General features: G+C 46.5%; 4 protein-coding genes and 1 pseudogene across 34 annotated transcripts; 4 read left to right on the plus strand and 1 right to left on the minus strand.

Annotated features, from left to right (window-relative positions):
* Positions 1–7128: 7128 nt before the first annotated feature.
* On the plus strand, positions 7129–35538 carry LOC108590179 (uncharacterized). 12 transcript variants are annotated; one of them, XM_078361168.1, is made up of 7 exons: positions 7129–7289; positions 10034–10126; positions 20167–20254; positions 22380–22477; positions 23503–23629; positions 24610–28535; positions 31017–35538. In XM_078361168.1, the coding sequence occupies exons 6-7, from the start codon at positions 28508–28510 to the stop codon at positions 33266–33268; spliced, it is 2280 nt and encodes a 759-aa protein (XP_078217294.1). In that variant the 5' UTR covers positions 7129–7289; positions 10034–10126; positions 20167–20254; positions 22380–22477; positions 23503–23629; positions 24610–28507; the 3' UTR covers positions 33269–35538. The 12 variants fall into 12 exon arrangements, with proteins under 12 accessions (XP_078217294.1, XP_078217289.1, XP_054105243.2 ...); XM_078361163.1 differs by lacking the exons at positions 22380–22477; positions 24610–28535 and adding an exon at positions 19767–19895; XM_054249268.2 differs by lacking the exon at positions 24610–28535 and having other exon boundaries at positions 22355–22477.
* Positions 35539–42980: 7442 nt separating this feature from the next.
* Positions 42981–84530, plus strand: LOC144580889 (uncharacterized). The gene is given in 9 exon segments (XM_078361272.1): positions 42981–43019; positions 45876–45968; positions 61828–61902; positions 64650–64776; positions 67696–67873; positions 68027–68189; positions 68191–68232; positions 68234–68509; positions 73817–84530. Coding segments are annotated over 7 exon segments (2127 nt in total). The 5' UTR covers positions 42981–43019; positions 45876–45968; positions 61828–61887; the 3' UTR covers positions 75143–84530.
* LOC103790050 (uncharacterized) lies at positions 75087–135560 on the plus strand. Of its 5 annotated transcripts, XM_078361226.1 has the most exons (7): positions 85703–85746; positions 86369–86494; positions 91438–91514; positions 108384–108510; positions 116011–118242; positions 134442–134529; positions 134665–135560. In XM_078361226.1, exons 2-5 carry the CDS (start codon positions 86491–86493, stop codon positions 117648–117650), a joined length of 1848 nt encoding a protein of 615 aa, XP_078217352.1. In that variant the 5' UTR covers positions 85703–85746; positions 86369–86490; the 3' UTR covers positions 117651–118242; positions 134442–134529; positions 134665–135560. The 5 variants fall into 5 exon arrangements, with proteins under 5 accessions (XP_078217356.1, XP_078217352.1, XP_078217354.1 ...); XM_078361227.1 differs by lacking the exons at positions 85703–85746; positions 86369–86494; positions 91438–91514 and adding exons at positions 101552–101613; positions 105061–105148; XM_078361228.1 differs by lacking the exons at positions 108384–108510; positions 116011–118242; positions 134442–134529; positions 134665–135560 and adding exons at positions 93880–94006; positions 97235–98724.
* On the plus strand, positions 116811–191371 carry LOC144580885 (uncharacterized). Of its 15 annotated transcripts, XM_078361189.1 has the most exons (9): positions 137708–137769; positions 146546–146598; positions 146681–146768; positions 148876–148973; positions 150005–150131; positions 155235–155354; positions 157249–171206; positions 185867–185930; positions 187743–191371. In XM_078361189.1, exons 5-7 carry the CDS (start codon positions 150098–150100, stop codon positions 159162–159164), a joined length of 2070 nt encoding a protein of 689 aa, XP_078217315.1. In that variant the 5' UTR covers positions 137708–137769; positions 146546–146598; positions 146681–146768; positions 148876–148973; positions 150005–150097; the 3' UTR covers positions 159165–171206; positions 185867–185930; positions 187743–191371. The 15 variants fall into 15 exon arrangements, with proteins under 15 accessions (XP_078217319.1, XP_078217310.1, XP_078217314.1 ...); XM_078361193.1 differs by lacking the exons at positions 137708–137769; positions 148876–148973; positions 155235–155354 and adding exons at positions 116811–118242; positions 134442–134529; XM_078361187.1 differs by lacking the exon at positions 148876–148973 and having other exon boundaries at positions 137708–144707.
* Positions 184165–209945, minus strand: LOC108590176 (uncharacterized; annotated as a pseudogene). Its single transcript, XR_008478423.2, has 2 exons — positions 205363–209945; positions 184165–186159 (listed from the first exon to the last, which is right to left on the minus strand). The product of XR_008478423.2 is annotated as an uncharacterized LOC108590176 (transcript).
* Positions 209946–222007: the final 12062 nt, after the last annotated feature.

Here is a 222007-nt window from a genome sequence, read left to right on the forward strand (position 1 = left end):
CTGATCAACAAGGTGAAACCCCATCTCTACTAAAAATACAAAACTTAGCTGGGCATGGTGGTGCGTGCCTGTAGTCTCAGCTACTCGGGAGGCTGAGGCAGGAGAATTACTTGAACCCAGGAGGCGGAGGTTGCGGTGAGCCAAGATCGTGTCATTGCACTCCAACCTGGGTAACAACAGGAAAACTCGGTCTCAAAAAAAAAAAAATTTTTTTTTTTTTTGTCATGTCACCACATCGATCAGCCCACAAGATTAACAAGATAATGCTCCTAATAAAAGCGTGTGGAGGACGGAGCTCAATGCCAGCAGAGTGCCTTAGCCCCCTGGACCCATACTGTTGAATTCTACTCTTGTCCTTGTTTTCTTTCTTTTCTCATTCCCTTGTCACTGCGGAGTACAGGGTTGGGCTGGTTCCTAACAAAAGGGTGTTCTGTTTTGTGGGGACTGTAACATCCTGTCCTCTGGTCCGGATGGACAGGATCCTGGCCTTCCTCTTAGGATGTTGCTTTTCCAGCGCATTCTATACTCATTCTTGGAAACTATGACTCAGAAGTCAGATGCAGCTGGGCTAGTTCCACTCACTTGAGTGCCATTTGCAGTCTCCCCACTGACCCAGATATGTCCTTTAATAAAGCTAGTACATTCACATGTGCACTGACCTCCCTGGATCTGGAGGTAGAGGTTGGTCTCAGGAGACTGAAGTAACACCTTGACTGGCAGTGCAGCGTCTTTGAGGTACAGCCAGATGCATTTCACTAGGCCCAAGAGGATTACCGCCTCAAGCAGGATAACCTGCCTAGAGCAGTGCCATCGCCAAAGATCCCAGTGACTTAGGTGAGAAGTTGCTATTCAGGTACAAGAAAAGTTCTTCAGGTGACCCCACTGTCTGAAGCCAGTGGTCCTGCTTGTGGGTCTTATATATTTGTGTTTCAAAAATACTTGAGGTCCTGATGTGCAGTCCTTACCTCCTGTGCACAGTGACTCATGCTTATAATCCAAGTACTTTGAGGTATAGACAGAAGCATCACTCGAGGCCAAAACTTAGAGACCTGGCTGAGCAACAAAGTGAGACTCCATCTCTACAAAATAATAATATAAAACAATAAAAAATTAACACAGTGCAATGTCACAGGCCTGTACTTCAGCTACTGGGGAGGCTGAGGTGGGAAGTGCCCATAAACACAGGAAGTCAAGGTTGCAATGAGGTATGATTGTGCCACTACACTCCAGCCTGGGTTACAGAGTGAGACCCTGTCTTTAATAATTTTAAAGTCTTAAAAAACTAAGTAATTTTTACCTATTTTTAAAAGTTATTGCCTTTTTTGAAAAAGGAACAGTGACCTAAGTTCACACTGGTAAGTCCTCTATGCCCAAGGCGGTGTCCCTAGGAAAGTCTCTGGAATTGAGCACAGGGCTGACGTTCACTCTCTGGAGTGAATGGGAATAGAAATGAAAAAAGTATTTATCTTCTGTGGGGCATTGGCATGATACTGAACATTTCACCCTGGCAGAGTTTTGCGTTTCACCCTTTAGCTTCCATCCCCTTCACAGACAATTTCAGTGTCTTAATTCAATTCCTAACATTTGTCTTTCTTTTGTTCTTTCTTGTCTTTTTCTTTTTGATTTTTTTTTTCTCTTTCTTGGTTTTGTCTCTCTCTAGTTTTTCAACTTCTCTTTTTCACTGTCTCTTTTTTCACTCTTTTCTCTCTCTGCTTCCAGAGTAGTTAGGACTTAAGATTCATTTTAATAGCAGAAATTCTCCTGGATCTAATCACCAACCGATTTTGCTCTGTCCCTGCAAGATCTGTTTCCGGACTGCTGAGCAGATCTTGTCTCTGAAACCCTAAAACAGGATTGCCCCTGGCCAACATGGTGAAACCCTGTCTCTACTAAAAAATACAAAAATTAGCTGGGCGTGGTGGCGTGCACCTGTATTCCCAGCTACTAGGGAGGCTGAGGCAGGAGAATTGCTTGAACCCAGGAGGAGATTGCAGTGAGCCAAGATTGCGCCACTGTACTCCAGCCTGGCGCCTGGCGCTAGAGCAAGACTGTCTCAAAACAACAACAAAAACAGGATCGCCCAGTCAAGCCGACAGAAGCGCAGGCTCCGCCCGGGACCGCACCTGTCGGCTCTGCTCTCATCCCTGGCCAGGTCTATACTACGCATGCGCAATTTCCTTCAGCCCCAGAAGCAGATCCGGTAGACTGAACATTTCCCGCGCTGTTTCCGGTAGACCCGGAAGCCGATTTCTTGGGAAGAGGGGCTAGGCACTGTGCGTGAGTTTCTCTTATGTACGTTAAATTTAGGCTGCCCAGTTCCTCTGTGCTTCTACATCCGCTTCCTTCCACCCCGAGTAAATTCAGACATCATCTAAACAGTCTGGGGGTAGCTTCCCTGCGTGATTTTTTTTTTTTTTTGACACAGAGTCTAGCTCTGTTGCCAGGAGCCAGGCTGGAATGCAGTGGCGCGATCTGGGCTCACTGCAGCCTTCACCTCCTGGGTTCAAGTAATTCTGCCTCACCCTCCCATGTAGCTGGGACTACAGGCATGCACCACCATACCCAGCGAACTTTGTATTTTAATAGAGACAGAGTTTCACCATGTTCGCCAGGGTGGTCTTGATCTTTTGACCTCGTTATCCACCTACCTCATTCTCCCGAAGTGCTAGGATTACTGCGTGTTAAAACCGCTTGGAGGCTTGGGGCCAGACGCGGTGGCACACACCTGTAATCCCAACACATGGCAATTCTTTTATTTTCCTTTATTTGTAATTATTTTAGTCTGTAGTTGGTTGAATCCATGGATGTGAACCCCAGAGATACCAAGGGCTGACTGTAGACTCTGTCTGCTCATTAGTCACATAAAAGTCTTCTTTTTGATGAGATCCACTTTTATGGTATCTCCATGATTTTGTTTTGTAACTTTTTTTTTCCTTAACAGGGCCCTCCAAGCACATGAGTTTCGTTGCTGACAATTTGGCTATGCCAGCGAGAAGCTGAAACATGCAGACTTTAAGTGGAATTAATAGGGTTCAGTACTGATGGAGGTTTCAGGGAATCACTGGGGTTCTTGGAACATACTGCCCATGGATACGGGGATTCTACTATAATTTGTATCTAGAATTGAGCCCGGTGATCCACAGACAGGTGAGGGGACTGTGCTCTCCATGCTGTTTGGTCAGGATCAAGTCTGTGCTCTTAAGAGGAGCTCAGTCTAGCCCAACTCCGGACTGCCGCAGCATGTGTGTGTCGCTCACCAGGAGGGGAGAGAATTTTGAGGAAAGGAGTCAAACACTCACGTGTTGATCTTCCTGTAGGAGATCAACAGTGGGCAGCAAAGGACCATCTTTCCACAGGGTGAGGTCTTCCCTTTTTGTGTGGCTATGGCACAGGAAGGGGATGTGTTGATTTTAAGCCCTAAACAGCATTATTTTTGATATTTTGATATTATTCATTATGTTATAACTTAGTATATTCTGTAAATGGCTATACTGTTTTATCCTCCTTTCTGGTCTCTATTACATTTGTTTTTCGTTTTTTATTTCACTGGCTACAATTTCTAATAACATGGCAAAAAAGAAATGTGGACATACTTGTTTTATTCTCAATCTCTGTGGTGAACCATTCAGATTTGTTTTTTGTTGCTGTTGTTTTTGTTGAAACGGAATTTTGCTCTTGTTGCCCAGGCTGAAGTGCAATGGCGCGATCTCGGCTCACTGCAACCTCCACCTCCTGGATTCAGGCAATTTTCCTGCCTCAGGCTCCTGAGTAGCTGGGATTACAGGCACGCGCCACCATGCCCAGCTAACTTTTTGTATTTTTAGTGGAGACGGGGTTTCACCATGTTGGTCAGGCCGGTCTCAAACCCGCAACCTCGGGTGATCTGCCCGCCTTGGTCTCCAAAGTGCTTGGATTACAGGCGTGAGCCACCGTGCCCAACCCTTATTGTTTTCTTATAGTTTCAGATCATCCATTTATGTCAAATCCATTCTGATTTTATTTTTGTATGTGGTGAGAAATAGGGGTCTAGTATTATTTTTCTGTATATGGATATCCAGTTTTCCAACACCATTTATTGAAGAGACTCTCCTTTTTCCCAATCCATGTTCTCGGCACCGTTGTAAAAAAGCGGCTGGCTGTAAAGATGAGGGTTTATTTATTTGTTCTCTATTCTGATCTGTTGGTCTATGTTGCTGTTTTTTCCCACTAACAAGCTGTTTTGGATACCAGTGCTTTCTAGTATATTTTGAAGTCAGGTAGTGTAATACTCCTCAGGTTCGTTGATTTTACTCAAAATTGCTTTGGCTTTTTTGGATTCTCTGTAGTTCCCTATGGATTTTTATTTTCTATTCATTTTTATTTTTTGTTTTTAGACAAGGACTGTCTCTTGCCCAGGTTGGAGTGCAGTGGTGCAATCTCGGCTCACTGCAAGTTCTGCCTTCCAGGCTCAAGTGATTCACCTGCCTGAGCTTCTTGAGTAGTTAGGACCACAGGTGCGTGCCACCGCACCTGGCTAATTTTTGTATCTTTTGTATGGATGGGTTTTGCCGTGTTGCACAGGCTGGTTTCAAACTCCTGAGCTCAGGTGATCTGCCTATCTTGGCATCTCAAAGTGCTGGAATTACAGGTGTGAGCCACCGCAGCCAGCATTAGGATTCTTTTTCTCTATTTCTGTGAACAATGTCTTTTGCTATTTTGAAAGAGAATGTGTTGAATCTGTACATTGTGTTTGGTAACGTGATCCCAACATAACATTAATTTTCCCACCCATGGAGACGGGATGGATGTCTTTCCTTTGTTGTGTAACCTTTCCACTTCTTTCATTACTGTTTACAATTTTCTACGTAGAGACTTTTTGCTTACTTCATGAAATGTAATCCTTGGGGTTTTTTGTAGCTATGGTAAATGGGATTGCCCTTTTGATTTCTTTTTCAGTTTGTTTGCTGTTGGCATGTATGCTACTAATTTCTGTATGTTGATTTTGTACATTGCAACTTTACTGAATTTATCAGCTCTAAGAGATTTTCCCAGAGCTTTTGGGATGTTTATATGTAAAATCTTGCCACCTGTAATCAGGGATGATGTGACTTCCTCCTTTTAAATATGGGTGCACTTTACTTTTTTCCCTTGTCCAACGTTCAAAAGCATGTGGACTAAGATTTGTAAGAGTGAACATCCTTGTTCTTGTTTGTTTTTGTTTTTTTTTAGACAGAGTCTTGCTCAGTCACCCATGCTGGAGTGCAGTGGTGTGATCGGGGCTCACCGCAACCTTTGCCTTCCAGGTTCAAGCAATTCTCCTGCCTCCACCTCCCGAGTAGCTGGGACTACAGGTGCCCACCAGCACACCCAGCTAACTGTATTTTCATAAAGACAGGATTTTTCCATATTGGCCAGGCTGGTCTCAAACTCCTGACTTTGTGAACTGCCCGCCTCATTCTCCCAACGTGCTGGGATTACAGGCATGAGCCACGGCGCCTGGCCCAAAAAGAAACTCTTTATTTGTACAAGCGACCAGTGTGATAGGAGGGATGCAACAAAGAAGCCGATGAAAACCCAGCATGGGGCCACGTGCTGTGGCTCACGTTTGTAATCCCAACACTTTGGAAGGCTGAGGCAGGTGGATCACTACCTGAGGTTAGGAGTCCGAGACCAGCCTGGCCAACATGGTGAAACCCCATCTCTATTAAAAACAGAAGAAATAGCTGGATATCGTGGTATGCACCTGTAATCTCAGCTATTTGGGAGGCTGGGGCAAGAGAATCTCTTGAATCCAAGAGGTGGAGGCTGCAGTGAGCTGAGATTGTAACACTGCACTCCAGCCTGAGTGACAGACAGAGCAAGACTCCATCCCAAAAGCATTTTTTTTAAAAATTTTTTAAGAAGGGGTTTTACCACGTTGGTCAGACTGGTCTCAAACCCCTGACCTCAGGTAATCCACCCACCTCGGCCTCCCAAAGTGCTGAAATTACAGGCGTGAGCCACCACGTCCGGCCAAGAATTTTGTTTTTAAAGCCCAGCTTGGATTCAGCTTTCAGTCACATCTGCCTGCATCGCAGCTGTTGAAAGCCGAAGTGAATGTTTATGAATATGGTCAGTTTGAGAAATCTGTCAACAGTGGTTTCTCAATCTCACCAGCCCAGAGAGTTTCCTCTAGTTTCAATCCCATATTTAATCTGTTCTTCATTACTTACCCGAGAACAAAAGGCACATTAGGGACACATTACACCTTACAATTGTAATGAATTTGGAAAGGTCTTCAGTTGTGATTCATGCCTTTTGCTACCTTGGAGAATGCATGCAGGAGAGAAGCCTTCAAGTGTAATGTGTGTGGTAAAGCCTTTAGTATGCAGTCAATACTGAATAAACATCAGTTAATTCATTGTGGAGAGAAACCTTACAAATGTGTGTGCAGAAGGCTCTGGTAATCGTTCCTCCCTTACCATCAGGTAGCTCTATACTAGAGGAAAAAAATCTTAAAAATGCTGGGGCCAGGCGCGATGGCTCAAGCCTGTAATCCCAGCACTTTGGGAGGCCGAGGCGGGTGGATCACGAGGTCAAGAGATCGAGATCATCCTGGTCAACACGGTCAAACCCCGTCTCTACTAAAAAATACGAAAAATTGGCATTGTGGCGCGTGCCTGTAATCCCAGCTACTCAGGAGGCTGAGGCAGGAGAATTGCCTGAACCCAGGAGACGGGGGTTGCGGTGAGCCGAGATTGCGCCATTGCACTCCAGCCTGGGTAACAAGAGCGAAACTCCGTCTGAAAAAAACAAACAAACAAAAAAATTAGCTGCGCGTAGTGGCAGGCGCTTGTAATCCCAGTTACTCGGGAGGCTGAGGCAGATAATTACTAGAACTCCGAAGGCGGAAGTTGCAGTGAGCCAAGATCGTGCCATTGTACTCCAGCCTGGGTGACAAAGCAAGATTCCGTCTCAAAAACAACAACAAAAACCTGGAAAACAGACGGGATCAGAACGAGGCCGAAAAAAGCGAAGCTCCCTCACCCCTCCTCCTCCAGGTTCCCGGCATCCCCCGCAAGCCGGTTTCTGCAGACCCGGAAGTGAATCCTGCATATCCGGAAGTGAATCCCGCAGAGCGACCTCTCGCCTGCAGTTTCCTCAAAACGAGGAAGCGGGTCGCGTGTGGTGACGGTGTTGCAGCCTCGCGTGAGTTCCCCTTTGTCTAGATTAGATTCGCTTCCATCGCTACTGTACCCGGTGTTAGCGCGCGGCGCGGGGCGGGCGGCCCTGCGTACCTTAAAATCCTCTCGCCGTGCCCTCCACACTAGGTAAATATACACGTCGCCATGAAATTCAGAGGTTACAATCGCTCGGAGGCTGCTGGTCCTGTTCCTGGGCTCTCTGCCTTCGGGCCATGTAGACACTTTTTGTCCCATTTCTCCTCGGGTCCGCGTTAGGTAAAATCCCTCACCGCGGGGTGGATCACGCCTCGTGAGTCCTCCCAGCCTAGCCCTTCTCGTCCATCGGAGCTCAGCGCCGCGTCATCTGCCCCGCCCTGGTATTTTGCAACCCCCACCTCTCCTAATCCACCCCCACCCTTGTCCTCCTTGGGCTGGGCCCTTCTGTTCCCCAGGTTTTCTCTTCACAGTCACCGCGTTCCGTACCCTGTACTGAGGGACGTGACGAGGTCTTGCTTTTGACACTGTCTTTTCCGTTCCAAATTGCACCCGCTGGAAAATGTGCTCTTCCAGAGGAAAAACGGTTGTCTTTCCTCCTCTCAAATTCAATGTACTAGTAAACCCTGAACACAGGATACTTCGCCTCTGGTCACGGAATGTGTGGGGATTTCTCCGCAGTAACAAGCAGTTCATCAGACACCAACGAGGTGACCCGTAATCTGTCTCACTTCTGACAGCTCTACCTGGAGTAAGCGTGAGATCCCACAGGTTGAAGGCTCAGTTCCAGAAGGCTTTCCTACTTCACATGTCGGTTACAAGTCCCAGGTTGGAGCCCGAACTTCTAAGCCACTGGCTATGAATTGAAGATTCCCATGACCCTCCTCAGTCATTAATTTGCCAGAGCGGCTCACAGAGGTTTTACTGAGGTTTATTCGTTTGTTTTAAAGCGTATTACAAAGATTGTAGAGAAACAGCCAGATGGAATAGCAGCTCTAGAAAACTAATTGAATGCAGTGGGGGATTTGGGAACCATGGTGTTTATCTGGTCGGTCAGAAGTAGAGGTGACAAATACTACTTGTGTAAGCTTGTAAGGTGAAGGGTAGTCTTGTGGGACTGAAGCCTTCACCTGTGGGATCTGACACTGTCTCCTTATAGATAAGTCATTGAGTGTAAGCATTGAGTTAAGTTTTAGGATTCCCAGGTGGAAGTCTGCAGTGTAGGGAAAAACACACATTTTCTTGACCAGAAATAAAGTATTTTGTGTTGAGCATGAGAGCAATAAAACCAGTTTGGTTTTTTCCTTTCTCGGTGAAGGGAAGATAGTTGTAACAGGCTCACCCACCTGTCTCAAGGCCCCTACTGGGAAGGCTTTGTCCCTGCTCTTTGCTTCCATTTTCTTGATGTCATCTTTATCTGTTACCATTTTTCTCTGCTGCTGTGTCTGGATTCAGCGTTTTTTGAATGTGGAAGTGGCCCACGGCTTCGTCCTCTAACCGCTTTTCATCTCTGTCCACGTCTGCTGCCTTTATCATGTCAGCTCATGGCTTTAAACCCCAACTTTATGTTTCCGTCGCTTGGAGACCTCACCCCTAATTTCTAGAATTATGTGTCCAGTTATCTACTCAGCTCTCTGCTGGGACATCCAACAGACATCTCCATACTTACATGTCCGCTAGTGACTTTCTGAGTTCTCCCACGCATGCTCCCCCGCAGTCCTGCATATCTCAGGTAAGGGTGACCCCATACTCCTGGAAGCTTAGGTGAACTTATTGGCATATCTTAAAATCTAGGAGATGGTTCCTTGATTGAAAGTGTTTTAAGGAATAACGTAAAGGAAAGAATTACATGATTGCTTAAAATGGGTGAGGAACTAGAATTTCCCGTTCTTTTCAGGTCAGGGAGAAAAGTTTTTAAAGGCCTCCAGCCTTCTCTGATCTATGCCCCCAGGACCTCTCTGATCTCATTTCCTGCCAGTGTCCTCCTGGCTCCCTCTGCTGCAGCCACACAGGCCTATTTCCTTTTTTGGGAGCTGAGGTTGCTCCCGTGTCAGGGCCTTCACCTGGGCTATTTCTCCTAGAACTCTCTGGCCTCTCAGTTGCAGGTGACAAACACCCTTCCTTTTCTAGGTCTGGGTTCTGACATCAGCTTCTCAGTGGAGATTTCTGTGACACTCCCCCTGTCACACCCTCTTCCCCTCTGGTCCATATTACCTGCCCTGGATGTTTCTTTCTACTCCTTTGCTGTCCACTTTCTGGATCCCGGTGACAACAAGGACCCAAGGGGAGAGCAGAACCAGAAGGTGGGGGTTGTTCTGGGCTTGTCCTCTCTCAGTGGAGCTCAACCCTGGCTTCACATTAGAGTGCCGAGGCATTTTGCAAGTACATCTCTTATGCCTCCTTTCCAGAGGTTCCCAGGCACTAAGTTCAAGCGCAGTCTCACTAATATTTACAGTGTCCCACATGATTCTAATCTCTATTTGTCATTGAACATCAGGGTGCTGTGTCTCCATTTCTGAAGACTGAGATCAGTCTGTGATCCACAGAGAGGTGAGCAGGGCTGTGCTCTGCAAGAGCTTTGATCAGGGACAGGTCTGTGTCCCGAAGGGGAGCTCAGTCCAGCCCAGCTCCCCACTGCTACAGCATATGCGTGGTCTTCTCCAGGAGGGAGTGAGTTTTGAAGAACTCAAAAACTCATTTGTTCTGTCTGTAGAACTTTCTTTGCGTTGTCCCTGGTGCTGTGGGCAGTAGAGGGTCATCTTTCCACAGAGTGAGTTCTTTCCTCTGTGTGTGTGGTTATAGCACGGGGAGTGGGTGTGTTGATTTTGAACAATACACAGCATATTTTGAACATTCTGGATTAACTTCTTTTTTAAAAATTTTTCTTTCATTTTCAGGATTAGCTTGTAACGTCTCTTTCATCTCACCTAAGGAAGAAGCCTGGAAGAGGAGGAAGAGGAAAGGAGGAGTCAGGAATGACTCTGACTCAGGTACAGTGATATTCTCAGTGGACTGCTCTGTGTCTCCTTCCTTTTTGAAATGCCACATGTTGTGTTATGATATATATTGGTTTCTGTCCATGGTTCCCGGCTTGTAACCTCCATAGCCCTTGTTACAGTCATTTATTGTAATATTGGGTATGTTAGGCCTCAGGGGCAGGCCGTTGATCTCCTGCCTTCCTTTCACTCTGATGTTTTCCTGCTTTTCTGGTGTGGGTCTTCAGACCCTCCTCGAAGAGTTTCCCACCCTGTACCCACGTAGAAGGAATGTTGATGTCACAGGCTTCCATAAAAACCCAGCGGGGCTGTCCGGGCGAGGTGGCTCATGCCTATAATCCCAGCACTTTGGGAGGCTCACAAGGGTAGATCACAAGGTCAAGAGATCGAGACCATCCTGGTCAACAAGGTGAAACCCCGACTCTACTAAAAATACAAAAATTAGCTGGGCATGGTGGTGCGCGCCTGCAGTCCCAGCTACTCGGGAGGCTGAGGCAGGGGAATTGCTTGAAACCAGGAGGCGGAGGCTGCGGTGAGCGGAGATCGTGCCATTGCACTCCAGTCTGGGTAACAACAGCGACCCTCCGTCTCAAAAAAAAAAAAACAGCAGGGCAAGGTTCCATGAGTTTCTGGGTGGCATAGGTGCCTCTTCAATATGCTTTATAATAAACTGGGTAAAGGTAAGTAAGTGTTTCCCTGAGTTCTGTGAGCCACTCCAGCAAATTAATTGAACCCAAAGAGGGGGTCATGGGAATCCCAGTTTGAAGCTGGACAGTCAGAAGTTCTGAAGGCCTGGACTTGAGACTGGTGTGTGCGGAGGCAGTCTTGGAGACGGAGCCATCCACCTGTGCGATCTGACACTGTCTCCAGGTAGACAGTGTCGGAATTACATTGGAGGATACCCAGCTAGTGTCTGCTGCTTGGTGCGTGGGGAAAGAACTCACACACATTTAGTCACAGAAGTCTTCTGTGTCGATGATTGTCGTGGCGTGACAGTAGAGGAAACGCAAGATTTGAGGAGAATTTTTCCTTCTACTCATAGGGCATTGGAGATGTCAGTTCTCTTGAGTCTGAAGCGTCCTGCCTGTCACGTTTGCTCGCACTCACCCGTGTCTTCCCTCAGTCTAACTTACCTAGGAAAGTCTAAATTACCACTTTATTTTTGCAGGTGACTTTTGCAGATGTGAATTACTGTGCCTGGCCTCACTGTCCTATTTTTTAAGATATTTGTCATAATTTTCTTTTAAAATTTTTAGAGACAGAGTTTCACTATGTGTCCAGATGGCAGTGTGGTGGCTTATTCATAGCACACTATAGCCTTGAACTCTCTCCTCGGCCACTCAAATACCTGGTGATAAAGGCACACACCACCATGCCCAGCTGTCACAGCTATTTATGCAAATGTGCATGTCACCATGTGTATAAAAATAAAAATGTATATATAAATTGTACTTAGTTTGGCCGGGCGCTGTGGCTCAAGCCTGTAATCCCAGCACTTTGGGAGGCTGAGGTGGGTGGATCATGAGGTCAAGAGATCGAGACCATCCTGGTCAACATGGTGAAACCCTGTCTCTACTAAAAATACTAAAATTAGCTGGGCATGGTGGCGCCTGCCTGTAATTCAAGCCACTCAGGAGCCTGAGGCAGGAGAATTGCCTGAACACAGGAGGCGGAGGTTGCGGTGAGCCGAGATCGCGCCATTGCACTACAGCCTGGGTAATGAGCGAAACTCTGTCTCAAAATAAATAAATAAATAAATAAATTGTACTTAGTTTATAAACATGAATCTATATCAAGGTATAAAAAATGGTAGACCATAAAAATATATAGAAAGTTGAACTCCAATCTCTATTAAATACTCATATCGAAAAATATGAGTAAAAGTTTTTATAATATTGAGCTGGGGTCTCACTAGGTTGCCCAGGGTAGTTTCAAACTTCTGGGCTAAAGAGATCCTCCAACCTCAACCTCCGGAGAAGCTAGGATAATAAGCACATTCCACTACCCCAGCCTATAAATATGTTCATTTTATGTCGATTAAAATGTAGACATTTAGATATTATAAAAGCCCAGTGAAATTTGTTAATTTATTTCATTAATAAAATAGTGATACATCATTAGAAAGTTTATTATATTACATATTCATTTAACATATTAACAGCAAATAAAAATGCCTTAAGAAGTTACTGGATAATTAAAGATCAGGCCAAAAATAAATTGCTCTATCAAGCCAGGAACATGTCATGAAACATCATAATTATTAGTAAACATGGGATATACTTCTTAGAATTCAAAGGAAGGAAAAGGGGGCTTGTCTGTGCTGTAGCCAGTCATCACTGCACAGGGTGCCTGAACAGAGACCAGAAGCAGAGGGAAAAGGCAGACACACACACACACACACACACACACACACACACACGAGAGTGGTACGGGAAGGGAAGAGTGAGCTAAATCTACTAAAATTAATGGGTGGTCTAATTGTAACCAAGGAAAAGAATGTCATTTTAGCATATTACCTAAGAAGAATATACTAAAAACAAGTTTCCTTCTTCAGCAGCACTTTTTTTTTTTTTGTGTCGCCCAGGCTGGGGTGCAGTGTCATGATCTCAGCTCACCGCAACCTCTGCCTCCCTGCCTCAAGCCATCCTCCCACCTCAGTCTCCCAAGTAGCTGGGATTACAAGGGCGTGCCACCACACACGGCTAATTTATGTAATTTAGTAGAGACTGGGTTTCACCTTGCTGCCCAGGCTGGTCTTGAGCTTCTGACGTCAAGTGATCCACCTGCCTTGGCCTCCCAACGTGCCAGGAGTACAGGTGTGACTAAAACAAAATACAAAACTTAGCTGGGCATGGTGGCAGGCATCTGTAATCCCAGCCAACTCCAGAGGCCAAGGCACGAGAATTGCTTTCACCTGTAGGTTAAGTTTGCAGTGAGCCACGATCATGCCACTGCACTCCAGCCTGGGCAACAGAGCGAGAGTCCGTCTCAAAAACAACAACCACCACAACCAAAATATACCCTTTTACCCAACATAGCTGCTGCACAAGACTCCCTGCAGGCTTTATGGGAGGATCATGATGAGAAAATCTCCCTGAATGTAGCCAGGTCCAAAACGTGGAAGAGAAACAGATTTTTAAATTGTTTTTTAACTGCCTGCTGTCAGATATTTATGTTGATTTTATGTTTTAAAAGGATGGAATAAAACACCCTCTATCACTAATGTCTGTGTCTGAACATGCCATACTTTTCCCAGTCATTAAGATTTATGACTTAGAAATAGTGACTCACTTGTTTAGCTTCAAATGGAATCTAAATTCAGGTAGAAGAGATTTCTTCTTCCTGAACTCTTTGTTTTGAGATGGAGTCTGGCTCTGTGGCTTAGGCTGGCACGATCTTGGATCACTGCAACCTTCACCTCCCAGGTTCAAGCGATTCTCCTGCCTCAGCCTCCTGAGTAGCTGGGATTACAGGAATGTGCTACCACAGCCGGCTAATTTTTGTATTTTAGTAGAGACGGGGGTCACCATGTTGGCCAGGCCAGTCTCAAAGTCCTGGCCTCAAGTAATATACCTGCCTCAGCCTCCGAAAGTGCTGGGATTGCAGGTGTGAGCCATCATGCCCGGCCTTCCTGAACTCTTTTTCCAAAATTTACCAAGTGTTTGCACACATTTTTTTTGTTTTTTGAGATTGAGTTTCGCTCTTGTTACCCAGGCTGGAGTGCAATGGCATGACGTCGGCTCACCACAACCTCCGCCTCCTGGGTTCAGGCAATTCTCCTGTTCTCCTGACTCAGCCTCCTGAATAACTGGGAATACAGGCATGCGCTACCATTCCCAGCTAATTTTTTGCATTTTTAGTAGAGACGGGGTTTCACCATGTTGACCAAGATGGTCTCGAGCTCTTGACCTCATGATCCAACCGCCTCGGCCTCCCAAAGTGCTGGGATTACAGGCTTGAGCCACTGTGCCTGGCCTGAAATAAATTTTTTTTTTTATGGAGTTTCACTCTTGTTGCCCAGGCTGGAATGTAATGGCACAATCTCGGCTCACCGCAACCTCCACCTCCCAGGTTCAAGCAATTCTCCTGCCTCAGCCTCCCAAGTAGCTGGGATTACAGGCAAGTGACACCACACCCAGCTAATTTTGTGTTTTTAGTAGAGACAGGGTTTCCCCATGTTGGTCAAGCTGATCTCAAACTCCCGACCTCAGGTGATCTACCTGCCTTGGTCTCCCAAAGTGAAGGGATTACAGGCATGAGCCACCGTTCCCAGCCAAAATAATTTTTTAAAAAGAGAGAAGCCAGATCAGGCGCGGTGGCTCATGTCTGTAATCTCAGCAGTTTGGGAGGCTGAGCTGGGCAGATCACAAGGTCAAGAGATCGAGACCATCGTGGCCAATATGGTGAGACCCCATCTCTACTAAAAATACAAATATTAGCTGGGCACGGTGCCCTGTGACTATAGTCCCAGCTACTCAGGAGGCTGAGGCAGGAGGATTGCTTGAATGGCAGTGAGCCGAGATTACACCACTGCACTCTAACCCGGCGACACAGTGAAACTATGTCTGAAAAAAAAATGAGAGAGAAGCCTATAAAAATAGCAATAAAACAACAAAAATAATACAGGAAAACAATATAGTGTAACTATTTAGAAATTTACATTTCTTGAGTTAATGTAAGTCATCAAGAGATGATTTAAAATATATGGGAAGCAAGGGGCAATTTAAAGTATTTGAGAGGATGTAAAGGATGTGCATACGTTATATGCACATAAAATCGTGTGTCACTTAATAGGGATTTCTCCTGAGAAACGTGTTTTCAGTGTTATCTTTATAGACTGTACTTACATAAACTGAGATAATATAACCTATTACACGCGGAGCATACATGGTACAGCCTATTGCCAGAAACCTATACAGCATGTTATATAGTAAACACTGTGAGCAACGATAACACAATGGTAAATACTTGTAACTCAAAACATGTCTAAACATAGAAAAGGTAATTATATGGTATGAAAGGTTAAACAATGGTACATATGTATAAGGCGCTTTTCAATGAAGCTTGCAGGTGTACGATATAAATTGCTCTGGTGAGTCGGTGGGTGGTGAATGAACGTGAAGGCCTGAGTACACTACTGTAGGGCTGAGGCCCACAGGGTCGTGGGGTGAGCCTCATGCTGTGCTGAGGCACAGGATCCGAGAAATAAAGAGCCAGGACACAGAAGTACAAGGAAAACGCAGCTGGGCTCAGGGGACCACACCACCTATAAGAGGAGTCAGGCGAGGCCCTGAATGTCCAGAAGCATGAATATTTATTGTGTATAGGTTAGGGGGCAGGGCAGTGAGTGAAATCATCTTTAACGATAGTGATCGGATTGTGAGCAATAAAACATGGGGTCCACCCCATTAGGTCACTTAGGCCAGGAGAGGGACAGTTCACGGCAAGGGGCTTGTTCCCACGACGGCAAGGGCCGTGCGCAGTAAGAGATCCATTTCCATTAGGTCACCGAGGCTTGAAGGTGGGCTGTGCGCAGTGAAGAGGGTGCAGTGTGCAATACTTCTATCTATGGGAAACTACTTGTAAGAAGATTTATAGGTGGATGCTTTAAGTCACATAGCAGTGACAGAGCTGTCGAGGTTCCCGCCACCTTCTGGCAGCTTCCAATGGGTTCTATGGGAAGATGCTTTTCAAGCAGCACAGTAACAAGAGGTGATAATGTTCACAGTCACCAAGGTGGATTGCGGGTCTCAAGGCAGCCTTCCACAAGAAGTGGAGCAAGGTCCTACAACTCCTTCATCAGGAGGAGTGGCTCTCACCCCAAGCCTGCCATACAGCGGGTATCTTTACAATACTGAACGCTGCCGCGTGGGCCATAGATTCTTATCCTGGTATAACTGTTTTTCCCTTAAATCATGCTCTGCACTGCGTCTGCTCTAGGCATTCCTGTGATTATAAGCTGCTTATTCCTTAATTCATGCTCTGTACTGTGTCCTCTCTAGACATTCCTCTGATTATGATCTAGGATATAATTATAGGTATATATGTAGGGAAATATTCTTTAGGCACTCATACTATCAACTATTATATGATTATATATAGAGGATTATATGAAGGGATTCTTCAAGCCCTATTTCTATAAACTAATATATGACTATGTAAAGGATTATATAAAAGGAAATAGCTGAGTAGTAACACTCTAAATTGAGATATTCCTCAAGCTCTAACTGTGCCAGGGTTCTGCTTAGCTCTCATTCCTCGGTGCCTATATGGGGGGTTACCCACAACTACTATAGGCTTATAAACTCTCTATATTTAGTCTCCATTCACTTTATAGAAGATACTTTCTGCAATAATAAAGTAACCTTAGCTTACTAGAATCCTTTTTACTGTACAATTTTTTTTTTTTTTGAGACAGAGTTTTACTGTTGTTACTTAGACTGGAGTGCAATGGCGCGATCTCGGCTTACCGAAACCTCCGTTTCCTGGGTTCAGGCAATTCTCCTTCCTCAGCCTCCTGAGTAGCCTGGATTACAGGCATGCACCACGATACCCAGCCAATTTTGGTATTTTTAGTAGAGATGGGGTTTCACCTTGTTGACCAGGATGGTCTCGATACCTTGACCTCGTGATCCACCCGCCTCGGCCTCCCAAACTGCTGGGATTACAGGCTTGAGCCACCGCGCCTGGCCTAGATTTTTTAAAAAACAATTTAGGTCAGGCGCGGTGGCTCACACTTGCTATTCCAGCACTTTTGGGACGCTGATGGGGGTGGTTACGTGACCTCAGGAGTTTTGAGACAAGTGTGACCAACATGGTGAAACCCCATCTCAAAAAAAACCGTAAAAACAATTTAAAAATAGTTTCTAGCCCGTGCTGTGGCTTATGCCTGTAATCCTAACACTTTGGGAGGACAAGGCGTGTGGATCACGAGGTCAGGAGTTCGAGACCAGCCTTGCCAACATGGTGAAATCGCGTCTACTAAAAATACAAAATTAGCTCAGCATGGTGGGGGGTGCCTATAATCCCAGTTACTCAGGAGGCTGAGGCAGGAGAATTGCATGAACAGGGATTTAGGAGGCAGAGGTTGCAGTGAGCCAAGATCGAGCCACTACACTCCAGCCTAGGCTACAGAGCCAGACTCCATCTGCAAAAAAAAATAATTTCTGTTTGAAGGTAGTTGTGTCTGGTTTAGATCAAGGTCTGCATGCTTTCTGGTCTTTATCATTTATTGGAAACCTTTGGTACCTAATACTTAAGTTTGATTGTTTCAGTGTGTACTTGGTAAAGATGTCAGTGACCTTTGACCTTAACATCAAAGCGTAGTTTAGCTAGTTAGTCTGTTTTTCAGTTTTCTTTTCTTAGGTCATTCATTAAAATCTCCAGCTGTGAGCTTTTAAGTTCATGTTTCCCTCAAGGCCCTCTGGTTCATTCTGGAGATATGTTGGAAGATTCTTTGTTGTCGTAGGAGAAAAATGTTTGAAGACTCGGTCTCTGCCTGATCTGGGTTCCCAGGACCTCTTTGACCTCATCCCCTGCCTGTGTCCTCCTCGCTCCCTCTGCTCCAGCCACACAGGCCTCTTTCCTGTTCCTGGGGCCGAGGTTGCTCCTGCCTCAAGGCCCTCAGGTGGGCTGTGTCTCTGCTGGAACTCGCTGGTGCCACAGCTGCAGGGGCAGGCACACCTCCTTCCCCGGTGTCTGTGCTGATATCACCTCTCAGTGGGGACTTCTGTGACCTACCTCCCAATGAGCACTGCAGCCACACCCTCACCCCACCTCTGGTCCATATTGGCTGTTCTGCATGCTTCTTTTTGTATTCTTCACCTTCCACTGCCTCTGTACTGGTGATCCAAGGCCCCAGGGGGAGAGCAGAGCCTAATCGGGGCTGCGCTGGGTTCGCCTCCTCCTCCTGCGAGTGGATCTCAACTGTGGCTTCACAGTAGAGTGCCGGGGAATTTACACGATATCTTTTATGCTCCAGAGATTCTCCTTCACACACTCAGGGTAGGCCTGCGTTGTTTCTTTCTTTTCTGTTTGTTTTATTATTATTATTATTATTAATTTATTTTTTTGAAACGGAGTTTCGTTGTTGTTACCCAGACTGGAGTACAATGGCGCGATCTGAGCTCACCGCAACCTCCGCCTCCTGGGTTCAGGCAATTCTCCTGCCTCAGTCTCCCGAGTAGCTGGGACTACAGGCATGCGCCACCATGCCCAGCTAATTTTTTGTATTTTTTTTTTTACTAGAGACGGGGTTTGACCGTGTTGACCAGGATGGTCTCGATCTCTTGACCTCATGATCCACCCGCCTCAGCCTCCCAAAGTGCTGGGATTACAGGCATGAGCCACCGCACCGGCCCTATTATTGTTTTTTTTTTTTTGAGACAAAGTTGCACTCTTGTTGCCCGGCCTGGAGTGCAATGCTGCAATCTCGGCTCACTGCAGCCTCCACCTCTGGGATTCAAGTGATTCTTCTGCCTCAGCCTCCCAAATAGCTGGAATCACAGGCATGCACCACCATGCCCAGCTAATTTTGTCTTTTTAGTAGACATGGGGTTTCTCTATGTTGGTCAGCCTTGTCTGGAACTCCCGAGCTCAGGTGATCTGCCTTCCTTGGCCTCCCAACATGCTGGAATTACAGGCATGAGCCATCACGACCAACCTCAACTTTATTTGGTGTTTTTGACAATCAGAGATTGGTTTTTATCCGCAGTGCTGGTCTGCAGTTTTCTGAAAGTGGTAACAGGTACCCAGGTAACCACAGTATAGAGCTTATTTGGTGACTCTTCATCCTCATTACATTTTCTGGACAACCGCATGTGGACGTGGTGTGGGACAGTCCTTATTCCTTTGGCCGGGACAGCTTTGTTGAGCCTGGAGTCAGTGCACGCACCTGGACTTCCCATCTCCTTCATGGGAAATTTATGAATGTTGTTGAGCGCCCGAGGGGCACGCTTGAAGCCCACCCTGTGGATGCGCTTGTGAATGCTGATGGTGCAGTTTCGGGTCACCGCCTCACTGGGGGCAGAACAGGTTTTTCTTCTCCCCACACCTGTTTGTGGGAGCCATTCTGCCGGGTCCAAGTTGGAAAGCTTGCTGACTTTGAATAATGTTTAAGGTTTGCTCTGTGTCCATCATTGAGCAGCAAGGTGTTTTTTTGGTTGTTTTTTGTTTCTTGCTGGCGTGCAGCTGTGGGATCTTGGCTCACTGCAACCTCCTTTTCCTGGGATTAAGGAATTCTCCTGCCTGAGGCTCCAGAGTAGGTGGGATTAGAGACACCCACCGCCACGCACGGCCAAGTTTTGTATTTTTAGTAGAGATGGGGTTTTAGCATATTGGCCAGCCTGATCTCTTGGCCAGGTGTTCTCCTTCTCCTGACCTTGTGATCTGCCTGCCCCGGCTGCCCAAAGTTCTGGTATTACAGGCTGAGCCACCATGCCTGGACTTTTTTTTTTTAAAGATAGAGTCTCACTCTTGTCACCCAGGCTGGACTGTAGTGGTGCTATCTTAACTCATTGCAACCTTTATCCCCTGGGCTCAAGTGATCCTCCCACCTCAGCCTCATAATTAGCTGGGAACGCAGACACAGAGATGTGTACCAGCACGCCTGGCTAAGTGTTTGTATTTTTCATAGAGATGGCGTTTCACCATGTTGCCCAGGCTGGTCTCCAACTCCTTGCTCAAGCCATCCACCTCTTTTGGCCTTCCAGAGTCCTGGGATTAAAGTTCTGAGCCACCACACCCAGCCTCTGCCAGGGCTTTGGTAAGGGCTAGGTCTGTGCCCTGCAGGGGAGCTTATTCTATACCAGCTCCCCATTGATGCAGTGTGTCTGGGGGCTTCTCCGGGGGGAAGCGGGTTCTGAAGACAGGGATGAAAAAATCACTTAGTTTTCTTCTAGGAGTTTATCATCCATGGTGCAGTGGGCAGCAGAGGGAACCATATTTCCTCAGGGTGAGGTCTCCTTTGTATGTGTCATTGTGTTCCAGGGAGGGGGTTAATTCTAAGCAGTAAACCACATATTTTTAACATTCAGGATTGACTTCTAATGACTCTTGATACGTGAGGAAGAACCCCGGAAGAGGAAGAGGAAAGCAAAGGAGTCAGGGATGGCTCTTCCTCAGGTGAGATGATCTTCTCAGTGGATTGTTCGTCTCCTACCTTTCAGAAATGCTGGGCCTTGGAGTTGGGAATCTTCTCTGAGTCTGAAGTGTCCTGCCTGCCAGGTTTGCTGGCACTCAACGCATGCCTTCCCTCAGTCCTTCTCTTGTCAACTAGATTCCATCTCTGGTGACCCAGTGACAGGAGCGTGGGAAGAGGCTACACTGGTAATGGTCCTGGGAAGGGCTCACCCCAGACGTGGATGGAGACGGGGTGTGGGCCCGGTGGTGTCAGGGCTCCTGGGCAGCAGGGATTGTTCAGGGGCCACATCTGATGCACCGTCAGCTCTCTGTAGACCAGGGGTAGAGCAGCTGCCAGTAAAAGTCATGTATTAATGTGCACAAAGTACGTGGCAAATTCCAGAAAGGGAGTCCAATAAGGGGAAGTCTTTTCTGCCTGATTTTATGGTACGTTTTTAGGTAATTGAGTGAATTTCTGTGTTTCTGATGTTAATCATCTCATCTTAATGATTAGAATGGAGCATTAATACACAAACATGAATGATACAAGGTGTTTCATTTTCATTAGTTTAAGTATGAGAAACCAACCTAAATCATAGCAGGAGATTCATTAAAACATTCTTTTTTTTTTGAGACGGAGTTTCGCACGTTACCCAGGCTGGAGTGCAATGGTGCGATCTCGGCTCACTGCAAGCTCTGCCTCCTGGGTTCAGGCAATTCTCCTGCCTCAGCCTCCTGAATACCTTGAATTACAGGCGTGCACCACCATGCCCACCTAATTTTTTGTATTTTTAGTAGAGACAGTGTTTCACCTCGTTGACCAGGATGGTCTCGATGTCTTGACATATTCGTCCACCCGCCTTCGCCTCCCCAAGTGCTGGGATTATAGGCATGAGCCACTGCGCCCGGCCTCATTAACCTATTCTTAGTGCATTAAGCTCATGAACACTGTGGTGTTGCTGTGGAAAGGCTTTGAAACAGGCCTTTTCAGTAAAAATGGTTCTAATGTTCCTAAATATGGAAGCAGGACTTCATTTTTATCCTAAAGGGTGGAGCTATATTCTCATTCTACCTGTTATTAATATTATTCTTTTAGAGAAATCGTTGCTCTGTCATTCAGGCGGGAGTGCAGTGGTGTGATCTCGGCTCACTGCAACCTCTGCCTCCCTGGTTCATGTGATTCTCCCGCTTCAGTCTCCCAAATAGCTGCCATTATAGGCCCCTGCCACCACACCCAGCTAATTCTTCCGTGTTTTTAGTAGAGATGGGCTTTCACCACGTTGGTCACGCTGGACTCAAACTCCTGACCTCAGATGATGCACTTGACTTAGCCTCCCAGAGTGCTGGGATTACAGGTGTGGCCACTGTGCCCAGCCCCACCAATTATTACTCAATAAACATTTTTGTATTTAAACACCACGTGATGTATGTATTTGTTTTGTGGTAAAGCTCCAGGCAGAGCTGCAGCTGAGCCCCTTGGCCATAAAGCTCCTCCTTCCCCTGTCACGTCCTCCACCCTCCTTCCAGCCTCACCGGGGACCCACTACTATCAGTTCTGTGTCAGGTGTCAGGGGAAGTCTTATAATCGTGTATTTCTGCATCTGTATGAGACTTTTAGAAAAAATTCTGCACTGAGAAAAGAAATTTCTTTATATATTTATTTTTTAACTTTAGACTACGTGTGAAGGTTTGTCACATAGGTAGGCTCGTGTCATCGGGGCTTGTTTTACAGTTCATTTCATCACCTTACCTAATAGTTATTTTTTATTTACCTTTTCTTTTTTTTTTGGGGGGACGGGAGTCTCGCTTGTCACCCAGGCTAAAGTGCAGTGGCAGAATCTTGGCTGACTGCATCCTCCACCTCCCGGGTTCAAGCAAGTTTCTGCCTCAGGCTTTCAAGCACCTGGAATTGTAGGTGCCCGCCACACCGCCCGGCTAATATTTGTATTTTTATTAGAGATGGGGTTTTATGCTCTTGGCCAGGCTGGTCTGAAACTCCTGACCTCAAGATCTGCCGACTTTGACCTCCCAAAGTTCTGGAATTACAGGCATGACCAACTGCACCAGGCTGTTTACCTTTTTTTTTTTTTTTTTTTTTTTGAGACTGAGTTTTTTCTTTGTCACCGAGGCTGGAGTATAACGGCATAATCTTGACTCACTGCAACCTTCACCTCCTGGGTTCAAGGGATTCTCCTGCCTCAGCCTCCTGAGCAGCTGGGATTACAGGTATGTGACACCATACCCAACTAATTTTTGTGTTTTTAGTAGAGAAAGGGTTTCACCATGTTGGTCAGGCTGGTCTCAAACCTCTGACCTCGTGATCTGCCCACTTTGGCCTCCCAAAGTGCTAGGATTACAGACATGAGCCACTGTGACTGGCTAATTTTTGTATTTTTAGTAGGGACAGGGTTTCACCATGTTCAACACACTCGTCATATACTGCTGAGCTTAGATGATCCACCCACCGTGCCCTTCCAAAGTGCCGGGATTATAGCCATTGCCGTCACGCCCAATTGAATTTTAGTTTGCGATTTTTCACTGTGGACATTGTCATTTCTGAAAACATCATTCATGTTCTGTCTCATGTAGATACAAAATGTTACTTGGTGTGTCAGTAAAATTTTCAAACATTTCTTTAGTGAGAAGGCTGCGTTTTTTGATTCGTGTTTTTATTTTCATGGAACACATTTAATAGCTGCTGTGTGTATTTCTTGCGTTATCCACAAACACAAGAAATCCATAGCAAGAGGGCATCATGACCTTTTCAAAAAGTATAATGAACACAACTGGGAAGACATAATGTGGTGAAAAATTCCTTTCTCCCTTTTTCAGAATATTTCCTACAATTAAATCTATACTTCAGCCAGGCGCGTTAGCCCAAGCCTGTAATCCCAGCACTTTGGGAGGCCAAGGCAGGTGGATCATGAGGTCAAGAGATCCAGACCATCCTGGTCAACATGGTGAAACCCCATCTCTACAAAATACAAAAAATTAGCTGGGCATGGTAGCGCACTCCTGTAATCCCAGCTACTCAGGAGGCTGAGGCAGGAGAATTGCCTGAACCCAGGAGGCGGAGGTTGCGGTGAGCTGAGATTGCACTATTGCACTCCAGCCTGGGTAACAAGAGCGAATCTCCGTCTCAAAAAAAGAAAAAAAAAAAATCTGTGCTTTCACCTTTGTCCTCTTGTCATTCTCTGTAAAGATCAGAACTCCTCCCGTAACCATGTGGTTGAAATGTGTTTTCATTTCAGGGTCTATTGACATTCAGGGATGTGACCATAGAATTCTCTCAGGATGAGTGGAGATGCCTGCACCCTGCTCAGAAGACTTTATACAGGGACGTGATGCTGGAGAACTACAGGAACCTGGTCTCCCTGGGTGAGTCCAACTGTCCCCGGAAGTGGGGACGTGCCCTTGCGTATGTTTGTATTTTCTCTTGCTGCCTCCTGGGAGCCACATCCTGGCTTGCCTAAAATGAAAGCCGTATTGATTTCGAAATGAAAAGCTTCTGGATTTTAAGTGTCTGTTTTGTTTAGATGTTGTGCATTCTTCCTGATACCTCACGGGGGTTTCCAGAAGTAAAGTAGGCAAAAACCTGATGGCAGGCCAGGTGCAGTGACTCAGGCCTATGATCTCAGCACTGTGGGAAGCTGAAGCTTGTGGATGGCTTCAGGTCAGGAGTTCAAGACCAGCCTGGCCAACATGGAGAAACCCCGTCTCTACCAAAAATGCAAAAATTTGCCAGTCATGATTGTGCCCTCAAGTAATTCTAGATACCAGAAAGGCTGAGGAAGTAGAATCCCTTGAACCTGGGAGGCAAAGGTTGCAGTGAGACGAGATCATGCCACTGCACTCCACTACAAGCTACAGAGCAAGACTCTGTCTCAAGAAAACAAAAGGAAAACCTTCTGGCAGACTTGAAAGATATCCAGTTCCCTGTTTGTTACCCTGTGCTTTTTACTCAGTAGTTCCTAGAAAGAAGCGTGATTTCCACATATTACAAGGCTCTCTAAGCATTCCGAAGGAGGCAGGCAGTGGAGCAGTGTGAAATGTTTTCCTCGATCCACCTGGAATGTCTTCTTTCCAACTGGGGCACTAGAAAGGCTCCAGCACATCACATTTCTTTCTCTTTGCAAGCAGGAGCCTCTGTCTGACCTGTTGTCTCCATGATGAAGCCAGGGAAAGAGCCCTGGACTGTGGAGAGTCAAGTAAAAATAGCAGAAAAATCTAGATGGGTGGGAATGTACTACAGCTGTAATCACAAGTGGGAGCTACGATGGGCAGAGTAGAAACTGCACCTTCAAATAGTGTGTGGGGATGTGTGGCCAAAAAAAACGATGAGCTTATGTCCTTTGCAGGGACCTGGATAAAGCTGGAGACCATCATTTTCAGCAAAATGGCAGAAGAACAGAAAATCAAACACTGCATGTTCTCATTCATAATTGAGTGTTGGACAGTGAGAACACATGGACACAGGGAGGGAAACATCACACACTAGGGGAGGGATGGCAGGGGTGGGGACTACGGGAGGGAGAGCATTAGGAGAAATACCTAATGCAGATAACGGGATGATGGATGCAGCAAAGCACCATGGCACGTGGATACCTTTGTAACTAACCTGCTTGTTCTGCACGTGTACCCCAGAACTTAAAGTATAATAATAATAAATAAATACAGTAAATACATAAAGAAGTAAATAGTGAGTGAGGAAACTCTGCAAGCGGGAGAATTCTGTGGAAAAAGGAAAGCTTAAATTCTGAGATCTCTGAATGGACACCTTTCTTTGTCCCCACTTGTCCTTGGTTTGCTATTTATTTATTTTTGAGATGACGTCTTGCTCTTTTGCCTAGGCTGGAGTGCCGTGGCACATAGTTCACTGCAACCTCTGCCGCCTGGGTTCAACATGATTCTCCTGCCCAAGCCTTTCAGGTAGCTGGGACTTCAGGTGTGCACCACCAGCACACCTGGCTAATTTTTGTGTTTTTAGCAGAGACAACGTTTCACTGTGTTGGCCAGGCTGGTCTCAAACTCCTGACCTCAGGTGATCCACCCCCCTCAGCCTTCCACAGTGCTGGGATTGTAGGTGTGAAACACTGCGCCCGGCCCCTCTGCCCTTCAGATGTGCAGTAGTTTGATCTTTGGGCATTCTGGCGGTGCTGCAGCTCAGAGACAAAGGCAGAGTCTTTATCCTGTTGGCAACACCCTGTCATCTGGCTTCTGTGGCCTCTTTGGTTTCTTGCCTCTGTGGCTCAGGGAGAGCTGTCAAAGGGTTTGTTCTCTCTGCGGTCTCCTCTGTACTTGATTCCATGTGATGCTCCGTTCTCTGTCCCTGTAGCTCAGAACTGAGGCCTCCGTACACCTGCCCCTTGACCTATTCAGGTTCCATCCCATTTTCTGTACTCGCAACACCTAATCAGGAGATGGGAAATACGGGCTGTTCCTTTTTTGCATCTGTGGCCTGTAACAATGCCCAGAGCTTTCTCTGCTTGTTTAAATTGTCTACTTGTTTATTTGGGGGAAAAAAAATGCCACATACGGCGGCTCACACCTGCCATCCCTGCACTTTGAGAGGCTGAGGAAGGCGGATCACTTTAGGTCAGGAGTTTGAGACCAGCCTGGCAACATGGTGAAGCACCATCCCGACTGAAAATGCAAAAAGTAGCTGGGTGTGATGGTGTGTGCCTTTAATTCCAGCTACTTGGGAGACTGAGGCAGGAGAATCTTTTGAACCTGAGAGCCAGAGGTTGCAGTGAGCTAAAATTTCACCCCTGCACTCCAGCCTGAGTGACAGAGCAAGACTCTGTCCTCCCACACACAGGAAAAAAAAAAATCAGAAATGCTTTTCCTACTCTCACATGCCACCTTGCACTGAACGCCTCAATTCTGATGACGAGAAGTGGATTTCTTCCCAATTACATCCAAATCTTTGAACGGACACAAACTGAATTTCTTGTAGTTTTATTTAGTTCTGACACTGTCTACCCGGAGTTAGAGTCAGATCTCACAGGTGAAGGGTTGAGTTCCCAGGCCAGCAAGGGCGGCCCCGGACCTCACAGAGCAGTTGCAAGTGTAGATTGTCACATGTTCCTCTGACCAACCAGCTGTAAGTTGGGTTCCCTCAACCCCTTTCTTGGGTTTGCTTTGCTAGGGTGGCTCACAAAACTCAGTGAAACACCTTCTTAGGTTCATGATAAAGAATGTTTCACAGGACACAGAGGGACAGCCGGATGAGAAGATTCACAGAGGGAGGCACTAAATTGTAAATGAATAGTCATTCTCTGATATAACAGTTCCATACATTATTGATATAAAAAAAGAACACAAAGACTATCATAAAAAATAGGAAAATGAGCCATACTCAGTGGCTCATGCTTGTAATCCCAGCATATTGGGAGGCCAGGTGAATCATGAGGTCAGGGGTTCGAGACCAGCCTGGCCAGCGGCGTGAAACCCTGTCTCTTCTAAAAATACAAAAATTGGCTGGGCATGATGCCACACACCTGTAGTCCCAGCTACTCTGGAGGCTGAGGTGGGAGAATCACTTGAACCTGGGAGGTGAAGGTTGCAGTGAGCCAACATCACGTCACTGCACTCCAGCCTGGTGACAGAGGAAAACTCCGTCTCAAAAAAAAAATAGAAAAATGATTATGAAATCAGTAAAATCCAAGATCATGTGTAATATATAAAAATGTACTGGATGAACATAGAAGTAGCTTAAACAAATATCAGTGCACATAAAACCAGAGGCGTCTTTGCCGTGAGCTGTGCTCCACACAAGGACCATGGGAAGATTACGGGTGTGCCATGCTCCAGGCTCCTGCGTGTGTTCGGCATTTGGAATCTCTCGTATCCCCCACAGTTTAGCGATTTGCATGGAGGCTTCACCACGTAGTCATGATTGGTATTAACTCAGTCTCCAGCCCCATTTCCCTTCCTGGAGGATGGTGGATGGCAGTGACTGTTCCATGCTTCTAAGCCTGGCCTGGTCTTGCTGGTGATCAGCCCCATCCAGGAGACCTCAGAGGTTTCCTCATAAGGACAAATGGCCCTCCCATCACCCGGGACATCTCACGGTCTTCGGAGCTCTGTGTCAGGAACCGGGGAAGAGACCAATATATGCATCTCTTCTCATGTCACAGGGTTCCTCAGCCATTCTCCGGTTATGCTTCACCCACACTAGTAGTGTGTGTCACAGAGGAGTGGGTAGATTTTTCTGAGATGGTTACTCAGCTGAGTGGGAAAGACAGTCAACAGAAAGGCCGTATGTTGCATCCTGAGGTCCTCTTGGAAGTACAGCTCACAGGGAAGACGCCTCTGGTTTGAAGTTCACTGTTACGTGTTTAAGCCACTGCTACTTTCATCTTATACATTTCTACATATTACACACGATTCTGGATTTTATCGATTTATAATCAGTTTCTTTTTTGTGTGTGTGTGACGGAGTCTCTTTCAGTCACTCAGACTGGCGTGCAGTGGTGCAATCTCAGCTCACTGTAGCCACTGCCCACTGGGTTCAAGTGATTCTCCTGCCTCAGCCTCCTGAGTAAGTGCGATTACAGGTGTGTACCAGCACGCCCAGCTAATTTTTGTATTTTTAGTAGAGATGGGAGTTTTAATCTGGTGGCCAGGCTAGTCTCAAAAACTACTGTCCTGAAGTGATCTACAAGCTTAAGCCTCCCACAGTTCCGGGAATACAGCGTGAGCCACGTGCCCGGCCTCCCACAGTGCCAGGATTACAGCGTGAGCCACGTGCCCGGCCTCTCACAGTGCCGGGATTACAGCGTGAACCACGCGCCCGGCCTCCTTCTCCACTTTTATTGGTCAGGTCTCTTGTTTTTTCTGTTACTGAAAGTCTTATGTTGAAATCATCTAGTATTACGGTGGAGTGATTCATTTGATTCTGTAAACATTGGCTTTAAATATGGAGCTCTGATATTCATGCATATGTATCTCTAGTTCTTGTATATTAATGGTGAATTGACCCTATTATCATGATATAATGTCCTTTCTTGTCTCCAATAAAATAGTTTTGAGTTAAAACGTATTTTAGTATTGCCAGCTCTCCTCTCTCTGGGTGACAGTTGCTTGGGATATTATGTTTTATCTTTTGTGTTATTTTCTATTAAAAAAGTTTTGAGATACAGTGTCTTGCTCTGTCACCCAGGGTGGAGTACAGTGGTGTCATCATGGCTTACTGCAACTTTGAATTCCAGTGATTGTCCCGCCTCAGCCTCCCTGGGTAGCTGGTACAGGTGCATGCCACCATGGCGGGCCAATGTTTTAGGTTGTTTTTTTTTTTTTCGTAGATACAGTGTCTTGCTGTGTTGTTGCACTTGGTCTTGAGATCCTCCTCAGCCTCCTGCATACCTGAGATGACAGGCCTCAACCCTCATATTATCTGTTGGTTTTTATTTTTTAAATTGTAGAATATGTGTGTCCTTAGGGCTAATACGAGTCTTCTGTGGACAACACGTAGTTGGCTCCTGTTGATTCAGCCAGTCTTTTTCTTCTGAGTGCAGAGTTAAGTATTTACATTTGAAGTATTACTGATGGAGAAGACCTTACCGTTGCCTTTCTGTTACCTGTTATCTGTCATTCTTGTAGGTTCTTTTTGTTCTTCCTCGTATGCTGCTTTTTGTGTTTCATTGCTTTTTTGTGTAGACATGCTTCGACTCCCTTCTCATTTATGTTTTTTTAAGTTTTATTTATTTATCTTTGAGATGGAGTCTCGCTCTGTCACTCAGGCTAAGTGCAGTGGCGCAGTCATGGCTAACCATAGCCTCTGCCTGCCAGGCTCCAATGGTTCTTATGCCCCAGCTTCCTGAGTAGGTGAAACTACAGGCGCCCACCACCACCCCCAGCTAATTTTTGTGTTTTTAGTAGAGTTGAGGTTATACCATGTTGGTGAGGCTGGACTCGAACTCCTGATCTCAAGTGACCCATCTTCCTCAGATTCCCAAAGTGCTGGGATTACAGGCATGAGCCTCTGTGCCCAGCCATTGTTATGATTTAAAATCGTTTGTCTTTTAGGTTTTAGTAAACACGTAAGTGGTTTAAGCATGATTATAACGTGAATATAACAATCACGTTAGTGTGCATTCCTTTCAGTATGAAGAACTGAAGTGTGTTGGCTAGATATTTGGGGAAAGTTGTAGTATAATAATGAGACTTAAAATTTCCATAACCTGGCCTGGTGGAGTTGCTCATGCCTATAATCTCAGCACTTTGCGAGGCTGAGGCGGGCCGATCACCTGAGGTCAGGAGTTCAGAACTAGCCTGGCTAACATGATGAAACTCTGTCTCTACTAAAAATACAAAAATTAGCTGGGTGTGGTCATGGGTACCTATAATTCCAGGTAGTCCAGAGATTGAGGCAGGGAGGCAGAAGTTTCAGTGAGCCAGCATCGCGCCATTGCAGTGCTATGATTGTTTGACAATACAGAATTTCCATTAGATTTTGGTTATCTTTACATGAGCTCATTGTGGGTTATTTATCCATATAGTATGTGTGGTTCTTTAGTATTCATTTGTACACAGTAAATATGCTGCAAATATTAAGAATATATATTTTCCGGGCGCAGTGGCTCACGCCTGTAATCCCAGCACTTTGGGTGGCCGAAGTGGGTGGATTACAAGGTCAAGAGATCAAAGACGATCCTGGTCAACATAGTGAAACCCGGTTTCTACTAAGAAAAATACAAAGCCGGGCGCGATGTGTCACGCCTGTAATCCCAGCACTTTGGGAGGCCGAGATAGGTGGATCATGAGGGCAACAGATGGAGGCCATCCTGGTCAACATCGTGAAACCCCGTCTCTACTAAATACAAAAATTAGCTGGGCATGGTCGTGCGTGCCTGTAATCCCAGCTTCTCAGGAGGCTGAGGTAGGAGAATTGTTTGATCCCAGAAGGCGGCGGTTGCGGTGAGCCAAGATCGTGCCATTGCACTCCAGTCTGGGTAACAACAGCAAAACTCCATCTTAAAAAAAAAAAATTAGCTGGGCATGGTGCCATGTGCCTGTAATCCCAGCTACTCAGGAGGCTGAGGCAGGAGAATTGCCTGAACCCAGGAGGCGGAGGTTGCGGTGAGCCAAGATTGCACCATTGCACTCCAGCTTGGGTAACAAGAGTGAAACTCCGTCTCAAAAAATATATATGTATGTATATATTTTTCTCGTCATTTATATGCCAGTATATATATGCATATATATACATATATAATTTTTTTTTTCTTTTGACACGGAGTTTTGCTGTTGTTACCCAGGCTAGAGTGCAATGGCATGACCGCGGCTCACCACAACCTCTACCTCCTGGGTTTAGGCAATTCTCCTGCCTCATTGTCCCGAGTAGCTGGGACTACAGACACGTACCACCATGCCCAGCTAATTTTTTGTATTTTTAGTACAGACAGGGTTTCTTAGGTCAGAAGATTCAAGACTAGTCTGACCAACATGGTGAAACCCTGACTTTATTTGAAAAAAAAAAAAAAAGAAATATTGTTTGCTTTGCAACGTGTTATACACTTTAGGGTCACTGTGGAAAAATACTCCTTTATTTAGGCTTACACATGTTCGTTTCCTGTCAGTGTTTTGTTGTGATACTGGAAATAGGCTTCAGTAGACATGACTTGAAGTCAATGTAATCACCGTTTATTTATTGAAGAGTCTCACTTCTTTTGTGTTCCTTTTTGTGTGTCATATTTATATATTTTAGTATTATACACCATTTGTACTTAATTGGAAACCTATTTGTGTTTATATTTTGTAGATATCTCTTCCAAATACAAGATGAAGGGGCTCTTGTCAACAGCACAAGGCGATACAGAAGGGTTCCACACAGGGATATTAGATAGACATGAAAGTCATCACATGGGAGATTTCTGCTTCCAGGAAATTGACAGAGATATTCGTGATTTTGAGTGTAGAAATAGCCATGAGGCGCTCATGAGAAAAGTTGAAAAGCTTCCTTGTGGTACAGACCAAGATGACGAAAGGCACGCTGGCAACAAGCCTGTTACGGATCAGCTGGGATTAAGCTTTCATTCGCATTTGCCTGAACTGCACATATTTCGGACGGAAGGGAAATTCGGTAATCAAGTTGAGAAATCTATCAATGATGTTTTCTCAGTTTCAGCAACCAAAATCATTTCTTGTAGGCCCCAAACCCATATTTCTAATAAGTATGACAACTTCCCCCATTCTTCATTACTCACACAAAAACCGAAAGTACACGTGAGAGAAGTATCTTTCCAATGTCATGAGAAAGAAGCCTCTAACTGTAGCTCTCTCTTGAGGAAACATCAGGTAATCCATTTAGGAGAGAAACAATATGAATGTGATGTGTGTGGAAAGGCCTTTAATCAGAAGCCATACCTTGAACGCCATCGTAGATGTCACACTCGTGAGAAATCTTACACGTGTAATGAGTGTCACAAGAGCTTCAGTCAGAAGTCAACCCTTACACGCCACTCTAGACTTCACACTGGAGAGAAACCTTACAAGTGTAGTGAGTGTGGCAAGACCTTTAGTCAGATGTCATCGCTTGTAGTCCATCATAGACGTCATACTGGAGAGAAACCGTATCAATGTAGTGAGTGTGGCAAGACCTTCAGTCAGATGTCATCTCTTACATATCATCGTAGACTTCATACTGGAGAGAAACCATACAAATGTAAGGTGTGTGATAAGGCTTTCGGGCGTGGTTCACACCTGATGCAACATTCTAGAATTCACACTGGAGAGAAACCTTACAAGTGTAAGGAGTGTGGCAAAGCCTTTCGAGGGCAGTCAACACTTACTTACCATCAGTCCTCCCATGGTATAGGGAAACTTTACAAGTGTAATGATTGTCATCACGTCTTCAGTAACGCTACAACCATTGCAAGGCATTGGAGAATCCATAATAAAGAAAGATCTTACAAGTGTAATAAATGTGGCAAGTTTTTCAGACATCGTTCATACCTTACAGTTCATCGGCGAACTCATACTGGAGAGAAACCTTACAAATGTGAAGAATGTGATGCAGTTTTCAGTTGCAAATCAAACTTTGAAATGCATAGAAGAATTCATACTGGAGAGAAACCTTACAGGTGTAAGGAGTGTGGCAAGACCTTCTGTAAAAAGTCATCTTTTGTATATCACTGTAGACTTCATACTGGAGAGAAACTTCATAAATGTGAAGAATGTGACAAAGTTTTTAGTCGCAAATCAGGCCTTGAATATCATAAAAGAATTCATACCGGAGAGAAACCATACAAATGTAAGGTGTGTGACAAGGCTTTCGGCCGTGATATACACCTGGCACGACATACTAGACTTCATACTGGAGAGGAACCTTACAAATGTGAAGAATGTGACAAAGGTTTTAGGTGCAAATCAAACCTTGAAATACATAGAAGAATTCATACTGGAGAGAGACCTTACAAGTGTAATGAGTGTGGCAAGGCCTTCAGTCAGGTGTCACCCTTTGTATACCATCGTAGACGTCATACTGGAGAGAAACCTTACAAGTGTAATGAGTGTGGCAAGGCCTTCGGTCAGATGTCATCTCTTGTACGCCATCGTAGACTTCACACTGGAGAGAAACCTTACAAATGTGAAGAATGTGATGCAGTTTTTAGTTGGAAATCAAACCTTGAAATACATAGAAGAATTCATACTGGAGAGAAACCTTGCAGGTGTAATGAGTGTGGCAAGACCTTCAGTCAGATGTCATCCCTATTATGCCATCGTAGACTTCATACTGGAGAGAAACCCTACAAGTGTAATGAGTGTGGCAAGACCTTCAATCACAGATCATCCCTTACATGCCATCATAGAATTCACACTGGAGAGAAACCTTACAAGTGTAATGAATGTGGCAAGGTTTTTAATCAACAAGCACACCTTGCACGTCATCATAGAGGTCATACTGGAGAGAAACCTTACAAATGTGAAGAATGTGACAAAGTTTACAGTCGCAAATCAAGTCTTAAAAGACATAGGAGAAATCATACTGGAGAGAAACCTTACAAACATTAGATTTGTGACAAGGCTTTTGGGCGTGATTCACACCTGGCACAACATAGTAAAATTCAGACTAGAGAGAAACCTTACAAGTGTAATGAGTGTGGCAGAGCCTGTAGTGGGCAGTCAACACTTATTAACACCATGAAGCAATCCACGGTATAGGAAAACTTTACTAATGTAATTATTGTCACCCAGTCTTCAGTAACGCTACAACCAATGTGCGTCCTCCAATGCAAATCATTGGAGAATCCATAATGAATGGATTCTTGCAAGTGTAATCAATTTCACAAATGTTTTAGACATTGTTCATACCTTTCAGTTCATTGGCGAACTCATACTCGAGATACCCCTTACAAATGTCATAACTGTGGCAAGGTCTTCAGTCAATTCTCATCTTATGCAGAACAGAAAAATTCATACAGAAGAGAAACCTCACAAATGTGATTATTTCGGCAAAGCCTTCAGTTCACGTTCACACCTTATTAGATATTAGATGGCTAGGTGCGGTGGCTGAAGCCTGTAATCCCAGCACTTTCGAAGGCTGAGGCGGGTAGATCACGAGGTAAAAAGATCGAGACCATCCTAGTCAACACGGTGAAACCCCGTCTCTACTAAAAATACGAAAAAAAAAATTAGCTGGGCGTGGTGATGCATGCCTGTAATCCCAGCTACTTAGGAGGCTGAGGCAGAATTGCCTGAACCCAGGAGGCGGAGGTTGTGGTGAGCCGAGATCACACCGTTGCATTCCAGCCTGGGTAACGAGTGAAATTCCGCCTCAAAAAAAAAAAAAAAAAATAGATATTAGAGAATCCATACTGGACAATAATCTTACAAATGTCGTAAGTGTCCCGAGGTCTTTAGGCAGAGGTCACTGCTTGCAGAACATTGGAAAATTCATTTTTGGCCGGGCGCCATGGCTCACGCCTGTAATCCCAGCACTTTGGGAGGCCGAGGTGGGTGGATCACGAGGTCAAGAGATGGAGATTGTCCTGATCAACATGGTGAAACCCCGTCTCTACCAAAAATTCAAAAAAATTATCTGGGCATGCTGGCGCCTGCCTGTAGTCTTAGCTACTCAGGAGGCTGAGGCAGGAGAATTGCCTGAACCCAGGAGGTGGAGGTTGCGGTGAGCCGAGATCGTGCCATTGCACTCCAGCCTGGGTAACAAGCGAAACTCCATCTCAAAAAAAAAAAAAAAAAGAATTTTGCAATTTTTTTGTGTGAAATTAGTTTTCAGACTTTTCCCCCTAATTTCTTTGCCTAGTTTTGGCAAGCCATAATAATGATTTCATAAATTATCTTGGGGAGTAGTCCCTCCTCTTCTGCTTTCTGGAAGAAATTGTATATAATTGCTGTTAATACCTCTTTACAGGTTTAATAGAATTGTTTAGTGTTAGGCTGAATGGGAGGGTTTCTTGACATGGGATGCTCGGAATTTGAGACCAGCCCGAGCAACAGAGTGTGACCTGATCACTTCATCTCCAAAAAACATTTTTTTTTGACTGGGCGCGGTGACTCACACCTGTAATCCCAGCATTTTGGGAGGCCGAGGTAGGCGGATCACTTGGGGCAAAGAGTTTGAAACCAGCCTTAACATGGTAAAACCCCATCTCTACTAAAAATACAAAACACTTGGCCAGTTGTGGTGGTGCGTACCTGTAATTTCAGCTACTTGGGAGGCTGAGGCAGAGGAGAGATGCTTAAATCCAGGAGGTGGAGAGGTGGAGGTTGCAGTGAGCGGAGATCACACCACTACACTCCAGCCTGGGAGACAGAGCAAGACTCCACCTCAAAAAAAAATACATATTTTTTTTCTTTTTTTGAGACAGAGTTCGCTATTGTTACCCAGACTGGAGTGCAATGGCACGATTTTGGCTCACCTGCAACCTCCACCTTCTGGGTTCAAGCAATTCTCCTGCCTCAGCCTCCTGAGTAGCTCGGACTATAGGTGCACACCACCATGCCCAGCTAATTTTTGTATTTTTAGTAGAGACGGGGTTTCGCCGCATTGATTAGGATGGTCTCGATCTCTTGACTTCGTGATCCACCCGCCTGGGCCTTCCAAAGTGCTGGGATTATAGGTGTGAGCCACCACGCCTGGCCAAAATATTGTTTTTTTTTATTAACCAGGCGTGGTGTTCCGCTACTTGGGAGTCTGAGGCCGTTGAGTAGATTTCGTAAGCCCAGCTGAGGATACAGTGAGGTATGATTGTGCCACTGAACTCCAGCCTGGATGACAGTGAGACTTCTGTACAAAAATAAAAACACTTGTTTAGTGTTACCATCTGTGCTTGAAAATTGCATTATTTCGGAGAATTTTTTATTTAATCAGGTAAGAACACAACATGAACTCGTCTCTTAACTTTTAAAGTGTACAATTCAGTATTGTCATTCAACTTTAACATCATTCTTTGTTTTAACTTCCTTTTTATTTGTTTCGCCCTTGTTGCCCAGGCTGGAGTGCAGTGGCGCCATCTCGGCTCACTGCAACTTCCGTCTTCCAGATTCAAGCGATTCTCTTGCCTCAGCCTCTTGAGTAGCTGGGATTACAGGAGTGTGCACCATCACACCCGGCTAATTTTTTTATTTTTAGTAGAGACAGGTTTCACCGTGTTGGTCAGGCTGGTCTTGAACTCCTGACCTCATGATCCGTCTGCCTCAGCTTCCTAAAGTGCTGGAATTACTGAAATGAGTATAATTTCACTCATTGTGTAATTATCACCAGACACCATCATGGTGATGCCTGGTCTCTTTTAACATTTTTAATTGTGCTTATTTATATGTTACATGTGATATTTTGATACATGCATACAATGGGTAATGACCAAATCAGTAATTTAAATATCCATCACCTCAAACATTTAGTTTTTTCTCTTGATGATATTTCAGATTTTCTCTTCCAGCTACTTTGAAATATACAATAAATTCTTGTTCACTATATCACTCTACTGTGTACTGGAGAAAACAACTTTTTCCTTCTTTTTTTCCCCCCCCATTAACCAACTTCTCTTCGTACCTGTGCTAATCCTCCCACTCTCTGGTAATGACCATTCTACTCTCTGTCTTCATGACATCCAACTTTTTAGCTCTCACATACGACTGAGAGTATAAGATAAGTGTCTTTTCTGTACCTGGCTTATTTCATTTAACATAATGACCTCAAGCACAAGAATCGCTTGAACCCAGGGGGCAGAGGTTGCAGTGAGCCAAGATGGAGCCACTGCACTCCAGCCTGGGAAACAGAGTGAGACTCCATCTCAAGAAGAAAAAGAACTGCTATTGAAGTGTTTTAGTTTCTTATATATTCAGCTTATTAATCCCTTCTCACAAGGATAGACTAAATATTTTCTTCAGTTCTGTCGCTTGTCTCTCCAGTGTGTTGTCTGTTTCCTGTGCTGTGCAGAATCTAGTTTGATATAATCCAGATTGTCTATTTTTGCTCTTGCTGCCTGTGTTTTTGAGGTCTTACCTAAAAAATTGTTGCCCAGATCAATGCTCTGTGAAGAGTTTTCCTATTCTTTTCGTTTTAAAGACGGGGTTTCACCATTTTGGTCAGGCTGGTCTCGAACCCGCAACCTCGGGTGATCTGCCCGCCTTGGTCTCCAAAGTGCTTGGATTACAGATGTGAGCCGCCGTGCCCAACCCTTATTGTTTTCTTATAGTTTCAGATCATCTATTTATGTCAAATCCATTCTGGGTTTATTTTTGTATGTGGTGAGAAATAGGGGTCTAGTTTTATTTTTCTGTATATGAATATCCAGTTTTCCAACACCATTTATTGAAGAGACTTTCCTTTTTCCCAATCCGTGTTCTCGGCACCGTTGTAAAAAAGCGGCTGGCTGTAAAGATGAGGGTTTATTTATTTGTCCTCTATTCTGATCTGTTGGTCTATGTTGCTGTTTTTTCTCAGTAACAAGCTGTTTTGGATACCAGTGCTTTCTAGTATATTTTGAAGTCAGGTAGTGTAATACTCCTCAGGTTGGTTGATTTTGCTCAAAATTGCTTTGGCTTTTTTGGATTCTCTGTAGTTCCCTACGGATTTTAGGATTTTTATTTTCTATTCATTTTTATTTTTTGTTATTAGACAAGGACTGTCTCTTGCCCAGGTTGGAGTGTAGTGGTGCAATCTCGGCTCACTGCAAGTTCTGCCTTCCAGGCTCAAGTGATTCACCTGCCTGAGCTTCTTGAGTAGTTAGGACCACAGGTGCGTGCCACCGCACCTGGCTAATTTTTGTATCTTTTGTATGGATGGGTTTTGCCGTGTTGCACAGGCTGGTTTCAAACTCCTGAGCTCAGGTGATCTGCCTATCTTGGCATCTCAAAGTGCTGGAATTACAGGTGTGAGCCACCGCAGCCAGCATTAGGATTCTTTTTCTCTATTTCTGTGAACAATGTCTTTTGCTATTTTGAAAGAGAATGTGTTGAATCTGTACATTGTGTTTGGTAACGTGATCCCAACATAACATTAATTTTCCCACCCATGGAGACGGGATGGATGTCTTTCCTTTGTTGTGTAACCTTTCCACTTCTTTCATTACTGTTTACAATTTTCTACGTAGAGACTTTTTGCTTACTTCATGAAATGTAATCCTTGGGGTTTTTTGTAGCTATGGTAAATGGGATTGCCCTTTTGATTTCTTTTTCAGTTTGTTTGCTGTTGGCATGTATGCTACTAATTTCTGTATGTTGATTTTGTACATTGCAACTTTACTGAATTTATCAGCTCTAAGAGATTTTCCCAGAGCTTTTGGGATGTTTATATGTAAAATCTTGCCACCTGTAATCAGGGATGATGTGACTTCCTCCTTTTAAATATGGGTGCACTTTACTTTTTTCCCTTGTCCAACGTTCAAAAGCATGTGGACTAAGATTTGTAAGAGTGAACATCCTTGTTCTTGTTTGTTTTTGTTTTTTTTTAGACAGAGTCTTGCTCAGTCACCCATGCTGGAGTGCAGTGGTGTGATCTAGGCTCACCGCAACCTTTGCCTTCCAGGTTCAAGCAATTCTCCTGCCTCCGCCTCCCGAGTAGCTGGGATTACAGGCTAATTTTTGTATTTTTAGTAGAGACAGGGTTTCACCATGTTGGCCAGGCTGGTCTGGAACTCCTAACCTTGTGATTCACCCACCTTGGCCTCTGAAAGTGCTGGGATTACAGGTATGAGCCACCGTGCCTGGCCTGTCTTGTCCAGTTCTTAAGGGAAATCTTTTACTTTCTTCATTAAGTATAACGTTAACTATGTCTTTGTCATATTGTCACAGAAAGTCATATGTAGCTTTACTGTGTTGATGTATGTATGCTCTCTCTATACTTAGTTTGGTGAGGGTGTTCATCGTGAGAGGTCGTAGCATTTCAGTAAGTACTTTCTCTGTTGGAATGATCATTTTTTTGAAATTATTCTATTCGTTGATGTGATGTATCATGTTTATTGATTTGTCTGTGTTGAAACATCCTTGCATCTCTGGGATAAATCCCACTTCTTTTTTAAATCCCACTTAATTACGGTGAGTGATGTTTTCAGTGTGCTGCTGAATTCAGTTTGCTGACATTTTATTGAGGATTATTGCAGCTATGTTTATCAGAGATATTGCCTTTAGATTTGGGGATGGAGTCTTGTCTGTTGCCAGGCTGGAGTGCAATGGTGGGATTGTGGCTCACTGTAACCTCTACTTCCTTGATTCAACTGATTCTCCTGCCTCAGCCTCCTGAGCAGCTGGGACTACAGGTCTGTGCTGCCACACCCAGCTAATTTTTATATTTTTTTTAGTAGAGACAGGGTTTCACTGTGTTGACCAACATGGTGTCGATCTCTTGACCTCGTGATCTTCCTGCCTCAGGCTCCCAAAGTGCTGGGATTGCAGGCGGGAGCCACCGCACCCAGCTTACTTTTCTTTTGTGTTGTGTCCTTGTCCGCTTTTTTTGTCCAGGTAATGCTAACCTCATAGAATAAGTTGGAAAACATTGCCTTCTCTTCAGTTTTCCGGAAGAATTTGAGAAAAATTGCTCTTCTTTAAATGTTGGGTAGAATTCTACAGTAAAGTCATCATGCGCTGGGCTTTGCTTTGAAGGGAGCTGTTTTATTACTGATTCAATCTCATTACTTCGAAGTGGTCTGTTCAGTTTTCTATTTCTTCTTGGCTCAGTCTTGTTAGGTTGTATGTGTCTAGCAATGTATTTGTTCCTGTTAGGTCTAACAATTTCTTGGCATACAGTTGCACCGAATAGTGTCTTAGATTCATTGTATTTCTCTTGTATCAGTTGTCATGTCTCCTTTTTCGGTTCTGATTTGACTTACTGGGTTTTTTCTTTGTCTCTTGGCTAGACTAGTTAATGGTTTTTCAATTTTGTTTATCTTTTTTAAAAATCAGTTTTTGCTTCATTGATCTTTTGTATTAATTGACTTCTCTGATCTTTTTTTCTTTCTATTAATATTGGGTTTGGTGGCCAGATGTGGTGGCTCATGCTTGTAATCCCAGCACTTTAGGAGGCAGGGCAGGTAGATAACTTGAGACCAGGAGTTCAAGACCAGGGTGGCCAACATGGCAAAACCCTGTCTCTACAAAAAATACAAAAATTAGCCAAGTGTGGTGGTGTGCACCTGTAGTCCCATCTACTTGGGAGGGTGAGGGAGAGAATTAGTTGAACCCAGGAGGCGGAGGTTGTAGTGAGCTAAGATCATGCCTCTGCACTCCAGCCTGGGTAACAGAGTAAGACTCTAACATGTATATACTATAATTTGGTTTGTTCTTTTCTAGTTTCTTATGCTGCTTCATTAGATTTAGTGTCAGTTTGCCCCACTCAAGACCCAAGGATTTTGATCTGTGCGTAATATTTGCGAGCGTGTTGTTTGTTTTCCACATATTTATGAATGTTATCATTTTCTCAAGGGTTTGCATTTCTACTTTCATCACTTTGTGTTGGAAAAGATACTTGGAAAATGTGAAGCTTCTTAATTTGTTAAAACTTCTTGTGTGACCTAACATGTGAACTGTCTTGTAGAATGCTTTGTGTGTGCTTGAGAAGAATGTATATTTCGCCATGTTGGCCAGGCTGGTCTCGAACTCCTGACCTCAGGTGATCCACCCACCTCAGCCTCCTAAAGTTCTGAAATTACAGGCATGAGTCATCATGCCTGGCCTACCATTTATTTAGCTCATGTCTTATGTAAGTTTGTTGTGGATTAATTTCCATTACATCATGCAATGTTTCGGCATTTATTTGTACACAGTAAATATGCTGTAAATATGTAGAATTTTTTTCGTCTTACAATTACGACACATCTATATGTTTTCTGCCAATTAGTATGTACGTTGGGGTCACAGTAGAAAAATCCTTCCTTCAGGACTAACATAGGGTTGTGCATTGTGTTTTGGTCATTGGTTGATTGAAACTAGACTTCCTAGTATTAAATTTGAATCATATGTAGTTACTCATTTTTTACTAATGACTCCATTCTTTCATGTTCCTAAAAATTAGTGGTTATGGTTAGGACATGAAATATTTATTCACCATTCATAATTAATCAGAAACCTATGCTCCTCTATATCTTCTAACTACATTTCCTAAATGTGTCAAGGAATCACTCCTCAAAGGGAAAACTAATATGAGAGTATTACAGGTATTCTACACAGTGACACCGGAAAGCCATGAGAGCCATGACGTCACAGACTTTTGCTTCAGGGATGCCCAGAAACATACACATAACTGAATGTCAGTGGAAAGATCATGAAACAAAATACAATGGAATGCCTGTGAACGATTTTTTTGATTCTTTTAAAAGTTTCTTTTAACTTTATTATTATTATTTTTGAGACAGAGTCGTGCTCTGTTTCCCAGGAGTGCAGTGGTGCTATCTTGGCTCACTCCAACCTCTGCCTCCCAGGTTCTAGCAATTCTCCTGCCTCTACCTCCCGAGTAGCTGGGATTACAGGTGCCCATCAGCACGTCCAGCTAACTGTATTTTCATAAAGACAGGATTTTTCCATATTGGCCAGGCTGGTCTCAAACTCCTGACTTGGTAATCTGTCCGCCTCAGCTTCCCAACGTGCTAGGATTACAGGCATGACCCATGGCGCGTGGCCCAAAAAGAAACTTATTTGTACAAGCAACCAGTGTGATAGGAGGGATACAACAAAGAAGCCGCTGAAAACCCAGCATGGGGCCAGGTGCTGTGGCTCACGCTTGTAATCCCAACACTTTGGGAGGCTGAGGCAGGTGGATCACCACCTGAGGTTAGGAGTCCGAGACCAGCCTGGCCAACGTGGTGAAACCCCATCTCTACTAAAAACAGAAGAAAGAGCTGGATATCATGGTATGCACCTGTAATCTCAGCTTTTTGGGAGGCTGGGGCAAGAGAATCTCTTGAACCCAAGAGGCGGAGGCTGCAGTGAGCTGAGATTGTACCACTGCACTCCAGCCTCAGTGACAGACAGAGCAAGACTCCATCTCAAAAGCATTTTTTTTTTTTTAAGAAGGGGTTTTACCATGTTAGTCAGACTGGTCTCGAACTCCTGACCTCAGGTAATCCACCCACCTCGGCCTCCCAAAATGCTGAGATTAGAGGCCTGAGCCACCACGTCCGGCCAAGAATTTTGTTTTTAAAGCCCAGCTTGGATTCAGCTTTCAGTCACATCTGCCTGCATCGCAGCTGTTGAAAGCCGAAGTGAATGTTTATGAATATGGTCAGTTTGAGAAGTCTGTCAACAGTGGTTTCTCAATCTCACCAGCCCAGAGAGCTTCCTCTAGTTTCAATCCCATACTTAATCTGTTCTTCATTACTTACCCGAGAACAAAAGGCACATTAGGGACACATTACACCTTACAATTGTAATGAATTTGGAAAGGTCTTCAGTTGTGATTCATGCCTTTTGCTACCTTGGAAAATGCATGCAGGAGAGAAGCCTTCAAGTGTAATGTGTGTGGTAAAGCCTTTAGTATGCAGTCAATACTGAATAAACATCAGGTAATTCATTGTGGAGAGAAACCTTACAAATGTAATCAGTGTGCAGAAAACTTTGGTGATCGTTCCTCCCTTACCATCAGGTAGCTCTATACTAGAGGAAAAAAAAATCTTAAAATTGCTGGGGCCAGGCGCGGTGGCTCAAGCCTGTAATCTTAGCACTTTGGGAGGCCGAGACGGGTGGATCATGAGGTCAAGAGATCGAGATCATCCAGGTCAACACCGTGAAACCCGTCTCTACTAAAAAATACAAAAAATTAGGTGGGCATGGTGGCGCGTGCCTGTAATCCCAGCTACTCAGGAGGCTGACGCAGGAGAATTGCCTGAACCCAGGAGACGGGGGTTGCGGTGAGCCAAGATTGCGCCATTGCACTCCAGCCTGGGTAACAAGAGCGAAACTCCCTCTGAAAAACAACAAAACAAAAATTAGCCGCGCGTAGTGGCGGGCGTTTGTAATCCCAGTTACTCGGGAGGCTGAGGCAGATAATTACTTGAACTCCGAAGGCGGAAGTTGCAGTGAGCCAAGATCGTGCCACTGTACTCCAGCCTGGGTGACAAAGCAAGATTCCGTCTCAAAAACAACAACAAAAACCTGGAAAACAGACGCGATCAGAACGAGGCCGAAAAAAGCGAAGCTCCCTCACCCCTCCTCCTCCAGGTTCCCGGCATCCCCCGCAAGCCGGTTTCTGCAGACCCGGAAGTGAATCCTGCATATCCGGAAGTGAATCCCGCCGAGTGACCTCTCGCCTGCTGTTTCCTCAAAACTCGGAAGCGGGTCGCGTGTGGTGACGGTGTTGCAGCCTCGCGTGAGTTCCCCTTTGTCTAGATTAGATTCGCTTCCATCGCTACTGTACCCGGTGTTAGCGCGCGGGGCGGGGCGGCTCTCCGTACCTTAAAATCCTCTCGCCGTGCCCTCCACACTAGGTAAATATACACGTCGCCATGAAATTCAGAGGTTACAATCGCTCGGAGGCTGCTGGTCCTGTTCCTGGGCTCTCTGCCTTCGGGCCATGTAGACACTTTTTGTCCCATTTCTCCTCGGGTCCGCGTTAGGTAAAATCCCTCACCGCGGGGTGGATCACGCCTCGTGGGTCCTCCCAGCCTAGCCCTTCTCGTCCATCGGAGCTCAGCGCCGCGTCATCTGCCCCGCCCTGGTATTTTGCAACCCCCACCTCTCCTAATCCACCCCCACCCTTGTCCTCCTTGGGCTGGGCCCTTCTGTTCCCCAGGTTTTCTCTTCACAGTCACCGCGTTCCGTACCCTGTACTGAGGGACGTGACGAGGCCTTGCTTTTGACACTGTCTTTTCCGTTCCGAATTGCACCCGCTGGAAAATGTGCTCTTCCAGAGGAAAAACGGTTGTCTTTCCTCCTCTCAAATTCAATGTACTAGTAAACCCTGAACACAGGATACTTCGCCTCTGGTCACGGAATGTGTGGGGATTTCTCCGCAGTAACAAGCAGTTCATCAGACACCAACGAGGTGACCCGTAATCTGTCTCACTTCTGACAGCTCTACCTGGAGTAAGCGTGAGATCCCACAGGTTGAAGGCTCAGTTCCAGAAGGCTTTCCTACTTCACATGTCGGTTACAAGTCCCAGGTTGGAGCCCGAACTTCTAAGCCACTTGGCTATGAATTGAAGATTCCCATGACCCTCCTCAGTCATTAATTTGCCAGAGCGGCTCACAGAGGTTTTACTCGTTTGTTTTAAAGCGTATTACAAAGATTGTAGAGAAACAGCCAGATGGAATAGCAGCTCTAGAAAACTAATTGAATGTAGTGGGGGATTTGGGAACCATGGTGTTTATCTGGTCGGTCAGAAGTAGAGGTGACAAATACTACTTGTGTAAGCTTGTAAGGTGAAGGGTAGTCTTGTGGGACTGAAGCCTTCACCTGTGGGATCTGACACTGTCTCCTTATAGATAAGTCATTGAGTGTAAGCATTGAGTTAAGTTTTAGGATTCCCAGGTGGAAGTCTGCAGTGTAGGGAAAAACACACATTTTCTTGACCAGAAGTAAAGTATTTTCTGTTGAGCATGAGAGCAATAAAACCAGTTTGGTTTTTTCCTTTCTCGGTGAAGGGAAGATAGTTGTAACAGGCTCACCCCCCTGTCTCAAGGCCCCTACTGGGAAGGCTTTGTCCCTGCTCTTTGCTTCCATTTTCTTGATGTCATCTTTATCTGTTACCATTTTTCTCTTCTGCTGTGTCTGGATTCAGCGTTTTTTGAATGTGGAAGTGGCCCACGGCTTCGTCCTCTAACCGCTTTTCATCTCTGTCCACGTCTGCTGCCTTTATCATGTCAGCTCATGGCTTTAAACCCCAACTTTATGTTTCCATCGCTTGGAGACCTCACCCCTAATTTCTAGAATTATGTGTCCAGTTATCTACTCAACTCTCTGCTGGGACATCCAACAGACATCTCCATACTTACATGTCCGCTAGTGACTTTCTGAGTTCTCCCACGCATGCTCCCCCGCAGTCCTGCATATCTCAGGTAAGGGTGACCCCATACTCCTGGAAGCTTAGGTGAACTTATTGGCATATCTTAAAATCTAGGAGATGGTTCCTTGCTTGAAAGTGTTTTAAGGAATAACGTAAAGGAAAGAATTACATGATTGCTTAAAATGGGTGAGGAACTAGAATTTCCCGTTCTTTTCAGGTCAGGGAGAAAAGTTTTTAAAGGCCTCCAGCCTTCTCTGATCTATGCCCCCAGGACCTCTCTGATCTCATTTCCTGCCAGTGTCCTCCTGGCTCCCTCTGCTGCAGCCACACAGGCCTATTTCCTTTTTTGGGAGCTGACGTTGCTCCCGTGTCAGGGCCTTCACCTGGGCTGTCCCTCCTCCTAGAACTTTCTGGCCTCTCAGTTGCAGGTGACAAACACCCTTCCTTTTCTAGGTCTGGGTTCTGACATCAGCTTCTCAGTGGAGATTTCTGTGACACTCCCCCGTCACACCCTCTTCCCCTCTGGTCCATATTGCCTGCCCTGGATGTTTCTTTCTACTCCTTTGCTGTCCACTTTCTGGATCCCGGTGACAACAAGGACCCAAGGGGAGAGCAGAGCCAGAAGGTGGGGGTTGTTCTGGGCTTGTCCTCTCTCAGTGGAGCTCAACCCTGGCTTCACATTAGAGTGCTGAGGCATTTTGCAAGTACATCTCTTATGCCTCCTTTCCAGAGGTTCCCAGGCACATAAGTTCAAGCGCAGTCTCACTAATATTTACAGTGTCCCACATGATTCTAATCTCTATTTGTCATTGAACATCAGGCTGCTGTGTCTCCATTTCTGAAGACTGAGATCAGTCTGTGATCCACAGAGAGGTGAGCGGGGCTGTGCTCTGCAAGAGCTTTGATCAGGGATAGGTCTGTGTCCCGAAGGGGAGCTCAGTCCAGCCCAGCTCCCCACTGCTACAGCATATGCGTGGTCTTCTCCAGGAGGGAGTGAGTTTTGAAGAACTCAAAAACTCATTTGTTCTTCCTGTAGATCTTTCTTTGCGTTGTCCCTGGTGCTGTAGGCAGTAGAGGGCCATCTTTCCACAGGGTGAGTTCTTTCCTCTTTGTGTGTGGTTATAGCACGGGGAGTGGGTGTGTTGATTTTGAACAATACACAGCATATTTTGAACATTCTGGATTAACTTCTTTTTTAAAAAATTATCTTTGATTTTCAGGATTAGCTTGTAATGTCTCTTTCATCTCACCTAAGGAAGTAGCCTGGAAGAGGAGGAAGAGGAAAGGAGGAGTCAGGAATGACTCTGACTCAGGTACAGTGATATTCTCAGTGGACTGCTCTGTGTCTCCTTCCTTTTTGAAATGCCACATGTGGTGTTATGATATATATTGGTTTCTGTCCATGGTTCCCGGCTTGTAACCTCCATAGCCCTTGTTACAGTCATTTATTGTAATATTGGGTATGTTAGGCCTCAGGGGCAGGCCGCTGATCTTCTCCTGCCTTCCTTTCACTCTGATGTTCCCCTGCTTTTCTGGTGTGGGTCTTCAGACCCTCCTCGAAGAGCTTCCCACCCTGTACCCACGTAGAAGGAATGTTGATTTCACGGGCTTCCATAAAAACCCAGCAGGGCTGTCCGGGCGAGGTGGGTCATGCCTATAATCCCAGCACTTTGGGAGGCTCACAAGGGTAGATCACAAGGTCAAGAGATCGAGACCATCCTGGTCAACAAGGTGAAACCCCGTCTCTACTAAAAATACAAAAATTAGCTGGGCATGGTGGTGCGTGCCTGCAGTCCCAGCTACTCGGGAGGCTGAGGCAGGAGAATTGCTTGAACCCAGGAGGCGGAGGCTGCAGTGAGTGGAGATCGTGCCATTGCACTCCAGTCTGGGTAACAAGAGCGAAACTCCATCTCAAAAAAAAACCCAATAGGGCAAGGTTCCATGAGTTTCTGGGTGGCATAGGTGCCTCTTCAATATGCTTTATAATAAACTGGGTAAAGGTAAGTAAGTGTTTCCCTGAGTTCTGTGAGCCACTCCAGCAAATTAATTGAACCCAAAGAGGGGATCATGGGAATCCCAGTTTGAAGCTGGACAGTCAGAAGTTCTGAAGGCCTGGACTTGAGACTGGTGTGTGCGGAGGCAGTCTTGGAGACGGAGCCATCCACCTGTGCGATCTGACACTGTCTCCAGGTAGACAGTGTCGGAATTACATTGGAGGATACCCAGCTGCTTGGTGCGTGGGGAAAGAACTCACACACATTTAGTCACAGAAGTCTTCTTCTGTGTCGATGATTGTTGTGGCGTGACAGTAGAGGAAAAGCAAGATTTGAGGAGAATTTTTCCTTATACTCATCGGGCATTGGAGATGTCAGTTCTCTGAGTCTGAAGCGTCCTGCCTGTCATGTTTGCTCGTACTCACCCGTGTCTTCCCTCAGTCTAACTTACCTAGGAAAGTCTAAATTACCACTTTATTTTTGCAGGTGACTTTTGCAGATGTGAATTACTGTGCCTGGCCTCAGTGTCCTATTTTTTAAGATATTTGTCATAATTTCCTTTTAAAATTTTTAGAGACAGAGTTTCACTGTGTGTCCAGATGGCAGTGTGGTGGCTTATTCATAGCACACTATAGCCTTGAACTCCCTCCTCGGCCTCTCAAATACCTGGTGATAAAGGCACACACCATCATGCCCAGCTTTCACAGCTATTTATGCAAATGTGCATGTCACCATGTGTATAAAAATAAAAATGTATATATAAATTGTACTTAGTTTGGCCGGGCGCTGTGGCTCAAGCCTGTAATCCCAGCACTTTGGGAGGCTGAGGTGGGTGGATCATGAGGTCAAGAGATCGAGACCATCCTGGTCAACATGGTGAAACCCCGTCTCTACTAAAAATACTAAAATTAGCTGAGCATGGTGGTGCGTGCCTGTAATCCCAGCTACTCGGGAGACTCAGGCAGGAGAATTGCCTGAACACAGGAGGTGGAGGTTGCGGTGAGCTGAGATCACGCCATTGCACTTCAGCCTGGGTAACAAGAGCGAAACTCCGTCTTAAAAAAAATAAATTAATTAATTGTACTTAGTTTATAAACATGAATCTATATCAAGGTATAGAAAATGGTAGACCATAAAAATATATAGAAAGTTGAACTCCAATCTCTATTAAATACTCATATCGAAAAATATGACTAATAGTTTTTAAAATATTGAGCTGGGGGTCTCACTAGGTTGCCCAGGGTGGTTTCAAACTTCTGGGCTAAAGCGATCCTCCTACCTCAGCCTCTGGAGAAGCTAGGATAATAAGCACATGCCACTACCCCTTGCCTATAAATATGTTCATTTTATGTCGATTTAAATGTAGACATTAGATATTAACAAAAGCCCAGTGAAATTCGTTAATTTATTCCATTAATAAAATAGTGATACATAATTAGAAAGTTCATTATATTACATATTCATTTAATATATTAAGGGTAAATAAAAATGCATTAGGAAGTTACTGGAGTATTAAAAATCAGGACAAAAATAAATTGCTCTATCAAGCAAGAACATGTCATGAAACATCATAATTATTAGTAAACATGGGATATACTTCTTAGAATTCAAAGGAAGGAAAAGGGGGCTTGTCTGTGCTGTAGCCAGTCATCACTCCACAGGATGCCTGAACAGAGACCAGAAGCAGAGGGAAAAGGCAGAGACACACACACACACACACACACACACACACACACACGAGAGTGGTACGGGAAGGGAAGAGTGAGCTGAATCTACTAAAACTAATGGATGACCTAATTGTAACCAAGGAAAAGAATGTCATTTTAGCATATTACCTAAGAAGAATATACTAAAAACAAGTTTCCTTCTTCAGCAGCACTTTTTTTTTTTTTCGTCACCCAGGCTGGGGTGCAGTGGCATGATCTCAGCTCGCCGCAACCTCTGCCTCCCCGCCTCAAGCCATCCTCCCACCTCAGTCTCCCAAGTAGCTGGGATTACAGGTGCATGCCACACAGAGGACTAATTTTTGTAATTTTAGTAGAGACTGGGTTTCACCATGCTGCCCAGGCTGGTCTTGAGCTTCTGACGTCAAGTGATCCACCTGCCTTGGCCTCCCAACGTGCCAGGATTACAGGTGTGACTAAAACAAAATACAAAACTTAGCTGGGCATGGTGGCAGGCGTCTGTAATCCCAGCCAACTCCAGAGGCCAAGGCACGAGAATTGCTTGAACCTGTAGGTTAAGTTTGCAGTGAGCCACGATCATGCCACTGCACTCCAGCCTGGGCAACAGAGCGAGAGTCCGTCTCAAAAACAGCAACCACCACAACCAAAATATACCCTTTTTACCCAACATAGCTGCTGCACAAGACTCCCTGCAGGCTTTATGGGAGGATCATGATGAGAAAATCTCCCTGAATGTAGCCAGGTCCAAAACGTGGAAGAGAAACAGATTTTTAAATTGTTTTTTAACTGCCTGCTGTCAGATATTTAGGTTGATTTTATGTTTTAAAAGGGATGGAATAAAACACCCTCTATCACTAATGTCTGTGTCTGAACATGCCATACTTTTCCCAGTCATTAAGATTTATGACTTAGAAATAGTGACTCACTTGTTTAGCTTCAAATGGAATCTAAATTCAGGTAGAAGAGATTTCCTCTTCCTGAACTCTTTGTTTTGAGATGGAGTCTCGCTCTGTGGCTTAGGCTGGCACGATCTTGGATCACTGCAACCTTCACCTCCCAGGTTCAAGCGATTCTCCTGCCTCAGCCTCCTGAGTAGCTGGGATTACAGGAATGTGCTACCACAGCCGGCTAATTTTTGTATTTCAGTAGAGACGGGGGTCACCATGTTGGCCAGGCCAGTCTCGAAGTCCTGGCCTCAAGTAATATACCTGCCTCAGCCTCCGAAAGTGCTGGGATTGCAGGTGTGAGCCATCATGCCCGGCCTTCCTGAACTCTTTTTCCAAAATTTACCAAGTGTTTGCACACATTTTTTTTTTTTTTGAGATTGAGTTTCGCTCTTGTTACCCAGGCTGGAGTGCAATGGCATGACGTCGGCTCACCACAACCTCCGCCTCCTGGGTTCAGGCAATTCTCCTGTTCTCCTGACTCAGCCTCCTGAATAACTGGGAATACAGGCATGCGCTACCATTCCCAGCTAATTTTTTGCATTTTTAGTAGAGATGGGGTTTCACCATGTTGATCAGGATGGTCTCGATCTCTTGACCTCATGATCCAACCGCCTCGGCGTCCCAAAGTGCTGGGATTACAGGCTTGAGCCACTGCGCCTGGCCTGAAATAAATTTTTTTTTTTATGGAGTTTCACTCTTGTTGCCCAGGCTGGAATGTAATGGCACAATCTCGGCTCACCGCACCCTCCACCTCCCAGGTTCAAGCAATTCTCCCGCCTCAGCCTTCCAAGTAGCTGGGATTACAGGCAAGTGACACCACACCCAGCTAATTTTGTGTTTTTAGTAGAGACAGGGTTTCCCCATGTTGGTCAAGCTGATCTCAAACTCCCGACCTCAGGTGATCTACCTGCCTTGGTCTCCCAAAGTGAAGGGATTACAGGCATGAGCCACCGTTCCCAGCCAAAATAATTTTTTAAAAAGAGAGAAGCCAGATCATGCGCGGTGGCTCATGTCTGTAATCCCAGCAGTTTGGGAGGCTGAGCTAGGCAGATCACAAGGTCAAGAGATCGAGACCATCGTGGCCAATATGGTGAGACCCGATCTCTACTAAAAATACAAATATTAGCTGGGCACGGTGCCCTGTGACTATAGTCCCAGCTACTCAGGAGGCTGAGGCAGGAGGATTGCTTGAATGGCAGTGAGCCGAGATTACACCACTGCACTCTAACCCGGCCACACAGTGAAACTATGTCTGAAAAAAAATGAGAGAGAAGCCTATAAAAATAGCAATAAAACAACAAAAATAATACAGGAAAACAATATAGTGTAACTATTTAGAAATTTACATTTCTTGAGTTAATGTAAGTCATCAAGAGATGATTTAAAATATATGGGAAGCAAGGGGCAATTTAAAGTATTTGAGAGGATGTAAAGGATGTGCATACGTTATATGCACATAAAATCATGTGTCACTTAATAGGGATTTCTCCTGAGAAACGTGTTTTCAGTGTTATCTTTATAGACTGTACTTACATAAACTGAGATAATATAACCTATTACACGCGGAGCATACATGGTACAGCCTATTGCCAGAAACCTATACAGCATGTTATATAGTAAACACTGTGAGCAACGATAACACAATGGTAAATACTTGTAACTCAAAACATGTGTAAACATAGAAAAGGTAATTATATGGTATGAAAAGTTAAACAATGGTACATATGTATAAGGCGCTTTTCAATGAAGCTTGCAGGTCTATGATATAAGTTGCTCTGGTGAGTCGGTGGGTGGTGAATGAACGTGAAGGCCTGAACGTGAAGTAGCTGTACACTACTGTAGGGCTGAGGCCCACAGGGTCGTGGGGTGAGCCTCATGCTGTGCTGAGGCACAGGATCCGAGAAATAAAGAGCCAGGACACAGAAGTACAAAGAAAACGCAGCTGGGCTCAGGGGACCACGCCACCTATAAGCGGAGTCAGGCAAGGCCCCGAATGTCCAGAAGCATGAGTATTTATTATGTATAGGTTAGGGGGCAGGGTAGTGAGTGAAATCATCTTTAACGATAGTGATAGGGTCATGAGCAATAAAACATGGGGTCCACTTCATTAGGTCACCTAGGCCAGGAGGTTGACAATGCACAGCAAGGGGCCTGTTCTCAGGAAGGCAAGGGCCATGTGCAGTAAGAGGTCCATTTCCATTAGGTCACCGAGGCTTGAAGGTGGGCCGTGCGCAGTGAAGAGGGTGCAGTGTGCGATACTTCTATGTATGGGAAACTACTTGTAAGAAGATTTATAGGTGGATGCTTTAAGTCACATAGCAGTGACAGAGCTGTCAAAGTTATCGCCTTCTGGCAGCTTCCAATGGGTTCTATGGGAAGATGCTTTTCAAGCAGCACAGTAGCAAGAGGTGATAATGCTCACAGTCACCAAGGTGGATTGCTGGTCTGAGGGCAGCCTTCCACAAGAAGTGGAGCAAGGTCCTACAACTCCTTTATCAGGAGGAGTGGCTCTCACCCCAAGCCTGCCATACAGTGGGTATCTTTAAGATACTGAATGCTGCCACGTGGGCCATGGATTCTTGTCCTGGCAGAACTATTTTCCCTTAAATCATGCTCTGCACTGCGTCTGCTGTAGGCATTCCTGTGATTATAAGCTGCTTTTTCCTTAATTCATGCTCTGTACTGTGTCCACTCTAGGCATTCCTCCGATTATGATCTAAGATATAATTATAGGTATATATGTAGGGAAATATTCTTTAGACACTCATACTATCAACTATTATATGATTATATATAGAGGATTAGATAAAGGGATTCGTCAAGCCCTATTTCTATAAACTAATATATGATTATGTAAAGGATTATATAAAAGGAAATAGCTGAGTAGTAACACTCTAAATTGAGATATTCCTCAAGCTCTAACTGTGCCAGGGTTCTGCTTAGTTCTCATTCCTCGGTGCCTATATGGGGGGTTACCCACAACTACTATAGGCTTATAAACTCTGTACATTTAGTCTCCAGTCACTTTATAAAAGATACTTCTTTCTTCAATAATAAAGTAACCTGAGCTTACCAGAATCCTTTTTACTGTACAATTTTTTTTTTTTTTTTGAGACGGAGTTTCACTGTTGTTACCTAGACTGCAGTGCAATGGCACGATCTCGACTCACGGCAACCTCTGCCTTCTGGGTTCAAGCAATTCTCCTGCCTCAGCCTCCCGAGTAGCTGGGACTACAGGCGCGCACCAGCATGCCCAGCTAATTTTTGTATTTTTAGTAGAGACGGGGTTTCACCTCGTTGACCAGGATGGTCTCGATCTCTTGACTTCGTGATCCACCCACCTCGGCCTCCCAAAGTTCTGGGATTATAGGCCTGAGCTACCGCGCCCGGCCTAGTGTACAAATTTTTTAATTTAACTTTTACATTATTTAGTAATAACACCTTAAGATGCAAAAATTAGCTGAGTGTGGCGGTGTGCGCTAGTAGCCCCGGCTACACAGGAGGCTGAGACAGAATTCCTTTAACCCAGCAGGTGGACCCAGCAGTTAGTGAGGTCAGATCACGCCGCCATACTCCAGCCCAAGCCACAGACCAAGACTCTCAAAAAAAAAAAAAAAGCCAGGTGAGGTAACTCATGCCTGTAATCCCAGCACTTTGGGATATTAAGTTCGGCATATTATCTAAGGTCACGAGTTCAGGAACAGCCTGGCCAACATGATGGTCACATAAAGGAGGAGACTGGAATAAGATGCCCACCTCTGGAAAAGCTCATTTTGAATGGACCACAAGAACATTTGGAGGCGAACAGACAGACCTTGATCACCTTCCCAACACGGGGTCAGGAGGAGAGGTGGCCAGGAAGAGGACGCCTGGTGATCAGAAGGGCCAGGATCAAGAAAGGAAAGGGAAGACGGCGAATTATCAGTGGGGAGGGTCTGCAGGATGCTAGGACCAAACACAGGATGCAGCCTCCCTGGGTTTGGGGCTGGGGTGCTGTGCTCCAGGGGCCAGGGAGGGCAAGGCTTTGGGGGCCTCACGGAAGGGAGTAGTGGATGAGGACTTCACGTGGCCCAGGGCGGATGTAGGTGTCATAGAAGGATTTGAAGCAACTCCATGGTAAGAGCTGTCTACATGGCCCTATGGCAGAAACGCTGGGGACAGGACCGGCCTCCGAGCGGATTTTAACACGCAGGAAAACGGTTGCCGGACTCTCACAGAGAAGCCTGAATTTACTTGGGGTGGAGGGAGCAGTGCGGGGATTTTAAGGTCTGTGCTGCCCCTCAGATCCTGAGTACAGAAGCGGGGGAGAGCTGGGGAGCGCAGATTTAATCTAAACAAAGGGAAAATCTCGGTGCTGCCACCGTGCAAGATCAGCTTCGGGTCAGCTGGAATCTGGGCGCCGGTAGGGGAGGCCCCGGGCAGGGCTAGGGCAGAGCCATGGTAAGATGGGGGTGGTGCCAGGGCGGGATAGGGAGGGACGTGCGCTTCCCTCCGCCTTGCTCCCAGCACCCCCGTTTTTTCGGATTTGGAGAGTCCTGGATGTGCGGATGGAGTGACTCAGCAGTCTGCACACTGGGACCCTGCCAGGGCAGGGCAAAGTCCGTTGGTGATGACATCTCTGACAATTCCTGCTATTGCAGTTCATTTTAAGCTTACCGGCCGGGAGCAGTGGCTCACGCCTGTAATCCCAGCACTTTCGGAGGCCAAGGCGGGTAGATCAGTTGAGGTCCACAGTTGGAGAACAGCCTGATCTGCATAGAAAACCCAGTCTCTACTAAAAATGCAAAAAATTAGTTGGACATGGTGGCGGGCACCAGTAATCCCCTGCTACTTGGTAAGCTCAGGCAGGAGAATCACTTGAACCTGGGAGGCAGAAGTCGCAGTGAGCCGAGATCGTGCCAATGCACTATAGTCTGAGTGACACGAATGAAACAGTATCTCAAAAAAAAAATTTAAGTTTACGGTGGGGTGTGAACCTGTATGCCCAGCTACACCGGAGGCTGAGGTGGAAGGACCACTTGCGCCCAGGAGTTGGAGGCTGCCTTGAGCCAACATCGTGCCCCTGCATTCTAGCTTGGACAACATTGATTCACTCTCTAAAATATATAATTACATAAATGTTAATTTTAGCAATTTAATTAGAAAGCCCTAGGGTTATCTGTGAAAGGGTTGCAAACTGGAATATGAAATGTGAAACTGCCTGGTTGCAATGTGGAATTTCATGCTGACGCCCGACAGAACAAAAAAGAAACTTCATTTGTTTCCCATTGATTCCAGACGGTGAGGGTCAATCCTGTGCTTAGCTCCAGGGACTTTCCTAGGGAAAACATCTGGGGTGTGGAGAGCTAAGGCCTGGGATAAGTTATGTCACTAACTGTTGTTTTTTAAAAAGGCAATAACTTGGTCGGGCGCGGTGACTCACACCTGTAATCTAGCACTTTGGGAGGCCAAGATGGGTGGGTCCTCTGAGCCCAGTAGTTAAGAGATCAGCCTGGGTAATATGGTCAAACCTCATCTCTGCAAAAAAATATAAAAAATTAGCCAGGTGTCGTAGTGCGTGCCTGTAGTCCTAGCTAATCAGGAGGCTGAGACAAGAGGATAAATTGAGACCCATAGGTCGAGGCTGCGGTGAGCCAAGACTAGGTCACTCCACTCCAACTTGGGCGACAGTTTGATCCTTTATCCTCCACGCCCCGCCCTATTTTACCCAGGCCCCGCCCATTTCCTTGGGGCTCCTCCCAGACCTGGCTTTTTTCCAGAGTTGCGGATTCCCTCAAACCCGGAAGCAGATCACCTCAGTGACGGTCACACTGCAACCAGTGAGTTTCGCACTGTCGGTAGTAAGTCGGCCCGTCATAGGTCCCCGGCTCTCCTATGCTCAGGACGTGGGGTCCCCAGAGACCTGGATATTTCTGCCCCCCTTCCTCCACCCAGAGCAAATTGAGACGTCTTGACTTCGTGATCCACCCGCCTCTGCCTCCCAAAGTGCTGGCATTACAGGCGTTAGCCACCATGTCCGGCCTCCTCTTAGGTTTAAAGTTAGTCTGAGGCTAGTCCCGTCCCGGTCTTTATGCTACGGAGCCTTGTACACGGTGTCTGTCTAGTAGTTTTCCTGTTCAAAACCGTTTCCTGACCCCTCCTCCCATCCTGTGCTTTTTAAAGTCCACCCCGGAGTGGATTCCCACCCTGGGCGCCTCCCACCCTCTCCCTCGTCGGCCCCTGGAGCGCCACAGCCCCAGTCCCTTGGAGGCCGCGACCTCTGTCTGGTCCTGGGATTTTGCAGACCCCACCCCTGGCCTACGGCGCCATGTCCCCCACCTCCCTCCTCGGCATGTCGGGCCCTCCTGCTCTCCAGTTCTAAACCATGGAAAACGTCTTTTTCCGGGAGGCAGCCATCTTATTCCATCCCCTCGAGTAAGTGTCTTCCGAGAGGATAAGGAGAAAGAGCAAGCTAGCCACCGAGTTCGAGACCAACCTGACCAACATGAAGAAACCCCGTCTCTACTAAAAATACAAAATTAGCTGGGCGTGGTTGCGCGTCCCATCTACTCGGGAGGCTGAGGCAAGAGAGTCATTTGAACCCGGGGGGTGGTGGTTGGTGAGCGGAGATTGCGCCATTGCACTCCAGCTTAGGTAGCGAGTAAAACTCCGCCTGAAAAAAAAAAAGTGCTTTTGTTCTCATTTTATAATGCGTTTTCTTTTTTTTCCTAGTTCCTCTTCATTTCATTAGTTTTTTTATATTTTAATTTTTATTATTATTTTTGAGACATTTTTACTGTCGCCTAGGCTAGAGTGCAGTGGCAGGATCACAGCTCACTGCAGCTGCAATGTCCTGGGCTCAAGTGATTTTCCCACCTCAACCTCTAGATTAGCTGGGAACCACAGATGCGCCCCACTCGGCCCTGCTAATGTTTTCTTTTCCCTGTTTTGAGAGGCTGGAGTGCAGTGACACGATCTTGCCTCACTGCAACCTCTGCCTCCTGGGGTCAAGCGATTGTCCTGCCTCAGCCTCCTGAGTAGCTGGAACTATGGGCATGCATCACCATGCCCGTCTAACTTTTTGTATTTTTAATAGAAACAAGAGTTTCTCCATGTGGGCCAGGCTTGTCTCGAACTCCTGACCTCAAGCCATCTGCCTGCCTTGGCCTCCCAGAGTGCTGGGTTATAGGCATGAGCCACCTTGCCCAGCAAGATGTTTGTGTATTTGTCCAGGCTAGTCTTGAACTCCTGGGCTCAAGTGATCCAGCCTCATCAGCCTTCCAAGGTGATGGGATTACAGGCATGAGCCAACACGGGCGCAGCCTGTTTCTTAATTAAACAAAAAAAATTACTTCTGAAATAAGTTTTGGTAGAATCATAACAGCTGACATCATAGTTGTTTTGTTTTGAGATGGCATCTTGCTTTTTTACCTGGCTGGAGTGCAGTGACACAATCGCCCCTCACTGCAACCTCCACCTCCTGGGTTCAATTCTCTGGCCTCAGACTCTGGAGTAGCTGGGGATTACAGGCGCAAGCCATTATGCCCGGCTAATTTTTGTATTTTTTTAGTAGAGACAGGATTTCGCTATGGTGAACTCCTGTGCTTGTGATCTGCCTGCCTCAGCCTCACCGCACCTGGCCTCATTGGTTTTCAAAGTATGATATATTTTCAAATCTTTCTCCTGTAACCCAGGATTTCATTAGATACATATATTACCATTTTAATATTGTTTCTCTGTTAAATAGCGTTTACATTAAGGTCTGCATGCTTTCTACTCCTTGTTACATATTGAAAGTATTTTCTACTACCTGCTATACAATCTTAGGTTGTTATAATGTGTACTTGATAAAGATATCAAGGACCTTTTTTCTTTACCCTAACAAAAATTTAGTTGAAGTAGCCTATTCCCTTTTCTTTATGTCATCTGATAAAATGTTGAGCTGCGAGCTTCTAAGTAAATGTCCCCTCAAGTCTCTCTGATCTAGAATATTCTACAGATGTTGAAAGATGAGCTGGAATGGCTTGGAAACTTGAAAACGGGCCTTGTTTTAGCAGAGCCTACGTGTTCATGAACAAAACATTTGCTCAGGTCTCATTTCTAATGCTGCCTTGTTTTCCATGTGTGAAACACCTATAGTTATGTGTTCATAACTGTGTATATTTTAAGCATTTTTCTGGAAGTGAGTAATTACACGTTTGGGATTGATGCCATCAGAACCTTAGACCTTGAGAGAAGTTTCTTTTGCTCAGTCCTGGAATTTTTGTGTGTGTGTGATGCAGTCTTGCTCTGTCACCAGGCTGGAGTGCAGTGGAGCGATCTTGGTGTACCACACCTCTGCCTCTTGGGTTCAAGCGATTCTCCTGCCTCAGCCTCCAAGTAGTTGGGAGTACAGATGCACACCACCATGCCCCCCAGCTAATTTTTATATTTTTAGTAGAGACCAGGTTTCACCATGTTGGCCAGGATGGTCTCAATCTCTTGACCTCATGATCTACCTGCCTTGGCCTCCCAAAGTGCTGGGATTACAGGTGTGAGCCACCGAGCCTCACTGGTCCTGGAATTTTTTTTTTTTTTTGAGATGGAGTGTCACCTTGTCACCCAGGCTGGAATGCATTGGCACAATCTTGCATCACTGCAACCTCTGCCTCCTGTGCTCAAGTGAATCTTCTTGCGTCCGCCTCTCCAGTAGCTGGGACCAAAGACAACTGCTACAACGCCTGGCTAAGAGTATTTTTGGTAGAGAAGGGGTTTCCCCATGTTGCCCAGGCGGGTCTCAAATTTCTGGGCTCAAGTGATCTGCCTGCCTCAACTTCCCAAAATGCTGGGATTATAGGGGTGAGCCACCACTCCCAGCTGGTCTTGGAGTTTTCCAGAAGAGGAATACCAAGGCAGCCTATTGGCCCTTTTAGGCCATCACATGGGAATCAGTCGCATCTTCTTATTCACCTCAGGGGTTCTCAGGAGAACTTGGTGAAATGTCTCAGTGAGCCCACCTGTAACATAGAGGGGAGGAATAAGACCAGAAAAGCTCAGTCCGAGTGACACTGAATCCTGCAGTGACTGACAAAATACACCGTGTGACTTTTCTTTTCTTTTTTTTGTTTTTGCTTTTTGTTTTTTAGATGGAGTCTCATTTTGTCACCCAGGCTGGAGTGGAGTGCAGTGGCGTGATCTTGACTCACTATAACCTTCACCTCCTGGGTTAAAGCTATTGTGCCTCAGGCTCCCATGTAGCTGGGGTTACAAGCACCCACCACCACACTTGGCTAATTTTTCGTATTTTTAGTAAAGGCAGGGATTTATCACGTTTCCCAGAATAATCTCCATCTCCTGACCTTGTGATCCGCCCACCTTGGCCTCCCAAAGTGCTGGGATTACAGGAGTGAGCCATCGAATTCAGCCAGTGCCTAGTTTTAACTCAAATTTTAAATGGATTCCAGTCCTTCAAATTTTTTTTTAAAGCACAAGAAGAGGGAAAAAGGGTATTAGACTCGAATCACCATGAACCTTATCCTCTCATTGGCTTTAACCCACCTACACGGCTCCACATGCCTTGCTGGCCTCTCCCCTGAGCTCTGCAATCCTGTAGGCTGAGGTAGACGGATCACCTGAGGTCAGGTGTTCAAGACCAGCCTGGCTAACATAGTGAAATGCTCTCTCTACTAAACACACACACACACACACACACACACACACACAGACATGGTGGCGCATGCCTATAATTTCAACAACTCAGGAGGCTGAGGCAGGAGAAGTGCTTGAATCTGGGAGGCGGAGGTTGCAGTGAGCTGAGATTGTGTCATTGCACTCTAGTTTGGGCAACAAGAATAAAACTCTGTCTCAAAAAAAAAAAGTTTATTTTGCCAAGGTTGAAGACGCACCTGTGACACAGCCTCAGGAAGTCGTGATGACATTTGTCCAAGGTAGTCGGGGCACTGCTTAATTTTATACATTTTAGGGAGACAGACATCAATCAATATATGTAAGAAGCACATTGGTTTGGTCTGAAAAGCTGGTACAACTTTAAGCAAAGGCAGGAAGACCTCAAGCAGGCAGGGGGCTTCCATGTCACAGATCAGTGAGGCACAAATGGTTGCAATCTTTTGAGTTTCTTTCTTTTTTTTTAGATGAAGTCTCGCTCTGTTGCCCATGTTCTGCCACGTTGGCTGGGCTGGTCTCCATCTCTTAACCGCAAGTTAACTGCCTGCCTTGGCTGCCCAGTGTCTTGGGATTATAGGCATGAGCTGCTGCACTGAGTTCTTCCTTTAAATTTCTGATTAAAATTAGCCTTTCCAAAGGATGCACTCAGATAGGCATGTGTGTCAGGGAGAAGAGGGGCGACTTTGAATAGAAGGGGAGTCCGGTTTACTAAGCAGTTCCCAGCTTGACTTCTCCCTTTAGCTTAATGACTTGGGGACTCCAGGATTTCTTTTCCATAGCCCAACCTTCACCCCACTTTTGGTGCATGTTGCCTGTTCTGTGTGATCATTTTTCTGCCTTTGCCATTGACTCTTTGGCTCCTGATGAGAACAAGGCCTAAGGGGAGAACAGAGAACACTGGGCTGTGCTGGGCTCACCCGCTCTGAGTGGAGCTCAACCCTGGCTTCACATTAGAGACAGAGGCATTTTGCAAATAGAATATTTGTGCTGCTTTACGGGGATTCTGATTCTGATGGGATAGAACCCATCCTCAGTAATAGCGATAGTGTCCCAGGTGATAGTAATCTGTGTGCAGTACTGAGTGTCAAGGCTGTGTGTGTAGGGTTTGGCCCTACATCGACGTGGGGTAGACCCTACCGCTGTGCAGAGGCACTGGTTCCGATAAGTAAAGAGACAAGACACAGAAGGATGAAGAAAGCACAAGTGGGCGCCACTTACAAGCGGAGACAGGTGGGGCTCCGAACATCCAGGAGCGTCTGTATTTATTGGGTATAGGTTGGGGGTAGAGTAGTATGTGAGGTCATCTTAAAGGATAGTCACGACAGTCATGTGAGCAATAAACAAGGGGTCCACCCCCATTAGGTCACCTAGGCTAGGAGGTGGGCAGTGCACAGCAAGGGGTTTATCTCGATTAGGTCACCGAGGAAAGGAGGTGGGCTGTGTGCAGTGAAGAGGGTGCAAGGTGCACCATCTCTTACCTAGGGGCAGGCTACTTTTAGGAATTCCATAGGAGGATGCTTTGAGTCAGCACAGTAGCTAAAGAACTAACAGGGTATACAGCCACCTGCTGGCAGCTCCCAACGGTTTCTGTAGGAGGATGCTTTGAGTCAGTACATAGCAACCCAGCTGACAAGGTATACAGCCACCTAGGCACAATTATACCAAAGGGGTTTTAAGCCCTCAGACACTCACAGGCTTCCCAACCTGAGGCCAGCTTTCCACAAGAACTGGATGCAAGGTACTGCAACTCCTTTTCAGGAGGAGTGACTCTTGCCCCAAGCCTGCCATACCGTGGGTATCTTTACAATACTGAACACTGCCGCCCCGGCCGGATTCTTGTCCTGGTATAACTGTTTTTCCCTTAAATCATGCTCTGCACCATGTCTGCTCTAGATATTCTTCTGACTATAAGAAAGATACGATTATCTATGTGTAGCTGCTTATTCCTTAATTCATGCATTGTACCATGTGTTCTCTAGGCATTCCTCCAACTATGAACTAAGATATAATTATATATGCAAATAACTGAGTAGAAAGATACTAATTGTTCCAACTATAAACTACTACATGATTATATATAAAGGATTATATAAAGGAAATAACTGAGTAGTAACACTGTAAGATATTCTTTATGGCCAGGCGTGGTGGCTCACGCCTATAATCCAGGCACTTTGGAGGCCAAGGCGGGCGGATCACCTGAGGTTGGGAGTTCAAGACCAGCCTGACCAACATGGTGAAACCCCGTCTTTATTTAAAAAAAAAAAGGGGGGGGGGCGGGCGTGGTGGCTCATGCCTATAATCCCAGCACTTTGGGACGCCGAAGCGGGTGAATCACGAGGTCAAAAGATCGAGACCATCCTGGTCAACAAGGTGAAACCCAGTCTCTACTAAAAATACAAAAATTAGCTGGGCATGGTCGCTCGTGCCTGTAATCCCAGCTACTCAGGAGGCTGAGGCAGGAGAATTGCCTGAACCCGGGTATTCTTCAGGCACTAATTGTGCTGGGGATCTGCATAGCTCTCCTTCCTCGATGTCTAGATTGGGGAAGGAGACATCTTTGTCCTCCATTTCTGAGAGCTGAGCTGAGCCTGTGATCCACAGAGAGGGGAGGGGCTGTGTTCTGGTTGGGGTTTGGTTAGGGCAGGGGCTGTGCCCTGAAGGGGAGCTCAGTCCAGCTCCCCACTGCTGCCTGGTGTGTGGGGCTTCTCCAGGAGGGGAGTGAGGTCTGAAGACGAGGGTGAAACATACACTTGTAGGTGTTCCTGTGGGATCACTGCATGATCTCTGGTGCAGTGGGCAGCAGAGGCCCGTCTTTCTACAGAGTGAGGTCTCCCTCATGAGTTTTTGTCACAGGCAGGGAGTGAGTGGTTTCTAACATAAGTTTCCTGCATTTTTCCCATACAGTGTTGATTTCTAAAGACTTGTGAGGAAGCAGCTCAGAAGAGGAAAGAAAAGGAGCCCGGCATGGCTCTTCCTCAGGTAAAGTGACACTCCTCGGTGGGTTCATCTGTCTCTTTCCTTCCTGAAATGCCAGGTATTGTAGTAGCCAGTCTCTTCTGAGTCTGAAGCGTCCTGCCTGACAGGTTGGCTGGCACTCACCCGTGCCTTCCTCGGTTTCTGTCATCTGCTCTGTGATTCCATCTCTTGGGACCCAGTGACATGAACTCAGGAAGAGGCTCCACTGGGCATGGTCGTGGGAAGGGCTGACACCCAGACCGGGATGGACACGGGGTGTGGGCCTTGTGGTGTCAGTGCTGCTGCGCAGCCTGGATGGTTCAGGGGCCACATCTGGATGTAAGACCTTTGAGGATGAGATCAGAGAAACTACGTATGAAACACATGGGTTAAAGTGCACAGATGTCTGGTAAACTCTGGAAAAGGAGACCAGTAGGGGGAGCTATTTTGTAACTGATTTGGTAATGCAGTGGAAGCCACACTAGTAGAGCAACACGTCTCTGACTCCAAACTTTTTTTTTTTTTAAGAGATAGGACCGTGTGGTGGCTGATGTCTGTAATACCAGCACTTTGGGAGGCTGAGGCAGCTGGATCACTTGAGGTCAGGAGTTTGAGATCACCCTGGCCAACATGGAGAAACCCTATCTCTGCTAAAAATACTACAGTTAGCTGGTGTGGTGGTACATGTCTGTAATCTCAGCTACTCAGGAGGCTGACACAGGAGAACCACTTGAACCCAGGAGGTGGAGGTTACTGTAAGCCAAGATTATGTCACTGCACTCCAGCCTGGGCGACAGAGTGAGACTTTGTCTCAAAATCAGAGAGAGGGCGTTGCTATGTGGCACAGGTCTGGAGTACAATGGCACAGTCCAGAGTTTACAGCAGCTTCGACGTCTTGGGTTCCAGTGACCCAAACTTTAGCCTCCCAAAAAGTTAGAACAACAGGCATATTTTACCACATGTAGCTAATTGTATGTATGTATGTCTATTTATTTGAAATGGAGTCTCACTATCGCCCAGCCTGGAGTGCAGTGGTGCGATCTCAGCTCACTTCAACCTTTGCCTCCTGGGTTGAAGCGATTCTTTTGCCTCAGCCTCCCAAGTAACTGGTACTACAGGGCATTAGGGCGTACGCCTGTAATCCCAGCTACTTGGTAGGCTGAGGCAGGAGAATCGTAACCAGAGTCAGAACTGCACTCCAGCCTGGTGGCAGAGCAAGGCTCTGAATCAAAAAACGTATGTGTGTGTGTCCTCTAGGCACTATGGCAGGAACCTGGAATCCCACCTACTTGGGAGGCTGAGGCAAGAGAATTGCTTGAACCTGAGTGTCAGGGGTTGTAGTAAGCCCAGATTTCACTGCTACACTCCAGCCACAGCCATAGAGTGAGAATCAGTCTCAAAAGAAAAAAAAGATAAGACGGGTGATAAAGGGTTGCCTGCACGCCTGTGTGACTATTCAGTGACATTTTACGACGCTCCGTGTTCTCAACCTTGGACTTCTCTCACTTCCCTCCACTAGGTAAACCACTGATAATGTAGATTTGAAGCTGTGTCTGTTATTTAGGGGTTTATATTCAAAGCTGAATCCAGACTGCTGGATTCAGGTGCCTGTGTTGACATTTTTAGCTATTTGATTTGTTGCAAGTTCCCTAGAGTGTGTGTGAGGCAGTTCTCTTTAAGGACAGATCTTTCCTCATGGGACAGTGTGTTTAGTTTATTGCTGAGGACATGGGAAGCACGTAGAAGTGTTTAGCACATGGGAGGTGTTCAAACATGTTTGTTATGGCTGTTGCTGTAATTCGGACAGTTTGATAATGATCAACGACTCATGTCATTTGGGGTTTGTTATATAGCTTATTTCATCACTCCTCTATTAAACCCCGTACCCATAGTTATTTCTTATTTACTTATATATTTTGAGAATGAGTTTTGCTTTTGTTGCCCAGGCTGGAGTATAATGGCATGATTTCTGCTCACTGCAAATTCCATCGCTAAGGTTCAAGCGATGCTCCTGCCTTGGCCTTGCAGGTAGCTGGAATTACACCTGTCAAGAACCATGCATGGCTAATACTGTATTTTTAGTAGAGACCGGGTTTCACCATGTTGTCCAGGCTGGTCTCGAACTCCTGACTGACCCCAGGTGATCCACCAGCCTCGGCCTCCCAGAGTGCTGGGGTTACGCCTGTGCCACAGTGCCTGTCCGAATTTGTTTCTGATCTTTCACTGTGGACATTGTCATCTCTGAAAACATGACTCATGATCTAGATACTGAATATCATCTAGATACTGCATATACTGATATCATCTAGATACTGAATGTGACTTGGTGTGTCAATAAAAGTGTCCAACCAGCTGGGCACAGTGGCTCATTCCTGTAATCCCAGCACGTTGGGAGGCGGAGGCAGGTGAATCGCCTGAGGTCAGGAGTTCAAGACCAGGCAGATCAATATGGTAAAACCCCATCTCTTTTAAAAAAAAAGTTTCTAAGCTTTCTATAGCAGGAATGCTGCATTAATTTTTGTTTGTTTGTTTGTGTATTTCTTGTAGTATCCACAAACATAAGAAATTCATACTGAGAGGGTATCATGACTGCTTCAAAAAGTATAATAAACACAACTGGGAAGACATAATGTGGTGAAAAATCCCTTTCTTCATTTGTCAGAACATTCCCTACAATTAAATCCGTGCTTTCACCTCTGTCCTCTTGTCATTCTCTGTAGAGATCAGAACTCTTCGCATAACCATGTGGTTAAAATGTGTTTTCATTTCAGGGTCTATTGACATTCAGGGATGTGACCATAGAATTCTCTCAGGAGGAGTGGAGATGCCTGGACCCTGCTCAGAAGACTTTATACAGGGACGTGATGCTGGAGAACTACAGGAACCTGGTCTCCCTGGGTGAGGATAACTTCCCTCCGGAAGCGGGGATGTGCCCTTGGGTATTTAGATGTTGCTCGTTCTTCATGATACCTCATTGGGGGTTCCAGATCTAAAGTAGGCATAAATTTTATGGCAGGCCAGGTGCACTGACTCACGCCTGTGATCCCAGCACTCTGGGAGGCTGAGGCTTGTGGATGACTTCAGATCAGGAGTTTGAGACCAGCCTGGCCAACATTGTGAAACCCTGTCTCTACTAAAAATACAAAAATTAGCTGGACGTGGTGGTGCATGCCTGAAATCCCAGCTACTAGAAAGGCTGAAGAAGGAGAATTTCTTTAACATGGGAGGCAAAGGATGCAGTGAGCTGAGATCACACCACTGCACTCCAGCCTCTGTCACAAAAAACAAAAAGAAAACCTTCTGGCAGACTTTAAAGATACCCAGTTCTGGCCAGGCTTGGTGGCTCACACCTGTAATCCTAACACTTTGGGAGGCCGAGGTGGATAGATCATGAGGTCAGGAGATCAAGACTATCCTGGCTAACATGGTGAAACCCCGTCTCTTAATATTTAGAAATGATACTGAAAAACAAAAAAAAGACAACTAGTTCCCTGTTTGCTACTCCTGTGGCTTTGATTCAGTAGTTTTGGAAGAGAGCTTAATGTCCGCATATTATAATGCTCCCTAAGCATTTAGAAAGAGGCAGTCAGTGGAGGAATTAGTGAAATATTTTCCTCTATCCATCTGTAATGTCTTCTTTCCTACTGAAACGCAGGGCTGGGACTCTAGAAATGCTCTAGCACATCATGTTCATTCTTTACCCCCCCTTACTCCCTCCCTTCTCCCTTCCCTCCCTCCCTCCCTCCCTCCCTCCCCTCCTTCCTTCTTTTTTTTATGTTTATTGAGACAGAGTTTTTCTCTTGTTGCCTAGGCTGGAGTGCAATCGTGTGATCTCGGCTCACCGTTTCCTCCACCTCCCAAGTTCAAACGATTCTCCTGCCTGAGCCTCCCAAGTAGCTTGAATTACAGGCATGTGCTACCACTCCCGGCTAATTTTGTGTTGTTAGTAGAGACCGGGTTTCTCCATATTGGTCAGGCTGGTCCCGAACTCCTGACCTCAGGTGAGCCACCGCTCCTGCTGTTCCTTTTATGTAATTTTTTTGTATTTTTAGTAGATGGGATTTTGCCGCGTTGGCCAGGCTGGTCTTGAACTCCTGACCTGGTGAACTGCCTGCCTTGGCCTCCCGAAGTGCTGGGATTACAGTCCTGAGCCACTGCACCCGGGCTTTAGTCAATTCTTATTTTTTATAATGCTGTGTACTTTCTTGACCTCATTCATCAAAAGGTAGTGATCTTAACATGTATTTCAGTTCTTATATTGCGTGCTGCTGGTAAGTAGAAGCTGTGGCATCTTTGTTAAGAGAGTTTAGAATTCTGTAGGCTTTATAAATGTACTTTATTTGCTTTCTCATTTTATCATGGGTTAAAATATTTTATTAATTTTTATGATCTTCCATACAGCTTTTGGGTATGTGGTATGCAGTGTAACTGACACATTCCTCTCATTAGTGTCACAAAGTGCTACTGGTTGCAGTGGCTTATGCTTGCAATTCAGGACTTTGAGAGGCCCAGGCAGGTGGATCACTTAAGGTCAAGAGTTCGAGACCAGCATGGCCAACATGGTGAAACCCCATCTTTATTAAAAATATAAAAATTAGCCAGGCATGGTGGTGCATACCTGTAATCCCAGCTACTCAGGAGACTGAGGCAGGAGGATCATTTCAGCCTGGGAGGTGGAGGTTGCAGTGAGCCACGATCACATAATTGCGTTCCAGCCTGGGTGACGGAGAGACTACATCTCGAAAAAATAAAAATACAAAAAATTTTAAAGAAAATTTTACAAAGTGCCTGTTCTGCATGGATATAGGTAATTTTATGGCATATTTAGAAAAATGCTATATTAATATTTCCTTTGTTTTTTTTCTTTTTTAAAATGGAGTCTTACTTTGTCGCCCAGGCTGGAGTGCAGTGCTATGACCTCTGCTCACTGCAAGCTCTGCTATTTGGGTGCAAGTGATTCTTGTGCCTGTGGTTTCAGCCTTTCTTTCTTTTTTTTTTGAGACAGAATTTCGCTCTTGTTACCCAGGCTGGAGTGCAATGGCACGATCTCAGCTCACCTCAACCTCCGCCTCCTGGGTTCAAGCAATTCTCCTGCCTCAGCCTCCTGAGTAGCTGGGGACTACAGGTGTGCACCACCATTACCAGCTAATTTTTTTGTATTTTTAGTGGAGACGGTGTTTCACCTTGTTGACCAGGATGGTCTCGATGTCTTGACCTCGTGATCCACCCGCCTTGGCCTCCCAAAGTGCTGGGATTATAGACGTGAGCCACTGCGCCCAGCCTGGTTTCAGCCTTTCTAGTAGCTGGGACTACAGGTGCAGGCCACCACGCCTGGCTAATTTTTGTAATCTTTTGTTATCTTCTCGGTGCTATGATTGTTTGGCAATGCAGAATTTCCATTGAATTTGGTTATCCTTACATGAGCTTGTTGTAAATTTACTAATACATTGTACGGTCTGTTAACATTTATTTGTATACAGTAAATGTACTATAAATATGAAGATAACAAGTTTTTATCTTCATTGTTGAAACAGTGATACGTTTTTTGCAAACTATTAGACACTTGAGGACCACAGTGGAAGAATACTCCTTACTTTAGGCTCACACATGTTGCTGCCCTTTCAGTGTTTTGTCATGATATTGGAAAATAGGATTCCATAGAAATGATTTGAAGTGCATAGAATCACCCTTTATTTATTAAAGAATCTTACTCCTTTTGTGATCCTGAACGTTGAAGATTACGTTTGGAAAGTTTAAGTATTGTTTTTTGTGTCGTATTTGCATATTGCAGTATTTTTTACCTCTGTACTGAATTAGAAACCTATTTGTGTTTACAGTTTGTAAGTATCTCTTCCAAATGCATGATGAAGGAGTTCTCATGCACAGGGCCAGGCAACACAGATGTGTTCCACACAGGGTCGTTGGAAAGATACGAAAGTCATCACATTGGAGATTTTTGCCTCCAGGAAATCGAGAAAGATATTCATGACTTTGAGTTTCTTTTTTTTATTCTTCTACTCTTTTTTTCTTTTCTTTTTTTTTGAAAATATAAAGATGGGGTTTCACCATGATTGCCAGGCTGGTCTTGAGCTCCTGACCTCAGGTGATCCTCCCACCGCGGCCTCCCAAACTGCTAGGATTACAGCAGTGAGCCGCCGTGCCAGGCAGACTTTGAGTTTCAGTGGCCAGAAGATGAAAGAAATGGCCATGAAGCACCCATGACAAAAATAAAAAAGTTCACTGGTAGTACACAGAGATATGATCAAAAGCATACGGGAAATAAGGCTATGAAACATGAGCTTAGATTAAGCTTTTCATTTGCATCTGCCTGAACTGCATCTATTTCAGACTGAATGGAAAAATTGGTAATCAAGTGCAGAAATCTATCATCGATACTTCCTTGGTTTCAACATCCCCAAGAATTTTTTGTAGGCCCAAATCCCATATTTCTAATAACCATGACAATTTCCTCCATTCTTCATTACTCACACAACAGCAGGAGGTACACGTGAGAGAAAAACCTTTCCCATGTCATGAGAGTGTCAGAGCCTTTAATTGTAGCTCACTCTTATGGGAACATCAGACAATCCATTTAGGAGAGAAACAATATGAATGTGATGTGTGTGGCAAGGCCTTTAATCAGAAGCCGTACCTCACACACTGTGGTAGATGTCACACTGGTGAGAAACCTTTTTTTGGAGACAGAGTTTCGCTGTTGTTACCCAGACTGGAGTGCAATGGCACGATCTCTGCTCACCGCAACCTCCGCCTTCTGGGTTCAAGCAATTCTCCTGCCTCAGCCTCCCGAGTAGCTGGGACTACAGGCGCGCACCACCGTGCCCAGCTAATTTTTGTATTTTTAGTAGAGATGGTGTTTCACCTTATTAACCAGGATGGTCTCGATCTCTTGACCTCATGATCCACCTGCCTCGGCCTCCCAAAGTGCTGGGATTACAGGCGTGAGCCACCGCGCCTGGCCTCCCTCAACTTCTTTATTGATCAGCTTTTTTTTTTTTTGAGTGGGGCGGTTTGGGCTGGAGTTTTACTCTTGTTTCTCAGGCTGGAATGCAATGGTGCAATCTCAGCTCACAACCACCTCCTCCTCCCGGGTTCAAGCAACTCTCTTGCCTTAGCCTTGCAGGAGACTGGGATTATACACATGCTCCACCATGCCCGGCTAACTTTCTGTATTTTTAGTAGAGATGGGGTTTCTCCATGTTGGCCCGGCTGATCTCAAATTCCCCACCTCAGGTGATCCACCTGCCATGGCCTCCCAAAGTGCTGGGATTACAGGCATGACCCACTGTGCCCAGCACAGCTGTCCTGTGGTTTTATCCATTATTGAAGGCGGGATGTTGAAATGTAGCATTAAATGGAGCTATTTCTTTGAGTTCTTTAAATATTGGCTTTATATATGGAGCTCTGATATGCATATACATATATATTTCTAGTTGTATATTTTGGGTGAATTAACTCCCTTATCATGGTATAATGTCCTTCCTGGTCTCCAATAAAAAAAATTTTTTTTTTTTTGAGGCGGAGTTTCGCTCTTATTACCCAGGCTGGAGTGCAATGGCGCGATCTCGGCTCACCACAACCTCCTCCTGGGTTCAAGCAATTCTCCTGCCTCAGCTTCCCGAGTAGCTGGGACTACAGGCACGCACCACCATGCCCAGCTAATTTTGTATTTTTAGTAGAGACGGAGTTTCACCATGTTGACCAGGATGGTCTCGATCTCTTGACCTTGTGATCCACCTGCCTCACCCTCCCAAAGTGCTGGGATTATAGGCATGAGCCACCACGCCTGGCCTCCAATAAAAATTTTTTGGTTTTTTTTGAGACTGAGTCTCACTCTGTTCCCCAGGCTGCAGTGCAGTGGCGGGATCTTGGCTCACTGCAATTTCCATCACCCGGGTTCAAGCCATTCTCCTGCCTAAGCCTCCCGAGTAGCTAGGATTACAGGCACCTGCTACCATGCCCGGCTAATTTTTGTATTTTCAGTAGAGACGGGATTTCAGCAACTTGGCCAGGATGATCTCTACCTCTTGACCTTGTGATCCATCTGTCTCAGCCTCACAAAGAGCTGGGATTACAGGTATGAGCCACCACGCCCAGCCAATAAAATCTTTTTGGTTAAAACTTATTTTAGTATAGCCACCACTGCTCTCTTTGGGTGACATTTGCTTGGAATATCTGTTTTTATCTTTTGTGTTATTTTGTATTAACTTTTTTTTTTTTTTGAGACGGAGTTTTGCTCTCGTTACCCAGGCTGGAGTGCAGTGGCGCGATCTTGGCTCACTGCAGCCTCCGCCTCCTGGGTTCAGGCAATTCTGCCTCAGCCTCCTGAGTAGCCGGGATTACAGGCACACGCCTCCATACCCAGCTGTTTTTTTGTATTTTTAGTAGAGACGGGGTTTTGCCATGTTGACCAGGATTGTCTCGATCTCTTGACCTCGTGATCCACCCGCCTTGGCCTCCCAAAGTGCTGGGATTACAGGCTTGAGCCACCGCGCCTGGCCGTAAATTTTTTTTTTAAATACAGTGTCTCGCTCTGTCACCCAGGGTGGAGTAGAGTGGTGTGATCAAGGCTCACTGGAAATCTTGAAATCCTGTGCCTAATGTTTCTCCCACCTCAGCCTCCAATGGTAGCTGGTACAGGTGCATGCCACCATGACGAGCTAATTTTACATATATATATATAGAGAGAGAGACAGGGTTTGACCATCTTGGCTAGGCTGGCCTTGAACTCCTGACGTAATGATTCACCTGCCTTGGCCTCCCAAAGTGCTGTAATTATAGGTGTGAACCCCAGTGTCCGATGATGGGCTAATGTTTTTGTTTAGAGACAGTGTCTGGCTGTGTAGTTGAAGTTGGTCTTCATCTCCTGGGCTCAAGAGATCCTCCTCAGCCTCCTGAGTTGCTAGGATTACAGGCCCCAACCCCCATACCTAATTATTGGTTGCTGTTTTTTAAACTGTATGTGTATGTGTCCTGAGGGCTAATATGAGTCTTCTGTGGACAACATGTAGTTAGTTCCTGTTGATTCAGCCAGTCTTTGCCTTCTGAGTGCTGTTTAATATTTACATTTGATGTGTGACTGATGGAGAAGACCTTACTGTTTAATTGTTGTAGGGTTTTTTTTTTGTTCTTCATTTCTCATTTACTACTTTTTGTGTTTAATTTATTTTTTGTGTAGATACTCTTTAACTTTCTTTTCATTTACTTTTTCTTTTTTTTTTGAGACAGTTTCACTCTTGTTACCCAGGCTGGAGTGCAATGGCGCGATCTTGGCTCACCGCAACCTTTACCTCCTGAGTTCAGGCAATTCTCCTCCCTCAGCCTCCTGAGTAGCTGGGATTATAGGCACGCGCCACCATGCCCAGCTTATTTTTGTATTTTAATAGAGATGGGGTTTCACCATGTTGACCAGGATGGTCTTGATCTCTTAACCTCGTCATCTACCCGCCTCGGCCTCCCAAAGTGCTGGGATTACAGGCGTGAGCCACCGCGCCCAGCTACTTTTTCTTTTATTACAGAGTCTCACTCTGTCACCCAGGCTACAGTGCAGTGGTGTAATCTTCGCTAACTGCATCCTCCGCCTCCAGACTAAAACGATTTTTTGCCCCAGCTTCCTGAATAGCTGGGACTACAGGCACCCACCACCATGCCCAACTAATTTTTGTGTTTTTAATAGGGATGTGGTTTCACCATGTTGTCCAGGCTGGACTTTAACTCCTGATCTCAAGTGATTTACCTTCCTTGGCTTTCCAGAGTGCTGGCATTACAGTTGCGAGCTGCTATGCCCAGCCATTTTTAGTACTTTAAGTAGTTTTTGTCATTTAGTTTTCACTAAACAGACAAGTGGGTTCAGTGTGATTACAGTATGAATATAACAAACATCTTAGTGTGGATTCCTTTCAGCATGAAGAACTGAAGTGTGTTGTGTAGATATTTGGGGTGGAAGTCATTGTTGCAGGTATGTTAAACTTCTCAAAGTTATAGCATAATAATGAAACATTAAATTTGCATAACTTGGCCAGGTGCGGTGGCTCAAGCCTGTAATCCCAGCGCTTTCAGAGGCCGAGGCGGGTCCATGACTTGGGGTCAGGTGTTCAAGATCAGGCAGGCCAACATGACAAAACACCATCTCTAATAATAATAGAAAAATTAGCGGGGCATGGTGGTGCATACCTGTAATCTCACCTACTCAGGACTCAGGAGGCTGAGATCAGAGAATTGTTTCAACCCAGGAGGTGGAGGTTGCAGTGAGCCTGGATTGCACCATTGCACTCCAGTCTGGACGACAGGGAGAGACTTTGTTTCAAAAATAAAAATAAAAATAAGGGCCAGGCGCGGTGGCTCACGCCTGTTATCCCGGCACTTTGGGAGGCCGAGGCGGGTGGATCACGAGGTCAAGAGATCGAGACCATCCTGGTCAACATGGTGAAACCCCATCTCTACTAAAAATACAGAAAATTAGCTGGGCATGGTGATGCGTTCCTGTAGTCCCAGCTACTCGGGAGGCTGAGGCAGGAGAATTGCTTGAACCCAGGAGGCGGAGGTTGCAGTGAGCCGAGATCGCGCCATTGCACTGCCGCCTGGGTAACAAGAGCGAAACTCCATCTCAAAAAAAAAAAAAAAAGAATTTGTTTTTGTTGCCATTTTTATTCTTTTGAATCCCACCTCCACCACCAAGAAATTTTTTTTAAAGTCACAAAGTGAGTGTTCTGCGTGAGTATAGGAAATTTTCTGACCTTATCAGTAAAATACCGTATTAACACTTTTTTCTTTCTTTCTTTCTCACTTTGTTGCTTAGACTCAAGGTCAGTGATGTGATATCGGCTCACTGTATCCTCTGCCTCTTGGGTTCAAGTAATTCTTGTGCCTCAGCCTCCTGAGATTTTCTTAGTGCTATGATTGTTTGACAATACAGAATTTCCACTGATTTTTGTTATGCTGACATGAGCTTATTGTCATTTACTTAATTTGATTAACTAAATAAATTTAATTAATTCAATTTAATAAATTTCATTTATTTAATGTCATTTATTTATTTATTTAGATTCTTTACCAATGTAGTATATTGTATGGTCCTTTAGCATTTATTTGTATACAGTAAATATGCTGTAAATAGGAAGAATATATAGTTTTCTCTTCATTGATATGACGGTAATGTGTTTTTTGCAAACTGTTATGCACTTTAGGATCACAGTGGAAAAATACTCCTTACTTTAGGTTTATTCGTTTGTGCCCTGTCAGTGTTTTTCATGATATTGAAAATAGGCTTCTGTAGAAATGATTTGAGTTACATGTAATTACCCTTAATTATTTGTTGATTTTTTTTTTTTAATGGAGTCTCACTCTGTAGTACAATGGCATGATCTCAGCTCAATGCAGCCTCCACCTCCCGGGTTCAAGTGATTCTCCTGCCTTAGCCTCCCGAGTTGCTGGGATTACAGGTGCTTGCCACTATGCCTGGCTAATTTTGCCCTTTACTAAAGAATCTTATTCCTTTTGTGTTCCTGTACTTTGAAGATCATGTTGGGAAGTTTAAAATAAGAATTGTTCTTTGTGTCGTTTTTACACATTTCAGTATTATTTACCGTTTGTACTGAATTGGAAACCTATTGATGTTTACATCTTGTAGATGTCTCTTCCAAATGCATGATGAAGGCAACATGCACAGGACAACGTAATACAGAAGTGTTCCCCACAAGGACATTGCAAAGACATGAAAGTCATCACATGAGAGAAAAATCTTTCCAATGCAATGAGACTGGCAACGCCTTTAAGTGTAGCTTACTTTTAAGGAAAAATCAGATAATCCATTTAGGAGAAGATCAGTATAAATGAGATGTATGTGGCAAGGTCTTTTTTTTTTTTTTTAACTTTTTAATTTTTTTTTTATTTTATAGCTACTTACTTACAGAGTGGCAAGGTCTTTAATCAGAAGCGACAGCTTTTCCGCCATCGTAGACCTCATACTGGAGAGAGACCTTACAAGTGTAATGAGTGTGGCAAAACCTTCCGTCAGATGGCAAATCTTGTATGTCATCATAGACTTCATACTGGAGAGAAACCTTACAAGTGTAATGTATGTGGCAAGACCTTCAGTCAGACGTCATACCTTTTTTACCATCGTAGACATCACACTGGAGAGAAACCTTACAAGTGTAATGAGTGTGGCAAGACCTTCAATCAAAAGTCATCCCTCACATACCATCATAGACGTCATACTGGAGAGAAACCTTACAAGTGTAATGAATGTGGCAAGGTTTTTAATCAAAAAGCACACCTTAAATGTCATCATAAAGTTCATACTGGAGAGAAACCTTACAAGTGTAATGAGTGTGACAAGACCTTCAGTCAGAGGTCATCCCTTACATGCCATCGTAGACTTCATACTGGAGAGAAACCTTACACGTGTAATGAGTGTGGCAAGACCTTCCGTCAGTATTCAGCCCTTGTAAACCATAAGGCAATTCATACTGGAGAGAAACCTTACAAGTGTAATGAGTGTGGTAAGTCCTTTGGTCGAAATACAACCCTTGTAAATCATAAGGTAGTTCATACTGGAGAGAAACCTTACAAGTGTAATGAGTGTGGCAAGTCCTTTGGTCGAAATACGGCCCTTGTAAATCATAAGGCAGTTCATAGTGGAGAGAAACGTTACAAGTGTCATGAGTGTGGCAAGGCCTTCAGTCAGACGTCCTCCCTTACATACCATCATAGAATTCATACTGGAGAGAAACCTTACAAGTGTAATGAGTGTGGCAAGGGTTTTAATCAAAAGATACACCTTGAATGTCATCATAGAGTTCACACTGGAGAGAAACCTTACAAGTGTAATGAGTGTGGCAAGACCTTCAGTAAGATGGCGAGTCTTGTAGGCCATCATAGACTTCATACTGGAGAGAAACCTTACAAGTGTAATGTATGTGGCAAAGATTTTAATCAAAGATCACACCTTGCACCTCATCGTAGACTTCATACTGGAGAGAAACCTTATAAATGTGAAGAATGTAACAAACTTTTCAGAAGCAAATCACAGCTTGAAAGACATAGGAGAATTCATACTGGAGAGAAACCATACAAATGTAAGGTTTGTGACAAGGCTTTCAGGCGTAATTCAACCCTGGCAGAACATACTAGAATCCACACAGGAGAGAAACCTTACAAGTGTAACGAGTGTGGCAAAGCCTTTAGGGGGCATTCAACACTTAGTCACCATAAATCAATCCATGGTACAGGGAAAGTTTTCTAACGTAATGATTGTCACCAAGCCTTCAGTAAGGCTACCACCATTGCAAATCATTAGAGAATCCACAATGAATAGAGATCTTACAAATGTAATAAAGGTGACAAATGTTTCAGACATCATTCATCCATTGCAGTTCATTGATATACTGGAGAGAAACCTTACAAATGCTGTGATTGTGGCAAAGTCTTCAGTCGGGCTTCATCTTAGGGAAAACGGGAGAATTCATACAGGAGAGAAACCTCACAACTGTTATGACTGTGGCAAAGCCTTCACATTCACACCTCAATAGACATCAGAGAATCCATACTGGGCAGAAATCTTACAAATTTCGTAAGTGTGGCAAGCTCTTCAGTCCAAGGTCACTTTTGCAGAACACTGGAAAATTCATTTTTGAGATAATTGTCCCAAATGCAATGAGTCTAGCAAACCATCAAGCATTAATTGACATTAGAGTCGGTTCAGCATTGATATGAGTTTGAGTTGACTTAACATTCAGTTCAAGCATTAATTGACATTAACGAGTTTATGTGAAGAGGATTGGTCTTGGCATGTCTGCTCATGCCTGTAATCCCAGCACTTTGGGAGCTCAAGATGGGTAGATGACTTGAGATCAAGAGTTTGAGACCAACCTGGCCGAGAGACGTAAGTCTTTTCCCAGTTTTTTTTTGAGACGGAGATTCGCTCTTGTTACCCAGACTGGAGTGCAATGGTGGGATCTCGGCTCACCGCAACCTCCGCCTCCTGGGTTCAGGCAATTCTCCTGCCTCAGCCTCCCGAGTAGCTGGGACTACAGGCATGCGCCACCACGCCCAGCTAATTTTTTTGTATTTTTACTGGAGATGGTGTTTCACCTTGTTGACCAGGATGGTCTCGATCTCTTGACCTTGTGATCCACTTGCCTTGGCCTCCCAAAGTGCTGGGATTACAGGCGTGAGCCACCGCGCCTGGCCTGTTTTTTTTTTTTTTAACAAAAATTGATAGGGATTTTTAGGGGTGTTGTGTTGAATCTAAATCACATTGGGCTTTATAATCATATAACAATATTAATTTTTCCAATATATCAATCAGGGTTGTTGTGGGCAGGAGACCCCGTAAGTGCCGAGGGAGGAGTCAGAAGCCTCAGTCTGTTTCCATATAAATAATGAAGAAGAAAATAGAGATAATCGTAGTAGTTATTCATAGGTGATCTTAGTTATTCATAGGTAATCATTAAGATATATACAAATATGTATACTCAGCATAATCTTTTACTAATGCCTCTCAGGTGTTGAAGTGTGAACCTAAGGTGACATTGTGAAAGAAGTGACCCTAAGGCAAGATGCTTTAAGCGCTCTGTCATGCCCGTGTAAGGGCTGCTGGAGGACACCTTGGCTATGTGACAGCACCAGTGCTGGGAAAGTGCCCGATGTTTAGCAAGCTATGGAAGGATATGTCAGACATGTCTCCTTCTTCCCAGGAGCTAGGAGAACACTGCACTCCCCAGGTTCTTGCGGTGGGCCTGATGGCTGTCAGGGAGGCCCACAGACATCCTGGGGCTTAATTGTCTCTATGTGATGCTATGCTTCAGTGGTCATGTTTCATGTCTGTTTTCTTATTCCATTTCTGGACCTGGTTCCTCTTTTTCTTAGAAGGTAAAATCAGTAAAAGGAACATAAATATTAATGTCTTGACAAGTGTGGAAAAGCACTGACTCATTATGCTCCTTCCCTTGTTTCGGCTTCTTGAGTGTCCTGGGCCCCTAGCTATGTGACACGTGATGTACTTTGACCCAATCACTGACCACCAATGCGACGCGCTACCTACCCTGCCCCAGCTTTGTAGTCAGTAAATGTCAGAGTGTGCGGACACTCGGGGCCACTGCCGGACTCCGCGCTTTGGCTGGCAGTGGACCCCTGGGCCCAAACTCACTTGCTCTCGATCTTAGTGTCTTGTGACTATTTCCAGTTTCTCGTCTCTACACCACTAGAGAGGGGCTCACAGAACCCTGTAGGGCTGGACCCTACATCTGGCGCTCCAACGTGGATTTCTGTCTTGCGTGAAGGTACGCCTTGAGCGTGGAAGCAGGAGATCGTTCAGTGAGAAATTCCTCAGGACTGTGCTTAATAAGCTTGTGGTAAGCTGAAGTGCCTCAGAGGAATCCAGGGTAATCGTGGTACAAGCCAGTATGAAATACTTGGCCTATCTTAATTTTATTAAAATTCTCCCTCAAAAAGGAAGGTCACAGTTTCTTCTGAGAAATTTATTCAGTTGTTGGAGGTTATGGATCAGTTTTGCCCCTGGTTCTTCATTGAAGGACCTTGAAACTTATGGATTGGCATAAGTTCAGCCGCCATCTTAAAGCGACTCATGAGGAACAGCCTGTTTTTTCTGTTGCAATCTGGTCTCTTTGGTCTTCTGTACTGTCCTCAGGTCTGTCCAGACACAGGAAAAGTCCTTGGAGGCCGACTCCTCCTTCCTCTCTTCAGAGGAGGTTCTTGGGCCACTTTCTCCAGAGGACACAGCCAAGATTGAACACACCATTTCTAATATGAAGGTGGACCTAGAATTCACCTTTGTCTCTCCACCTACTCCTAAGCCTTCTGCACCACCTTTTACTGCATCTGATGACCTTATGCGTGAGTTACAGACTACCGATTGGCAAAGCCCGATTGAGCAGTCCATGCAACAGCCATCATGGCCAGAAGCTTCCGCTCTTTCTCAGCCCTGCTGTAGGGCTCTGAACCATCCATCTAATCGGCCCAGTGTTGAAGCTCTCAACTCTATCCCTGTTCAGGCTTGCTGTAAGGCCCTCAACTCTGTCCTGTGCATCAGGCTCTGTAGTCCATTGGTCAGCCTGGTGTTCAGGCCCTCAAAAGACGTGCTCCGCAGGTAGCCGGTTCACAGCCTGGTCCACAGGCCCTTGACAGACATGCATCACAGGTAGCCATGGGTCAGCCTGGTTTAAAGGCTCTCAACCTTTCCTCTCAGCATTCCAATTCCCTTTCTGTTTCTGGTCCATCCATGGTTGTGGTTTGCTCCCAAAAACAACATGTCACATACATAGGTGAGGATGATATGCCACTGATGACAGATACTATGCAGGCTCATGAATATGGGGATTCTGAGGCATGGCAGTTTTCCATGGTTTTGCAGCCTGCTGCTCCCGTCCCGGCACCCCCTGGCACTAATCCACCTGCTGTTCTTGCACTGCAAACCAACGGCGCCTAAGGGCACACAGCCTGACACTCAGGCACCAGTGCCTGTTTCTCAGCAGTCTGTGCCCACTCCTGCTGGTATTCCTGGTGTACAAGCTGTCGTCCAGTCAGATCCACTCAATCCAGGACAGCTTCAGGTGCACATGGCAAATTGGGAAAGCTTTTCTTTCAAATTTCTTGAAGATCTTAGGGAAGCAGTCACACAGTATGGAACTAATTATCCTTGTGTCCACCCCACTTTAAAAGCTTTGGCAGAGGATAAATGTTTGGTGCCATATGATTGGGTATGTCTTGGCAAGGTGGTCTTAACAAAATCTCAGTATGCGGTTTAGAAGTTGGTGGGTCGCTGCTGTTCAGGAACACATCCACAGAAATTAGGGAGCCAAGCCTCCTGTTAACATCTCTGCCGGTCATCTTTTAGGCATGGGGCAGTGCACTGCTATTGTACATCAAACTATTATAAATGATGAGGTCATTGGCCAGCCTTGATGGATGGGACAAAATTCAGGACGAAGGTGCACGTTGCCGTTGATTTACGCCTGTTAGGGACTTAATGGACCATATCCAGACGTTACTGCCCGTCTTCACGATGCGGCAGCAAAAGCTATTCCTGATAGTCATGAACAACACCTAGTTGTGGAACTCATGGCTTGTGAACAAACAAACCCAGACTGTCGGGCAGCTGTTCCCCAATTAAGGGTAAAGTCTCACCAGGAAGAGATATACTTACCTATATTCAGGCTTTTGAAGGTGTTGAAAGCACCATGCATGCGGCAATATTATGCCTCAGGCTATGGTGGGTATTAAAATGGGTGGACAATTCTCTGGTAATTGTTTTCAGTGTGGTCATTTCGGACATATACAAAAGAATTGTCCTGGCCCTTGTGGCTAACGCTCTGCACAATGCCAGTCTCAAAGACCAGTGCAGCAACGGCGTGAAAATACAAATGTATGCCCTAAATGCTGTAAAGGATACCATTGGGCTAATCACTGCCATTCTAAGACATTGATGGCAGCCATTTACAACAAAACCAGAATCAGGGAGATGGGAAGAGGGGCCGTCCCCAGGCTCCACAAAACAGTGGGGCATTCCGGAATGTTCAGCCTTAACCTTCTGGGCTGATGAATGCCTTTCCAGTCAGCAGATTTCCACTGCAACTGTTGGTGCCCCAGGAACAAGTGACACAACCCCACAAAGATCTCATTACAACACCTGTCCCCCGCTACCTCAGGGAGTGCCTCAGTAGACCTGCTGCACCGGAGACATTTCCTTATTGCCTGGGGAGCCTCCAATTGCTGTACCTGCTGTGTCTTTTGGCCCTTTGCCATTTGGCTCTGTTGACCTTTGACTTGGTCTATCAAGTCTGAATATAAAAGGCATCCAGGTACGTACTGGTGTTCATAGACCCTGATTATACTGGGGAAATTCACGTATCAGCTCTGCTGTTCTTTGTGTGCCTCCACGTGGAGAGATTTCGTAGCTCCACTGCTCCTTCTCCCTTACATACGACTTGGCTCCAGCTCTGAGATAAGAATGGGCGGGTTTGGGAGCGCAGATAACTGGTAAACCTACCTACTGGGTGAGACTTATATCTGACAGTTGGCCTGTCCTGGTTATATTCAGGGCAAAAAGTTTTCTGGAATGATTCATACGGGGGCTGACTGTTCTGTTATTGCCTTGCAAGAGTGGCCTCCTCATTGGCCCAAAGGAATTACTTCCACCGGTTTAGTGGGTGTTGGTCAGGCTTCTGAGGTTTATGACAGCTCTCCCACTTTGAATTGTATAGGCCAAGGGATAGTCGGGTACTGTCTTTTAATCACTCCCATTCCAGCCAATCTTTGGGGCTGCGATCTACTACAACAATGGGGGGCACAAATCTTTTGATACCTGTTTCCTGTAGCCCACAGAGCAGAAACATGATGGCTAATATGGGCTACGTCCAGGGACAGGATTAGGAAAAACAGCGCAGGGAATTACAGAAGCTGTTGAACCTTATAAGTTTGACACTTATAAGTCATGGCTATTCTTAGCAGCGGTCACTATCAGGCCTCCAGATCCCATTCTGCTTACCTGGAAAACATAAATTGATTTGGGTCCATCAGTGGCTACTGTCTCAACCTCAACTGCAGGCTCTCCATGTTTTGGTTTCTGAATAGTTAGAAAAGGGACACACTGAGGGATCTTTTTCTCCATGGAATTCACCTGTATTTGTAATTCAGAAAAAGTCTGGTAAATGGTGAATGCTAATGATTTAAGAGCTGTTAATGCAGTTATTCATCCTATGGGTGCTCTACAACCTGGTCTGCAACTCCCACCGTGATTCCTGAGTATTGGCCTCTTATTATTTGTAAGGATTGTTTTTTTTATATTCCCCTAGCAGCTCAGGACTTTGAGAAATTTGCCTGTTCCTGCTCCTAACAATGTTGGTCCTGTAGCATGATACCGCTGGAGAGTTTTCCCAGTCATTTGTTGGCTATGTGTTACACCCTTTTCTGGAACAGTTCCCTCAATGCTGTATTATTCATTACCTGGACAATATCCTTTCTTCTGCTCCAGCATGTTCTGTTTTACTTTACTGTTTCATGGCCATTCAACAGCCTATCACAGAGGCAGGTCTGGTAATTGCCCCTGAGAAAATTCAAACTTCTTTCCCTTTTCAGTATTTGGGCATACAATTAGAAGAAAAAGTTATTAGACCTCAAAAGGTTCAGCTTAGAAGAAGCTCCTTTACAACTTAAAATGATTTCCAAAAACTTCTTGGGGATATTAATTGGATTCAGCCCTCCTTGAGAATTCCCACCTATGTTATGTCAAACCTCTTTTCTACTTTATGAGGAAATCCTGACTTATGTAGCAAAAGATCTTTAACTCCTGAGGCAGAGTCTGAGCTGCAGCTAATTGAAAACAAAATCCAATAAGCAGAGGTTACTCGGGTTAGTCCCCCATTACCCTCTGTGTCATTCTCCCACAGAAGTTACTCAGAAACAGGATTTGATGAGTGATGTTTTCTTCCACACAGTTTTCTGAGAATGCTTACTGTTTATTTGGACCAAATTTCTGTTCTGATTGCACAGGCTCGCACCTTCTTAACATTTCTAGCCCAGAGCTTTATAGAATTGTTGTTCCCTTAAATAAGAGGTTTGCCAGGCTTTCACTCACTCACTTGGCAAGTGAATTTTGCTAACTCTCCAGGAATAACTGACAATCATTACCCTAATGTTAGGCTTTTTCACTTCCTTAAACTAACATCCTGGATTCTGCCCATCGTTACTGCCCAGGCTCCACGGCCTGAAGCCGTGACTGTTTGTACTGATGCTTCCTCAAACGCTCGTGCGACGCATACCAGACCACAAGAGTGAGGGGTTCCTACTGGTTCTGCCTCAGCCCAGTGTGCTGAGTTTACAGTGGTTATGATTGTCCTTCAGGGTTTCCTGAACCAGTTAATATTGTCTCCGATTCAGCCTATGTGGTACATGTTGCCCAGAACATGGAGACCGCTCTGATTAAGTTTTTGCCTGATGACGATTTGCTTTCACTTTTTAAAAACAATTCCAGGCTATGCTTCAAGCATGATCTTCCCCTTTCTATATTACTCATATTCGTTCTCATTCTCCTTTGCCAGGGCCCCTGTCAGCAGCCAATGCTAGAGCTGATGCATTAGTCGCTTCTGCAATTGATTTTCATGTGGTAACTCATACTAATGCGGCGGGTTTAAAAAACAAATCATCCATTACTTGGAAACAAGCAAAATCTACTGTCCAAAGCATCCTTCTTGTCAGCCACTTTCCTTTGGAGTTAACCCTAGGGGACTTTCTCCTAACACTGTTTGGTAGATGGATGTTACCCCTGTTCCCTCCTTCGGTAGACTCTCTTTTGTGGGTGTTACTGTTGATACCTTTTCTAATTTAATGTCGGCTACTTGCTAGACAGCACCGCCCACCTCAGCCTCCCAAAGTGCTGGGATTACAGGTGTGAGCCCCCGCACCCGGCTGTATGTTTTAAATCACGTTGATCAATGTTTGCAGATTTCATGGTACAAATTTCTAAGCTTTTAAATTTATTCCTAAATATTTCTTACTTTAGGTTCTCTAACAAATAGAAGTATTTTTAAAAGTTTCTTTTGAAATTGTTTACTGTTTATGTATGGGAGTTCACCTAATTTTTGGTGCTGATATTGTATTCTGCAAATACACTGAATGTGTTTATTAGTTCCAGTAGTATCTTGGTTGACTGTGATTTTCTACACAGAAGATTATGTCCTTTACAAACACATATAATTGTACTTCTTTCTTTCTGATTTGGATGAGTTTTATTTCTTTGGCTATTTCATTGCTCCGGCTAAGACAGCCAGTGTTTATTGATACAAGGGGTGAGAGCCTTCTTGGACCACGTGAGATCCTGCAGGAAAAGCATTCCATTTTCTCCGACTGGTTATTTCTGCTGTGGTCGTTTCATTGTTGCGGTAAATTTGTATCTCTGTTTACTTTGTTTAGGATGACTGGATGTTGAATTTTGTGAACTGCTTTTTCTCCATCTGTTGAGATGATGTGTTTTATCTTTCATTCTGTTAACGTGACATATCACATTGATTTGCTTGAATACGTGGACCCATCCTTGCATCCCAGAGATAAGTGGCAGTTGAATATCTACAATCCTTTTTATATCCTCTTGAATAGAGTTTTCTAGTACAAGGGACCATCAAGAACATGGAAAAATATGTATTATAAGAAAATTGTACTTGAATTTCACACTTTAGCAGCAGGGACTGACAATTAGAATGACGTATTAAACTAAGCAAGGTCCTGGGTTGTTTGAGTGGATAATGGAAACTGAAAGTTAACATGCAGAACTGTCTACTACACACAGGAGGTGAAGGACAATTTCATACTGCATGAAATAAAGTCAGGTCCCGGAGCAGCGGCGCACACCTGTAATGCTAGCACTGTGAGAGGCGGAGGCGGGTGGATTGCTTGATGTCAGGAGATTGAAAACAGCTTGGCCAACATGGTGAAACACCGTCTCAACTAAAAATGGAAAACAATTAGGCAGGCACGGTAATGTATGCCTGTAATTCCAGATGCTTGGGAGCCTAAGGTAGGAGAACTGCTTGAAATCGAGAGTTAGAGGTTACAGTGAGCTGAGATGGAGCCACTGCGCTAAAGCCTGAGTGACCGAGAAAGACTGTCTCAAAACAAACAGGCAAACAAAAAAGGTTTTCTGTTAATTAATTAGTAAGAATAAGCCGCATTGTCCCTTCTTTTTTTTTTTTGAGATGGAGGCTCACTTCCTTGCCCAGGCTGAAGTACAGAGGCGCCATCTCAGTGCAGTGTAACCTTCGTCTCCTTGGTTCAAGCAATTCTCCTGTGTCAGCCTTCTGAGTAGCTGGGACTACAGGTGCCTGCCACCATGCCCAGCTAATTTTTGTATTTTCAGTAGAGATGGGGTTTCACCTTGTTGATCAGGCTGGTCTTGAATGCCTAACCTCAGGTGGTCCACCTGCCTCAGCCTCCCAAAGTGCTGAGATTACAGGTGTGAGCAGTCACTCCTGGCTTATTTTCCCTTGTTGTGGAATGATAAAGTAACTTTCCTTGAAGTATATCAGTCTGTAACCAATCAAGTTGCCAAAACCTATGCACTGGTCTTGAATGGAAAATGTGGTGAAAGCTCCTTTGTCTTTCCCTCTGCCTGTGAAACCTTAACGTCTGTACTTTGGAATGCTGATCTCATTTATTTGGAGTTGATATTTCTAGGTGGCTGTCTTCAAACTTTGTGTTCACATAAACCCTATACTTAATCATATATTCTAAATTCTATTATTTACTGACATCAGTTTCTGTTGGATTGTAGGAGCCTCACCAGAGAGGGTGCCTGTCGCCATGTTGTGAAACTCACACTTGTCAAAGAGACATGGGTTAGGATTTTTTCCTCTCCCTGGGGATGAAGCTAATGAGCTGACACACATGGTCACCTCCATGACCAAGTGGAGCCAGGATGAACATGTGTCACTAAGGGTGTTGTCACGTCCTCTTACCTGAGGACTTACTAGTGTTTACCTTGAAACATGGATTTAATGCCTTGTATAGAACAGGGAAGTTTCCTTCTCTCTTGTCAACCTCTTAGCTCTTTGCCTATTTCCCATTGTATTCTGGTCTAAGGTTTATTAATAAAGTGGTTTTTATTTATTTCTCTATATCAACATTTGAGGGAAGATGTTTTTGTTTTCAGTTATATTTTCTCAATCTTTAAAAAGTGAAGTAAACAGTATTTCTTGTGCCAAACACGGTGGCTTACGCCTGTAATCCCAGTGAGCCCAGATCTTGCCGCTGCACTCCAGCCCGGACAACAGAGAAATATTCTGTCTCAAAACAAAACAAAACAAAAAAAGGCATGGTGGCTCACGCTTGTAATCGTAAGCACTTTGGAAGGCCAAGGCAGTCAGATCACGAGGTCAGGAGTTTGAGAACAGCCTGGCCAACACAGTGGAACCCCATCTCTACCACAGATACAAAAATTAGCTGGACGTGGTGGTGGGTGACTGCAATTCCAGCTACTCTGGAGGCTGAGGCAGGAGAACCGCTTGAACCTGTGAGGCAGAGGTTGCAGTGAGCCAAGATCGCGCCACTGCACCCCCATCCCGACGCCGGGCGACAAAGCTAGACCCCGTCTCAAAGAAACCAAAAATAAAACAAAAAGGAAAGAAAAAAGTAAATTAAAAAAAGGAGAAAATGATAGATGTCTTCCACAAATGTGCTGGGACAACTAACTGCATATCCACATGGAAAAGTATAATGGTGGATCCCTATGTCACATCATCAATTTTATTTTTAAAAAGTTACGAGAGAGACCAGGAAGGGAGTACAGCGGGAGGGGGTGTTACTTTGTCTCCCAGGCTGGCCTGGACCCCGGGGTTCAGCAATCCTCCGGCCGTTGCTTCCTGAGTAGCTGGGACCCCAGTCTCCCGCCCTCATGCCCTCATACTGTGTTCAAGCCCCAGGTAGTGACCTCACACCTCCCGGGCCTGAGCACTCCTTCCCGCCTCCCAGGCGGTGGCGTTCGGGGTCTCTGAAGCTAAGCTCGGGGTGAACTCTCCCGGGTGAATGTTTTGTGGGCGTCAGCAGGAAAACTACTTTCCGCCCAGACAGGGCTTTGCATTTCACATTCTGCTTTGCATCCCCTTTCTAGACAATTCCAGGACTTTTGCCTCCAAAACCCGAGAAACAGGCACTGGGAGCGAGGCTGAGAGAGACACGTGTTGGCCGGCCCCGCCCTCTTCTGGTTCTGAAGGGCAAGGTCTCTCCGCCTAGCGCCCCGCCCCCACCTCGCCCAGGCCCCGCCCACCTCCCTGCGGGCCTCGCCCAGGCCTGGCTTAACCCGGAAGCGGATCGCGTGAAATGAGGGACCCTCCGGGACGCGTGAGTTACGCTCTGTATAGCATTAATTCTCCGCTTCCCAGGTCCCCGGCGCTTCTGTACCTGGGACTTGGGGTCCCCACAGAGCTGGAAATTCTCACCCATCTTCCCTCACCCAGAGCAAATTGAGACGTTTCCATGAGAGTCCGGGGGTCGCTGTCTTTTTGGTTTAAAGTCGCCCTCAGGCTTGTCCCGTCCCCGGTTTTTCTGTTATAGGGCACTGTATACCCTTCCTATCGCGTAGTTTTCCTGCTTAAAACCTTTTTCTGACCCCTCCTGCCCCACGCTTATTAAAGTCCTCACCCGACAGGTAGATTCCCACCCTGGGCACCTCCCACCCTTGCCCTCGTCAGCCCCCTGAGCGCAGCGCTGCGGCTCCAGTCTTGGGCAGGCCGCGTCCTCTGCATGCTCCTGGGATCCTGCAGACCCCACCCTCGTCCTAAGGCGCCGTCGCCCCCACAGCTCCCTCCTCGTGAGGGGCCCTGCTGCTCCTCAGATCTCCCCTCCGCAGTCACTACTTCCCCTGAGCCCGACTTGGGGAGGTGCCCGGGGCCTGTCCTGTGACACGGGGTGGTCTTGCCTGCCCAGCTCCTGCCCCTGTAAAAATGTGCTTCTCCGGATGCAGGCGACTTACTTCAAACCCTCCTGTGATTGTGGGGGCCCACGGAAATCAGGAGACAGCAGTAGAAAACCTGAGACACAGAAAAGAGGAATGAGAAACACCCACAACAGATGGAAAAGTAGAGAATGGGTGAGGGATTTGCAAGAGACAGCAAAAGTGAAAAAATAAAAGGAGGAGAAAAGCAAGTGGAGAAATGTAGAGAAAAGTGAGGTGTACAAAGAAATGAAGGACAGCAAGGCAGGGATGGGGCAGCAAAGAGGGAGGCTCATGAGAGTGAGAGAGACGAGGAGGGATTTGGAGCCGGGGCAGACAGAGCAGAGTGGTGCCGGTGACAAGAACAGAGGGAGCCACAGCGAAGAGGACACCTGGGAATGTGGGGTGCCAGAGAGTGGGGACGGGGGTATAACAGGGAAGAATTTAACAGGGAGGGTAGAGGAGGTTCAGAGATGGAAGAAGAAGCAGAAATATATGGAGATTAAGGACGATTGGGGAGAAGGAGCAATAAGAGGTTAAATAAGTTAGCCAGGCGCAGTGGCTCACGCCTATGATCCCAGCACTTTGGGAGGCCGAGGCGGGTGGATCACGAGGTCAAGAGATCGAGACCATCCTGGTCAGCATGGTGAAACCCTGTCTCTACTTAAAATACAAAAATTTGCTGGGCATGGTGGTGCGTGCCTATAATCCCAGCTACTCGGGAGGCTGAGGCAGGAGAATTGCTTGAACCCAGGAGGCGGAGGTTACGGTGAGCCAGGATCGCACCATTGCACTCCAGCCTGGGTAACAAGAGCGAAACTCTGTCTCAAAAGAAAAATAAATAAATAAATAAAAAATAAATAAATAGGTTGGGAGGATGGAGCAGAAGAGTTGGAAGAGGAGGAATAGAGGGAAGAAGGGGATAAACAGCAGGGGAGAAGAGGGGTACAAAGTGAGGAGCAGAATCCCAGGGAAAAAGGAAAGAAAATGAGCTAGAGAGAGAAGGGGAGAATGAGAGAGATGTACAGAATTAGGGAGGGAAGCACAGTAAGGAAGAAAGAGGGGCTGGGTGCAGTGGCTCTCGCCTGTAATCCCCGCACTTCAGGAGACTGAGGCAAGGGGATGCTTCAGTCCAGGAGTTTGAGACCAGCCTGGGCAACATAGTGGGACCCCATCTCTGAAAAAAAAAAATTAACCTTGTATGATGGTGCACACCTGTAATCCCAGCTACTCTGGAGTCCCAGGTAGGAGAATTAGTTGAGCTCAGGAGGTCCAGGCTGCAGTGAGCCAAGATCATGCATCCACAGAGTGAGATCCAGTCTCTCAGAAGGAAAAAAGGATGGGGGGCTTTGGGTACAGATGAGTGGGTGAGTTCATTGGATTTGATTAGTTGTGACGTGTTGACTTCTGTGTATATAATCTACTTAAATACGTTTTAAGTTATTAAAAGTTATTGTTTTAGTTTTAGGAGATTGAGAATTTTAAGATTCCTATCTATAAGACATGTACCTTTTATAAATCTTGGCATCAGAGGTTAGCTTCCACTTGGAATCCCTATTCAACCAGAGGGCAGTGACTTATTCAGTTGTGAGTCACTCTCTTCCCTTTTCTCAGAGTGGGGTAGGAAGTGGGGCAGTGAAGTGGGAAAAGAATCACTTTCTGTTATTACATAATACTTTTAATTTAATTAATTAATTATTATTTGAGACACAGTCTGCTTCTGACTCCCAGGCTGGGTGCGGTGGCATCATCTCCTCTAACTGCAGCCTCAACCTCCTAGGCTCAAGCCATCGTCCTACCTCAGCCTCCCGAGTAGGTGGGACCATGGGGCGAGCCACCAAGCCCAGCTAGTTGTTTTTTTTTTTTTTTTTTTTTTTAAGAAACAAGGTTTCAGGCCGGGTTCGGTGGCTCATGCCTATAATCCCAGCACTTTGGGAGGCCGAGGCGGGTGGATCACGAGGTCAAGAGATTGAGACCATCCTGGTCAACAAGGTGAAACCCTGTCTCTACTAAAAACACAAAAATTAGCTGGGCATGGTGGTACGCGCCTGTAGTCCCAGCTACTCGGGAGGCTGAGGCAGGAGAATTGCTTGAACCGAGAAGGCAGAGGTTGCAGTGAGCCGAGATTGTGCCATTGCACTCCAGTCTGGGTAACAACAGCGAAACTCCATCTCAAAAAAAAAAAAAAGAAAGAAAGAAAGAAAAGAAACAGGTTTCACTATGTTTCCTAGGCTGGTAAACTCCTAGGGTCAAAGGATCCTCCTGAGTTTTTGTTTGTTTGTTTGTTGAGATGGAGTTTCGCTCTTGTTGCCCAGGCTAGAGTGCAATGGCTCGATCTCAGCTCACTGCAACTCAACCTCCTGGGTTCAAGCGATTCTCCTGCCTCAGCCTCCCAAGAGGCTGTGATTACAGGGGCCCGCCACCACAACTGGTTAATTTTGTCGTTTTAGTAGAGATAGTGTTTCTCCATGTTGGTCAGGCTGGTCTCAAAACCCCAACCTCAGATAATCCACTCACCTTGGCATCCCAAAGTGCTGGGATTGTAGGCATGAGCCATCGCACCTGGCTGGCAGTAGCCTCTCATTTTTTCCTCCCAAAATACTGCAATTACAAGGATGAGCCACCGTGCCTGGCCAACATAGTGCTTTTTTTTGTTTGCGTGTTTGTTTGAGGCGGAGTTTCACTCTTTTTGGCCAGACTGGAGTGCAGTGGTGCGATCTTGGCTAACCACAACCTCTACCTCCTGGGTTCAAGCAGTTCTCTTCCCTCAGCCTCCTGAGTAGCTGGGATTATAGACAAGCGATACCACACCTAGCTATTTTTTTACTAGAAGGCTGAGGCAGGAGAATCGCTTGAACCCAGGAGGCAAAGGTTACAATGAGCCGAGATTGCACCACTGCACTCCAGCCTGGGCAACAAGAGCAAAACTCACCTCAGAAAAAGAATGGGGCAGGAAAGAAGAGGGGCATAAAGTAAGCAGAAACTCAGCAGGAAATGCAGAAGGAAAAAGAGAGTGTAGGGCTGAGGGCCCCACAGGGTCGTGGGGTGAGCCTCGTGCTGTGCTGAGGCGCAGGATCCAAGAAATAAAGAGACAGGACACAGAAGTACAAAGAAAACGCAGCTGGGCTTGGGGGGGCCACGCCACCTATAAGCGGAGTCAGGTGAGGCCCCGAATGTCCAGAAGCGTGAGTATTTATTGTGTTTAGGTTAGGGGGCAGGGCAGTGAGTGAAATCATCTTTAAGGATAGTGATAGGGTCGTGAGCAATAAAACATGGGGTCCACCCCATTAGGTCACCTAGGCCAGGAGGGGGACAAGTACACAGCAAGGGACACGTTCCCACGAAGGCAAAGGCCGTGTGCAGTAAGAGGTCCACCCCCATTAGGTCACCGAGGCTTGAATGTGGGCCGTGCACAGTGAAGAGGATGCAGTGTGCAATACTTCTATCTATGGGAAACTACTTCTAAGAAGATTTATAGGTGGATGCTTTAAGTCACATAGCAGTGACAGAGCTGTCAAGGTTACCGCCACCTGCTGGCAGCTTCCAGTGGATTCTATGGGAAGATACTTTTCAAGCAGCAGGGTAGCAAGAGCTGATAAGTTCACAGTCACCAAGGTGGATTGCCGGTCTGAGGGCAGCCTTCCACAAGAAGTGGAGCAAGGTCCTACAACTCCTTCATCAGGAGGAGTGGCTCTCGCCCCAAGCCTGCCATACAGCGGGTATCCTTACGATACTGAACGCTCCTGCCTGGGCCATGGATTCTTGTCCTGGCATAACTATTTTCCCTTAAATCATGCTCTGCACTGCGTCTGCTCTAGGCATTCCTCCGATTATAAGCTGCTTATTCCTTAATTCATGCTCTGTACTGTGTCCACTCTAGGCATTCCTCTGATTATGAACTAAGATATAATTATAGGTATATATGTAGGGAAATATTCTTTAGACACTCATACTATCAACTATTATATGATTATATAGAGAGGATTAGATAAAGGTATTCTTCAAGCCCTAATTCTATAAACTAATATATTATTATGTAAAGGATTATTATTTTGTGTTTTTTTTGGTTTTTTTTGAGACGGAGTTTGGCTCTTGTTACCCAGGCTGGAGTGCAATGGCGCGATCTCGGTTCACCGCAACCTCCGCCTCCTGCATTCAGGCAATTCTCCTGCCTCAGCCTCCTGAGTAGCTGGGATTACAGGTGCACACCACCATGCCCAGCTAATTTTTTGCATTTTTGGTAGAGACGGGGTTTCACCTTGTTGACCAGGATGGTCTTGATCTCTTGATCTCGTGATCCACCTGCCTCAGCCTCCCAAACTGCTGGGATTATAGGCGTGAGCCACTGCGCCTGGCCTGTTTTTATTTTTTAAGACAGAGCCTTACTCTGTCACCCAGGCTCGAGTGCAGTGGTGCAATCTCAGCTTACTGCAGCCTCCACCTCCCAGGTTCAAGCAGTTCTCTGCCTCATCCTCCTGAGTACCTCGGATTACAGGCACTTACCACCATGCCTGGCTAAGTTTTTTTTTTTTTTTGAGACGGAGTTTCGCTTTTGTTACGCAGGCTGGAGGGCAATGGCGCGATCTTGGCTCACCGCAACCTCCGCCTTCTAGGTTCAATTGATTCTCCTGCCTCAGCTTCCTGAGTAGTTGGAATTACAGGCATGCGCCACCATGCCCAGCTAATTTTTGTATTTTTAGTAGAGACAGGGTTTCACCGTGTTGACCAGGATGGCCTCGATCTCTTGACTTCGTGATCCACCTGCCTCGGCCTCTTAAAGTGCTGGGATTACAGGCTTGAGCCACCGTGCCTGGCCTTGTTTTGTATTTTTAGTAGAGATGGGGTTTCATTGTCTTGGCCAGGCTGGCCTTGAACTCCTGACCTTGTGATCCACTCACCTCCACCTCCCAAAATGCTGGGATTACAGGTGTGAGCCACCACATCTAGACAGGGACTTTCTTATCTCTGCGTGATCTCTGGTGCAGCGGGCAGCAGAGGCCTGTCTTTCTACAGGGTGAGGTCTCTCCTGTATGTGTTTTTCTCACAGGAAGGGAGTGAGTGGTTTCTAACATTAAGTCTTAAATTCTTTTCACGTACAGGGTTGATTTCTAAAGACTCATGTGAGGAAGCAGCTCAGAAGAGGAAAGAAAAGGAGCCGGGCATGGCTCTTCCTCAGGTAAAGTGACACTCCTCGGTGGATTCATCTGTCTCTTCCCTTTCTGCAATGCCAGGTATTGTAGTAGCCAGTCTGTTCTGAGTCTGAAGCGTCCTGCCTGACATGTTGGCTCGCACTCACCCGTGCCTTCCTCAGTTCCTGTCATCTGCTCTGAGATTCCATCTCCTGTGACCCAGTGACATGAACTCAGGAAGAAACTCCACTGGGCTTGGTCATGGGAAGGGCTGACATCCAGACCTGGATGGACACGGGGTGTGGGCCCTGCGGTGTCAGTGCTGCTGGGAAGGTTGGATTATTTTGGGCCACAGATGTATGTTAGCTCTTTGTGGATGAGATCTTAGAAACCACATATGAAACACATAGGACCAGGTGCGGTGGCTCACGCCTATAATCCCAGCACCTTGGGAGGCCAAGGCAGGTGGATCACGAGGTCAAGACATCGAGACCATCCTGGTCAACATGGTGAAACCCCGTCTCTAATAAAAATACAAAAATTAGCTGGGCATGGTGGCGCACGCCTGTAGTCCCAGCTAACTGGGAGGCTGAGGCAGGAGAATTGCTTGAACCCAGGAGGCGGAGGTTGTGGTGAGCCAAGATCATGCCATTGCACTTCAGTCTGGGTAACAAGAGCGAAACTCCGTCTCAAAAAAAAAAAAAAAAAAAAAAAGAAACACATAGGTTAATGTGCACAGATACCTGGTAAATTCTGGAAAAGGAGACCAATAAGGGGAGCTATTTTGTAACTGATTTGGGAATGCAGTGGAAGCCACACTAGTAGATCAACACGTCTCTGACTCCAAACTTCTTTTCTTAAGAGACATGTTTTTGGTCTGGGTATGGTGGCTGATGCCTGCAGTCCCAGCACATTGGGAGGCCGAGGCGGATGCATCACTAAAGCTCAGGAGTTCGAAAGCAGCCAACATGCTGAAACCTCATCTCTACTAAAAATTCAACAATTAGCTGAGTGTGGTGGCACACGGTGGTAATCTCAGCTACTCAGGAGGCTGACATAGGAGAATCACTTGAACCCAGAAGGTGGAGGTTGCAATAACCTGAGATTGTGCCACTGTACTCCCGCCTGGGTGACAGACAGAGACTCTGTCTTAATAATAAATAGAAAAAGGGTCAGCAGGGTGGCTCAAGCCTGTAATCCCAGCACTTTGGGAGGTCAAGGCAGCCAAATCATGACCTCAGGAGTTCCAGATCATCCTGGCTGGCAGAGTGAAACGCCATCTCTACTAAAAATAAAAAAAAAATTAGGCTGGGTGCGGTGGCTCACACCTATAATCCCAGCACTTTGGGAGGCCAAGATGGGTGGATCACAAGGTCAAGAGATCGAGACCATCCTGGTCAACATGGTGAAACCCCGTCTCTACTAAAAATACAAAAAATTAGCTGGGCATGGTGGCGCGTGCCTGTAATCAGGAGGCAGGGGAATCAATTGAACCCAGGAGGTGGAGGCTGTGGAGAGCCCAGATCGTACCATTGCACTCCAGCCTGGGCAACAGAGCTACACTCCATCTCAAAAAAAGAGAGAGAGATTGAGAGAGAGAGAGAGAGAGAGAGAGAGAGAGAGAGAAGGTGTTTCCCCCTGACCCAGGACTGGAGTACAATGGCGCAATTCTAGTTTACAGCAGCCTCGAACTCCTGGTTCAAGTCCTCTACGCTTTACCCTCCCAAAGAGCTAGAATGATAGGCCTGTGTTGAAACATGCAGCCGCTAATTCTTTCTTTCTTTTTTTAGACAGTCTTGCTCTGTCACCCAGGCTGGAGTGCAATGGTGCGATGTCAGCTCACTGCAACCTCCACCTCCTGGGTTCAAGCGATTCTTCTGCCTCAGTCTTCTAAGTAGCAGGGATTACAGGTGCCTGACACCACAGCCCACTAATTTTTGTATTTTTAGTAGAGACAGGGTTTCACCATGTTGGCAAGGCTGGTCTCGATCTTCTAACGTCGTGATCTGCCCGCCTCTTCCTCCCAAAGTGCTGGGATTAGAGGCAGGAGCCACCATGCCAGGCTGGTTTCAAACTCTTAACCTCAAGTGATCCGCCCACCTTGGCCTCCCAATGTGTTGGGATCATAGGCGTGAGCCACCCTGCCTGGCCATGTGTTTTCTTTTCGTTTGTGTATTTTTTATATTGACCATAAAACCAAGACTTCTACAGTGACTTTGGGATCTTAAAATCTTTCGTGGGTAAGTACAGTAAAATGCAGCAATAGAGAAGAAATGTTCAAAAATACCTTAAGGTGGGTTTGTCAGAACAGTCTGTGATGAAACGGATACTTACTTTCTCTTTTCTCACTTAGTGTGAAGGTGGAAACTCAGTCCTCCATAATGTTTTGTTGAAATGTGTTTTTCATTTTAGGGATGCTTGACTTTCAGGGATGTGGCTGTAGAATTCTCTTTGGCGGAGTGGAAATGCCTGACCCCTGCTCAGAGGGCTTTATACAGGGACGTGATGTTGGAGAACTACAGGAACCTGGAGTCTGTGGGTGAGGAAAACGTCCCTCCAGACACGAGGAATCTGCCCTTGTCTATCTTGACTCTTCCTGGGTTTATATTTCTTTCTTTTTTTTTTTTTTTTTTTTGAGGCGGAGTTTTGCTCTTGTTACTCAGGCTGGCAATGGCGCGATCTTGGCTCACTGCAACCTCTGCCTTCTGGGTTCAAGCAATTCGCCTGCCTCAGCCTCCTGAGTAGCTGGGATTACAGGCGCGCACCACCATGCCCAGCTAATTTTTGTATTTTTAGTAGAGACGGGGTTTCACCTTGTTGACCAGGATGGTCTTGATCTCTTGACCTCGTGATCCACCTGTCTCAGCCTCCCAAAGTGCTGGGATTATAGGTGTGAACTACCACGCCTGGCCGGTTCTATATTTCTTTTTGTGATTTTGCCCCATACATTATGCTTTTTTGTTTGTTTGTTTTTGAGACAGTGTCACTCTTGTCCAGGGTAGAGTGCAGTGGTGGGATCTCACCTCACCGCAGCCTTTGCCTCCTGGGTTCAAGCTATTCTCCTGCCTCAGCCTCCCAAGTAGCTGAGATTACAAGCCTGCGCCACCATGCCCAGCTAATTTTGTATTTTCAGTAGAGACGAGGTTTCTCCATGTTGGTCAGGCTGGTCTCGAACTCCTGACCTCAGTTGATCCACCTGCCTTGGCCTCCCAAACTGCTGGGATTACAAACAAGAGACACCATGCTCTGTATATGCTTTACATATGCTTGGCCTCTGTATATGCTTTACATGTACAGCCTGCCAGATTGCTGGGATTACAGGCATGAGCCACTGTCTGCAGTCTTCCATGGACTCTTTAGTGATTTCCAAATATCAGATGATGTCTTCTGTGAACACAGAGCATTTAACTTTTTTTTCCCACTCCTTGGCATTTATTACTTTTTCTTGTGTCTAATTTCGTCAGTCAGGATTCCAGTAACATGCTGAGTAGAAATAGCAAAAGCAGGCTTATTAGTCTCTTTCCTGATCTTAGAGGAAGAGATTTCAGGCTTTCGCCATCCACTGTGATGGTAACTGTGGGCTTCTCCTAAATGGTCTTTATTATGTTGAGGTGGGTTTCTTGTATTCTGTGTGTATTGAGTGTTTTTATTTCAAAATAATGTTGTTGCTGGGCGCAGTGGCTTATGCCTGTAATCCCAGCACTTTGGGAGGCCGAGGCAGGTGGATTGCTTGAGGTCATGAGTTCGAGACCAGCCTGGTCAACATGGTGAAAAACAATAATATGTCTATTAAAAAACAATAATAATAATAATGTTGTCTTTTTGATTTTCAGTAGTTTGTTTATAATGTGTTACTTCGATGATGTGCTGGGGTTCATTCAGAAAGTGGTGATCTTAGCATGTATTTCAGGGTTTGTTTTTTTTTAGGCAGAGTCTCTCTCCGTCGCCAGGCACCAGGCTGGAGTGCAGTGGCGCGATCTCGGCTCACTGCAACCTCCGCCTCCTGGGTTCAAGCACTTCTCCTGTCTCAGCCTCCAGAGTAGCTGGGACAACAGGCGCGCACCACCACGCCCAGCTAATTTTTGTATTTTTAGTGGAGACGGGGTTTCACTATGTTGACCAGGATGGTCTCGATCTCTTGACCTTATAATCCACCCGCCTCGGCCTCCCAAAGTGCTGGGATTACAGGCTTGAGCCACCACGTCCGGCTTCTTTTTTTTTTTTGGAGATGGAGTTTCGCTGCTGTTACCCAGACTGGAGTGCAATGGCATGATCTCGGCTCACCGCAACCTCCGCCTCCTGGGTTCAAGCAATTCTCCTGCCTCAGCCTCCCAAGAAGCTGGGACTACAGGCGCGCACCACCATGCCCAGCTAATTTTTTTGTATTTTTAGTAGAGACAGGGTTTCACCTTGTTGATTAGGATGGTCTCGATCTCTTGACCTTGTGATCCACCTGCCTCGGCCTCCCAAAGTGCTGGGATTATAGGCGTGAGCCACTGCGCCCAGCTTTTTTTTTTTTAAGATGATCTTTTGCTTTTGTTGCCCAGGCTGGAGTGTAATGGCGCAATCTCAGCTCACCACAACTTCTTCCTCCCATGTTCAAGAAATCCTCCTGCCTCAGCCTGCTGAGTAGCTGAGATTGCAGGCATGTGCCACCATGCCCAGCTAATTTTGTATTTTTAGTAGAGACGGTGTTTCTCCATGTTGGTCAGGCTGGTCTCAAACTCCCAACCTCAGGTGATCCGCTGACCTCAGCCTCCCAAAGTGCTGGGATTACAAGTATGAGCCACTATGCCAAGCTTAAATTTTGTACTTTCAATAGAGATGGGGTTTTGCTTTTTGGCCAGGCTGGTCTTGAATTCCTGACATTATGACCTACCTGCCTCAGCCTCCCAAAGTGCTAGAATAACAGGCATGAGGCACCGCGCCTGGCCAACTAATTTTTCTGATTTTACATATGGATTTTTGGTATGTGATCTGCAATATGTCTGACACCCTCCTCTCTGTAATGTCACAAAGTACCTCAAGGCACCGGGGGTTATGACTGTAATCCCAAGACTTTGGGAGGCCGAGGCAGGTGGATCAGCAGAAGTGAGGAGTTTGAGACCAGCCTGGCCACCATGGTGAAACCTTATCTCTACTAAAAATACAAAAATTAGCCAGGCATGGTGGCGCGGGCCTGTAATCTCAGCTACTAAGGAGGCTGAGGCAGATGAATCACTTGAACCCAGGAGGCAGAGGTTGTAGTGAGCAGAGAGGTCTCATCATTGCACTCCAGCCTTGGTGACAGAACGAGACATTGTCTGAAAAAAATAAAAATATCAAAAAGAATTTTCTTTAAAAAATCACAAAGTACCTATTCTTCCTGGATATATATACTTTTATGACATATATAGAAAAATATTGTGTTAGTATTTTCTTTTTTTTGAGACTGAGTTTTGCTCTTGTTCCCCAGGCTGGAGTGCAATGGCGCGATCTCACCGCAACCTCCGCCTCCTGGGTTCAGGCAATTCTCCTGCCTCAGCCTCCTGAGTAGCTGGGATTACAGGCACACACCGCCATGCCCAGCTAATTTTTTGTATTTTTAGTAGAGATGGGGTGTCACCAGGTTGACCAGGATGGTCTCGATCTCTTGACCTCGTGATCCACCCTCCTTGGCCTCCCAAAGTGCTGGGATTACAGGCTTGAGCCACCGCACCTGGCCACGTTTCAGTATTATTTACCATCTGTCCTCAATTGCAAACTTACTGGTGTTTATATTTTGTAGATATCTCTTTCAAATGCATGATGAAGAAGTTCTCATTAACAGCACAGGGCACTACAGAAATGCTCCACACAGGGACATTGGAAACGCATGAGAGTCATCACACTGGACACTTTTGCTTCCAGGAAATTGAGAAAGATACTCATGACTTTGAGTTCCAGTGGGAAGAAGAGGAAAGAAGTAGCCATGAAACTCCCGTGACAAAAATCAAAAAGTTGACTAGTAGTACAGAGCGATGCGATCAAAGGCAGGCTGGAAACAAGCCTGTTAAAGGTGAGCTTGGATTGAGCTTTCATTCCCATCTCCCTGAACTGCACGTATTCCAGACTGAAGGGAAAGTTGACAATCAAGTGGAGGAGTCTCTTAACGATGCTTCCTCAGTTTCAACATCCCAAAGAATGTATTGTAGGCCCCAAACCCTTATTTCGAATAAGTATGAAAATAATTTCCTCTATGCTTCACTACTCACACAACAACAGGAAGTACATATGAGAGAAAAGTCTTTCCCATGTAATGAGAATGGCAAAGCCCTTCATTGTAGCTCACTCTTAAGGAAACATGAGACAATCCATTTAGGAGAGAAACAATATGAATGTGATGTATGTGGAAAGGCCTTTAATCAGAAGCGATACCTCGGACGCCATGGTAGGTGTCACACTGGTGAGAAACCTTACCAGTGTCATGAGTGTGGCGTGAACTTCACTCAGCAGTCAATCCTCACACGCCATAGTAGACTTCATACTGGAGAGAAACCTTCCAAGTGTAATAAATGCAGCAAGACCTTTGGTCGAAATTCAGCACTTGTGATTCCTAAGGCAGTTCATACAGGACAGAAACCTTACAAGTGTAATGAATGTGGCAAGGTTTTTAATCAACCATCAAACCTTGCAAGTCATCATAGACTTCATGCTGGAGAGAAACCTTACAAATGTGGAGACTGTAACAAAGCTTTTACTCGGAAATCAGACCTTAAAAGACATAGGAAAATTCATGGAGAAAAAGCATACAAATGTGAGGTCTGTGACAAGGCTTTCAGGCGTCATTCACACCTGTCACAACATACTAGAACCCACACTAGGGAGAAACCTTACAAGTGTAATGAATGTGGCAAGTTTTTTAATCAGCAATCAAACCTTTCAAGTCATCATAGAGTTCATACTGGAGAAAAACCTTACAAATGTGAAGAATGTGACAAAGTTTTCAGATGGAAATCAGACCTTGGAAGACATAGAAGAATTCATACCGGAGAGTCACCATACAAATGTAAGGTGTGTGACAAGGCTTTCAGGCGTGGTTCACACCTGGCACAGCATACTAGAATCCACACTGGAGAGAAACCTTACAAGTGTAATGAATGTGGCAAAACCTTCAGTCAGATGTCGTCGCTTGTATTCCATCGTAGACTTCATACTGGAAAGAAACCTTAGACGTATATGCTGCAATAGTCAGGTAAAAATAAATAAAAATAAAAGAAACAAAACATTTAAAAAGTGTAAGGAGTGTGGCAAAGTTTTTAATAAAAAATCCAACCTTGGCTGGGTGTGGTGGCTCAAGCCTGTAATCCCAGCACTTTCGGAGGCCGAGCGGGTGGATCTCAAGGTCAAAAGATCGAGACCATCCTGGTCAACATGGTGAAACCCCGTCTCTACTAAAAATACAAAAATTAACTGGGCATGTTGGTGCGTGCCTATAATCCCAGCTACCCAGGAGGCTGAGGCAGGAGAATTGCCTGAACCCAGGAGGCAGAGGTTGCGGTGAGCCGAGATCGCGCCATTGCACTCCAGCCTGGGTAACAACAGCGAAACTCCATCTCGAAAAAGAAAGAAAGTTTTAAGCTTTTAACCAGTCTGGTTTCATTTAAATTGTGAGGTCCATCTCCAGCCAATAGAGGCAGTGATAGAAGCACAATGCATTAGGATAAAAGGCCCTCCTCTCCTTGTTCAGTGTGCTCCCCTGGCAATTAGGTTTAGAGGCAGCACCTTTCTACACAGGTAAAATTGCCTTGCTGAGAACTTCTTGGAGTGATTGTTTCCTTTGAGACTTCATACTTTTTCTACTAACAAACCTTAACATCTCTATTTTGAAACACTGATCCCACTCATTTGGAGTTCATGTTTCCAGGTGGCTATCTTCAAGCCTCATGTTCACACAAACTCTATACTTAATTATTGGTTCTAAACTTTATTATTTACTTCTAACATCAGTTTCTGTAAGAATGTAGGAGTCTTACCAGAGAGGGCACCTATTTCCATGTTGTGAAACTCACATTTCTCAAAAAGAAAAAAATTGGTTTGGATTTTTCCCTTTTCCTCTGGATGAAGCCAATGGGCTGACACAGACGGTCACCTCCATTACCAAGTAGAGCCAGGATGAACATGTGTGACCAAGGGTGTTAAGTCCTCTTACCTGAGGACTGATTAGTGTTTATCTGCATAACATGTACTTAATGGGTTGTGTAGAACAGTGAAGTTCCTTTCCCTCTTTTCAGTCTCTTAACTGTTTGCCTCTATTACCCATCACATTATGGTCTAAGGCTTATCTATTAGTAAAATGTTTTTTTTATTATATCTATTGTTGCGGAGATGATTTCTCATTTTGGGGAAGATATTTTTGTTTTCAATTATATTGTCTCAACATTCAAAAAGTGAAGTAAAGAGTATTTCTTGGATCAGGCGTGGTGGCTCACGCCTGTAATCCCAGCACTTTACGAGTCTGACCAGGCAGATCACTTGAAGTCAGGAATTCTAGACCAGCTGGGCCAACGTGGTGAAACCTCGTCTTTACCAAAAGTACAAAAATTAGGCATGGTGGTACGCGCCTGTAATGCCAGCTACTCCAAAAGCTGAGGTAGGAAAATGGCCTCAAGCAGGGAGGCAGAGGTTACAGTGAGCCAAGATCGTGCCATTTCACTGCAGCCTGGGCAACAGAGTGAGACTCCACCTCAGAAAAATAGAAAAGAAAAAAGTAAATTAAAAAAAAAAAAGATTTGTTTACACAGGTAAGAAAGAAAAAAAGAAGTAAAAGATCTCTTCCACAAAGTTGCTGAGACAACTGGATATCCACACGGAAAAGAATAATGTTGAATCCTTGTATCACACCATTAAACATTTTATTTTATTTTTATTTATTTATTTATTTTTTTGAGACGGAGTTTCGCTCTTGTTACCCAGGCTGGAGTGCAATGGCTCGATCTCGGCTCACTGCAACCTCCGCCTCCTGGGTTCAGGCAATTCTCCTGCCTCCGCCTCTTGAGTAGCTGGGACTACAGGCACGCGCCACCACGCCCAGCTAATTTTTTGTATTTTTAGTAGAGACGGGGTTTCACCATGTTGACCAGGTTGGTCTCGATCTCTCGACCTAGCGATCCACCCGTCTTGGCCCTCAAAGTGCTGGTATTACACGCTTGAGCCACCGCGCCCGGCCTAAACATTTTATTTTTAAAATTCAAAACATAATGAGAGAGAGAAGAGAAATAGAGTGAGGCGGAAAGGGATGTTACTGTGTCGCCCAGGTTTGTCTGGACACCCAGGCTGAGCGTTTCTCCTGAGTAGCTGAGTAGTTTCTCCTGGACATCTCAGGTTGAGCGATACTTCCTGAGTAGCTGAGACCTCCCGCCCTTGCTCCCGTATCCCCGCTGTGTTCAAGCAGCAGGTGGAGACCCCACTCCTCCCGGGTCTGAGCATTCCTCCTGCATCCAGGCGGTGGCGTTAGGGAAGTCTCTGAAGCTGAGCACAGGGTGGACTCTCCCTCTTGAGCGATTGGGGAATAGAAAGGGTGAGGATTTCTATTGTGTTCTGTGGGCTGTCAGCATGAACTTGTACCTTCCGCTTAGGCAGAGCTTTGCATTTCACATTGTAGTTTGCATCCCCGTTGCAGAGAATACCAGGGCTTTTGAATGATCGCTCGGGCTTCCTGGCAAATCTGGCCTCCCAAACTTGAAAAACGGAGGCGCTGAGAGCGAGGCTGCGAAACTCACAGGTGTCGGCCGGCCCCGCCCTCTCCCAGTTTTGAAGGACAAGTTCTCTCCTCCACGAGCCCCGCCCCTACCTCGACCGGGCCATGCCCATCTCTTGTTAGGGTCTCTAGGCCCCGCCCCTACCTCGCCCAGGCCCCGCCCAGCCCCCCTCGAGCCGCCCAAGCACCGCCCACATCCCTTCGGGGCCTCTCAGGTTCCGCCACTACATTACACAGGCCCCGCCCACCCCCCTCGGGCCGCCGAGGACCCGCCTACCTCCCTTCGGGGCCGCCCAGGCCCCGCCCCTACCTCACACAGGCCCTACCGGCCCCCGTCGAGCCGCCCAGGCCTGGCTTCCGTCCTGCGCACTCAGGTTCGTGCAAACTTGGAAGCGGATCCCGTGGAGGGAACGTCCCACCGTTTGCTCGTGAGTTTCACCCTGTCTTGAATTAAGTCTCCGTTTCCCAGGTCCCAGGCGCTTCTATACGTGGGTCGTCGGGTCCCCACAGACCTGGAAATTCTCGCCCATCTTTCTTCACCCGGAGGAAATTGGGACGTTTCCACGAGAGTCCCGGGGTCGCTTCCTTTTGGGTTTAAAGTCGCTCTCAGGCTGGTCCCGTCCCCAGTTTTTCCTGTTATACGGCACTGTATACATTTCCTATGGCGTAGTTCTGCTCAGAACCTTTTTCTGACTCCTCCCGCCCCGCGCTTTTTGAAGTCCTCCCCTGAGGACTGGATTCCCGTCCTGGGCGCCTCCCAGCCTCGCCTTCCTCGGCCCCGGTCCCGGGGAGGCCGCGTGCTCTGCCTGGTCCTGGGATCCTGCAGACCCCACCGTTTCCTGAGGCGCCGTCCCCACACCTCCCTCCTCGTGAGGGTGTTAAAACGCGCGCTTTGAATGAAGAGAGCCCCAGAACAGGCTTTGTGTGGGAAACATGGCTGTTTATTCACCTGGGGGCAGTTGGGCTAAAGCCGAAAAGGGCCTTAATGAAGAGCACTGGGATAGGAGTTGGTTTTACAGGTTGAGGCAAATCTTTTAGGGAGGGGACGGCGTCCTACGGAGTAAGATCAGTTACAGTGGTGGGGGAAGGGGCAAGGAATATACATTACTGTAAGTTCAGTTACAATGGCGGTGGAGTAAGGCGGAAGAGTAGTTAAGATGGCGGGGCGGGGTGAGGAGTAGTCACATTAACACAACAGTTACGATGACAGGGTAGGGTGAGCCATCTTAACGGGGGAAGCTCCGCTGGGCTATCAGGGATAATGGGGAACCCAGGAGGGTAATTGGGGGTGATCAGCCAAGGCAGGCAGGATTTCAGTGTGTACTTGGTTAAGATGTCAATGACCTTCTACCTTATCATCAAAACATAGTTTAACTAGTTAGTCTGTTTTTCAGTTTTCTTTTCTTAGGTCATTCATTAAAATCTCCAGCTGTGAGCTCTTAAGTTCATGTTTCCCTCAAGGCCCTCTGGTTCATTCTGGAGATATGTTGGAAGATTCTTTGTTGTTGTGGGAGAAAAATGTTTGAAGACTCGATCCCTGCCTGATCTGGGTTCCCAGGACCTCTCTGACCTCATCTCCTGCCTGTGTCCTCCTCGCTCCCTCTGCTCCAGCCACACAGGCCCCTTTCCTGTTCCTGGGGCCGAGGTTGCTCCTGCCTCAAGGCCCTCAGGTGGCCTGTGTCTCTGCTGGAACTCCGTGGCCCTGCAAGTGCAGGGGCAGGCACGCCTTTCTCCCTGGTGTCTGTTCTGATATCACCTCCCAGTGGGGACTTCTGTGACCCACCTCCCAATGAGCACTGCAGCCACACCCTCACCCCACCTCTGGCCCATATTGGCTGTTCTGCATGCTTCTTTTTTATTCTTCACCTTCCACCGCCTCGGTACTGGTGATCCAAGGCCCCAGGGGGAGAGCAGAGCCTAATCGGGGCTGCGCTGGGCTCGCCTCCTCCTCCTCTGAGTGGATCTCAACTGTGGCTTCACAGGAGAATGCTGGGGAATTTACACGATATCTTTTATGCTCCAGAGATTCTCCTTCACACACTCAGGGTAGGCCTGCGTTGTTTCTTTCTTTTCTGTTTTATTATTATTATTATTAACTTATTTTTTTGAGACGGAGTTTTGCTGTTGTTACCCAGACTGGAGTGCAATGGCGCGATCTGGGCTCACCGCAGCCTCAACCTCCCAAAGTGCTGGGATTACAGGCGTGAGCCACCACGCCCGGCCCTATTACTGTTTTTTCTGAGAGAAAGTTGCACTCTTGTTGCCCAGCCTGGAGTGCAATGCTGCAATCTCCACCTGTGGGATTCAAGTGATTCTTCTGCGTCAGCCTCCCAAATAGCTGGAATCACAGGCATGCACCACCATGCCCAGCTAATTTTGTCTTTTTAGTAGACATGGGGTTTTTCTATGTTGGTCAGCCTTGTCTGGAACTCCCGAGCTCAGGTGATCTGCCTTCCTTGGCCTCCCAAAGTGCTGGGATTACAGGCATGAGCCACCACGACCAGCCTTAACTTGATTTGGTGTTTTTGACAATCAGTGATTTGTTCTCATCCGCAGTGCCGGCCTGTAGGTTTCTGAAAGTGGTAACAGGTACCCAGGTAAACACAGTATAGAGCTTATTTGGTGACTCTTCATCCTCATTACATTGTCTGGACAACCGCACGTGGACGTGGTGTGGGACATTCCTTATTCCTTTGGCCGGGACAGCTTTGTTGAGCCTGGAGTCAGTGCACGCACCTGGACTTCCCATCTCCTTCATGGGAAATTTATGAATGTTGTTGAGCGCGCGAGGGGCACGCTTGAAGCCTACCCCGTGGATGCGCTTGTGAATGCTGATGGTGCAGTCTCGGGTCACCGCCTCATTGGGGGCAGAACGGGTTTTTCTTCTCCCCACACCTGTTTGCGGGAGCCATTCTGCCGGGTCCAAGTTGGAAAGCTTGCTGACTTTGAATAATGTTTAAGGTTTGCTCTGTGTCCATCATTGAGCAGCAAGGTTTTTTTGGTTGTTTTTTGTTTCTTGCTGGAGTGTAGTTGTGGGATCTTGGCTCACTGCAACCTCCTCCTCCTGGGATTAAGGAATTCTCCTGCCTGAGGCTCCAGAGTAGGTGGGATTAGAGACACCCACCGCCATGCACGGCTAAGTTTTGTATTTTTAGTAGAGATGGGGTTTTAGCATATTGGCCAGCCTGATCTCTTGGCCAGGTGTTCTCCTACTGCTGACCTTGTGATCTGCCTGCCCTGGCTTCCCAAAGTTCTGGTATTACAGGCTGAGCCACCATGCCTGGACTTTTTTTGTTAAAGATAGAGTCTCATTCTTGTCACCCAGGCTGGACTGTAGTGGTGCAATGTTAACTCATTGCAACCTTTACCCCCTGGGCTCAAGTGATCCTCCCACCTCAGCCTCATGATAAGCTGGGAGCACAGACACAGAGATGTGTACCAGCATGCTTGGCTAAGTGTTTGTATTTTTCATAGAGATGGCGTTTCACCATGTTGCCCAGGCTGGTCTCCAACTCCTTGCTCAAGGCATCCACCTCTCTTGGCCTTCCAGAGTCCTGGGATTAAAGTTCTGAGCCACCACACTCAGCGTTTGCGTGGGCTTTGGTAAGGGCTAGGTCTGTGCCCTGTAGGGGAGCTCATTCCATCCCAGCTCCCCACTGATTCAGTGTGTCTGGGAGCTTCTCCAGGAGGGAAGCATGTTCTGAAGAGAGGGATGAAAAAATCACTTTGTTTTCTTCTAGGAGTTTATCATCCCTGGTGCAGTGGGCAGCAGAGGGAACCCTATTTCCTCAGGGTGAGGTCTCCTTTGTATGTGTCATTGTGTTCCAGGGAGGGGGTTAATTCTAAGCAGTAAACAGCATATTTTTAACATTCAGGACTGACTTCTAATGACTCTTGATACGTGAGGAAGAGCCCCGGAAGAGGAAGAGGAAAGCAAAGGAGTCAGGGATGGCTCTTCCTCAGGTGAGATGATCTTCTCTGTGGATTGTTCGTCTCCTTCCTTTCAGAAATGCTGGGCCTTGGAGTTGAGAATCTTCTCTGAGTCTGAAGCGTCCTGCCTGCCAGGTTTGCTGGCACTCACGCATGCCTTCCCTCAGTCCTTCTCTTGTCAACTAGATTCCATCTCTGGTGACCCAGTGACAGGAGCGTGGGAAGAGGCTACACTGGGAATGGTCCTGGGAAGGGCTGACCCCAGATGTGGATGGAGACGGGGTGTGGGCCCCATGGTGTCAGGGCTCCTGGGCAGCAGGGATCGTCCAGGGGCCACATCTGATGCCCCATCAGCTCTCTGTAGACCAGGAGTAGAGCAGCTGCCAGTAAAAGTCATGTATTAATGTGCACAAAGTACGTGGTAAATTCCAGAAAGGGAGTCCAATAAGGGGAAGTCTTTTCTGCCTGATTTTATGCTACATGTTGAGGTAATTGAGTCAGTTTCTGTGTTTCTGACGCCAACCATCTTACTTATTAGAATGGAGTGTTAATACACAGACATGAATGATACAAGGTGTTTTATTCCATTAGTTTAAGTATGTGAAACCAACCCAAATCATAGCAGGAGAATCATGAAAACATTCTTTTGTTTGTTTTAGAGACAAAGTTTCCCTCTTGTTACCCAGGCTGGAGTGCAATGGCACGATCTCGGCTCAATGCAACCTCCGCCTCCTGGGTTCAGGCAATTCTCCTGCCTCAGCCTCCTGAGTAGTTGGGATTACAGGCACGCACCACCATGCCCAGCTAATTTTTTGTATTTTTAGTAGAGACGGTGTTTCACCTTGTTGTCCAGGATGGTCACGATCTCTTGAGCTCGTGATCCACCTGCCCTGGCCTCCCAAAGTGCTGGGAATATAGGCATCAGCCACTGCGGTTGGCCTCATTAAACCATTCTTAGTGCATTAAGCTCATGGAGACTGTGGTGTTGCTGTGGAAAGGTTTTGAAACAGCCATTTTTAGTAAAAATGGTTCTAATGTTCTTAAATATGGGAGCAGGACTTCATTTTTATCCTAAAGGATGGAGCCATATTCTCATTCTACCTGTTATTGTTATTATTATTTTAGAGAAAGCGTTGCTCTGTCATTCAGGCCGGAGTGCAGTGGTGTGATCTCGGCTCACTGCAACCTCTGCCTCCCTGGTTCATGTGATTCTCCCGCTTCAGTCTCCCAAATAGCTGCCATTATAGGCCCCTGCCACCACACCCAGCTAATTCTTCCTTGTTTTTAGTAGAGATGGGCTTTTACCACACTGGTCACGCTGGACTCAAACTCCTGACCTCAGATGATGCACTTGACTTAGGCTCCCAGAGTGCTGGGATTACAGGTGTGGCCACTGTGCCCAGCCCCACCAATTATTATTTAATAAACGTTTTTGTAGTTAAACACCACGTGATGTACGTATTTGTTTTGTGTAAAGCTCCAGGCAGAGCTGCAGCTGAGCCTCTTGGCCATAAAGCTCCTCCTTCCCCTGTCACGTCCTTCACCCTCCTTCCAGCCTCACCGGGGACCCACTACTGTCAGTTCTGTGTCAGGTGTCAGGGGAAGTCTTATAATCGCGTATTTCTGCATCTGTATGAGACTTTTAGAAAACATCTGCAATGATAAAAAAAATTTCCTCTGATACTTATTTTTTACCTTTAGGCTCCGTGTGAAGGTTTGTCACATAGGTAGGCTCCTGTCATCGGGGATCATTTCATCACCTTACCTAATAATTATTTTTTATTTACCTTTTTTATTATTTGGGACGGGAGTCTCGCTTGTCACCCAGGCTAAAGTGCTGTGGCAGAATCTTGGCTGACTGCATCCTCCACCTCCCGGGTTCAAGCAAGTCTCTGCCTCAGCCTTTCAAGCACCTGGAATTGTAGGTGCCCGCCACACCACCTGGCTAATATTTGTATTTTTAGTAGAGATGGGGTTTTACCCTCTTGACCAGGCTGGTCTCAAACTCCTGACCTGAAGATCTGCCGACTTTGATCTCCCAAAGTGCTGGAATTACAGGCATGACTAACTGCACCTTGCTGTTTAGCTTTTTTTTTTTTTTAGACTAAGTTTTTCCTTTGTCACTGAGGCTGGAGTATAACGGCATAATCTTGACTCACTGCAACCTCTACCTCTTGGGTTCAAGGGATTCTCCTGCCTCAGCCTCCTGAGTAGCTGGGATTACAGGTATGTGACACCATACCAGACTAATTTTTGTATTTTTAGTAGAGACAGGGTTTCACCATGTTGGTCAGGCTAGTCTCAAACGTCTGACCTCGTGATCTGCCCACTTTGGCCTCCCAAAGTGCTTGGATTACAGACATGAGCCACTTTGACTGGCCAATTTTTGTATTTTTAGTAGGGACAGGGTTTCACCATGTTCACTACACTGGTCTTATACTGCTGAGCTCAGGTGATCCACGCACCAAAGCCTTCCAAAGTGCTGGGATTACAGCCATTGCCGTCACGCCCAATTGAATTGTATTTTCTGATTTTTCACTGTGGATATTCTCATTTCTGAAAACATCATTCATGTTCTGTCTCATGTAGATACAAAATGTTACTTGGTGTGTCAATAAAATTTTCAAACATCTCTTTAGTGAAAACACTGCCTTGATTTTTTGGTTTGTGTATTTCTTTTTTTTTTTCATTGAACACATTTAATAGCTGCTGTGTGTATTTCTTGTATTATCCACAAACACAAGAAATCTATACCAAGAGGGCATCATGACCTCTTCAAAAAGCATAATAAATACAACTGGGAAGACATAATGTGGTGAAAAATCCCTTTCTCCCTTTTTCAGAATATTTCCTACAATTAAATCTTTACTTTTGGCCAGGCACGGTGGCCCAAGCCTGTAATCCCAGCACTTTGGGAGGCCAAGGCGGGTGGATCACAAGGTCAGTAGATCCAGACCATCCTGGTCAACATGGTGAAACCCCATCTCTACTAAAAATACAAAAATTAGCTGAGCATGGTGGCACGTGCCTGTAATACCAGCCACTCAAGAAGCTGAGGCAGGAGAATTGCCTGAACCCAAGAGGCGGAGGTTGCGGTGAGCGGAGATCGCGCCATTGCACTCCAGCCTGGGTAACAAAAGCAAAACTCCGTCTCAAAAAAAAAAAAAAAAAAAAAAAATCCGTGCTTTCACCTCTGTCCTCTTGTCATTCTCTGTAAAGATCAGAACTCCTCCCATAACCATGTGGTTAAAATGTGTTTTCATTTCAGGGTCTATTGACATTCAGGGATGTGACCATAGAATTCTCTCAGGATGAGTGGAGATGCCTGCACCCTGCTCAGAAGACTTTATACAGGGACGTGATGCTGGAGAACTACAGGAACCTGGTCTCCCTGGGTGAGTCCAACTGTCCCCGGAAGTGGGGACGTGCCCTTGCGTATGTTTGTATTTTCTCTTGCTGCCTCCTGGGAGCCACATCCTGGCTTGCCTAAAATGGAAGCCGTATTGATTTCGAAATGAAAAGCTTCTGGATTTTACCTGTCTGTTTTGTTTAGATGTTGTGTATTCTTCCTGATACCTCACAGTGGTTTCCAGAAGTAAAGTAGGCAAAAACCTGATGGCAGGCCAGGTGCAGTGACTCAGGCCTGTCATCCCAGCACTGTGGGAAGCTGAAGCTTGTGGATGGCTTCGGGTCAGGAGTTCAAGACCAGCCTGGCCAACATGGAGAAACCCCATCTCTACCAAAAATGCAAAAATTAGCCAGGCATGGTTGTGCCCTCCAGTAATTCTAGATACCAGAAACGCTGAGGAAGTAGAATCCCTGAACCTGGGAGGCAAAGGTTGCGGTGAGATGAGATCACGCCGCTGCACTCCAGCACAAGCTACAGAGCAAGACTCTGTCTCAAGAAAACAAAAGCAAAACCTTCTGGCAGACTTTAAAAATACCAGTTCCCTGTTTGTTGCTCCTGTGCTGTTCACTCAGTAGTTCCTAGAAAGAAGCGTGATTTCCACATATTACAATGCTCTCTAAGCATTCCGAAGGAGGCAGGCAGTGGAGCAGTGTGAAATATTTTCCTCGATCCATCTGGAATGTCTTCTTTCCAACTGGGACACTAGACAAGCTACAGCACAGAGGCAGGAGAATTCCCTGAACCCAGGAGGTGGAGGCTGCAGTGAGCCGAGATTGCGCCATTGCTCTCCAGCCTGGGTAACAAGAGAAAAAAACCCCGTCTCAAAAAAAAAAAAAGAAAGAAAAAGAAAAGCTCCAGCACATCACATTTCTTTCTTTTTACAAGCAGGAGCCTCTTTCTGACCTGTTGTCTCCATGATGAAGCCAGGGAAAGAGCCCTGGACTGTGGAGAGTCAAGTAAAAATAGCAGAAAAATCTAGATGGGTGGGAATGTACTACAGCTGTAATCACAAGTGGGAGCTACGATGGGCAGAGTAGAAACTGCACCTTCAAATAGTGTGTGGGGATGTGTGGCCAAAAAAAACGATGAGCTTATGTCCTTTGCAGCCACCTGGATAAAGCTGGAGACCATCATTTTCAGCAAAATGGCACAAGAACAGAAAATCAAACACTGCATGTTCTCATTCATAATTGAGTGTTGGACAGTGAGAACACATGGACACAGGGAGGGAAACATCACACACTAGGGGAGGGATGGCAGGGGTGGGGGACTAAGGGAGGGAGAGCATTAGGAGAAATACCTAATGCAGATAACGGGGTGATGGATGCAGCAAAGCACCATGGCACGTGGATACCTTTGTAACTAACCTGCTTGTTCTGCACGTGTACCCCAGAACTTAAAGTATAATAATAATAAATAAATATAGGAAATACATAAAGAAGTAAATAGTGAGTGAGGAAACTGCAAGCGGGAGAGTTCTATGGAAAAAGGAAAGCTTAAATTCTGAGATCTCTGAATGGACACCTTTCTTTGTCCCCACTTGTCCTTCGTTTGCTATTTATTTATTTTTGAGATGACATCTTGCTCTTTTGCCTAGGCTGGAGTGCCGTGGCACATAGTTCACTGCAACCTCTGCCGCCTGGGTTCAACATGATTCTTTTGCCCAAGCCTTTCAGGTAGCTGGGACTTCAGGTGTGCACCACCAGCACACCTGGCTAATTTTTGTATTTTTAGCAGAGGCAAGGTTTCACTGCGTTGGCCAGGCTGGTCTGGAACTCCTGACCTCAGGTGATCCACCCCCCTCGGCCTCCCACAGTGCTGGGATTGTAGGTGTGAAACACTGCGCCCGGCCCCTCTGCCCTTCAGATGTGCAGTAGTTTGATCTTTGGGCGTTCTGGCGGTGCTGCAGCTCAGAGACAAAGGCAGAGTCTTTATCCTGTTGGCAACACCCTGTCATCTGGCTTCTGTGGCCTCTTTGGTTTCTTGCCTCTGTGGCTCAGGGAGGGCTGTCAAAGGGTTTGTTTCCCCTGCGGTCTCCTCTGTACTTGATTCCATGTGATGCTCTGTTCTCTGTCCCTGTAGCTCAGAACTGAGGCCTCCGTACACCTGCCCCTTGACCTATTCAGGTTCCATCCCATTTTCTGTACTCGCAACACCTAATCAGGAGATGGGAAATACGGGCTTTTCCTTTTTTGCATCTGGGGCCCGTAACAATGCCCAGAGCTTTCTCTGCTTGTTTAAATACTCTACTTGTCTATTTGGGGAAAAATGAATAAAAAAGTAAAAAAGGCCACATATGTTGGCTCACACCTGTCATCCCTTTACTTTGAGAGGCTGAGGAAGGCGGATCACTTTAGGTCAGGAGTTTGAGACCAGCCTGGCAACATGGTGAAACCCCATCCCGACCGAAAATGCAAAAAGTAGCTGGGTGTGATGGTGTGTGCCTTTTATTCCAGCTACTTGGGAGACTGAGGCAGGAGAATCTCTTGAACCTGAGAGCCGGAGGAGGCAGTGAGCTAAAATTTCACCCCTGCACTCCAGCCTGGGTGACAGAGCAAGACTCTGTCCTCCCACAAAAAAAAAAAAAATCAGAAATGCTTTTCCTACTCTCACATGCCACCTTGCACTGAACGCCTCAATTCTGATGACGAGAAGTGGATTTCTTCCCAATTACATCCAAATCTTGAATGGACACAAACTGAATTTCTTGTAGTTTAATTCAGTTCTGACACTGTCTACCCGGAGTTAGAGTCAGATCTCACAGGTGAAGGGTTGAGTTCCCAGGCCAGCAAGGGCGGCCCCGGACCTCATAGAGCCGTTGCAAGTGTAGATTGTCACATTCCTCTGACCAACCAGCTGTAAGTTGGGTTCCCTCAACCCCTTTCTTTGGTTTGATTGCTTTGCTAGGGTGGCTCACAAAACTCAGTGAAACACCTTCTTGGGTTCATGATAAAGAATGTTTCACAGGACACAGAAGGACAGCCAGATGAGAAGATTCACAGAGTGAGGCACTACATTGTAAACGAATAGTCATTCTCTGATAAAACAGTTCCACACATTATTGATATAAAAAAAGAACACATAGATTATCATAAAAAATAGGAAAATGAGCTGTACGTACTCAGTGGCTCATGCTTGTAATCCCAGCATCTTGGGAGGCCAGGTGAATCATGAGGTTAGGGGTTCGAGACCAGCCTGGCCAACAGTGTGAAACCCTGTCTCTACTAAAAATACAAAAATTAGCTGGGCGTGATGCCACACACCTGTAGTCCCAGCTACTCTGGAGGCTGAGGTGGGAGAATCACTTGAACCTAGGAGGTGAAGGTTGCAGTGAGCCAACATCATGTCACTGCACTCCAGCCTGGTGACAGAGGAAAGCTCCGTCTCAAAAAAAAATAGAAAAATGGTTATTAAATTAATAAAATCCAAGATCATGTGTAATATATAAAAATGTACTGGATGAACATAGAAGTAGCTTAAACAAATATCAGTGCACATAAAACCAGAGCCGTCTTTGCAGTGAGCTGTGCTCCACACAAGGACCATGGGAAGATTACGGGTGTGCCATGCTCCAGGCTCCTGCGTGTGTTCAGCATTTGGAATCTCTCGTATCCCCCACAGTTTAGCGATTTGCATGGAGGCTTCACCACGTAGTCATGATTGGTATTAACTCAGTCTCCAGCCCCATTTCCCTTCTTGGAGGATGGTGGATGGCAGTGACTTTTCCATGCTTCTAAGCCTGGCCTGGTCTTGCTGGTGATCAGTCCCATCCAGGAGACCTCAGAGGTTTCCTCATAAGGACAAATGGCCCTCCCATCACCCGGGACATCTCACGGTCTTCGGAGCTCTGTGTCTGAAACTGGGAAAGAGACCAATATATGCATCTCTTATGTCACAGGGTTCCTCAGCCATTCTCCGGTTATGCTTCACCTACACTACTAGTGTGTGTCACAGAGGAGTGGGTAGATTTTTCTGCGATGGTTACTCAGCTGAGTGGGAAAGACAGTTAACAGGAAGGCCGTATGTTGCATCCTGAGGTCCTCTTGGAAGTACGGCTCACAGGGAAGACGCCTCTGGTTTGAAGTTCACTGTTACGTGTTTAAGCCGCTGCTACTTTCATCTGATACATTTCTACATATTACACACGATTCTAGATTTTATCGATTTATAATCAGTTTCTTTTTTGTGTGTGTGACGGAGTCTCGTTCAGTCACTCAGACTGGCATGCAGTGGTGCAATCTCAGCTCACTGTAGCCACTGCCCACTGGGTTCAAGTGATTGTCCTGCCTCAGCCTCCTGAGTAAGTGCGATTACAGGTGTGTACCAGCACGCCCAGCTAATTTTTGTATTTTTAGTAGAGATGGAGTTTTACTCTGTTGGCCAGGCTCGTCTCAAACTTCTGACCTGAAGTGATCCACAAGCTTAAGCCTCCCACAGTGCTGGGAATACAGCGTGAGCCACGCGCCCAACCTCCCACAGTGCCGGGAATACAGCGTGAGCCACGCGCCCAACCTCCCACAGTGCCGGGAATACAGCGTGAGCCACGCGCCCAACCTCCCACAGTGCCGGGAATACAGCGTGAGCCACGCGCCCAACCTCCCACAGTGCCGGGAATACAGCGTGAGCCAGGCACCCGGCCTCCCACACTGCCAGGATTACACCATGAGCCAAGCACCCGGCCTCCGTCTTCATTTTTATTCGTCAGGTCTCTTGTTTTTTCTGTTATGGAAGGTCTTATGTTGAAATCATCTAGTATTACAGTGGAGCAGTTCATTTGATTCTGTAAACATTGGCTTTAAATATGGAGCTCTGATATTTATACATATGTATCTCTAGTTCTTATATATTAATGATGAATTGACCCTATTATCATGATATAATTTTTTTTTCTTGTCTCCAATAAAATAGTTTCGAGTTAAAACGTATTTTAGTATTGCCAGCTCTCCTCTCTCTGGATGACAGTTGCTTGGGATATTATGTTTTATCTTTTGTGTTATTTTCTATTAAAAAATTTTGAGATACAGTGTCTTGCTCTGTCCCCCAGGGTGGAGTGCAATGGTGTCATCATGGCTTACTGAAACTTTGAATTCCAGTGATTGTCCCGCCTCAGCCTCCCTGGGTAGCTGGTACAGGTGCATGCCACCATGGCGGGCCAATGTTTTAGGTTGTTTTTTTTTTTTTGTAGATACAGTGTCTTGCTGTGTTGTTGAACTTGGTCTTGAGATCCTCCTCAGCCTCCTGCATACCTGAGATGACAGGCCTCAACTCTCATATTAACTGTTGGCTTTTATTTTTTAAATTGTAGCATATGTGTGTCCTTAGGGCTAATACGAGTCTTCTGTGGACAACACGTAGTTGGCTCCTGTTGATTCAGCCAGTCTTTTTCTTCTGAGTGCAGAGTTAAGTATTTACATTTGAAGTATTACTGATGGAGAAGACCTTACCGTTGCCTTTCTGTTACCTGTTATCTGTCATTCTTGTAGGTTCTTTTTGTTCTTCCTCGTATGCTGCTTTTTGTGTTTCGTTGCTTTTTTGTGTAGACATGCTTCGACTCCCTTCTCATTTATGTTTTTTTAAGTTTTATTTATTTATCTTTGAGATGGAGTCTCGCTCTGTCACTCAGGCTAAGTGCAGTGGCCCAGTCATGGCTAACCACAGCCTCCGCCTGCCAGGCTCCAATGGTTCTTATGCCCCAGCTTCCTGAGTAGCTGAAACTACAGTCGCCCACCACCACCCCCAGCTAATTTTTGTGTTTTTAGTAGGGTTGAGGTTATACCATGTTGGTGAGGCTGGACCCGAACTCCTGATCTCAAGTGACCCATCTTCCTCAGATTCTCAAAGTGCTGGGATTACAGGCATGAGCCTCTGTGCCCAGCCATTGTTATGATTTAAAATCGTTTGTCTTTTAGGTTTTAGTAAACACGTAAGTGGTTTAAGAATGATTATAATATAACAATCACATTAGTGTGCATTCCTTTCAGTGTGAAGAACTGCAGTGTGTTGGATAGATATTTGGGGAAAGTTGTAGTATAATAATGAGACTTAAAATTTCCATAACCTGGCCTGGTGGAGTTGCTCATGCCTATAATCTCAGCACTTTGCGAGGCTGAGGCGGGCCGATTACCTGAGGTTAGGAGTTCAGAACTAGCCTGGCTAACATGATGAAACTCTGTCTCTACTAAAAATACAAAAATTAGCTGGGTGTGGTCATGGGTACCTATAATCCCAGGTAGTCCAGAGATTGAGGCAGGGAGGCAGAAGTTTCAGTGAGCCAGCATCGCGCCATTGCAGTGCTGTGATTGTTTGACAATACAGAATTTCCATTGGATTTTGGTTATCTTTACATGAGCTCATTGTGGGTTATTTATCAATATAGTATGTGTGGTTCTTTAGTATTCATTTGTACACAGTAAATATGCTGTAAATATTAAGAATATATATTTGCCGGGTGCGTTGGCCCACTACTGTAGTCCCAGCACTTGGGGAGGCCGAGGTGGGTGGATCACAAGGTCAAGAGATCAAGACCATCCTGCTCAACATGGTGAAACCTCGTCTCTACTAAGAAAAATACAAAGCCGGGCACGGTGGCTCACGCCTGTAATCCCAGCACTTTGAAAGGCTGAAGCGGGTGGATCACAAGTCAAGAGATCGAGACCATCCTTGTTAACATGGTGAAACCCCCGTCTCTACTAAAAATATAAAAATGCGCTGGGCATGGTGGTGCGTGCCTGTAGTCCCAGCTACTCAGGAGGCTGTGACAGGAGAATTGCTTGAACTCAGAAGGCAGAGGTTATAGTGAGCCGAGATCATGCCATTGCACTCCAGTCTGGGTAACAACAGTGAAACTCCGTCTCAAAAAAAACATTAGCATGGCATGGTGGCATGTGCCTGTAATCCCAGCTACTCAGGAGGCTGAGGCAGGAGAATTGCCTAAACCCAGGAGGCGGATGTTGCGGTGAGCTGAGATCATGCCATCGCACTCTAGGCTGGGTAACAAGAGCAAAACTCTGTCTCAGAAAAAAATATATATATATTTTTTCTCTTCATTGATGTGACAGTGTATATTTTTTGCAGGCCAGTCGCGGTGACTCACGCCTGTAATCCAAGCACTTTGGAGGCCAAGGCGGGCGGATCACCTGAGGTCAGGAGTTCACGACCAGCCTGACCAACATGATGAAACTCCGACTTTATTTAAAAAAAAGAAAAAGAAAGAAATACATATTTTTGCCAAGTTTTATACACTTTAGGGTCATTGTGGAAAAATACTTCTTCTTTTAGACTTACATATGTTTGTCCCCTGTGAGTGTTTTGTTGTGATACTGGAAATAGGCTTCAGTAGACATGGCTTGAAGTCCATGTAATCACTCTTTATTCATTGAAGAGTCTCACTTCTTTTGTGTTCCTTTTTGTGTGTCATATTCATACATTTTAGTAGTATTTACTATTTGTACTTAATTGGAAACCTATTTGTGTTTATATTTTTTAGATATCTCTTCCAAATACAAGATGAAGGGGCTCTTGTCAACAGCACAAGGCAATACAGAAGGGTTCCACACAGGGATATTAGATAGACATGAAAGTCATCACATTGGAGATTTTTGCTTCCAGGAAATTGACAGAGATATTCATGATTTTGAGTGTAGAAATAGCCATGAGGCGCTCATGAGAAAAGTTGAAAAGCTTCCTTGTGGTACAGACCAAGATGACGAAAGGCACGCTGGCAACAAGCCTGTTACGGATCAGCTGGGATTAAGCTTTCATTCGCATTTGCCTGAACTGCACATATTTCAGACGGAAGGAAAATTCGGTAATCAAGTTGAGAAATCTATTGATGTTTTCTCAGTTTCAGCAACCAAAATCATTTCTTGTAGGCCCCAAACCCATATTTCTAATAAGTATGACAACTTCCCCCATTCTTCATTACTCACACAAAAACCGAAAGTACACGTGAGAGAAGTATCTTTCCAATGTCATGAGAAAAAAGCTTCTAACTGTAGCTCTCTCTTGAGGAAACATCAGGTAATCCATTTAGGAGAGAAACAATATGAATGTGATGTGTGTGGAAAGGCCTTTAATCAGAAGCCATACCTTGAATGCCATCGTAGATGTCACACTCGTGAGAAATCTTACACATGTAATGAGTGTGGCAAGAGCTTCAGTCGGAAGTCAACCCTTACACGCCACTGTAGACTTCACACTGGAGAGACACCTTACAAGTGTAATGAGTGTGGCAAGACCTTTGTTAGAAATTCAGCCCTTGTAATTCATACGGCAATTCATACTGGAGAGAAACCTTACAAGTGTAAGGAGTGTGGCAAAGCCTTTCGAGGGCAGTCAACACTTACTTACCATCAGTCCACCCATGGTATAGAGAAACTTTTCAAGTGTAATGATTGTCATCACGTCTTCAGTAACGCTACAACCATTGCAAGGCATTGGAGAATCCATAATAAAGAAAGATCTTACAAGTGTAATAAATGTGGCAAGTTTTTCAGACATCGTTCATACCTTACAGTTCATCGGCGAACTCACACTGGAGAGAAACCTTACAAATGTGAAGAATGTGATGCAGTTTTCACCTGCAAATCAAACCTTGAAATGCATAGAAGAATTCATACTGGAGAGAAACCTTACAGGTGTAAGGAGTGTGGCAAGACCTTCAGTCAGAAGTCATCCCTTACACGCCATCATAGCATTCATACTGGAGAGCAACCTTACAAGTGTAATGAGTGTGGCAAGGTTTTTAATCGACAAGCATACCTTGCATGTCATCATAGAGTTCATACTGGAGAGAAACCTTACAAGTGTAATGAGTGTGGCAAGGCCTTCAGTCAGAAGTCAGCCCTTACATATCATCGTAGACTTCATACTGGAGAGAAACCTTACAAATGTCATGAGTGTGGCAAGACCTTTTGTCACAAGTCATCCCTTACATGCCATCATAGAATTCATACTGGAGAGAAACCTTACAAGTGTAATGAATGTGGCAAGGTTTTTAATCGACAAGCACACCTTGCACGCCATCATAGGGTTCATACTGGAGAGAAACCTTACAAATGTGAAGAATGTGACAAAGCTTACAGTCGCAAATCAAGTCTTAAAGGACATAGGAGAATTCATACTTGAGAGAAACCTTACAAACGTAAGATTTGTGAGAAAGCTTTCAGGCATGATTCACACCGGGCACAACATACTCAAATTCACACTAGAATGATTGTCACCAAGTCTTCAGTAACGCTACAACCAATGTGCATCCTCCAATGCAAATCATTGGAGCATCCATAATGAATGGATTCTTGCAAGTGTAATCAATTTCGCAAATGTTTTAGACATTGTTCATACCTTTCAGTTCATTGGCGAACTCATATTCGAGATAATGCTTACAAATGTCATAACTGTGGCAAGGTCTTCAGTCAATTCTCATCTTATGCAAAACGGAAAAATTCATACAGAAGAGAAACCTCACAAATGTGATTATTGCAGCAAAGCCTTCAATTCACGTTCACACCTTATTAGATATTAGAGAATCCATACTGGCAGATACCTTACAAATGTCATAAGTGTCACAAGGTCTTCAGGCAGAGGTCACTGCTTGCAGAACATTGGAAAATTCATTTTTGGCCGGGCACGGTGGCTCTCACCTGTAATCCCAGCACTTTGGGAGGCCGAGGCGGGTGGATCACAAGGTCAAGACATCGAGATCATCCTGGTCAACATGGTGAGACCCTGTCTCTACTAAAAATACAAAAAATTACCTGGGCATCGTGGTGCGTGCCTGTAGTCCCAGCTACTCGGGAGGCTGAGGAAGAAGAATTGCCTGAACCCAGGAGGTGGAGGTTGCGGTGAGCCGAGATTGCGCCATTGCACTCCACCCTGGGTAACAAGGGCGAAACTCCGTCTGAAAAAAAAAAAGAAAAATCCATTTTTGAGATAATGTTCTAAGATGCGATGAGTCTAGCAAACCATCAAACATTAATTGACATTAGAGTCAATTCAGCAGACTTGAGTTTGAGTTTACTTAACATTGAGTTCCAGCACTAATTGATATAAAAGTGTGTATGTTAAGAGGATTGGACTGGGTGGGGTGGCTCACGTCTGTATACTTAGCACTTTGGGAGGCAAAGACAGGTTCATCCTGTGAGTTTATTTGAGACCAGCCTGGGCAACAGATGGAAGCCACTTTTCCCAGCCTGTGTTTTGTTTCTTTAGTAATCTGATAGAGGTTTTTGTCGGTATTGTGTTGAATCCAAATCACATTGGGTTTTACGGTCATTCAATAATGTTTTTCCAATCCATCAATATGGGTTGTATCTCTATATATGTCTATAATCATTTTAATCAATGTTTGTAGATTTCATGCTACAAACGTCTCACCTTTTACATTTACTCCTACGTAGTTCTTTAAGTTCTCTAGCAAATAGATGTGTGTTTTTAATTTCTTTTAAAATTGTTTATTGTTTTATGAAAATTCACCTAATTTTAAGTGCTAACTTTGTATTCTGCAATTACACTAAATATGTTTATTTTACCAATAATATTTTGGTTGATTCTTTGAGATTTTCTTTTCTTGCTTTTCTTTTCTTTCTTTCTTTTTTTTTTTGAGACGCAGTGTCAGTCTTGCTGCTTGAGCTGGAGTGCAATGGTGTGAGCTTGGCTCGCTGCAGCCTCCGCTTCCTGAGTTAAGTGTTTCTCCTACCTCAGCCTCCTGAGCAAGTGGAATGATAAGTATCCCCCACCACGCCTGCTACTTTTTTTTTATTTCTTGTAGAGATGGGGTTTTACCTTGTTGACCATGTTGGTTTTGAACTTCTAACTTCAGGTGATCCTCCCATTTTAGCCTCCCATAATGCTGGGATTACAAGTGTAAGCCACTGTGCCCAGCGAGTGATTTTCTACATAGAAAGTCATGTCATCTGCAAACACACACTCACACACGTTTTTTTTTTTTTTTTTTTTTTTGACATGGAGTTCCGCTGTCGTTACCCAGACTGGAGTGCAATGGCATGATCTCAGCTCATCGCAACCTCCGCCTCCTGGGTTCAAGCAATTTTCCTGCCTCAGCTTCCCGAGTAGCTCGGACTACAGGTGCGCACCACCATGCCCAGCTAATTTTTGCATTTTTAGTAGAGACGAGGTTTCACCTTGTTGACCAAAATGGTCTTGATCTCTTTACCTCGTGATCCACCCGCCTCAGCCTCCGAAAGTGCTGGGATTATAGGCGTGAGCCCCCGTGCTTGGCTACATTTTTTTTTAGACAGAGTCGTTCTGTTGCCAGCCTGGAGTGCCATGGCACAATTTCTGCTCACTGCATCCTCCGCCTCCTGTGTCCAAGCAGTTCTCCGCTTTCAGCCTCCTGAGGAGCTGGGACTGAAGGCTTGCACCACCACACACAACTGATTTTGTTGTTTTGTTTTTCTTTTTTGTATTTCAGTAGAGACAGGATTTCACCATGTTGGCAGGATGGTCTTCAAATTTCCTAACCTTGTGGTCCACCTGCCTCAGCCTCCCAAGTGCTGAGATTACGGTGTGAGTCACCTCGTCTGGACCTGACAAATATAACTTTACTTCTTTCTGATTTGGATGAGTTTCATTTTTTGCTATTTAATTGCTCTGGCTAGGACAGCCAGTACTTCTTGAATAGAAGGGATGAGAGCATTCTTGCATCATGTGAGATTCTGCAGGAAAAGCATTTCATTTTCCCTTGTTGGTTATTTCACTCTGGTCATCGCATGGATAGTCTTTATATTTTTGAAGTAGATTTCTTTTTTTTTTTTTAACGGAGTTTTTCACTTCTGTTACCCAGGCTGGAGTGCAATGGCGCGATCTCGGCTGACCGAATCCTCCGCCTCCTGGGTTCAGGCAATTCTCCTGCCTCAGCCTCCCGAGTAGCTGGGATTACAGGCACGCACCACCATGCCCAGCTAATTTTTTGTAGTTTTTGTAGAGACGGGGTTTCACCATGTTGACCAGGATGGTCTCGATCTCTTGACCTCGTGATCCTCCCGCCTCAGCCTCCCGAAGTGCTGGGATTACAGGCTTGAGTCACCGTGCTCTGCCTCAGGTAAAGTTCTTACCTGTTTTGCTTAGGATTTTTTTGAAGGATGAATGTTGAATTTTGTTAAATTATTTTTGTTTTTTTTTTGTTGTTTTTTTTGCTTTTGAGACAGAGTTTCGCTCTTGTTACCCAGGCTGGAGTGCAATAGCACAATCTCAGCTAGCTGCAACCTCTGCTTCCTGGGTTCAGGCAATTCTCCTGCCTCAGCCTCCTGAGTAGCTGGGATTACAGGCACGTGCCACCATGCTCAGCTAATTTTTTGTAGTTTTTTTTTTTTTTGGAGGGGGGAGGAAGGCAGAAAGGAAGGGAATAAGGATGGTAGGGAGGAAGGAAGGGATGAAGGAAGGAAGGAAGGGAGGAAGCAGGGAGGGAGGGAGGGAAGGGAAGGGAAGGGAAGGGAAGGGAAGGGAAGGGAAGGGAAGAAAGGAAATCAAGCAATGGAAGAGACATTGCCGACCTGGATCTAGAGGTTTACAAGTTGATTTCTTTTTTTTTTGAGAGAAGGAAAGAAAAAAATAAATAAGTAAAGGAGAGGAAGAAAGAGGGAGAGTAAATGGAAATATTGCTTTATTTTGAAAAAAATTGGGTATTAATAATGGCCAATCAATATTTCATTTAAACTAATGGGTAGGTGTGATGTGGTATTGACAAGAATGTATATTTTGTGTATTTGAAGTGGAGAGCTCTATAAATATTAAGTTTACTTGTTCTGGATCTGAGTTCGAGTCCTTGATATCCTTATTAATTTTCTGTCTCATTGAATCTATGTCTCTATGTATCTGGGTGTTAGGATCGTTAGCTCTTGTTGTTGCCTTGATCCTTTTACCACTATATCTTTGTTACTTTAAAATCTATTTTATCCGATACAAGAATCGCAACTCCTCCTTTTTATTTATTTATTATTTATTTTTGCTCTCCATTTGGTTGGTAAATCTTTCTCCATCCCTTTGTTTTGAGTCTTTGTGTATCCTTGCTTGTGAAACAGGTCTGGATGTAACATGCTGTTGGGTTTTGGCTGTGTCTTTTGATTGGGAATTCAGTCAATTTAAATTTAGGGTTACTGCCATTTGATGTTGACCGGCTGTTTTATCCATTTCTTGGTGTAAATTCTTCTTTATGTTGGTGCTCTTTACTTTTTGGTGTATTTTTAGAAAGGCTAATACTGGTTGTTTCTTTCTGTGTGTAATGCTTCTTTCAGAAGCTCTTGTAAAGCAGGCCTATGGTAATAAAATCTCCGAGTTCTTGCTTGTTCATAAAAGATTTTATTTTTCCTTCAGTTGTGAAGCTTAGTTTGGCTGGATATGAAATTCTGGGCTGAAGGTTCTGTTCTTTGAGAATGTTGAATATTGGCCCCCACTCTCTTCTGGCCTGTAGAGTTTCTGCTGAGAGATCTGCTGTAAGTCTGATAGGCTTGCCTTTGTGGGTAACATGACCTTTCTCTCTGGCTGTCCTTAGTATCCTCTCCTTCGTTTCAACCCTGGTGAATCTAACGATTATGTGCCTTGGGGTTGCTCTTCTTGAGGAATATCTTTGTGGTGTTCTCTGTATTTCCTGGGGTTGAATGTTGACCTGCTTTGCTAGTTTAGGAAAATTTTCCTGAATAATATCCTGAAGGGTATTTTCCAGCTTGGATTCATTCTCTCCGTCGCATTCAGGTACACCTATCAAACGTAAATTTGGTCTTTTCACATAGTCCCATATTTCTTGGAGACTTTGCTCATTCCTTTTTATCCTTTTTTCTCTAATCTTTTCTTCACGTTTTATTTCATTAAGTTGGACTTTGACCTCTGATATCCCTTCTTCTGCTTGAACAATTCGAGTGTTTAAACCTGTGCATACTTCTCGGAGTTCCTGTATTGTATTCTTCAGTTCCATTAATTCACTCATACTCCTCTCTAAGTTGTCTATTCTCAATAGGATTTCATCAAGCCTTTTGTCAAAGTTCCTAGTTTCTTTACGTTGGGCTACAACATGTTCTTTTAACTCACCGAAGTTTGTTATTATCCATTCCTTGAAGAGTGATTCTGTCATCAGGAGGCGCTCGTTCTCCATCAAGCCTTGTTCCATTGTTGATGTGGAACTGTGATCATCTTTAGAGGGAGAGGCGTTCTGACTTTGAGTATTCTCAGCTTTTTTACGCTGGTTTCTTCCCGTCATTGTAAATTTATCCTCCTGTCGTCTTTGAAATTACCGACTTTCAGATTAGGTCTCTTGAGTGGACGTCCAGGTTGTTAGTTCCCAGGGCCAGAGCAGCGGCGTTAAAACTGATGGTGCTTTTCTGCCAAGGATTCTCCTGTCGGGCTTCCTTGTTTCCATAGTAGGCGACTCTGCCTTCCCGGGGCTCCCAACCTCGGTGAGAAGGGGAACAGAAGGGGAACCTGTCCCGTTTACTATGCGCTGAGCACTGACGCGTCTAGGTGCCGGCGGAACCGCTGCGCCGACCACGAGAGTCGCGCTGGCGACTCGTGTGTTTCCAGCACTGGGGGATCTTCTGCTCCGTGAGCGACCAGACTTTTTCTGAAAGTGTGGCGTCCTCTAGTTCTCCGCGCCTTCCCTGAGAGCTGCAATCCCGGGATGTTAGCGATCGACCATCTTGGATCGTTCTCCCAGTTTTTTTTTTTTTTTTTTGAGACGGAGTTTCGCTGTTTTTACCCAGGCTGGAGTGCAATGGCGTGATCTCAGCTCACAGCAACCTCCGCCTCCTGGGTTTAGGCAATTCTCCTGCCTCAGCCTCCCGAGTAGCTGGGACTACAGGCACGCACCACCATGCCCAGCTAATTTTTTGTATATTTTTTAGTAGAGACAGGGTTTCACCATGTTGACCAGGATGGTCTCGATCTCTTGACCTCGTGATCCACCCGCCTTGGCCTCCCAAAGTGCTGGGATTATAGGCGTGAGCCACCACGCCCAGCCAATTTTTTGTAGTTTTAGTAGAGACGGGATTTCACCATGTGGACCAGGATGGTCTCCATCTCTTGACCTCATCATCCACCCACCTCGGCCTCCCAAAGTGTTGGGATTACAGGCGTGAGCCACCGCACCCAGCCAATTTTTCTTGATCATTTGAGATAATGCGGTTTTTGCCTTTCATTCTGTGCAAATGGTATATCACATGGATTTGAGTACATTGAACCATTCTTGTGTGATATAGCTAACTTAAGTTGGAACCTGTATACTCCCATCTCCTCACAAGGACTGCTAACCTTGGTTTCTGTAAACTGCTAGATTATTTGCAGGATGCAAAGAGGTAAAGCTGAATACCTTCTCTTATCTGCCAGAATTGCTGGCCTTTGTTTCTCAGAGTAAGCATCCCCAGATCATTCCATCCTGGCACCAAGTAATTAAAAATCTATGGATCCCACCCCTACCCAAATGATGTGTAAACGAATGTTAATCAGAATGTCAAATAGTCCCCTGGCCCTTGAAATGTCCGGAACCCCCTCACCCTCCTGTCCGCCCAGAAGGTGTTTTGAATCCACTGGCCCTCCGAATGTCTGAAGCCCCTCACCCTCATCTTAGCCTGGGAGGTGATTGACAGCTTTCATTCCCATCTTCACCCCCACTCGCAAGGTGGTTTTGCGGGTATAAAAAGGTCTTGTCTCTCTTCTTTCGGGGCCACGGGTTGGAGAGACGTGAGTCCTCCGTGGTCGCCGGCAATAAACCCTGTAGTTTGGCATACTTTTGTTCTAGTGTTGACTTTCTGTGCTCAGTTCGATATAACACTTGCATCTCATGAATAAGTAGAACTTGAATATGTACAATTCCTTTTTGTATTCCCTTGAATTCAGTTTGCTATTACACGGATCTTCAAGAAGTTCATGGAAAAATACATATTATGAACAATTTGTGCATGAATTTCACACTGGTTGCACCAAAACAGACCAGAACAACCTTGTTATAACATGTCTGAACAGGCTATAATTTCAGGCACTCAGAAGGATAAGACCAGTGTTGAAAAGAGCCTGTACGAGGGGAATACAAATTATGCTAAAATTGAAGCAAGGAGTAACATTAAGTATATGATACAATCAGATGCAGTGGCTCAGGCCTGAAATTCCAGTGCTGTCAGAGGCTGAGGAAGGTGGTTTCCATTAGCCTAGGGTTTCAAGACTAGCCTGGGCGACAGGGGGACCTCCTCTCTGCTAAAAATTAACAAAAAATTGGCCAAGTGTGGTGGTGCACACCTGTGGTCCCAGCTACTCAGGTTGCTCAAGTGGGAGGATGGCTTGAACCAGGGAATTCGACGCTGCAGTGATTCCTGATTTCCGCACTGTACTCCAGCTTGGGTGAGTCTCAAGCAAATAAATGAGAGGCATAATTTCTCCTTTGAAATTAAAGGAAAAAGTTTTCTTTTGTCGCTTTTCTTAGGATATTTATTAACAACCTTTGTAAATGCATTTTCTCTGTCTTCTGAAGTGGTACTTTTCAGACACTAAACGTTTTTTCAGTTTACAAAGGTGATCTAAGGATGTCTTCTTAAAGGACTTAGGAGTTCTGTCTTTGAAATGCAAACAACAAGAAACATAGTACCTCGCAGGGTGTGGTGGCTCATGCCTATAATCCTTGCATTCTGGGAGGCCGAGGCGGGTGGATCACTAGGTCAAGAGATGGAGACCATCCTGGTCATGGTGAAACCCCATCTCTACTAAAAATACAACAAAATTATCTGGGCGTGGTGGTGCAGCCTGTAGTCCCAGCTGCTCGGGAGGCTGCGGTAGGAGAATTGCTTGAACTCAGGAGGCGGAGGTTGCGGTGAGCCGAGATCACGCCATTGCACTCCAGCCTGGGAAATAAGAGTGAAACTCCGTATGGAAAAAAAAAAAAACCAAAAACATAGTACCTCTATCTCAGTGGTAAATTAAGTAATTCAAAATTAGGTTGGGTGTGGTGGCTCACGCCTATAATTTCAGTTCTTTGGGAGGCTGAGGTATGGGGATCACCTGAGGTCAGTGGTTCGAGACCAGTATGACCAACATAAAGAAAGCCCATGTCTACTAGATACAAAAAGTTAGCCTGGTGTGGTGGCGCATGCGTGTTTTTCCAGGGACTTTGGAGGCTGAGGCAGGAGTATTGCTTGAACCCAGGAGGCAGATGTTGCATTGAGTGGAGATTGTGCCATTGCACTCTAGCCTGGGTAATAAGAGTGAAATTCCATCTTAAGAAAAAGAACACAGCTGGGCATGGTGGCTCAAGCATGTAATCCTAGCACTTTGGCAGCCCAAGGCGGGTGAATCACAAGGTCAAGACATCGAGGCCATCCTTGTCAACAAGTTGGAAACCCCGTCTCTACTAAAAATACAAAAATGAGCTGGGCATGGTGGTTCCTGCCTGCAATCTAAGCTACTTGGAGGCAGGAGAATTGCCTGAACCCAGGAGATGGAGGTTGTGGTGAGCCGAGATCACGCCATTGCACTCCAGTCTGGGTAACAACAGCGAAACTCCGTCTCAAAAATTAAAAAAATAGTCACGGCCCTCCTTTTTCCACAGTGAAGAGATCTAGGCCTCTGTGGTTTGCAGGGTGACTGCCACTGAACCATCTAATTGGTTTTGGAGGTGAGTGATAGAGTCTGCTGTTTCTTCTAGTGATGATTGGAAGTCTCAGGAGAGTGACAGGAAATGTGCTAATGAGGTTTCTAGCTTCCTGCTTCTAACCTGACTAGTTGTGACTCCGAGGGCTGCTAATAAGGGAATGGACTGCTAATAAGGGAATGGACTGCATTGCTCTTTCTGGGCGGATTTGTAGTGCAGCAGGGACAGGGAGTTCTTGGTTCAGAGCGACAAGGTTAATGTTGGGGGTAAAATCGACCAGGGTGCAAGCACCTGTCCAGTGGGTAGGAGACAGAAGTAGGTTGTGGGTCCTCAGAGGAAGAAGATGCCTGCGGTGTTAATGCAGACAGACGAGCGGATTGAGAATAGGTGTTGGGACGTGTAGTTCCTCATTTGGAGGTACTCGGTTCAGCTTCAGAAACCCAGAGTGAGGAGAGAGACCTCTTTGAGACCTGCTGTCTGGGGAAGAGGTTTCCATGTTTGAGAGGCAGGAGGGGCTGGGTAAATAGGCCGTTGGCTTCAGGGTCACTGAATAATTTACTCAGAGTGAGGTGTGGGAAGAGGGATGACAGATGGTCTGAGTTGAGCCACAGGCAGAGGGAGGGATGGTGCCTACGGGTGTGTGTCCATTCCAAGAGGTGACACATAAGGGGGCCTGGCCAAGTTTCGAGGTGTGGAGGGTGAAGAACTTTGGATGCATGGGAGGGAGTTTTGCATGGTTGTAGTTGGCAGTGTATGTGGAGAGAAGGTAGGAAATTCTGTTTGCAGGGCAGTGGGATTGTTCCCAGTGAGGATGAGGACTCTGTCCACAGAGGCACAGCCTTTTTGAATGGTGTATGAAAAGCAAATGAAAATATGGTCCCAGGGCTGAGAAACTGGGAGACCTGAGCAGGCAGTAGAGGAAAGGGAAATGCAGGTCCAGCAACTGGAAGCAAGTATAGTGCTGGGGCGCAGTAACAAGGAGTGAGGGATCCAGAGAGCGTGGGAGCCTCAGTAACAAGGAGTGAGGGATCCAGAGAGCATGGGAGCCTCAGTAACAAGCAATGAGGGATCCAGAGAGCGTGGGAGCCTCTGTAACAAGGAGTAAGGGATGCAGAGAGCTTGGGAGCCTCTGTAACAAGGAGTGAGAGACCCAGAGAGTGTGGGAGACTCAGTAACAAGGAGTGAGTAATCCCAGAGAGCGTGGGAGCCTCGGTAACAAAAAGTAAGTGATCAAGAGAGCGTGGGAGCCTCAGTAACCAGAAGTGAGGAATCCAGAGAGCATGGGAGCCTCGGTAACAAGGAGTGAGTAATTGAGAGAGCGTGGGAGCCTCAGTAACCAGAAGTGAGGGATCCAGAGAGTGTGCGAGCCTCGGTAACAAGTGAGAGATCCAGAGAGCATGGGAGCTTCAGTAACAAGGAGTGAGAGATCCAGAGAGTGGGGGAGCCTCAATAACAAGGAGTGAGGGATCCAGAGAGTGGAGAAGCCTCAGTACCAAGCAGTGAGTGATGCACAGAGCCTTTGAGTCTTGTAGAAGTGAGAAGGGAGTCTGAGGGAGCAGAGGCTGTGGGTGACTATTAAAATAGAAACCTGAGGAGGAATGGGATTCTGTATCTGGGGGAAGGAGTTGGTGGGGCTGTACAGGGGCGTGGCCTCCTCTAGAGGGTCTCTGAGGCAGCTGATAATGTCACATGGCTCATCAACTTCTCATTGCAAATGAGCAATGAATAGGTGAGCTAGGACTTCATGTTCGTGTGGAAATGGGAGAGGGGAAGATGTCTAATATTTGGTATGCTCTGTGGGAAGGCTGTTCCTTGTCACGAGGCCCTGGCACCTGGAGCAGGGACAGTGGTGATATATGGAGTTACCGCTCATGAGTCTTCTTCCCGGATGGGCGGAGGATGCAGTTGGAAGCTCAGTGGGTGCTTTGGGAGCTTTTTTTTTTTTTTTTTTTTTTTAAAGAGAAAGGGTTTTTCTATGTTGCCCAGGCTGGTCTCAAACTCCTGACCTCAGGTGATCAGCCCGCCTTGGCCTCCCAAAGTGCTGGGATTACAGGTGTGAGCCACCGTGCCCGGCTTGGGAGCTCTTTATAATCGGGAAAGACGGTATCAAGAGAGAGGCCCTGAGAGCCTGGCTGTGGTGGGGGTTATAAGAATAACTTGAAAAGGGCCTTCCCACTTTGGTTTAAGGCTTGCTGGGTTAAGAGTTTTTAGGAAGACATGCTCTCCGGGGAGTTGAGTGTGGTTGGTGGGATTTTGGCAGGGCCTGGTCTGCGTGTTCACGGAGGAGATGGCACATGAGGATGAATGCTGGGAGGTACTCTCCTAGCTGACTTAGAACGGGCCTGTTGTGCAGGAGGAAAGGGAGTCATACATTAACTCAAATGGGCCGAGGAAGGAGGGTGCTTTTGGGCTGGCTCTGATATGGGCTAGGGCTATGGGCAGAAGGGAGGGCCGGGGTTGCTGGACGTCAGGAGTGAGTTTGTGACTGAGTCTTGTTTTTGATCTTTGACTACCCAGCTCCCTTGGAAGGAGGCCCCTTGTAGCAGGGAAGATTCTTCAGTGGGGGAACATTGGGGGTGGATTGCGGGGATAATGAAGAGGAAAGGAGCAGGCGCAGAAGAAATGGAGGCTGTTTTGGCTGCCTCCCCAGCCTTTCTGTTTCCTCTTTTCATCTGACCCTGTTTGATGTCCCCGACACTGCGTAACTCCTGCCTTAGCTGGGAGGTGTGCAGCTTGGAGAAGTTGGTAAATAAGGGGCCACTAGTGACGGGGGTTCCTTTGGCGGTAAGGAATCCTCTCTTGCCAGGTGGCGGCGTTAAGAATGGAGAATGTGACAGGCATATTTAAACTGGGTACAAATGTTGACTCTTGCCTTTGGAGAGGTACGGGCCCTGGTGAGAGCTGTAAGTTTTGCCCTTGGGGAGGAGGTCCCTGGGGCAGGGGTTTGGCGTCAATTACTTGGTCAAGGAACGACTGCATGCCTGGCATTTGCTGACTTGGAGGAGGAGCCGTCTATGAATAACTGGTCCTCAGGATCGTGAGGAGGGAGATTGGAGGGAATGGTGCTGTAGGATGTCAGTACAGGAGCGGATGGGAGGGGAGGAAAACACTGAAGTAGGGACACAGGACTGAGGGGAGCACTTTGGAGAGGCGGCTCTCAGGGTGTTCAAGGAAGAGGGCGTGGGGTAGTTGGATCCACGGAGAAAGTGTGCTCAGTGCTCGGGAGGGGAGGAGACCCTGTGGATTGTGTGGGCTGTGGACTGCGGTGTCTCAGTGGACTGGTAGTTTCGTGCTTTCTAAGGCTCGGATGGTGGCTGCTGCTGCGGCTCCGAGGCAGGTGGGCCACGCTTCGGCAGTGTAGTCTAGTTGTTGAGATAGGTAAGCTATGGGAGAGAGGAAAGGGGACTTCCTTTTCTTTCAACACCAAGGGCCATTCCATGGTTTTCGGCTGTGTAGAGAATGAAACGCTGAGAAATGTCAGGCAAAGGCAGAGCAGGAGCAGTTACAAGGGTGGCTGTAGCTGTGTGGAAGCTAGGGACTATGTCGTGTGAAGGATTTGGGGGCTCATTGAGAGAGCATTTAGGTGCTTCACAGAGGGTGCGGGCTAGGAGGGAATAACTGGGAATCCATATTCTGAAGATTTCACCTTTAGAGGTGAGTGGGGGCAGGCTGTGTACCAGTCAGTGCTGCCCGTGCTGGGGTCGTGGCTTGGGCCCTATGGGAGAGGTGAACTCCTAAGCATGTCGGTGTTGGAGCTGAGAGTTGGGCTTTGGAGGGGGAAATCCTACATCCTTTACTAGCAAGAAAGTTTACGAGGGTAATAGTGTGAGTCTGAGAGCCCTATAGGGAGGAGTTTATTTACGTGCTGGAGGAGCTGGCTAGGGATGAGGTCAAGGGAGGTCAGGTCTTGAGCTAGAGCTTGTCCAAAGAAACGGGGCTCTCTCTAAAGCTTTGGGGGAAGACTGTCCAAGTACCTTGGCCTGACTGGAGAGTTTCAGGGTGAGTTTAAAGGAAAGCAAAGAGATTTTTGGAGTCAGCAAGAAAAGAAATGGTTGTTTTATTTAAGGCATCTTTTAGGTTTATTTCAGAGTCATGTGTTGTGTCTGGAGAGATGAGAAAAAAGGAGTATATAAGGATTGGGAACCACCGAATGAATGGAAGGACTGCCCGATTGCTAGTCCGGAAATCACAGACCAGCCGATAGGTGGGTCCTAAGCCTTGCAGGTGTGTTAATGAGATGGGATACTGAGAGACATTAGGACATTGGAGGGGTCTTTTAGCTGGATGGTGATGGGGTCATGGTGAGCTGCTAGAGAAGGGGTAGTGGTGTCCCACACTACGGGATTAACAAGAGACGTGGGGAGCGGACACTGGGGGAGGGGTCGAGGTCTGGTGTGGTATTGGAGTAGGAGAGAATCTGGTTGTGGGGAACAGAAAAGGTGATGGAAGCTTTGAATTTGGTTAGAGATCTGCCTAGGATGGAGGAAGGGCAATGATGCATGGTAAGGAAAGGGGGGAGAAAACAGTATGAAATAGGGAAGAGGTGTGGTGGCACGTGGGCACGAGGTGAGTTCGTCAACCCCAGCTGAGAGCTTAGAGCAATCAGTGGGTCCTGAGAATTCAGGCCAAGCCGAATGTTAGCCCAGTACCGATTTACCTGCTACTAGCAGTTACCCTGGGCTCTGAGGCAGTAACGGCAGAGGGGGCTGGGGGCCCTGGGCCTCGCCAGGCTTCAGCAGCTAGGCAGAGGGGCTGCGGGAGTGCGGCCATGCTTCACTTTTCTTCTTACTGAAGAGGTGGTGGCTCTGAGGCGCAAGCTTTTCTGTCTGTTGAGAGGACATTAGACTTCCAGTGGCCTGTCTGTTGGCAAAGCGGGCAAGGGGATTCTGGCACTCATGGGTTCGGACATGCCTGCACCCAGTGGCCTTCTTTGCTGCACTTTAAACAAGGCCCCGGAGAGCCCCTGCTATTGGGTCATTTGTGCCCTTGGGTGCTGTGGCTGGGCTGATGGACAGCTGCAGCTAGAAGCTGGTATTTGGCATGATTTTGGGGACTTTGTCTAATTTCCTTTCCTCGTCCCTGTTGTTGAAGACTCTGAAAGCCAGGCTAAGGAGGTCTGGTGGGGTTTGAAGACCATCTTCAGCCTTTTTCAGTTCGTGCCATGGCAGATTGGGAGATAAAATGGGTATTAAGACCAGTAGTTTCTTCTGGGGAGGCAGGGTCAACATGAGTGTGTTTTTGGAGAGCCTCTAAGGCAGAAAAGGAATTAGGCAGAATTTTCATCTGGTTTTTGGGACATTTTTTTGTTTTTTTTTTTCAACGTTTATGCCTTATGGGCAACTTTATTTCATTATTGTTATTATTATTATTATTTTTCGAGACGGAGTTTTGCTCTTGTTACCCAGGCTGGAGTGCAATGGCGAGATCTCAGCTGACTGCAACCTACACCTCCTGGGTTCAAGCAATTCTCCTGCCTCAGCCTCCTGAGTAGCTGGGATTACAGGCACGCGTCACCATGCCCAGCTAATTTTTATTTGTATTCTTAGTAGAGACGGGGTTTCACCATATTGACCAGGGTGGTCTCGATCTTTTAACCTCGTGATCCACCCACCTCGGCCTCCTAAGGTGCTGGGATTACAGGCGTGAGCCACCATGCCCGGCGTCACTTCTACCCATTACCAAGTAGAGCCAGGATGAACATGTGTGACCAAGGCTGTTGTCAAGTCCTCTCACCTGAGGACTCATTAGTGTTTGTCCTTGAAAACATGTAGTTAATTGGTTGTAAAGAACAGTGAAGTTTCTTTCTGTCACTTTTTTTTTAGAGAGGAAGTTTTGCTCTTGTTGCCCAGGCTCGAGTGCAGTAGGGGGATCTCAGCTCACTGCAACCTCTGCCCCCCTGGTTCAACTGATTGTCTTCTTTCAGCCCCCGAGTAGCTGGGATCACAGCCATGCGCCACCACAACCCGCTAATTTTGTGTTTTTAGTAGAGATGGGGTTTCTCCTTGTTGGTCAGGCTCGTTCAACCTCACACCTCAGGTGATCTGCCTGCCTCGGTCTCCCAAAGTGCTGGGATTACAGGCATGAGCCGCTGCATCTGGCCTCTCTTTTCAATCTCTTAGCTGTTTGCCTCTATTTTTCATCACATTCTGGTCTAAGTCTTATTTATTCGTAAAATGGTTTTTATTTCTTTCTCTCTGATTGTAGTGGAGATGATTTCTCACTTGGGGAAAGATTTTTTTTTTGTTTTCAATTATATTTTCTCAGCATTTACAAAGTGAAATAAAGAGTGTTTCTTGGGCCAGACACTGTGGCTCAGGACTGTAAGCTCAGCACTTTGGGAAGCCGAAGCAGCTGGGCCGGTTGAAGTCACAAGTTCGAGACCAGCTTGGCCAACATGGTGAAACTCCTTCTTTACCAAAAATACAAAAATTAGCTGGCCATGGTGGTGAAGTCCTGAATGTCAGCTACTCTGGACGCTGAGAGAGAAGAATTGGTTCAGCCCAGGAGGCAGAGGCTGCAGTGAGCCGAGATCTCACCACTGCACTTTAGCCTGGCGATAGAGAAAGACTTTATCTCAAAAAAAAAAAAAGGGAAAACAAAAAAGTAAATACAAAAGAGAAAGTAGTAGATCTCTTCCACACAAATGTGCTGAACACTAACTGGATATCCACATGGAAAAGAATAATGTTGGATCCCTATGTCACACCATCAAAAATTTTGTTTAAAAAAGTTTTAGAGGGAGAGACGAGGAAGAAAGCCCTGCAGGAGGGAGTGTTACTTTGCTGCTTCCAGGAATTGTCAAAAAAACAATTCCACGACTTTTGAATTATGCGTTACTCTTCCTGGTCGGTTTCGCCTCCAAAACCTGAAAAAGAGGCGCTGGGAGCCAGGCTGAGAGATGCTCAGTCCCGGCCCCGCCCTCTGCCGGTGCTAAAGGGGGAGGTTTCTCCGCCTCGCGCCCCGCCCCTACCTCGCCTAGGTCCCGCCCACCCCTCAAGTCTCACCCAGGCCCCCCGCACCCCCTCGAGGGTCTGTCCAAGGCCCCGCCCAACCCTCGAGGGTCTCCTCCAGGCCTGGTTTCCTTCCTGTGGACCCGGAAGCAGGTCACGCGAAGCTCTTTGGGGACCAGATCGGAGAAACTCATGACAGTCATACATTAATGTGCACTGGTATCTGGAGGGGAAAAGGAGACACGTTAGAGGAGCTATTTAGTGTCTGATTTTGTAACGCATTTGAAGCTACACTAGTGAGTCAATATGTCTCTGACTCCAAATTTTTCTTTTTTTTCTTTTTTGAGATGGCGTTTCGCTCTTGTTACCCAGGCTGGAGTGCAATGGCGTGATCTCGGCTCACCGGAAACTCCGCCTCCTGGGTTCAGGCAATTCTTCTGCCTCAGCCTCCTGAGTAGCTGGGACTAAGGCACGTGCCACCATGCCCAGCTAATTTTTTTTGTATTTTTACTAGAGACAGGATTTCACCATGGTCACCAGGATGGTCTCTATTTCTTGACCTCGTGATTCGCCCGCCTCGGCCTCCCAAAGTGCTGGGATTACAGGCATCCGCCACGGCACCCAGCTATTTTTTTGTATTTTTAGTAGGGATGGGTTTTCCTTATATTTGCTAAGCTGATCTTTGAGCCAGGCTGACCTCAAACTTCTGACCTCGTGGTCCACCTACCTTGGACTCCCAAAGTGCTAGGATTACAGGCATGAGCCATCATACCCAGCCTTTATTTATTTATTTTTTAAAGATAGAGTCTCACTCTTATCACCCAGGCTGGAGTGCACTTGTCCAATCTTGGTTCATTGCACTCTTTGCCCTTTAGGCTCAAGTGATCCTCCCACCTCAATTAGTCTCCTATGTAGCTGAGACCACAGACACACAGACATGTACCACCATGCCTGACTAAGTTTTTCTGTTGTTTGTAGAGATGGGGTTTCCCGATGTTGCCCAGGCTGGTCTCAAATTCTTGACCTCAAGCAATCCATCTGCCTTGGCCTCTTAGAGTGCTGGGATTACAGGTGCCACTGCACCCAGCATCTGCATGGGGTTTGCTGAGGGCTGGGTCTGTGCCCTGAAGGGGAGCTCATTCCAGCCCAGCTCCTCACTGCTGTAGCATGTGTGTGGGGGCTTCTGCAGAAGGGGAGCAGATTCTGCAGAAAGGGGTCAAAAGTTCACTGAGTTTTCCTGTAGGAGTTTATTATCCTGATGTAGTGGGCAGCAGAGGGGACTGTATTTCCTCAGGGTGAGGTCTTATTGTATGTGTTGGGGTACATACACAGAGAGGGGGTGTGTTGATTCTGAGCAATAAACAACATATTTTTTACATTCAGGACTGACTTCTAAAGACTCTTGATACATGAGGAAGAACCCCAGAAGAAAAAGAGGAAAGCAAAGGAGTCAGGGATGGCTCTTCCTCAGGTGAGATGATCTTCTCGGTGGATTGTTCTGCCTCCTTCCTTTCAGAAATGCTGGGCCTTGGAGTTGGGAATCTTCTCTGAGTCTGAAGCGTCCTGCCTGCCAGGTTTGCTGGCACTCACCCATGCCTTCCCTCAGTCCCTCTCATGTCAACTAGATTCCATCTCTGGTGACCCAGTGACAGGAGCGTGGGAAAAGGCCGCACTGGACATGGTCCTCGGAAAAGCTCACCCCAGACGTGGATGGAGACGGGGTGTGGGCCCCGTGGTGTCAGGGCTGCTGGGCAGCAGGGATCCTCCAGGGGCCACATCTGATGCACCATCAGCTCCCCGTAGACCAGGAGCAGAGCAGCTGCCCATGGACACTACATATTAATGTGCACAAAGTACGTGGGAAATTCTAGGAAAGGAGACCAATAAGGGGAAGTCTTTTCTTCCTGATTTGGTGCTACATGTTGAGGTAACTCAGTGAGTTTCTGTGTTTCTGACTCCAAACATCGCACTGATTAGAATGGAGCGTTAACACACAGACATGAATGATACAAGGTGTTTTATTCCATCAGTTTAAGTATGTGAAACCAACCTAAATAATAGCAGGAGATTCATTAAACATTCTTTTTTTTATCCAAAGATACACAAAGACTCAAAGAGATGGAGAAAGATTTACCAACCAAATGGAGAGCAAAAATAAATAAATAAATAAAAAGCAGGAGTTGCAATTCTCGCATCTGATAAAATAGATTTCAAAGCAACAAACATATAGTGGTAAAAGGATCAGTGCAACAATAAGAGCTAACAATACCAACACCCAGATACTAAGACTCATAAAGAGATTTAGACTCAACGAGACAGAAAATTAATAAGGACATCCAGGACTTGAACTCAGATCCAGAACAAGTAAACTTAATAAATATTTATTGAGCTCTCCACTTTGAATACACAAAACATATATTCTCCACCTTAAATACACAAAATATTGATCGGCCATTATTAATATAATACCAATTTTTAGAATAAAGCAACATTCTCATTCTCTCTCTGTTTCTTCCTCTTTCTTCCTTTTCCTTCCTCTCCTTTACTCCCTTTTTTTTACTTTCTTTAAAAAAAAAAACACATTCTTTTTTCTTTCAGACAAACTTTCACTCTCGTTACCCAGACTGGAGTGCCATGGCGCAATCTCGGCTCACCACAACCCCGACCTCCTGGGTTCAGGCAATTCTCCTGCCTCAGCCTCCTGAGTAGCTGAGATTACAGGCACGCGCCACCATACCGACCTAATTTTTGGAATTTTAGTAGAGACAGGCTTTCATCATGTTGACCAGGATGGTCTTGATCTTTTGACCTCGTGATCCACCTACCTCTGCCTCCCAAAGTGCTGGGATTACAGGCGTGAGCCACCGCGCCTGGCTTTGTTTTCTTTATTTCTTGAGATGGAGTCTCGGTCAGGCACGGTGGGTCATGCCTGTAATCCCAACACTTTGGGAGGCCAAGGCAGGGGGATCATGAGGTCAGGATTTCGAGACCAGCCTGGCCAAGACGGTGAAACCTTGTCTCTACTAAAAATACAAAAATTAAAAACAACAACAACAAAAAAATACAAAATTTAGCCAGGTGCTGTGGCGGGCGTTTGTAATTCCAGCTATTTGGGAGGATGAGGCAGCAGAATCTCTTGACACTGGGAGATGGAGATTGTAGTGAGCCGAGATCGTGCCATTGCACTCCAGCCTGGGCGAGAGACTGAGACTCCGTCTCAAAAAAAATAGAGATGGAGTCTCACTTTTTCACCCAGGCGGAAGTACACTGGTGCAGTCTTGATTCACTGAAACCTCTGCCTTCCTTGTGCTTCAGCCTCTTCAGTGGCTGGGACTACAGGTGTGGGCCACCAGGCCTGGCAAATGTTTGTAATCATTTCATATCTTCTCAGTGCTATGATTATTTGACAATACATAATTTTTGGCTGGGAGTGGTGGCTCAAGCCTATAATCCCTGCACTTTGGGATGCCAAGGTGGGTGGATCACGAGGTCAAGAGATCAAGACCATCTTGGTGAACATAGTGAAACCCCGTCTCTACGAAAAATACAAAAAGTAGCTGGGCATGGTGGCTTGTGCCTGTAGTCCCAGCTACCCAGGAGGCTGAGGCAGGAGAATTGCCTGAACCTAGGAGGCGGAGGTTGCGGTGAGCCGAGATCACGCCATTGCACTGCAGCCTGGGTAACAAGAGCGAAACTCCATCTCAAAAAAAAAAAAAAAAAAGATTTGTTTACACAGGTAAGAAAGAAAAAAAGAAGTAAAAGATCTCTTCCACAAATTTGCTGAGACAACATGGAAAAAAATAATGTTGAATCCTTGTATCACACCATTAAACATTTTATTTTTAAAATTCAAAACAGAATGAGAGAGAGAAGAGAAATAGAGTGAGGCGGAAGGGGATGTTACTGTGTCGCCCAGGTTTGTCTGGACACCCAGGCTGAGCGTTTCTCCTGAGTAGCTGAGCCCTCTCGCCCTTGCGCCAGTATCCCCGCGGTGTTCAAGCAGCAGGTGGAGACCCCACTCCTCCCGGGCCTGAGCATTCCTCCTGCATCCAGGCGGTGGCGTTAGGGAAGCCTCCCTCTTGAGCGATTGGGGAATAGAAAGGGTGAGGATTTCTATTGTGTTCTGTGGGCTGTCAGCATGAACTTGTACCTTCCGCTTAGGCAGAGCTTTGCATTTCACATTGTAGTTTGCATCCCCGTTGCAGAGAATACCAGGGCTTTTGAATGATCGCTCGTGCTTCCTGGCAAATCTGGCCTCCCAAACTTGAAAAACGGAGGCGCTGAGAGCGAGGCTGCGAAACTCACAGGTGTCGGCCGGCCCCGCCCTCTCCCAGTTTTGAAGGACAAGTTCTCTCCTCCACGAGCCCCGCCTCTACCTCGACCGGGCCATGCCCATCTCTTGTTAGGGTCTCTAGGCCCCGCCCCTACCTCGCACAGGCCCCGCCTACCCCCCCTCGAGCCGCCCAAGCACCGCCCACATCCCTTCGGGGCCTCTCAGGTTCCGCCACTACATTACACAGGCCCCGCCCACCCCCCTCGGGCCGCCGAGGACTCGCCTACCTCCCTTCGGGGCCGCCCAGGCCCCGCCCCTACCTCACACAGGCCCTACCGGCCCCCGTCGAGCCGCCCAGGCCTGGCTTCCGTCATGCGCACTCAGGTTCGTGCAAACTTGGAAGCGGATCCCGTGGAGGGAACGTCCCACCGTTTGCTCGTGAGTTTCACCCTGTCTTGAATTGAGTCTCCGTTTCCCAGGTCCCAGGCGCTTCTATACGTGGGTCGTCGGGTCCCCACAGACCTGGAAATTCTCGCCCATCTTTCTTCACCCGGAGGAAATTGGGACGTTTCCACGAGAGTCCCGGGGTCGCTTCCTTTTGGGTTTAAAGTCGCTCTCAGGCTGGTCCCGTCCCCAGTTTTTCCTGTTATACGGCACTGTATACATTTCCTATGGCGTAGTTCTGCTCAGAACCTTTTTCTGACTCCTCCCGCCCCGCGCTTTTTGAAGTCCTCCCCTGAGGACTGGATTCCCGTCCTGGGCGCCTCCCAGCCTCGCCTTCCTCGGCCCCGGTCCCGGGGAGGCCGCGTGCTCTGCCTGGTCCTGGGATCCTGCAGACCCCACCGTTTCCTGAGGCGCCGTCCCCACACCTCCCTCCTCGTGAGGGTGTTAAAACGCGCGCTTTGAATGAAGAGAGCCCCAGAACAGGCTTTGTGTGGGAAACATGGCTGTTTATTCACCTGGGGGCAGTTGGGATAAAGCCGAAAAGGGCCTTAATGAAGAGCACTGGGATAGGAGTTGGTTTTAAAGGTTGAGGCAAATCTTTTAGGGAGGGGACGGCGTCCTACGGAGTAAGATCAGTTACAGTGGTGGGGGAAGGGGCAAGGAATATACATTACTGTAAGTTCAGTTACAATGGCGGTGGAGTAAGGCGGAAGAGTAGTTAAGATGGCGGGGCGGGGTGAGGAGTAGTCACATTATCACAATAAGAGTTAAGATGGCAGGGTAGGGTGAGCCATCTTTTTTTTGTTTTTTTGAGATGGAGTTTTGCTCTTGTTCCCCAGGCTGGAGTGCAATGGCTCGATCTCGGCTCACCGCAACCTCCGCTTCCTGGGTTCAGGCAATTCTCCTGCCTCAGCCTCCTGAGTAGCTGGGATTACAGGCACGCGCCACCATGCCCAGCAATTTTTTTGTATTTTTAGTAGACACGGGGTTTCACCATGTTGACCAGGATGGTCTCGATCTCCTGACCTCGTGATCCACCCGCCTCGGCCTCCCAAAGTGCTGGGATTATAGGCGTGAGCCACCGTGCCCGGCCAGGGTGAGCCATCTTAACGGGGGAAGCTCCGCTGGGCTATCAGGGATAATGGCGAAGCCAGGCGGGGAATTGGGGGTGATCAGCCAAGGTAGGCAGGATTTCAGACCTTCTGGGTCTGGGCTTGCACATGGAGGTTTGACAGAGGGCCCTACTGCTCCCCGGTCTCCCCTCCGGAGTCACCTCTTACCCTGAGCCCGCTTTGGGGAGATGCCTGGGGCCTGTCCTGTGACATGGGATGTTCTTGCCTGCCCAGCTCCAGCCCCTGTAAAAAGGCACTTCTCCAGAGGCAGGCGTCTTACTCCAAACCCTCCTGTGATTGTGTAGGCCAAAGACATCAGGAGACAGAGCAGCAGAAAACCTGAGATCGAGAAACAAGGATGAGGAAGACCCATAACAGATGGCAAAGTAGAGGATGGGTGAAGGATTTGCCAACAGACAGCAGAAGTGAAAAAAAGCAAAACAGCAGGAGGGGAAAAGAACTGGAGAAATGTAGAGAAAAGGGAGATGTACAGAGAGATGAAGGACAGCAAGGCAGGGATGGGGCAGCAAAGAGGGAGGCTCATGAGTGAGGGAGAAGAGGAGGGACTTGGAGCCAGGGCAGACAGAGCAGAGTGATGCTGGTGGCAAGGAGAACAGAGGGAGCCGCAGCAGGGAGGACACCTGGGGATGTGGGGAGCCGGAGAGTGGGGACAAGAGTGTAACAGGGAAGAGAGAATTTAACAGGGAGAGCAGAGGAGGCGCAGAGAGGGGAGAAGAGGCAGAAATAGAGATTAAGGCCGATTAAAAGATTGGAGAGAAGGAGCATCAAGAGGTTAAGTAAGTTGTGAGGATGGAGAAGAGGTGGAAGAGAAGGAATAGAGGGGAGAAGGGGATCAACAGCAGGGGAGGAGAGGGGTGCAAAGTGAGGAGCAGAACCCCTGGGAAAAAAAGCAAACGAGGTAGAGGCCGGGCGTGGTGGATCACACCTGTAATCCCAGCACTTTGGGAGGCCGAGGCGGGTGGATCACCTGAGGTTGAGAGTTCAAGACCAGCCTGACCAACATGGAGAAACCTGTCTCTACTAAAAATACAAAATTAGCTGGCTATGGTGGCTCATGCCTGTAATCCCAGCTACTACAGAGGCTGAGGCAGGAAAATTGCTTGAACCTGGGAGGCAGAGGTTGCAAAGAAAAAGCTAAAGAGAGAAGGGGAAAATAAAGAGATGTACAGAGTTAGGGAGGGAAGCAGAGTAATGAAGAAAGAGGGGCTGGGCGCAGTGACTCCTGCCTGCAATCCCCGCACTTTAGGAGACTGATGCAAGGGGATCACTTTGAGTGCAGGAGTTGGAGACCAGCCTGGGCAACACAGTGAGACCCCCATCTCTGACACACACACTGGGCATGGTGGTGCACATTTGTATTCCCAGCTTCTCTGGAGGCCGAGGCAGGAGAATCACTTGAGCCCAGGAGGTCCAGGCTGCAGTGAGCCGAGATCATGCCACTGCACTCCAGCCTGGTCAACAGACTTAGACCCTGTCTCAGAAGAAAAGGGGTGGGGGTGGAGGATTTGGGGTTCAGGTGAGTGGATGAATTCATTGGAAATAATTAGTTGTGACATGTTGACTTCATAAGTTATACTATCTAATAACTTAGAACTTTAGAGGTTATACAGATGAGATTGAGAATGTATAAATTCCTATCTCTAAGACATGTACATTCTATAAATCTTGGCGTCACAGGTCAGTTAGCTTCCAGTTGGAATGTGTATTTAGCTAGAGGACAGTGACTTACTCTGTTGTGAGTCGTTCTCTTCCCTTTTCCCAGGGTGAGGTAGGAAGTGGGGCAGTGAAGTGTGAAGAAAAAAATCACTTTTTGGGTAGACACCTGTCTCATGCTTGTAATCCCAGCACTTTGGGAGGCCGAGGTGGGTGGGTCACCTGAGGTCCAGAGTTCAAAAGCAGCCTGACCAACATGGAGAAAACCCGTTTCTACTAAAAATGCACAATTTCCCGGGCATGGTAGCACATGCCTATACTTACAGCTTCCTGGGAGGCTGAGGCAGCAGAATCGGTTGAACCTGGGAAGGGGAGGTTTTGGTGAGCCGAGGTCACACCATTGCACTCCAGGCTGGGCAACAAGAGTGAAACTTTCTCTCAAAAAACAAAACAAAAGAAAACAAAAATTACTTTCTGTGATTATATAATACTTATAATTTAATTAATTAACATTTTGAGTCAGGGTGTGGTTCTGTGGCTCAGGCTGGAGTCCAGTGGGGTGGTCGCTTCTAACTGCAGCCCCAACCTGGAAGGCTCAAGTGATCCTCCTAAGTCAGCTTCCCGAGTAGGTGAAACCGCAGGCATGAGCCACCAAGCCTGACTAGTTTGTGTGTGTGTGTGTGTATTTTTTTTTTTTTGAAATGGGGTATCACTGTTTCCCAGGCTGGTCTCAATATTTTGAGCTGAAAGCATCCTCCTGTCTTGGCCTCTCAAAGTACTTGGATTGCAGTTGGGATTACAGGGATGAGCCACCGCACCTGGCCTATATAGTTTTTTTTTTTGAGATGGAGATTTGCTCCTGTTGCCCAGGGTGGACTGCGGTGGCACTATCTCCACTCACTGCAACCTCCACTTCCTGGGTTCAAGCGATTCTCTTGCCTCAGCCTTCCAAGTAGCTGGGATTACAGGCATAGGCCACTGCACCAGGCTCATTTTCTATGTTTAGTATAGAGATGGGGTTTCTCCATGTTGGTCAGGCTGGTCTCAAACTGCTGACCTCAGGTGATCTGCCCACCTTGGCCTCCCAAAGTGCTGGGATAACAGCCGTGAGCCACTACACCTGGCTCATAATACTTTTTAAAAGGGACATCAGAGGTGATGATATCCTCATGGCTACAGGGCGTGGTGGCATGCACTTGTAGTCCTAGGTACTCAGGAGGCCGAGGCACAAGAATCACTTGAATGTGAAAGGTAGAGGTTGCCGTGAGCCGATATCCTGCCACTGCACTGCAGCCTGTGCGGCAGAGCACATTTTCCTCTCATAAAAAGAAACAGTGAAAAAACCAACCAACCAACCAAACAAATAAAAAAGAGTCTGGTTGCTGTGGCTCAAGCCTGTAAACCTAGCATTTCGTGAGGCTGAGGTGGCCAGATCACCTGAGGTCAGGAGTTTGAAACCAGTGTGGCCAACATGGTGAAACGCTGTCTTTTCTAAAAATACAAAAATTGTCTGTGGGTGGTAGCATGCGCCTTTAATCCCGGCTACCTGGGAGGCTGAGGCAGAAGAATCGCTGGAACCTGGGAGGCTAAGGCTGCAGAGAGCTGAGATTGTGCCAATGTGCTACAGCCTGGGCGACAGAGCCAGACTTTATCTCAAACAAGAAAAAAAAAAAAAGATACATCAGAAGTGCTTTTGTTTTCATTGTGCAATAAATATATTTTTTTCTGTTATCTCTTCATTTCTTTTACTTTACTATTTTATTTTTTGCAGTTTAAATCTGAGATAAATTTTAGTTAAAAAAAATTTTTTTTTTTTTTTTTTTTTGAGATGGAGTTTCGCTCTTGTTACCCAGGCTGGAGTGCAATGGCGCGATCTCGGCTCACCACAACCTCTGCCTCCTGGGTTCAGGCAATTCTCCTGCCTCAGCCTCCTGAGTAGCTGGGATTACAGGCACAGGCCACCATGCCCAGCTAATTTTTTGTATTTTTAGTAGAGACAGGGTTTCACCATGTTGACCAGGATGGTCTTGATCTCTTGACCTCGTGATCCACCTGCCTCCGCCTCCCAAACTGCTAAGATTACAGGCTTAAGCCACCGTACCCGGCCTAGATATTTTAAAAAACAATTTAGGCCGGGCTCGGTGGCTCACAAGTGTAATCCCAGCACTTTGGGAGGCCGGATGGGTGTCGTTACTTGACGTCAGGAGTTTTGAGACCTGTCTGACCAACATTGGTGAAACCCCATCTCAAAAAAAACGTAAAAACAAATTAAAAATAGTTTCTAACCCATGCTGTGGCTTATGCCTGTAATCCCAACACTTTGTGGGGCTAAGGCGTGTGGATCAGGAGGTCAGGAGTTCGAGACCACCCTTGCCAACATGGTGAAACCGCGTCTACTAAAAATACAAAATTAGCTCAGCATGGTGGGGGGTGCCTATAATCCCAGTTACTCAGGAGGCTGAGGCAGGAGAATTGCATGAACCGGGATTCAGGAGGCAGAGGTTGCAGTGAGCCAAGATCGAGCCACTACACTCCAGCCTAGGCTACAGAGCCAGACTCCATCTGCAAAAAAAAGGTAATTTCTGTTTGAAGGTAGTTGTGTCTGGTTTAGATCAAGGTCTGCATGCTTTCTGGTCTTTATCATTTATTGGAAACCTTTGGTACCTAATACTTAAGTTTGATTGTTTCAGTGTGTACTTGGTTAAGATGTCAGTGACCTTATACCTTATCATCAAAACATAGTTTAACATAGTTTAAAAATAGTCTGTTTTTCAGTTTTCTTTTCTTAGGTCATTCATTAAAATCTTCAGCTGTGAGCTTTTAAGTTCATGTTTCCCTCAAGGCCCTCTGGTTCATTCTGGAGATATGTTGGAAGATTCTTTGTTGTTGTGGGAGAAAAATGTTTGAAGACTCGGTCCCTGCCTGATCTGGGTTCCCAGGACCTCTCTGACCTCATCTCCTGCCTGTGTCCTCCTCGCTCCCTCTGCTCCAGCCACACAGGCCCCTTTCCTGTTCCTGGGGCCTAGGTTGCTCCTACCTCAAGGCCCTCAGGTGGCCTGTGTCTCTGCTGGAACTCCCTGGCCCCACAGCTGCAGGGGCAGGCAGGTGTCGGGGTCCGGCACGTCTGCCGGGGGACTACCGACCCGCGGGAGTCCCCAAGACCGCCAACGTAGATGTCTTGTTCAACCTGAGAGAGAGAGTGCGCGGAAAAGAAAGAATATAGAAAAGTAGAGTCTGGAGGGCTGCGTGAAGATTATGGCCAAAACGCAGCAAATTTATTTTTGTGGGTTACAGCTTTTATACCTTTTGTCTTGTTTACATTTACTTTATCTCAGCAGAAAGAAACAAAGGGGAAAACAGAAAGGAAACAAAAACTCCATAAAATAGATATCCGGGGCTTGTGATATCCTGCTCAGGAAGCAGTTTAAGGGGGCTAGTGGTAGTAGTTTACATTTCAATGATTTTACATTCCAAAGATAAATGGCACCCTTAAGGTGGCTGGTTAAACCTGTTTTTCATCAGGAGCTAAAACAAAGGCTTGGCTCCAGGGAAAATATGGGCAGAGGTCTCTGCCCCTCTTAGACATTTCAATTGCAGCAAGTTTATTGCTTACACAGAGACTGAAGGGGGAAATGGAAGCAGACAGCACAATGTCCTCATAAACTGCAGGCCTTTGCTTTGCATCCTGTTGTTGCTTTTAGTGAATCAGCTCACGGCCCTGTCTCACTCGACAGCCCTCGAGGTGAGGAAATGCAGTACAGGTCCAGCAGCCAAACTGAGGCAAGTCAACTGTCTCGAGCCTTTGGCGCGAACACCACAGGCAGGCCTCCCTCCCCGGTGTCTGTTCTGATATCACCTCCCAGTGGGAACTTCTGTGACCCACCTCCCAATGAGCACTGCAGCCACACCCTCACCCCACCTCTGGCCCATATTGGCTGTTCTGCATGCTTCTTTTTTATTCTTCACCTTCCACCGCCTCGGTACTGGTGATCCAAGGCCCCAGGGGGAGAGCAGAGCCTAATCGGGGCTGCGCTGGGCTCGCCGCCTCCTCCTCCAAGTGGATCTCAACTGTGGCTTCACAGGAGAATGCTGGGGAATTTACACGATATCTTTTATGCTCCAGAGATTCTCCTTCACACACTCAGGGTAGGCCTGCGTTGTTTTATTATTATTATTATTAATTTATTTTTTTGAGACGGAGTTTCGCTGTTGTTACCCAGACTGGAGTGCAATCGTGCGATCTGGGCTCACCACAATCTCCGCCTCCTGGGTTCAGGCAATTCTCCTGCCTCAGTCTCCCGAGTAGCTGGGACTACAGGCATGGGCCACCATGCCCAGCTAATTTTTTTGTATTTTTAGTAGAGACGGGGTTTCACAATGTTGACCAGGATGGTTTCGATCTCTTGACCTCATGATCCACCTGCCTTAGCCTTCCAAAGTGCTGGGATTACAGGCGTGAGCCACGGTGCCCGGCCCTATTATTGTTTTTTTAAGAGAAAGTTGCACTCTTGTTGCCCAGCCTGGAGTGCAATGCTGCAATCTCGGCTCACTGCAACCTCCACCTCTGGGATTCAAGTGATTCTTCTGCCTCAGCCTCCCAGATAGCTGGAATCACAGGCATGCACCACCATGCCCAGCTAATTTTGTCTTTTTAGTAGACATGGGGTTTCTCTATGTTGGTCAGCCTTGTCTGGAACTCCCGACCTCAGGTGATCTGCCTTGCTTGGCCTCCCAAAGTGCTGGGATTACAGGCATGAGCCACCACTACGAGCCTTTACTTGATTTGGTGTTTTTGACAATCAGTGATTTGTTCTCATCCGCAGTGCCAGCCTGTAGGTTTCTGAAAGTGGTAACAGGTACCCAGGTAAACACAGTATAGAGCTTATTTGGTGACTCTTCATCCTCATTACATTTTCTGGACAACCGCACGTGGACGTGGTGTGGGACAGTCCTTATTCCTTTGGCCGGGACAGCTTTGTTGAGCCTGGAGTCAGTGCACGCACCTGGACTTCCCATCTCCTTCATGGGAAATTTATGAATGTTGTTGAGCGCCCGAGGGCCACGCTTGAAGCCCACCCCGTGGATGCGCTTGTGAATGCTGATGGTGCAGTCTCGGGTCACCGCCTCATTGGGGGCAGAACGGGTTTTTCCAAGTTGGAAAGCTTGCTGACTTTGAATAATGTTTAAGGTTTGCTCTGTGTCCATCATTGAGCAGCAAGGTTTTTTTTTGGTTGTTTTTTGTTTCTTGCTGGCGTGCAGCTGTGGGATTTTGGCTCACTGCAACCTCCTCCTCCTGGGATTAAGGAATTCTCCTGCCTGAGGCTCCAGAGTAGGTGGGATTAGAGATACCCACCGCCACGCACGGCTAAGTTTTGTATTTTTAGTAGAGATGGGGTTTTAGCATATTGGCCAGCCTGATCTCTTGGCCAGGTATTCTCCTTCTCCTGACCTTGTGATCTGCCTGCCCCAGCTACCCAAAGTTCTGGTATTACAGGCTGAGCCACCACCCTGGACTTTTTTTTTTTTTTTTTTTTTTTCTTTTTAAAAGAGTCTCATTCTTGTCACCCAGGCTGGACTGTAGTGGTGCAATGTTAACTCATTGCAACCTTTACCCCCTGGGCTTAAGTGATCCTCCCACCTCAGCCTCATAATTAGCTGGGAACACAGACACAGAGATGTGTACCAGCATGCCTGGCTAAGTGTTTGTATTTTTCATAGAGATGGCGTTTCACCATGTTGCCCAGGCTGGTCTCCAACTCCTCGCTCAAGGCATCCACCTCTCTTGGCCTTCCAGAGTCCTGGGATTAAAGTTCTGAGCCACCACACTCAGTGTCTTTGTGGGCTTTGGTAAGGGCTAGGTCTGTGCCCTGCAGGGGAGCTCATTCCATCCCAGCTCCCCACTGATACAGTGTGTCTGGGGGCTTCTCCAGGAGGGAAGCGGGTTCTGAAGAGAGGGATGAAAAAATCACTTTGTTTTCTTCTAGGAGTTTATCATCCCTGGTGCAGTGGGCAGCAGAGGGAACCGTATTTCCTCAGGGTGAGGTCTCCTTTGTATGTGTCATTGTGTTCCAGGGAGGGGGTTAATTCTAAGCAGTAAACCACATATTTTTAACATTCAGGATTGACTTCTAATGACTCTTGAAACGTGAGGAAGAGCCCCGCAAGAGGAAGAGGAAAGCAGAGGAGTCAGGGATGGCTCTTCCTCAGGTGAGATGATCTTCTCGGTGGATTGTTCGTCTCCTTCCTTTCAGAAATGCTGGGCCTTGGAGTTGGGAATCTTCTCTGAGTCTGAAGCATCCTGCCTGCCAGGTTTGCTGGCACTCACCCATGCCTTCCCTCAGTCCCTCTCATGTCAACTAGATTCCATCTCTGGTGACCCAGTGACAGGAGCGTGGGAAGAGGCTACACTGGGCATGGTCCTGGGAAGGGCTCACCCCAGACGTGGATGGAGACGGGGTGTGGGCCCCATGGTGTCAGGGCTCCTGGGCAGCAGGGATCGTCCAGGGGCCACATCTGATGCACCATCAGCTCTCTGTAGACCAGGAGTAGAGCAGCTGCCAGTAAAAGTCATGTATTAATGTGCACAAAGTACGTGGTAAATTCCAGAAACGGAGTCCAATAAGGGGAAGTCTTTTCTGCCTTATTTTCTGCTACATGTTGAGGTAATTGTGTGAGTTTCTGTGTTTCTGATGCCAACCATCTCACTGATTAGAATGGAGCATTAATACACAGACATGAATGATACAAGGTGTTTTATTCCATTAGTTTAAGTATGTGAAACTAACCTAAATCGTAGCAGGAGATTCATAAAACATTCTTTCTTTTTTTTTTTTTTTGAGAAGGAGTTTCCCTCTTGTTACCCAGGCTGGAGTGCAATGGCACGATCTCAGCTCACCGCAACCTCCGCCTCCTGGGTTCAGGCAATTCTCCTGCCTCAGCCTCCTGAGTAGCTGGGATTACAGCCGCACACCACCCTGCCCAGCTAATTTTTTGTATTTTTAGTAGAGACGGTGTTTCACCTTATCCAGGATGGTCTCGACCTCTTAACCTCGTGATCCACCTGCCTCCCAAAGTGCTGGGAATATAGGCATCAGCCACTGCGCCCGGCCTCATTAAACCATTCTTAGTGCATTAAGCTCATGGACACTGTGGTGTTGTTGTGGAAAGGCTTTGAAACAAGCCTTTTCAGTAAAAATGGTTCTAATGTTCCTAAATATGGAAGCAGGACTTCATTTTTATCCTAAAGGATGGAGCCATATTCTCATTCTACCTGTTATTGTTATTATTATTTTAGAGAAAGCGTTGCTCTGTCATTCAGGCGGGAGTGCAGTGGTCTGACCTCGGCTCACTGCAACCTCTGCCTCCCTGGTTCATGTGATTCTCCCGCTTCAGTCTCCCAAATAGCTGCCATTATAGGCCCCTGCCACCACACCCAGCTAATTCTTCCGTGTTTTTAGTAGAGATGGGCTTTCACCACATTGGTCACGCTGGACTCAAACTCCTGACCTCAGGTGATGCACTTGACTTAGCCTCCCAGAGTGCTGGGATTACAGGTGTGGCCACTGTGCCCAGCCCCACCAATTATTATTGAATAAACGTTTTTGTATTTAAACACCATGTGATGTACGTATTTGTTTTGTGTAAAGCTCCAGGCAGAGCTGCAGCTGAGCCCCTTGGCCATAAAGCTCCTTCTTCCCCTGTCACGTCCTCCACCCTCCTTCCAGCCTCACCGGGACCCACTACTGTCAGTTCTGTGTCAGGTGTCAGGGGAAGTCTTATAATCGTGTATTTCTGCATCTTTATGAGACTTTTAGAAAAAATTTTGCAATGATAAAAAAATTTCCTTATAGATTTATGTTTTAACTGTAGGCTACGTGTGAAGGTTTGTCACATAGGTAGGCTCGTGTCATCAGGGCTGGTTGTACAGATCATTTCATCACCTTACCCAATAGTTCTTTTTTATTTAGTTGTTTTTTTTTTTTCAGACCGGAGTCTCGCTTGTCACCCAGGCTAAAGTGCTGTGGCAGAATCTTGGCTGACTGCATTCTCCACCTCCTGGGTTCAAGCAAGTCTCTGCCTCAGGCTTTCAAGTAGCTGGAATTGTAGGTGCCCGCCACACTGCCCGGCTAATTTTTGTATTTTTAGTAGATATGGGGTTTTACGTTCTTGGCCAGGCTGGTCTCAAACTGCTGATCTGAAGATCTGCAGACTTTGACCTCCCAAAGTGCTGGAATTACAGGCATGACCAACTGCACCTGGCTGTTTACCTTTTTTTTTTTTTTTTTTGAGACTGAGTTTTTTCTTTGTCACCAAGGCTGGAGTATAACGGCATAATCTTGACTCACTGCAACCTTCACCTCCTGGGTTCAAGGGATTCTCCTGCCTCAGCCTCCTGAGTAGCTGGGATTACAGGTATGTGGCACCATGCCCGACTAATTTTTATATTTTTAGTAGAGACAGGGTTTCACCATGTTGGTCAGGCTGGTCTCAAACCTCTGACCTCGTGATCTGCCCACTTTGGCCTCCCAAAGTGCTAGGATTACAGACATGAGCCACTGTGACTGGCTAATTTTTGTAGTTTTAGTAGGGACAGGGTTTTACCGTGTTCAACACACTCGTCTTATACCCCTGAGCTCAGCTGATCCACCCACCATGGCCTTCCAAAGTGCTGGGATTACAGCCATGGCTGTCACGCCCAATTGAATTTTAGTTTGCCATTTTTCACTGTGGACATTGTCATTTCTGAAAACATCATTCATGTTCTGTCTCATGTAGATACAAAATGTTACTTGGTGTGTCAGTAAAATTTTCAAACATTTCTTTAGTGAGAACGCTGCGTTTTTTTATTTGTATTTTTCGTTTTTCTTCCTTTGAGAACATTTAATAGCCGCTGTGTGTATTTCTTGCATTATCCACAAACAAGAAATCCATACCAAGAGGCATCGTGACCTTTTCACAAAGTATATTAAACACAACTGGGAAGACATAATGTGGTGAAAAATCCCTTTCTCCATTTGTCAGAATATTGCCTAAAATTAAATCTGTATTTTCTGCCGGGGACGGTGGCTCAAGCCTGTAATCCCAGCACTTTGGGAGGCTGAGGCGGGTGGATCACGTGGTCAAGAGATTGAGACCATCCTGGTCAACATGGTGAAACCCCGTCTCTACTAAAAATACAAAAATTAGCTGGGCATGGTGGCGCGTGCCTGTAATCCCAGCTACTGAGGAGGCTGAGGCAGGAGAATTGTCTGAACCCAGGAGGTAGAGGTTGTGGTGAGCTGAGATCACGCCATTGCACTCCAGCCTGGGAAAGAAGAGGGAAACTTCGTCTCAAAAAAAATAATAATAATAACTCTGTGCTTTCACCTCTGTTCTCTTGTCATTCTCTGTAAAGATCAGAACTCCTCCCGTAACCATGTGGTTAAAATGTGTTTTCATTTCAGGGTCTACTGACATTCAGGGATGTGACCATAGAATTCTCTCAGGAGGAGTGGAGATGCCTGGACCCTGCTCAGAAGACTTTATACAGGGACGTGATGTTGGAGAACTACAGGAACCTGGTCTCCCTGGGTGAGTCCAGCTTCCCCCGGAAGTGGGGACGTGCCCTTGCGTATGTTTTCCCTTGTTGCCTTTTGGGAGCCACATCCTGGCTTGCCCAAAATGGAAGCCGTATTGATTTTGAAATGAAAAGCTTCTGGATTTTAAGTGTCTGTTTTGTTTAGATGTTGTGCATTCTTCCTGATACCTCACGGGGGTTTCCAGAAGTAAAGGAGGCAAAAACCTGGTGGCAGGCCAGGTGCAGTGACTCAGGCCTATGATCCCAGCACTGTGGGAGGCTGAGGCTTGTGGGTCGCTTCAGGTCAGGAGTTCAAGACCAGCCTAGCCAACATGGAGAAACCCTGTTCCTACCAAAAATGCAAAAATTAGCCAGGCATGGTTGTGCCCTCCAGTAATTCTAGACACCAGAAAGGCTGAGGAAGCAGAATCGCTTGAACCTGGGAGGCAAAGGTTGCAGTGAGATGAGATCACGCCGCTGCACTCCAGCACAAGCTACAAAGCAAGACTCTGTCTCAAGAAAACAAAAGCAAAACCTTCTGGCAGACTTTAAAGATATCAGTTCCCTGTTTGTTACTCCTGTGCTGTTTACTCAGTAGTTCCTAGAAAGAAGCGTGATTTCCACATATGACAAGGCTCTCTAAGCATTCCGAAGGAGGCAGTCAGTGGAGCAGTGTGAAATATTTTCCTCGATCCATCTGTAATGTTTGTTTTCCAACTGAAACGTAGGGCTGGGACACTAGAAAAGCTTCAGCACATCACGTTTCTTTGTTTTTACAAGCAGGAGCCTCTTTCTGACCTGTTGTCTCCATGATGAAGCCAGGGAAAGAGCCCTGGACTGTGGAGAGTCAAGTAAAAATAGCAGAAAAATCTAGATGTGTGGGAATGTACTACAGCTGTAATCACAAGTGGGAGCTACGATGGGCAGAGTAGAAACTGCACCTTCAAATAGTGTGTGGGGATGTGTGGCCAAAAAAAACGATGAGCTTATGTCCTTTGCAGCCACCTGGATAAAGCTGGAGACCATCATTTTCAGCAAAATGGCACAAGAACAGAAAATCAAACACTGCATGTGCTCTTTCATAATTGAGTGTTGGACAGTGAGAACACATGGACACAGGGAGGGAAACATCACACACTAGGGGAGGGATGGCAGGGGTGGGGACTAGGGGAGGGAGAGCATTAGGAGAAATACCTAATGCAGATAACGGGGTGATGGATGCAGCAAAGCACCATGGCACGTGGATACCTTTGTAACTAACCTGCTTGTTCTGCGCGTGTACCCCAGAACTTAAAGTATAATAATAATAAATAAATACAGTAAATACATAAAGAAGTAAATAGTGAGTGAGGAAACTGCAAGCGGGAGAGTTCTGTGGAAAAAGGAAAGCTTAAATTCTGAGATCTCTGAATGGACACCTTTCTTTGTCCCCACTTGTCCTTCGTTTGCTATTTATTTATTTTTGAGATGACGTCTTGCTCTTTTGCCTAGGCTGGAGTGCCGTGGCACATAGTTCACTGCAACCTCTGCCGCCTGGGTTCAACATGATTCTCCTGCCCAAGCCTTTCAGGTAGCTGGGACTTCAGGTGTGCACCACCAGCACACATGGGTAATTTTTGTATTTTTAGCAGAGACAAGGTTTCACTGCGTTGGCCAGGCTGGTCTCGAACTCCTGACCTCAGGTGATCCACCCCCCTCGGCCTCCCACAGTGCTGGGATTGTAGGTGTGAAACACTGCGCCCGGCCCCTCTGCCCTTCAGATGTGCAGTAGTTTGATCTGTGGGCGTTCTGGCCGTGCTGCAGCTCAGAGACAAAGGCAGAGTCTTTATCCTGTTGGCAACACCCTGTCATCTGGCTTCTGTGGCCTCTTTGGTTTCTTGCCTCTGGCTCAGGGAGGGCTGTCAAAGGGTTTGTTCCCCCTGCGATCTCCTCTGTACTTGATTCCATGTGATGCTCTGTTCTCTGTCCCTGTAGCTCAGAACTGAGGCCTCCGTACACCTGCCCCTTGACCTATTCGGGTTCCATCCCATTTTCTGTACTCGCAACACCTAATCAGGAGATGGGAAATACGGGCTGTTCCTTTTTTGCATCTGGGGCCCGTAACAATGCCCAGAGCTTTCTCTGCTTGTTTAAATTGTCTACTTGTTTATTTGGGGGAAAAAAAATGCCACATACGGCGGCTCACACCTGCCATCCCTGAACTTTGAGAGGCTGAGGAAGGCGGATCACTTTAGGTCAGGAGTTTGAGACCAGCCTGGCAACATGGTGAAACCCCATCCCGACTGAAAATGCAAAAAGTAGCTGGGTGTGATGGTGTGTGCCTTTAATTCCAGCTACTTGGGAGACTGAGGCAGGAGAATCTCTTGAACCTGAGAGCCGGAGGTTGCAGTGAGCTAAAATTTCACCCCTGCACTCCAGCCTGGGTCACAGAGCAAGACTCTGTCCTTCCACAAAAAAAAAAAAAAATTAGATATGCTTTTCCTACTCTCACATGCCACCTTGCACTGAACACCTCAATTCTGATGACCAGAAGTGGATTTCTTCCCAATTACATCCAAATCTTGAACGGACACAAACTGAGTTTCTTGTAGTTTTATTTAGTTCTGACACTGTCTACCCGGAGTTAGAGTCAGATCTCACAGGTGAAGGGTTGAGTTCCCAGGCCAGCAAGGGCGGCCCCAGACCTCACAGAGCAGTTGCAAGTGTAGATTGTCACATGTTCCTCTGACCAACCAGCTGTAAGTTGGGTTTCCTCAACCCCTTTCTTGCATTTGATTGCTTTGCTAGGGTGGCTCACAAAACTCAGTGAAGCACCGTCTTAGGTTCATGATAAAGAATGTTTCACAGGACACAGAGGGACAGCCAGATGAGAAGATTCACAGAGTGAGGCACTACATTGTAAACGAATAGTCATTCTCTGATATGAAAGTTCCACACATTATTGATATAAAAAAAGAACACAGACTATCATAAAAAATAGGAAAATGAGCTGTACGTACTCAGTGGCTCATGCTTGTAATCCCAGCATCTTGGGAGGCCAGGTGAATCATGAGGTCAGGGGTTCGAGACCAGCCTTGCCAGCAACGTGAAACCCTGTCTCTACTAAAAATACAAAAATTGGCTGGGCGTGATGCCACACACCTGTATTCCCAGCTACTCTGGAGGCTGAGGTGGGAGAATCACTTGAACCTGGGAGGTGAAGGTTGCAGTGAGCCAACATCACGTCACTGCACTCCAGCCTGGTGACAGAGGAAAACTCCGTCTCAAAAAAAAAAAATAGAAAAATGATTATGAAATCAGTAAAATCCAAGATCATGTGTAATATATAAAAATGTACTGAACGGCCAGGCACGGTGGCTCAGGCCTATAATCCCTGCACTTTGGGAGGCCGAGGAGGGTGGATCATGAGGTCAAGAGATCGAGACCATCCTGGTCAACAAGGTGAAACCCCGTCTCTACTAAAAATACAAAAAATAGCTGGGCATGGGGCATGCACCTGTAGTCCCAGCTACTTGGGAGGCTGAGGCAGGAGAATGGCTTGAACCCAAGAGGCAGAGGTTGTGGTGAGCCGAGATCATGCCATTGCACTCCAGTCTGGGTAACAACAGTGAAACTTCGTCTCAAAAAGAAAAACATAAAAGAAAAAAAAATGTACTGGATGAACATAGAAGTAGCTTAAACAAATATCAGTGCACATAAAACCAGAGCCGTCTTTGCAGTGAGCTGTGCTCCACACAAGGACCATGGGAAGATTACGGGTGTGCCATGCTCCAGGCTCCTGCGTGTGTTCAGCATTTGGAATCTCTCGTATCCCCCACAGTTTAGGGATTTGCATGGAGGCTTCACCACGTAGTCATGATTGGTATTAGCTCAGTCTCCAGCCCCATTTCCCTTCCTGGAGGATGGTGGATGGCAGTGACTTTTCCATGCTTCTAAGCCTGGCCTGGTCTTGCTGGTGATCAGTCCCATCCAGGAGACCTCAGAGGTTTCCTCATAAGGACAAATGGCCCTCCCATCACCCGGGACATCCCACGGTCTTCGGAGCTCTTGTGTCAGGAACCGGGGAAGAGACCAATATATGCATCTCTTCTCATGTCACAGGGTTCCTCAGCCATTCTCCGGTTATGCTTCACCCACACTACTAGTGTGTGTCACAGAGGAGTGGGTAGATTTTTCTGCGATGGTTACTCAGCTGAGTGGGAAAGACAGTCAACAGGAAGGCTGTATGTTGCATCCTGAGGTCCTCTTGGAAGTACGGCTCACAGGGAAGACGCCTCTGGTTTGAAGTTCACTGTTAGTGTTTAAGCCGTTGCTACTTTCATCTTACACATTTCTACACATTACACACGATTCTGGATTTTATCGATTTATAATCAGTTTCTTTTTTGTGTGTGTGACGGAGTCTCGTTCAGTCACTCAGACTGGCGTGCAGTGGTGCAATCTCAGCTCAGTGTAGCCACTGCCCACTGGGTTCAAGTGATTCTCCTGCCTCAGCCTCCTAAGTGCGATTACAGGTTTGTACCAGCACGCCCAGCTAATTTTTGTATTTTTAGTAGAGATGGAGTTTTACTCTGGTGGCCAGGCTAGTCTCAAACTTCTGACCTGAAATGATCCACAAGTTTAAGCCTCCCACAGTGCCGGGAATGCAGCGTGAGCCAGGAGCCCGGCCTCCCACAGTGCCGGGAATGCAGCGTCAGCCACGAGCCCGGCCTCCCACAGTGCCGGGAATGCAGCGTGAGCCACGCGCCTGGCCTCCCTCTCCATTTTTATTCGTCAGCTCTCTTGTTTTTTCCGTTACTGAAAGTCTTATGTTGAAATCATCTAGTATTACGGTGGAGTGATTCATTTGATTCTGTAAACATTGGCTTTAAATATGGAGCTCTGATATTCATGCATATGTATCTCTAGTTCTTGTATATTAATGGTGAATTGACCCTATTATCATGATATAATGTTCTTTCTTGTCTCCAATTAAATAGTTTTGAGTTAAAACGTATTTTAGTATTGCCAGCTCTCGTCTCTCTGGATGACAGTTGCTTGGGATATTATGTTTTGTCTTTTGTGTTATTTTCTATTAAAAAAAGTTTTGAGATACAGTGTCTTGCTCTGTCCCCCAGGGTGGAGTGCAATGGTGTCATCATGGCTCACTGCAACCTTGAATTCCAGTGATTGTCCCGCCTCAGCCTCCCTGGGTAGCTGGTACAGGTGCATGCCACCATGGCGGGCCAATGTTTTAGGTTGTTTTTTGTTTGTTTGTTTCTTTGTTTTTGTAGATACAGTGTCTTGCTGTGTTGTTGCACTTGGTCTTGAGATCCTCCTCAGCCTCCTGCATACCTGAGATGACAGGCCTCAACCCTCATATTATCTGTTGGCTTTTATTTTTTAAATTGTAGCATATGTGTGTCCTTAGGGCTAATACGAGTCTTCTGTGGACAACACGTAGTTGGCTCCTGTTGATTCAGCCAGTCTTTTTCTTCTGAGTGCAGAGTTAAGTATTTACATTTGAAGTATTACTGATGGAGAAGACCTTACCGTTGCCTTTCTGTTACCTGTTATCTGTCATTCTTGTAGGTTCTTTTTGTTCTTCCTCATATGCTGCTTTTTGTGTTTCATTGCTTTTTTGTGTAGACATGCTTCGACTCCCTTCTCATTTATGTTTTTTTAAGTTTTATTTATCTTTGAGATGGAGTCTCGCTCTGTCACTCAGGCTAAGTGCAGTGGCCCAGTCATGGCTAACCACAGCCTCCACCTGCCAGGCTCCAATGGTTCTTATGCCCCAGCTTCCTGAGTAGGTGAAACTACAGGCGCCCACCACCACCCCAGCTAATTTTTGTGTTTTTAGTAGAGTTGAGGTTATACCATGTTGGTGAGGCTGGACCCGAACTCCTGATCTCAAGTGACCCATCTTCCTCAGATTCGCAAAGTGCTGGGATTACAGGCATGAGCCTCTGTGCCCAGCCATTGTTATGATTTAAAATCATTTGTCTTTTAGGTTTTAGTAAACACGTAAGTGGTTTAGGAATGATTATAACGTGAATATAACAATCACGTTAGTGTGCCTTCCTTTCAGTATGAAGAACTGCAGTGTGTTGGATAGATATTTGGGGAAAGTTGTAGTATAATAATGAGACTTAAAATTTCCATAACCTGGCCTGGTGGAGTTGCTCATGCCTATAATCTCAGCACTTTGGGAGGCCGAGGCGGGCCGATCACCTGAGGTCAGGAGTTCAGAACTAGCCTGGCTAACACGATGAAACTCTGTCTCTACTAAAAATACAAAAATTAGCTGGGCGTGGTTGTGTGCGCCTGTAGTTTCAGGTACTCGGGAGGCCGAGACAGGAGAATTGCTTGAACCCAGAAGGCAGAGGATTTGGTGAGCCAAAATCGTGCCATTGCACTCCAGTCTGGGTAACAACAGTGAAAATCCTTCTCAAAAAAAAAAAAAATTAGCTGCTCATCGTGGCATGTGCCTGTCGTCCCAGCTACTCAGGAGGCTGAGACAGGAGAATTGCCTGAACCCAGGAGGCGGAGGTTGTGGTGAGCCGAGATCGTGTCATTGCACTCCAGCCTGGGTAACAAGAGTGAAACTTTGTCAAAAAAAAAAAAAAAAAAAAAATATATATATATATATATATATATATATATATATATTGTCTTCATTGATGTGACAGTATATATTTTTTGCAGGCGGGTCACGGTGGCTCATGCCTGTAATCCAAGCACTTTGGAGGCCAAGGCTGGCGGGTCACCTTAGGTCAGGAGTTCAAGATCAGCCTGATCAACATTTTGAAACTTTTACTTTATTTAAAAAAAAAGAAAAGAAAGAAATTTTTTTTTGCAATGTTTTATTCACTTTAGGATCACTGTGGATAAACAGTCCTTTTTTTAGCCTTACATGTGCTTGTCTCCTGTGATTGTTTTGTTGTGATACTGGAAATAGGCTTCAGTAGACATGGCTTGAAGTTCATGTAATTACTCTTTATTTATTCAAGAGTGTCACTTCTTTTGTGTTCCTTTTTGTGTATCATTTTAGTATTATTTTAGTATTATTTACTAAACATTTTAGTATTATTTTAGTATTATTTACTATTTGTACTTAATTGGAAACCTATTTGTGTTTATATTTTGTAGATATCTCTTCCAAATACAAGATGAAGGGGCTCTTGTCAACAGCACAAGGCGATACAGACGGGTTCCACACAGGGATATTAGATAGACATGAAAGTCATCACATGGGAGATTTCTGCTTCCAGGAAATTGACAGAGATATTCGTGATTTTGAGTGTAGAAATAGCCATGAGGCGCTCATGAGAAAAGTTGAAAAGCTTCCTTGTGGTACAGACCAAGATGACGAAAGGCACGCTGGCAACAAGCCTGTTACGGATCAGCTGGGATTAAGCTTTCATTCGCATTTGCCTGAACTGCACATATTTCGGACGGAAGGGAAATTCGGTAATCAAGTTGAGAAATCTATCAATGATGTTTTCTCAGTTTCAGCGCCAGAAATCATTTCTTGTAGGCCCCAAACCCATATTTCTAATAACTTTGACAACAATTTCCTCCGTTCTTCGTTACTCACACAAAACCCGAAAGTTCATGTGAGAGAAGAATCTTTCCAATGTCATGAGAAAGAAGCCTCTAACTATAGCTGCCTCTTGAGGAAATACCAGATAATCCATTTAGGAGAGAAACAATATGAATGTGATGTGTGTGGAAAGGCCTTTAATCAGAAGCCATACCTTGTACGCCATCGTAGATGTCACACTCGTGAGAAACCTTACCAGTGTAATGAGTGTGGCAAGAGCTTCAGTTGGAAGTCAGCCCTTACACGCCACTGTAGACTTCACACTGGAGAGAAACCTTACAAGTGTAAGGAGTGTGGCAAAGCCTTTCGAGGGCAGTCAACACTTACTTACCATCAGTCCACCCACAGTATAGGGAAACTTTTCAAGTGTAATGATTGTCTTCACGTCTTCAGTAACGCTACAACCATTGCAAGGCATTGGAGAATCCATAATGAAAGATCTTACAAGTGTAATCAATGTGGCAAGTTTTTCAGACATCGTTCATACCTTGCAGTTCATCAGGGAATTCATTCTGGAGAGAAACCTTACAGGTGTCATGAGTGTGGCAAGACCTTCAGTCGGATGTCATACCTTAAACGCCATCATAGAATTCATACTGGAGAGAAACCGTACAAGTGTAATGAGTGTGGGAAGACCTTCCGTCAGAAGTCATCCCTTACATGCCATCATAGAATTCATACTGGAGAGAAACCTTACAAGTGTAATGAATGTGGCAAGGTTTTTAATCGACGAACACACCTTTTACATCATCATAGACGTCATACTGGAGAGAAACCTTACAGATGTCATGAGTGTGGCAAGAGCTTCCGTCAGATGTCAACCCTTACCTGCCATCATAGAATTCATACTAGAGAGCAACGTTACAAGTGTAATGAGTGTGGCAAGGTTTTTAATCAACAAGCACACCTTTCACATCATCATAGACTTCATACTGGAGAGGAACCTTACAAATGTGAAAAATGCCACAAAATTTACAGTAGCAAATCAAGTCTTAAAAGACATAGGAGAATTCACACTGGAGAGAAACCTTACAAGTGTAATGAGTGTGGCAAGAGCTTCCGTCAGAAGTCAACCCTTACTTGCCATCATAGAGTTCATACTGGAGAGAAACCTTACAAGTGTAATGAGTGTGGCAAGGTTTTTAATCGACAAGCACACCTTTCACATCATCATAGACTTCATACTGGAGAGGAACCTTACAAATGTGAAAAATGCCACAAAATTTACAGTAGCAAATCAAGTCTTAAAAGACATAGGATAATTCACACTGGAGAGAAACCTTACAAGTGTAATGAGTGTGGCAAGAGCTTCCGTCAGAAGTCAACCCTTACATACCATTATAGACTTCATACTGGAGAGAAACCTTACAAATGTGAAGAATGTGACAAAACTTTCAGGCGCAAATCACACCTTGAAAGTCATAGAAGAATTCATACTGGAGTGAAACCTTACAAACGTTAGATTTGTAACAAGGCTTTTGGGCGTGATTGACACCTGGCACCATACTAAAATTCACACTAGAGAGAAACCTTACAGGTTTAATGAGTGTGGCAGAACCTTTAGTGCGCAGTCAACACTTACTTAACACCATGAAGCAATCCATGGTATAGGGAAACTTTTCTAATGTAATTATTGTCACCCAGTCTTCAGTAACGCTACAACCAATGTGCATCCTCCAATGCAAATCATTGGAGCATCCATAATGAATGGATTCTTGCAAGTGTAATCAATTTCGCAAATGTTTTAGACATTGTTCATACCTTTCAGTTCATTGGCGAACTCATACTCGAGATAATGCTTACAAATGTCACAACTGTGGCAAGGTCTTCAGTCAATTCTCATCCCATGCAAAACGGAAAAATTCATACAGAAGAGAAACCTCACAAATGTGATTATTGCGGCAAAGCCTTCACTGCACGTTCACACCATATTAGATATTAGAGAATCCATACTGGACAGAAAACTTGCAAATGTCGTAAGTGTCATAAGGTCTTCAGGAAGAGGTCACTGCTTGCAGAACATTGGAAAATTCATTTTTGGCCAGGCGCAGTGGCACTCGCCTGTAATCCCAGCACTTTGGGAGGTCGAGGTGGGTGGATCACGAGGTGAAGACATCGAGACCATCCTGGTCAACATGGTGAAACCCCGTCTCTACTAAAAATACAAAAAATTAGGTGGGCATCGTGGTGCGTGCCTGTAGTCCCAGCTACTCGGGAGGCTGAGGAAGAAGAATTGCCTGAACCCAGGAGGTGGAGGTTGCGGTGAGCTGAGATTGCACCATTTCACTCCAGCCTGGGTAACAAGGGCGAAACTTTGTCTCAGAAAAAAAAAAAAAAGAAAGAAAAATCCATTTTTGAGATAATGTTCTTAGATGCGATGAGTCTAGCAAACCATCAAACATTAATTGACATTAGAGTCAATTCAGCATTGACTTGAGTCTGAGTTGACTTAACATTGAGTTTCAACATTAATTGATATGTAAGTGTTAAGAGGATTGGACTGGATGGGGTGGCTCACATCTGTATTCTTAGCACTTTGGGAGGCAAAGACAGGTACATCCTGTGAGTTTAGTTTAAGACCAGCCTGGGCAACAGATGTAAGCCACTTTTCCCAGCCTGTGTTTTGTTTCTTTAGAAATCTGATAGAGGTTTTTGTGGGTATTGTGTTGAATCCAGATCACATTGGGTTTTACAGTCATTCAATAATGTTTCTCCGATCCATCAATATGGGTTGTATCTCTATATATTTCTTTAATCATTTTGATGAATGTTTGTAGATTTCATGGTACAAACTTCTCACCTTCTACATTTACTCCTAAGTATTTCTTACTTTAAGTTCTCTAGCAAATAGATGTGTGTTTTTAATTTCTTTTAAAATTCTTTGTTTTATGAAAATTCACCTGATTTTAAGTGCTAACTTTGTATTCTGCAGTTACACTAAATATGTTTATTTTACCAATAATATTTTCATTGATTCTTTGAGATTTCCTTTTCTTGCTTTCTTTTCTTTTTTTTTTTTTTTTTTTTGAGAGGCAGTGTCAGTCTTTCCGCTCGAGCTGGAGTGCAATGGTGTGAGCTTGGCTCGCTGCAGCCTCCACCTCCTGAGTTAAGTGTTTCTCCTACCTCAGCCTCCTGAGCAAGTGGAATGATAGGTACCCCCCACCACGCCTGCTACTTCTTTTTTATTTCTAGTAGAGATGGGGTTTTACCGTGTTGACCATGTTGGTTTTGAACTTCTAACTTCAGGTGATCCTCCCGTTTTAGCCTCCCATAATGCTGGGATTACAAGTGTAAGCCACTGTGCCGAGCGAATGATGTTCTACATAGAAAGTCATGTCATGTGCAAACACACACTCACACATTTTTTTTTTTTTCTTGACACGGAGTTTGACTGTTGTTACCCAGACAGGAGTGCAATGGCACAATCTCGGCTCGTCGCAAACTCCGCCTCCTGGGTTCGAGCAATTTTCCTGCCTCAGCCTCCCGAGTAGCTGGGACTTCAGGTGCGCACCACCATGCCCAGCTAATTTTTGCATTTTTAGTAGAGACGAGCTTTCACCTTGTTGACCAGGATGGTCTCCATCTCTTGACCTCGTGATCCACCCGCCTCAGTCTGCGAAAGTGCTGGGATTATAGGCGTGAGACCCGGTGCCCGGCTACATTTTTTTTTTTACAGTCATTCTGTTGCCAGCCTGGAGTGCCATGGCACAATTTCTGCTCACTGCATCCTCCGCCTCCTGTGTCCAAGCAGTTCTCCTGTTTCAGCCTCCTGAGTAGCTGGGACTGAAGGCTTGCACCACCACACACAACTGATTTTGTTGTTTTGTTTTTCTTTTTTGTATTTCAGTAGAGACAGGATTTCACCATGTTGGCAGGATGGTCTTCTATTTCCTAACCTTGTGGTCCACCTGCCTCAGCCTCCCAAGTGCTGAGATTACGGTGTGAGTCACCTCGTCTGGACCTGACAAATATAACTTTACTTCTTTCTGATTTGGATGAGTTTCATTTTTTGCTATTTAATTGCTCTGGCTAGGACAGCCAGTACTTCTTGAATAGAAGGGATGAGAGCATTCTTGCATCATGTGAGATTCTGCAGGAAAAGCATTTCATTTTCCCTTGTTGGTTATTTCACTCTGGTCATTGCATGGATAGTCTTTATATTTTTGAAGTAAATTTCTTTCTTTTTTTTTTTTTTTTTTTTTTAAACGGAGTTTTTCACTTCTGTTACCCAGGCTGGAGTGCAATGGCGCGATCTCGGCTCACCGCAACCTCCGCCTCCTGGGTTCAGGCAATTCTCCTGCCTCAGCCTCCCGAGTAGCTGGGATTACAGGCATGCGCCACTTTGCCCAGCAAATTTTTTGTATTTTTAGTAGAGACGGGATTTCACCATGTTGACCAGGATGATCTGGATCTCTTTACCTCATGATCCTCCCGCCTCAGCATCCCGAACTGCTGGGATTACAGGCTTGAGCCACCATGCTCGGGCTCAGGTATACTTTTTATCTATTTTGCTTAGGATTATTTTCAAGGAAGAATGTTGAATTTTCTTAAATGATTTTTTTTTTTGCTTTCGAGACAGTTTCGCTCTTGTTACCCAGGCTGGAGTGCAATAGCGCAATCTCAGCTAACTGCAACCTCTGCCTTCTGGGTTCAGGCAATTCTCCTGCCTCAGCCTCCTGAGTAGCTGGGATTACAGGCACGTGCCACCGTGCTCAGCTAATTTTTTGTAGTTTTAGTACAGACAGGGTTTCACCATGTTGACCAGGATGGTCTTGATCTGTTCACCTCGTGATCCACCTACCTCAGCCTCCCAAAGTGATGGGATTACAGGCGTGAGCCACCGCACTCAGCCGATGTTTCTTGATCTTTTGAGATGGTGCGGTTTTTATCTGTCATTCTGTGCAAATGGTATATCACATGGATTTGAGTACATTGAACCATCCTTGCAGCCCATGAATAAGTAGAACTTGAATATGTACAATTCCTTTGAATATGTACAAACTTGAATTCAGTTTGCTAGTACAAGGATCTTCAAGAAGTTCATGGAAAAATACATAATTATGAACAATTTATGCATGAATTTCACACTGGTTGCACCAAAACAGACCAGAAAAAACTTGTTATAACATGTCTGAACAGGCTTTAATTTGAGGCACTCAGAAGGATAAGACCAGAGTTTGAAAAGAGCCTGTACGAGGGGAATACAAATTATGCTAAAATTGAAGCAAGGAGTAACATTAAGTATATGATACAATCAGATGCAGTGGCTCAGGCCTGAAATTCCAGTGCTGTCAGAGGCTGAGGAAGGTGGTTTCCATTAGCCTAGGGTTTCAAGACTAGCCTGGGCGACAGGGGGACCTCCTCTCTGCTAAAAATTAACAAAAAATTGGCCAAGTGTGGTGGTGCACACCTGTGGTCCCAGCTACTCAGGTTGCTCAAGTGGGAGGATGGCTTGAACCAGGGAATTCGACGCTGCAGTGATTCCTGATTTCCGCACTGTACTCCAGCTTGGGTGACAGAGCTGGACCCTGTCTCAAGCAAATAAATGAGAGGCATAATTTCTCCTTAGAAAATAGAGGAAAAAGTTTTCTTTTGTCGCTTTTCTTAGGATATTTATTAACAACCTTTGTAAATGCATTTTCTCTGTCTTCTGAAGTGGTACTTTTCAGACACTAAACGTTTTTTCAGTTTACAAAGGTGATCTAAGGATGTCTTCTTAAAGGACTTAGGAGTTCTGTCTTTGAAATGCAAACAACAAGAAACATAGTACCTCGCAGGGTGTGGTGGCTCATGCCTATAATCCTTGCATTTTGGGAGGCCGAGGCGGGTGGATGGAGGTCAGGAGATGGAGACCATCCTGGTCATGGTGAAACCCCATCTCTACTAAAAATACAACAAAATTATCTGGGCGTGGTGGTGCAGCCTGTAGTCCCAGCTGCTCGGGAGGCTGCGGTAGGAGAATTGCTTGAACGCAGGAGGCAGAGGTTGCGGTGAGCCGAGATCGCGCCATTGCACTCCAGCCTGGGAAATAAGAGTGAAACTCCGTATGAAAAAAAAAAAAAAACCAAAAACATAGTACCTCTATCTCAGTGGTAAATTAAGTAATTCAAAATTAGGTTGGGTGTGGTGGCTCACGCCTATAATTTCACTTCTTTGGGAGGCTGAGGTACGGGGATCACCTGAGGTCAGGGGTTCGAGACCAGTGTGACCAACAAAATGAAAGCCCATGTCTACTAGATACAAAACATTAGCCTGGTGTGGTGGCGCATGCGTGTTTTTCCAGTGACTTTGGAGGCTGAGGCAAGAGTATTGCTTGAACCCAGGAGGCCGATGTTGCATTGAGTGGAGATTGTGCCATTGCACTCTAGCCTGGGTAATGAAAGAAATTCCGTCTTAAAAAAAAAGAACACAGCTGGGCGTGGTGGCTCAAGCATGTAATCCTAGCACTTTGGGAGGCCGAGGTGGGTGAATCACGAGGTCAAGACATCGAGGCCATCCTGGTCAACAAGGTGGAAACCTTGTGTCTACTAAAAATACAAAAATGAGCTGGGCATAGTGGTTCCTGCCTGCAATCTAAGCTACTTGGAGGCAGGAGAATTGCCTGAACCCAGGAGGTGGAGGTTGTGGTGAGCCGAGATCGCGCCATTGCACTCCAGTCTGAGTAACAACAGCGAAACTCTGTCTGAAAAATAAAAAAAAGAGGCACAGCCCTCCTTTTTCCACAGTGAGGAGTTCTAGGCCTCTGGTTTGCAGGGTGACTGCCACTGAACCGTCTAATTGGTTTTGGAGGTGAGTGATAGAGTCTGCTGTTTCTTCTAGTGATGATTCAAAGTCTCAGGAGAGTGACAGGAAATGTGCTAATGAGGTTTCTAGCTTCCTGCTTCTAACCTGACTAGTTGTGACTCTGAGGGCTGCTAATAAGGGGATGGACTGCATTGCTCTTTCTGGGCGGATTTGTAGTGCAGCAGGGACAGGGAGTTCCTCTTGGTTCAGAGCGACAAGGTTAATGTTGGGGGTAAAATCGACCAGGGTGCAAGCACCTGTCCAGTGGGTAGGAGACAGAAGTAGGTTGTGGGTCCGCAGAGGAAGAAGATGCCTGCGGTGTTAATGCAGACAGACGAGCGGATTGAGAATAGGTGTTGGGATGTGTAGTTCCTTGTTTGGAGGGACTCGGTTCAGCTTCAGAAACCCAGAGTGAGGAGGAGAGAGACCCCTTTGAGACCTGCTGTCTGGGGAAGAGGTTTCCATGTCTGAGAGGCAGGAGGGGAGGAAATGCGGAGGGGCTGGGTAAAGAGGCCGTTGGCTTCAGGGGTCACTGAATAATTTACTGAGAGTGAGGTGTGGGAAGAGGAATGACAGATGGTCAGATTTGAGGCAGGCAGAGGGAGGCATGGTGCCTACGTGCCTTTGACTATCCCAAGAGATGACACATAAGGGGGCCTGGCCAAGTCTCGCAGTGTGGAGGGCAAAGAACATTGGATGGCAGGGGAGGGAGCTTCGCATGGTTGTAATTGGCAGTGTATGTGAAGAGAAGTTAGGAAACTCTGTTTGCAGGGCAGTGGGATTGTTCCCAGTGAGGATGAGGACTCTGTCCACAGAGGCAGAGCCTTTTTGAATGGTGTATGAAAAGCAAATGAAAATATGGTCCCAGGGCTGAGAAACTGGGAGAGCTGAGCAGGCAGTAGAGGAAAGGGAAACGCAGGTCCAGCAACTGGAAGCAAGTGTAGAGCTGGGGTGCAGTAACAGGGAGTGAGGGATCCAGAGAGCATGGGAGTCTCTGTAACAAGGAGTGAGGGATCCAGAGAGCATGGGAGACTCAGTAGTGAGGGATCCAGAGAGCGTGGGAGACTCAGTAACAAGGAGTGAGTGATCCAGAGAGCGTGGGAGACTCAGTAACAAGGAGTGAGGGATCCAGAGAGCATGGGAGCCTCAGAAACGAGGAGTGAGTGATCCAGAGAGCGTGGGAGCCTCTGTAACAAGTAGTGAGGGATCCAGAGAGCTTGGGAGCCTCAGTAACAAGGAGTGAGAGACCCAGAGAGTGTGGGAGACTCAGTAACAAGGAGTGAGGGATCCAGAGAGCATGGGAGACTCAGTAACAAGGAATGAGTAATCCAGAGAGCGTGGGAGCCTTGGTAAAAAGTGAGTGATCAACAGAGCGTGGGAGCCTCAGTAACCAGAAGTGAGGGATCCAGAGAGCGTGGGAGCCTCAGTAACAAGGAGTGAGTGATCCAGAGAGCTTGGGAGCCTCAGTAACAAGGAGTGAATGATGCACAGAGCCTTCGAGTCTTGTAGAAGTGAGAAGAAAATCTGAAAGAGCAGAGGCTGTGGGTGACTATTGGAATGGGATTCTGTATCTGGGGGAAGGAGTTGGTGGGGCTGTACAGGGACGTGGTCTCCTCTAGAGAGTCTCTGAGGCAGCCGATAACATCACATGGCTCAACAACTTCTCATTGCAAACGAGCAATGAATAGGTGAGCTAGGACTGCATGTTCGTGTGGAAATGGGAGAGGGGAAGATGTCTAATATTTGGTATGCTTTGTGGGAAGGCTGTTCCTCGTCACGAGGCCTTGGCACCTGGAGCAGGGACAGCGGTGATATATGGAGTTACCGCTCATGAGTCTTCTTCGTGGATGGGCGGAGGATGGCAGTTGGCAGCTCAGTGGCTGCTTTGGGAGCTTTTTTTTTTTTTAAAGGGACAGGGTTTTACTATGTTGGCCAGGGTGGTCTCAAACTCCTGACCTCAGGTGATCAGCCCGCCTTGGCCTCCCAAAGTGCTGGGATTACAGGCTTGAGCCACCGCGCCCGGCTTGGGAGCTCTTTTTAATCGGGAAAGACGGTATCAAGAGATAGGTCCTGAGAGCCTGGCTGTGGTGGGGGTTATAAGAATAACTTGAAAAGGGCCTTCCCACTTTGGTTTAAGGCTTGCTGGGTTAAGAGTTTTTAGGAAGACATGCTCTCCTGGTAGTTGAGTGTGGTTGGTGGGATTTTGGCAGGGCCTGGTCTGCGTGTTCACGGAGGAGATGGCAGTTGAGGATGAATGCTGGGAGGTACTCTCCTAGCTGACTTAGAAGGGGCCTGTTGTGCAGGAGGAAAGGGAGTCATACATTAACTCAAATGGGCCGAGGAAGGAGGGTGCTTTTGGGCTGGCTCTGATATGTGCTAGGGCTATGGGCAGAAGGGAGGGCCGGGGTTGCTGGACGTCAGGAGTGAGTTTTTGACTGAGTCTTGTTTTTGATCTTTACCCAGCTCCCTTGGAAGGAGGCCCCTTGTAGCAGGGAAGATTCTTCAGTGGGGGAACGTTGGGGGTGGATTGCGGGGATAATGAAGAGGAAAGGAGCAGGCGCAGAAGAAATGGAGGCTGTTTTGGCTGCCTCCCTAGCCTTTCTGTTTCCTCTTGTCATCTGACCCTGTTTGATGTCCCCGACACTGCATAACTCCTGCCTTAGCTGGGAGGTGTGCAGCTTGGAGAAGTTGGTAAATAAGGGGCCACTAGTGACGGGGGTTCCTTTGACGGTAAGGAATCCTCTCTTGCCAGGTGGCGGCGTTAAGAATGGAGAATGTGACAGGCATATTTAAACTGGGTACAAATGTTGACTCTTGCCTTTGGAGAGGTTCGGGCCCTGGTGAGAGCTGTAAGTTCCCCCTTGGGGAGGAGGTCCCTGGGGCAGGGGTTTGGCGTCAATTACTTGGTCAAGGAACAACTGCATGCCTGGCATTTGCTGACTTGAAAGAGGAACCATCTATGAATAACTGGTCCTCAGGATCGTGAGAGGTTCAGGGGAGATCGGAGGGAATGGTGCTGTAGGATGTCAGTACAGGAGCGGGTGGGAGGGGAGGAAAACACTGAAGTAGGGACACAGGACTGAGGGGAGCACTTTGGAGAGGCGGCTCTCAGGGTGTTCAAGGAAGAGGGCGTGGGGTAGTTGGATCCACGGAGAAAGTGTACTCAGTGCTCGGGAGGGGAGGAGACCCTGTGGATTGTGTGGGCTGTGGACTGCGGTGTCTCAGTGGACTGGTAGTTTCGTGCTTTCGAAGGCTCGGATGGTGGCTGCTGCTGCGGCTCCGAGGCAGGTGGGCCACGCTTCGGCAGTGTAGTCTAGTTGTTCAGATAGGTAAGCTATGGGAGAGAGGAAAGGGGACTTCCTTTTCTTTCAACACCAAGGGCTATTCCATGGTTTTGGGCTGTGTAGAGAATGAAAGGCTGAGAAATGTCAGGCAAAGGCAGAGCAGGAGCAGTTACAAGGGTGGCTGTAGCTGTGTGGAAGCTAGGGACTATGTCATGTGAAGGATTTGGAGGCTCATCGAGAGGGCCTTTAGCTGCTTCACAGAGGGTGCGGGTTAGGAGGGAATAATTGGGAATCCATACATCCTTAGAGGTGAGTGGGGGCAGGCTGTGTACCAGTCAGTGCTGCCCGTGCTGGGGTTGTGGCTTGGGCCCTATGGGAGAGCTGAACTCCTAAGCATGTCGGTGTTGGAGCTGAGAGTTGGGCTTTGGAGGGGGAAATCCTACATCCTTTACTAGCAAGAAAGTTTACGAGGGTAATAGTGTGAGTCTGAGAGCCCTATAGGGAGGAGTTCATTTACGTGCTGGAGGAGCTGGCTAGGGATGAGGTCAAGGGAGGTCAGGTCTTGAGCTAGAGCTTGTCCAAAGAAACGGGGCTCTCTCTAAAGCTTTGGGGGAAGACTGTCCAAGTACCTTGGCCTGACTGGAGAGTTTCAGGGTGAGTCCAAAGGAAAGCAAAGAGATTTTTGGAGTCAGCAAGAAAAGAAATGGTTTTTTTTGTTTGTTTGTTTATTTTTAAAGGCATCTTTCAGGTTTATTTCAGAGTCATGTGTTGTGTCTGGAGAGATGAGAAAAAAGGAGTATATAAGGATTGGGAACCACCGAATGAATGGAAGGACTGCCCGATTGCTAGTCCGGAAATCACAGACCAGCCGATAGGTGGGTCCTAAGCCTTGCCAGGTGTGTTAATGAGATGGGATACTCAGAGACATTAGGACATTGGAGGGGTCTTTTAGCTGGATGGTGATGGGGTCATGGCGAGCTGCTAGAGAAGGGGTAGTGGTGTCCCACACTACGGGATTAACAAGAGACGTGGGGAGCGGACACTGCGGGAGGGGTCGACGTCTGGTGTGGTATTGGAGTAGGAGAGAATCTGGTTGTGGGGAACAGAAAAGGTGATGGAAGCTTTGAATTTGGTTAGAGATCTGCCTAGGATGGAGGAAGGGCAATGATGCATGGTAAGGAAAGGGGGGAGAAAACAGTATGAAATAGGGAAGAGGTGTGGTGGCAGGTGGGCACGAGGTGAGTCCATCAGCCCCAGCTGAGAGCTGAGAGCAATGAATGGTTCCTGAGAATTCAGGCCAAGCCGAATGTTAGCCCAGTACCGATTTACCTGCTACTAGCAGTTACCCTGGGCTCTGAGGCAGTAACGGCAGAGGGGGCTGGGGGCCCTGGGCCTCGCCAGGCTTCAGCAGCTAGGCCGAGGGGCTGCGGGAGTGCGGTCATGCTTCACTTTTCTTCTTGCTGAAGAGGTGGTGGCGCTGAGGCGCAAGCTTTTCTGTCTGTTGAGGACATTAGACTTCCAGTGGCCTGTCTGTTGGCAAAGCGGGCAAGGGGATTCTGGCACTCATGGGTTTGGACATGCCTGCGCCCAGTGGCCTTCTTTGCTGCACTTTAAACAAGGCCCCGGAGAGCCCCTGCTATTGGGTCATTTGTGCCCTTGGGTGCTGTGGCTGGGCTGATGGACAGCTGCAGCTAGAAGCTGGTATTTGGCATGATTTTGGGGACTTTGTCTAATTTCCTTTCCTCGTCCCTGTTGTTGAAGACTCTGAAAGCCAGGCTAAGGAGGTCTGGTGGGGTTTGAAGACCATCTTCAGCCTTTTTCAGTTCGTGCCATGGCAGATTGGGAGATAAAATGGGTATTAAGACCAGTAGTTTCTTCTGGGGAGGCAGGGTCAACATGAGTGTGTTTTTGGAGAGCCTCTAAGGCAGAAAAGGAATTAGGCAGAATTTTCATCTGGTTTTTGGGAAATTTCTTTTTTTTTTTTTTTTTTTTTCAACGTTTATGCCTTATGGGCAGTTTTATTTCATTTTTTTTTTTTTTTTTTTTGAGACGGAGTTTTGCTCTTGTTACCCAGGCTGGAGTGCAATGGCGCGATCTCGGCTCACCGCAACCTACACCTTCTGGGTTCAAGCAATTCTCCTGCCTCAGCCTCCTGAGTAGCTGGGATTACAGGCACGCGCCACCGTGCCCAGCTAATTTTTTTTTGTATTTTTAGTAGAGATGGGTTTTCACCATGTTGACCAGGTTGGTCTCGATCTCAACCTCGTGATCCACCCACCTCGGTCTCCCAAAGTGCTGGGATTACAGGCTTGAGCCACTGCATCTGGCATCTCTTTTCAATCTCTTAGGTGTTTGCCTCCATTTCCCATCACATTCTGGTCTAAGGCTTATTTATTAGTAAAATGGTTTTTATTTCTTTCTCTCTTATTTTGTAGTGGAGATGATTTCTCATTTGGGGAAATACTTTGTTTTCAATTATATTTTCTCAGCATTTACAAAGTGAAATAAAGAGTGTTTCTTGGGCCAGACACTCTGGCTCAGGACTGTAAGCCCAGCACTTTGGGAGGCATAAGCAGCTGGGTCAGTTGAAGTCAGAAGTTCGAGACCAGCTTGGCCAGCATGGTGAAACTCCTTTACCAAAAATACAAAAATTAGCTGGCCATGGTGGTGAACTCCTTAATGTCAGGTACTCTGGACGCTGAGGAAGAAGAATTGGTTCAGCCCAGGAGGCAGAGGCTGCAGTGAGCCGAGATCTCACCACTGCACTTTAGCCTGGCGATAGAGAAATACTTTATCTCAAAAAAAAAAGGGGGGGGGGGGAAGTAAATACAAAAGAGAAAGTAGATCTCTTCTACACAAATGTGCTGAACACTAACTGGATATCCACATGGAAAAGAATAATGTTGGATCCCTATGTCACACCATCAAAAATTTTGTTTAAAAAAGTTTTAGAGGGAGAGACGAGGAAGAAAGTCCTGCTGGAGGGAGTGTTACTTTGCTGCTTCCAGGAATTGTCAAAAAAACAATTCCACGACTTTTGAATTATGCCTTACCGTTCCTGGTCGTTTTCGCCTCCAAAACCTGAAAAAGGCACTGGGAGCCAGGCTGAGAGATGCCCGGTCCTGGCCCCGCCCTCTGCCGGTGCTAAAGGGGGAGGTCTCTCCGCCTGGCGCCCCGCCCCTACCTCGCCAGGCCCCGCCCACCCCTCGAGTCTCGCCCAGGCCCCCGCAGCCCCTCGAGGGTCTCTCCAAGGCCCCGCCCACCCCTCGAGTGTCGCCCAGGCCCCCGGACCCCCTCCAGAGTCTCTTCGAGGCCCCGCCCACCCCTCGAGGGTCTCGCCCAGGTCCCGCCCACCGCACGAGGGGCTCGCCCAGGCCTGGCTTCCTTCCTGTGGACCCGGAAGCAGGTCGCGCGAAGTCAACGTTCCACAGAGACGGGTAAGTTTCGCTCTGTCTTGTATTGTCTGCGCTTCCCAAGTCCCCTGGCGCTTCTGTACCTGGGACCTGGGGTCCCCACAGACCTGAAAATTGTCGCTCGTATTTTCACCCAGAGCAAACTTGAGACGTCGTCGTGAGAGTCCTGGGGTCGCTTCTTTTTGGTTTGAAAGTTGCATTGAGGCTGGTCCGGTTCCCGGTCTTTCTGCTATAGGACACTTTATAGACTTCCTATTGTGGTTTTCCAGCTCAGAACCTCTTTCTGACTCTTCCCGCCCGCTCTTTTTGAGATTCTCATCCAAGAGGTGGATTCTCGCCCTGGGTACCTACCACCCTCGCCCTTGTCGGCTCCTGGAGCGCAGCGCTGCGGCCCTCTGTCTGGTGGAGGTCCTGCAGACCCCACCCTTGTCTTAAGACGCCGTCGCCCCCACACCTTCCTCCTGGTGCCAGGCCCCGCTGCTCCCCAGGTCTCTCCTCCACAGTGACTGCATCCCCTGAGCTCGAGCTGGAGAGGTGCCCGGGGCCTGTCCTGTGACTCGGGGTGTTCTTCCCTGCCCAGCTCCAGTCCCTGGAAAATGCGCTCCTCCAGGACACCGGCGTCCTCCTTCAAACACTCCTGTGATTGTGTGGGCCAAAAGGATTAGGAGACAGACAGGGGTAGAAAACCTGAGCAAGAAAAGAAGAATGAGAAAGACCCATAACAGATAGCAAAGTAAAAGATGGGTGAGGGATTTGCCAAGAAACGGCAAAAATGAAAATAAAAGAGAGGAGCCCGGTGCTGTGGCTCACGCCTGTAATCCCAGCGGTTTGAGAGGCCTAGTTAGGTGGCTCACTTGAGGTCAGGACTTCGAGACCGGCTGGACCAACATGATGAAACCCTGTCTGCACTAATAATACAAAATTAGCCGAGCGTGGTGGCACACGCCTGTAGTCCCAGCTTTTTGGAAGGCTGAGGCAGGAAAATCGCTTGGACCTGAGAGGCAGAGGTTGTGGTGAGCCGGGATCGTGCCATTGCACTCCAGCCTGGTTAACAAGAGCTAAACTGCGTCTCAAAAATAAATGAATATAGATGACAAGGGTAATTAGAAGTATGATTAGAAAGAAAACAACAGAAATAGAGAGCTTGTGAAGTGCAGACCTAGATTTAGGGGTGACTGCATACAGTCCTTTGTAAATAGCAAAGTTAAGAATTCCAGTCCATGTTAGAATATAATCTAAACTCGTGTGTGGTGGTGTCTACTCTTCAGGAATTTGAGTTAGCTTAAGAGAAGTAGGAGAGAGTACTTGTGACTTCCAAGGGGAGGTGGTTGGGCTAGGCTGGTCATATGATGGACACAGTTTAATCCTGAAGCAGTGAACCCTGTGGGGAGGTGTAGGGCACATTGGGAGCCAGATGTAAGGCTGATGCCACCACAGTGTCGTGGGGTGAGCCTTATGTTGTGCCGAGGTGCAGGATCCGAGAAATACAGAGACAGGACACAGAAGTACAAGGAAAACGCAGCTGGGCTCTGGGGGCCACGCCACCTATGAGCAGAGTCAGGCGAGGCCCGGAAAGTCCAGAAGCATGAGTATTTATTGTGTCTAGGTTAGCGGGCAGGGCAGTGAGTGAAATCATCTTTAAGGATAGTGATAGGGTCGTGAGCAATAAAACATAGGGTCCACCCCCATTAGGTCACCTAGGCCAGGAGGTGGACAGTGCACAGCAAGGGGCTTGTTTCCACGATGGCAAGGACCATTCGCAGTAAGGGGTCCACCCCCATTAGGTCACCGAGGTTTGAAGATGGGCCGTGCACAGTGTGCAATACTTCTATCTATGGTCAAACTACTTCTAAGAAGATTTATAGGTGGATGCTTTAAGTCACATAGCAGTGACAGAGCTGTCAAGGTTACCGCCACCTTCTGGCAGCTTCCAATGGGTTCTCTGGGAAGATGCTTTTCAAGCAGCACAGTAGCAAGAGCTGATAAGTTCACAGTCACCAAGGTGGATTGCCAGTCTGAGGGCGGCCTTCTACAAGAAGTGGAGCAAGGTCCTACAACTCCTTCATCAGGAGGAGTGGCTCGCGCCCCAAGCCTGCCATACAGCGGGTATCCTTACGATACTGAACGCTGCCGCCTCCATGGATTCTTGTCCTGGTATAACTGTTTTTCCCTTAAATCATGCTCTGCACTGCGTCTGCTCTAGGCATTCCTGTGATTATAAGCTGCTTTTTCCTTAATTCATGCTCTGTACTGTGTCCACTCTAGGCATTCCTCCGATTATGATCTAAGATATAATTATAGGTATATATGTAGGGAAATATTCTTTAGGCACTCATACTATCAACTATTATATGATTATATATAGAGGATTAGATAAAGGGATTCATCAAGCCCTATTTCTATAAACTAATATATGATTATATAAAGGATTATATAAAAGGAAATAGCTGAGTGATAACACTATAAAGTGAGATATTCCTCAAGCCCTAACTGTGCCAGGGTTCTGCTTAGCTCTCATTCCTTGGTGCCTATATGGGGGGTTACCCACAGGAGGGTCTTGTAGATAAGCAGCAGTTGGGGTGCTGTAGACAAATAGGTAGGGGCCTTTCCACCGAGGCTGTAGAGCAGGAGAGGTTAGATCCTTAACCAGCACTGATCGTTCGGCTGAGGTGTCTTCATAAGGCCAGATATCTGGAGAAGGTAAGAGGAGATTAGCAGCTTGACGAATTTCCTGCCTAGTTTGATGGAGAAGGGGAAGATTGTGTCCAAGAGGGCTAGTTTCTGGGAGAAGGTTAGGCCCAAGCAAAAAGGTGGGGCCATACAAGAGTTCAAACGGGCTGTGTCCTGTGTGCTCCCAGGGAGCGGCATGAATTAGGAGAAGAGCAGTAGTAGAAGGCATAGCCAGTCCTCCTTCAGTTGAAGGGTGAGCTTGGTAAGGCTTTCAGGAGGCCATCAGCTTTCTCTACTTTTCCTGATGACTGAGGGCGGTAAGGGCCATGGAGGTTCTATTGAATGCTAAGGGACTGAGAGACTGCTTGGGTGAGAAGTTCCAGCAGCCGTGATTCAGAGAATTGTATCTTGAAGCAGTGTTTGTGTCCTGAGTTCATTTACCATCTGGCCTCTTGACTTTGGATGAGTTTTGAAGCAGCCTCATTGTCCGGGGTAATAACTGAGGTTTCTTGCCTCACAGCCATGGAGATCAAGAACGTGGACACGCAAGTGTGAGGTTAAGAGGAGTACAATGGGTGAAATAGAGACAACAGCTCTCTGCTACAAAGAGGGGTCCTGGAAAAATGGTTTGCAGATCCGTGGTGAAATGCAGGGTGTTTTACAGATAAGCTGGTGGGGAGGCAGTGTCTTAATCTCCATGGGGTTTAAAAACTGGGTAGGACCAGATGTGCCATTTGCATATGGCATGAATTTCTGGCAGCCTTGTCTGTAATCTTTGATTATGCAGGTGGGTTTTTTGTCTGAGCTGTGTCATGTTGCCCATTTCTTTTTTTTTTTTTTTTTTTTTTGAGACGGAGTTTCACTCTTGTTACCCAGGCTGGAGTGCAATGGTGCGATCTCGGCTCACCGCAACCTCCGCCTTTTAGGTTCAGGCAGTTCTCCTGCCTCAGCCTCCTGAGTAGCTGGGACTACAGGCACGCGCCACCATGCCCAGCTAATTTTTTTGTATTTTTAGTAAAGACGGGGTTTCACCATGTTGACTGGGATGGTCTCCATCTCTTGACCTCGTGATCCACCCGCCTCGGCCTCCCAAAGTGCTGGGATTATAGGTGTGAGCCACCGCGCCCGGCGAACAAAATGATTTTTGGGCAGCTTTTTGTTAGAAGGAAAGCTCTGCCTAAATAATTTCTTTTTGCCTCTTGTATGGGTTGGATGTGGCAGGAGTGACCCAGGTGACATGATGAGCTTCCACTGCAGCAGCATTTCTGTAAGATTAGCTGAGAGAAAGGATGTGTGGGCCGGAATCAGGAAGCAAGTTTTATTAACCTGCCGGGCTGCTTCGGAACCGTCAGAGGAGGCCCCAAGCTTCCAAAAGGAGGGGTCGCTGTAGGGTGAGAGGGGCCTGAGAGAGTTTGGGGAGTGAGAGCGTCTGTCAGCTTGTAGCAAGCACAGAGATAGCTTGTCGCCTGTGACAGACTTACAGCATCCTCTGACCTTCGTAGTGGCAGTTTTTAAAAAACAGAAATTTGCAAGTATGTGTAACGAACGTTTGTTCTCCCTGTCCTCCCAGGAGCTGCCCAGATGGCTGTAATCAGGCTTTGCTTAATCACAGCATGACTGGCAGCCTTGTTGTGGCTCCTACATGGGGTCAGGAATGCAGCTGCAGAGCAGTCTGAAGAGGGGTGGGGGGAGGGGTCAGACATGCGGAGGGGGTTTTCTGAGGCAGCTTGTCCCTTACATTCCTGCCTGTTAATAGGTAACAGAAGAGGGCGCCCTTGTCATCCGGCTGCTTCTTGTTGGAAGGGTGACTGTGTGTGGGGCTAGTTGGTAGGGATTGTCATTCCTGGAGATGTCGGTACTCTTGGAGCAGCGTCGGATCTTGTGTCCATGGGCGAAAGCTCTAATACGGTCCTGTAAAAGGTGGGTGAGGAGACATAAGAGGCAGGGGCTCATTGCCAAAAGGAGAAAGGGTTATGGCAGGACCTAGGAGGGGCGGTGGCCAGGGTGCCCGGGGGTTACAGAACCACTGGGGCCAGGTGAACTGACTGTCCTTAAGTTGTTGTGCTCGGTCTTTCAGCTTTTTTTTTTCTATTGAGATGGAGTCTCAACTTGTTGCCCAGGCTGCTGATTATGCAGGTGGGTTCTTTGAGTGGTCATGTTGCCCATTTCTTTTTTTTTTTTGAGACGGAGATTCGCTCTTCTTACCCAGGCTGGAGTGCAATGGCGTGATCTCGGCTCACTGCAACCTCCTCCTTCTGGGTTCAGGCAATTCTCCTGTGTCAGCCTCCCGAGTAGCTGGGACTACAGGCATGCACCACCACGCCCAGCTAATTTTTGTATTTTTAGTAGAGACGGGATTTCTCCATGTTGGTCAGGCTGGTCTCAAACTCCTGACGTCAGGTGATCCACCCCCCTCGGCCTCCCAAAGTGATTCAGTTACAGGCACCCGCCACCACGCACAGCTGGGCTTTGAGCTTTTTCACAGCATCTCATACTAACCCAGATTTATTGAGGTAGAAACAGGTTTGTTCATTTAAAAAGAGGCACAGCCCTCCTTTTTCCACAGTGAAGAGTTCCTAGGCCTCTGGTTTGCAGGGTGACTGCCACTGAACCGTCTAATTGGTTTTGGAGGTGAGTGATAGAGTCTGCTGTTTCTTCTAGTGATGATTCAAAGTCTCAGGAGAGTGACAGGAAATGTGCTAATGAGGTTTCTAGCTTCCTGCTTCTAACCTGACTAGTTGTGACTCTGAGGGCTGCTAATAAGGGGATGGACTGCATTGCTCTTTCTGGGCGGATTTGTAGTGCAGCAGGGACAGGGAGTTCCTCTTGGTTCAGAGCGACAAGGTTAATGTTGGGGGTAAAATCTACCAGGGTGTAAGCACCTGTCCAGTGGGTTGTGGGTCCACAGAGGAAGAAGATGCCTGCGGTGTTAATGCAGACAGACGAGCGGATTGAGAATAGGTGTTGGGACGTGTAGTTCCTCGTTTGGAGGGACTCGGTTCAGCTTCAGAAACCCAGAGTGAGGAGGAGAGAGACCCCTTTGAGACCTGCTGTCTGGGGAAGAGGTTTCCATGTTTGAGAGGCAGGAGGGGAGGAAATGCGGAGGGGCTGGGTAAAGAGGCCGTTGGCTTCAGGGTCACTGAATAATTTACTCAGAGTGAGGTGGGGGAAGAGGAATGACAGATGGTCGGATTTGAGGCAGGCAGAGGTAGGGATGGTGCCTACGTGCCTTTGACTATCCCAAGAGATGACACATAAGGGGGCCTGGCCAAGTCTCGCAGTGTGGAGGGCAAAGAACATTGGATGGCAGGGGAGGGAGCTTCGCATGGTTGTAATTGGCAGTGTATGTGAAGAGAAGTTAGGAAACTCTGTTTGCAGGGCAGTGGGATTGTTCCCAGTGAGGATGAGGACTCTGTCCACAGAGGCAGAGCCTTTTTGAATGGTGTATGAAAAGCAAATGAAAATATGGTCCCAGGGCTGAGAAACTGGGAGAGCTGAGCAGGCAGTAGAGGAAAGGGAAATGCAGGTCCAGCAACTGAAAGCAAGTGTAGAGCTGGGGCGCAGTAACAGGGAGTGAGGGATCCAGAGAGCATGGGAGCCTCAGTAACGAGGAGTGAGAGATCCAGAGAGCATGGGAGCCTCAGTAACAAGGAGTGAGGGATCCAGAGAGCAGGGGAGCCTCAGTAACAAGGAGTGAGGGATCCAGAGAGCAGGGGAGCCTCAGTAACAAGGAGTGAGGGATCCAGAGAGCAGGGGAGCCTCAGTAACAAGGAGTGAGGGATCCAGAGAGCATGGGAGCCTCAGTAACAAGGAGTGAGGGATCCAGAGAGCAGGGGAGCCTCAGTAACAAGGAGTGAGGGATCCAGAGAGCATGGAAGCCTCAGTAACAAGGAGTGAGGGATCCAGAGAGCAGGGGAGCCTCAGTAACAAGGAGTGAGCGATCCAGAGAGTGTGGGAGCCTTAGTAACAAGGATGAGTGATCCAGAGAGCTTGTGAGCCTTGTAGAAGTGAGAAGGGAGTCTGAGGGAGCAGAGGGTGGGAGTGACTGTTAAAATAGAAACTTGAGACGGCTGGATCACGAGGTCAAGAGATCGAGACCATCCTGGTAAACATGGTGAAACCCCGTCTCTTCTAAAAATACAAAAAATTAGCTGGGCATGGTGGCGCGTGCCTGTAGTCCCAGGTACTCAGGAGGCTGAGGCAGGAGAATTGCCTGAACCTGGGAGGCGGAGGTTGCAGTGAGCCGAGATTGCGTCATTGCACTCCAGCCTGGGTAACAAGAGCAAAACTCCGTTTAAAAAAAAAAAAAAAAATAGAAACCTGAGAAGGAATGGGATTCTGTATCTGGGCGAAGGAGCTGGTGGGGCTGTACAGGGGCGTGGCCTCCTCTAGAGGGTCTCTGAGGCAGCCGATAATGTCACATGGCTCATCAACTTCTCATTGCAAACGAGCAATGAATAGGTGAGCTAGGACTGCATGTTCGTGTGGAAATGGGAGAGGGGAAGATGTCTAATATTTGGTATGTTTTGTGGGGAGGCTGTTCCTCGTCACGAGGCCTTGGCACCAGGAGCAGGGACAGCGGTGATATATGGAGTTACTGCTCATGAGTCTTCTTCGTGGATGGGCGGAGGATGGCAGTTGGCAGGTCAGTGGGTGCTTTGGGTCAGGCCAAGTGAAAGCAAAGATTTTGGGAATTAGGAAGAAAAGAAATGGTTTTTTTTTTTTTTTAAGGCATCTTTTAGGTTTCAGAGTCATGTGTTGTGTCTGGAGAGATGAGAAAAAAGGAGTATATAAGGATTGGGAACCACCGAATGAATGGAAGGACTGCCCGATTGCTAGTCCGGAAATCACAGACCAGCTGATAGGTGGGTCCTAAGCCTTGCAGGTGTGTTAATGAGATGGGATACTCAGAGACATTAGGACATTGGAGGGGTCTTTTAGCTGGATGGTGATGGGGTCATGGCGAGCTGCTAGAGAAGGGGTAGTGGTGTCCCACACTACGGGATTAACAAGAGACGTGGGGAGCGGACACTGCGGGAGGGGTCGAGGTCTGGTGTGGTATTGGAGTAGGAGAGAATCTGGTTGTGGGGAACAGAAAAGGTGATGGAAGCTTTGAATTTGGTTAGAGATCTGCCTAGGATGGAGGAAGGGCAATGATGCATGGTAAGGAAAGGGGGGAGAAAACAGTATGAAATAGGGAAGAGGTGTGGTGGCACGTGGGCACGAGGTGAGTCCATCAGCCCCAGCTGAGAGCTGAGAGCAATGAATGGTTCCTGAGAATTCAGGCCAAGCTGAATGTTAGCCCAGTACCGATTTACCTGCTACTAGCAGTTACCCTGGGCTCTGAGGCAGTAACGGCAGAGGGGGCTGGGGGCCCTGGGCCTCGCCAGGCTTCAGCAGCTAGGCCGAGGGGCTGCGGAAGTGCGGCCATGCTTCACTTTTCTTCTTGCTGAAGAGGTGGTGGCTCTGAGGCGCAAGCTTTTCTGTCTGTCTGTTGAGGACATTAGACTTCCAGTGGCCTGTCTGTTGGCAAAGCGGGCAAGGGGATTCTGGCACTCATGGGTTCGGACATGCCTGCGCCCAGTGGCCTTCTTTGCTGCACTTTAAACAAGGCCCCAGAGAGCCCCTGCTATTGGGTCATTTGTGCCCTTGGGTGCTGTGGCTGGGCTGATGGACAGCTGCAGCTAGAAGCTGGTATTTGGCATGATTTTGGGGACTTTGTCTAATTTCCTTTCCTCGTCCCTGTTGTTGAAGACTCTGAAAGCCAGGCTAAGGAGGTCTGGTGGGGTTTGAAGACCGTCTTCAGCCTCTTTCAGTTTGTGGCAGATGTCACGGCAGATTGGGAGATAAAATGGGTATTAAGACCAGTAGTTTCTTCTGGGGAGGCAGGGTCAACATGAGTGTGTTTTTGGAGAGCCTCTAAGGCAGAAAAGGAATTGGGCAGAATTTTCGTCTATTTGGGAAATTTTTTTTTTTTCATCCTTTACGGCCTTATGGGCAGCTTTATTAAGGCCTGCAGCGAGGCTGTGGGATGCCCAGCCGCTGTCTGTGAGTTGGTACTCATAGGAAGGCTCTTCCCGGGGACCAGCAGCAGCTCCTACAGGCTTCGTAGGGTCTTGCCAATGAAGACTCTCCGCCTGTGCCTGGCTATCACCCAGTCTTTCCTTTTGGAAGGAGGGTAGAAGAGAGTCATGTAGAGATCATGCCAAGTGTGTCCATCAGACTAGCTGAGGTATTTACATTCTCTGATACAAGTGTCAGGATTGGAGGAGAAGGACCCGAGACGTTTCTCAATCCAGGAGAGATCAGAGAGGGAGACGTGGAGGTGGACATGGACAAGTCGTTCCCAAAGGAGAAGCAAGGGGGCTCGTTGCTGAGCATATTGGGCTTGAGACCGGTAAGGGTGGTGATGGGGAGGACTCAAGCAGGGTGGCTGGAGAGAGGGAGGAAGGGATAGGGCCAGAGCGGGGCATAAGGAGGTAGATCCTGAGGCTCTGGTGGGGAATCAGGAGGAGAAAAATCGGTGGGGTCAAAGGCAGAGGAGTTGTTGGCTGGGGCTGTCGGGCGTGCAGTGGGCTGTCAGTGGTCGGCTGGAGCTGTGAGGCCAGTGACACAGGGAGAGTTGGGTTTGGAGTGAGCGAGGAGGATCTGGGAAGTAGAATGGGACTGGCAGAGGAAAGGATGGGTACCGTTTCCCATCGTGAAGCAAAATTTGTCTAAGTCTCTAGGTATATTGAAATCAAAAGTGCAATTTTTGGGCCATTGTGGAATTTGTATTGAGATTATACCAGAGCCACCCAATGGTGGTAGTTTTGCAAGAGGTAGACTGAGAGGCTCCCATAGCTAACTGGGGAGGAAGAAGAGACTGCCAATTAAAAAGCAGCTGGGAGAGGGTGTCCCCTGTCCCACAGGCCCTGTCCAGAATATAGGCGGTAGCCACTAAGTCAGGCATCCCTGAAATGGAGGAACCAGAGGTCTGGAGGCTGGAGAAAGCCCTTGGCCAGCACTGGGTCTTTCGGGAAGGCAGAGACGTCAACGGTTCTGGGTGAATGGCAAGAGTCTCTTACTCACCCTGGCGGAGCCTCTGATGGTAAATGAGGTTGCCAGCAATGGGAGAGTTGGAGAGCCTCTGGGTCTTCAGCAGGTTGGAGAAGGGGAGGGTTGGCCAGGAGAGAGGCCACAGGATGGGGAAGGGAGGGAAGAAGAGAGAGAGTGAGCCCCTTAAGGATACTCGGCCAGAGCCTATCTTTTCTCAGGTTTCGCACCAAAATGTAAAGGATGTGTAGACCCACAAGTTACGCAAGCAAGTTTAACCTGCTGGGTGGCGTTGGAAGAATCACAGGAGGCAGGCATGATTGCATGTCCTCAAATCGTATGATATTTGATGCCACCATGAAAACAATTTGTAGATTCTCACTGTTTGTGTCTAGACATGAAGAATCCTATGGAGGTAAGCTAAAGCTCTGCAGGTAGAAGGAACATGATTAACCCATCGTTATGAAAACATTAAATCTTATTAACATGTAAGATCTACGATATGTACTAAATAAAACGATAGGAAATGTCGCCTGCCCAACTCGGTGAAACCCCATCTCTACCAAACAATACCAAAAGCAGCCGGGCATGCTGCTGGCCTCCCTGTAGTCCCATTAAACTCTCCTCTTTGGGCCAGGCACAGAGGCTCACACCTGCAATCCCAGAACTTTAGGAGGCCAAGGCAGAAAGATGGCTTGAGCCCAGGAGTTCAAAACCAGCCTGGGACACATAATGAGACCCTGTCTGTACTAATAGAAGGAAAAAAAAAAAAAAAAAAACCCTTTCCTCTGTGGTAATTGTTCTTTTCAATTTCAACATTAACATCAATTTTTCTTCAATCTTGCTGGATGACAGCACTGCCATTCAAGGGAAAGTGGCTGACATTTCCCCGGCATTACTTCTGCCCTAATCACTTCCTAATCGTCTCCAACAAAAACTGCAGTCTCTTAAGATCTTGGACTGCCCTATTTAATGATTGGTTAGTAGAGCATTTCTTTTCTCTTTTTTTAAGATGGAGTTTCACTCTTGTTACCCAGGCTGGAGTGCAGTGCTGCGATCTCGGCTCACCGCAACCTCCGCCTCCTGAGTAGCTGGGATTACAGGTGCAAGCCACAATTCCCAACCAATTTTTGTATTTATAGTAAAGATGGGGTTACACCATGTTGGCCAGGATAGTCTCGATCTCTTGACCTCGTGATCCACCCGCCTTGGCCTCCCAAAGTGCTGGGATTACAGGCGTGAGCCACCGCGCCCAGCCAGTAGAGCATTTCTTTTCTATAATCCACACTGGTCCTCTCTGTCAAGGATGCCGTATGCAATAAGTATGACTGATACCACAGCTTTACGTTATTCTCAGCCCCTTCCAAAGCCTAATTCAGCCAACTTTTTTTTCTTTCTTTTCTGAGACAGAGTCTCTCTTTGTCATCCAGGCTGGAGTGAAGTGGCACACGATCTCGGCTCACCACAACCTCTGCCTCCTGAGTAGCTGGGATTACAGGTGCAAGCCACAATTCCGAACCAATTTTTGTATTTATAGTAAAGATGGGGTTTCACCATGTTGGCCAGGCTGGTCTTGAACTACTGACCTCAAGTGATCCATCCATTTCTGACTCCCAAAGTGCTGGGATTAGCCAGTATTCAGCCAATATTTAATTACAAAAGATAGTGTCCGTTTCCCAGAAACATGAATAGAAGATCTCACCTAATGAAGTAGGCTGTTTCTTGCTATTCTTACCTGTAGATCATGAAATGACTGTAAGAAAGACCTCGGAAAAACATTTCAAATGTCAGCTTGAAAGTCAAATATGGTAAAGAAGCCCTTCTCCTTCAATAATGGAATACCTTATTTTATAACCTTAAGGTAACTGGCCATTTCCAAATATCCTTGAGCCTTTCATATGTCATAACTTTTAACATATTTTGAATTGTAATTATTCTGCAGAATATAGAAAAGATTAATGGCAGAGAATTAGACTTGATAGGAGCTCTCAGATAAATTATATTGTGAGAAGGATAAACTATACTGTGAGAAAATTGGTTAAATTACTTACCATATCATTACATTTGTAAGGGTTCCATTATGAATCTTTTTTTGAGACAAAGTCTCGCTGTTGCCCAGGCTAGAGTGCAGTGGCATGATCTCAGCTCACTGCAACCTCCACTTCCTGTGTTCAAGTGATTCTCCTGCCTCAGCCTCCTGAGTAGCTGGGATTACAGGCATGCGCCACCACACCCAGCTAATTTATTTTTAGTAGAGACGGGTTTCACTCCGTTGGTCAGGGGACTCCTGACCTCACGAACTGTCCACCTCAGCCTCCCAGAGTGCTGGGATTACAGGTGTCAGCCACCATGCCCAATATCCAGTATAAATTTGTAACGAACCCTAAAGATGCATCTGAGATAAGTGACCTTTCCAGATTCACAACATTTGCCTGGATTTTATTGAGATCTCTCATGGCCAAATCATGAGTATTACACCGGAAGGCTTATTCCATTCATCTTCGTGTAGTTCTCTGCAGTACCCTGTGATGTTCCACGGTTTTGACGCTTGGGTGAAAGTGTACGCGTGCACCTTACATTTGTATGGTTTCAGCAAAAAAGTCTGATGCCTAGTACGACTATGGCCTATGGAAAATTTCTAATCGCATATAATTAGACAAATGCTCTTTAGTAGGAATTCTCTGATGTTGATGAATGTTTGAACTCATCATGGTTTTCCACGCTCAGCGTTTGTGTAATGTTTCTCTCAAGTATCGATTTTTCCAGCATTGTACAATGTGAGAATTGTGCCAGAACACCTTGTGACATTCACTGCATTTGTTAGGTTTCTCACCAGCAAGAATTCTTCGGAGAAATACCTTAAGGCCTTGCCGCCTTTAATAGATTAGTAAGGTTTCGCTCCACTATGGACTAGCTAATGGTTATAAGCATTGAACAAAAACTAAAGGCTCTGCTACATTCATTACACTTGCAAAGTTTCTCTGCAGTATAATTAATTTTTTGAGACTGAATTTCACTCGTTACCCAAGTTGGAGTGCAATGGTGCAATCTCAGCTCGCCGCAACCTCTGCCTCCTGGGTTCAAGTGATTCTCCTGCCTTAGCCTTCTAAGTAGCTGCCATTACAGACTCCTGCCACCACTCCGGGCTAATGTCGGGGTCCGGCACGTCTGCCGGGGGACTACCGACCTGCGGGAGTCCCCGAGACCGCCAACGTAGATGTCTCGTTCAACCTCAGAGAGAGAGTGCGCGGAAAAGAAAGAATATAGAAAAGTAGAGTCTGGAGGGCTGCGTGAAGATTATGGCCAAAACGCAGCAAATTTATTTTTGTGGGTTACAGCTTTTATACCTTTTGTCTTGTTTACATTTACCTTATCTCAGCAGAAAGAAACAAAGGGGTAGACAGAAAGGAAACAGAAACTCCATAAAATAGTTATCAGGGGCTTGTGATATCCGCACAGAAGGCAGTTTAAGGGGGCTAGTGGTAGTAGTTTACATTTCAAAGATTTTACATTTCAAAGATACAATGGCGCCCTTAAGGTGGCTGGTTAAACCTGTTTTTCACCAGGAGCTAAGACAAAGGCCTAGCTCCAGGGAAAAGATGGGCAGAGGTCTCTGCTCCTCTTAGGCATCTCAATTGCAGCAAGTTTATTGCTTACACAGAGACTGAAGGGGGACATGGAAGCAGACAGCACAATGTCCTCATAAACTGCAGACCTTTGCTTTGCATTCTGTTGTTGCTTTTAGTGAGTCAGCTCACGGCCCTGTCTCACTCGACAGCCCTCGAGGTGGGAAATGCAGTATAGGTCCAGCAGCCAAACTGGGGCGAGTCAACTAGCTGTCTTGAGCCCTTGGCGCGAACACCACAGGCTAATCTGTATTTTTAGTAAAGACATGTTTCGTCATGTTGGTCAGGCTTCTTGAACTCCTGACCTCAGGTGATCCATTCACCTCAGCCTCCCAAAGTGCTGGGATTACAGGATGGAGCTACCACGCCCAACTCTCCTATATAAATTACCCTATGTCCTGGAAGGCTTTAATACTGACTGAACGCTCTGCGGCATTATTGCATTTGAAAGGTTTCTCTCCAGCATGGATAACATAATGGTTAGTAAGGCTTGAACGCACACTAAAGGTTTTGCCGCATTCATTGCATTTAAAAGGTTTCTCTCCAGTGTGAATTTTCCTATGATGTGCTAGGGATGAGTTTAGACTGAAGACCTTTCCGCACTCATTACATTTGTAGGGTTTCTCTCCGGTGTGAATTTTGACTGAACCCTTTGTCACATTCATCACACCAGTAAGGTTTCTCACCAGTATGAATTACCAGATGTTAGGCAAGGTATGAATTGCGACTAAAGACCTTGCCGCATCCATGACATTTGTGAGGTTTCTCTCCGGTATGAATTGTCCCATGTTGTGCAAGGTGTGAAATCTGATGGAACACCTTTCCACATTCATTACATTTATAAGGTTTCTCTCCGGTATGAATTCTTCGATGTTGCGTAAGGTGTGATATTTGACTGAAGACTTTGCTACATTCGTTACATTTATAAGGTTTCTCTCCGGTATGAATCCTGCGATGCTGCCCAAGGTGTGAAATATTATTGAAGACCATTTAATTACATTTATATGGTTTCTCTCCAGTATGAATTCTTCGATGACTTGCAAGGTTTGATTTTTTATTGAAGATGTTGCCACATATATCACATTTAAATTGCTTCTCTTCAGAATGGATTATTTGATACACAGTAAAATGTAAGCCTTGATGAAAGGTCTTGCCACACTCGTTATATTTGTAACGTTCTGTCTGAACATCTGCTCTCTTTTTCTGTGAATACAGAATCCGTAAGATGACATTTATATGTATGAGAAAGGTGGGTTTTGACAGCAGAAGAAATACTTTGGGGTGGGGAAACTAAGGAACTACTGTTGATCAATTTTTTTTCCGTGTGATTATATTGATATGTTTTCCCTTCAGTTTGAAATACCTGCAGTTCTGGTAGATGTGACTGGACGTTTAATCCAAGCTGGCTTTTAATAGGGTAAGTTTGCGTGTCATCCTTTCTACCCTTATAGGTCATAAATTTGTAATGTCTTTCATCATGTCTCCACCAACATTGAGAGTCATGTAAGTTGTTCTGGATTTCTCTGCAGGAGACATCTCCCACGCCCTGGTTTTCATTCTTTCCAACATTACTGTTTGGAATGTTTCTCCTGTATTACTCTTCTCTTCTGGTGGTAATTCTTTGGTCTCACATTTAGAAAAGATATCTACAAGATATAAGAAACCCACAGTTACCAGTTATCTGCTATTGAAATACGTAATATTACATTAAAAGTAATACTTATGTATTCCCAATTATGATTTTAATTTTTGAAAAACAAAAGGAATACTTTTTTTTTTTTTTTGAGACGGGGTTTCTCTCGTTACCCAGGCTGGAGTGCAGTGGCGCGATCTCGGCTCACTGCAACCTCCGCCTCCTGGGTTCAGGCAATTCTCCTGCCTCAGCCTCCTGAATAGCTGGGATTACAGGCCCACGCCACCATGCCCAGCTCATTTTTTGTATTTTTAGTAGAGACGGGGTTTCACCATGTTGACCAGGGTGGTCTCGATCCACCTGCCTGGGCCTCCCAAAGTGCTGGGATTTCAGGTGTGAGCCAATGCACCTGGCCCAAATAACAATTAACTTTAAACCAGAAGCCTTACTTCTGTGAGCTATGCTCCCCACGATGACCTGGGGACCCAATACAGGGTCTTTCTCTGACTGTCTTCCCACTCAGCTGAGTAAACATCCCAGAAGGACCACCTACACCCTTGTGACAGATACCAGTAAAGTGCAGAAGGGGCACAACTGAAGGATGGCTGAGGGACCTTGTGAAATAAGAGTAAATGCATATAGTGGTCTCTTCTCTGGTTCCTGACCAAGAGCTCTGAAGACCTTGGGATGGCCTGGATGATGGGAGCATGATTTGTCCTCAGGAGGTACCTCTATGGTCTCCTGGATGGGTTGATCAGCAAGCCCAGGCCAGGCTTAGGAGCATAAACCAGTCACTGCCATCCATCATCTTCCAGGAAGGGGAGAGGCGCTGCAGACTGAGTTAATATCAATCATGACTACTATGTGGGATGAGAGCTTCCAAATGCTAAACACACGCAGGTGCCTGGGGCATGGCACGCCCGTGAATCTCCCCACGGTCCTTGTGTGGAGCAGCTCACTGCAGAGATGCCTCTGGTTTTAAGTTCACTGTTACTTTCATCTAGGACATTTCTGTGTATTTTACCTGATCTCGGCTTGTATTTAGTCTTTGTGTTCTTTGTTTGATATCAGTAATGTGTGGAACTGTCACATCAGAGTGACTACTGATTCACGTTAGTGGATCTCCGCCTCTGGCTGTCCATCTGTGTCCTGTGAAACATCCTTCATCAAGAGCCTAAGGAGGGTTTCACTGCGCTTTGTTGGGTGCCCTAGCAAAGTAATCAAACCCAACAAAAAGGTTGAGGGAACCCAGCTTACAGCTGGTTGGTCAGAGGAACATGTGACAGTCTACTGCTTGCATCGGCATCCCAGGCCTTGCCAGCCTGGGAACTAAACCCTTCACCTGTGAGATCTGATTCCAGGTAGGCAGCGTCAGAACTGGATTAAACTGCAGGACATTCGGTTTATGTCTGTCCAAGATTGGGATGTGGATGGGGAAAATACGCACATCTTGGTGATCTGAAGGAGGCATTCTGTGCTCAGTGGCATTTGAGAGTAGAAAAAGCACTTTCGTTTTTTCACTTTTTTGAATCTCAGTCTTGTGAACTTACCTGGCATAATCTCTGTATTATTCTGTCCTTCATCTCCTCCGCACAGGAAAAGAGTGTGTGTGGCTCATGGCTCAGGCCCATGCCGACCATTTTCATCGGCAAGACCCTACTCAACCAACAGGGGCCGCCGCCATCCCCCAGGAAGAACCAGCCTGAGAATATCAGCCCACAGATCCAAGGCTATCTAGTCACCGGCCGGTGCGGCGGCTCACGCCTGTAATCTCAGCACTTTGGGAGGCTGAGGTGGGTGGATCACGAGGTCAAGAGATCAAGACCATCCTGGTCAACATGGCGAAACCCCGTCTCTACTAAAAATACAAAAAATTAGCTGGGCATGGTGGTGTGTGCCTGTAATCCCAGCTACTCAGGAGGCTGAGGCAGGAGAATTGCCTGAACCCAGGAGGCGGAGGTTGCGGTGAGCCGAGATCGCGCCATTGCACTCCAGCCTGGGTAACAAGAGCGAAACTCCGTCTCAAAAAAAAAAAAAACAAAGTATCCAGTCACCAAATGATCACTTGCCTTATTGCAGTCCTTAATAGGGCCACCCATAAGGCTGTACATTTTGAAAAACTCAAAGAAATTTCCCAAAAGGCAGATGAAGCTTCACTGCTACAGCAAGGGGCCTCCTTCCAAGGGAACTGGATAGTCAATGATCAAAAACTCATCTTTTCTGAAGAACAAACCAAGGAAATTCTAATATCTCTTCACCCACCCTTCCATATCAGTGCACGCCCCTGTACCTTCTCTTCCCCCCACCTACTTACCACACTCAAGGACATAACCTCAAACTCTCACGTATGCTCTGCACTTCCCTCCTCATCCCCACACATCAGCTGAGAGGATCACTCCCAGGAAAACACTGGTAAGCAGACTTCACTCACATGATTTCTTCCTAACCTCATAGATACCTTATCTGGGTGGGTGGAAGCATTCCCCACTTCCTCGGAAAAGGCTGCAGTCGTTTCCCAAATACTTTCTACAGCAATCATCCCTAGCTGTGGTCTCCTGCGCTCCATTCAATCAGACAACGGCCCTAGCTTCGTCTCCCAAATTGCCCAACAAGTCCCTCGCTGTCCAGTGGCGCCTCCAAACCCCTACCAATCCCAGTTATCAGGAAAAGTTGAAAGGGCAAATAGGATCCTTAAAACTCAGTTAACCAAACTCACTCTTGAAGTACAAAAGCCCTGGACCTCCCTTCTGCCCAGACTCCTCGCCCACATCAGAGCCAGCCCAAAAGCATCCTCCTCATTCAGCCCAGCTGAGTTAACAAACGCCCTTTCCTCTTATAAAACAGGCCCCTTCCTCGCAGCTAGGAGAGTACCTCCCAACACTCTCACGCATCTGACGCCTCCTCCGTGAACACAGTGACCAAAGCCTCACGAAGGCCCAGTTAACCAGGCCCTCCTCCCAGGAGAATGTTTTCCTAGACCTTGATCACACAAGCCTTAACCAAAACGGGAAGGCCCCGTTCAGATTCTCCTCACAACCCCCACTGCAGCCAAACTCTTAGGACACACTTGTTGCAGGTTAAAAAGGGACCCCCGAGGCCCCCACTGGCTTGTCAACTCCCTCCTCCTCAACCACCCATCAATACTCAGCATCATGATGGGCCAACCCAACTCCACTTCACACCCATTCCAGAGCAAATGCCACCAGATAATTAAGCAAAACTACTCTGTTCCTGCTCCAAAGAGACCTGGTAAACAACTGTTGGCTGTGCCTCCCCATCCCGGACGCTGCCTACACTGCCCCGGTCCCCACCCAAGACTGGCTACACACCAAAGTAACCTATCACCCCCGATTTCAACCAGGGGGCCCTTTCCAGTATGATTTACAACAATGAATACGCGTTCTGATTGCTTTATGGAGCGTGTCAACCCCAAACCTTCACCAGACAGGCAGCTCTTTCTCCCCTAATAAACCCCATCACCACACACAGCCCTGCTCTCTTAGATGCCACTTCCCAGCCAGCCATTATTAGGCCACCTACTCCCCCAGCAGTGTGACTTCACCCACAACTCCAACCCTCCACAATCACATAAACCAAAACACTCAATGCTGCGCTCTGCTTCTCAAGCCCTTCCAAACTCAACGCTACTCCTTAATGAGAAGTCAGGTTTCTGTAACGGCAGACACACTCCCTGCTTAAACCTTCACCCCTGGCCTATCCTCCTCTGATGCCAAGCCACCCGAGACCCAAGACTGCCTCCTCCCCCATCCTTCACCAATAACTCCTCTCACTGGATCCTAGTCGATACAAAATGCTTCCTCCTCCACTGGGTAAATAAAAAACCACAGACTACCCAACCCACTCCCGATGCACCTCTTCAACCACTCACCGCAGCTGCCCTAGCAGGGACTTTAGGAGTACGGCTTCCAAAGGACAAAAAATTTACACACCATGTTAACATGCACAGTGAGATCTGCCTGCCAAGCCAAGGCGGCTTCTTCCTATGCGGTGCCTCCCTTCGTATCTGCCTTCTTACCAACTGGACTGGCGCCCGCACCTTAGTCTTCCCTCCCTAAAATCAGTATCACCCCAAGAAACCAATCCTTGCCTATCCCGGCTGACACCCCACCCGACACCAGAGCAATACTGTTTATACCCTTGCTTCTAGAAATAAGAATAGCCAGACTATCCCCACCTCCCTTTCACTCTACACTCTTTCCAAAAACCTCAGACAGTATGGAAGACACAGCCAAATCCATTTCAACACTCCAAACACATTCACCAGTGGCAGGTGTCCTGCAAAATGACAGCGTCCTCGATCTCCTTAACCACCAAACAAGGATGTCTCTGCATTTCTTTTTTTTTTTTTTTTTTTTTTGGTATTTTTAGTAGAGACAGAGTTTTGCCATGCTGCTCAGGATGGTCTTGATCTCCTGACCTCGTGATTTGCCCACCTTGGCCTCCCAAAGTGCTGGGATTACAGGTGTGAACCACTGCACCCGGCCAGCCCCTGCATTATTTTTTTAGATGAACAATGCTGTTTTTATCTCAACCAATCTGGACTAGTACAAAATGTGCTCAAAAGACTCAAAGGCTGAGCCCAAAAACTAAAAACAATCCTTCTGTCTAGCCGAGCTGGTCTCTCGCTCTGGGGCCCCCTGGCTACTTCCTCCCCTGGGCCTGCTGCAACCCTCCCCCTCTTAGTCTTGGTCGCACTCCTATTACGCCTTCTCACCCAGTGTCCACAGAATCGAACACAAGCTTTTCCCCGTAGTACGATATGAGACATAATGTTCCATGACTACCAGCCTGAAAGCCAGCATCATCCAACGCCCCTGCTGAGCACGAAGCGGCTAGAAAAAAACAACGCCCCTTATACCTTTCTTGCATGTATATAACGAAAGACTGGAAACATTAGGATCACATGACAGGCCCATAGATCTCCCCCACATTCACCCCTATTAAGCCAAGCTTATAGCAGAAACAGCCTCAGGCCTTGTAAACAGGGCACCGAGGTTTCAGGATGTGGTTGCACCTGACTCTAGAACCCGGGTTGTTCACCCCAATGGACAACTATCAGCCCTAACAACCTAATATGGTTTTACTGGGAACAGCATCTGGCCACAAGCAAACTCCCGTAACCCGTGTAGTCTGTAAGCCAGGCTGCTGCCTTCCCTGCCTATGGCGAGGCAGCCTGGCAGGCTGAATAAACTTGCTAAACTTGACCTTGGGTCTGTCTCTCCTTTCCCTCGTGACCTTATACCAACCTCAAATAATCCGCCCACCTCAGCTTCTCAAAGTGCTGGTATTATGGGCATGAGGTACAGCGCATGGCTTTTATTCCCTTTTTTTTTGAGATACAGTTTGCCCTTGTTGTCCAGGCTGGAGTGCAAAGGCGCAATCTTGGCTCACTGCAACTCCCCTCCCAGGTTCATCCCAGGTTCAGGTGATAGACCTGCCTCAGCCTCCCTAGTAGCTGGGACTACAGGCATGTGCGAGCACGCCCAGGGAACTTTTGTACTTTTAGTAGAAACGGGGTTTCTCCATGTTTGTCATACTGGTCTCGAACTCCTGACCTCAGGTGATCCACCCGCCTCAGCCTCCCAAAGTGCTGGGATGCAAAGAAGGAGCAGCCCATGTTTTCCATCTCCTGAATAGGCAGCAAGTACAGGAAATGGGATGGATCCCGAATAGGTCAATGGGTAGGTGTATGGAGGCCTCAGCTCTGAGCTACAGGGACAGAGAATGAGCATCACATGGAATCAAGCAGAGAAGGAGAGACCACGGGGGAAGAGACCCTTTGACAGCCCTCCCTGAGCCACAGAGGCAAGAAACCAAAGAGGCCACAGAAGCCAGATGACAGGGTGTTGCCACCAGGATAAAGACTCTGCCTTTGTCTCTGAGCTGCAGCACCGCCAGAACGCCCAAAGATCAAACTACTGCACATCTGAAGGGCAGAGGGATAAATGGAGCAAAGAAACACGTCCACTCAGAGATCTCAGGATTTAAACTTCTGCCATAGAATTCCTCGAATGGCAGGGAGTTGCCCAACACTGTTTGAAGGTGTAGCTTCCTCTCTGCCCATTTGAGCTCCCTCTGTAATCCCAGCACTTTGGGTGGCCAAGGAAGGCAGATCACGAGGTCAAGAGATCGAGACAATCCTGGCCATACTGGTGAAACTGTCTCCACTAAAAATACAAAAATTAGCTGGGCACGGTGGCTCACGCCTGTAGTACCAGCTACTTGGGAGGGTGAGGCAAGAGAATCGGTTGAACCCAGGAGGTGGAGGTTCCAGTGAGCCAAGGTCATGCTGCTACACTCCACTCGGGGTCATGGGGCAAGACTCCATCTCAAAAAAAAAAAAAATTCCTATCCATCTGGATGTTTTTGCTATTTTCTCCACAGTCCAGGGCTCTTTCCCCGGCTCCAACGTGGAGATAACAGGTCAGAAATAGACTCCTGTGTATAAAAAGAACAGAGCATGATGTGCTGGAGCTTTTCTAGAGTCCCAGCCTATGATTAGGTAGGAAAAAGACATTACAGATGAATCGAGGACAATATTTCATGAATTCCTCCCTGACCGCCTCCTTCAGAATGCTTAGGGAGCTCTGCAGTATGTGGACATGAAGCTCTCTTTTAAGAACTACGGAATCGAAAACACATGAGTAGTGACAGGGAACTGGTATCTTTAAAGGCTCCCAGAAGGTTCTGTTTTTGTTTTTCTTACAGTCTAACTGGGCTGGAGTGCAGTGGCGCATTCTCGGCTCACTGCAGGCTTTGCCTCCACAGCTCAAGCGATTCTCCTTCCTGAGCCTTTCTAGTAGCTGAAATTATAGGCGTGCGCCACCATGCCCAGCTAATTTTTGTATTTTTCATAGAAACAGGGTTTTCCCATGTTGGATAGGCTGATCAAAAACCACTGACCTGAGGTGATTCACACGCCTCAGTCTCCCACAGTGCTGGGATTACGGGTGTGAACCACCACGCTTGGCCTGCCATAAGGTTTAGTTCTAGAATAATACCTCCACTGAGGTATCCTATCCTAAAGAATGCAGAACATCTAAACAAATGGGACAGTTGAAGTCCAGATGCTACATTATGAAGCTTCTCACTTCAAAATCAATTTGGCTTCCATCTTCATCAAGCAAGGATGCGCCTCCCAGGATGGTGATCAGTTCGAAGTAAAAGTCTGTGAGTGTGCCTCGTGGATGGGAGGAAAAGAGTCAAAACCCACACCGCTAGCGTGCATGTAAAGAACTTTAAAAAAGGCTTCTCACCGGGCACGGTGGCTCAGGTCTGTAATCCCAGGACTTTGGGAGGCCAAGGTAGGCGGATCACGAGGTCAGGAGTTTGAGACCAGGCTGGCTAAGATGGTGAAACCCCGTCTCTACTAAAAATATAAAAATTAGTTGGGCATGCTAATGGATGCCTGAAATCTCAGCTATTCAGAAGGCTGAAGGAGAATCGCTTGAACCTGGGAGGCAAAGGTTGCAGTGAGCCAAGATCATGCCACTGCACTCTAGCCTGGGCAACAGAACAATACTCCACCTCAAAAAAAAAGCCTTCTCAGGAGAGTATGGAGTTAAATTGTCCCCTCAGAAGTTAAGGACCTTGTGTGAGCTAGATGGCCTTTCTTCGGGGTCGGATGGCGAGCCACAGGAATGAGAGACCAACCATTGGCCTAGTGTTTAGGGCGGTGACCAGAGTCGAAGGCCAGCCAGGGCATCCAGATCAGTTTCCATATATTGATTTATGGCTAAATATAGCCCAGACATGCCCTAAGTGGTTGAGACCTTGCCCCGCCGCCTACTGCAAAGCCTTAGTGGCACGGACAGGGACAAAAGAGGCCAAGGAACCTACAGACCCCAAGCCCACAAGGGAACAGAAAAATGGGCAAGAGGTACCACAGAAACCAATTTTAAAGGCTTCCCCGAGGAAAGAGAAGTTCCATCCCCTTACGCTCCAATACACCCATCCCCAGCACACCTGAGGCAAGGTGAAGAGCGAGGAGCAGGCACTCATGCTGTGCAGACCTAGGGACAGGGGCTCACTCAGAAGCGGGTGGGAGCTCAGGGTCTCCCCCTCATAAGGAAATGACAGAAATAAAAAGAGTCATGTGGCCGGTTGTCTCTGATCTGACCATACCTGGACTCTCCAGGTGCTTCTCCGTGAAACATGGGCAGGGCCAGGTTCGTGGTGAGTGAAGAGTCTTTATCCATTAGCCCTCTTCCACTGCCAACCTTCTGAGCTGGAAACAACACACTCCCTCCTTTGTGGAGAAGCCCAAGTACTCACTGATCTAACACAGTCATCTTTGCTACTCATAACCCTAACTGGCCACACTGCCAGGAACTGCTGTTAACGCTGTTTAATATTGAAGAGCACAGGAGAAGAAACCAAGCAGCTCTCCAGTGGTTAGAAAATACTGCACCAGCAGGCCCTGGTGCCCTGTGGTATGCAGTGCAACCTTTCCCTCAGTAGTCCCTAAGTGCGCGAAGGCAGGCAGGAAGAAGGCAGTAAGTACAGTCTCAGAGGTCTGCCAAAACCCCGATGAAAGCCCAGGAGAATTTTCTGAGGCTCTGTGAAGCATCCCGGCCTTATACCCCATTTGACCCAGAAGCCCCTGCCGAACAATATAAGATGAATGCAGCTTTTGTCAGCCAGGCACAAGGAGACATCAGGCCGAAGCCACAGAAGCTAGAAGGATTTGAGGGCAAGGATGCTACTGAACTCACACAGGTGGCTACAAAGGTGTTTTACAATCGACAGGAAGAGGCTGAAAGAAAAGCAAGGCACAAGGCAGAAGGAAAGGCAGACTCGTTGGCGGCTGCCTTACTGGAGAGGTGAGCTGGTGTAACGAGAGGATGCGGAAAAGGATAGGGACGAGGGCGTGGGAGAGCCGCAGTCAGACAGAAGTCTGAAACAGCGCGGATTAGAGAGATCAGTGTGTCTGGAAAATGAGTGCCCGGATGAAGATCAGGTACCCCATACAGCCACTGCTGTTACCCCCGTGCAATACCTAGACTAGCAGCACAAGCCCGCAGGCCCCGAGTAATCAGGATACAGGCTTTACTGGCTTGGCTGGGGTAGACAGCTGTAAGAACTGAAACAGACCAGGATCCATTTCTCCAGACCCTGGGAACCTATGGTCATGGTAAAGGTAGGGGGCCAGCAAAGAAATTTTACAGTAGATACCGTTGCTGAGCATTCAGTGGGGCCACTGTCTAAAACTTTCACCACCATTATTGGGGCAACAGGAGGGTCAGAAAAAAAGACCCTTCTGATGGGTTATTGGAGGGCAGGAGGTCCAGCATGTGCCCCCGTTCCTTTGTTAGAAAGGGATTTGCTTCAAAAGTGACAAGCACAGATTTTCTTTAAAGCAGATGGGAACATGACGCTAGATTTTTTTTTTTTCTTAAGACGGAGTTTCACTGCTGTTACCCAGACTGGAGTGCAATGGCACAATCTCAGCTCACTGCAACCTCCGCCTTCTGGGTTCAGGCAATTCTCCTGCCTCAGCCTCCTGAGTAGCTGGGATTACAGGCACGCGCCACCATGCCCAGCTAATTTTTGTATTTTTAGTAGAGACGGGGTTTCACCTTGTTGACCAGGATGGTCTCGATCTCTTGACCTCGTGATCCACCCGCCTCGGCCTCCCAAAGTGCTGGAATTAAATGCGTGAGCCATCGCGCCCCGCCAACTGTAAACACTCCTAACCCTGCTACCTTGCTCCCTCTAGAGCCAGGAGCTCCCCTTCATGGCTGTATAGAAACAGAAGACAACGTCTTCTCCAGAAGGGAAGATCACAGATTGCCTCCTCCAGAATCCAGATGTTGAGTACTTTCCAGAGAGCAGCAGCTTTGGGACAGGCGGGGCCGGGGGGCTGGATATGCAGTTTAACGGTAGATTCAATAGTAGAGGCCCAAAGCCAGCCAACAGGAACACCAGCCCAGAGAGCAGAATCAACAGCCTCAAAAGAGCACTGCTGCTCAGCGTAAAAGAGCCAACATACACACTCAACGTAGGCTTCTGCTATACTGCACGTACACGGGCACATATACCAAAAAGGGGATTCTTAACTGCCCGAGGAACAAGTGTGAAATACCCGGAAGAGATCTCACAACTTTTAAATGCAGTATGGGAACCAAAAGAAATAGCTGTTGCACACTGCTGAGGCCATCAGAAAGATGAAATCCTAGAGGCCAAAGGAAAGAGGAAAGCAGATGCAGAAGCGAGGCGTGCAGCAATGCATACCCACCTTCTACCACGGCACCTGAAAGGCAGCCGGTGCCATGCCTCTCCTCCCGATCCCTTGCCTCTAGAGGAGCCAAATTCCTTTCCAAATGAGAAGCACGGTTTGCTGAAGAAGACAGAGCCTATACTAAAGAAGGACGGTGGCAATTCTCAGACAGAAGGTTAGCTATTCCTGAAGCGATCCCCCCAGGTTTGTAAAACAATTCCACCAAGAAACTCAGATGGGAAAGACAGCACTAGAAACGCTGGTGGGGTGCCACGGCTCACAGTCATCTCCCAAGGTGTTCGTGAATAATGCTTAGTCTGTGCTCAGAACAACCCCCGGCAAAGGCCAACCAGGCCCCCAGGAATTCAAGGAGTAGGGGCAGCCCCTTTTGAAAAGTTGCCTGTAGATTTTAGAGTTGCCCCGGGCAGGAGGCTATCACTGTATGTTAGTGTCTGTCTGTACAGACTCAGGTTGGGTAAAGGCTTTCCCCACCAGAAAAGGCACGAGAAGTAACTAGATTATTAAAAGATATTAGTGGCCAGGCGCGGTGGCTCAAGCCTGTAATCTCAGCACTTTGGGAGGCCGAGGCAGGTGGATCACGAGGTCAAGAGATCGAGACCATCCTGGTCAACATGGTGAAACCCCGTCTCTACTAAAAATACAAAAAATTAGCTGGGCATGGTGGTGTGTGCCTATAATCCCAGCTACTCAGGAGGCTGAGGCAGGAGAATTGCTTGAACCCAGAAGGCGGAGGTTGCAGTGAGCCGAGATCGTGCCATTGCACTCCAGCCTGGGTAACAAGAGCGAAACTCCGTCTCAAAAAAAAAAAAAAAAAAAAGAAATGTTAATTTTTATTCTACTATTGTTAAGCCCAGTATCTGCCAAACGGGGGGCAGCTGTAGAAGAATGTACTCACTGCCTGCAAATACTTGGACGGGGAGTACAGTAGTTAAGACATTGCTGTATCAAACCTAAGTGTCAGGGACTCAGCTCGGGGCTTGCACTCACAATAACAACTTATTCAGTTTGTAACCCAGGCAATGAGCAATCTTACGTATGTTATGACCCCAAGTCCATGCCTAGGACCTCGTTTAAAATACAAATGGAGTCAAAAAAGGTCCTCTTCTAAACAGGACTGAGGTCTCCTCCTTCCTTAAGGGGCATTCCCTTTGTATTTTGATGCCTGCCAAGCAACATACTCAGGCATTGCCTACTCGACCTGTGGTACCCTAACCTGGGAAAGGCATCATAGCACACTTTGTAAGTATGCGTGTCGGCCAAGACTTCCTCCGCCTTGCTCCCCTGAACCCCGGAAAATAATTATAGGTGCTGCACAATACTTGGTCCCTGTGGGGTTCCCTAAATGGAGTATCAGAAACCAGCTGCACTTACTGAAATGCCAACGAAGCCAAACTGAGAAACGAAAACCTGCAATCCTAGAAAGCTTACTAGCCTCAGGCCAGGCTGACCCGCATGGACTACAGGTCACCCATAATGGTGTTTAGAGGAACCCCCACTCCTGTTTGTATATCATCAAAAAGGGAACTCAGGCCCATCCCCATCAACCTCAGCTCCATCCCCATCAACCTCAGCTCCAAATTTTCAAGTCATTTTATGAAAATTATAAAAGAACTAGTCGGGAGGTTTTTGAATGCCCTCCAGTAGCCAGTAATCGGTTTGCTCAACTGGCTGAAAGTACAGCTCATCATCTAGCTGTTTCTTCCTGCTATGTCTGCGGAGGCTCCATCATGGGCGATCAACGGCCATGGGAAGCAAAAAAGTTAATGCCTCAAGAAAACTGGACCTTGACCTCACCCCGCCCTCCAAGCCTACACTCAAGCAGTCGAGTACTTGGCTCCTAAAAACTTCCATCATCGGAAGGTACTGACTGACCTCTGAGGAAACACTTCCGTTAATCCCGTGAAAGAACTGGCTTGTCTAGGGCAGCAATACTACAACCAAAGAGTAGGGAGAACTTTGTGGTGGGCGGAATAAACAAGGTAAAGTGACCTCTGGATTGGCACGCTACAACCCATTATCCCACATCCCAGCTTTAAACCACTGCCGGTATCAACTCGAGGCACCCAATAGTTGGCAGGCTCCCGCTGGCCTTTAATGTATTTGCGGACAGCAAGCTACTGGCAGTTACCAGCCAACTGGACAGGGGCCTGTGCACTAGGGACAGTGAGATCATCCTTCTTACTCCCCTTGCAGCTGGGAGAAACTCTAGGATACCCTGTTTATGATGAGGTGGGAAACAGAAGTAAGAGAAGTGTAGATATCAGAGGCGGTATAAAAATAGGAGATGGGAAAGACATTGATTGACCCCCGAAAGAATTATTCAGTATTACAGGCGAGCTACCTGGGCACAGGATGGGTCATGGGGATACCATACTCCTATCTATATGCTCAATTACATTATAAGGTTACATACTTGAAATTGTTACCAATTGAACGGCACAAGCTTTAGACCTGCTGGCTGTACAATCTATAAAAATGAGGAATGCCATTTACCAGAACAGACTAGCTTTAGATTATTACTTGGCCCAAAAAGGAGAGAGATGTGGAAAATTTAACCTATCAAACTGCTGCCAAGAAACTGATGATAATGGATTGCTGAGGCTCTGATAGGGGGTTTAAACCTCACCTGTGTAAACAAAGTCGCTGGGAAGGTCACACAGCAACTGGGCAGAGCCCGCAGAAGCTCAGCAAGGCCTCTGCAGGCCAACAGTGACAAGACTCCCTTCTTGCTGGGCAGGGCATCTCTAAAAAAAGGCAGAAGCCCATCAAAGACTTATAATAAGACCCCACCTTCGTGGGACAGAACACCTGGGTAAAGGGGCGGTTGTGGGTTCTGTGTCAGCAGACTTAAATGTCCCTGCCTGGCAGCTCAGAAGGGACCAGTGGATCTCCCAGCACAGCACTTGAGCTCTGATAAGGGTCTGACTGCCTCCTGAAGTGGCTCCCTCAACCCTGTTTATCCTGACTGGGAGTCACTCATACAGGAGAGCTCTGGCTGACACCTGGTGGGTACCCTTCTGGGATGAAGCTACTAGAGGAAGAAACAGGCAGCAATCTTTGCGACTGGTTCCCAGGCAAGCAGGGTCTAGAGTGGGCCTCCAGCAAACTCCAGCGAACCTGCAGCAGAGGGGCCTCTTAGAAAGAAATCTTAAAAATAAAAAGAGGCCAGGTGCGGTGGCTCAAGCCTATAATCCCAGCATTTCAGGAGGCCAAGGCGGGTGGATCATGAGGTCAAGAGATCGAGACCATCCTGGTCAACATGGTGAAACCCCATCTCTACTAAAAATACAAAAATTAGTTGGGCATGGTGGCACGCCTGTAGTCCCAGCTACTCGGGAGGCTGAGGCAGGAGAATCGCTTGAACCCAGGAGGCAGAGGTTGTGGTGAGCCAATATTGCAACATTGCACTCCAGTCTGGGTAACAACAGCAAAACTCCATCTCAAAAAAAAAAAAATGATGAACGGGATATCACCACCAATCCCACAGACCTACAGACTACCATCAAAGATTACAAACACCTCTATGCACATAAACCTTGAGAAGAGCAACCCCAAGGCACATAATCATCAGATTCACCAGGGTTGAAATGAAAGGAAAAAATGCTAAGGGCAGCTAGAGAGAAAGTTCAGGTCACCCACAAAGGGAAGCCCCTCAGACTCACAGTAGATCTCTCGGCAGAAACCCTACAAGCCAAAAATCTAGAGGAAATGGATAAGTTCCTGGACACTTACACCCACCCTAGACTAAACCAGGAAGAAGTTGAATCGCTGAATAGATCAATAACCAGGTCTGAAATTGAGGCAGGAATTAATAGCCTATCAACCGAAAAAAGTCCAGGACCAGATGGGTTCACAGTTGGAATTCTACCAGAGGTACAAAGAGAAGCTGCTACCATTTCTTCTGAAACTATTCCAAACAATACAAAAAGAGGGAATCCTCCATAACTCATTTTATGAGAGCAACATCATCCTGATAGCAAAACCTGGCAGAAACACAACTAAGTAAGATTTCCCGCCAGTATCAATGATGAGCATTAACACGAAAATCCTCAATAAAATACTGGCAAACCAAATCTAACAGCACATCAAAAAGCTTATCCATCACGATCAAGTCAGCTTCATCCCTGGGATGCAAGGCTGGTTCAACATACGCACATCAATGAATGTAATCTATCACGTAAACAGAACCAAAAACAAAAAGCACATGATCATCTCAATAGATGTAGAGAAGGCCTTTGACAAAATGCAACAGCCCTTTATACTAAACACTCTCAATAAACAAGGTATCGATGGAATGTGTCTCAAAATAATAGGGGCTATTTATGACAAACGCACAGTCAATATCACACTGAATGGGCAAAAACCGGAAGCATTCCTTTTGGAAACCAGCACAAGGCAAGGATGCCCTCTCTCACCACTGCTATTGAACATAGTATTGGAAGTTCTGGCCAGGGCAATCAGGCAAGAAAAAGAAATAAAGGTATTCAATTAGGAAAAGAGTAAGTCAAATTTCTTCTATATGCAGACAACATGATTTTATATTTAGAAGACCCTATGGTCTCAGCCCAAAATCTTAAGCTGATAAGCAACTTCAGCAAAGTCTCAGGATACAAAATCAATGTGCAAAAATCACAAGCATTCCCATATACCAATAACAGAGAGTCAAATTATGAATGAACTCCCATTCCCAATTGCTACAAAGAGAATAAAATACCTAGGAATACAACTAACAAGGGATGTAAAGAAGCTTTTCAAGAAGAACTACAAACCACTGCTCAAGGAAATGAGATGACAAAGATAAAAAAAGTCATTCCATGCTCATGTTTATGAAAAATCAATATTGTGAAAATGGCCATACTGCCCAAAGTAATTTACAGATTCAATGCTATCCCCATCAAGCTGCCATTGACTTTCTTCACAGAACTGGAAAAAACCACCTTAAACTTCATATGGAACCAAAAAAGAGCCCGCATATCTAAGACAATCCTAACCAAAAAAAGAAAAAAAAAGCTGGAGGCATCACACTACCTGACTTCAAACTCAACTAGAAGGCTGCAGTAATGAAAACAGCATGGAACTAGTACCAAAACAGAGCTACAGACCAGTGGGACAGAACAGAGGGCTCAGAGAACATCACACACCTGCAACCATCTGATCTTTGACAAACGTGACAAAAACAAGCAACAGAGAAAGGATTCCCTATTTAATAAATGGGGTTGGGAAAACTGGCAAGCCATATGCAGAAAGCTTCCTTACACCTTATACAAAAATTAACTCCAGATGGATGAAAGATTTAAACATAAGATCTCACACCATAAAAACCCTAGAAGAAAACCTAGGCAACACCATTCACGACATAGGTAAAGGCAAGGACTTCATGACTAAAACACCAAAAGCAATGGCAACAAAAGCCAGGATAGACAAATGGGATCTAATTAAACTTAAGACCTTCTGCACAGCAAAAGAAATTATCATTAGAATAAACTGGCAACCAACAAAATGGAAAATTTTTTTGTAATCTACTCATTGGACAAGGGCTAATATCCAGAATCTACAAGGAACTTAAACAAATTTTCAAGAAAAAAACAACCCCATCAAAAAGTGGGCAAAGGATATGGACAGACACTTTTTTTTTTTTTTTTTTGAGGCGGAGTTTCACTGTTGTTACCCAGGCTGGAGTGCAATGGCACGATCTCGGCTCACTGCAACCTCCGCCTTCTGGGTTCAAGCAATTCACCTGCCTCAGCCTCCCGAGTAGCTGGGACTACAGGCGTGTACCACCATGCCCAGCTAATTTTTGTATTTTTAGTAGAGACGGGGTTTCATCTTGTTGACCAGGATGGTCTCGATCTCTTGACCTTGTGATCCACCTGCCTCAGCCTCCCAAAGTGCTGGGATTACAGGCGTGAGCCACCGCGCCCGGCTGAACAGACACTTTTCAAAAGAAAATATTTATGCAGCCAACAAACATATGAAAAGAAGCTCATCATCGTTTTTCATTAGAAAAATGCAAATCAAAACCACAATGAGATACCATCTCACACCAGTTACAATGGCAAACTTTAAAAAAATCAGGAGACGGCCCGGGCGCGGTGGCTCACGCCTGTAATCCCAGCACTTTGGGAGACCGAGGCAGGTGGATCACGAGGTCAAGAGATCGAGACCATCCTGGTCAACATGGTGAAACCCCGTCTCTACTAAAAATACAAAAAATTAGCTGGGCATGGTGGCGTGTGCCTGTAGGCCCAGCTACTCGGGAGGCTGAGGCAGGAGAATTGCTTGAACCCAGGAGGCGGAGGTTGCGGTGAGCCGAGATCGCGCCATTGCACTGCAGCCTGGGTAACAAGAGGAAACTCCGTCAAGGGAAAAAAAAAAAAAAAAATCAGGAGACAACAGATGCTGGAGAGGATGTGGGGAAATAGGAACACTTTTACACTGCTGGTGGGAGTGTAAATTAGTTCAACCATTGTGGAAGACAGTGTGGTGGTTCCTCAAGAATCTAGAATTAGAAATACCGTTTAACCCAGCCATCCCATTACTGGCCATATACCCCCCAAATTATAAATCACTCTATTATAAAGACACATGCACATGTACGTTTATTGCAGCACTGTTCACAATAGCAAAGACTTGGAACTAACCCTAATGCCCATCAGTGATAGACTAGATAAAGAAAACGTGGCACACATGCACCATGGAATACTATGCAGTCATAAAAAAGGATGCGTTCATGTCCTTTACAAGGACATGGATGAAGCCATGAACCATCATTCACAGCAAACTGACACAAGAACAGAAAAGCAAACACTGCCATGTTCTCACTCGAAAGTGCATGTGCAACAATGAGAACACATGGACACAAGGAGGGGACCATCACACACCAGGGCCTGTCAGGAGGTGGGGGGTTAGGGAAGAGATGGTCGGGTGGGGGGGATATGGGAGGGACAGCATTAGAAGAGTTACCTAATGTCGACGACAGGGTGATGGAGGCAGCAAACCACCATGGCACGTCTATACCTATGTAACAAACCTGCACATTCTGTACATGTATCCCAGAACTGAAAGTATAATTTTAAAAAATAAATAAAATAAATTTTAAAAAGAAATTGATAACGGACAAGTAGTCATGGAAATGACAACCAGGATGTGAAAATCGGCTCACGTTCCAGTTCGGAGATGGTAAGGGTGGTCACTAGATTCCCTCCTCAGAGAATGACTTTTATATCCAGAGGTTTTACAACCTTCAGAGGAGGAGGGGGAGTAACCTTGATGAGGAGGATCAGTAATACTTCCTTGCCTCCTACCCCTCCTAACTGAAAGTATTCAGTCAATTATAGAAGCAAGAGTAGCCAAGCAAACCACCAGTCAATTAATGGCATTTACTAAGTACCAGCCTGTACCCCAAAATAAACAGAACCACCTCAAAATGACAGGTATGATAGCGGTGCTTTCTGTGGGCCTATGTAAGGTGTGATCATTTAGCTAACCCAACTGTTAGCGCACGTCTGCATGGAACAAACTCAAAGAAAGCAAATATTATGTTAAGAGCCCCAAAAGCCTTAATAATACCATCTTTCCGAGCAGGCAACTTGACAGGGTAGCCACTTAAAGTGGGTAATAGCGCTGTTCCTGGACCCACAGTGCTCTGTGGGTCTGCCCTCAAGAGCCTTCCAACCTTCAAACCATCACCCTGATTGATTGGCCTCCAGCAGATGGCTGATTAGCCAGAGACGGGTAAGAATCCTGAGGAGCAGCAACCTAAGACAGGCACAGTCGAGAAGGGGCCATCAGGAGCTAAGGTAAGGTGGAGTTAATTTTGTGCCTTTCATGGCAGGAAAGGAGCTTCTGATCTAAAAGGATCTAACTCAATGCTACACATTCACCATGAGCTAACACCCCAGCCTACTGTCAATCAAGTCAAGGAATAAAGGCAATCTTAAAGACTTTCCTGAAAACGATCTACAATACACTTGATTAACCCTTCCGCGACACTGAGCCACAAGGTATTACATATACTTAAATAAATCTAGTAAATCGCCTCATAGAAATACCAATCAGAGGCCGGGTGTGGTGGCTCACACCTGTAATCTCAGCACTTTGGGAGGCCGAGGCAGGCGGATCACCTGAGGTCAGGAGTTCAAGACCAGCCTGGCCAACATGGTGAAACCCTGTTAAAAAAAGAAAAAAGACATACCAATCAGATTAAACCAAGAAAAAGAAGAAGGGAAAAAGGAGAGAAAAACAAACGAAAAATGGCATACCTCTAAAGGTAACAGTAATTAGATGCGTACAGTGGTGGTGCTGCTTTCTATTAAAGTGTTATTTATAAAAAGCAACAAAGGGGGAATAAAGAAGAGAATGAAACACTCGCAATAACGGCAAAACAAAACCTCGGAATTTGTAGCCGCTACGTAACAAAGTAAATTGTGCCGCATTGTGTCCTATTCAATATGATACCTCCCCAGCTCCGCTGAGGCAGAATAGTAACTGCCTTCCTGCAAACCATTTAAGCTTATCTATCGTCCCCTCGTTTAGCAAAGTTCCCAGGCATCTAAAAATTTCTCTTTTTCTTACTGAACAGCTGCAAGGTCACAGAGCAGATAAGCTCAAAACTGCAGAATGTGCTTCTCAAAGGGTTACTTCTCAAACGTGAACTGCATCACAAGACATGCCACTTGTTGATAACTGTTCTTTGTTCTAGCTTCTGTAAACCTGCTTCCTGTACCATATAAGAGCATAAAAGGGACCTCATTTTCTTTGTCCTTTGCTCCGAATTAGGAAGCAATGCTGTTGAGCCCATGATCACATTAAATAAAATCCTCCTGCAACCCCACCGGCCCCTCCAGGTCTCCGATTTCCCACTCTGAAGCAAGGATGCGGCTCCCAGGAGGCAACAAGGGAAAATACAAACATACGCAAGGGCACATCCCCACTTCCAGGGGAAGCTGGACTCACCCAGGGAGACCAGGTTCCTGTAGTTCTCCAACATCACGTCCCTATATAAAGTCCTCTGAGCAGGGTCCAGGCATCTCCACTCCTCCTGAGAGAATTCTATGGCCACATCCCTGAATGTCAATAAACCCTGAAATAAAAACATATTTTTCTTTTTTGAGATGGAGTTTCACTCTTGTTACCCAGACTGGAGTGCAATGGCGCGATCTCGGCTCACCGCAACCTCCGCCTCCTGGGTTCAAGCAATTCTGTCTCAGCCTCCCGAGTAGCTGGGACTACAGGCGTGCGCCACTATGCCCAGCTAATTTTTGTATTTTTAGTAAGATGGGGTTTCACCATGTTGACCAAGATGGTCTCGATGGTCTTGACCTCGTGATCTACCCGCCTCAGCCTCCCAAAGTGCTGGGATTATAGGTGTGAGCCACCGTGCCCGGCCATAAAAACACATTTTAACCACATGGTTATGGGAGGAGTTCTGATCTTTACAGAGAATGAGAAGAGGACAGAGGTGACGGTACGGATTTAATTGTAGGGAATGTTCTGACAAATGGAGAAAGGGATTCTTCACCACATTATGTCTTCCCAGTTGTGTTTATTATACTTTGTGAAGAGGTCATGATGCCCTCTCGGTATTTTTATGTTTATGGATGATAGAAGAAATATACAAACAAAAAATCAATTCAGGGTTTTTGTTATAGAAATATTAGAAACTGTTCACTGACACACCAAGTGACATTCAGTATCTACATGAGGCAGAGCATGAGTAATGTCTTCAAAGATGACAATGTCCACTATGAAAGATCGGCCAGGCACAGGAATACATGCCTGTAATCCCAGCTACCCGGGAGGTGGAGGCAGGAGAAATGCTTGATCCCAAGAGGCAAAGGTTTCAGTGACCTGAGATTGCACCACTGCACTCCAGCCTGGGCAACAGAGACTCTGCCTCAAAAAAAAAAAAAAAAAAAAAAGTTAGCCAAGCATGGTGGTAGCACGTGTGGTCCCAGCGACTTGGAAGATGGCTTCAGCTCGAGGGTGAAGGTTGCTATGATCTAAGCTGTGCCACTGGTCTCCAGCCTGGGCAACAAACCCAGACCTGCTCTCAAAACAAAACCTTTCAAAGTATGAAAATCCATTTTGTTTTTAATTAGTTAATTGTTACTATTATTTGAGACAGTTTTGCTCTTGGTGCTCAGGCTGCAGTGCAATGGCGCCATCTTGGCTCACAGCCACCTCCACCTCCTGGGTTCAAGTGATTCTCCTGCCTCAGCCTCCTCAGTAGCTGGAATTCCAGGTATGCAATGCCATGCCTGGCTAATTTTTGATACTTTTAGTGGAGACAGGGTTTCTCCATTTTGGTCAGGCTGGTCTTGAACTCCCAACCTCAGGTGATCCATCCACCTCGGCCTCTGAAAGTGCTGGGAGACTACAGGCATGAGCCACCGCGCCTGGCCAAAAATCTGTTTTGTATATATATGATCACAAAATAAAACCTACACACACTCACAAAAAAACAAAATTAGCCGGGCATGGTGGCATGCACCTGTGGTCCCAGCTACTTGGGAGGCTGAGGTTGGAGGATGGCTGACCTGAGGGTAGAGGTTGCAATGAGCTAAGACTGCCTCAGATCACGCCGCTGTGCTCCGGCCTGTGCAACAGAGCCAGAGGAACAGAATAAATGAAAACAAAATTACTCAAAGTGTGAAAATCCATTTTGTATATATGTGCCCAAAAAATAATAACAACCTACACAGACTCACAAAAAAACTAGATGTTAATGGGCCAGTCTCAGTGGCTCACGCCTGTAATCCAAGCACTTTGGAGGCCAACACAGGCAGATCACCTGAGGTCAGGAGTTCAAGACCAGCGTGTCCAACATGGTGAAACCCCATCTTAAAGAAAAAAAAAAAAAGGCCGGGCGCGGTGGCTCACGCCTGCAATCCCAGCACTTTGGGAGGCCAAGAGGGTGGATCACGAGGTCAAGAGATCGAGACCATTCTGGACAACAAGGTGAAACCCTGTCTCTTACTAAAAATACAAAAATTAGTGGTGCGCGCCTATAGTCCCAGCTACTCAGGAGGCTGAGGCAGGAGAATTGCTTGAACCCAGAAGGCAGAGGTTGCGGTGAGCCGAGATTGCGCCATTGCACTCCAGCCTGGGTAACAATAGCAAAACTTCATCTCAGAAAAAAAAAAAAAAAAAAGACACATGCACACGTACATTTACTGAGCCACTGTTCACAATAGCAAAGACTTGGAACCAACACAAATGCCCATCAGTGATAGACTGGATAAAGAAAATGTGGCACAGATGCACCATGGAATACTATGCAGCCATAAAAAAGGATGAGTTCCTGTCCTTTCCAGGGACATGGATGAAGCTGGAAACCATCTTTCTGAACAAACTAACCCACGAACTGGAAACCAAATACCACATGTTCTCACTCAAAAGTGGAAGTTGAACAATGAGAACATACGGACACAGGGAAGGAAACATCACACACTGGGGCCTGTCGGGCTGGGGGGATAGGGGAGGGAGAGCATTAGGAGAAATACCTAATGTAGATGATGGATGCAGGAAAGCACCATGGCACATGGATACCTTTTTAAGAAACCTGCTTGTCCCTACCATCCTTATTCCCTTCCTTCCTGCCTTCCTCCCCCCGCAAAAAAAAAAAAAAAAAGAGAAACCTGCTTGTTCTGCACATGTACCCCAGAACGTAAAGTACAATTAACAATAACTATATAAATAAATGACTATTGGGTACTGGCCTTAATAGCAAAGTGATAAAAGAATCTGTACAACAAACCCTGACGACGTGAGATTACTTCTCTAACAACCCTCACATGTAGACCCAAACCTCAGGTAAAAGAATATTAAATTTTTTTAATTTACTGCAGAATTTTTTCTAGAGTCTCATAACGATACAGAAATACACATGTACGTGACTTGCAAAGACACCTGACACAGAACTAACCTTAGTGTCTCCCCAGTGAGGCTGGAAGGAGGGTGGAGGGGAAGGAGGAGCTTTATGGCCAAGGGGCTCAGCTGCAGCTTTGCTTGGAGCTTTACCACAAAACAAATACGTACATCACGTGGTGTTTAAATATAAAAATGTGTGTTTAATAATAATCTGTGGGGCTGGGCATGGTGGCTTGCACCTGTAATCCCAACACTCTGGTAGGCTGAGGTGGGTGGATCACATGAGGTCAGAAGTTGGAGACCCGCCTGGCCAACACGGTGAAATCCCATCTCTACTAAAAATATTAAAAAACCGGCCAGGTGTGGTGGCAAACGCGTATAACCCCAGCTACATGCGAGGCCGAGGCAGAAAAACCGCTTGACCCTGGAAGGCGGAGGTTGCAGTGAGCTGAGCTCATGCCACTACACTCCAGTCTGGGCGACACAGGGAGACCCCATCTCAAGTAATGAATTATTAAGATGATGATGATAGGTGGAATGAGAATACGGCCATCCTTTAGGGTAAAAAAGAAGTACTGCTCCCATATTTGGGAGAACTCATAAGCATTTACACCAAAAACGCCTGTCACAAGCCTCTCCACAGTAACACCACAGTCTCCATGAGCTTAACGAGCAAAGAATGGTTTCATGAATCTCCTGCTATTATTTAGGTTGGTTTCATATGCTTAAAAGAATGATGAGCGGCCGGGCGCGGTGGCTCACACCTATAATCCCAGCACTGTGGGAGGCCGAGGCGGGTGGATCACGAGATCAAGAGATCGAGACCATCCTGGTCAACATGGTGAAACCCCATCTCTACTAAAAATACAAAAATTAGCTGGACATGGTGGCGCGTGCCTGTAATCCCAGCTACTCTGGAGACTGAGGCAGGAGAATTGCCTGAACCCAGGAGGCGGAGGTTGCAGTGAGCCGAGATCGCGCCATTGCACTCCAGCCTGGGTAACAAGAGCGAAACTCCGTCTCAAAAAAAAAATGATGGAATAAAACACCTTGTATCATTCATGTCTGTGTATGAACTTTCCATTTCAATTAGTTAGATGTTTGGAATTATAAACACAGGAACTCACTCAATTATCTCAACATGTAGCACTAAATCAGGCAGAAAAGACTTCCCCTCATTGGTCTCCTTTCCCAGAATTTCCCACATACTTTGTGCACATTAATATGTAGTGTCCACGGGCAGCTGCTCTGCTCCTGGTCTACAGGGAGCTGATGGTGCATCAGATGTGGCCCCTGAACAATCCCTGCTGCCCAGCAGCCCTGACACCACGGAGCCCACACCCTGTCTCCATGCATGTCTGGGGTGAGCCCTTCCCAGGACCATGCCCAGTGCAGCCTCTTCCCATGCTCCTGTCACTGGGGCACCAGGGATGTTGACATGAGAGGGACTGAGGGAAGGCATGGGTGAGTGCCAGCAAACCTGGCAGGCAGGATGCTTCAGACTCAGAGAAGATTCCCAACTTCAAGGCCCAGCATTTCTGAAAGGAAGGAGACAGAACAATCCACCGAGAAGATCATCTCACCTGAGGAAGAGCCATCCCTGACTCCTTTGCTTTCCTCTTCCTCTTCCGGGGTTCTTCCTCACGTATCAAGTCATTAGAAGTCAGTCCTGAATGTTAAAAATATGCTGTTTACTGCTCAGAATCAACACCCCGCCCCCCGGAACACAACGACACATATAAAGGAGACCCTGAGGAAATACGGCTCCCTCTGCTGCCCACTGCGCCAGGGATGATAAACTACAAGAAAACTAAGTGATTTTTTGACCCCTTTCTTCAGAACCCGCCTCCCTCCTGGAAAAGCCCACACACACACTGCATCAGTGGGGAGCTGGGACGGAATGAGCTCCCCTTCAGGTTTTAAAAATATAAAACCTAGCCCTTACCAAAGCCCAGCCAGAGGCTGGGTGCAGTGGCTCATGCCTGTACTCACAGAACTCTGGGAGGCTGAGGTGGTGGATCACTTGAGCTCAGGAGTTTGAGACCAGCCTGGTCAACGTGGCGAAACCCCATCTCTACCAACAACACAAAAACTTAGCCAGGCATGCTGGTGCACGTCTGTGTCTGCAGTCCCAGCTACTTAGAAGTCCGAGGCAGGTGGATCACTTGATCTGTCAGGAGTTTGAGACCAGCCTGGCCAACATGGTGAAACTCTGTCTCTACTAAAAATACAAAAACTGCCGGGCGCAGTGGCTCATGCCTGGAATACTAGCACTCTGGAAGGACGAAGCGGGCAGATTACTTGAGGTCAGGAGTTACTCCATCTCTAACAAACGTACAAAAAGTAGCCGGGTTTGGTGGGTGTCTGCAATACCAGCTACTAGGGAGTCTGAGCCAGAAGAATCACTTTAACCTGGGAGATAGAGGTTGCAGTCAGCCAAGATCGTGCCAGTGCACTCCAGCCTGGGTGACAGAGTGAGATTCAAAAATAAAATAAATATAAAAATACAAAAATGAGCCCCCGGTGGCACACACATGTAATCCCAGCTACCCAGGAGGCTGAGGCAGGAGAATTGCTTGAACCCAAGAGGCGGAGGTTGCGGTGAGCCGAGATTGCGCCATCGCACTTCAGTCTGGGTAACAAGAGCAAAACTCCGTCTCAAAAAAAAAAATATATATATATATATGAATGAAATAAAACCTGAGTAATGTGACAGAGCCTGAGAGGCAGAGGGAACTTCAGATGGGTGTGGGGAAATGGGAGACATCTCTGAGCCTAGACCTGAGAAAGGAGAAAGGGACAGGGCCCATCATCATTTAGGGACATAGCAGAAGATCAGGGACAACGATTTGAGACAGGAAAGGTTCTAGTGTTTGGGAAAAGAGAAAAGCAAATGTGACTGGGGCAGAGGGAGTTATGAGATGAGGGCAGGCTCCCAGGAGGAGGAGCCGGGGCCCTGAACACAGGGCTGTGGAGCCACACTAAGGAGTTGGGCTTTTGTCCTGGGGAACATGGAAAGCCGGTGGAGGGTTCCCTACCAGGGACCGACATGACCTGCTTTGGATTTAGCTGTGATATCCTAATACAGAGAAAGGCATTTGAACATAGTCTCTGTGTCTGAGTCTACACCTCTGTTTGTTTCATTCTTCTGCTTCTTTGCTTCATTTTTTTAGATATTGCATCTCATTAAAAATTCTTTTTTTTTTTTTGAGACGGAGTTTCACTCTTGTTGCCCAGGCTAGAGTGCAATGGCGCATTCTCGGCTCACCGCAACCTCCGTCTCTTGGGTTCAAACAATTCTTCTGTCTCAGCCTCCTGAGTAGCTGGGATTACAGGCACGCGCCACCATGCCCAGCTAATTTCTTGTATTTAGTAGAGATGGGGTTTCACCATGTTGGCCAGGATGGTCTCGATCTCTTGACCTCGTGATCCACCCGCCTCGACCTCCCAAAGTGCTGGGATTACAGGCGTGAGCCACCGCGCCCGGCCTTTTTTTTTTTTTTCTTAAGACGGGGTTTCACCATGTTGGTCAGGCTGGTCTTGAACTCCCAACCTCAGGTGATCTGCCCACCTTGGCCTTCAAAGAGCTTGGATTACAGGTGTGAGCCACCACACCCGGCCATCTCATTAAAACTTCTAATTACAACTGGCCATTCCCCTGTCCCAGAAGAAAAGCCACACCCAGACACGCACTCTATTCTCCCAATCATTTCCGGGGCCAGGGTCACTCAGGTTGAGCTTTTCTGGTCTAGCCTCTCATCTCCAAGTTGTAGGGAGAGTCACTGGAGCTGAGTGAAGGACATTTTCATCAAGTTACCCTGAGAAGGTCTGAGATGAGTGACAAGGTGTGCCTGAATAGTTACATTACCAGCCTGGAGTGGCTAACCGGAAGGGTTGGCCTTCATCACCCTATCCATGAAAATTAGAGAACCATCTTTCATATACCTGGACTGAAGAAACTTCTTTTCCAAGGTTCTGAGGCCACTGATTCCCAAAATTTCATTCTTCCTTATGAGAAAATTACAGTAACATTTATAAAATGCAGAAGTGTGAACACACAGCTGTTGTCCTTGAAAATGGTAAAAAAAAAAAAAAAAAAGGTCAGCTATAGAACTAAGACGTAAGCAAAATTTTTCCATCAAGAATACATGAGTGGTCGGGCAAGGTGGCTCACACCTGTAATCCCAGTACTTTGGGAGGTGAGGTGGGTGGATCAACTGAGATCAGAAGTTCAAGACTAGGCTGGCCAACATGGTGACACTGCATCTCTACTAAAAACACAAAAAACCAGCCAGGTGTTGTAATGGGTGCCTATTATTCCAGCTACTTGGGAGACTGGGGCAGGAGAATCGCTTGAACCCAGGAGGTGGAGGTTACAGTGAGCCAAGATCGTGCCACTGCACTCTAGCCTGCACAACAAAAGCAAAACTCAGTCTTAAGAAAAAACAATAGAACATAATACATGGGTGCTTTTGGAACAGAGTTCCATACCAGTCCAGCCCATCTTTCAGCATCTGTCCAGAATGAACCAGAAGGCACTGAAGGAAACACACTTAATAGCTCACAGCTCAGGCCAGGTGCGGTGGCTCCCACCAGTAGTCCCAGCACCTTGGGAGGCTAAGGCAGGTGGATCATGAGGTCCGGAGTTCAAGACCAGCCTGACCAACGTGGTGAAACCCCATCTCTACTGAAAATACAAAAATTAGCCTGTTGTGATGGCGCACGTCTGTAATCCCAGCTACTCAGGAGGCTGAGACAGTAAAATCATTGGAACTCGGGAGGCAGAGGTTACAGTGAGCTGAGATCATGCCATTGCAGTCCAGCCTGGGAGACAGAGTGAGATTCCGTCTCAAATAAAAATGCTCACAGCTCAAGATTTTAGACAGGAAATCCTGAGCAAGATTTGACAAGGAAAGTAAATTGAAAAAGAGACTAACTGGTTAAACTACATTTTGATGTTCAGGTAAAAGGTCACTGACATCTTTACCAAGGACATACTTTAACAATCAAAACTTTTTACAGTGGCAAGCCACTTCTTTAAAAAAACAAAAACAAAAATCAAACTCTTTTTTTAAAGACGGGGTTTCACCATGTTGGTCAGGCTGGTCTTGAACTCCCGACCTCAGGTGATCCGCCCACCTTGGCCTCCAAAGTGCTTGGATTACAGGCGTGAGCCACCACATCTGGCCAAATAATCAAACTTTTATGTCTTAGGTACCAAAGGTTTCCAATAAATAATGGAGACTAGAAAGCATTCAGACCTCCATCTAAACCGAATACAACTATTTCAAACAGAAACGATTTTGAAATTGTTTTTAAAAAATCCAGCAAATTCTGCGGTCAACAGGAAAATAACTGGAACATATATACGTACAGAAAAGAACGATGTGAGCTGATTACAGGATACCGCAAAGGCGTCTTTCAGAAGTCATTATATATTAAAAAAGAAATTTTTAAAACTAAGATTCATCTCAAACTCAAACTGAAAAAAAATAACGAAAGAAATGAAGAGAAACCAGAAAGAAGAAAAAGGAAATCTATTACACAACGAGAACAAAAGCACTTTTGGTGTTCTTTCGTTTTTTATGTCATTTTTGTTGTTTTGAGACAGTGTTCCACACTCTGCCACCCAGGATGCAGTGCAGTGGCGGGATTTTGGCTCACGGCAACATCTACCTCCCAGGTTACAGTGACTCTTGTGCTTCAGACTCCCAAGTAGCTAGGACTACAGGTGCCAGCCACCACGCCAAGCTAACTTTTGTATTTTTAGTAGAGACAGGGTTTCACCATGTTGGCCAGGCTGGTCTTGAACTTCTGACCTTACGTGATCCACTCATCTCAGTCTCCCAAAGTGATAAGATTAGAGGTGTGGGCCACCACGCCCAGCTTGATGTCCCTTTAAAAAGTACTATGTAGGCTAGGTACAGTGGCTCATCCCTGTAATCCCAGTACTTTGGGAGGCCACGGCAGAAGGATCCTTAGAGCCCAAGATTTCGAGACAAGACTGGGAAACAGTGAAAGCTGGTTTCTACAAAAAAAAAAAAAAAAAAAAAAAAAAAATACAAAAACTAGCTGAAATTGGTGGCTCATGCCTGTGGTCCCAGCTAGGCAGCAGGCTAAGGAGGCCGAGGCTGTACTTAGAGAAGATCACACCACTGCACTCCAGCCTGAACATGTGAGCCAGACCCTGTCTCAAAATGTTAATTAAATTAGAAGTATTATGTAATAACAGAAAGTGGGTTTTTTTTCTTGCCCCACTTTACTGTCCAACTTCCTACCCCACCCTGGGAAAAGGGAAGACAGTGACTAACAACTGAATAAGTCAGGCCGGGCGAATGGCTCACGCCTGTAAGTCCAGCACTTTGGGAGGCCGAGGCAGGGGGATCACGATGTCAGTAGTTCAAGACTAGCCTGGTGAACATAGTGAAACCCCATCTCTACCAGAAATACAAAAATGAGCCAGGCCTGGTGGTGGGTGCCTATAGTCCCAGCACTTAGCAGACTGAAGCAGAAAAATGGCTTCAACCCGGGAGGTGGAGGTTGCAGTGAGCCGAGATTGGGCCACTGCACTCCAGCCGTCTGGCCTAGGTGACACGGTAAGACTGTCTTTAAAAAAAAAAAAAAAAAAAAAAACTGAATAAGACATTGCCCTCTGGCTGAACAGGGATTCCAAGTGGAAGCTGACCTCTGATGGCAAGATTTATAGAAAGGACATGTCTTGGCCGGGCGTGGTGGCTCACGCCTATAATCCCAACACTTTGGGAGGTCCAGGCGGGTGGATCACGAGATCAAGAGATCGAGACCATCCCGGTCAACATGGTGAAACCCCGTCTCTACTAAAAATACAAAAGTCAGCCGGGCATGGTGGTGCGCGCCTGTACTCCCAGCTACTCGGGAGGCTGAGGCAGGAGAATCGCTCGAACCCAGAAGGTGGAGGTTGCGGTGAGCCAAGATCATGCCATTGCACTCCAGTCTGGGTAACAACAGCGAAACTCTGTCTCCAAAAAAAAAAAAAAAGAAAGTACATGTCTTATAGGTAGAAATTTTAAAATTCTCCATCTGTATAATTTAAACGAGTTTTAAGTTAGTAGATTATATATACAGAAGTCAACCTGTCACAACTAATCATACCCAATGAACTAAACCTGTCACAACTAATCATACCCAATGAACTCACCCACTCAACTAAACTGCCTTTTTGTGTTTTGTTTTGTTTTTGAAACAGGGTCCCATTCTCTTGACCACACTGGGGTGCAGTGGCATAATCTCGGCTCACTGCAGCCTGGGCCTCCTGTGCTCAAGTGATTCTCCTGCCCTGGCCTCCAGGGGAGCTGACATTACAAGTGCGCACCATCACGCCCAGTTAATTTTTTTTCTTTTTTTGGCAGAGATTGGGGTCTCACTATGTTGCCCAGGTTGGCCTCAAACTCTTAGACTCAAGAAATCCCCTTGTCTAGGCCAGGTGCAGTGGTTCACGCCTGTAATCCCAGCACTTTGGGAGGCCGAGGCGGGCAGATCACGACGTGAGGAGTTCGAGACCAGCTTGGCCAACGTGGAAAAAACCCCGTCTCTACTAAAAATACAAAAATTAGCCAGGCGTGGTACGCATGCCTGTAAAACCAGCTACTCCGGAGGCTGAGGTAGGATAATCGCTTGAACCCAGGAGGCGGAGGTTGTAGAGAGCCGAGATCGCGCCATTGTACTCCAGTCTGGGAATACAAGAGCAAGATTCCGTCTCGGGAGAAAAAAAAAAAATCTCCTTGCCCCAGTCTCCTAAAGTGCTGGGATAACGGGTGGGAGCCACTGCGCCCAGCCCCTCTTCATTACTGTTTCCCTCCCTAATTTTGTACATATCTTATTCCCCCTTCTCTCCCTAGCTCGTTGTTTCTTTTTCCCTGGGATTCCGCTCCTCATTTTGTACCCCTCTCCTCTCCTGCTGTTCATTCCCTTCTCCCCTATCCTCCTAATTTATTTAACCTCTTTTTGGTTCAATCTCAGTATGTTTCCGCCTCTTCTCCCCTCTCTGCGCCTCCTCTGCTCTCCCTGTTAAATTCCCTCTTCCCTGTTATACCCCGTCCCCACTCTCTGGCTCCCCACATCCCCAGGTGTCCTCCCTGCTGTGGCCCCCTCTGTTCTCCTTGCCACGAGCATCACTCTGCTCTGTCTCGTCTCCATCACTCTGATGAGTCTCCCTCTTTGCTGCCACATCCCTGCCTTGCTTCCTTCATCTCTGTGCATCTCGCTTTTCTCTACATTTCTCCAGTTTCTTTTCTCCTTTTTTTTTTTTTTTTTTTTAATACTTTTGCTGTCTCTTGGCAAATCCCTCACCCATCCTCTACTTTGCCATCTGGTACCAGTCTCTCATTCTTCTTTTCTCTGTCTCAGGTTTTCTACTGCCTTCTCTGTCTCCTGATCCCTTTGGCCCACACAATCACAGGAGGGTTTGGAGCCTACATCCCCAATAAACGCATTTTCCAGGGTCTGGAGCTGGGCAAGCAAGAACACCGTATCACAGGACAGACCTTGGGCACCTCCCCAACGCGGGTTCAGGGGAAGCGGTGACTGCGGAGGGGAGACCTGGGGAGCAGCAGGGCCAGGCACAAGGAGGGGCTGTGGGGGCGACGGGGCCTTTAGGGTGGGGTCTGCAGGATCCCAGGACCAGGCAGAGGAGCAACCTGACCTCCCCGGGCGGGAGGGACTGGGGCCGCGGCGCTGTGCTCCAGAAGCCGACCAGGGCGAGGGTGGGAGGTCCCCAGGGCGGGAATCCACCTCTAGGGTGAGGACTTTAAAAAGCGCGGGGCGGGAGGAACCAGAAAAAAGTTTTGAGCAGGAAAACTTCGCGACAGGAAGTGTACACATTGCCCTATGGTGGAAAGACCGGGACGGGACCAGCCTCAGGGAGACTTTCAACCTTAAAGGAGCGGCCCCCGGACTCTCACGGGAATGTCTCAATTTGCTTTGGGTGAAGGAAGATGGGGGAGATTTCGAGGTCTGTGGGGACCCCATGTCTCAGGTACAGAAGCCCGGGGACCTGGGAAGCGCAGACTTACAAGACAGAGCGAAACTCATGAGCTGCGGCGTGACCTTCCCTCCACGCGATCCGCTTCCGGTTTGTGCGAATATGCGCACGCAGGACGGAAGCCAAGCCTGCGCGGGACCCACGTGGAGGTGGGCGGGACCCGCGTGCAGGTGGGCGGGGTACCGGCGGGGTGGGGGCGGGGCTCGAGGCGGAGACACCTTGCCCTTTAGAAATCGCAGAGGATCGAACGGGGTTGAACCTGTGCGTCTCTCAGCCTTGCTCCCAGCGCCTTTATTTTTCAGGTTTTAGAGAGAACACCGGCCAGGAAAGCTTGAACTGCAAAGCCCTACCAGGACTGAACGTACGATTTCATGCTGGCGGCCCACAGAACAGAATAGAAATTCTCTCCCTGGGGGGCGGGCGCCTGTAATCCCAGCACTTTGGGAGGCCGAGGCGGGTGGATCACCTGGTCAAAAGATCGAGACCATCCTGGTCAACATGGTGAAACCCCGTCTCTACTAAAAATACAAAAATCAGCTGGGCATGGTGGCGCGTGCCTGTAATCCCAGCTACTCGGGAGGCTGAGGCAGGAGAATTGCCTGAACCCAGGAGGCGGAGGTTGCGGTGAGCCGAGATCGCGCCATTGCACTCCAGCCTGGGCAACGAGAGCGAAACTCCGTCTCAAAAAAAAATCCTGAAATGTGTAAATATGACACAAAAAACAATACTTATTTTAAACTTCCCAAACATGATCTTCAAAGTTTAGAATCACACAAAAAAGTAAGATTCTTTAATAAATAAGGGCAATTACAGGTACTTGAGATCATGTCTATGGAAGCCTATTTCCAGTATCATAAGAAAACACTGACAGGGCACCAGCACGTGTGAGCCTAAAGCACAGAGTACTTTTCCACCGTGACCATAAAGTGTATAACAGTTTGCAAAAACTTATCAGTGTCACATCAGTGAAGAGAAAAATAAATATTCTTCCTATTGACAGCCTATTTACTGTATACAAATAAATGCTAATGGACCATACAATATACTACATTTGTAAATAATCCACAACGAGCTCATGTAAGCGCAACCAAAATCAATGGACATTCTGTATTGTCATACAATCATAGCCCTAAGAAGATGAGAAAAGATTACAAAAATTAACTGAGTGTAGTGGCGCACACCTGTAATCCCAGCTACTCAGGAGGCTGAGGCATAAGAATTGCTTAAACCCAAGAGTCAGAGCTTTCAATGAGCTGAGATTGCACCGATGCACTCACTCCAGCCTGGGTGACAAAGGTAGATTCCATCTCAAAAAAAAAAAAAAACTTAATAAATTTTTTTTCTGAATAAAATTACCTATATCCATGCAGAAAAGGCACATGTGACTTAAAAAAAATTTGTATTTTTAGTTTTTTTTCACTCTGTTACATCAGGCTAGAGTGCAATGGCACGATCTCCCATGGAAGCGATTCTCCTGCCTCACCCTCCTCAGTAGCTGTGATTACAGGCATGCACCACCATGCCCAGCTAATTTTTTTGCATTTTATTTTATTTTCTCTTTTTCTCACCCCGCGCCTCCCAATTTTTTGCATTTTTAGTAGAGATGGGGTTTCACTTTATTGGCCAGACTTCTCAAATTTCTGACCTCAAGTGATTCAGCTGCCTTGGCCTCCTTTATACTGCACACCACATACCAAAAAGCCATATGTACAATCACGTAAATTAATTAGTAAAATACTGTAACCCATGATAAAACCAGCAAGTGAGTAAGTCCATTGATACAGCCTCCAGAATGCTAAACAATCCCCTCTTATAAAAAAAGACACAACTGCTACTTGCCACCAGCACACAATATAAGAACTGAAATACCTGTTAAGATCACTACCTTCTGATGTATGAGGTCAAGAAAACACACAGCATGATAAGGAAGAAGAAGTGACTGACAGGCCGGGCGCACTGGCTCACGCCTGTAATCCTAGCACTTTGGGAGGCCGAGGTGAGTGGATCACCTGAGGTCAGGAGTTCAAGACCAGCCTGGCCATCATGGTGAAACCCCAAAAAAAAAAAAAAAAAAAAAAAAAGAATTGACTGACAGCCAGGCACAGTGGCTCAGGCCTGTAATCCCAACACTTTGGGAGGCAGAGGCAGGCAGATCACGAGGTCAGGAGTTTGAGTCCAGCCTGGCCAACACAGTGAAACCCCATCTCTACTAAAAATATGGCATGGTGGCGGGCACCTGTAATCCCAGCTACTTGGGAGGCTGAGGCAGGAGAATCATTTCAACCCAGGAGGCAGAGGTTGCAGTGAGCCAAGATCATGCCATTGCACTCCAGCCTGGGTGACAGGGCGAGATTCCATCTCGGAAAAAAAAAAAAATACTGATTAACACAATGTCAGAGGGTGTAATTATGATGTCACAACAACAGTTCTGTAATAGCCAGACAATACAGCATTCTTTTTTTTGAGACGGAGTTTCGCTCTTGTTACCCAGGCTGGAGTGCAATGGCGCGATCTCGGCACACCACAACCTCCGCCTCCTGGGTTCAAGCAATTCTCCTGCCTCAGCCTCCCGAGTAGCGGGGACTACAGGCGCGCACCACCATGCCCAGCTAATTTTCGCATTTTTAGTAGAGATGGGGTTTCACCTCGTTGACCAGGATGGTCTCGATCTCTTGACCTCGTGATCCACCTGCCTCGGCCTCCCAAAGTGCTGGGATTATAGGCGTGAGCCACCGTTCCCGGCCAATACAGCATTCTACATGTACCCATGGCACTTTGTTATCTAGTTAACTATGCAGAAAATATAAATCATAGAATATGTACTGGGAAATTTTATAAACTGAGATTATGGGAATGTATTCTCTTCCCAGGTCTACAAGAGGGAGTAGTTTCAAAGGCAGGAACTTCCCAGCACCACACCTCCACCCACATCTCCATCCGGGAGCTTAGAGGTCTTAGTTTAACTTTCACGCATGGAAAGATAGACTGCCCAGAAATCACAGGTCAATCACTCCAGCAGAAGTTTAAAGGAACACCTTTCATAGGACAGAAAACTTGAATAGGGCGGGAATATCTCCCAGGTTGAAAGTCCCCTTCTCCCACAACCAGGCGAACTCTATCGCTGGATCCCCCTTCCACGACATTGTGGGAGCTGATTTTCTTTCTCCTTTTTCTCTCTTTCTCTGCCTAAACAAATCACTTTCTGCAAAACTCTTTGGGGTCTGATATTTACTTAAAACGAGCTCTCCACGCCCAGTGGGGTCCCCTCTCCCATTCTTGGGTGAGTGAGGGACCAAGGGCCTGGAAGAACACATCCTATCAGGGAGCCGAGCCTCTCCCAGGCCCTGCAACCCAGTCTTAAGATCAGAGAAAACACTGTATAAAACAAATTGCATTACTATAAGGATACATGCACACCAAATGTTCACTGTGGCACTATTTACAATAGCAAAGACTTGGAACCAACCCAAATGCCCATCGATGATAGCCCAGACAGGGAAAATGTGGCACATATACACCATCAAATACTACGCAGCCATAAAACAATGAGCTCGTGTTCTTTGTAGGGACATGGATGAACCTGGAAACCATCATTCTCAGCAAACTGACACAAGAACTGAAAATCAAACACCACATGTTCTCACTCATAGGTGGGTGTTGAACAATGAGAACACATGGACACAGGGAGGGGAGCATCACACACTGGGGTCTGCCGGGGGGGAACTAAGGGAGGGACAGCAGGGGGTGGGGAGTTGGGGAGATAACATAGGGAGAAATGCCAGATATAGGTGAAGGGGAGGAAGGCAGCAAATCACACTGCAATGTGTGTACCTATGCAACAATCTTACATGTTCCCCAAAACCTAAAACGCAATAAAATTTTTTTTTTTAATTTCACAATGGGCCGGGCAAAGTGGCTCACGCCGGTAATCCCAGCACTTTGGGAGGCTGAGGCGGGTGGATCACGAGGTCAAGAGATCGAGACCATCCTGGTCAACATGGTGAAACCCCGTCTCTACTAAAAATACAAAAAATTAGCTGGGCACGGTGGCGCGTGCCTGTAATCCCAGCTACTCAGGAGGCTGAGGCAGGAGAATTGTCTGAACCCAGGAGGCGGAGGTTGCGGTGAGCCGAGATCGCGCCATTGCACTCCAGCCTGGGTAACAAGAGCGAAACTCCGTCTCAAAAAAAAAAAATTGCATAATAAAAACACAAGAAATATGATGCGGGCTCCCTGGTCTGAATGTTCGTATTGGCTGAAAGCCATGTTGAGAATTCTTATTCTCCAATAGGATGGTCCTGCACATGGAGCCTTTGAGAGAATTTGGTCATGAGTGTTGACTACTCGTGAACACGATCAGTGCTTTTATAAAAATAGGCAGTCAAGAGCTCGTTGCCTGTTCCTCTTCCCACCATGTCAGGGCTCAACCACACGAAGGTTCTCACCAGGAACCTATGTGGCTGCACCTTGCTCTTGGAGTTCCCACTTTCCAGACTCACGAGAAATAAATCTCTGTGTCTTAAGCCTCCCAGGTAAAGCTACTTCTTTTTCTGTTTGTTTTTGAGAGCGAGTCATGCTCTATCACCCAGGCTGCAGTGTAGTGGCATGATTCTCCCGCCTCAGCCCAGAGTCTCACTCTGTGGTTCAGGCTGGAGTGCACTGGCACAATCTTGGCTCACTGAAACTTCTACCTCCCAGGTTCAAGTGATT

This window comes from Callithrix jacchus, chromosome 22 (genome assembly GCF_049354715.1).
Source record: "Callithrix jacchus isolate 240 chromosome 22, calJac240_pri, whole genome shotgun sequence".
Taxonomy (NCBI): domain Eukaryota; kingdom Metazoa; phylum Chordata; class Mammalia; order Primates; family Cebidae; genus Callithrix; species Callithrix jacchus.

Coding starts and splice junctions, on each gene's coding strand:
- LOC108590179 (XM_078361163.1), top strand. Junction 23,630..31,016: donor CAGGAACCTGGTCTCCCTGG/GTGAGTCCAACT, acceptor TATATTTTGTAG/ATATCTCTTCCAAATACAAG.
- LOC103790050 (XM_078361226.1), top strand. Junction 91,515..108,383: donor CGGGCATGGCTCTTCCTCAG/GTAAAGTGACAC, acceptor TTTTCATTTCAG/GGTCTATTGACATTCAGGGA. Junction 108,511..116,010: donor CAGGAACCTGGTCTCCCTGG/GTGAGTCCAACT, acceptor TATATTTTTTAG/ATATCTCTTCCAAATACAAG.
- LOC144580885 (XM_078361184.1), top strand. CDS start 137,704: ATGCGCACTCAGGTTCGTGCAAACTTGGAAGCGGATCCCGTGGAGGGA. Junction 150,132..155,234: donor CAGGAACCTGGTCTCCCTGG/GTGAGTCCAGCT, acceptor TCTGTCCCCCAG/GGTGGAGTGCAATGGTGTCA. Junction 155,355..157,248: donor ATGGCGGGCCAATGTTTTAG/GTTGTTTTTTGT, acceptor TATATTTTGTAG/ATATCTCTTCCAAATACAAG.